This window comes from Doryrhamphus excisus, linkage group LG3 (genome assembly GCF_037039965.1).
Source record: "Doryrhamphus excisus strain RoL-2023G ecotype Guam linkage group LG3, RoL_Dexc_Guam_v1.1, whole genome shotgun sequence".
Lineage (NCBI taxonomy): Eukaryota > Metazoa > Chordata > Actinopteri > Syngnathiformes > Syngnathidae > Doryrhamphus > Doryrhamphus excisus.
Genome location: NC_136359.1, coordinates 5113298 through 5359332, shown reverse-complemented (window position 1 = coordinate 5359332; position 246035 = coordinate 5113298). Strand labels below are relative to the sequence as shown.

The window sequence follows — 246035 nt, the reverse complement described above, 5'->3', positions numbered from 1 at the left end:
GAAAATTTGACTTGACTTGACAAATTTCACACACAGCCCTACAAAACACCCCCTGTAACTTTAGGGTGTTACAGTCATGTTTAGTCAAATGTTACAGGGGGGTGTTTTGTAAAGCTGTGTGTGAAATTTGTCAAGTCAAGTTTAATTTCACACACAGCCCTACAAAATAAATTAAACTTTAGTGTGTTACAGTCATTCGACTAAACACCCTAAAGTTGATTTATTTTGTAGGGCTGTGTGTGAAATTTGATTTGACTCGACAAATTTCACACACAGCCCTAAAAAATAAATTCAACTTTAGGGTGTTACAGTCATTCACGCTAAAGTTACAGGGGGTGTTTTGTGAAATTTGACTTGACTTGACAAATTTCACACACAGCCCTACAAAACACCGCCTGTATCTTTAGGGTGTTACAGTCATTCGACTAAACCCCCCGTAAAGTTGTAAAGTGAATTTATTTTGTAGGGCTGTGTGTGAAATGTGACTTGACTTGACAAATTTCACAGACAGCCCTACAAAATAAATTAAACTTTAGGATGTTAAACTTTAGGGTGTTAAAGTAATTTAACTAGCCACTCTAAAGTTACAGGGGGTGTTTTGTAGGGCTGTGTGTGAAAATTTGACTTGACTTGACAAATTTCACACACAGCCCTACAAAACACCCCCTGTAACTTTAGTGTGTTACAGTCATTCAATTAAACACCCCAAAGTTTGATTTGACTCGACTTGACAAATTTCACACACAGCCCTACAAAATAAATTAAACTTTAGGGTGTTACATTCGACTAAACACCCTAAAGTTACAGGGGGTGTTTTGTAAAGCTGTGTGTGAAATGTGTCAAGTCAAGTCAAATTTCACACACAGCCCTACAAGATAAATTAAACTTTAGTGGGTTACAGTCATTCGACTAAACACACTAAAGTTACAGGGGGTGTTTTGTAGGGCTGTGTGTGAAATTTGTTTAGACTTGACTTGACAATGCTCACTAAACACCCTAAAGTTGTAATTTGACTAGACTTGACAAAGTTCACACACAGCCCTACAAAACACCCTCTGTAATTTTAGGGTGTTACAGTCATTCAATTAAACACCCTAAAGTTGTAAAGTTAATTTATTTTGCAAGGCTGTGTGTGAAATTTGATTTGACTTGACTTGACAAATTTCACAGACAGCCCTACAAAATAAATTAAACTTTAGGGTGTTACAGTCATTCGACTAAACACGCTAAAATTACAGGGGGCGTTTTGTAGGGCTGTGTGTGAAATTTGTCAAGTCAAATTTCAAATTTCAATCATTAATAACAGCGCCACCATGTGGTGAATTTCTCAGAATCATAATAGCCACAGGCAACACAGTAGGAGCGCATTCTTTTGAGACATTTTTACCCTTTTGGTTCAGTAGTAGAAGAAGTAGAAATACTTTCTATGTACTCATACATGTACTCATTGTATACAATTTATCACGGGGTATCCTCGGCTGGATGTTGTATGTAAAAACTCCTGTCACTGGCTTGCAACTTCTCTCCTGTGGTTGACCCTTGACCCCTACAGTGCACTCAGCGGCCATGTGCTTTTACAAAACTGGTGATGGTGCAAACCGGAACGGACTATTAAAGTAACTTTCATTCATTCATTAGTTTTCTACCGCTTTTCCTCACAAGGGTCGCGGGGGGTTGCTGGAGCCTATCCCAGCTGTCTTCGGGCGAGAGGCGGGGTACACCCTGGACTGGTGGCCAGCCAATCACAGGGCACATATAGACAAACAACCATTCACACTCACATTCATAATCGCCAATTAACAATACTATTGAGTAAAAATGGAGTGCAGTACTTGGCTGCAACCTACAGGGGTGCTGTTGTGTCCATCTTAAAATTAGACTTTTCCAACCATTCATTCATTCATTTAATTCATTTACTACTGCTTTTTCCTCACGAGATGTGCTGGAGCCTATCCCAGCGGTGTACACCCTGGACTGGTGGCCAGCCAATCACAGGGCACATATAGACAAACAACCATTCACACTCACATTCATACCTATGGACAATTTGGAGTCACCAATTAACCTAGCATGTTTTTGGAATGTGGGAGGAAACCGGAGTACCAGGAGGGAACCCACACATGTACGGGGAGAACATGCAAACTCCACACAGAGATGGCCGAGGGTGGAATTGAACCCTGGTCTCCTAGCTGTGAGGTCTGCTCTCTAACCACTCGACCACCGTGCCGCCTAAAGTAACTTTCAGTGTCAGTCAAAATCATATTTTTCATACACCTCTTGTATATTTTGAAATGGAAAAAAAAACATTTGTATGTAGTCTTTGAATGAAGCGCAATCTTAGTTTATTTTTGGTAATGAACATTCAAATGCGGCCTCACTTAAATGTGCCTGACTGCACTTTCCGACTTTGCAAACAATAAATCATGTCTTCCTTTGCGCACAATCATCAGTGCGCTACTCTTTAACACACACACACGCACATGTGTGTATACACACACATACACACACACACACACACAGAGGAGCACTGCTGTTGATTAATTGCCGAGAGGGGAGTCCAGCGGCTGTCTGTCTGTTCAAACACTCTCCCGTGAATCCTACAAGGATGTAAACAAACTTCACGCTCTTCTTCAAGCTCCGCCCCCTTTCCTGTACGTCCTTCTTGTGGCCAGGTGTCACGGCTGGGTCCTTGACAGCGCACGTCTCCTCCCTTGCCCCCAACGGGCCACCCCGTCCCCACCCTCGAATACATTACAATAATTAAGCCTTGGGTGAGTTCGCCTCCTCGGAGAGAAGTCCAACAATGTAATTAAGGGCGAGTTTGCTGTATTAGCTATGAATATTCAAACCCGTGTCAATTAATTAGCCGTTGCATCTCTCCTGTTAGTCCTCCAAAGGTCAACTATGGCATATTTTAAAGACGCTGGTGCAATTTTTTTGTGCTACTTTGGTTATTTTAATAAATGCACGCTTAGTAAAGAAAGGGAATGGTTTTTGTTTTGATTTCGCTGCATATTTCGGCGCCGGGAACATTTTAGCTTTGAGGCCCTCCGAGGCCGACGTGAGGATGAAAAGATGCTCTTTAAACGCCCGGGAAAGATCAATATTAAATCTGTTTTCACAAAGGGGGCTGTTAAATAGACACCGTGGCAGCAGATCTGCATAACAAAATTAATTAAGTAGCGTGCGGCGGCGGCTTTCGCCCGCGCCAAACTCCTGGACAAATATCTCGTTGTAAAGCACACCTTCTGGGCATACGGAACATATGCTGGAATTATCCCTAATTGACTAATTACATAAATTACTCATTAAGTTTACAGCACATCAATTATAAAAGATGTATCAATTAATTTTGCATAAATTACAAGCGGTGGGCCGCATGCAGGGGGCGGCGGAGGGAATAAGGGTCGCCAGGAGGGGGTCTACGAAGGTGGAGAATGTGTGTGTGTGTCAGTGATGGTCGTGTGTTTATTTCCTGTCTCTAATAATAATGATGTGTTCAGCTTAAGGGCAAAGATATTCTTCCTCTGCTTCCCATTTGCAAAGTGAAAGTGAGGGGGTAATGGCAATTATAGTGATAATAATAATCTTAAAGACCTCTCTCCAACTCATAAGGGGTGCATCGTCGCGGAGAGAGCCATTAAAATCAATTAGTGAGGTCTATTGTTTTCAGCGGAAAGATAAACTGGGAGAAGCAGATGTCCTAAGACTTTGGGGTAGAGGATGGAATTCTTTTTAAGGAGGAAATGTGGCGCTCAGGTCGGCCATAAAAGAGCGTAGAAGAGACGTGTTGATGAGTTATTAGACTATATGATGACTGACTCTTTGAATGAATGACTCAATTGATATTATCAACTGATAGACCCATTGACTGACTCATTAATGTATATATAATAAATATATATAACTCATCAACCAACAGACCGACTCATTGATTAACTGTCTCATTTTGGCCGGCTAACTTCACAGACTCTTGAATTCTCAACTAAATCGAAAGACTTATTCAACTGATTAACTGACTGATTGACTAACCCAAAAATACACCGAGATAGACTGAGTGATGAGTGGCTGACTCATTGATATATATATAATTAATATATATCACTCATCAACCAACAGACCGACTGATTGATTAACTTGCTTGTTTTGACCGGCTAACTTCACAGCCTCTTGAATTCTCAACTAAATCAAAACACTTATTTAACTGATTCGTTGACTGATTGACTAACCCATAGATACACCGAGATAGACTGAGTGATGAGTGGCTGACTCATTAATGACTCGCTGGCTGAATACATCATTCATCAACTGAAAGATCGACTGATTCATTTACTGTCTCGTTTTGGCCGGCTAACTTCCCAGACTCTTGAGTTCTCAACTAAATCCAAAGACTTATTCAACTGATTGACTAACCCATAGACACACCGAGATAGACTGAGTGATGAGTGGCTGACTCATTAATATATATATAATTAGTATATATCACTCATCAACCAACAGACCGACTGTCTCGTTTTGGCCGGCTAACTTCACAGACTCTTGAGTTCTCAACTAAATCGAAAGACTTATTCAACTGATTAATTGACTGATTGATTAACCCATGGATACACCGAGATAGACTGAGTGATGAGTGGCTGACTCATTAATGTATATATAATTAATATTTATAACTCATCAACCAACAGGCCGACTGATTGATTAACTTGCTTGTTTTGACCGGCTAACTTCACAGACTCTTGAATTCTCAACTAAATCGAAAGACTTATTCAACGGATTCGTTGACTGATTGACTAACCCATAGGTACAACGAGATAGACTGAGTGATGAGTGGCTGACTCATTAATGACTCGCTGGCTGAATACATCACTCATCAATCAACAGACCGACTGATTGATTAACTGGCTGGTTTTGACCGGCTAACTTCACAGACTCTTGAATTCTCAACGAAATTGAATGACTTACCCAACTGATTTGTTGATTGACTGATTAATGACGCGCTGACTGAATACATTACTCATCAACCAGCTCACTAACCTATCTAGCTAACTAACTCATCGCCAGGCTGACTAAGTGATGAGTGGCTCACTGACTGATTGAGTGAGTGAGTGAGTGAGCGAGTGAGTGAATGACTAACTCCCACAGACTGAGCCACTGGGGAACTGAGTCCCAGACTGACCGATTAACTGACTCTAATTGACTGACTATGTCGACAGAGTCTTGAATCATCAACCGAGGGACTTGTTGACGGGCTGACTGACCTTGTATGGGCAGACCTGTTGACCAACTGAGTAAATTGACTAAGTTATAGATAGGCGACTGAGTAACCACAGATTGACTGAATATATGACTACTTGATTGACCAACAGACTGATTCATTGACTGACTATCAAAATGACCAAATGAATTGATCCATTGACTTGTTCTTGGTGACTGACTGACTGAAAACTTGGCTGACCGCCTGAGTCGTTTACTAGCTCTTAGACGGAATGGATGATTGCTTAGTGTGTGACTATAAAAGTGACAAAACTAATTTGGCTTATTGACTCGCTGACTGAATACATTACTCATCAACCAACTAACTAACATATCCAGCTAACTAACTCATAGCCAGGCTGACTGAGTGATGAGTGGCTCACTGACTGAGTGAGTGAGTGAGTGAATGACTAACTCCCACAGACTGAGCCACTGGGGAACTGAGTCCCAGACTGACCGATTAACTAACTCTTATTGACTGACTATGATAGCAATTTTTGAGCAATTAACCTGTTAAATCACGGGCTGACTTAATAAAGTTGCTGAAACAGTTAGCATTGCAATTTGTTTTCACATGAATCTAAATGGGGCGGCACGGCGGTCTAGTGGTTAGCGCGCAGACCTCACAGCTAGGAGACCAGGGTTCTATTCCACCCTCGGCCATCTCTGTGTGGAGTTTGCATGTTCTCCCCGTGCATGCGTGGGTTTTCTCCGGGTACTCCGGTTTCCTCCCACATTCCAAAAACATGCTAGGTTAATTAGCGACTCCAAATTGTCCATAGGTATGAATGTGAGTGTGAATGGTTGTTTGTCTATGTGTGCCCTGTGATTGGCTGGCCACCAGTCCAGGGTGACCCCGCCTCTCGCCCAAAGACAGCTGGGATAGGCTCCAGCACCCCCCCGCGACCCTCGTAAGGAAAAAGCGGTAGAAAATGAATGAATGAATGAACAATACATGGATTCTGTCCATGGTGCTGAAACAGTTAGCATTGCAATTTGTTTTCACATGAATCTAAATGATATTTGTGGTTTTTCCTGTGAGTATTTTGCAGTATTTTGCAGTACAGCCGGGCGAGAAATTTGCAAGTCAAGCCGACTTACTGGTGTCTAATACTTTGGGGTTCAAAAACAGCGCCACCATGTGGTGTATTTTTCAGAAAAAAAAAACACCTTTTCACCTGTTTGTGTGCAGCGGGTGCAGGAGTGGAAGAATCCCCTCCTCTAACTAGTAGTAGCCGAACACACTCACGCAATCCGCGTGTGTGTATGCTTCCGCGAGTTCATCCAGTGCCGTCATCCACGCACGCACACCCAATGTCGAGAAGGGGCGTGGCCAATCTCTCACACACAGCTGCAGAGAGAGTGCTGCAGTGGGAGCGCGGCAGGGGGTGCGGACTCTTGAATCGATCCGCAAAAAAAAAATCAACAAAAAAATAACAGACAAGACTCAGCAACGGCGCTAACTGCCTGGTCGTCGCCGCACTAGCCTCCTATGTGGAGCTCCGCAGCGGTACCGCGGCGACGTAGGCCGACATGGAGGAGTACCTGCGGAGGGTCGACTGCAGACGTGGGGTGAGTTTCAACCCCCCCCCCCCTGTGTTTGTGCGTGTTTGATGAATGGCACGACTGTGTGCTACAGGCTATTTCCCTGTTGCTGCACCTGTAGGCACACAATAAAGTCACGTCGCGTGGCGCTAATGGTGGTGGTGGGTGGGAGAGATCGGCAAGGCTGGTGTGGTTGCAAGCCGGCGTCTCTGGTTGAGGCTTGATTGAGAGGCGTGACATCAACAGGTTAACCCCCCACACACCCCCTCATTACACCCATCTTCAATGGTGGGCCTGCAAGGGGTGATGTGCAACAGGCCCTTTAAAGTACAACCCACTTCAAAAGTACACTTTTTTTTTTTGCATTACCAAGTTGAAAACCACATGTTTGAGTTTTTATTCATTCTTTTTGCTGACTTACAAAGAATTGAAGTAAAGTAAGTCGTGTAATCATGTTTAGTATTCGCATCAGGCAATATCTGGTGCCATTTTTCTAAAGACATCCCTCTCACTAGCGGCCATTATTTCAAGGTACATAGAATATTGTGTTCTAGGTCTACTACATAGACATGGAATATACCAAAAGAAATCATTTCTACCTTTTTATGTTCTTTAATAATCATCAGTCCAACATAGGTGTAGATATTAATTAATTTACAAATATAACACCGGGCTGCACGGTGGTCGAGCATTGCAAAAACATGCTAGGTTAATTTTCGACTTCAAATTGTCCATAAGTATGAATGTGAGTGTGAATGGTTGTTTGTCTATATGTGCCCTGTGATTGGCTGGCCACCAGTCCAGGGTGTACCCCGCCTCTCACCCGAAGACAGCCGGGATAGGCTCCAGCGCCCCCGCGGTTAACATTTCCCTTCAATGCATGCCAAGCTTTTTAGAAAATGCTCTTCTGCCACCTTGTGGCTGTTTAAAACTGCACCAAACATGAGCTCCTGTATTGTGCAGTTGCATCATCACATTTTTTTGCCTTTTGTGCAAAAAAAAAAAAAAATTGTTCACATATAAATACGCCTATGGGAGAGAGCGTCCATGTGGGAAAAAAAAATGTGTCAATACATCTTTGGTAGCGAATTAGATAAATAAAAAAAAAAAACAACAGCGAAAATGTGCAATCTAAGGAGAACATTGGTGCTGCGACTACTACTACTACTACTACTACTACTAATAATAATAATAATATGCTTTAGCACCAAAAACACAAAGCTGAAATGTAGTGTTTTTTCTTAAAGATATAGTATACACAGTTGTCCATCGCTACATTGCGGTTAAATAATAAATGATTACATAGAAAACCTGTTTGCGATCGTCGAAAGAATAAACATTATTAGAGCCCTCGAGACATAAAATAACACCCCTATAGTCACAATTACATTTGTATTACCCAATATAGTATATATATATAAGCAGAAATAAGATAACATAGACTCACACATTAGCAGTTTTTCTTTTTTTCTGGACAGCATACTTCCTGTTATGGTGGCTACAATATTGTCTCATCAATGTATTCAAATGGATATACACTCTTATTACTTAATATAGTAGATATAAAATGATTAAATAAGCCATTTACAATGTAAATGTTTGCTAAATACAAGGATGAAGAGTCTTGAACCAGTCATGATGTGCTATATATATCACTATATTGACACTTACTATGGTACCCATTATGGCATTGGATGCTCATATCACCTTGTACTTCGGTACGAGGTGCATTATTTAAAAAAAATACCTAAAATTGTATTATGGAAAGCAGGAAGTGAACAAATGTAACAGTTAGTGATTGTAAAAATACCAGATGGAGGGGTAGGATTTAATAAGCTTTGCTTCTTCCTACTCCTTTTGGACATGTGGAACTGTGAACTGATTATGGGATGCATTCAATTGTAATCTGATGCATGTTCTAATGAAATTAAACCATTACCATTAAATAAAACTCATAATTGTGTGTCACAGTAAATGTGTTCTCTAGGGGGACCTTTTTAGTGGAGGACAGGAAGTGACGTTGGAGGTTCAGAGTTGAGTTTTTGTTTATTGTGCAGCAGGATGGTTGTTTAAAATGTTTATGATGGAAGTGGAAGTTTAATTTTTTCAGGACAAATTGAGGTTTTACTCGCTTTGCAGGATATGAAATATTTATACTTTATACTAGCATAGCTATTTATACTAGCTATGCTACTGAGTGTTGATTATTGCTTAAAAGGGCTGTGGCATCACAATGAGATTGAGCAAATCCAAAAAGTACAACGATCGGTGTATATAAAAGGTACTGAGTTTAAAGGTACCTTTTCCACAGGCACCCTCATGCTCTCCAACAATACAAGCGTGGATGATTCATCTCTTTGCAGGCCCGTCTCTGCTCTGCATGGCCACCATCCAGAGCATCCATACTCCTAATTGCCCTGACTCTTATACCTCTCACTCACTGCCTGCCTGCAGCTCTGCAGCACTTGGCATGGACATGAAACAATATGCTGAGTATGACTTCCAGCATTGTTCCCTTACCTTTCACGCGACACGCACACACTCGCTTAGAAGGACGATCTGATTGGATCTTTAACTTGTGATGAAGTGATCGTGATAAGACACAAGGGAGACTTTGTGGAAAGTCTTTCTCTTTTCAGTGCGTTCTAAAGATATAAAATGAAAATCAACAAATATTAATTAATACAAGACACTGTCATACTCCCAAGCGCTCCCGAGGACTTGCAGACAGCTGCCGAAACCGTTTTTGTTCTCTTACTTACACAAAATCGACACAGTTAGGACACTGAAATTGTGACTTACGACTTGGTCTTCTGACTTGAGTAACATCGGAAAGGTCAGAACAGTTTAACGCAGAGGTAAGGAACCTATGGCTCGGGAGCCAGGTAGGGCTCTTTTGATGACTGTATCTGGCTCTCAAGCATTTCTTACCACAATAAAAATATATTTTTGCTAACATTTTAAAGTAAACATCACAGAAATGACTGTTAAAAATAATATTAAAAATCAACAATTTTTATGCATTTTAACTCGTCCATCTATTTTCTACTGCAATACGGCCGACCATATCCATTTTTCCTGATATTCTCCAGGTCAAACACCAAAACCCGATTATTACTGGGTAATGCGGTAGTCTACCTCGGTCATTGAGATGTCAACATGTAAATATAAACTTTTCTCCTTTAGTCAAATAGTCACCTAGCTAAAGCTGCAGAACCAAGCCTTCTGGCAAAGATGGCCAAAAGAATGAAATATACTGCAGCAGCAGAAGTTGTATTAATGGCAACAAGTATTTGATTTATTATTAGACACTGTGCTGCTCACGAAAGTGTGCTGGCTCTCACAGATACACATTTTAAAATATCTGGCCTTCATGGCTCTCTTAGCCAAAAAGGTTCCCGACCCCTGGTTTAACGGATAGTTCAGCTTCACACTCTAAAAATTCATAAAAGAAGTTGACGGATTAGCATATTTTTCTCTTGCTGGCCGGGAATCAGCAACTCCAACCACTTCTGCCTGACGCTTACCTAAGCTAAACAACGTTGGATACGTTTCCTGGGAGTCATTGCAATAATAAATAATAAATTATTGCATAAAAAACCTGTTTGCGATCACCGAAGGAATAAACATTATTAGAGCCCTCGAGACATGAAATAACACCCCTATAGTCACGCTTACATTTGTTTTACCCAATATAGTAGATATAAGCAGAAATAAAATAACATAGACTCACACATTAGCAGTTTTTTTTTTTTCTGGACAGCAAAACCGGGCATGCCCATATAAGGAAGTCCAGGTTGTGGTGACTTCAGTGGAACTGAACGCTATGGCATGGTTTTATCAGGAAAATATAACATTGTGATAATATTTATAGGTCATAAAATAGGAACAGGGGCGGCACGGCTGTCTAGTGGTTTGCGCGCAGACCTCACAGCTAGGAGACCAGGGTTCAATTCCACCCTCGGCCATCTCTGTGTGGAGTTTGCATGTTCTCCCTGTGCATGCGTGGGTTTTCTCCGGGTACTCCGGTTTCCTCCCACATTCCAAAAACATGCTAGGTTAATTGGCGACTCCAAATTGTCCATAGGTATGAATGTGAGTGTGAATGGTTGTTTGTCTATATGTGACCTGTGATTGGCTGGCCACCAGTCCAGGGTGTACCCCGCCTGAAAAAGCGTTAGAAAATGAATGAATGAATGAATGAAAATAGGAACAGCATAATAGGACCCCTTGGTGGGTATGCCCAGCGACATCGGTGGTAATTCTCGTTTTTCAGTATTCACACCAAAGCACTGTTTGATGCACTCCAACATTTTTTGGACTCACGTCGGCATCAGTGTGAATGCTTGTCTCCCAGTGGGATGCTATGTTTTAATGACTGGTATTATCATAGCGGTCCCGACTGAACGCTATCACATGGGGCCGTGCATGATCATGATCGCTCTCACTTTCTCACACACACAGATAGAAAAACACTAAGTGGAATTTTCTGCCACTAATGCATCACTTCCTCTCTCTGGTTGACCACTATTGATTTATCCTCCTCCGCTTCGCAACCCAGCACTCATTCTTCCTCGTGTGTTCGCAACGCCACTATCAAATTTCTGCATGGCTTTTCCCATCCTAGCTCCTACCCTACTTTTTTTTTTTTTTTAATTTTAATAAGCCTCTTCCTGGCTTCTTTGCTTCAATCTCATCACTTTACTCCTCATCCTCCACTTTAATCATACCACTTCTTCCTTTTTTTATCACTCTCATTTCCTCTTTGCCTCCTTTCCGTTATCCTCCTGGCACCTTAACGCCTTATCGACATCAACACGCCACAAGCATCGTCACTCCAGATTTAAGATGGGAGGGAAAATCTTGCAGTGAAAAGACAAGCAGCGTGAGCAAAGCTGTCCTTTCCATCGTGCTGCGTTCAATGATCATGACATTACCGACTTACAGATGAAAGAGACGGCATGATGTGTTCGCCATCATGGCTGCTTCAGCACAGAAGCCAAGTAGAGTTAGCCAATGGGCGAAATCAATAAAAACACATTTCTTTACCTTCTGTGAGCATTGTCGTTATCTTCCGAAAAGCTAATCAACCCCAGGCGGACGACTGTGAGGTTGACTTTATCAGCGTTTGGCATCTAAATGAACAAGTACGGTGGGTGGATTCAGCTCTGAGGCTTCACAGGAATGATGTAAGGTAATTGTAGATGTTCATGCAGTATCTTTCCACTTTCACGGAAAATGAGTTGTGATTAATGAAGAACATCATTAAGCCTTAAGACATTTGGTGTCATTCACCCGGGAATTTTCAAGCAGGTTTTGCAGTTCTAAATGAATATAATATACTAATAATATAATATACCATATTTTCTGGACTATAAGTCGCTCCGGAGTATAAGTCGCACAAGGCCAAAAATGGTAATGGTTTACAATTGAGTGCATCCCATAATCAGTTCCCAGTTCCACATGTCCAAAAGGAGTAGGAAGAAGCAAAGCTTATTAAATCCTACCCCTCCATCTGGTACTTTTACAATCAGTAACTGTTACATTTGTTCACTTCCTGCTTTCCTAATATAATTTAAGTTTTTTTTTTATTTTTAATTTTTTTTTTAATGCAAAAAAATGCATAATTAGGTAGATAAAAACATACCCAAGTCACACTGGAGTATAAGTCACGTTTTTTGCGGGTAATTTATTTTATGACCAAAACAGACATTACGTCCTCTTGGAAGGCAAGTTCTAACAATAAAAGAATAGAACAGGCTGAATTGGTGTAAGATATGCTAACACAATGCTTATTCAGCTACACCAAAAATAAACATGAACACAAAAGGTGTCCAGTGTTTATGTAACATAAACACTTTTTTCATTTATAAGTCGCTCTGGAGTATAAGTCGCAGGAACTGCCAACCTATGAAAAAAAGTGAGACTTACAGTCGAGTGGTTCACGCCTAGACCTCACAGCTAGGAGACCAGGGTTCAATCCCAACCTCGGCCATCTCTGTGTGGAGTTTGCATGTTCTCCCCGTGCATGCGTGGGTTTTCTCCGGGTACTCCGGTTTCCTCCCACATTCCAAAAACATGCTAGGTTAATTAGCGACTCCAAATTGTCCATAGGTATGAATGTGAGTGTGAATGGTTGTTTGTCTATATGTGCCCTGTGATTGGCTGCCCACCAGTCCAGGGTGTACCCCGCCTCTCGCCCCACGACAGCTGGGATAGGCTCAAGCACATGCTAAGACAGACACATGCTAACTCGCAAACTAGAGAGCTAGCGACGTAAACGGTAGTCTTCAAGTTATTTCCTTTAAACTTAAATAACCAAAAACTTCCCACTTCCACACGGATAGGGAGGATAACTATTAACAGTTATTTAACCTTTAACATGAACATTAATCAAACGTAATAATTTTTTCTGGGTACATGATACCATACAGCATCCATATCAAACTTGCGCGGGCCGCACTAACATTAAACTTTCATATCAAGGCGGGGGCCTCAAACTAGTGTCCTGCAGTATTTGTAATGTATGGCAATGTATTTTTGCTAGGTACATACAATGAATCATGCAAAAAACGATAATCTAATTCATCTTTTTCACCCAGATGGCTTCTTAATCTATGCAATGGTTGTGTCATTAATGTCCACTTAACCTAAAACGGGGCTTGTTTAGCTCCATTATTTGCTGGAATTAATGGAAGTCATTACTTCTCTGATAAAGTGTTTTACTGGAGCATCGCATGTCTTCCTCGCTCTAATTTAGTCCACTGCTTCAGAAATGTGGACACGGAGAGGTGTTGTTTTACAAGATGTCGTTATTAATGCATGTCCTGTTGGTTTCAAGATGCTGCACTTCTTTCATATGCTATCAAAGCACACTCAACTATTGGACAAACATCAGGATTAAATGTCACTGCCCAGCAGAACAGCTTACGGAAACCACACACACTCATCTGTGTGTTGTGTCGGTGTGTGTTTTTCAGGCCCCCGTGTCCGAGAAGTCGCTCCACGCTGTGTTGGGTGGACCGGAAGCAGATGTTGACACTGTGGCCGCCACGCTGTGCTTAGCACTGCACCTCAACCAGGTGAAGTGTCCCTTTTTAAAATGTTAATATAAACAGTTGTCAGATTTTTCATGTAAAACAGATCGGTACCCAGGAGCTTTATGTACCTCTGCATGCACTTTTAAGATGTTGGTTGCACTACTCAGCTGTCGGTGTGATATGCCCATGTAACACTTGCACGCTCTTTTAGCAACATGGTATTAATGCTGGCCTTTTTGCATCTTACCACTATTACAACATTGGTTCTGTGTGGTACAATTTTGCCTTCCGCTTTTCCCATGCGCTACAAATCATTCTTAAAGTTGAAAACCCAGCTTGTTAGATGCTGGTGTTTATCTCCAGTTGAACTCCACATGATTGTCCAGCATTCAGAAGAGCTTTATTTACCTCTGCATGCACTTTAAAATGTGTGTTGCGCTACTCAGCTGTCGGTGTGATATGCCCATGTAACACTTGCCATGCTCTTGTTTACGTTGAATGTATTAGCAGTATTAATGCTGGCCTTTTTGCATCTTACCACTATTACAACATTGGTTCTGTGTGGTACAATTTTGCCTATGCTTTTCCCATGCACTACAAATTGTTCTTAAAGTTGAAAACCCAGCTTGTAACATACTGGTGTTTATCTCCAGTTGAACTCCACATGATTGGCCAGCTTTCAGATGAGCTTTATCTACCTCTGCATGCATTTTAAAATGGCGGTTGCGCTACTCAGCTGTCGGTGTGATATGCCCATGTTACACTTGCCGCACTCTTTTTTTTTTACAGTGAACATATTAGCGGTATTAATGTTGACCATTTTGCACCTTACCAGTATTACAACATTGGTTTGGTGTGGTACAATTTTGCCTATGCTTTTCCCATGCGTTACAAATCATTCTTAAAGTTGAAAACCCAGCTTCTAACATACTGGTGTTTATCTCCAGTTGAACTCCACATGATTGGCCAGCATTCAGAAGAGTTTTATCTACCTCTGCATGCACTTTAAAATGTTTGTTGCGCTACTCAGCTGTTGGTGTGATATGCCCATGTTATACTTGCCACACTCTTTTTTTTTTACAGTGAACATATTAGCGGTATTAATGTTGACCATTTTGCACCTTACGAGTATTACAACATCGGTTCGGTGTGGTACAATTTTGCCTATGCTTTTCCCATGCGCTACAAATCATTCTTAAAGTTGAAAACCCAGCTTGTAACATACTGGTGTTTATCTCCAGTTGAACTCCACATGATTGGCCAGCATTCAGAAGAGCTTTATCTATCTCTGCATGCACTTTAAAATGTTTGTTGCGCTACTCAGCTGTTGGTGTGATATGCCCATGTTACACTTGCCATGCTCTTGTTTACGGTGAACGTATTAGCGGTATTAATGTTGGCCTTTTTGCATCTTACCACTATTACAACATTGGTTCTGTGTGGTACAATTTTGCCTATGCTTTTCCCATGCGCTACAAATTGTTCTTCAAGTTGAAAACCCAGCTTGTAACATACTGGTGTTTATCTCCAGTTGAACTCCACATGATTGGCCAGCTTTCAGATGAGCTTTATCTACCTCTGCATGCACTTTAAAATGCCGGGTGCGCTACTCAGCTGTTGGTGTGATATGCCCATGTTACTCTTGCCACGCTCTTTTTTTACAGTGAACATATTAGCAGTATTAATGCTGGCCTTTTTGCATCTTACCACTATTACAACATCGGTTCTGTGTGGTACAATTTACCTTCCACTTTTCCCATGCACTACAAATCATTCTTAAAGTTGAAAACCTAGCTTGTTAGATCCTGGTGTTTATATCCAGTTGAACTCCACACGATTGGCCAGCATTAAGAAGAACTTTATCTACCTCTGCATGCACTTTTAAGATGTTGGTTGCGCTACTCAGCTGTTGGTGGGATATGCCCATGTTACACTTGCGCGCTCTTTTTTACGATGAACATATTAGCTGTATTAATGCTGGCCTTTTTGCATCTTACCACTATTACAACATCGGTTCTGTGTGGTACAATTTTGCCTATGCTTTTCCCATGCGCTACAAATCATTCTTAAAGTTGAAAACCCAGCTTATAACATACTGGTGTTTATCTCCAGTTGAACTCTACATGATTGGCCAGCATTCAGATGAGCTTTATTTACCTCTGTATGCACTTTAAAATGTCGGTTGCCCGACTTGGATTGGTGGTGTGTTTCACATGACCTGCAGTCGTTTACAAAAAAAGTACTGCTGACTGCCAGTTGATGCCTTCCAACTATTACAACATTGGTTGTGTTGCTGCTTGTATAGTATGCAGGGTTTGCTCTGTGTGTAATTGGCAAATATGATGAGGAGTTTTTAGTTATTTTTTAACTTAAAAATAATATGAAGTAATGTTATGTAAACGGACGTGTACGCTAGATATGTAGATTGGAAGATGGAAGGTGTGCGCTACAACTAGATTCCATAGCGCGGTGCTTCTAAACTAGTGGGGGGGGCATGCATTCTACTTTTGGAGAATTATCAACATGTGTAAGTGGAATGGAAAAAAGGCTCTCGGAGTTAAAAAAAAAAAGACAAAAAAGGTTGAGAAACACTGTTCTACAATACAGCTCACTTCACGTTATATTATAATAATGAATATTATTGGTCCAGTTTGACCTTGGAACAGATTATTACTAGTTGTATTATTTGTATTGGGAAAAAATGGTTAGCCTGAGAGCTTCCACTGACCATTCCAGTTTATACATTTAGTTATACTAATGCAAATAAAATGTCCAAATAAAAACAAATAAATAAAAAAATAAATTAATAAAAAAAATTACATTTAGAAAAAAAATCCACTCATACTGAAAAATTATTAATAATTATTAATTAATAATTTCAAATGCATTTATTGATAATGAATTTGATCTGAATGGTGGAGGAAGCAGGAAATCCACCGACCCCCAACATACCCCCCCCACCCCGACCACCCTCCTAGCTATGTATGTGTGAATATTGAAACGGCAATGACATGCATTACGGACCGTACCATCACGTTTTTTCCTTGACCTCCACTTCTCCGCTTGGATGATCATATATTATATGCGCTGCCCCTCCAGAGGGAGCCATCAGGTGGGGTGTGTGTGCCGCTCCTTTGCGGCCGGCGTGGCGATGGCGTGTTGCCCGGGGAGACGGTGAGCTATCTGCAGAGACTCAACGTGTGTGAGAGCGTCTTACTGTGGAAGGACGACGTGGACCTGGTCGGGACTCATCAGGCTGGAAAACTCTCGCTGACGCTGCTGAGGGACGGATTGCTGGACAGGTACACACACACACACACAAATAGAAGGGTGTGTGTTTGTCACTGTGCATTATATGTAAGTGTTTATGCAAATGTTGTCACCGCAGCAACGAGCGCCACATTTTCGTGTCCAGCATCCTGCGAGTGGTCCATCATGACAGCGAGCGGGACGCGGGGGATGATGGGCCGGCGTCGGCGGTGATGACGGTTGCCAGAGAGCTTCTTCAAGAAGCACCGGAGCACATCGGAGCGCCGCTGAGGGAGAGCCTCGGAGGTGAGAGAGGAGGGAGAGGGGTGGTGAATGATGTCGGTGCAGATGCCCCCTAGGGGAAGTAATGGGGCGGTGCGGGAGGAACGTCCTCAAATCCTTTACATGACTCGCTGAACACTCACCGGGAAAGATGGAAACATGATGTGACGACTCCTCCGTGGTGGAGGTGAAGAAGTTCTCATTGAGTGAGCTTTGTTCAATACTACTCCGCTTCTTTCAAGGCCTTCAAGTGGAGCTTTTTGGCAGAAGGTCCTTAAAAGTTCTCCTGTCATGGAGATCTTTGACTAGCGTTTTTGCAGCACCAGGATCCTCAGGTAGCGCCTTACAAACAGCAGGGCGCATAATAACGTAAGGATATGGAGTGAGGAGTGGGGTCGGTCCGACACACAGCTGCAGATAACTGCTGCAGAAGAGAGCGCCATGAAACCGCGACAGCGTCTCGCCGCTGCGGCTCATGTGGGGTTGCAAACCATTCCAGATCTGAGCAAAATTCCGCAATTTGGGGCACCGCTTGCCGTTGAGCAATGGTGGGTCACGCAGCCGAACCAGTAGAGAACGTAGAGGAACGTTCACAAGCATTTTTGCACTAGATATTTGAAAACGGCAGACTGTCTCTCAACTGGCCTGGGAACTTCTCAGGGTCCACTTGGAGCTGGACAAAGTGGCCGAGGGAGGGGGGAGTGTCGCCCCTGTATCCTGACCTCGGATAAATTGTAGAAGATGGATGGATGCACGCCATCGAAAACCTCTTAAGGTCATCAAATTTGACCTCTGTGCATATGAGATGGAAAGGAAAAACAAGGAAAATACAAAGTTACATGATGCGTTCAAGGACCATCGAACAAAGCGTGCAAAAACTGTAGGATTTCTAACCCATTTTTCCAATATATCCACTCATTCATTCATTTTTACCTGCTTATACTCACAAGGGTCGTGGGGGTGCTGGAGCCTATCCCAGCTGTCTTCGGGCGAGAGGTGGGGTACACCTTGGACTGGTGGCCAGCCAATCACAGGGCACATATAGACAAACAACCATTCACACTCACATTCATACCTGGAGGGAGTACAGACGAAATCATTAGAAAGGTCAGAGAAGAAATGGTCACACCAAAAAGATGGTTTGATGATAATAGATTGTCCTTGAACCTAAATAAAACTAAAATCATGCACCTGCAAATACAAATAGACGGTGTAGACATTGAAAGGGTGAACGAAAACAAATTTCTGGGGATCACAATATATGAAAATATGAGCTGGAAACCTCATATTACAAATATACAACATAAAGTGGTCAGAAATATTTCAATATTGAACTAAGCAAAATTTGTTCTCAATCAGAAATAACTCCACACTCTTTATTGCTCTCTGGTTCTACCATATCTTACTTATTGTGTGGAAATATGGGCTAATAACTATAAAAGCAATCTTCACTCGCTAAATGTACCGCAAAAAAAGGTCAGTAAGGATAATTCATAATGCCGCCTACAGAGAACATACTAACTCTTTATTTCTAAAATCACAAATACTTCAACTTACTGATAAAGTTCATCTTCAAACAGCTAAAATAATGCAGCCAATTCAAGAAACAATACAAGCAGTTGATGTTTGCTAAATACAAGGATGAAGAGTCTTGAACCAGTCATGATGTGCTATATATATCACTATATTGACACTTACTATGGTACACATTATGTCATTAGATGGTCATATCACCTTGTACTTGGTACGTGACAAAAATAAAATAAAAAAAAATGAAATTATTTTTTAAAAATTAAACAAAATTAAAAAATAAAAAAAAAAACTTTTTTTATTTAATTTTTTTAAATTAAAAATAAATTAAAAAAATTAAAAATCAACTTAAAACTATATTAGGAAAGCAGGAAGTGAACAAATGTAACAGTTACTGATTGTACAAGTACCAGACGGAGGGGTAGGATTTAATAAGCTTTGCTTCTTCCTACTCCTTTTGGACATGTGGAACTGGGAACTGATTATGTGATGCGTTCAATTGTAATCTGATGAATGTTCAAATGAAATTAAACCATTACCATTACCTATGGACAATTTGGAGTCGGCAATTAATCTAGCATGTTTTTGGAATGTGGGAGGAAACCGGAGTACCCGGAGAAAACCCAAATGAAAATGCAAACTCCACACAGAGATGGCCGAAGGTGGAATTGAACTCGGGTCTCCTAGCTGTCAGATCTGCACGCTAACCACTCAACCGCCGTGCAACCCAAATTTAAATTTTTGTTTTTTTTTCTACGTCCAGTCATTGGGGACCCCTGATTTTGAATCTAGTCTTTCCGTAACTTGGACCCCCATAATGAGCTGTATGTGAATGCCGTGTTTGGGGGGGGGTTAGTGAATTAGGAGTGAATTAAGGTCGGGGAAGAGTTGGAGAGGAAGAGAATAACAAGGAACAACAAAGATTATTATGTAACACATCCGTAAACGCGGTCAGCTTGTCTTCTTTATCCCCCCCCACTCCCCCCGACCCTCCCACCCCAGTGTGACAATGATTCAGACCGAGAGACCTCAGGCTGAAAAAGTTGGTCTAAGTAGACGTTTTAGTAATTATACTAAGTGAATGATTTCGCTATTGCTAGTATGATATGAAGGCTTATGGGGGCTCCACTTAAATAAAACAATATTAAAATATCCTAAAATTACAAGTGGGTACCCAATTCCTTTTTTGTTTTTGTTTTTGTTGCATGTCATAACTTGTGGCTTTATGACACGGTCTTTGTGCATATCATGTACTATATTATGTCTGCATCGCTACAACGTGTGTTTACAGAGGCCTTGCGTCTCCAAAGTGAAGCGTTCGGGCTCAAACATGGCCGCCAATCCGCACAACTGGAGGAGCTGATGAGACGTTTGCAGCGGTGGAGCCGCACCCCACCCAGCCGCCACAGCAAGGGGGCGCTACCAGGTGCTTATATATGTGGCGTGACGAGTAACGTCACCAGAAAGTTCCTTTTAAAAAATTGTTCTTGTGTTTCTGTTGTGTAATTGTGTGTGTGTGTGTTTCTACATCTGAATATACTGTGCGTATAACAATCGTTAGTCCTCTTGTGTTGTGCTAACGTGACCTAGACCTGGAGCATCTGCTGTCCAAGGAGCTTAGAGAGTTTTCTGATGGAGAGACGACCATAGCGCTCACCTCGGTCGCTGTCGGCGAGGAGGTAAGGTTCTAGCTGGCCTAAAAATGCCTGAATGATGCATGGATGTCTTGTCAATGTTTCAAGTGGATAAGCATGTTGCAGCGCTAATTCCATTGGCTAAAATGCAGGTGACTGTTGCGGGGATTGGGTAAAGTTGCAAGGTCGTTCGGAATTTGCAGGGATTGGTTGAATTTGAGTGAATTATCACGATTGCTATTCCTGGAAGGATGTTGTTTTCATTACAATAGCAAGAAATACGAAAAAGAATAGCATTTCTGTTGTTGTAGTGGACCAGCCAGGACACTTAACTTCAAATTGTGCCTGTTGTATCACTGGCCATGTGTCTTTGCCACAAATACTTCCTTTTCAGAAAAAGTTGGCAGGACAACTTGCAAAAATACAAAACAAACAAAAAAAAATCGCACAAATATTCCATACTGTAGCTTTAAATGAACACACTTTGAATTCTTCATTTACATGTTCTGTTGTTGTAGTGGACCAGCTAGGACACTTAACTTCGAACCGTGCCTGTTGTATCACTGGCCATGTGTATTTGCCACAAATACTTCCTTCACAGAAAAAGTTGGCAGGACAATATGCAAAAAAACAAAACAAACAAAAAAAACAGTCGCACAAATATTCCATACTGTAGCTTTAAATGAACACACTTTGAATTCTTCATTTACATGTTCTGTTGTTGTAGTGGACCAGCCAGGACACTTAACTTCGGACCGTGCCTGTTGTATCACTGGCCATGTGTATTTGCCACAAATACTTCCTTCTCAAAAAAAGTTGGCAGGACAATATGCAAAAAAAAAAAAAAACAGTCGCACAAATATTCCATACTGTAGCTTTAAATGAACACACTTTGAATTTGTCATTTACATGTTCTGTTGTTGTAGTGGACCAGCCAGGACACTTAACTTCGAATTGTGCCTGTTGTATCACTGGCCATGTGTATTTGCCACAAATACTTCCTTCTCAGAAAAAGTTGGCAGGACAACTTGCAAAAATACAAAAAAAAACCCCCCAAAAAAACAGTCGCACAAATATTCCATACTGTAGCTTTAAATGAACACACTTTGAATTCGTCATTTACATGTTCTGTTGTTGTAGTGGACCAGCCAGAACACTTAACTTCGAATTGTGCCTGTTGTATCACTGGCCATGTGTATTTGCCACAAATACTTCCTTCTCAGATAAAGTTGGCAGGACAACTTGCAAAAATACAAAACAAACAAAAAAAAACAATCGCACAAATATTCCATACTGTAGCTTTAAATGAACACACTTTGAATTCTTCATTTACATGTTCTGTTGTTGTAGTGGACCAGCCAGGACACTTAACTTTGAATTGTGCCTGTTGTATCACTGGCCATGTGTATTTGCCACAAATACTTCCTTCTCAAAAAAAGTTGGCAGGACAATATGCGGAAAAAAAAACAGTCGCACAAATATTCCATACTGTAGCTTTAAATGAACACACTTTGAATTCGTCATTTACATGTTCTGTTGTTGTAGTGGACCAGCCAGGACATTTAACTTCAAACCGTGCCTGTTGTATCACTGGCCATGTGTATTTGCCACAAATACTTCCTTTTCAGAAAAAGTTGGCAGGACAATATGCAAAAAAACAAAAACAAAAACAAAACAGTCGCACAAATATTCCATACTGTAGCTTTAAATGAACACACTTTGAATTCTTCATTTACATGTTCTGTTGTTGTAGTGGACCAGCCAGGACACTTAACTTCGAACCGTGCCTGTTGTATCACTGGCCATGTGTATTTGCCACAAATACTTCCTTCTCAAAAAAAGTTGGCAGGACAATATGCAATAAAAAAAAAAAACAGTCGCACAAATATTCCATACTGTAGCTTTAAATGAACACACTTTGAATTCGTCATTTACATGTTCTGTTGTTGTAGTGGACCAGCCAGGACACTTAACTTCGGACCATGCCTGTTGTATCATTGGCCATGTGTATTTACCACAAATACTTCCTTCTCAGAAAAAGTTGACAGGACAACTTGCAAAAATACAAAACAAAACAACAAAAAAAAACAGTCGCACAAATATTCCATACTGTAGCTTTAAATGAACACACTTTGAATTCTTCATTTACATGTTCTGTTGTTGTAGTGGACCAGCCAGGACACTTAACTTCGAACCGTGCCTGTTGTATTACTGGCCATGTGTATTTGCCACAAATACTTCCTTTTCAGAAAAAGTTGGCAGGACAATATGCAAAAAAACAAAAACAAAACAGTCGCACAAATATTCCATACTGTAGCTTTAAATGAACACACTTTGAATTCTTCATTTACATGTTCTGTTGTTGTAGTGGACCAGCCAGGACACTTAACTTCGAACCGTGCCTGTTGTATCACTGGCCATGTGTATTTGCCACAAATACTTCCTTCTTAGAAAAAGTTGGCAGGACAACATGCAAAAAAACAAAACAAAAAAAAAACAGTCGCACAAATATTCCATACTGTAGCTTTAAATGAACACACTTTGAATTCTTCATTTACATGTTCTGTTGTTGTAGTGGACCAGCCAGGACACTTAACTTTGAATTGCGCCTGTTGTATCACTGGCCATGTGTATTTGCCACAAATACTTCCTTCTCAGAAAAAGTTGGCAGGACAACATGCAAAAAAACAAACGAAAAAAAAAAACAATCGCACAAATATTCCATACTGTAGCTTTAAATGAACACACTAACCGCTCGTCCACCGTGCAGCACTAGATAGAATTAACTATCAGTAAAAAAGCAGAAAATGACAAAAATATTCACCAAGACACAAACTAACATGGAACTTTTGGGAGCAAGTCGAGGCCGCCCTGTGATGCGATGCAGATGGAGGCATACCCAACCAGGTGTCTCCTCCCCATGGACAGCCAAGACGCTCCCTTTCCTCCCTCCTTGCCCCCACCCCTAATGTCTTCACCCTCTCCGCGAGCCCTCCATCCCTCCCTCCCTAAAACAACACAAAAAAGAGCATCCTTCATTAATATCTCCTTCTCCCTTGCAAAGCCCATCTTTCAGTGCGGCTGCATGGCGTGCAGTATTAGGCTATGTGTAAAATAAATGATGTCTGTAGCCGGGGGGTACAGCTCTGCCTCCCCCAGAAAACTACCCAACGTCCAAGGAACATTAAACACCCGTTTAGTGAATAAATAACCATTCATTTGAAAGGCGTGTGTGTGTGTGTGTGTGTGTGTGTGCGTGCTGGACTTTCCGTGCATATTTTAGCAGCGTTGCGCCTGCATGCTGTGTGTGAGGGGCCCCATTAGAGACTTTGTATAGAATAAATGGCCAGGGGCCGGTGTGTCGCCAGCGGACCCTCCAACTCCTCAGCAGCGTCATGGTGGGCCGCTAATGACGTGAGATGGCGCTCGCTCACATGCGTGTCATTTGCAGTGTGTGTATTTAGACCTAATGTTTTAATTGTGTTTGAAAAGAGAGCACACACACACACACACACACACACACACGACTATATGAGGGAGTCATTTGTGGCAACTTAGGGAAGTTGTGTTTTTAATGGATCTTTCCGGAAAACTAAATAAATTAGATTCAATTCGACAGTAATGGTTTGTGTGTTTGTAGCATATTTGTGTTAAATACCGATGGAGGATGGATTTTGATATTGCTGAATGTTCTGAGCTCCTGTTTCCATGCCGGTATGATGAGAGTAATTGCCCAGCGGAGGAGTTGCGCTATGGCGGGGATGTACGCAGCTCATCTTTCCCACAGGTGACATCATGTTAGGGACTGACTCAATAGCGCCTCTACTGGTTGTAGCTTAGCACTGTGCTTGGTTTTGACTTAATTGCTAACCAAAATATTATTTAATTTGTAGTTTCTGGGTACCACAATTAAATTGTATTCAAGAAATACATAATTCAATGTTTTGTTTTTTTTTTTACCAAAACAATGAATAAAGTTGTAATGTTTGGGGAATTAGCTTGTTAAAAAAGTGATCATGTTAGGAGCATCAAGTCAAAATATTATGGCAAAAAAAATCATACTCAGAGCTGAAATTGTTGGGAAAATAAATAAATAAATAAATAAATAAAAATAATAGATAATACATTTAAAAAAAGCTGCAATTTTACAAAAATAAAGTCAAAATATTACGAGAAAAATTATTCTAATGAGCAAAAAAAGTTACAATTTTACAAGAATAAACTTGTAATATTATTATGATTATATCCTTAAGTGTCATTTTAGTGGCATATAGTTGAAATTAAATTTAAGAACAAAGTGACAATATTATGGGAATAAAGTCAAAATATTACGAGAAAAATTATTCTAATGAGCAAAAAAAGTTGCAATTTTACAAGAATAAACTTGTAATATTATTATGATTATATCCTTAAGTGTCATTTTAGTGGCATATAGTTGAAATTAAATTTAAGAACAAAGTGACAATATTATGGGAATAAAGTCAAAATATTACGAGAAAAATTATTCTAATGAGCAAAAAAAGTTGCAATTTTACAAAAATAAACTTGTAATATTATTATGATTATATCCTTAAGTGTCATTTTAGTGGCATATAGTTGAAATTAAATTTAAGAAAAAGTGACACTATTATAGGAATAAAGTCAAAATATTACGAGAAAAATTATTCTAATGAGCAAAAAACGTTGCAATTTTACAAGAATAAACTTGTAATATTATTATGATTATATCCTTAAGTGTCATTTTAGTGGCATATAGTTGAAATTAAATTTAAGAACAAAGTGACAATATTATGGGAATAAAGTCAAAATATTATGAGAAAAATTATTCTAATGAGCAAAAAAAGTTGCAATTTTACAAAAATAAACTTGTAATATTATTATGATTATATCCTTAAGTGTCATTTTAGTGGCATATAGTTGAAATTAAATTTAAGAAAAAGTGACACTATTATAGGAATAAAGTCAAAATATTACGAGAAAAATTATTCTAATGAGCAAAAAACGTTGCAATTTTACAAAAATAAACTTGTAATATTATTATGATTATATCCTTAAGTGTCATTTTAGTGGCATATAGTTGAAATTAAATTTAAGAACAAAGTGACACTATTATAGGAATAAAGTCAAAATATTACGAGAAAAATTATTCTAATGAGCAAAAAACGTTGCAATTTTACAAAAATAAACTTGTAATATTATTATGATTATATCCTTAAGTGTCATTTTAGTGGCATATAGTTGAAATTAAATTTAAGAACAAAGTGATAATATTATGGGAATAAAGTCAAAATATTACGAGAAAAAAAATGACAAATTATTTATAAAGGTTTAAAAAAAACTACAGATAATACTGATAATCAGTTGATAATAATAATAATAATCAGGTTGTTTTTCACCTGATCAAAAGTTTAAGACCACAGGCTATAAAAGCCAAAATCTGCTAAAAATTCTCATTTTCTGTCAGGCATTGAGATGGTCATGCCCTCTTGATGGCTAAAGTTAAGAAGCTTTCTCTTCTTGGACAAGGAGATCCCATTTGAGATGTTTTGAGGGGAGTCCATAATGATCTTGGGTGCTTTTTCATTCAGTGGAACACTGGAGCTTCTGGTGGTGCAGGGTCGTCAAGCGGCATCCCTCGTAACTGAGGGCCCTGGTCTGTGTGGTCACAATACTGGCTTGAGCAAGGACTTCTTCAGGGACAATGCGGCATGTTCCCCTGATTTAAATCCCATAGAGAACATTCCGGAATGGACGTTCCCAATAGCCTCCTGGAAACACCGGCATCCAAGTGTTTTCTCCGAAATCCTCCTAAGAAGTTGGAGTTGCACCCCAGAAATCTAACAGCGACTGTTGTGCCGTTGTAGATTTATTGATCCCGAGTGCTTTACATTACAATACATACATCACGCCGCGTGAAGCTCAAATCTTAGCGCAGGCGTTGTTGTGGCGTCGCTGAGGGTTTGTGTACGCGCGCCCTTTTGTGGCATGCAAATGAGCACAAGAGCAGATGAAGCATTGGCGTGATGACGACTTGTCATGCTGTGGAATTGATGAACTGTAGGAGGGACAGCGCCCGCAGCCACAAACATGACTTTGTGAGTAATGTGTTGTTTTTTTCCCCCCTCCTTGTGTGTTAATATGGACATTTAAGCATTTATGCTTTACAGGACTTCTTTTAGGGGCTTTATTGTCCAGTTTGGGCTATGCTGGTTAACACTTTGGGTGTCTGCCGTTTGAGCCACGTTGATTTGTCTCTAATGTGTTGTTTGTTTGCGGTCCTGTGGCCCTTCTGTTTGTTTACGCGGGGCCAGTTTTGCCCTGATGCTACTTGCACAAATAATTACGCTCGCTAATGAAGGGGCCCGCAGCCACAGCACTCGCTAAATGCCTTTCTGATGGGGGGGCACCGGGGGACAGCAGGTGCAGCCTGGGCCTCCCAGGGACTAAGATTGAAGAGCCCCTTTGGTCCCTCGACGCCGTCAAATCCAGAACTCTTAACCGTCACAAGAGAGTGTACATCAGACCTCACATAATTTAGCAACCATTTTTATTATGTTTGGTTGTGTTCAAAATAACCTCAGAAGCTCTGAAGGGATTTGGATGAAATTTTACGGAATTGTTGGAAATTGGTTGAGGAAGAACTAATACATTTTGGATCTGTCTGGATCCAGGATTTTTTTTTAAGGATTCTTGTGAAATAGGACATTTTGTACATATAACGGCACACAAAAAATGGCAGAGCACTTATTCGGGATATTTTTAGCCTTCCTTGTTAGCATGTTAATGTTTACATATTAGCATGCTAGCATTTTTTCATGGATTTTCATGGATAGATGCATATAAATACTTTTATACCATTATCATGCTAGGTGTTAGCAAATTACCATTAGCATAGTTTTTAGCATTTTTAGTAAGACACAGACTTACCATTTTCATGCTAGTTGTTAGCATGATAAACTTAGCATGTTAGCATTGCTAGCATGCTAACATTAGCATAGTAGTATTTTTTACTGACACATATATAAACACATAACACTAATGTGAGGTGTTAGCATGCTACCATAATCATATTAGCATTTTAGCCATTTTCATCGGTAGACACAGACTTACCACTATCATGCTAGGTGTTAGCATGATAAACTTAGCATGTTAGCATAGTAGCATTTTTTATTGAAACTTATATAAACATAGCACTATCATGTGAGGTGTTAGCATGCTACCATAATCAGTAGCATTTTAATCAATTTTCATAGGTAGACAGACTTACCACTATTATGCCAGGTGTTAGCATAATAACGTTAGCATATTAGCATTGCTTGCACGCTAACATTATCATAGTAGCATTTTTTACTGACACTTATATAAACACATAGCACTATCATGTGAGGTGTTAGCATGCTACCATAATCATAGTAAAATTTTTAGCCATTTTCATAGGTAGACACAGACTTACCACTATCATGCTCGGTGTTAGCATAATAACGTTAGCATGTTAGCATTGCTTGCATGCTAACATTAGCATAGCAGCATTTTTTACAGACACTTATATAAACACATAGCACTATCATTTGAGGTGTTAGCATGGTACCATAATCATAGTAGCATTTTGAGCCATTTTCATAGGTAGACACAGACTTACCACTATCATGCTCGGTGTTAGCATGATAACGTTAGCATGTTAGCATTGCTTGCACGCTAACATTAGCATAGCAGCATTTTTTACCGACATTTATATAAACACATAGCACTATCATTTCAGGTGTTAGCATGCTACCATAATCATAGTAACCTTTTTTAGCCATTTTCATAGGTAGACACAGACTTACCACTATCATGCTCGGTGTTAGCATAATAACGTTAGCATGTTAGCATTGCTTGCACGCTAACATTAGCATAGCAGCATTTTTTACCGACACTTATATAAACACATAGCACTATCATTTGAGGTGTTAGCATGCTACCATAATCATAGTAGCATTTTTAGCCATTTTCATAGGTAGACACAGACTTACCACTATCATGCTCGGTGTTAGCATGATAACGTTAGCATGTTAGCATTGCTTGCACGCTAACATAATCATAGTAGCAGTTTTAGCCATTTTCATAGGTAGACATATAGAAACTTACACTATCATACTAGATTTTAGCATGATTATATTAGCATATTATCATTGCTAGCGTGATAATATTATCATAGTAGCATTTTTTGCTGTTTTCATGGGTAGGCACTTATATAAACACATAGCACTATTATTTGAGGTGTTAGCATGCGACCATAATCATAGTAGCATTTTTAGCCATTTTCATAGGTAGACATAGACTTACCACTGTCATGCTAGGTGTTAGCATAATAACATTAGCATGTTAGCATTGCTTGCACGCTAACATAATCATAGTAGCATTTTTAGCCATTTTCATAGATAGACATATAGAAACTTACACTATCATACTAGATTTTAGCATGATTATATTAGCATATTACCATTGCTAGCATGCTAATATTATAGTGGCATTTTTTGCTGTTTTCATGGGTTACTTATTTGATCACTTAGCACTATCAAGCTAGCTGGGCCTTGGCATGCTAATATTAGCATAGTAGCATTTTTAGACACGTTTCACCTTTTTTTCTTGTAAATTTACGAGATTAAATTTTTATTTTAAATTCAGCTTTATTGTTAAAATCTCTCATTTTTTTCATATGAATGACTATAGGGAAAATGCGGGTCCCAGGTTGAGATCCCGTGCTTGAAAGTACATGCAGGTTTGTTCTGTGGTATTTCCCTTTGAGAAGATGGAGAAGAGGTTTTGTTAGCGAGACACTAGAGCTTTTGGCCATGAGAGTGTTTCATGTTTGCTTGTTTTCCAAACTTCCTCATCATCATTTCCCTCGCCCCATTCTCATTCTCTCCTCATATCTCTGTTGGGCTTTTGGGGAAGGGGGGGCGAGGAAGTAAACAAAACAAAACCTGATCCCGGCTTTGAGTGAGGGGAGCATCATGTGCTTCTTTTAGACAAACTTCTCTTCAACTTGCAAAGTAAGTGTTGATGATACTTCTGAGCCCATATGTGTGGAGTTTGTGTGTTTTAAGCGGGGCGGTGTCAGCCCGCTCTTTGCCACCCCATTTGCCGGAGCTGCACCGCTGTGACGCCAGACACATGTATAAATCAAAAGCCGCCTTGATGGATTCATCAGGGTGGCGGAAGCGTCGCCTGAGAAGCCCTCGCTCGCTGACTCTCTCTCTCAGCGGAGCGTTGAGTATGTAAGAGGGTATGCAAAGAGCCTAAATGGATAAACGCTTGATTAATTCTTTGCCGGGGATGTCGGCGACAGCAGGAAGTGTGTTTGCGCGGCGGCTTACAAGCACCGGGTGTGAGTTATGAGGCTGGAAGTTGTGTGCACCTGAGGCTGCTTGTGTGATGTGGTGACAGGTTGGGCTAAAGATTTGCTACCTGTGGAGCGGATTAGGACTTCCGACACATGTTTTTATTATGAACATACTATTTTAATTCCCTTAAGGGGGTAAATTCACGTCTCGCTGAGTTGCATAGTATTTGTGTGTGTGTTTTACCAATCCTCACAGCTGTATTTAGACCAAAAAAGGACTATATTTTACATATATAAAATTGCATATAATTTGGGATATATAAACTTATATATTTGGATTTAATATATTTCAATATATTGAAAGTGGCAATCATTTGTATATTATATATATAATATCATTTGTATAATATATAATATATTGTATAATATATGTACAAAAATATATTATTCCATGTATTTATAATATATAATGTGTTGGAAAATATAATGAAAAATAATATAATATAATACAACATATTTAAAGTAATATATTGATAATTATATTTTCTTTTCGTAAGGGTATAGTCACCTTTAAACTCCTATTACCCAATATAGTAGATATAATCAGAGATTATAATCACAATTAGCAGTTCCTTGTGTTTTTTTCCGGTACAATGTACTTCCTGCAGTGGCTATTGTCTCATCAATGTATTGTAATTACGGCTTTAAATGGGCTTACAATTGTACTACCCAAAATAGTCGACATTAAGTGTAAATAAGCCATTAAAGACATAAATAAAACGTATGTCTCACAGTAAACGTGTTCCGGAGGGGACCTTCGTGGCGAGCAACAACAAAAAAAAAACGTAATTGATGATGGCTGCAGGCTCTGTATGTGCCAAGGCTGTGTCAATATTAACCTGCGAGGATGAGGTAACGCATCGCTCCTCCATACATCCTTCTTCCTCTGCTTAATATGGCCGCCGTCAGTCCCATACATTGTAAACACTCACGTTTAAGTGTCTGACAAGGCCATTTCTCAGCATCGACATTGTGACGGGTGCAACAAAGCTTCCCAACCCCCATGCATTCACTCGCAAAAGTCTTCTTTACGGGTGACATGAACCTACCACTACACTTTGTGCACATGTAAGCACATTACGTGTTAGCATCAGCCTTTCAACGATGCTCATACAAACTTCCACCCCAGCTGTGTGCACACATGCACACACATAGAAAGATGGAGAGATGACATGCAGTGAGACAGTCTGGCTGCCATTTGGCTCTGAACAGAGTAAATTAGCCGTCATGTTGCCTTCACGCCACCTCCCGCTGCAGCTACACCAGATTGCATTTCCTTTGAAATTAGCAACATGTTGGCTAAGGATCGACTGATACATCAGGCTGATATTTGCGTTCTTTAACTTGAATCGATATCGGCCGATGTATTTTTCCGCCACATGATTTACAGACAGGCACATCCGCCAGGCAGCTTTGTGTTGCCGGAGGACCCCTCCCATACTGCAACAATGGTGAATCACAACAAGGGTATGTTTTCAACTTTGAATTAGCCTCTAATAGTTCAACTTAGTTGAAGTATTGCCATGTGTTTTGAAATAGGAAACATGAACGCCAATTTCATGCAATAATACCGTAAATTCCGGACTATAAGCCGCTACTTTTTTTCCCAAAACTTTAAACCCTGCGGCTTATTCAGTGATGCGGCCAATTTATGTAATTTTTCTAACGGCCGCCAGGGGGCTTTCGAGTAGAAAAGGTAAGATTAAGACCGGTGGAATATATGCCTCGAGGAAGACTTCTTGTCTCGTGCATAAATTAAATTAGCGCGAACATACCCTCATCATGGAAAATGCAAAAAGAAAGGCATATGACGCAGCTTTGAAGCTAAAAGCAATGGAGCTGTCCGATAAAGAAGGAAACAGAGCTGCTGCACATAAACTTGGCATAAAGGAATCGATGGTGAGACGCTGGAAACGGCAGCGGGAAGAACTGGATCAATGTAAAAAGACGAAAAAAGCTTTTAGAGGTAATAAAAGCAGGTGGCTGTGTTGCTAGCATGCTGTTACCATGTTGCTACCGTTTTACTGCCCCGTCACAGGCACCGTTTGTGAAGAAAGTTATATTATTATTATTGTTAAGTTATATTAAACTGTGTTTATGTGTGAGGACGTTTCACTCATGAATCTCGTTCAACGTCCTTGCCTAATTGACTACGTAAGCGCTGCCACCTAACCATCGGAGGTTTCAATTCAAATCAGAAATGAACCTTTGCCGTGTCTGCACTTGAATAAATACCATATACAGCAAGGGGTCTCAAACACGCAGCCCGCGGGCCAAATGTGGCCCGCAGGACACTAGTTTGAGGCCCCCGCCATGATATGAAAGTTTGATATGGATGCTGTATGGTATCATGTACCCAGAAAAAATTATTACGTTTGATTAATGTTCATGTTAAAGGTTAAATAACTGTTAATAGTTATCCTCCCTATCCGTGTGGAAGTGGTAAGTTTTTGGCCAAGTAAGTTTAAAGGAAATAACTTGAAGGCTACCGTTTAGGTCGCTAGCTCTCTAGTTTGCGAGTTAGCATGTGTCTCAAGACCCTGCAGTTGCACAATATGTTGTAAATAAAAAGAGTATAAATGTGACTATAGTCGTGTTTTGTCATGTCTACAGGGCTCTAATAATGCTTTGTTAATTTTAATATGAAAAAAATAATTTGTCTACCCACCAACTATATGTGGTTTCTTAAGTTTTTATTATTTGCCGTTTTATTATTATTATATTTATTTATTTATTACTGATTGATTTTCTTTATTCTTGATTTGTTTATTTATTTTTCATCTTATTTTGTGGAGAAAAATAAAAAGTAAGATATTTGAGAACAGTGGAATGTTTTATCAGAGGTTTTCTTTTAGAAAATTGGAACCAAAGCGAAGTTTTTACATGTTTTTTGTTTTTAATAAATGCGTTTTTTGGGGGGTTTTTTTGAAAACCGGATGCGGCCCAGTCTCACCCAGACCATAGCTCCAGTGGCCCCCAAGTAAATTGAGTTTGAGACCCCTGATATATAGTCTATGATAAATGCCTAAAAATATCCATATCATACTTTTTAATATCGATACAGTATCGTGGAATGAAGTATCGCGATATATATCGCCAAAACGATATTTTCTTACACCCCTACTTAGAACGTGTTAAGCATGTTTCCTATGCCATAACTGCAAAAATATTATATCTATTACTATTGAATCCTACTTTGCAGAAGTTCACTTATCACAGTCGGTCTGGAACCAATTCACCGCAGTAAACGAGGGACGACTGCATACAGGAATTTATTGAGATTAGAATTCCACATTAGTTTTACTCTTAACTACCTCATTTAGTTTTCAAGCTTTTCCACAGCTCTGTAAAACCAACAGTAGTACAACAGATCCAAATAAATAAATGGAGCAAATATGTCTTCAAGCAATCCTGGCTTTGCAAAAATGTTGGCTGCCATAAACGCAGTTGTTAATCATTCCAAAAAAAAAAGAAAACAATCGCTAAAATAACTTTTGCTTGACAATCCCAACAATCCATTAATGCAACTTTTCCATCCATCAGTCGCCGCGTGTGCCAGCGAATTACCATAATCTGTGCATGGTGGCAGCTTTAAGAGCAAACATTTAATTGCCAGCCCATAAATCACAAAGTGTCTTTGGGTGCACTTTGTGTCTCATCGCCACAGATGACAATAATAAATGGTGTTTATAATAGTCATCTGATTTTTCTTCACACATTAGATCCCACATTATCTTTATTTTCAACAGTTAAATACTTGGCATGATATTTCTTCTTGCCATTATGACTTTATTCTCATATTTCCACACACACACATATATATATACAAAAATAAAGTAATTATAATGCTTATGATTAATTAAATATATTTATCACAATAAATAAATATGGATATATATATATATATATTCTTCATATTTATATTTCTTATATACGTATATTTTATTCATATTTATTCTTGTGATAGTGTAACTTTTACGTAAGGTAATTTTCCAAAAATTACATTATTTTTGTCTTTTTTCTTTAATATTTTAACTTTATGGTACATTATGTTATGTTTTTTGTTAGATTATGCTGAATATTTTTACTTAATTCTTGTAAAATTACTGCTGATTTTGCTATTGTTTGTATATATATATACAAAAATAAAGTAATTATAATGATTATGATTAATTATATTTATCACAATAAATATGGATATATATATATACATATATATTCTTCATATTTATATTTCTTATATATATTTTCTTCATATTTATTCTTGTGATAGTATAACCTTTACGTAACCTAATTTTCCAAAAATTATTTTATTTTTGTCTTTTTTCTTTATTATTCTTTTTTCTTTAATATTTTAACTTTATGCTATATTATATTATGTTTTTTGTTAGATTACGCTGAATATTTTGACTTAATTTTTTTAAAATTACTGCTGATTTTACTATTTTTGCTGTTTTATTTTGAAATTCTATTTTTAAAATGTGCCGCGGGCTAACGGCCCCCGGGCTGCACTTTGAACAGCACTGACAACGAGAACAACGTCACAAGTGGGACAGGAAGACACAAACGTTAGCAACACTAGCATCGCTATGTGAGCTAGAATGCTAACATTACACTCACATTTTAACAGCAACGTCATGCTAGGTCAGCATATTTGCTGCCAATGAACAATTGTCAGAGCTTTTTGTTTATATATAAGTACACTCGCTTCACTCGCTAAAAAAAGGATAGTAAGGATAATTCATAATGCCGCCTACAGAGAGCATACTAAAAATGACAAGAAAAAGAAAACTTAAACTATATTAGAAAGCAGGAAGTGAACAAATGTAACAGTTACTGATTGTAAAAGTACCAGATGGAGGGGTAGGATTTAATAAGCTTTGCTTCTTCCTACTCCTTTTCGACATGTGGAACTGGGAACTGATTATGTGATGCATTCAATTGTAATCTGATGCATGTTCAAATGAAATTAAACCATTACCATTAACAAGTAGTAAAGCCTGCTACTGTATATATAATAATAGTACATAAAATAATAATTGATCGTTAATGTTGACTGTTCATCTTGCATGCCTTGGTCATCCTTCAAGCACTGGCGTGATTATGAAGATGCATTGAAGTCATTCTGTAATCGACACCACTACGATGGACTGTTGGTTCTCCTGTCGCTTGATCCTCCCCGCCAACAGGTGGCAGTCTACTCCAGCAACACAGACCTCCTCAACCAGGTGAAACAGCAGCAAGACCCCCACAATTAGAGATTTCTGATTTCTAAATTTTCCAACTGGGGTATCTGTTATATCTATTTCAGATCTGCTGCGAGTTGGAAGAAACGTGTAGTTGGTCTCTCTCAGGTGAACTAGAGGACAGGGCGTGTTTCCAGGTCTATCACGTCCCTCTAAATACCGCAACTACTTCGGGTACCTCTCTGCTGGAAGAGGAGGTGCGTTGCCTCCTCAAGGAGTTTATGGATCACCGGTGCTCCGTGCTGGCCTGTCACCCGAGCAGCAGGACGTCCTCCACCGAAGGTGTGGCCGGGAGCGTGGAGTTCTCGCAGGGATCGTCTGGCATCAATGACATGGATGGCTCTGAAGGTGAAGGAGGCAGTGGAGCTGTGGTAGCAATAGAGAGGTAAGTAAAACCAAGAACATTCAGGTCCTAAAACCAAGTTGAGGTAGCTTCATAATGAATTCTGTTCCATTAGGGGAGTCGCAGAAGGTGAGGAGGACATGGCAGGAGTGGGAGCAATTGGAGAGCTTCCAAGCCCTGATAGTGGTATGAACACCATCCGTAGCAGCCGGTCCTCCAAGGAGAGTTCGGTATTCCTCAGTGATGACAGCCCAGTTGGCGAGATTCTTGGTGCTGGTCCTGGAGGTGTCCTGATGAGGAACCCCTCTCCTCTGGGCTTATCTTCTCTCTCCCCTCCTGTGCCCCCCGAGAGGAGTCGCCGCCGCTCCAGCAAAAAGAGGAGTGACCACTTGGATCAGTTTAGTTTTGATGCGCTTCATCCACAGCCCATTCTTCCAAATCCTGGAGGAAAATTAGATGATGACAGACAAACGGCGGGAAGTTCAAGTCTGTCGGAATACGAAGAACTAAATCTACTGGATTTCTCTGCACCCAGTTCTTTGGGCGGCCTCGAAAGTCGTCAGTCTTCAACTGATCCTGATGGTCAAATGCATGGTGTCGAGATGATGGACACCGTTGTTCCTCCGACTCCGGTTAACAGTCTGGTAGGCGGTCACCCATCCAGCAGTTGCAGTGTCAGGTTCTTCCCTGAGGATGTGGTGGAGAGGATAAGTGGCCTGCAGCACAAGGACAGCGTCTCGTCGTCCTTGTCTGAAACCTGGGAGGAACTTGGTTTTGACCTACCTTCCTCCAATGACACATGGAATAGAACCAGAGAGAGCCCGCAGAACCTGGAAGAAGTAAGGCGCAGAGATCCAGAAGGTGGTCCGACATGTAGGAAGAGGGAAGCGAGGTCACAGAGGGACTTGAGCCTCGAACCGCAACTTAGTCTGATCACTGAGCAGACAGACTCACAAGATAACTGGCACCCAGATTCCGTACTGAGGGATCAGTGGAACTCCATGACTGTGGCTGATCTGCAGCTGACTCCACCAGATGAAGAAGTAGGTAGAAAAGGCAAAGAATGTCTCTTTGGAGCGAAAGAAACAACCTCTCAGAAAAAGAAAACCATCCCAATCACGTTAACACCTGACACCTCTAAGGAGGATGATGAAGAGGCACAGGGGAAAACAGGAAGTGGTCAAACACTAGACTTCTGGACCTACTCTGCACAGAAGGGCTTTCTGAAATCCAACAGTGGAACCACAACCTCTTACCCTGAATCGCTGGATATGTGGAACATGACCATTCGGGATGACAGTTTCTCCCCTCAAACCACCCCTGAAAATTTCTCCGAAGGTTCCGGGTCCTTCAATGGAGTGACTTCCAATGCAGGGGCCGGCACTTTTGTGGAAAGTCCACAGGGATTTTCCTACGGTGGTATGGTGATGTGGAACACTACCATTCAAGAGGACAGTTCCTCATCGGCAAGCCCAGAAGGACCCGGAAATGACTCTAGGGGTCACACTGGTTTATGGGATGCACAGGATACCAAGTGGAACGGTCAACAGCAGAATGTCAAAATAGTTATAGAGGGGGAAGAAGGTCAAATATCAGCCACAAGCGACCTTGTTTCTGTTCCTCGCATGGTCATCTCCACCTCAGAGTATGATAACGTAAGAGCCTGCAGTCGGTCATCCTCCCCTGAAGCCCTCAATAGTCCTGCTGATATGATTAAACTCGAAGAGCAGTCCAGCCCGTTTATTGCGGTGACTAAACCCACTGATGAAAGGACAAGACGGATTCAATCCGATCTGGGAGTTTCAGACAAAGTGTTTCTTTTTGAAGGACAAACTGAGTCGAGTGACAAGAGTAACAATGACTCACTTGATCAACCGAGTCTTGGTTCTCCGTTTATTCTAGTTGATGACTCTCATGCAGAGGATACTTTATCCCTAAGTCCTGGACCGTCCCCACCATCCAGCAGTCTACCAAGTGTTCCCCACATTGACAGCCAAAGCAAAGAAGGTCCGACGGAGGGTTCCGCAAAAGATACCGTATCACTGAGCCCCGGTGGGGACAGAGACACCCTTAAGTCGAGCCCAGACAGCCTTCACCCAGGCAGTCATGACGAACTCCGCTCGAATTCTGACGGGGATTCTTCATCAGGCCTAGAAATGGAATACATTATCGTTCCCGGTACAGTAAAGGAAGCGGAGAGGGAACGAGGGCACAGGCCCACAGGATCAAGAAAAACCATGGAGACTTTTAGCATGCTGTCTTATGCTGCTTCGGTGCTGAAGGCTCAAACTCAGGAGACCACACAGAAAACCAGACAAACCCAAGTTACCAAAAAATTCCAAACAGAACATGAAGCCGAGTCATCTCAGACGTTCAACCAAACCCATCCCCCTCGAACTAAAACTGAATCTTTTCACCAGTCCGAGTCAAAGCAAGAAATGAAAGAAGGGAACTACGAGGACACACCGAGCAGCATGGGCAGAAGCATGTCGCCGTCGCTAAGACATCCTTCCGATCACTTCCTAAAAACCAGAGAGGAGGTTTATGTTCATTCCCAAATTTCAATGGAAGACTCTGATTCAGACAACGGGCGGTCACCGGCCGCCACAACTCCACCGCCGCATCCTACTTCACCGGGTAACTTCCATGTTTGGAGGCCTCCTTCACCAAGGCATGATACCCCCCAGTCATCATGCGACTCCCGGTCACTGAGCAACAGCTCCGCATCCCACACCAGCTCTTTAGCTGGCACGCCTGTGAGTGAGTCGGGAGGCCCGCGCGACAAAGCCCTCGGATTACCCTTTTCTGGAGATTTAATGGAGGAGGAGAATGATGAAGATGAGGCGGATGTAGATCAGCCAACGTCCAAGTTGAGCTCCCATGACCTATTAAGTTTCACCGAGGAACTTGTTGGAGGTGGTCAACTGGAGCCCACCGGTGGAATGTTCCAAGAGGACATCCTGGATTATTATGGACATGCTGAGAGGACTGATGGTAGCTCAGCTGAACACCAAATCGGAGATCACCAAAGCTCTCCGGTTTTAGGGTAAGTGTTGCATATCTAGTCGTCCATTTTCTAAACCGCGGGGGTCCACCCTGGACTGGTCGCCAGCCAAAAACATTCATTCATTCATTCATTTTCTACCGCTTTTTCCTCACGAGGGTCGCGTGGGGTGCTGGAGCCTATCCCAGCTGTCTTTGGACGAGAGGCGGGGTACACCCTGGACTGGTTGCCAGCCAAAAACATTCATTCATTCATTCATTTTCTACCGCTTTTTCCTCACAAGGGTCGCGGGGGTGCTGGAGCCTATCCCAGCTGTCTTTGGGCGAGAGGTGGGGTCCACCCTGGACTGGTCGCCAGCCAAAAACATTCATTCATTCATTTTCTACTGCTTTTTCCTCAAGAGGGTCGCGGGGGTGCTGGAGCCTATCCCAGCTGTCTTTGGGCGAGAGGCGGGGTACACCCTGGACTGGTTGCCAGCCAAAAACATTCATTCATTCATTTTCTACCGCTTTTTCCTCAAGGGTCGCGGGGGTGCTGGAGCCTATCCCAGCTGTCTTTGGGCGAGAGGCGGGGTCCACCCTGGACTGGTCGCCAGCCAACAACATTCATTCATTCATTTATTCATTTTCTACCACTTTTTCCTCACGAGGGTCACGGGGGTGCTGGAGCCTATCCCAGCTGTCTTTGGGCGAGAGGCGGGGTACACCCTGGACTGGTCGCCAGCCAAAAACATTCATTCATTCATTTTCTACCGCTTTTTCCTCACAAGGGTCGCGGGGGTGCTGGAGCCTATCCCAGCTGTCTTTGGGTGAGAGGCGGGGTCCACCCTGGACTGGTGGCCAGCCAAAAACATTAATTCATTCATTCATTTTCTAGCGCTTTTTCCTCACGAGGGTCACCAATTAACCTAGCATGTTTTTGGAATGTGGGAGGAAACCGGAGTACCCGGAGAAAACCCACGCATGCACGGGGAGATCATGCAAACTCCACACAGAGATGGCCGAGGGTGGAATTGAACCCTGGTCTCCTCGCTGTGAGGTCTGCGTGCTAAGCACTCGACCGCCAAAAAACATGTTTACATGGTTACCAGTCAAGGTTAACCAGTCAATATGCCGCCTCTCACCCTCAAAGTCGGCTGGAATAGGCTCCAGTCTTACAAGGTGTTTATGTACTCGCTAGGACTGAAAAGCAGGAAAACGACGACATCAGACGGAGTGCCTCTGACATCTACGCAGAGTTTACAACCGACGCCCCCGCACCGACACACCGACCCGAGAGCTACTCTGAACCTCGTTGCAGCCAATACGAGCAGACTGACAGGCATGATCACGCTCAGTATGTTCCCGAGGGATACGCCCACTTCCTTATGTCACGGTCAGTTTGATTGTACGTTGACAAAGTGCCTTCTGTTTCTGTTTCGCTTTTTCAGTTCAGTTATTTAATACCGGATTAATCACGCCAAAATGTCAAAGTTTGTGTGTGTGTGTGTGCATTTATATGAGTGTGTGTGTACTGCTGCTTAATGATGCTCCTTGTTAACAGTTGTATCATGGGACGCTTTGGCCCCACTTTGTAATTCTCATGACCCGCCCCCTCTGTGGGGTACGCAACCCTCCCCTGTCTTTCTTTGTGTTCTTGCGCGATTGTGTGTGTGCTCACCCTAACATACACACATGGTCATGTGACCTATAGTGGAGAAGCTGGTTGATGCTGTGGCTAGAGATCTACGGTAGGTGTCCAAATAAGATACTAATGTTTCTAATTTTGTGTATCTAATCCCTGTTGTTAGTGGGTGTTATGCTGATCAGATGGGCTGGGAGAGTAAAAGGGGGCGAGGGGGCAACAGTGTTCAGTATTGTTCCCCCATCCCACGTGCGCTCTTGACTTGCTTTGTGTTGGAAAAAATAAGACAAAGTAGAAAGGCTGCTCTTCTAGATGGATGGCTAGATGATGCTGTTTGGCTTCTATGGCGTCGTATTGTGTGTGTTTCTGGCTGCCGCGCTCATGGTGATCGCCGTTGTCGTTTATGTCCTGGATCATGATTGTGTGCACAGCTCCCATCGCGAGGACGGAGCAGCAGCGATGATGACGATGATGGGGAGGACCTCCAGTGAGGAGGTGGAGGACACTGAGAACAGGGAAGGTAAATAAAAACATTAATTACACTTGTTTTTGATTTAGCACTCTTAGCATCATATATATATATACTATATATATATATATATATATATATATATATATATATATATAGCATCAAACGTTAAATTCATTCATTCATTTTCTACCGCTTTTCCTCACGAGGGTCGCGGGGGTGCTGGAGCCTATCCCAGCTGTCTTTGGGCGAGAGGCGGGGTACACCCTGGACCGGTGGCCAGCCAATCACAGGGCACATATAGACAAACAACCATTCACACTCACATTCATACCTATGGACAATTTGGAGTGGTCAATTAACCTAGCATGTTTTTGGAATGTGGGAGGAAACCCACACATGCACGGGGAGAACATGCAAACTCCACAGGGTGGGAATTGAACCCTGGTCTCCTAGCTGTGAGATCTGCGCGCTAACCACTCGACCGCCGTGCCGCCCACTAAAGTGTCATTTTAAACTTTATTTCCTTGGGACAGACCCTCCCTCGTCTGCAGATGTGTCGGCCGGCTCCAGTCAGAGGAGGAAGCTGGTAGCTCCGCCCATGAACGTGTCGCTGGACCGCAGCGAAGGCTCCCTGCTTTCGGAAGACGCCTTGGACACAGAAGAGGAGGACGAGGCTTTGGACACTGGTGATGATCTGGATGTCAACATCGAGGAGCTGGACACGTCTGATGACGAGTTTAATGCACAAGGTTGAGACGAGTTACGTGTAAACGCCGTCTTATCGATGACATTCTCTCATGTTATTCTTCTATTCGTCCACAAGGGGACTCTGAGAGCTCCGGTGTGGCAGCAGGAGCTGCAAGCGGTGGAGCAGATGATGGCCGACTGTGGAGGAGCGTTGTGATTGGAGAGCAGGAGCATCGCATTGACATGAAGTGCATTGAGGCTTATAAGAGAGTCGTCTCTCATGGGGGTAAAGACACTTAACGCCTCTTGACGTCCCTCCATCTTTGTTTTTATGTGTTTATAAAGGACGCTGACGTGTGTGTGTGTTTGCGCACATCAGGTTATTACGCTGAACAGAACGCCATCATTGTGTTTGCGGCCTGCTTCCTGCCGGACAGTGACTGCGACAACTACCACTATGTCATGGAAAACCTGTTTTTGTAAGTAAAACTCACTCCATCAAACATAGAGGGGCAGTGGAGCTCATTCTACAAAGGACTCCTCCAGTTCCGTTCCTGCAGTTTTTTTTTTTTTTTTTTGTTTTTTTAATTAATCTCATTATGTATTGACACATTTTTTTCCCACATGGACGCTGTCTCCCATAGGCGTATTTATATGTGAAAAAAAAAATTTTTGCACAAAAGGCAAAAAGCTGTGATGATGCAACGCCACAATAGGGGAGCTCATGTTTGGTGCAGTTTTAAACAGCCACAAGGTGGCAAAAGTGCATTTTCTAAGAGCTTGGCATGCATTGAAGGGAAATGTTAATTCATGAACACGAGTGCACATGTAAATAATTCATGGTGTTATATTCATTCATTTTCTACCACTTATCCTCACGAGGGTCGCGGGGGGTGCCGGAGCCTATCGCAGCTGTCTTGGGGCGAGAGGCGGGGTACACCCTGGACTGGTGGCCAGCCAATCACAGGGCACATATAGACAAACAACCATTCACACTCACATTCATACCTATACCTGGACTATAGGGGTGTTATTTCATGTCTCGAGGGCTCTAATAATGCCAATTAACCTAGCATGTTTTTGGAATGTGGGAGGAAACCGGAGTACCCGGAGAAAACCCACGCATGCACGGGGAGAACATGCAAACTCCACACAGAGATGGCCGAGGGTGGGATTGAACTCGGGTCCCCTAGCTGTGAGGCCTGCGTGGTAATTTCTCACAATTTGTAAATATGCAAGTTTTGTTTATTTTATGTTTTTATTTGGTTATATATTATTCATATTGCATGTTCTCTATTGGATCAATAAAATTTGTCCAAGTCTAAGCTGCATTCAGACTACCCTAAAGTATATACAAATGTACTTTCTATAGTATTGTCCCTTGACAACAAATTTAATACTTTTTTCATTTATTACTTGTAAATGTCTTCCTATTCAGGTACGTAATAAGCACCTTGGAGCTCATGGTAGCAGAAGACTACATGATCGTCTACCTCAATGGTGCCACGCCTCGCAGGAGGATGCCCGGCTTCTCGTGGATGAAGAAATGCTACCAAATGATTGACAGGAGGTATGGCGGTGCAGTATGTGTTTATTTATTGCATTATCACGTATCTGGAAATTAATATTGAGGAAAAGCGTTTTTTTTATATTTCTGACATTGTTCTCCTGCAGACTGAAGAAGAACCTGAAGATGTTCATCATTGTTCATCCTTCCTGGTTTATAAGAACATTGCTGGGCATCACCAGACCCTTCATAAGGTCTCAACAGCTTATGCACTGACATTTACATTGAAGCAAACTGATTGTTGTGAATTAAATAATGATTTGGAGTGCATGAAAAAGTGGAATAATCATCCAGCATTCTGTGACTATAGGAGAAATGTGTGTTTTATGTGTGGACCATTTAGAGAGCATCAATATCAATAATATATACTCAAATTATATGTATTTGTATTTTTTGTGTGTTTTTTTTCAGCTCAAAATTCAGCAGCAAGATAAAGTATGTTAGTAGTCTGCAGGAGCTCGGCCAGATCATCCCCATGGAATACGTCCACATTCCACCCAGCATCATCAAGTGAGCTCTCAAATACATGCACACCTTCATAGGTTCACCCGCTGCGTCTACATCAGGGGTCTCAAACTCAATTTACCTGGGGGCCACTGGAGCTAGGGTCTGGGCAAGGCTGGGCCGCATCAGGTTTTCCAAAAAAAAAAAAAAATGCATTTATTAAAAACAGAAAAATATACAAACTTTTTCAGTGCTTTGGTTCCGATTTTCTGAAAAATAAATAAACAAATTAAGAATAAAGAAAATCAATCAATCAGTAATAAATAAATATAATAATAATAATAAAACGATATATCGCGATACTTCATTCCACGATACTGTATCGATATTAAAAAGTATGATATGGATATTTTTAGGCATTTATCATAGACTGTATATCAGGGGTCTCAAACTCAATTTACTTGGGGGTCACTGGAGCTATGGTCTGGGTGAGACTGGGCCGCATCAGGTTTTCCCAAAAAAAAAAACGCATTTATTAAAAACAAAAAAATTTAAAAAACTTCGCTTTGGTTCCAATTTTCTACAAGAAAAGCTCTGATAAAACATTCCACTGTTCTCAAATATCTTACTTTTTATTTTTCTACACAAAATAAGATGAAAAATAAATAAACAAATCAAGAATAAAGAAAATCAATCAATCAGTAATGAATAAATAAATATAATAATAATAAAACGGCAAATAATAAAAACTTATAAAAAACACATAGTTGGTGGGTAGACAAATTATTTTTTTCAGATTAAAATGAACAAAGCATTATTAGAGCCCTGTAGACATGACAAAACACGACTATAGTCACATTTATACTCTTTTTATTTACAACATATTGCGCAACTGCAGGGTCTTGAGACATATGCTAACTCACAAACTGGAGAGCTAGCGACCTAAACGGTAGCCTTCAAGTTATTTCCTTTAAACTTAAATAGCCAAAAACTTACCACTTCCACACGGATAGGGAGGATAACTATTAACAGTTATTTAACCTTTAACATGAACATTAATCAAACTTAATAATTTTTTCTGGGTACATGATACCATACAGCATCCATATCAAACTTGCACGGGCCGCACTAACATTAAACGTTCATATCAAGGCGGGGGCCTCAAACTCGTGTCCCGCGGGCCACGTGTAATATGAACTGTGACCTAATAGTTCATAGTATGACCCAGCAACAAGCAACTGGACCCCTTTATATATATGTCTCACTCTGCTCTGCAAGGTATGATCAGCAGAGGGCTACACAAACATTTGCATGCATGAGGTAAAAAAAATAAAATAAATTACTAACCAGTCGTTAAAAAGTGAGTGTCATCCCCCCAAAATAACCAACCTTTGACTGTTAAACCCCCACCCTATTCCAGCTAGTATACAGTAAGAAATAATAAAGTAGTTTTTCATCCTCCCAACTTTCCCCAGCAGATGATCTTGAAGCTGCTGCTTTCACATCCAATTGTTCCCTATAGTGGCTTTAACAGCTTTGCACCACCTACCAATCATATTTTAACACTTATATTTATACTTCTATTTAAAGGGGACCTATTATGCTAATTTTTTTACCCTTTGTATTGGGTTATTGGCTCCTATAGAGCAGCTACTAGATCTTCCAGAATCTGCACCTATTCAAGCTGTATTTCCTTGGATTTGTGCTTCCCAAGGCTGCATGTTGGACAAGTGGTTAGCGCGCAGGCCTCACATCTTGGAGACCTGACTTCAATTCCACCCTCGGCCATCTCTGTGTGGAGTTTGCATGATCTCCCCGTGCATGCGTGGGTTTTCTCCGGGTACTCCGGTTTCCTCCCACATTCCAAAAACATGCTAGGTTAATTGGCGACTCCAAATTGTCCATAGGTATGAATGTGCGTGTGAATGGTTGTTTGTCTATATGTGCCCTGTGATTGGCTGGCCACCAGTCCAGGGTGTACCCCGCCTCTCGCCGGAAGACAGCTGGGATAGGCTCCAGCACCCCCGCGACCCTCGCGGTAAAAAAATGAATGAATTAATTAATACTATTATTACTATAATAATGACTAATATTATTACTATGGGGCGGCACGGTGGTCGAGTGGAGTACAATTCTACCCTCAGCTATGTTTGCATGTTTTCTCCGGGCATGCGTGGGTTTTCTCCGGGTACTCCGGTTTCTTCCCACATTCCAAAAACATGCTAGGTTAATTGGTGACTCCAAATTGTCCATAGGTATGAATGTGAGTGTGAATGGTTGTTTGTCTATATGTGCCCTGTGATTGGCTGGCCACCAGTCCAGGCTCCAGCACCCCCGGGACCCTCGTGAGGATAAGCGGTAGAAAATGAATGAATGGATGAATTGTGCTTCCCACCAAAACGGTCTGTTTTAATTTATTACAACGGACCGCCTTCAGGCACACCTCCGCTGTGATTGGTCACACGGCCAAAGTGCTTCCTAGCTACCAACGAACCCCACTTTCTAATATAGTGGGTATAGGAGATGATAATAAATGAATGAAGTATTTGGATAGCTAATCGAAAACCTCTGACTTAAAGCTCCTCCTACCTTGCCTACCCGAGGAGGAGCACTCATTGTCGGACACACTTTGTCAGAGGTACCACTGGCCTATAAGGAACACCGCTCCTCTGTGACATCACAAAGAACAGTTTTTGGTTTTTTTGCAATGCTCTCTAAAACCAAGCGTTTTCAGCCATCCCAAACCTCGTGCAAACTAACTACATTTAGAGGTCAGAAAAGTGGAAAAGGAATAATAATAATTATTATTATTATAATAATAGGTCCCCTTTAAAAGAAAAGGTTCCAGCTGGCCTTGTTTTGCTTCCTGCCTGCATTTGAAGCCACTTTCTACCCCATACAAGCCCCCAACCCCACAGTGCCCCCCTTTCCTTTGACCAACAATTAGGTCGCGCCCCAACACCCCCCCCAAAATGCCCCCTCTTCACGTGTTTACATTTCTCATTATCTTTCTCTTCTCTGCCCTACATTGTAATGCTACACTAGACTGGACACAGATTTGAAGGACACCGCAGGAAAGTAGGTAACTCTTTTCCACAACACCGTATGCATGTAAACACGTAAGCATGTATATGGTTATGCATGCCAGTAGGTGGCGCCTATAAATTAGCACTCCGATACTCAGCGGGTACGCGGTGTACAAAAACACATAAGCGCTGGCGTCTCTAATTAATGCCCGCTCAAAAAACTTGGGCATGTACAGCTGTGGTTGTAGGCAACTTCCCGATGTTGTTTTTACTAACTCCATAAAATGGCAGCTGCAGATTTACCTACCTCTACATGCGCTTCAAAAGGTTGGTATGGCTCCCCAGCTGTTGGTGTCAGTTACTCTGACTGATCATTGGTTCTCTTGCTTGAAGAGACCTACTTTTTACCTTTCCACTTTGCACCCCAAATTATTATATATTATTGTTAAAAAAATAACTGGTTAGAGTATATAATATGAGGTATAACAGCCTCTCTCAGATGATCTTCCTGGCGTCTGCGGGTTAGGTCAAGGATCTGACTTTGTCGGCATCCTCCTCTTAGAGCAGGGGTGGGCATTTTGCAGGAGTCAACATTTTGACTCACGGGCCGCATTGTTTATGTAAAAAAATTATATTTTTTATAGTATCTGTAAAAGTGTCATGCAATCTGCTATATGTGCACTTTGAGATCATATATTTGATGTAAAATGTGTTAATATTATATAATATATTTATTAAATTATTATTTATAATAATTTATTATTATATAATAATATAACATTATCATATATTATTATTATTATTATATATAATAATCAATTATTATTATTATTATATAATTATTATATATTATTATATAATACAATATAATAATTATTATTTATTTATTATGTAGTCATTATTATTATTAAGTGCTATATGTGCGCTTTGAGATCATTTATTTGATGTAAAGTGCATTATAAATTAAATTGATTATTATTATTATTATTATTAATATATAATATAATATTATTATTTTATAATACTTTATTATTATATAATAATATAATATATATATTATATATATAATAATGTATTATTATATAATATAATAATTATTGTTATTTATTTATTATGTAATTATTATTATTAATTAAGCACTATATGTGCACTTTGAGATTTGATGTAATGTGCATTGTAAATTAAATTGATTATGAGTATTAATAATAATAATATATATTATATATTATATATTAATAAAGTATTATATAATAATAATGTTATATTATATATTATTCGTCAAAGTTTGACTATATTATTATATTATTTATATATCTATTATTATATAATAATAAAGTATTATAAAATAATAATATAGTACATATATTATTATTATAAACAATAATTTATTATTATATAATAATAATTATTTATTTATTATGTAATTATTATTATTAATTAAGCGCTATATGTGCACTTTGAGATCATTTATTTGATGTAAAGTGCATTGTAAATTAAATTGATTATTATTATTAATAATAATTATTATAATATTGTATATTATTATAATTATTGTTATTTCATAATATGTTATTATAGAATAATAATATAATATTATGATATATATGTTGAGTTTAAATTAAATACTTTTGGAAAGAACGGACGGGCCGTATTCAAACACTTGGCGGGCCGGATGTGGCCCCCGGGCCGCAGTTTGCTCGCCCCTGTCTTAGAGGCAATAATGCAGACAAATCTGTCTCGTCCATGCAATTAAATCTTGGACTAAATCTTTGAGATGAGTTTGACTTTGAAACGTTACCTCCACCAAAATGGCCGACGTCCTGTGTGTTTTCAGGCTGTGGTCCTTGAGACTTTTTTTGTGCGTCTTGTCTTGTCATGATTTTTTTTTTATGCATTGGAGCCCTAATAATAATCATCAATAATCAAGAATGGCTCTTCCAGCGTTTTTTCGAGATCATTCCCAGTTATCCGCGGAGACACCTTTCCATTGTTTCTCCCTTTCCAGAGCTGACAGGAAGAGGAGTTTGGCCGTTTGACAAACAGCCCGATGGCCGCTTGTTGTCTTGTCTTGTCCCCTCGCTGTGACGTCACTTTCCACGGCAGAAAATAACAAGTGGGCCTCTTGGCATGAACGAACTAGAGACCGCATTTACTCGACCAGTGTCAAAAAGAAAAGCGCTCACTGGAATCCATTTATTAATATTTCAGGCTTTGTTCATTTCCCACTTGACAACTAAATAATCTTGACTCTCTCTTATGCACTAATAATATTTTGGACTATGTCAGAGTTTACATATATGTACATGAAACGACTGTACTGTACAAAACGTCCAGATGAATAACACTTAGATGATGCTGCTGTCCGTCTACAGTTAATCTTTCTATCACTGTGAACCTGTGAGGTCATTAAGGTAGCATCATAGCACTTGAATGTCTCTGCAGTGACTTGTGCATGCTTTGTGTGTGTGTGTGTGTGTGTGTGTGTGTGTTTGACGGGTATGGATGAAATATCGAACGCAAGTACTTCTATTTGTTATTCCACGGCCAAGTCAAATGAATATAAACATACCGGATGTCTTACTTTGTAACTGCTGGTTCGAAAAAACAACAACAACAAAAATCCACTTGACTGTTTTAAAGTTTCATTTCTTTACTGAGAACCTAAACAATAAAAACTTCGACCAAACTACTGAGCTCTTGTGTATTTTTTCCCCACATAAATTCCAAGTTAAATAAGAGTGAGTGAATAATACAACTAGTTGTGTACATACAGTATCGGGAAATGTGTAGCTTAAAGTCACAATAAGTAACAGTTCTTGGTAATATTGAAGCAAAAGCAATGAAGTCTGTAAAATTCAATAATTAAAAATTAAAAAATTGTTAACTAAAATGTTGAAAATGGTAATATTAATGATGATTATAATGATGGTAATAATGATAAAGATTATAATAATAATAATAATATTACAATGATAATAACAGGGGGAAACAAGACAGTGGCATGAACATGATTATATCTTGCAAAAAGTGGTAGGCATTTATAAGCTTTTGCTTCAACCTACTCCTTTTGGGCTTGTGATCAGATAGTTGAATACAAATGTAAATAATGGAAAGTTATATTTTGATTGATGTAAGAAATGCACTGCAATGCTTCATATATTTGCCCAAATAAATTTAAAAAAAATATATATATTGATGAGAGACATAATCAAATGTAAATATTTACTGCGGTTAATTGGTTCCGGACCCCACCGCGATAAAGGATGCAACTAAAAAAAATAGATATTTTTGTATTTATGGCATACAAATCCTGTAAGTTTTTTTAACATTAGAGTCCTAAAGGCGTGAAATAACACCCCTATAGTCACCTTTACATTTGTATTGCCCAATATAGTATAAAATAATCAGAAAAATAAGACATTCATTTTCTACCGCTTTTTCCTCACGAGGGTCGCGGGGGGTGCTGGAGCCTATCCCAGCTGTCTTCGGGCGAGAGGTGGGGTACACCCTGGACTGGTCGCCAGCCAATCACAGCGCACATATAGACAAACAACCATTCACACTTAACCTAGCATGTTTTTGGAATGTGGGAGGAAACCGGAGTACCCGGAGAAAAAACACGCATGCAATGTGGTGTAAACAAAGAATAATATAAATGTAAGGGCGACTATAGGGATGTTATTTCATGTCTACAGGGCTCTAATAATGGTAAAAATCCTATTTAGAGAGTCAGGCTTTCCATGCTCTAGCTATGAGAATATTCGATTTTATTCCTGTGATCTTTACATCTTTTTTTCCGTGAGTATTGTTTATTTTGACTTTATTCCTGTGATCTTCACATATTTATGATTTTTTTTCCCTTTACTAATGTTTATTTTGATTTTATTCTTGTGACATTATAACCTTTTACACAACTTAATTTTTCAAAAATTGCATTGTTGTTTTGTTTCTTATACTTAAAAAAAAATAATGTATTTTTACTTTAATACGCATGCACGGGGAGAACAGAGATGGCCGAGGGTGGGAATTGAACCCTGGTCTCCTAGCTGTGAGGAAAAATAAGACATATTAGACGTAAATAATGTTTTTTTGTGTGTTTCCCTGGACAGTATACTCCCTGTGGTGGCTATTGTCTCATCAATGGCAGTTTTAAATGGTTATACGCTTATTACTTAATACAGGAGACAATGAGAGGAAATAAAACATGTAGGAAGTAAATAAACACACATAATTAATGAGAGTTATGTTTTTCTTTCTATTTTTTCTTTTATTCATTTTCTACCGCTTATCCTCACGAGGGTCGCTGGAATAGGTGCAGATTCTGGAAGATCTAGTAGCGGCTCTATAGGAGTCCACAACCCAATACAAAGGGTAAAAAAAATGAGCATTTAGCGCGCAGACCTCACAGCTAGGAGACCAGGGTTCAATTCCACCCTCGGCCATCTCTGTGTGGAGTTTGCATGTTCTCTCCGTGCATGAGTGGGTTTTCTCCGGGTACTCCGGTTTCCTCCCACATTCCAAATGCTCATTTTTTGACCCTTTGTATTGGGTTGTGGACTCCTATAGAGCACTTACTAGATCTTCGAGAATCTGCACCTATTCCAGTTGTATTTCCTTGGATTTGTGCTTCGGTGGAATAGTGGTTAGTGGGCAGGCCTCACATCTTGGAGACCTGACTTCAATTCCACCTTCGGGCATCTCTGTGTGGAGTTTGCATGTTCTCCCCGTGCATGCGTGGGTTTTCTCCGGGTACTCCGGTTTCCTCCCACATTCCAAAAACATGCTAGGTTAATTAGCGACTCCAAATTGTCCATAGGTATGAATGTGAGTGTGAATGGTTGTTTGTCAGAATGTTTGCCACCAGTCCAGGGTGTACCCCGCCTCTTGCCCAAAGACAGCTGGGATAGGCTCCAGCACCCCCTGCGACCCTCGTGAAGAAAAGTGGTAGAAAATGAATGAATGAATGATTTTGGTTGGTTTGTTGTGCTTTGGATGTTTTTCATGTTCGAAATAAAGAAGTTGTTAACTGGACAGGAGCTAACTAATTGCTACCAGCAGTGATGAATACTTACTTTTTTGCAAAACCTACGTATATCCATTCTTCTTCTACTGCTGCTCTAGTGAATAGTTGGCTTTGTGTGCTGCAAAGGTAGGTACATGGCTAAGGGGAATGGACTGGGTAATGGCGCAGTGAAGTACACCATGAAATAAAAGGAAATGGACAGATTTATGATTATAAATTAATGACAGGTAATGTGAATATTTATTTTAACTCCTATTTTGCCCTATTGTATAAAATTTGTAAGATATTTTTTTGTAAAAAAAATAAATAAATGGAAAAAAAATAGGCCTAATGACACCACTGGTGAAGCTAAAAGCTAAACAGCGTCGCCATTCCACTTCCATCTACTGTAAAGCAGCCAGAGCTTTTTGTCTCAGGTACTTTTCCAAACAGTACACAGCCACAGAGTCCAAGTCGGTATCGAACTTGTTGGCAAAGAGGTGGTGCTGCTCCAACATCCACTGCAGGTCCCCTGCACCATAAACACATATGGCCCTCACGTGGGTGCCATGACACTCGGGGTACACGGCGTCCGCCGAAGCCCGTGCGCCCTCGTGCCACTCCCACTTGACCAGTCGCGCTATGGCGTTGATGTCGCTCATGTCGTACTTAGTGTTGGTCCATGTGGATCCGGGGATGCCGGGGATCCTTTGAATGGTCGCCCATAGGAACTCATCGGGACTGTAGGTGTCCGCCGCCCAGTCGATCAGCGCCTGGACACGTTTGTCCTCCAGGACGCTTTGGACATAAGCTCGCGTCACCACGATGTAGGCGTTGCCGGAAAGAATGGAGAGGTTGAAGGGCGCTGGATCCTTTGGCTTTCCCACGTCCTGGAACAGGAACACCGGAGTTAGTGAAATGGGAATGCTTAGATTCTTTTGGGGGAGGCAAAAACTGCGGCACAGATTTTCCCAGTATCTCACAAAAGCGTGTACTGTCCCAGACCAGACACAACCACGATAAGAGGATTTCCACAAAGTACATACAAAATAAATAAATTGAATATTTTTGTACTTTCAGGAATGAAATTGTATTTTAGTTCATGTAGTTACTTCATTTAGCTATTTTATGCTTGAAAATGCTTAATATAGACCGGGGGCCTCAAACTAGTGTCCTGCGGGCCACATTTGGCCCGCGGGCCGCTTGTTTGAGACCCCCCCCCCGGTCATGAATCGTCATGAAGTTACTTCATTTAGCTATTCTATGCTTGAAAATGCTTAATATAGACCAGGGGTCTCAAACAAGCGGCCCGCGGGCCAACTGTGGCACGCAGGACACTAGTTTGAGGCCCCCGCCTTGATATGAAAGTTTAATGTTAGTGCGGCCCGTGCAAGTTTGATATGGATGCTGTATGGTATCATGTACCCAGAAAAAATTATTACGTTTGATTAATGTTCAGGGCGGCACGGCGGACGAGTGGTTAGCGCGCAGACCTCACAGCTAGGAGACCAGGGTTAAATTCCACCCTCTGCCATCTCTGTGTGGAGTTTGCATGTTCTCCCCGTGCATGCGTGGGTTTTCTCCGGGTACTCCAGTTTCCTCCCACATTCCAAAAACATGCTAGGTTAATTGGCCACTCCAAACTGTCCATAGGTATGAATGTGAGTGTGAATGGTTGTTTGTCTATATGTGCCCTGTGATTGGCTGGCGACCAGTACAGGGTGTACTCCGCCTCTCGCCCGAAGACAGCTGGGATAGGCTCCAGCACCCCCGCGACCCTTGTGAGGAAAAAGCGGTAGAAAATGAATGAATGAATGAATGAATGAAAATGCTTAATATAGACCAGGGGTCTCAAACAAGCGGCCCGTGGGCCACACTAGTTTGAGGCCCCCGCCTTGATATGAAAGTTTAATGTTAGTGCGGCCCGTGCAAGTTTGATATGGATGCTGTATGGTATCATGTACCCAGAAAAAATTATTACGTTTGATTAATGTTCATGTTAAAGGTTAAATAACTGTTAATAGTTATCCTCCCTATTCGTGTGGAAGTGGTAAGTTTTTGGCTATTTAAGTTTAAAGGAAATAACTTGAAGGCTACCGTTTAGGTCGCTAGCTCTCTAGTTTGCGAGTTAGCATGTGTCTCAAGACCCTGCAGTTGCGCAATATGTTGTAAATAAAAAGAGTATAAATGTGACTATAGTCGTGTTTTGTCATGTCTACAGGGCTCTAATAATGCTTTGTTCATTTTAATCTGAAAAAAATAATTTGTCTACCCACCAACTATATGTGGTTTCTTAAGTTTTTATTATTTACCGTTTTATTATTATTATTATTATATTTATTTATTACTGATTGATTGATTTTCTTTATTCTTGATTTGTTTATTTATTTTTCATCTTATTTTGTGTAGAAAAATAAAAAGTAAGATATTTGAGAACAGTGGAATGTTTTATCAGAGCTTTTCTTGTAGAAAATCGGAACCAAAGCAAAGTTTATTAATTTTTCTGTTTTTAATAAATGCGTTTTTGTTTTTTTTTAGAAAACCTGATGCGGCCCAGTCTCACCCAGACCCTAGCTCCAGTGGCCCCCAAGTAAATTAAGTTTGAGACCCCTGATATAGACCAAACATAAGTTCAATTTGCTGAAATATGCTTTAAAAATGTATTTTTACTAATAATACGCCCCACAGCGCTATGCTAGTTGCAGCTGCGGCCCACCAGTTGAGAACCTAAACCCATACCTTCATGTGTCCATCAACTATCTGGTGAACTTTCTCCACCCTCCACATCTTATTCTTGGGCATCTTCTCCGATTCCAAGCTGTTGGCTCCGTTGAGCGAGCGGAGGGCCCTCACCATCTCCAAGTTGGTCTTGAGAGGAAAGTCCTGTCCGCAGAGGTTAATGAAGTACTTCCACGTTGCGCTGGCGTTGAACAGGTCCGCCATGCAGTTGAGGTCGGCCTGGACGCGGGACCAGCTGGCGTAGACCACGCTCTCAGAGCGGCTCGCCAGGAAGATGTTTGGGAAGCAGGAGATGATGGAGGTGATGGCCGAGAGAACGGACGCGGAGGCTTTTTTGTCCACGTGGACGCAGTAGATGTTTTGAGGTGCGTAAATGGCTCGCAGCAGACGCTCAAAATTCTGCACCTGTTGGATGTGCATGTAATTATGACTCATATTCAACATCACTACATTTCCCATCATGCAACACATTTATCTAAGCAGGTTATTAATTCATTCATTCATTTTCTACCGTTTATTCTCAGTGTGCTGGAGCCTATCCCAGCTGACCGGGCGAGAGGCGGGGTACACCCTGGACTGGTCGCCAGCCAATCACAGGGCACATATAGACAAACAACCATTCACACTCACATTCATACCTATGGACAATTTGGAGTCGCTAATTAACCTAGCATGTTTTTGGAATGTGGGAGGAAACCGGAGTACCCGGAGAAAACCCACACATGCACGGGGAGAACATGCAAACTCCACACACGCAATGTGGTGTAAACGAAGAATAATATCAATGTAAGGGTGACTATAGGGATGTTATTTCATGTCTACGGGGCTCTAATAATGGTAAAAATCCTATTTAGAGAGGCATAGACAGGCTCCAGCTATGAGAATATTCGATTTTATTCCTGTGATCTTTACATAAATATGACTTTTTTTCTATTAGTATTGTTTATTTTGACTTTATTCCTGTGATCTTCACATATTTATGATTTTTTTTCCCATTACTAATGTTTATTTTGATTTTATTCTTGTGACATTATAACCTTTTACACAACTTAATTTTTTCAAAAATTGCATCGTTGTTTTGTTTCTTATACTTAAAAAAATAATGTATTTTTACTTTAATACGCATGCACGGGGAGAACATGCAAACTCCACACAGAGATGGCCGTGGGTGGAATTGAACTCGGGTCTTCTAGCTGTGAGGCCTGCGCGCTAACCACTCACGCCATGCAGTGTCACTTGTTATTGTGTTATTGCTAAATGTGCTATTTAGCAGTAAAAAAAAATTAATTGTGCGATTTTTGGCTTGGTTCTGTGTAACAGGCTAGCTTGTTCTGTGTAACAGGCTAGCTTGTTGTATACAATGTTTGGCTGGATGAAAACTGGGACAAAATGTCATCAAATTGACATTGAAAACGCAATCATACCAAACCCAGGGTTTGACACAGATGGCCGAGGGTGGAATTGAACTCGGGTCTTCTAGCTGTGAGGTCCGCATGCTAACCACTCATCCGCTGTGCAGCCCTCTAAGCAGGTTATCTAATTAAAAACATGTTAATGAAACCAATAAATATTCCTGTTAAATCAGATTAAATATTCCGATTAAATCAGGAAATGTGCCCTGTGATTGGCTGGCCACCAGTCCAGGGTGTACCCCGCCTCTCGCCCGAAGACAGCTGGGATAGGCTCCAGCACCCCCGCAACACCCCGTGAGGAAAAAAGCGGTAGAAAATGAATGAGTACTCATATAAATATAAGGCATTGACAATATGCATTCAGACGTAGTGATGATATGTAATATTCTACACTGGTCACTGGATGTCAGTAATGTTCCAGACACACAAGCACCAGACTTGATCGCCTTTAGAGCAGCCTCTTATTGCAGGTTTGAATGATCGCACAATAATCCTACATGGGCTGCTGTTGCTGCCATAACCCACGCCGGGCTAAAACTCAACTTTGAACCCCCCAACATCACTTCCTGTTTTTCCTTCACTCAGCTCCCATTGCACCGCAACACTTATTGTCTGTTATTATGTTTACTGTATTGGGTAATAGGAGTGGAAGGGCGGTTATAGGGGTGTTATTTCATTATAGATGGAATACTTTCAGAGTTAGAGCCTAGAAAACTTGTTTAGGAACGTTCTTAATATGTTTTTTAACATCATTAGAGCCCTCTAGACATGAAATAACACCCCTATAACCGCCCTTCCACTCCATCGATAAATAAGAAATCCTAATTTGAGGAAATTCACTTATCACAGGCGAGTCTGAAACCAATTACCTGCAATAAAGGAAGGATTTTGGCATTTACAGGAGGATGATAACCATAGAGGCGGCTATGGAACTTATCACAATGCAGTAAAAGCACGCTTGTGTCCTGGCTGCTCAGTACAATACATGTTTTATTATGCTTATGAGGGATATCTGCTGCATATATGTGTGTCTTGCATTTTTATGGTTATGATGTATGAGGGGGGCGGCACGGAGGTCAAGTGGTTAGCGCACAGACCTCACAGCTAGGAGGACCAGGGTTCGATTCCACCCTCTCTGTGTGGAGTTTACATGTTCTCCCCGTGCATGCGTGGGTTTTCTCCCACATTCCAAAAACATGCTAGGTTAATTGGCGACACCAAATTGTCCATAGGTATGAATGTGAGTGTGAATGGTTGTTTGTCTATATGTGCCCTGTGATTGGCTGGCCACAAGTCCAGGGTGTACCCCGCCTCTCACCCGAAGACAGCTGGGATAGGCTCCAGCACCCCCCGCGGTAGTGAATGGATGAATGAGGGTCATACCTTATGATGCACCACCATGGAGTAGGCCAGTGGGAAGTCCTCCTCTTCCTGGCTCAACGGGAATGTTATATATTTCCTGCTTGACTTGAATTTCCTGCAATATTCAATAAATGACAAAGTACCGTAAATGCTCCAATTAACTCTTCTTCTCACTCTCAGCACCAGGACAAACAGCATTTTTACTAGAAGCTGTGGCTGTAAGCAACCCCCTGATGTAGTTTCATTAGCTCCATAAGATGGCAGCGATTGCATTTGAATTATCATGAGCCAGCATTCTTCCCATCAAGATTTGGGAGAACCAGTCTGCCCTGACGTGATGGAGAGGTGGCTGATGATTGTTTCCGTTAAGGACCTTGGAACCGTGATAACCGGACTTTTGATTGGAATTAGGCACTGTTCTGGTGTATCACAAAATTCCGGAGACGGAGCCAACGGTCCCAAGTGCCCAGCAGCTACCTATCCCAGCTGACTTCAAGAGAGGCGGGGTACAAGGCAGGGTTTTATTCAATATAGAATCAAACCTGTGGGCCCCAAATGCCCAAATACGCCTCGATGTACAGGTCCAGTATATCATATAGTAAGACTAGGGGTACGTATGTGTGACAGTGTTGCCAGGTGTTTTGCGAGAGAAACAATCCCAAAATAACAAGGAACTTGGGAATTTGCAAAAAACTATATAAGCGGACCTGGCAACACTTGAAGTGTGTGTCTCTATTATCTTTTATTTTCGATGATTATGTCTATTTTTGGGGTGGCACGGCGGTCTAGTGGTTAGCGCGCAGACCTCACAGCTAGGAGACCAGGGTTCAATTCCACCCTCGGCCATCTCTGTGTGGAGTTTGCATGTTCTCCCTGTGCATGCGTGGGTTTTCTCCGGGGTTTTGACCCTTTGTATTGAGTTTTGGACTCCTATAGAGCAGCTACTAGATCTTCCAGAATCTGCACCTATTCCAGCTATATTTCCTTGGATTTGTGCTTCCCAAGGCTGCACGGTGCTGGAGTGGTTAGCGTGCAGACCTCACAGCTAGGAGACTAGGGTTCAATTCCACCCTCGGCCATCTCTGTGTGGAGTTTGCATGTTCTCCCCGTGCATGCGTGGGTTTTCTCCGGGTACTCCGGTTTCCTCCCACATTCCAAAAACATGCTAGGTTAATTGGTGACTCCAAATTGTCCATAGGTATGAGTGTGAATGGTTGTTTGTCTATTTGTCTGGCTGGCCACCAGTCCAGGGTGTACCCCGCCTCTTGCCCGAAGACAGCTGGGATAGGCTCCAGCACCCCCCGCGACCCTCGTGAGGAAAAAGCGGTAGAAAATGAATGAATGTCTATTTTGGGGCGGCACGGCGGTCTAGTGGTTAGCACGCAGACTTCACAGCTAGGAGACCAGGGTTAAATTCCACCCTCTGCCATCTCTGTGTGGAATTTGCATGTTCTCCCCGTGCATGCGTGGGTTTTCTCCGGGTACTCCGGTTTCCTCCCACATTCCAAAAACATGCTAGGTTAATTGGCGACTCCAAATTGTCCATAGGTATGAATGTGAGTGTGAATGGTTGTTTGTCTATATGTGCCCTGTGATTGGCTGGCCACCAGTCCAGGGTGTACCCCGCCTCTCGCCCAAAGACAGCTGGGATAGGCTCCAGCACCCCCGCGATCCTTGTGATGAAAAAGCGGTAGAAAATGAATGAATGTCTATATTTGGGAAATACTCATGTAAGGGTGTTATTTCATGTTGGAAGCTAGAAGGTTGTCATTGGGTTTTCTATGAATAAAGTTATTTGATTTGTAAATGTCAATACTGTCAATAGGGAATGACTGTACTTGTTAATAAGTCACCATGTGGTAGAAGAGAGCTGCATTATCCTTTCCACTTCCTCATTGCCTTTCCAGTACATGCAACATGTAAACAACAGCAGTATAATGATATAGTAAATATATATGTAAACACACCTGCAGTCTTTAGTAGCACTGGTGTAAAACTCATCAGGGATGTTGACCCTCTTGCGGAAGTCCTTCGTAATGGTCAGCAACTTGGCTTGCTCCAGCATGTCCCGCTCTCCCTGCAGGATGGCCGAGCAGTTGCAGACCTTCTCCGGGTTGTCGTCCTCATCCGTGTAGTGCAACCAGCCGTACCTGACAGAGGAGCTGGGATTCCAGCCCATCTTGGGGCTGCCGAGTATCGAAAGCATCCACAGTGATGCCAGAAGGAGAGCCAGCTTCAGCAACAAGCGACAGCATCTCTTTCGTCTCATTGCTGGAGGGCCAGCAAGCCGACAAGACGCTCAGGCGCTCTCTCCAGGGGGACAATGTCCAATGCAGGCTTGAGCCTGCACAGGAGAGATTTGCGGGGACTTCTTTATGGTTGATTGGTCACCTAGGAACCAGATAACAAGATACGAGCACACCCATTTGCTGATCAAACACGCTTTAAAAGGTGCAGACAAGCCCACAACAAAGTCCATGTTTGTTTATAGCCCATATTGACATGTTTTAACTTATTACTGGCAACACCACCGATGAATGTTACGTTCAAGGCATGATATAGGTGCAATCCATCCCATAAAAGGAAGTTGGCGGGTCATTAAAATGTTGCCAAGAGTGTGGCAATCCTTTTTCTTTTATCTTCCCATCAGAAATTAGGCTTTTTTTTTAACCATTTCCTGCAACAAACTATTATTTTTGTAATATTTAAAGTGAATTTTGGTTCATATCATGCAAGGTAGTCAATTGATACCAAACACTTCTATTGAATAGAGAAAAATATTTAAAAATTATTACTTATTTGACTTAATTTTAGATTTTATATGTTCTGGGAAAAAATTGTTCTTATTAGGAAAACAATTTCACAATTGAACTAATAATCACATTTTATTTAATTAATTCCACAACACTTTTAATTGTGCTTTCATAACATAAAAGAGAAATATTTAAATATAGAAAATTATTTAAAAATTATTAGTTATTTGACTTACTTAAGCAGAATTTATATGTTCTGGGAAAAAAATTGTTCTTATTAGGAAAACAATTTCACAATTGCACTAATAATCTAATAATCACATTTTATTTAATTTAATTCCACAACACTTTTAATGGTGCTTTCATAACATAAAAGATAAATATTTAAATATAGAAAATTATTTAAAAATTATTAGTTATTTGACTTACTTAAGCAGAATTTTAGATTTTATATGTTCTGGGAAAAAAATTGTTCTTATTAGGAAAACAATTTCACAATTGAACTAATAATCTAATAATCACATTTTATTTAATTTAATTCCACAACACTTTAATTGTGCTTTCATAACATAAAAGAGAAATATTTAAATAGACAAATCATGTAATCATTAAAAATAATAAAAAATAAATACAAATGTAATCAAATAAATTCAAATATCATTTCAAATTGACTTGAAAGTTATCCGATTCAAATGTTTTTAATTATTTAGCATTTAAATAAATATTTTTTTATTTGAAGCATCATTTATTTCGCTTCATATTAACAGTATTTAATTTTAGGTTTTTTAATTTTTAATTTCTATTTATATTAATAATTACAATATAGTATAGTATTTTCTATACTACTTGAAAACGAGAACAAGAAGACTTGTGTTGCCCCCTTGTGGGTAAACGAGTGAAAGAAAATGTTTTGGATTTTAATATGTATGACGTTTTTAAAAAATGTGACGTCACATAATAAGCATGACTCGCTTTGTAAAGTGGTATGGTCCTCTGGCGGTGCTGTGACGTCACTGCCACGTCACTTACGGTTTTGCTTTCCTGCACTTAGATGTGTTTGTATCATGACGAATCATGGAGTTAGAGTGATTGATACATTACTGGGCTTACGGAAGTACTAGTGTAATAACTTTTATGGCAATGGACGTAGCAGCGTAATAAATAAATGGCAGCGATGTAGCTTGGACTTGCCCGTCGTTTTCCCCGCCCACTACGCTACGTCACGTGACGTCGGGGGTAAAACGCTTGTGAGCTGAGAATGTAAACATGGTGACAGGTACATGAGAAGCGGTCCAAAATGGTCTTCGAAAGCGTCGTTGTAGACGTCCTCAACAGATTCCTGGGGGACTACGTTGTTAACCTTGACAGCTCGCAGCTTAAACTCGGCATATGGGGAGGTAAAAAACACTTATTTTTACTGTTATTTCAATTGGGGCTAAGCTAGCCAGCTCGCTAGCTAGCTTACGTCAAGCTTGACATTGGCCGCCATGCGCCACAGAGGAGCGACTTCAGCTGTCAGTGTGAGTTCGTTGCTCACAAAATCAATCAAATGTGTACAACATGTCTTGGACAATGGTGCCGAATTATGTATTATAGCTTAAATAGTCCGCTTTTTGAATTTCTCACAGCTACTTGCATTGAATCAACGCCCATTTCCAGTGCAAAGCTTCATGTAGCCTGACTAGTGCTGAGTTTCGCAGCGATTAAGTTGACGGTCACACCCTTTTCCTACAGACAATTTGTTGTATTTATTTTACAGACGTCTCCAAAAAAGTCATACAAACACGGCGTGTGAGGTTATTTCCAATATTCGCTTATTCATTCACATGAGAAAACTCTTTCACAACCGTTTTATCGATTAATGATTTTAGAGTTCCAGGACAGTGCTTCTCAAAAATTCTCAAAAATCACTTTGGGCCTTCATCCTTGTGTTTTTAAGAATTAGCTATTTGTTTAAGCTCATGTCAAAAGCCTACTTGTTGTAGCTGTTTTTGTTTTTTATGTGACATAAGCACTCTTGTCAAAACGCTAATCAAAGATCCTCTATGAATCAGAATCAGAAAAGGGTTTATTGCCAGGTATGATCAAACACATACTAGGAATTTGTTTTGGTATAGTAGGTGCAGACACATCTATTAAAAAAGAATGAAAAATACAAAAATATACAGAATAACAGTTTAAATATATGTCTGTTTTTTGTTTGTTATTCCGGAAGTGCAGTCTGATTGTTTTTCCTAAAAGTGCAAACTGGGCGTTAATGTAACGCATATAGTGAATTATCAAAGTGGCAGGATGAGGCAGAGGTGGGGTGTGAAGAGTGTCAGGTGGGGTTCCGGGCCTTGTTGATGAGGCTGACAGCAGACGGGAAGAAACTGTTCTTGTGTTCTCGTGGAGGACCACTATGCTGTTTGTAGGACTTACTTAAAAAACTGCAGGGCAAAAAAAAGCTACATGACAGGCGAGCTGTGCTGTCGTTTTTGGAGCACCTGCTCCAAAAATGCTACTCAAAGATCCTCTAAATCAGGGATTCCCAACAAGTGGTACGTGAGCAGATTTAATTTCCAACATGATAAGTCAATATTCTCAGTCATTTCATGTTAATAATAATAATAATAATAATAATACATTTTATTTGTATAGCGCTTTTCAAAATACTCAGACACTTTACAGAAGAATGGAGTAGAATAAAAGCAAGTAAACAGAGTAAAATATACATTAAAATACAACATTCATTGGTTAATACACAGTTAAAACATGAGAAAAAGCGGGGTGGGGCACAGCAGTCGGGTATAAAACGTTTAGACATTAAAAACAGATTTAAAGAGGTGGGTTTTTAGTTGTTTTTTGAAACTGGGAAGGTCAGGGCAAGCACGGAGTGAATGGGGCAAAGAGTTCCAGAGGGTGGGGGCAGCGATGGAGAAGGCTCTGTCTCCCCAGGTTCGGAGCTTGGTCTTACAGGGTAGTGCCAGGAGGTTGGAGTCCTAGGAGCGAAGGGGACGCGGGGGATTGTGTGGATGGAGCAGTTCTGTGAGATATGGGGGGGGGGGTCAGATCATGGAGGGCTTTGTAGGTTATGAGAAGAATTTTGAAGTGAATGCGTTGGGGAATGGGAAGCCAGTGGAGGTTTTGGAGGACAGGGGTAATGTGTTGACGGGAGCGGGTGGAGGTGAGGTACTTTCTGTTAAGTCAGAAAGTTAAATGAGACTTGTGTGCTGCCACTCATAGACAAGAACCTGTCCGCCATCTTTGTAGGCGTGCTGTTTTGTGTACTTGGAAGGTTGCATGGTATCAATCAGCTATGTTAAATTTGTTTTTTTCACATGATAGGTGACGCTGTGCTTACAAATCTTGAAATTAAGGAAAATGCATTGGTAAGTTGCACACATACTGTGAATGCATGTACAAAAAAAATAACTATTTTTTTTGTTTAGAGTCAACTTGACATTCCCTTTAAAGTAAGAGCTGGACACATAGGTAAGATATTTCAGTGTGTTGCTCCTCATGTTGGACATTTGTCTTGTTGTGGACGAATATCATGTAATTTATTGTGCTAGGACGTCTGGAGCTCAAGATTCCATGGAAAAACCTTTACACCCAATCAGTGGAGGCCACACTGGATGGTGTCTTCCTGCTCATAGTCCCGACGGCAAGTAAGTATGCAGTCCGTGTCCTTTGTTATACGATGTAACTATGAAGACTGCATCAGCAAAGTAGTTGATGCATCATGGTGTCTGCAGGTATCAAATACGACCAGGAAAAGGAGGAGAAGCAGCTTCAGGAGGCACGTCAAAGGGAACTGCAGAGAATCGAGGAGACAAAGCTGAAAGCGGCTGAAATAGGTGAGTGTCTAAACATGTCTCTGGCATGACGGTCTGCAGCAGGGGGAACAAAAGTTCTATGTTCAAGAAATGTACTCTAGTCAATAGTCATCTTTTGTATTCTGTTAATTTGACAGGGAACCCTTTGCTCCACAAGCAGGACACTTTTGTGGAAAAGCTCGTCACTCAGGTCATCAAAAATCTCCAAGTGAAGATCTCCAACATCCATGTTCGCTATGAGGATGACGTGAGTGACGCTGTCACCATTGCATAGACACACGGGTGTTTAAAGTGCGACCTGCAGCCTGTTTTTAATCATCAAAAATGTGTTGGAAAATTATGTGGACATTAAGGCGAAAATAACAAAAAAGTAAGTGAAAGGCCTTGAATTGACTCTGCAAATATGTTGCAGTGCCGAGGAAAATATTCCATTCCTAACAGCAGTGGAGTGAAAAATATCTTCCTCCTCAGGTGACCAATCCATTATGTCCTTTGTCCTTTGGTGTGTCTTTGGGCAACCTCAGCCTCCAGGTAATGTCACGTGACGTCCATTCTGTTCTGTTTTATGTGCAGCACACAATATACTAACCTTTCTTTGTCTCCGTAGACCTCAGATGAGAACTGGAACCCCTGTCTTTTGGATGAGCATGCCAGGCTTTTCTACAAGGTAACACGGTTCTTGTCGTTTGTTGCCATGGCTGCCATGGCTGCATGAGTGATTATCAGGATGCACACTTCTAATTGCATGCATGTTTCCTTCCTCTCAGTTGGTTAAACTAGATAAACTGTTTGCCTACTGGAACGTCGACTCTGTCCTCTTCTCCAATCACAGTCCGGATGAGGCCTTGGTGAGTAACTTTAGTTCTATTTATTTATTTTTGTTTGCCTACCTGGATTCACACACTCCCTGTGTGGATAAGGAACATGAAGTGTATCTATTCATAGGAGTGTCTCCAGAGAAGCATGGATCTCGGGGGCCCTCTTCCTCCCAGCCATGATTTCAGTGAGTGTCAGCCCCATTTTCACATTTTCACCAACAAAATGAAACACGATTCAAGTGTCAAGATTTGAATGACAGCATAGCCGATGACACATGGAGGGCAAATTTTAACTCACACAGTTCAGTGCCAAATTGTCAATAGTTTGTGGTTTTACATTTGTAAATACATTATTTTCACGAAAAACAAACATTTTTTTTTTGTCTTTATGTTGTGGCATAGTTTTAGATTTTAATTTTGGCTAAAGGGCTGCACGGCGGTTGAGTGGTTAGCGCGCAGACCTGACAGCTAGGAGACCTGAGTTCAATCCCACCCTTAGCCATCTCTGTGTGGAGTTTGCATGTTAGTCAAGTCAAGTCAAGTTTATTCATATAGCCCTTAATCACAAAAGAGCCTCAAAGGGCTTAACAAGCAGGCAACAGTAGATGATAGACAATAGATGACAAACGACACCCCCTGATCTGAACCCCCATCAGGGCAAGGAAAAACTCAAAACCCATTAGGGAAAAAGAAACCTTGAGAAGGGACCGCAGATGGGGGAATCCCCTGTTCTCCCCGTGTATGCGTGGGTTTTCTCCGGGTACTCCGGTTTCCTCCCACATTCCAAAAACATGCTAGGTTAATTGCCGACTCCAAATTGTCCATAGGTATGAATGTGAGTGTGAATGGTTGCCCTGTAATTGGCTGGCCACCAGTCCAGGGTGTACCCCGCCTCTCGCCCGAAGACAGCTGGGATAGGCTCCAGTACCCCCGCGACCCTCGTGAGGATAAGCGGTAGAAAATGAATGAATGAACTCCGGTTTCCTCCCACATTCCAAAAACATGCTAGGTTAATTGGCGAGTCCAAATGTGAGTGTGAATGGTTGTTTGTCTATATGTGCCCTGTGATTGGCTGGCGACCAGTCCAGGGTGTACCGTGCCTCTCGCCCGAAGACAGCTGGGATAGGCTCCAGCACCCCCGTGCTGTAGAAAATGAATGAATGAATTTTGGCTAAATACTCTCATCTGAAGTGAGCTGCGATACAAGTTTTAAGCATGCTTTTTTTCCCATTCTGTTTTGTTTTTTACTGCTGCAGTTTTTCGTCCAATCTCAGCGGATGCTAAACTTTGCATGAATCCCAGATGTGAAGTGGACTTCTCATCCCCTAAAATGGATCTCATTGTCAATCTCAGTGAGGTGGCTATTGAACTTAACAGGCCCCAGGTAGGATGTGTGTAACGCCACTGTGTATTGTTAGTAGTAGTAGTAATGGCTGTGTTGATTCCCCCCCCCCCAGTACATCAGCATCCTGGAGCTACTAGGCTCAGTGGACATGATGTCCCGTAACCTGCCATATAGGAAGTACAGACCCGAGGTCTTTGTTCACAACAATGCCAACTTATGGTGAGACCCTGTTTAGCACATTCATTTTCATTGCATATCTTCCTGCTATTATTATTATTGTTTTGTTTTTTTTAAAGGTGGAAGTACGTCCTCACGAGTGTCATGGAGGTGGATGTCAAGCCTCGGCTGCACATGTGGTCATGGGACCACATTCAGCGGCACCGTAGGATGGTGAAGCGCTATCGCGAGTTCTACAAGGTCAAGATCACAAGCAAGAAACCCAGTGAGGAGATATGCAAGGAGCTAGAGGTGGGCCTAGTATCTGCTGATATTACAGTATGTGATCATTTTGGATGCTAGCTTACTGGAGACTGTCCATAGGAATGAATGTGAGTATGAAGGGTTGTTTGTCTATACAGTGCATCCGGAAAGTATTCACAGCGCTTCACTTTTTCTACATTTTGTCATGTTACAGCCTCATTCCAAACTGTATTAAATTAATCTCTTACCTCAAAATTCTACACAAAATACTCCATTATGACAATGTGAAAAAGTTTTTTTTCAACTTTTTTTGAATTTATTAAAAATAGAAAACAAAAAAATCACATTTACATAAGTATTCACAGCCTTTGCCATGAAGCTCAAACTTGAGCTCAGGTGCATCTTTTTTCCACTGATCATCCTTGAGATCTTTCTACAGCTTAATTGGAGTCCACCTGCAGTAAATTCAGTTGATTGGACATGATTTGGAAATATAATAACTGTCTATATAAGGTCCCACAGTTGACTGTGCATGTCAGAGCACAAACACCAAGCATGAAGTCAAAAGAACTGTCTGTAGACCTGCGAGACAGGATTGTCTTGAGGCACAAATCTGGGGAAGGATACAGAAACATTTCTGCTGCTTTGAAGGTCCCAATGAGCACAGTGGCCTCCATTATTCGTAAATGGAAGACGTTTGGAACCACCAGGACTCTTCCTAGAGCTGGCCGGCCTTCTAAACTGAGCGATCGGGGAAGAAGGGCCTTAGTCAGGGAGGTGACCAAGGCCCCGATGGTCACTCTGTCAGAGCTCCAGCGTTCCTCTGTGGAGAGAGGAGAGCCTTCCAGAAGGACAACCATCTCTGCAGCAATCCACCAATCAGGCCTGTATGGTAGAGTGGCCAGACGAAAGCCATCAGACCAGAGAATTTTGTTTCTCATGGTCTGGGAGTCATTCAGGTGCTTTTTGGCAAATTCCAGACGGGCTGCCATGTTCCTTTTACTAAGGAGTGGCTTTCGTCTGGCCACTCTACCATACAGGCCTGATTGGTGGATTGCTGCAGAGATGGTTGTCCAAAAAAAACTTTTTCGCATTGTCATAATGGAGTATTTTGTGTAGAATTTTGAGGTAAGAGATTAATTTAATTCAGTTTGGAATGAGGCTGTAACATGACAAAATGTAGAAAAAGTGAAGCGCTGTGAATACTTTCCGGATGCACTGTATGTGCCCTGCCGTTGGCTGGCAACTGGATGTATCCCGCCTCTCGCCCAAAGTCTGCTGGGATAGACTCCAGCATACTGGCTACCTAGTGTGGACAAGCGATATAGTAAATGTTAAAAACAACCACATTTTTGTGAGAAAATGCCCAACTTTCCAGGTTTTCTCACAAAAAAGAAAAAAAGTCATTATTTTGAGAAGAAATGTGTATACAAGCAGTGGAGCGAGTGCCAAACCGCAAATAGGCGAGGATCTATTATGTTAGGTATCCATGCATTTCTGCTACAGGAGAAGTGTTGAATATGTTTCTTGTTTTTGTTCTCAGGAGCTGGAGAAAAAAATGGATATTTTTAACATCACACTGGCAAGGCAGCAGGCTGAAGTGGAGGTACAGTGAGATCTTAACGCTGGTGCATCTTCACTGAAACATATGGCTGCATAATAATTGTATTAACTACATGTAGGAGTAGTAGTAGCAGTATTACACAGCACTTCTTATTTCTACACAGGCAAGCAAAGCAGGGCTGCATATTTTTCGGCCGGGCTTGAAAATGGAAGAAGAGGAGTCTCAAGGTTGGATCAGCTGGATGTGGAACTGGGGAGCATCGCCTGAGACCCAAACACCAGAGCCCAAATCTGGAGGTACAGTCGGTTAATGAGCTGGGTGCTGCGCTCTTGATTACATGTTCATTTTTCAGAATGTATCAATATTATGGTATTATGTCACTACCTCACTCAATCACGTTTTTTCACAAACAAATGAAGAATTAATTGCTGTTTTCTGGTAGACCCGAGTTCGATTCCACCCTTTGGCATCTCTGTGTGGAGTTTGCATGTTCTCCCCGTGCATGCGTGGGTTTTCTCTGGGTACTCCGGTTTCCTCCCACATTCCAAAAACATGCTAGGTTAATTGGCGACTCCAAATTGTCCATAGGTATGAATGTGAGTGTGAATGGTTGTTTGTCTATATGTGCCCTGTGATTGGCTGGCCACCAGTCCAGGGTGTACCCCGCCTCTCGCCCAAAGACAGCTGGGATAGGCTCCAGCACCCCCGCGACCATCGTGAAGAAAAAGCGGTACAAAATGAATGAATGAATAAAAATGAACTGAAATACAAATACAAGGCAAAAGAAGCATTCAAATTGTGAATGTAGTATTCTACATTGTCCACTAGGTGTCAGTAATTGTGTGAATGGTTGTCTATATGTGCTGTGATTGGGCAGTCCAGGGTGTCCCTCACCTTTTGCCCAAAGTCAGCTGGGATAGGCTCCAGCATGGCCACGACCCTCGTGAGGATAAGCGGTAGAAAATGAATGAATGAATGGTTGACTATGGCGTATTAGTCAATGTAAAGACGAGACGTTTATGAACTGTCGTCGTTACTGCCCACTCGGTGTCAATAATAACGCTATGCTATACTAGATTTTACTATCAATAGACTTGATTGCCTACATCAGGATTTTATTGTTTTTTAATTGTTGGGTGGGGAAGAAGGACAAAGTAAGAAGCCAAAAGTTACCACTTCCACACAGAATGGAGGATAACTTTTTTTCCCCACTATATCATGTCAGACTCTTCATAGCTGCAAGTCAAGGTACTGTCATGTAAGCTAATGTCTCATGTTATGTAACATTACTGACATCTAGAGACCAGAATGCTACATATGACTTGTCTTTTAATGTTTTATTACTAATAACAGATCATAGTCAAAAGTGATTCAGTACATTTTTGTTGTAGAGTGAGGGAGTGATGTTCAAAAATCAATGTAGCAAGGGGCGACCGTAGCGTATTAATATTAAATAATGTTCTTATTATATTTTCTTTTTCCACATAGCCTTTGATGAGCTGTTAACCGCAGAAGAAAAAGCAAAGCTCTACACTGCCATCGGATACAGCGAGACTGCTGCTAATTCCAATTTCCCAAAGGAAGTGAGTGTCTCTTTCAACACCATCTAAATAGCTTTTTACTGATTGATTCCCTTGCTCATCACCCACATGTTGCACACAATGCCGCCTTTTACTTTTTACCCCTATTTTTGAAAAATGACATTTTTAAATTCATTTTTGCCCTGTTTTCAATGGTAAGCCAAATGGAGCGCTACAGTATATATGTACAGTGGAACCTTGGTCAGTGGCATTGATTCCTTCCGAGGGCCCGACTCTAAATGAGTTGGGAACTGAATCTATTTATTTCATCTTCATCTCTTTCCCGCTTGCCTTTTGCTCAATTTGTGTCACGTCGTGTGTTCCATGGGGATACCAAATATTGTTACACCACTATTACTCATTACTTCCTCAGTGACTACTCTAAATGTATATGCCTTAGTTCCTCAGTAACTATTCTACTCATTAGTTGTTCATTAGTTCCTCAGTAACTATTCTAAATGTATGTGCCTTAGTTCCTCAGTAACTACTCTACTCATCAGTTGTTCATTAGTTCCTCAGTAACTACTCTAAATGTATGGGCCTCAGTTCCTCAGTAACTACTCTACTCATTAGTTGTTCATTACTTCCTCAGTAACTACTCTACTCATTAGTTCTTCATTAGTTCCTCAGTAACTACTCTAAATGTATGTGTCTCAGTTCCTCAGTAACTACTCTACTCATTAGTTGTTCATTAGTTCCTCAGTAACTATTCTAAATGTATGTGCCTTACTTCCTCAATAACTACTCTACTCATTAGTTGTTCATTAGTTCCTCAGTAACTATTCTAAATTAATGGGCCTCAGTTCCTCAGTAACTACTCTACTCATTAGTAGTTCATTACTTCCTCAGTAACTACTCATTAGTTCTTCATTAGTTCCTCAGTAACTACTCTAAATGTATGTACCAGATATTGTTACACCACTATTACCCATTACTTCCTCAGTAACTACTCTAAATGTACTATGTGCCTCAGTTCCTCAGTAACTGCTCTACTCATTAGTTGTTCATTAGTTCCTCAGTAACTACTCTAAATTTTTTGGGCCTCAGTTCCTCATTAACAACTCTACTCATTACTTCTTCAATAGTTCCTCAGTAACTACTCTAAATGTATATACCATAGTTCTTCAGTAACTGCTCTACTCATGAGTTCATCATTAGTTCCTCAATAACTACTCTAAAGTATGTACCTTTGTTCCTCAGTACGCACTCATTAGTTAATCAGTAACTACTCTTAATGTATGCGCCTTAGTTCCTCAATAACTACTCATCAACTTCATGTGCCTAGGTAATGACAAACTCAATGCCATTACTTCATTAGTAACTACTGTATTTTTGTAGACCTTATTGTAAAGTCGGACCATATTTTTTTCTATTTGTTTCCACCATTATTGTTGCGACTTTTCCTGAATGACTTCTTTAACAGCACCTTAATAGTTTTCACGGCCTGTTTCATACTGTAGTTTGAGGACATGAAGGTGAAGTTCCACATGGAAAAGCTGAGCATTTCACTCAAACACAGCAAGGGTAAGGAGGAAATCATCAAGCTGACCGTTGGAGAGCTGAAGTCTGACCTGACACAAAGATCTGGAGCACAAGCCCTCAAGTGTGTCTCATTTGAATTTGAAGAATGTTAAACACTCATGAAACTTTTAAAAGCAGCGTGCCGATACATCTTTTCTCCTTTTCACCAGATTCACAGCCCAGGTCAGTTTGTTCGAGGTCACCGGTCTCGCTGTCGACCGGCCCGCCCCCACCCTCCTGTCGCCATCGGCGGCAACGGGATCAGGGAGGCCGCTGCTCAACATTTTATTTGAGACCAACCCTCTGGATGAAAGCGCCAACCAGCGCCTCTACGCCGAATCGCAACCGCTGGAAATAATCTACGACGCCGTGAGTGCCGTCCGCAGACCGCTCGTCCTTTCCTATATGTTGCGTAAAAGAACTTACATGAATGTATTTCCTGTGTGTGCAGAAAACAGTAAACGCCATGGCGGCGTTCTTTATGCCTCCCGATAACCTTCAGCTGGACGAGCTCACCAACGCCACGCTGATAAAACTGGAGCAGTTCCGAGACCGCACAGCCACTGGTTAGTTAGTGCAAAAGCTCCATTGCGTTTCAGCGGGATCGGAGCCACAAAAGTGTTGCACATGTCTTTGTCCTGGCTGCTCAGTGCATAATTTGTCATTATTTGCAACTCATTCACCACAAATCTATAAATTTTATAAAAATATATTTAAAAAAAATATTAAAAAAATATTTAAAAAATATAAAAATATATTAAAAATATATTGAAAATATATAAAAAAAAAATATATAAAAAATAAAATAAATAAAAAATAAAAAAATATATAAAAATCTTTATCCCTTCTGTTTCCCTTTAGGTCTAATGTATGTGATAGAGACGCAAAAGGTTCTGGACCTCAGAGTGAACCTGATGGCTTCTTACATTATCATCCCAGAGACTGGATTCTACAGTGGCACTCAGAACATCATGCTGCTTGATCTTGGACACTTACAGGTAAAAGCAGTGGGCAAAGACGCAGCAAGTAGAGCCAAAATTAGGAACGGTTTGGGCTTTCCTGTTGTGACAACATTCATCAAGATTGTGGTTTTACTGAAGGAAATGACAACAGCAAAACGTTGGCTCTATAAGTAATTATGTTTTTGTTTTTGTAGATGTCCAGTCAGAGCAAGAAGCATCTGCCCCAGCTTGTGGTGGGCTCCAGCAGAATTGAAGACATCATGTTGAGAGCCTACGACAGCTTTGACATCCAACTCAACAGCCTTCAGTTCCTGTATAGCAAAGCAGGTGCATGCACAACATTGCACAGCATAGCACTAGCATAGCACAAGATTCCTTATTTATTCATTCATTCATTCATTTTCTACCGCTTTTTCCTCACGAGGGTCGCGGGGGGTGCTGGAGCCTATCTCAGCTGTCTTCGGGCGAGAGGCGGGGTACACCCTGGACTGGTCGCCAGCCAATCACAGGGCACATATAGACAAACAACCATTCACACTCACATTCATACCTATGGACAATTTGGAGTTGCTAATTAACCTAGCATGTTTTTGGAATGTGGGAGGAAACCGGAGTACCCGGAGAAAACCCACACATGCACGGGGAGAACATGCAAACTCCACACAGAGATGGCCGAGGGTGGAATCGAACCCTGTGAGGTCCGCTGTGAGGTCCGCGCGCTAACCACGAGATGTCTTCCTTATTTATGAATCAAATATTTATGTAGTTAGAGCATAGAAAACTTGTTGACAACCTTCTAGACAGGGTTTTTAATATTATTAGAGCTCTCTAGACATGAAATAACACCCCTATTAGGGTGCATCAAAAAACACAATTATTGAATTTTGATATGGCTGGGTACTAAAAGTGTTCCAATATATGTAGAAAAAACACATACAAAATATTTTTCCAATATATGATTATTTAGTGGTGCCACCATACATCTGTTTTTGTGGAATAAAGTGGTGAACAGTGCTCAATGGTCGCCATGAATTGTTATTTAAGTATGTTACTATTGCCCCTTGTGTTTACAATAAAATACAAATAAAATAAAAAACAAAGTGTTTAAACTTTATATGTATGTCAAATATCATTTCATTTCATTTGTCCTATTGACAAAATGAATGGAGAATCTTGAAAGTTGAATTCTGAGAAATACCCAAAGAGAAAACAAATATATTTACTTTAATAATTCTATAAAAATGATGTTGTATAGAAGTTCATTGTACTCAACATTTCCAGTTCAACTTTTTGGCAACTAGACTAGAAATTGCACATTTTCCGAAATTTTACAAAAGTTTATGTGTGAGGTGGCACCCCTAAATCTCAATGGATTTCCTCAAAACTTTGCAGAAGACATTTTTATGTTCATTAGAAAAAAATGAAATTCCAGCCAAATTGATATTATGAAATTAAAATTTCCCATTCAAATTTGATGCACCCTAACCCCTATGTTACCCAATATAGTAGCTATATTAAGCCATTTAACATATAAATAAGACTCGTCTTTGTGTGTCTTTCAATAAATGCCTTCTAGAGTTGTGGACAGGAAGTGATGTCGGGGATTCAGAGTTGAGTTTTAGCTGGAGCACGGCCACTACAGTTGCCCGTTTTTTGTTATTGTGATGATGATAATGATAATTGTTATTGTGCATGTTGTGAGAATTCAAACCTGCAATAATTGTTGTTGATAATGAAGTCTGGTGTGTGTTACTAGTGACACCTAGTGGTCAGTGTAGACTGCAGTTCATCATGTTTATATTTAAAAATGCCCAATATCGTCCAAGGAAATGTGAAATGTGCTTAATATGCATGTTTTTGACTAAATAGGATGTATTTAACCATTTCCTTATTTTGTTTTTTTTGTACTAGACGGCAATTGGAGAATGGCTCGTGAGCAGAAGCAGTCGCCACTCCACATCCTGGAGCCGGTGGATTTAAAAGTGGTGTTCAGCAGGGCCATGGTCGTCACAGACTCACGCATGTCAAAGTAAGTGTGAGCGTGGAAAAGAAAAAAAAAAAAATTCCCAAGACTGAGCTTCCCGCATTTGCTCGTTGCAGATATAAGATGTCTGGAGAACTCCCCCTGCTTTCTCTTCGCATCTCAGACATTAAACTTCGCAATGTCCTGGAGCTGATCGAAAGTATCCCACTGCCGGAGCAGAAACCTGCTGCACGAAACGCAACAAAGGATAAGGTATCTAGATTAATCCTGGTTAATCCACAGTTATTTTGCGGCAAAATTTGTGTGGTGTACTTAATGATACTTCTACTGAGATACTTAATGATCTCAGTTATCGTCTGCTCGCATGTTGTGTCCTCCTTAGGCCAAGCCGTACACACCACAGTTGGCCTCCAGGAGACATCCGACCTTACCTGAACAACATTCCTCTCTCCTGTTCGAGTCGTGCGAGACCATCAGCATTTCTTCACTGGGTGAGCATCATATGTTTGTCTACTGCAGTGATTTTCAACCACTGTGCCGCGGCACACTAGTGTACCTTGAGAAACCGTCAGGTGTGCCATGAGGAATTATCCAACATCACTTTTTATAATTAACATTTATTAATCAGCAAATATTATGTCAATAGCCATTATGTCAATAGTATACATGGACCCAAATATTCCAATTGCATTTGGTTTATTTGCTCAAACGGAAAGAATTGAACAGGGATGGAATATTCCTTTAACCAATCCGATTGAGGTATCAGGGTGCGTTCTTCTTTATGGTGTTTTTCTTCTTCTGTTGTTTATTGGCGGTTGGCAAGCAGCTTTTGTGTGCATTAGCGCCATCTGTGGAACAGAATCTAAACCCTTCTATACGCCATTCACAAGTGCAGTTTTATTAAAAAAGAAAATATATATCTATATAAAACATGTTTTGAGTTTAATTATAAAATATTAGCAAGATTGAATTTGATCTTTTCCTGTTTAAATTTATCCCGGGTGCGTTCTTTCAGCGCATGCTCAGATATGACGTAACACGCAGATCCAGACGTTCTTCACTTTTAAAAATGGAGGCCAGCAATCGGCACTGGACTAAGCAAAGTTTGTTTTGGATTCAAACTAAATTTCAAGACTGGACAGACGAAAAACTGTCAATACGGAGTTATTCCAACAAGTGAAAGAATAACTCGCCGAAGTTGGTATCATGTGATGTTGATGTTTACGTTTTACTGGGCATGCCCTATTGACTATTCTGTTTGATTTTCACGGCGCATGTAGACAAGAGATTGGAATATTCCTTTCTATGGATACCATTGTTTCCCGAAAGGTCATTCGGAAAGAGAAAAAGTGGTCATGTAAAAACGTGGCTACTGTGGAGTGTCTGTGGTGTAAAGACTGGCAGAGCAATGTAATATTGGTCCGTGTGGCAACACCTACTTTGTTCCTCCGATAGATTTATTGATGCACATTTGAGGTCGTGGTGACATTTTGTAACATTTTTGGTTAGTGGTGTGCCACAAGATTTTTCCAATGTAAAAAAACGTGCCGTGGCTCAAAAAAGGTTGAAAATCACTGGTCTACTGGACATCCTCTGTCCTCTCATCCACACACACGATAACTCGTTTTGTCTCCTCAGGGTCTGAAGAGGACTTGTTCTATGATGCCCCCAGCTCTCCCATCACGGGGCAGCAGTTCTTTCCCGACAGTCCCATGCCTCTACGCTACGGCGACCTCCACAGAAAAAAGAGTCTGGCACAGGAAGAGCGGCAGAAGAACATGACCAACTTCGCCCTGACGTTTGAAATCAGCGAGGTGAGCGGAAATGTTGACAGACATACTTTGTGGTTTCCACGTATTAATACTTAATGTCTTCATGTTGAATATCCTCGGTGCTTAAGCAGCTCATTAATAATTCATGGTCATTTTTGAGCAAGTGCATCAGTATGTTCTGTATGTTCACATTTTACACATTGTACACATTATCCAATCGATGTTTGCATTTAGAAAATATTTTGCTCATAACAACTATGACAAACAGAAATTTCAGACTCTACGTATAGTCATTCGTATCTTTCTGAGGTGGCATCACAAAAACAATAAATGCCCCCAAAAAAAAGAACAATGGTGGAAGAAAAGCTTTGAATCAATCATTCGAAATACTGTTTGTTTTTGTTGGCATTGGGGCACATTCTAGAAATAGAATTCGAACAAGAAAATGTACAAAAACAACAGCAGCAAAAATGAAAACATCCACAGCAATTTTACAAGAATAAAGTCAAAATATTAAGAGAAAAAAGGTGTAATACAGGGGTGGGCAAATATTTTGACTGGTGGGCCGCATTGAGTTAACAAAATTGTCCGGGGGGGCCATAACATATATTTAACATACACACTATTTTATACTTACAATTTTTCTAGATTTTTTTGGTCGAATTTTATCTGTAAAACTTTTTCAGGAGCACTTTAAACATCAGTCATTTAATATATCATACATTTATTTATATATATATATTGTTTAATATATATTTTTTTTCTTGTTATTTATTTTCATTTAATTTGTAATTTTTTTGTTTTTTTTTACTAAATAAGACGTCCGACTTGCAAGTTATGTTGCGAGATTGTATGTTAAAATTTGAAATACTTAAAAAGCAACAGGCGGGCCGGATTCAATCGCTTAGTGGGCCGCATGTGGCCCCCGGGCCGTAGTTTGCCCACCCCTGGTGTAATATTATGAGTAAAAATAACATAATTTTAGTAGCATAAACTTGTAATATTGAAGAAAAATATCATAAAAGGAGAAAAACAAAACAATGAATATTTTGTAATTTGTGAAGCAATTCACAATTTTGAGAGTAATGTCAAAATATTATGGGAATAATGTTACAATTACAGGAAGAGAATTTATAAAAGTTGAAACAGTAGGAAATTGAAAAAAAAACCTGCTATATTTTTTGCCAGTGTAATATAATATTAATAATTGAAATCTTTTTATAGCTTTGAAACCTATAGACAACCTTGTAAATGTGTTTTTTTTACCATTATTAGAGACAGGTAGACATGAAATAACACCCCTATAGTCACCTTTACGCTCATATTACCCAGTAGACATTACCGATACTAATTTTGTTCATTTAGCCATCAGGAAAAAAGCAGAAAGAAACCAAAAATGCTTGGAAATGCTAAATTAATTGCCTTTTTTTTTTACTAGTATGTGACCATATTCAACCACACAACACAATATTTAATATAAGTATTTACTTTGTCTTCACTTTTGCTTACATCAATGGTATTTTTTTTGGTAGTTTTCTATCCAGTTGTGTCGCTTGTCTGGGCTGGACGAGATCACGGTGCTCCACTTGGACGTGGAGGGTCTGGGCACCGAGCTGAAAGTGCGAACCTTTGACATGACGTCCTTCACTTACCTCAAGGAGATCTGCCTGAAATGTCCGGAGTACATGGGTAGGTATTTGGTGGTTTGTTTGTTTGTGTGATAAAAAAGCTTCTTGATCGCAGTTTTACCTTGCATGTTCCATGTCTTCTGGTGTAGATTCTGAACAAAGGGCGGTCCAGCTGCTCACTACTTTGGACAACACAGAGGTTGACATGCTGACCCTGGAGTATATTAAAGTACATATTCCATTTGTTCCAGATACAATGTGGTTGTTTAGAAATAGCCCTTCATGCTAACCGATTGTTTTCTTAGGCTGACAAGACTGGTCCCGAGTTCAAGTCCTTACACAACAACACAGAGCAGCTCCTCAAGGTGAGGCCATTTGTGACTCAGCTTTATTTTTGACAAACGCTTACATTCCATGCACCTTCAGGTGACCTTCTCATCCTTGGATGTTCATCTCCACACGGAAGTGCTCCTCAACACTATGAACTTCCTCAACAACTTAGTCCCCCCGTCCACTAAGAAGGAGGAAAAGCAGGAAGAGCTCCCCACCATCCAGGACAATGACATTGAGGAGCATGAGGATGAGAAGAAGGAGGGATCTGCTGTCTCCAAGAGAAAAAGTATTATGTCCATATACTTCTCTTAAACATTTCCATAATAATATTAATCATCAGTAATATAATAATCAGCTTTACAGTCTTGTTTTTAAGAACCTTTTGTTGTTTTTGCTCTCCTAGCAACGAAGAATCCAAAGACTGCAGCCATAACCAATCTGCACGTCAGAGCTGATCTCCGTAGTTTGAAGGTTTTCATTCGAGGAGAGAAAGCCAGGATCTCCGAGATCTGCATTGAAGGTATTAAAGTAGTCCCTAGCCTCTTCGCACCTTCACCTTATCGCAGGTTTTCCAAAATTATTGCTGTTTCGCGGTCAACTCGGGCTTATTATTAGTACAAAATAATAATAAGATTTAACCAAATTTTAGCATGGTGGTCTAGTGGTTAGCGCGCAGACCTCACAGCTAGGAGACCACGGTTCAATTCCACCCTCGGCCGTCTCTGTGTGGAGTTCTCCCCGTGCATGCGTGGGTTTTCTCCGGGTACTCCGGTTTCCTCCCACATTCCAAAAACATGCTAGGTTAATTGGCGACTCCAAATTGTAAAAAAAGGTATGAATGTGAGTGTGAATGGTTGTTTGTCTATATGTGCCCTGTGATTGGCTGGCGACCAGTCCAGGGTGTACCCCGCCTCTCGCCCGAAGACAGCTGGGATAGGCTCCAGCACCCCCTGCGACCCTCGTGAGGAAAAGCAGTAGAAAATGAATGAATGAATGAACCAAATCTTATGTATTCCTTGCCTAAATATTGCATTTTCAAAAATAAAAATGAATTAATTAACGAAACTACAAATACAAATATAAGGCCTTGAGAAGACGCATCCAGAAAACAACAAGCAACATGTCAGCCTATGCCTTATCTCTAATATGTCTTATTAGCGCGCAAACCACACCCAAGTTTGATTCCACCCTCGGGCATCTCTGTGTGGAGTTTGCATGTTCTCCCTGTGCGTGCGTGAGTTTTCTCCGGGTACTATTGTTTCCCCCACATTCCAAAAACATGCATATTATGTTAACAATCTGTGTAAGAGTGATATAGGGGTGTTATTTTATATATAGAGGGCTCTAATGTTAAACAATGTATTTAAAAGGTTGTAAACATGTTTTCTATGCTATGAAAATATTGCATTTATGAATAAGGAATCCACTTCTGATGGTCAGGTCCGTAAATAATTAACCGCGATAAACTAGGGAGTACTTTATTTTAAATAACCAGTAGTACTGGGGTTGTGAACTATAAACCGTTATGACTGGATATCCGAAAGGCTGCATCGTGGATCGATAAGAATCAGTCGCAAATCTTTACATTTATTGATTTGTAGAGACAAGCGCCGGCTATTGCAAGACTAGCAACCGGCTGACAGTACTACGCTGTCCCTGGGAAAGATTGTCAACACATCGATAAAACATACGGACATTACAGCGATCTAATGGATCTTATTTATTATGTATTGTGTAAAACCTAAGACAGGAACAACATCAAATTGAAAATACAAAGTGAGAGGTGCACTGAACATATTTACATTAGCACTCATTAAAGTCATCTAAACTTTATGCATTCCCCCATATTATCACATACTACAGTATTAATTGTCCCTGTACCCTAGAAACCGCCCATGAATGATACGGGAAAAAGGCCGAAATGATACTGTGTCAAAGACCAGGGCAGTGATACTGATAAAATATAGAGTTTAACCATGTCCAGTATCAGCCCCCGTAGCTGTCCACTCAGAGCGCGCTGCTCTGGTATCGTGCCCGTGAAACAACCAATCAGAGAACAGCGCACGAGCGTGAACACACAGCGTTTGTTTTGCTGCCGTCTGAACAGAATATTAGAAATGGAACGTTTTATCACCATTAATGAGGAGCACAGACATTGTTAAGATAAGACTGTTGATAAAATATTATTGTTGAAATATTTTTGCAATTATTGTGTTTACACTGTTTAGATATAATACATGTAATAAACTGAACATTTTCTGGAAACAAAATGGTCTTTTGATTAAATAGTACGTGATAATAAGCTCATGATTAAATAGTATGTGATAATAAGATCATCACATGGTTTGTCTGGTATCAGGCCAATTAAAGTTCCATTAATCAAGTTTGGGTTTTTTGGTGACTGGAGAAGCACTAGGCACTAAGCACTCGAGTACTGTTCTCTGATTGGTTGTTTCACGGGCACGATACCAGAGCAGCGCGCTCTGAGTGGACAGCTACGGGGGCTGATACTGGACATGGTTAAACTCTATATTTTATCAGTATCACTGCCCTGGGCTTTGACACAGTATCATTTCGGCCTTTTTCCCGTATCATTCATGGGCGGTTTCTAGGGTACAGGGACAATTAATACTGTAGTATGTGATAAGTTCGTATGTCTCATGGTCTTTTTCCAACTGTCCAGGTCTTGTTTCTGAGGTTCTAATGAGGAAGAAAGATACGAAGATCGTGGCCAACCTGAAGAACATTACGATCTTTGACTGTGATGAAAATGCTCTATATAAGAAGGTACGACCAAAACCACAATTGAATATAACCACAAGTAGAGTATATATTCTTGTTGACATTTTCTGGTTATGTTCCAAGGCTGTGTCCATAGCAGACAGGGAGGTGTTTTCCTTCCAGATGGTCAACTATACAAGTGCAACAGAGGGGAATGCCTACATGGACATGTCTCAAGTTGACACCTCCATCACGCTGACTGTGGGGTGCATCAAGGTCATCTTTCTCAACAAGTTTCTCTCCTCCATACTGGTGAGATTGAAGAACTCAATTGAAGTTTTTGTTAAGTCTGCGGTAACTTAAACTTTGACTCGTTTCTTGTGCAGGCGTTCATAAACAACTTCCAGGAGGCTAAAGAGGCCGTGGCCGAGGCGACCCACCAAGCGGCTGAGAAGGCGGCATCGGGTGTAAAGGAGCTGTCAGGGCGGAGCACGAGGATCTCTCTCAACGTTCGCTTGAATGCGCCTATCATCTTCCTCCCCCAGTCCTCCTCGTCCAACAACGTCCTTGTGGCCGACCTGGGCGTCCTGTCTGTGAAGAACCACTTTGCCATGCAGCCTTATAAAAGTAAAGTCAATGTCCCGCCTGTGGTGGACATCATTGAAGTCAAGCTGACTGATCTCAAGATTTACAGGTTAGGCAACCTTTTTTTTTCGGCTTTGCAAAGACAAAATGATTGTGATTTGTGCTGTGTGTGCATTCGAAAATGATTAGGGACGCTCCGATCGATCAGAATCTGACAAAGCACGTGAATATGCAGATAGATGCCAATCAGCACCGATCACCTCTGGCTCGTGCTATTGCATCGTGCTATTGCATCGTGCTATTGCATCGTGCTATTGCATCGTGCTATTGCATCGTGCTATTGCATCGTGCTATTGCATCGTGCTATTGCATCGTGCTATTGCATCGTGCTATTGCATCGTGCTATTGCATCGTGCTATTGCATCGTGCTATTGCATCGTGCTATTGCATCGTGCTATTGCATCGTGCTATTGCATCGTGCTATTGCATCGTGCTATTGCATCGTGCTATTGCATCGTGCTATTGCATCGTGCTATTGCATCGTGCTATTGCATCGTGCTATTGCATCGTGCTATTGCATCGTGCTATTGCATCGTGCTATTGCATCGTGCTATTGCATCGTGCTATTGCATCGTGCTATTGCATCGTGCTATTGCATCGTGCTGTTGCATCGTGCTATTGCATCGTGCTATTGCATCGTGCTATTGCATCGTGCTATTGCATCGTGCTATTGCATCGTGCTATTGCATCGTGCTATTGCATCGTGCTATTGCATCGTGCTATTGCATCGTGCATCGAGTGTCTCCCACCTGCTTTCCTTCACACTGCACAGGCGTGGCACATTCAAAACAATCGTGGAACCTCCCCGTCGTTTGTGAGAGTGATATCAATTTTGCCAAATGTATCTCTCAGGATGTTAAAAAGCTTATATGGCGTTTGAAGAAAACATTTGACTGAGTATGGTGAGTTGTCTAGGCTCACGATGTTATTATCAGTCAAACGCCAGCTAATGTTGCCAACACTTGACTGTATGAGCATGAGCGGCAATATTTGAGAAGCACTGGTACAAATGAAGGTGATTTTATGGTTCCTTTTTTAATATCATTTAGCTGATAGAAGGGGTGCAACCAGGAATTCTGGGACCCATGAAAAAAAAAGGGTGAGGAGCTCAGCCATCCGGGAGGCACTCAGAGTAGAGCCGCTTCTACATCGAGAGGAGTCAGTTGAGGTGGCTCGGGCATCTAGTCCGGATGCCTCCCGGACGCCTCCCTGATGAGGTGTTCCGGGCATGCCCAGCCGGGAAAAGGCCCCGGGGCAGACCTAGGATATGCTGGAGGGACTATGTCTCACAGCTGGAGCTGGAGCTGGAGGAGGTGGCCGGGGACCGGGAAGTCTGGGCTTCCCTACTAAGACTGCTGCCCCCGCGACCCGGACCCGGATAAGCGGAGGAAAATGGATGGATGGATGAAAAAGAAACATCACATTACATTTTGTTGTTCAATAATTACCCATCTTTTGGGCCCCCGGCAGTCAGGGGACATTGGAATTGTCCAAACATTTCCCCCTTACACACCCGCCCCAGGCTAATACCACTTATTATAAATACATTTTAAAAACGTACATTTAATCGATGTGATTGGCATCTGTATCGATTTCACACATGAATGATTGGTAACGGAATCTGCAGCATCAAACCCTAATCGGAGCTGATGTGCTCGTGCTGTACATACAGATCCACATTCCTAAATGGAGACTTCCAGGGTGAAAGCCAGTTGTTGAAGCCAGTCTCCCTGAGCCTGAAAATTCAGAGAAATCTTTCTTCCAACTGGTACAACAAGATCCCCGACATCGCCATCGCAGCTCACCTTATGCCCTTGAATGTAAGTGATACTACGCGCATGGCTTTTTTTTTTTTTTGGTCATTTCAATTTTTCTGGGACATTTTTTTTTGTCAAATACAAACGCAAAACAAGTATTTCAATTTCAGTCTTTCTGTTGCTGATTGGGTGTAAATATTGTCCATGTCATCCATTGGGATGTGATGCATCAGCTTTACCTTTTATGATTTAATCTGCCATCGCAGTCCATTGATAGTGTAGGGGTGTCCTCCTTTCCCCATTTCCTCATTATGGCATTTTTATCATACTGTATGGGGTGTCCTCCTTTCCGCATTTTGGCTTTTTTATTTGCCGCAGATACCTATCATTTGCTTGTATAGTCTCTTCTCATACAGTAGGTTACCCCAGATATAGAACAGTGCAAGAGTCAGGGATATTATATTCTAGTATTTCCATTAACATTCTCTTGTCACATTTCCAAAAAATAAATGGGGAAAAAAGTGCTATATATATATATATATATAAACCGTCCCATCTCACATTTGACACATGTAATTTGTTCCGTTTGTGTAGCTCATAATCTCCAATACCACTTTGCGCGTTCCTGTTTTGATTTGCAATATAATTTGGTTTACAGCAACATACGCAATATCTCAATTGAGCCTTGTGATGATAATGGTAATGGTAATGGTTTAATTTCATTTGAACATGCATCAGGTTCCAATTGAGTGCATCCCATAATCAGTTCCCAGTTCCACATGTCCAAAAGGAGTAGGAAGAAGCAAAGCCTATTAAATCCTACCCCTCCATCTGGTACTTTTACAATCAGTAACTGTTACATTTGTTCACGTCCTGCTTTCCTAACACAGTTTATGTTTTTTTTTTGTTTTTTTGTTTTTTCACGTACGGAAGTATGAGGTGATATGACCATACAATGACATAATCGGTACCATAGTACAGTGATTTTCAACCACTGTGCCGCGGCACACTAGTGTACCTTGAGAAACCGTCAGGTGTGCCGTGAGGAATTATCCAATATCACTTTTTATAATTAACATTTATTAATCATCATTTGCAAATATTATGTCAATAGTGTACATGGACCCAAATATTCCAATTGCATTTGATTTATTTGCTCAAACGGAAAGAATTGAACGGGTGCGTTCTTTCATGCTCAGATAAGACATAATAACACGCAGATCCAGACGTTCTTCAGTTTTAAAAATGGAGGCCAGCAATCGGCACTGGACTAAGCAAAGTTTGTTTTTGATTCAAACTAAACTTCAAGACTGGACAGACGAAAAACTGTCAATACGGAGTTATTCCAACAAGTGAAAGAAAAACTTGGGGAAGTCGGTATCACGTGATGTTGATGTTTATGTTTTACTGGGCATGCCCTATTGACTATTCTGTTTGATTTTCACGGTGCATGTAGACAAGAGATTGGAATATTCCTCTCTATGGATACCATTGTTTCCCGAAAGGTCATTCGGAAAGAGAAAAAGTGGTCATGTAAAAACGTGGCTACTGTGGAGTGTCTGTGGTGTAAAGACTGGCAGAGCAATGTAATATTGGTCCGTGTGGCAACACCTACCTTGTTCCTCCGATAGACTTATTGATGCACGTGTGAGGTCGTGGTGACATTTTGTAACATTTTTGATTAGTGGTGTGCCACAAGATTTTTCCAATGTAAAACACGTGCCGTGGCTCAAAAAAGGTTGAAAATCACTGCCATAGTAACTGTCTTCTGTAATCTTTCAGATCTGAGAGTCCCATCCCTTCCTCCTCGTGCATGACTTATACTTTTCCATCTTCTCTTTGTCTTCTCCCAACAGTTGAATCTCAGCCAGGGTGACATGACAGTTACCCTGAGGACTCTCTGTGAAAATCTCACGGAGAAGTCTGACATTGCTTCCCCCGCATCGCCACCTGCTCCTGCTGACGACATCGGACCCAACAAGCCCAACAACACTTCAGGAAACACCGGAGGAGCCAGTAGTAAGTCGAGGCCTAATACTGTATATGACCAAGACCAGCTAAAAGGTAGTACTTTACGAAAAGCACTTTTTTACTGCCTAAATTCCAGTATCAAGACTAGATTTTTCAAATTGGTGATAAATATTTGAATACTGGACCTTTTTAGCAGATAGATTTGTTTAGCCGCTAAGTATGAAAGTCAAACAACAATAAACATTTTGTGCCGATGTTGTGATGTCAGGCAACAAAGTGGTGACTGCAGCTGTGGTGGAAGGTCCCAAAAACGTCAGGCTGAAGACCACCATGAAATTCGACTTCAAGTTTGACTCCATGTCTCTGGTCTTGTACCAGCCCAACGGCAACCAGGTAATCCGGTTCAGTTAGAAAACACTATCCAACACAATGTGTCAGCACCTAAATGGCATTGCAAAAAGAGTCATGTTCATGTTCTTTAGATTCAGTTTTTGGACCCACATGATGATCAGCTAAAGCTGGGCGAGTTCACCCTGGGCACCATCTCTACCTCCGTCACCATGTTCTCTGACAGCGCCATGAAGGCCTCGGTCCGACTTTCTACCTGCCTTCTAGATGACAAGAGGCCACACAGCAACACAGTCTGCTCAAGGTGCTACACATGCGCCAGTATATCACTACACCAGGGGTCTCAAACTCAATTGACCTGGGGGCCACTGGAGCTAGGGTCTGGGCAAGGCTGGGCAGCATCAGGTTTTCCAAAAAAAAACAAAAAACGCATTTATTAAAAACAGAAAAATATACAAACTTTTTCAGTGCTTTGGTTCCAATTTTCTACAAGAAAAGCTCTGATAAAAAATTCCACTGTTCTCAAATATCTTAATTTTTATTATTAATTTTTGCACAAAATATGATGAAAAATAAATAAACAAATCAAGAATAAAGAAAATCAATCAATCAGAATAAATAAATATAATAATAAAACGACAAATAATAAAAACGTAAGAAACCACATATAATTGGTGGGTAGACAAATTATTTTTTTCAGATTAAAATGAACAAAGCATTATTAGAGCCCTGTAGACATGACAAAACACGACTATAGTCACATTTATACTCTTTTTATTTACAACATATTGCGCAACTGCAGGGTCTTGAGACACATGCTAACTCGCAAACTAGAGAGCTAGCGACCTAAACGGTAGCCTTCAAGTTATTTCCTTTAAACTTAAATAGCCAAAAACTTACCACTTCCACACGGATAGGGAGGATAACTATTAACAGTTATTTAACCTTTAACATGAACATTAATCAAACGTAATAATTTTTTCTGGGTACATGATACCATACAGCATCCATATCAAACTTGCGCGGGCCGCACTAACATTAAACTTTCATGTCAAGGCGGGGGCCTCAAACTAGTGTCCTGCGGGCCACATTTGGCCCGCGGGCCGCATGTTTGGGACCCCTGCACTACACAGTTATCCCTCGCCACTTTTCACCGCTTCACTCCATCATGGTTTTTCTCAAATAATCCCAGATATGCTTTTTCCTGGTTAAATGCAGCCTATTATTAGTCATTAATATACATATTTAAGCAATTGTTCTGTATTTTGTGCCTAAATTAAGCATGTTCAAGCCTAAATGAACTAAAATACCAATATAAGGGACTCAGAAGACGCATTCAAAGTGATGATACGTAGTATTCTACACTGCTCACTAGGTGTCAGTCATGCACAGCTCTGCGAGAGACACAAGAGTGTTCAGGGGCTGATATTTCATGTCTGTAAGGCTCTAATAATGTTAAAAACTGTATTGAGAAGGCTGCAAACAGGTTGAAAATATTTTGGTAAAAATGCTTTGCGGAATTCACTTATCAGGGTCGGGTCTGGAACCCCGATAAACGAGGGATTACTGTACACTTTTGATTCATAAATTGAAACAGCCTGCGGTGCTGAATTCCGATCCTTATGTTTTCATGTTAACCTGCGCATTGTCCACTTCAGGATGATGGCGCTGCGTCCCGGTGCAGAAAAGAAGATGATGGCGGAGGTCAACTACCAGCAGGGCCGTGAAGGCATCTCCTTGAACGCGGTGGTGCAGGACGTGTATCTGTGCGCCAGTATGGAGTTCCTCCTCACGGTGGGCAACATCTTCCTCCAGGCCACCAAGGAGGGCTTCGCTCAGACGCCCCCGGCCAAGGGCAACGCCGGATCGGGAGATAAGAACAACTCATCTGCCCAAGCAAAGGAAAACAGTGAGTTTAAACAATATGACTGCAATGGTAACGCATAGCTACTCAACTGCCGGCGATCCTTATGAGATAATATTTTTGCATTACTACATGACAGGAGTGCTACACGCTGGTGTAGGGTGGCCAGCCAATCACAGGGCACATATAGACAAACAACCATTCACACTCACATTCATACCTATGGACAATTTGGAGTCGCCAATTAACCTAGCATGTTTTTGGAATGTGGGAGGAAACCGGAGTACCCGGAGAAAACCCATGCAAGCACGGGGAGAACATGCAAACTCCACACAGAGATGCCAGAGGGTGGAATTGAACCCTGGTCTCCTAGCTCCCTGATGCAACATGATAAACTAAATAAGAATAATAATGAAACCCCCTCCCCCACTGAGTCAGTGCACGCTATCTTCCTCTCAGCTTCTGCCCCGGCCGCTGTGTCAAAGACGGAGATTAACGTCGTGATGCGAAACCCGGAGATCGTGTTTGTCGCCGACCTGACGCGCGCCGACGCCCCGGCTCTGGTGATGACCACAGATTGTGAAGTAGTCATCACAGTTGACGCGGAGAGCTCACAAATGACTGCCGTTATCCAAGACCTTAAGGTATGTTATTTTTACACTCTCATGCTGTTTTGCAGTGGGTTTCACAGTTTGTGATGGGTTTTAGGTTGTGGCATGTCCCTTCCTGAGAGAGAAGAGGGTGAACAGCGTGACCACAGTACTCCAGCCATGCCAGGTCTTCTTCCAGAGTAGTCAGACTGAAACGTCTCCACAAGCTATGGAGCTTTCCATCAGTGCTCTCACGCTGAAGGTCGGTGCTTCTTGAGCTGCATGATCTGTAAATCAGGGGTGCGTACACTTTTTCAGCCTGTTAGCTACTTTTGAAATAACCCAAAAATTTACCTCCTTCTGGAAACGCAGAAAATATATTTATAAATGTGTAATATATTTATAAATACAAGTAATTGTGTACCTTGTACATGAAGATCAAGGGTGCACACACTTTTTTCAGCATGCAAGTTACAAATTCACATGATCTACTATACTAAGTACTAATGGTTAGTAGACTATTGAATGCCAAATAAGCCCCTCTACCTGCCCACACACATGCAAAACTTTAAATTATTATTATTTTTTCCAAATTATTTGTACAATTTACTGTTTACGCTGTACATTGTTGTTCATAATTGGTGTCATCTATTTATTCTCCACATTATTATTGTTCTTATTATTATTATTTATCTTCTTTTGTCTCTGGTATTAAAGGGTGACCCAAAAAAACGGGCCCCAATTCTAATTAGGCCCCGTTTCTTAGTGTTTTGTCTGAATGAAATGAAACTTGGTCATAACTAGTTTATTATATTCAAAACCTCACATCAAAATACTAGGGTCTTTTTTTCCTCTGTTCTACAGCATATGTTCTAGATGGCCTCCATTTAGCTTCGTGCATTTCTTGAGGAGCAGCACGAAGTTGTCCATGACGTTCTTACAGACTGAATTGGTAATGGCTCTCATCTCCTCCGTGATGGAATGATGGAATCTTGGCCAGAGACATTATTGGACCAATCTTCATCAAAGAATCTGGCGCAGCAGTGACAGTCACCAAGGAGCGGTATGTGGAGGTCCTCAAAACCTTCAAGAATGAACTCCAGACCATCTACTCGTCTGGTTCCGGCAAGACGGAGCAAGTTCTCACACCTCAAACCTGTCCCGCGATTGGCTGAAAGAGAACTTCGGAGGCCGAGTGATCAGTCTCAAGACTGATTTTGAGTGGGCACCCCATAGCCCGGATCTAAGCCCCCCTGATTTTTTTTCTTTGAGGCTATCTTAAGGACAGAGTCTACGCAGGGAAACCCTGAACCATTGCGGAACTCAAGAAAGCCATCAGGGAGGAGATGAGAGCCATTACCAATTCAGTCTGTAAGAACGTCATGGACAACTTCGTACTGCTCCTCAAGAAATGCACAGAGCTAAATGGAGGCCATCTAGAACATATGCTGTACGGAGAAAAAAAGGCCAAAGACCCTAGTGTTTTGATGTGATGTTTTGAATATAATAAACTAGTTATGACCAAAGTTTCATTTCATTCAGACAAAACACTAAGAAACGGGGCCTAATTAGAGTTGGGGCCCGTTTTTTTTTGGGTCACCCTGTATAAGGGAGGCAGGCAACGGCATTTTGTTGGCAATTTCACTGCTGTGTTTTTGTGCAATGACAATTATACATACATATATGCATCCATACATAATTAAAGTAGTTGATATCAGTCAATAATTCACAATTCAATTCATTAGTTTATGTGCTGGCTACGTACAAAAAAAATGAGGAAAAACAGTCACGCATGTGGCCCGCACAGATTTTCAAACCCGCAGACAGCATAGGAAGTAAATTGGGATGCTAATTATTTTGTGCGTCCGCGCAGGGAAAGTTTACTCACTAATCTTAGTAGGAATAGCTTTAACTGATCTTAGGAGGAATAGCTTTAACTAATCTTAGGAGGAATAGCTTTAACTGATCTTAGGAGGAATAGCTTTAACTGATCTTAGGAGGAATAGCTTTGACTCATCTTAGGAGGAATAGCTTTATCTAATCTTAGGAGGAATAGCTTTAACTGATCTTAGGAGGAATAGCTTTAACTAATCTTAGGAGGAATAGCTTTAACTGATCTTAGGAGGAATAGCTTTAACTGATCTTAGGAGGAATAGCTTTAACTGATCTTAGGAGGAATAGCTTTAACTGATCTTAGGAGGAATAGCTTTGACTGATCTTAGGAGGAATAGCTTTGACTAATCTTAGTAGGAATAACTTTAACTGATCTTAGGAGGAATAGCTTTAACTAATCTTAGTAGGAATAGCTTTAAGCGCAACGAGGGGCCTGAATTCTCATCAATTCCCATGGAAAGCGTCCTCACTTTGCAACCCTAACACATGTTTAACTGTCCATCCAGGTTTCTCCCATCATCATCAAAACACTCTTAACCATCCAGTCGGCCCTGACCCCAGCTGCAGAAACAACAGAGGAGCTTGAAAGTCCTGTCCCGGTGGACATGTGGTTGAAGCGGGACTGGAAAGACCTTAAATTGTGGTTCTTGGAGGAGGAGTGTGATTCAAACACACAAACAGAGGCCCCGCTGATTCCACAGGGGGAGACGTTACAGGTAAGATTAAAATGCCCACCTACTGTACAGAACAAAACAAAGGAGTGAGTTTTCTCATCCTTCCAGATGAACATCAAATCGATTTGCGTGACACTTGAGGCTGGGGTCGGACACCGCACAGTCCCCTTGCTTCTGGCAAAGTCCTCCTTCCAGGGAAACGTCTCAGACTGGACTACGCTCATCAACTTGCACAGTGTGCTCAATTTAGAGGTGACACCACAACTATAGTGCATTAGTCCTGCAGGCTCTAACTTGAATCCTGCATTAGGTCCATTACTACAATGAGGTGATGGGAGTGTGGGAGCCGCTGCTGGAGCCTTTAGAGGATGAGACAAGAGACGGTTTCAGACCCTGGACACTGGACGTGAAGGTACTTATTATGCACACCCATGAACGGAAATGCATGCAGATATAAGTAATAAGTATCAGTAACTTGTCTGCAACCAGATGAAAAAGAAGCCACTGAAGAGTGTAAGATATGCAGATGAAGTGGACTACAATGTCCCGGACTACAAGACTGTCATTGTCATCAGCAGTAAGGACCAACTCAACATCACGCTCTCCAAATGTGGACTGACCATGCTGAACAATCTGGGCACGGTGAGAACACAAACAACAACTTGTCGTGTCCACCCCCCACATTTCAACCACCTTTTTGTATCCCGGCAGGCGTTTGCCGAGGCTGCCAAAGAGACAGCAGGGATCTTTCAGAAGGACGAAGCGCCGTTTGTGGTGAAGAACCGCCTGGGCCTGCCAGTCTTTGTCCAGTACAGCGACATGTTTTCTCCCATCGACATGCAGAGCGACAACCATACGGTGGAGCTGCAAGATGGCCACACGCTCGGGATGGACTATATAACCACAACGGCCTCCGACCAGTTCTCAGCGATGACGTCCTTAAGCGAAAAGGACTACTACATCCAGCCAAGTAAGTCAGCACAGTTAAATCCCTGCAAGGCAATTGGTCTCGCTTCTATTCCGTCCACTCTCTCAGCTCCAGCCGGCCACACGTCAACCTGTGTGATCCCCCTCATCAAGGTGGAACGGGGAATGTACAGTGTCATGCACCGGGAGTCGGGAGTCACTCGTTTCCTGGTGTGTCAGATTTACTCTGTGGAGGGTAGCAAGTTCATCAAGATCCGCTCACCATTCCAGGTACTTTGCTAACATTCCGGTAAACATTCTTGACAACTGTTATTATCATGTTTTTGTTGCTACTAATCCTTTAATTAAAAACTGAAGGTAAAAAAAATACCTAGCAGACAAACTAACAGCAACCGTTGAAATAGTCTGAGATATTGTGTTGTTTTTAGTAAATGGATGTTTCTTATTGCATGACGTGCGGCTTGTAGCACCGTTTCCCATCTCTAGTGAACAATGGCAACATTATACTTATCCCTTTGTATTCGTACACTGGCTTATTTCACGGGGGGGACTTTAAAAATAGAATTAAAAAATAGAATTTTTTTCCTTGGACTATCATGAGCCATGACTTGTACGCACCAAAGGCTGGCCCGAACTGCTGCGTTGTATTTGTTTACAGATTAGAGACACGTGACAATTCCATGTACAATTTCTTCTCCACTCATTTTCTACAGATCATCAATCACTTCTCAATCCCATTCAAAGTGTTTGAGGGATCAACGTGCCTGGGGACGTCGCTCCCCACGGAGGAGTTCTGTGTGCCTCTGGACTCATACAGGTGAGACCTTATGAAAACCTTTCACTTCAGGTGCCCACATTCCCTCCAAATCTCTAACATCATAAAAACACATGCAAATTTCCCCACTGAGGGACGAATAAAGGCATATCTTATCTTATATGCCATATAACAAGTGGCGCTATAGCATCTACTAGGGGTGTAAGAAAATATAATTTTGGCGATATATTGCGATACTTCGTTCCACGATACTGTATCGATATTAAAAAGTATGATATGGATATTTTTAGGCATTTATCATAGACTGTATATGGTATTTATTCAAGGTTCATTTCCGATTTGAATTGAAACCTCCGATGGTTAGGTGGCAGCACTTACGTAGTCAATTAGGCAAGGACGTTGAACGAGATTGACGAGTGAAACGTCCTCACACATAAACACAGTTCAACATGGCAGAATGCCAGCACATAACATCGGCCCCTGCGGCGTACGAAGGCTGAAGTGTGGACACATTTTTGGATTTCTACACAAAGTAGGGTGTGCAGAAATTGACAAAACCCATGCCGTTTGTAAAATGTGTCATGTTTCCTGAATAAGTATTCGGGAAACACGACAAATCTGCGAGTCCACTTAGCGAGACACCATGAGGACCTGCCGCTAGCAAGCAATGCCAAGGTCCTTTTGTATACTACAAAAGTAGTACTGTGATATTGCAGGTATTTTTGTTTTTCAAATTGATATCACTATTTTGTTAAATAATGCTTATTTCAAGCATCCTAAAAGGACTTTTTACTGATGTTAGTTACTTTGTTCCACAAAAATACTGTTCTGATGGTGGATAAGTCAGGGACTGTATACTCTGCATTTTTTCACAGCTAATAGAATGTGAACATTTTAGCAGTATTTTGATACATAATTTAATTTATTTGTTTTTTATGTTTTTTTTTTATAAATTTAAATCTGGATGTTAAAGCTTTATTTATCCAAATGCTACACTTTAAGTTTTTACAGAGGAAAGTTTGTGATACAGCATAACATACTGTTCTAATCGAATAAAAATGTGTTTAGTAAGTGCATATTGCTGGTGTAATTCAGTTTTTTTCCAGGAAATAATCTTTAACTACAAGAAAAACAAAAAAATATCGCCTTGTTAACAGTATCGTGATATATCGTATCGTGAGCCATTATCGTGATACGTATCGTATCGCCAGATTCTTGCCAATACACACCCCTAGCATCTACCCGTAAGGTTTGACGCAATTTTAGAACAATGGAGAATGGAAGAAAGGAGGAATAGACAAATGGAAGTACTCCAATGATTCACACTTGACTAGAAATTTAGCAAAACAGTGAATAAATAACGATTATCAAACAAAAGAAACTACGGATGCTGCGATTGATTGCCGCGAGAATCCAAACTAGTCTGTAAAAGGGGGTCCGGCTGGCTTCTTCTGCTATTTGATGCAGAGTGTTTTGTCGGGGGGGAAGGGCTTGCGGCCGTGCAGTGTTGGCTATTGTTTACAGTATTGGCGGCGAGTAAACAGCTGTTAGCTAGTTTGCTAACCTGCCATGACACAGGAGACAGCCAATCTGGATACCGAAGACTAGAACACTCAACTTCCCACAATGCAGTTCATCATAAAGGGCGTTCTTACACTGTAATTTATTTTTTTTTTACGATAAAATTGCACAAAATTTCCACAAAAACTGAACCGCGATGGAGCGAGGGAACCACCATATTGAGTGATACGAATGTAAAGGTGACTATAGGGGTGTTATTTCATGTTGAGAGCGCTCTAATAATGTTTAATCCATATAGGTTTTCTCTGCTATTACTATGAAAATATTCCATTAATAATGAAGGGATCGGCGGCACGGCAATCTAGTGGTTAGCGCGCAGACCTCACGGCTAGGAGACCAGGGTTCAATTCCACCGACCAGTCCAGGGTGTACCCGAAGACAGCTGGGATAGGCTCCAGCACCCCCGCGACCCTCGTGAGGAAAAGCGGTAGAAAATGAATGAATGAATGAAGGGATCCTACCAGGGGCGTCACTAGGTTCTGAGGACAGGGGGGGCTTAGCCCCCTGGAGATGCAAAGGATATGAATGAATGTAGTAGACATTCAAAAAAATCTAAATATCCAAAAAAACCAAATAAAGAACAAGAACTGGGATATAATTTTCCCACTTTTGTACAGATTTAGTAGAGATACTCAATAGTTTTAGGCCACCATTACATTTACACAAGTACACACAATCTACACTGCAAAACCAGTGGACAGTGATCAATTATATAATAATCATTATTATATTATTAATTAAGCTATTATCATTATTATTATTATTCTGATTATTACTGTATTGTAGGCTAGTATTAGCCTGCTTATTAGCCTGCTTTTGCCTTATTATATGAAATTTGTCAGATTTTTTTGTAAAAAAAAAAAAAAAAAAAAAAAAAAGACCAAATGACGCTACTGGATCCTACTTTCCAGAGATTGACTTATCACGGTCGGGTCTGGAACCAATTAACAGTGAGAAATGAGGGATAACTGTGTGCACTGTGTGAGAACAACACACAATAGCGGTGTTTACTCTACAGAGCTGCATGCTCATTCTCTTGACTTCTGTTTTCCCAGATCAGAGCTGAGCCTCCAGCCAGTCACGGGGGATGAGCATGATGACTTTGAGTGCTCTGAGGGCTTCAGCTATGAAGACATCGACCTGGAGCAGCCCAATATGACCATCCAGCAGACGTGTCGTCTCCGCGGGGAAGTGGGTGGCGTCCTTACTGTCAACATCGTGCCCCGCAGGGACAAGGTGATATTTAAAGACACTGGTAGTGTGGGGAACAACTTCGACGTGCCCTTTGTGCTCCACCTGTGGCCCTCCATCCTGCTACGCAACCTGCTGCCTTATCCCATCACCTACAAACTCAATGTAAGCCAATGCTTCAGAGTGTGCATACGTACAAAAACCATTTAGCAATACATTACAGCATCCACCCTGTATGTATTAGGACAGTGGACAGTGCGCCCCTGAGGCCAAGCTGGACCCGGGACACTCTGCCCAGCTTCACACCGCTGTCATGGACCAGTCTAGTCTGCACCTTCGCTTGGTTGACTACTTTTCTCAGGACTGGTCTGCTCAGTACAGGTATGACTACTTATAGCGTATATGTTAAATCACCAGACACTTTATTAGGCACACCCACTCACGAGTGATAGCCAATACAAGAGCAATACAGTCCGGCTTTTATAAAGAAGCCATTTTCAGAGTATTCTGGAAATGAATTCATTCATTCATTCACCGCTTATCCTCACAAGGGTCGCAAGGGTGCTGGAGCCTATCCCAGCTGTCTTCGGGCGAGAGGCAGGGTACACCCTGGACTGATCTCCAGCCAATCACAGGGCACATATAGACAAACAACCATTCACACTCACATTCATACCTATGGACAATTTGGAGTCGCCAATTAACCTAGCATGTTTTTGGAATGGGGCGGCACGGTGGTCGAGTGGTTAGCGCGCAGACCTCACAGCTAGGAGGCCAGGGTTCAATTCCATCCTCGGTCATCTCTGTGTGGAGTTTGCATGTTCTCCCCGTGCATGTGTGGGTTTTCTCCGGGTACTCCGGTTTCCTCCCACATTCCAAAAACATGCTAGGTTAATTGGTGACTCCAAATTGTCCATAGGTATGAATGTGAGTGTGAATGGTTGTTTGTCTAAATGTGCCCTGTGATTGGCTGGACACCAGTCTCCCGAAGACAGCTGGGATAGGCTCCAGCAATGAATGAATGTACACTTAACATTAGCATGACAACACCTAGGATAATAGTGCTATCATTGCTAGCATGTTAGCATTGTCATAGTAGCCTTTTTAGCCATTTTCATAAGTAGACATTTAAAGACGTAGCACTATCTTGGTTGGCTGGCCACCTGTCCAAGGTGTACCCCGCCTCTCGCCCGAAGACAGCTGGGATAGGCTCCAGCACCCCCGCGACCCTCGTGAGGAAAAAGCGGTAGAAAATGAATTAATGTTTTTGGAATGTGGGAGGAAACCGGAGTACCCGGAGAAATCCCACACATGCATGGGGGAGAACATGCAAACTCCACACAGAGATGGCCGAGGGCGGGATTGAACTCGGGTCTGCGCGCTAACCACTCGAAAATAAATTAATTGGATATATTATTAGATATTACAGTAATATTTAATAACTAACACAGAAGTTAACATGTTTTGTTTGGATGGCTTAAATGGCTTAGAATGTATTGACCTAAAACACTGTCAGATAATGCACGACTTCTCACAGAAAAGTCCAAAAATGGACTGGACAAAAGTAAAAAAAAAAACAAACTAACTTTATTTTACAGTCTCCACAGTAACCAGGAGGAGATCACCTTAATCACGTTCGAGTCCCTCCAAGAGGACGAGGAGTTTTACAGTGATGAGAAGACAAAGGCGGAGCTGGACATAGCCGTCCACGTCAAGTACGACCAGGGCCAGACGGAGGTCGCCATCCACTCGCCGTACTGGATGGTGAACAAGACGGGCAGGCTGCTGCAGTACAAGGCTGACGACATCCACCGCAAGCACCCTCTGGACTACGACATGCCGCTTCTCTTCTCCTTCAAGCCTCGTTACTTCCTAAAAACCAACAAGGTAAGAAAGTCAAAGTTACCCGAAACGTAACCTTAGTCTTATCATGTCATCTTGTCCTTTCCTTCCTTCAGGTCCGTCTAATGATCTCTGAAAGTGAGCTCTCCGATGAGTTTTCCTTGGACACAGTTGGTAGCTACGGAGATGTGAAATGTAAAGGACAATATAAAGATTATCGGGTGAGATGCACCGTTTTCTTTTTTTAAAGTAGATAACACACAGGGCTCAACAATAACGATGTACAATGGCCCGGGGCAAGTTAAAAAAAAATTGGGGCAAGTAAATCCAATCAGTGATATTCCCGTCGGGCAAGTGTACTTTGGCATGCCAAACTGCCAAGAGTTTTTTTTAAAAAGCGGTTCTTGTTGGGTGTTGGTAAAACACGGACTGCGTAATTCCGGTGGTAATTTGCAAACCAATCCTTGCAAATCTTGAAATGGACCAATCAGAATCGTTTATTTAGACCGGAGTCCACAGTCCGCGTTTTACCCACACCCGTTCTTGTTCGCGATCAACCAATCAGGGATGGTTTGACTAGGAAAACATCTATCATGGCGTCCCTTGTGAAGGAAAACAGCAAAAAGGGATGAAACGGTGCCACCTAAACGAGTATTTTATTAGCGGCAGTAAATCAAATGATGGCACAGGTGAGTGAATCACATTGCTGTGACAATTTTAATTGGTCACAATGAAACACCACCGATTAGATCCAATACCGAGTGCTGATTTTGCACAAGCTACAAAATCTAGCGCTTCCATTTCTCTGTGTATTTTTCTTACCTTTGCTTCACAAATTATTGTTTGACGATTGAGCATTTTTTGTCCGGATTAAAAACACTTTACTAGTACACAAATGTGTCTATTCAATAATGTTTCATTGTGGTGCACAACTTATAAATATCACTGCTTACTACGACTACCATGTGTAAGGTAGTATGGCATGCCATGTTAACATACATCACAATTTTTCAGACATTCCTCCAAATTAAATGCGTTAGTACTATTATCTGATTAATTATCTATGATGATCTATGTAGGAAAACAACCACAAGAAATGATAATCATTTCATCTTTAGTTGAGATTATCATGTGATGCCACAAAAATTAGATGATATCATTATGGCGGTCTTTTCATTTTACATGGGGGCAAGTTCGGGCAAGTAGTTCTCACCTTAAGGATTCCCCATAGGCAAGTCATTTTTGTTTTTAATGTAGAGCCCTGACAAATCATCCATAGCGTCCTCTACCCTTTTTTTCCCATTTAGGTTGGTGTGAAGATTGACACATGCAGTTTCAGTCTCACTCGCATCGTGACCTTCATGCCGTTTTACATGCTGGTCAACGGAACCAGGCAGTCGGTCTTCATATGTGAGGTGAACCAAGACAACTGGACCGAGGTTCCGCCAGGACAGGTCAGAACCCAGCTCAAGTAGGATACATTTAGCCATAAGTATAAGTATAAGAATAAGCCATAAGTGGGGCATTCATGGTACTTTGATACATGAATTCCACTTTACTTGCTGGTACAGAGGCCGCCTGAACCACTGTATAATATTTGGAAATAATATTATTCTTCTTTTTTTTAGTTTGCCGTTCCGTTTTGGCCTGAGGACGACACCAAGCTTGTCAGTATCAAAACAGAAGGTTGCCTGTCTCCTCAAACGATTGACTTCACACGTCCGGAGAACTGCTTATTGCTTCACTTGGATTCTGTAAGTAGACCCAAAACCAGAGCGGGATGGACCTTTTTAAGGAGCCGTTTTTATGCAGAACACTCTGTATGTGTTTTTGCCATAGGCTGGCGGGATCATTGTGCAAGTGAACGTATCGGAGCACTCTGCCACAATACGATTCTCAGACTACCACGACGGTGCAGCCCCGTTCCTCATCATCAACCACACCAAAGAACAGCCCTTGCTTTTCCATCAGAGGTGAGAGAATTCTATAAATACGCTCAGTGGACATGATTTACTAAAATCCAATGCAAGAACAGTATCAGACACATAATACTGTGTTTTGAGGGATATATTCATTTGACTATATGTTAATGATTGTCGCTGCAGTTTGCATTTTTGCTCATTTGTGCTGCAGTTCTTAGGCAATATGAAGTGGAGACCTCGATTAAAAGGGACCTATTGTGCTTATTTCGGCGTTTTATATTTGGACGTCTTCCTGTTTGTGACCCAAATGGTCTGTTTAATTTACTTTACCCCACTCCGGTGTGATTAGTAACACTCCCAAGCACTCCCGATGGGGCTTCCGGATACATAGATCCGCGTTCACCGAGTGCAGGTAATCTGCAGCCTATATAAGGAAGTGCGGATGGCAACTCGAGTAGAACTCTAAAACTGAGCGTGCTGAGGCATCCCAAACTTCTGTCAGGACTCACATCCAAATGGGCAAACCTCATTATGTGACGCTTTGGCATTGTTTAGCATAAGAGTACAACATTCTAACTGGATTTATTGGTCAGAAAAGTGGAAAAAAAGCATAATAGGTCCCCTTTAAGCTGCCTTGTTTTTGTATTTTATACACCTTGTTCTCGCTGTTCACATGTTCCTCCTTTCTTTGCAGCCGAGTGGGGTTCTTAAGCGCACATTATTAAAATATACCATAATTCCTTCAAATAGTGGCCATTCCTCCAATAAAGGCTTTTTGTACATTGTGATATACAGTGTCTTATCACATACTACAGTATTAATTGTCCCTGTACCCCAGAAACCGCCCATGAATGATACGGGAAAAGGCCCAAATGATACTGTGTCAAAGCCCAGGGCAGTGATACTGATAAAATATAGAGTTTAACCATGTCCAGTATCAGCCCCCGTAGCTGTCCACTCAGAGCGCGCTGCTCTGGTATCGTGCCCGTGAAACAACCAATCAGAGAACAGCACACAAGCGTGAACACACAGCGTTTGTTTTGCTGCCATCTGAACTTGATTAATGGAACTTTAATTCAGACATTGATAAGATAAGACTGTTGATAAAATATTATTATTGAAATAAAATGTATTTATTGTTTTATTGTTTTCACACTGTTTAGATGTAATACATGTAATAAACAGAAAAATTTCTGGAAACAAAATGGTCTTTTGATTAAATAGTACGCGATAATAAGCTCATGATTAAATAGTATGTGATAATTATAGGTTAATTATAGGTTATAGGATACTGACACTTGGGGGCATGATACCTGGCCTGATACCAGACAAACCATGTGATGATCACATACTATTTAATCATTAACTTATTATCACATACTATTTAATCAAAAGACCATTTTGTTTCCAGAAAATGTTCAGTATATTACATGTATTATATCTAAACAGTGTAAACACAATAATTGCAAAAATATTTCAACAATAATATTTTATCAACAGTCTTATCTTATCAATGTCTGACAATTAAAGTTCCATTAATCAAGTTTGGGTTTTTTGGTGACTGGAGAAGCACTAGGCACTAAGCACTCGTGTGCTGTTCTCTGATTGGTTGTTTCACGGGCACGATACCAGAGCAGCGCGCTCTGAGTGGACAGCTACGGGGGCTGATACTGGACATGGTTAAACTCTATATTTTATCAGTATCACTGCCCTGGGCTTTGACACAGTATCATTTTGGCCTTTTCCCGTATCATTCATGGGCGCTTTCTAGGGTACAGGGCCAATTAATACTGTAGTATGTGATAATAGGAATTATCACTACAGTATTAATACTGTAGTATGTGATAATTATAGGTTATCACTTGGTTTGTCTGGTATCAGGCCAGGTATCATGCCCCCAATGTCAGTATCATATTGGCACGTATATTAATTATAATTATTATTATAATTATTAATACTGTAGTATGTGATAATAGGAATTACCACTACAGTATTAATACTGTAGTGATAATAGGAATTATCACTACAGTATTAATTGTCCCTGTACCCTAGAAAGCGCCCATGAATGATACGGGAAAAGGCCCAAATGATACTGTGTCAAAGCCCAGGGCAGTGATACTGATAAAATATAGAGTTTAACCATGTCCAGTATCAGCCCCCGTAGCTGTCCACTCAGAGCGCACTGCTCTGGTATCGTGCCCGTGAAACAACCAATCAGAGAACAGCACACGAGTGCTTAGTGCCTAGTGCTTCTCCAGTCACCAAAAAACCCAAACTTGATTAATGGAACTTTAATTGTCAGACATTGATAAGATAAGACTGTTGATAAAATATTATTGTTGAAATATTTTTGCAATTATTGTGTTTACACTGTTTAGATATAATACATGTAATAAACTGAACATTTTCTGGAAACAAAATGGTCTTTTGATTAAATAGTACATGATAATAAGCTCATGATTAAATAGTATGTGATAATAAGATCATCACATGGTTTGTCTGGTATCAGGCCCAGTATCATGCCCCCGTGTGCCAGTATCAGCCCGAGACCGAAGGGGGCACTTAGGGGCATGATACCTGGCCTGATACCTGGCCTGATACCAGACAAACTATGTGATAACCTATAATTATCATTTTTCCAAGCATGCAGCCAGTCACTATATGAGGATGTATAGTATTAGGAAATGACAAACTGTCTCCAAATGGTTTTGCACTATACATGTTTCCACTTTTTTTCTCCATGATGTACTGTATCTATATGTGTGTTTATTGTGGGTCACGCAGCACAAAGGAAGAGTCTCCATGGGTGCCCAATGAGCTGCTAGACCTCTCCTTCTCAGCGGAGGAGGACAGGTAGAAGAATATCAGGAACAAGGGTCACTCGCCTGACATGTGATATTAATACTATCCCTCAGCTATTTAACCTGCTCTTTACTGTGTTTCAATCATTATTCGACTGATATTCCATCATTGCATTCCCCTGTGTGACAACATCTTATATCTTCTGGTCTGAGGGATGGGATGGGATTCTGCTCCTGTTTCTTCCAGTAGTTCTCTGCCGCTGACTTATTTTTCCCTCTTTGTCATGATTTGAGTTTGTGCGTGTTTGTTGATGGGACCTGCTTATGGAACTGGAGGCATGCCCTGGTGGTTGGGTTATTACCGTGATGCGCTTACTGTTGTCTCATATCATCCAAATGAGTGTTTCTTCAGTGTATTTGTTGACGGTGCCTGTCTTTTTTGTGCAGCTCACAGGAGGAAACCGAAGTGGAGGAACTGGAGGCCGGGAAAGCCGTGCACTACACCTGGACCAAGCCCACCGGGTCCAGGGAGCTGTGCTGGAGGTGGGGCGTTTACAGCGGGATACTGAAAAGTGAAGAGGTGCGTATAAATGTATCAGTCAGGGTACAAACATGAGAGTTCCTGGTCCTCGTAGAATACGTAGTCACATGTCACTACGCTGAGGAAGAACATGGATTTTGTTTTTTAGTGACTTTTTCCCCCATATGTGTGAGAAAAGTCAAATGCTCAGAGGAGGATAAATGGCAATCATTATTGGTTGCATGCTATGAGACCATTGAGGATAAAGTATCTCAGAACATATGGAAGGCTCTTCTCCTACGAAAAGGACAATGATAACAAAGCGCGCCAAGTCCCATCACACTAAGCACAAATCGGGCAGAACCATCCGGAAGGACGGTATGACGTGATGTCAATTGGCGACACATCCATGGTGAGTGTAGGCTTCATGGGGTTCAGCACTGGCTACGGCTGATGGGGCTACCTTGGTGCCTTTTTTCTGCCGCGCATGAAGTGATGTGAAGACGTTACATAAGTCTTCATAGTGGCGTTTCAGCGGCAGCTGGCTGCGTTTTTTCCCCCCAATGCAATCGGAATGTTGTGGGATTATTTTGATCACTAAAAGTTCCTCCTGTTAGGTATTTACTGGCCACTTCATTAGGTGCACCCGCACAGTCCCCATTAGGTCTTAATAGAATAGTCGCGTTAAAGACAGTAGAGCAGGGATCTCAAACAGGCGGCCCACAGGACACTAGTTTGAGGCCCCCGCCTTGATATGAAGAGCTGTGCATTACTGACACCTAGTGAGCAGTGTAGAATACTACGTATCATCACTTTGAATGCGTCTTCTGAGTGCCTTATATTAGTATTTTAGTTCATTTAGGCTTGAACATGCTTAATTTAGGCACAAAATACAGAACAATTGCTTAAATATGTATATTAATGACTAATAATAGGCTGCATTTAACCAGGAAAAAGCATATCTGGGATTATTTGAGAAAAACCATGATGGAGTGAAGTGGTGAAAAGTGGCGAGGGGTAACTGTGTAGTGCAAGTGTCTCAAACACACGGCCCGCGGGCCAAATGTGGCCCGCATGACACAAGTTTGAGGCCCCCGTCTTGATATGAAAGTTTAATGTTAGTGCGGCCCGCGCAAGTTTGATATGGATGCTGTATGGTATCATGTACCCAGAAAAAATTATTACGTTTCATTAATGTTCATGTTAAAGGTTAAATAGCTGTTAATAGTTATCCTCCCTGTCCGTGTGGAAGTGGTAATTTTTTGGCTATTTAAGTTTAAAGGAAATAACTTGAAGGCTACCGTTTAGGTCGCTAGCTCTCTAGTTTGCGAGTTAGCATGTGTCTCAAGACCCTGCAGTTGTGCAATATGTTGTAAATAAAAAGAGTATAAATGTGACTATAGTCGTGTTTTGTCATGTCTACAGGGCTCTAATAATGCTTTGTTCATTTTAATCTGAAAAAAATAATTTGTCTACCCACCAACTATATGTGGTTTCTTACGTTTTTATTATTTGCTGTTTTATTATTATTATTATATTTATTTATTTATTACTGATTGCTTGATTTTCTTTATTCTTGATTTGTTTATTTATTTTTCATTTTATTTTGTGTACAAAAATAAAAAGTAAGATATTTGAGAACAGTGGAATGTTTTATCAGAGCTTTTCCTGTAGAAAATTGGAACCAAAGCGAAGTTTTTTAATTGTTTTTGTTTTTAATAAATGCGTTCTTTTGGGGGGGGGTTTGTAAAACCTGATGCGGCCCAGTCTCACCCAGACCCGAGCTCCAGTGGCCCCCAAGCAAATTAAGTTTGAGACCCCTGCAGTAGAGTTTGATATATGTTTATTGGTCTCAAAAGTTCAAAACATTGTGCTCTTGCATCCACAGGACCTGCGTGAAAATGTTGAACAGAAAGACGTCCTGTACGTTATCTCCTTTTATGAAGGTGATGTAAACACACTCGCATTACATCCATCCAACATGATCTTTGCAGTAGTTTTATCCGAGAGAGAGAGTACTACCCTTACTTGTTTCAGTCACGAACCCTTTAGCTATTCCACATGACTGGAATTGACATTTGTGGTGCTCAGAATGCACGCTAGCATACATATACAAGTATTCATATATATGTAGTATTGATATACTTAGTCAGTGGCTTATGGACAATGAGGTGCTAAATCCCGCCTGTGTCCATGCAAAAATGTTTTGCGTGATGGTGGCCGTGATTTTCAACCAATCCTGCTAAAAATGCAAGCTAAATTTGGTGCTAAACACACTAAAGTTATAGTGGAAGTTTTATAAAGTGGATTATAATAAAAGCATCAGCATGTGGTGTATTCTTCAGAAAAATAATAGCACAGGCAACATGCATGCTTTGATGAATTTTTGCACAAGATCATACAACAAACCAAACATGTTGACATTGTGTGGATCCAAAGGTCTCCAGCGGGTGGTGCTGTTCACCGAGGAGGCTCGCGTCTACAAGCTGCTGTGCGAGAGCGAGAAGGCGGAGTTGGCCGAACTAGAAGTCTTCCTGTTTCTGTACAGCGTTGGATTGTCTCTGGTCAACAACAGCAGCAGCCAGGAGATCACCTTCATCGGCATCACCAGGTCGAGGACAACAAGCCTTTTTCCCCAGCCCCAGTTTCTGGCTGTGTTTTAACGTTGGCCTCCTCCTCGTAGTTCCGATGTGGTGTGGGAGTACAAGCCCAGGAAGAAGAACCGATGGAAGGCTCTGGGCACCCCTGAAGCTGAGATGCTGGAGATGCGCTACAAAGAGTACATAGACTCTGGACCTGTAGACAAAGCCATTGTCAACCTGGAAAACAACTTCCAGGTTAGACATGCAGATTGTATGTTTTGTATTTATGATGGGCTGTTTGTGTTGGCCAAGAATGGGATCATACTTCATTCATTCATTCATTTTCTACCGCTGGAGCCTATCCCAGCTGTCTTCGGGCAAGAGGCGGGGTACACCCCGGACTGGTCGCCAGCCAATCACAGGGCACATATAGACAAACAACCATTCACACTCACATTCATACCTATGGACAATTTGGAGTGGCGAATTAACCTAGCATGTTTTTGGAATGTGGGAGGAAACCGGAGTACCCGGAGAAAACCCACACATGCACGGGGAGAACATGCAAACTCCACACAGAGATGGCCGAAGGTGGAATTGAACTCTGGTCTCCTAGCTGTGAGGTCTGTGCGCTAACCACTCGACCGCCGTGCCACCGGGATCATACTTACTTGATGAATTTATGATTATTATTATTGGATAGTCACTTGATGGAGCATCAACACTGTAATCTTGAAATAGTGAATAGCCACTCAAATAGATGCCATGTTTTTGTGATTTGCCACTGCCATCGTATGCAAATTAGGGCTGTCTTCAACTAAGGATTTTCATCGTCAAATTGATTTGACGATGAATTGATTTTTCAACATGTCCATGTTGAAAATTCCGACACAGCAGTCCAAAAGTCTTACTCTGGGTGGTATGGAGTAGGGATCGACCGATATAGTTTTTTTGGGGCAACACAAAGCTGCCCCGGCGGATGCCTGACTGTAAATTATGCGGTGGAAAAATACATTGGTGAACCTACGCGGGTATTCTCCGGGTACTCCGGTTTCCTCCCACATTCCAAAAACATGCTAGGTTAATTGGCGACTCCAAATTGTCCATAGGTATGAATGTGAGTGTGAATGGTTGTTTGTCTATATGTGCCCTGTGTTTGGCTGGCCACCAGTCTCCCAAAGACAGCTGGTATAGGCTCCAGCAATGAATGAATGTACACTTACCACTATTATCCTAGGTGTTGGCATGCTAATGTTATCATTGCTAGCATGTTAACATTGTCATAGTAGCCTTTTTAGCCATTTTCATAAGTAGACATTTAAAGACGTAGCACTATCTTGCTTGTTGTTAGCATGCTAATTTTGGCACTTCAGCGTTGCTAGCATGCTAACAGTAGCATAGTAGCATTTTTATACATTTTAATAGCTAGTCAACAGATATAAACACTGAGCACTGTGATGCTATGTGTTTGCATGCTAACGTTAGCATTGCTAGCATTCTGAAATTAGCGATGTAAACATGTAGATAAAATACATACATACATGTCGATAAAATACATCGGCGAACCCACGCGTGTATCGGCCGATACCGATAGAAGGAAAAAACGCAAATATCGGCCTGATATATTGGCCGGCTGATGTATAGGTCGATCCTTAGTATGGAGTCATAACAAAAAAATTAGCTTTTGTTTATATTTTAATTTATGCTAGTAAAATTATTCCAATATAATATTATACAATTACGATGCTATTCTTGTGAAATTATAACTTTCTGTTGTTAGATTACATTTTTTGGGTTGCAATTGAGGCAATTATTTTCAATGTTACTTTCTCCCAGATGTCTCTTTCTCCCAACGGCGCGGAAATGCGGATGCTGCAGCCGTGCGACGCTCCCCTCCGAAGGCACTTCCTGCCAGGCGTCAAGGTGGAGTACAGCGCCTCGCCCCGTCAGAGCTCCTACCGTGTCCAAATCCACCGCATACAGGTCAGAGTCCAGCCCAAAAACATCTCACATCTGTTATTCCCAAAATGTACTATCTGACGTCTGTCACAGATCCAGAATCAGCTGCCGGGAGCCATCTTTCCTTATGTTTTTTACCCTGTAAACCTGCCAAAGTCCATCACCATGGATGCAGGTGTGTTTGACTTTTATCGGGTATGATTATGTTTATGTTTCTCATTAATGCCTCATTTGATTTTCCTTCCAGAGCCCAAGCCTCTAACTGATATTTGCATGGTAACCAGGGCAGCAGGACACTCTGACATCTCACGTATCAAGTAAGGAGACACTTTTACAACATCTACTGTATTTGTTGAAGCACTTGACTGTTTTTACTGTATATTAAAGGCTTCCAAAAATAGTGTTTAGTCCCAGAGACCTGAGCACTGGACTAATATGCTCATAATTCCTGGTTCTAGTCAGGACTCCAGCAGCAGCATTCTGGATGTACTGCAGCTGGTTTACAGCTCTTTTAATGAGCCCAATAAGAAGTCCGTTAATGTAGAGGCTGTTGGATTAGTCTCTCTAAATCTGGCTTTGACACTATTCCCTTCATTTTGGAAATGTTTTTAAGTGGTAAACATCACAATCAGGACATTTGTCTACTTCAGTTTTTCTGTATGCGGCCTATAGTGAATAAAAGTGTGGACTTACCTGCTGTATACGCTACATCCTGAAATGTGTGCTTTCTGTGGAGGTACTTCAAGGTGTTGATTCAAGAAATGGATCTCAAACTGGATCTGGGCTTTCTCTTCGCCATCTTGGACTTGTTCAGCCCAGAGGACGCCGGAGCAGTGACCCCACTGCAGGAGGTGCGGAATTCCCACACCTAGTTGACCTTTTTTTTTTAAAATTTATTTATTTATATTATAATATAATATTTATTTTAATATTTTTATTTATTTATTTTAATTTAAAACAAATTTAACAAGAAAACTAAAAAGGAGCAAAAAAATGTAATCTAACAACAGAAAGTTATAATTTCACAAGAATAGCATCATAATTTTATAATATTATATTAGAATAATTTTACTAGCATAAATTAAAATATAAACAAAAGCTAATTTTTTTAGTCGTATTGTTATGAGAAACAAGTTATAGTTATGAGAAGAAACTCTAATAGATGAGGGGAAAAAAAACATCAGAAATGGAAAATACAGCTGTAATTTTTTTAAGCGTAAAGTCAAAATATGAAGGGAAAAAAGTTGTATTCTAACGAGGAAAAATCACAATTTTACGAGAATAAAGTAGTCGTAACATAATATTGATAACATGATAAAAATAGGGTTGCATAGGGTTGAAATATTTAAGAAAAAAAGATTAATATATAATAAATATATATAATAATAAATATAAATAAATGTGAAATATTGGGAAAATTAAAAAAACACAAAAAATGGGTTTTAAATAATAATAATTTTTTTCATCTATATCACATAGCTGAGATGCACCTTTTCTTGAAATATATACAGTAACAAACAAACAAACAAATACAAACAAAAGCAAATTTTTTTTGTCGTATTGTTATGAGAAACAAGTTATAGTTATAAGAAGAAAAAAACATCAGAAATGGAAAATACAGCTGTAATTTTTGAAGCGTAAAGTCAAAATATGAAGGGAAAAAAGTTGTTTTATGAGAATAAAGTAGTAGTAACATAATATTGATAACATGATAAAAATAGGTTTGCATAGTGTTGAAATATTTAAGAAAAAAAATTATAAATAAATATAATAAATATAATAAATATAGGTGAAATATTGAGAAAATTTTAAAAAACACAAAAAATGGGTTTTAAATAATAATGATTTTTTTTCATCTATATCACATAGCTGAGATGCACCTTTTCTTGAAATATATACAGTAACATGTTAGCATATCTACATTTAACCCTTGCTGGAAAAAAGGAAAATTTTACTTGCATAAATTAAAATATGAACAAAAGCTATTTTTTTTAGTCATATTGTTATGAGAAACAAGTTATAGTTATAAGAAGAAACTCGAATAGATGAGGGGAAAAAAAACATCAGAAATGGAAAATACAGCTGTAATTTTTGAAGCGTAAAGTCAAAATATGAAGGGAAAAAAGTTGTATTCTAACGAGGAAAAATCACAATTTTACGAGAATAAAGTAGTAGTAACATAATATTGATAACATGATGAAAATAGGGTTGAAATATTTAAGAAAAAAAGGTTATTAATATATAATAAATAAATATCATAATGAATATCATAAATAAATGTGAAATATTTAAATAAAAAAACATGGGTTTTAAATAATTTGTTTCATCTATATCACATAGCTGAGATGCACATTTTCTTGAAATATATACAGTAACATGTTAGCATATCTATGTGTTGCTTTACAAAATATCAAAGTGGCCATTGAATCCTGTCATTTTTCACGATTTAACCCTTGCTGGAAAAAAAGAAAAAACAAACTGAATGTTTTTTTTAAGCTTGTGTGATTCTTTCAGGTGGAACTCTTTGAGAAAGATGTGGAGTACATCAAGACGGAGCTGAACCATGCCACTGCTGCTGATACAACCCCCATTAGCCTCTATGAGTATTTCCACATTTCCCCCATCAAGGTATGGAGACAATTACAACTAAAACACCACCAAAAAATGACACATCACCCGGTTTGTGTGTTTTTATTATTTGCGTCTCCAGCTTCATTTAAGTTTCTCTCTGAGCACCGGCGGCGAGGACGGCTTGAAAGGAAAGCGAGAGACCGAAGTCATACCCATCCAGTCGCTCAACCTGCTGCTGAAGAGCATTGGCGCCACGCTCACCGACGTGCAGGATGTCGTTTTCAAGTACGCGCCGTCACACCGATGCGCCTTTTGTTTTGCTTTTGTTTCCCGACTGACTGACTGCTCTTTGCGTCAGGCTGGCCTTCTTTGAGTTGACCTTTCAATTCTGCACCACGCAGCAGCTCCAATGGGAGGTCATCAGGCATTATTCCAAACAGGTACTCATAAGTTTGTCATGTGAAGCCTTTCAACATTTTTTGAGCCACGGCACGTTTTTTTTACATTAAATCTTGTGGCACACCACTAACCAAAAATGTTACAAAATGTCACCACAACCTCACACGTGCATCAATAAGTCTATCGGAGGAACAAGGTAGGTGTTGCCACACGGACCAATATTACATTGCTCTGCCAGTCTTTACACCACAGACACTCCACAGTAGCCACGTTTTTACATGACCACTTTTTCTCTTTCCGAATGACCTTTCGGGAAACAATGGTATCCATAGAAAGGAATATTCCAATCTCTTGTCTACATGCACCGTGAAAATCAAACAGAATAGTCAATAGGGCATGCCCAGTAAAACGTAAACATCAACATCACGTGATACCGGCTTCCCCCGAGTTTTTCTTTCACTTGTTGGAATAACTCCGTATTGACAGTTTTTCGTCTGTCCAGTCTTGAAATTTAGTTTGAATCAAAAACAAACTTTGCTTAGTCCAGTGCCGATTGCTGGCCTCCATTTTTAAAAGTGAAGAACGTCTGGATCTGCGTGTTACGTCATATCTGAGCATGCGCTGAAAGAACGCACCCGGGATAAATTTAAACAGGAAAAGATCAAATTCAATCTTAATATTTTATAATTAAACTCGGGACATGTTTTATATAGATATATATTTTCTTTTTTAATAAAACTGGACTTGTGAATAAAGTATAGAAGGGTTTAGATTCTGTTTCACAGATGGCGCTAATGCATATGAAAGCTGCTTGCCAACCGCCAATAAACAACAGAAGAAGAAAAACACCACGAAGAAGAACGCACCCTGACAACTTTCCGTTTGAGCGGGTACAAGATACCTCAATCGGATTGGTTAAAGGAATATTCCATCCCTGTTCAATTCTTTCCATTTGAGCAAATAAACCAAATGCAATTGGAATATTTGGGTCCATGTATACTATTGACATAATATTTGCAAATGATGATTAATAAATGTTAATTATAAAAAGTGATATTGGATAATTCCTCACGGCACACCTGACGGTTTCTCAAGGTACACTAGTGTGCCGCGGCACAGTGGTTGAAAATCACTGCTCTATGCCTCTGTTGGGTCTGGTGGTTATCAGGTTACCTCCTACTTTCGTCAAAACGGCTAAGCTGGAGCCTGGCCGGCGACATGTCCAGCCACTTGCCCGAAGACAGCTGGGATAGGCTCCAGGACACAAACTGATAGCTGCATAGTTTACAGCATAGTACTGCCAACTAACTTTTATGCATGTACATTTCAGGCTATAAAGCAAATGTATGTGCTTGTGCTGGGCTTGGACGTCCTGGGAAATCCCTTTGGGCTGATCCGAGGTCTGTCGGAGGGGGTGGAGGCCTTCTTCTACGAGCCCTATCAGGTAGAAGAAACGTCTCTACTAAATATTTTCCATATTTTTTCCAAATGAGATCATCCCTGTAAAAATACCACAGTGGGTGAAGAACAGTACTGGCATTGACTTGTATCTGTTTGGGGGTTCCACAGGGAGCCATCCAGGGACCAGAGGAGTTTGTAGAAGGGATGGCACTCGGAGTGAAAGCGCTGGTGGGCGGAGCTGTAGGTGAGCATGTAGAGATGTAAAAACTAGCAACAAGTTAAAGAATGTCATTTCTTGACTTGACTTGATAGGCTGCTACATCATCTTTTTGTTTAATTTGATTAATGACTCCATCCGTTGCTTAATGACCAAAGGATACATTCTCACATGCATAAATAGCTAACTGTGCCACAATACAGGGGGGATAGCGGGCGCGGCCTCCAGGATCACAGGCGCCATGGCCAAGGGGGTCGCCGCCATGACCATGGATGAAGAATACCAGCAGAAGCGACGCGAGGCCATGAACACACAACCCAGCGGCTTGAAAGAGGGTCTGACCAGGGGGGGCAAAGGATTGGTGTCTGTGCGTGCATATCTCCTGTAGGAGCTGCTTTGCCGTCGGGGAGGAAGTGCTGACGCTTTCTGATGTTTTCTTCTCAGGGATTCGTCAGCGGAATAACAGGGATCGTTACCAAACCAATTAAAGGTAGGTTGATTCATACATTGCGGCATCACCCTGTCGCTGTTGTCAATAATTGATTGCTGTTTTGTGGTTCAGTATGGCCTACTATTATTTAAACAAAAAAAAATGTACTTAGTCTTGACCTAATTAAAATATTTTCAAACATAAAAATGAACTATGTTCTCCCGTGCATGCGTGGGTTTTCTCCGGGTACTCCGGTTTCCTCCCACATTGAATGAATGTACTCTTACCACTATTATCCTGTTGTCATGCTAATGTTATCATTGCTAGCATGTTAACATTGTCATAGTAGCCTTTTTAGCCATTTTCATAAGTAGACATTTAAAGACGTAGCACTATCTTGCTTGTTGTTAGCATGCTAATTTTGTCACTTCAGCGTTGCTAGCATGCTAACAGTAGCATAGTAGCATTTGTATACATTTTTATAGCTAGTCAACAGATATAAAAGTTATCACTGTGATGCTATGTGTTTGCATGCTAACATTAGCATTGCTAGCATTGTAAAATTAGCGATCTAAACGTGTAGATAAAATACATCGGCGAACCCACGTGCGTATCAGCTGATACCGATTCAAGTAAAGAACGCAAATATCGGCCCGATATATCGGTCGATACTTAGTTATGACCATCATACCTTAAGCCAGATCAGGTTTTACCATTGCAAAGATTAAACTCGGTTTTCTCCGGGTACTCCGGTTTCCTCCCACATTCCAAAAACATGCTAGGTTAATTGGTGACTCCAAATTGTCCATAGGTATGAATGTGAGTGTGAATGGTTGTTTGTCTATATGTGGCCTGTGATTGGCTGGCCACCAGTCCAGGGTGTACCCCGCCTCTCAAAGACAGCTTGGATAGGCTCCAGCACCCCCGTGACCCTCGTGAGGAAAAAGCGGTAGAAAATGAATGAATGAATAAATGAATAAAAATGAACTGAAATACAAATACAAGGCAAAAGAAGCATTCAAATTGTGAATGTAGTATTCTACATTGTCCACTAGATGTCAGTAATTGTTTGGCGAGACTAGCAGCAGAAGTGGCAACCCGCACAACAATAATAATAATAATAATAATGGCACGGCGGATGAGCGGTTAGCGCGCAGACCTCACAGCTAGGAAACCAGGGTTCAATTCCACCCTCGGCCATCTCTGTGTGGAGTTTGCATGTTATCCCCGTGCATGCGTGGGTTTTCTCCGGGTACTCCGGTTTCCTCCCACATTCCAAAAACATGCTAGGTTAATTGGCGACTCCAAATTGTCCATAGGTATGAATGTGAGTGTGAATGGTTGTTTGTCTATATGTGCTCTGTGATTGGCTGGCGACCAGTCCAGGGTGTACCCCGCCTCTCGCCCAAAGACAGCTGGGATAGGCTCCAGCACCCTCACGACCCTCGTGAAGAAAAAACGGTAGAAAATGAATGAATGAATAAAAATGAACTGAAATACAAATACAAGGCAAAAGAAGCATTCAAATTGTGAATGTAGTATTCTACATTGTCCACTAGGTGTCAGTAATTGTTTGGCGAGACTAAGCAGCAGAAGTGGCAACCCGCACAATAATAATAATAAGATACTAATCATAGTAATAACACGGGATGCCAGAACTAAAATTCAACTCTGAACCTTCTACGTCACTTCCTGTCCTCCATGTATCTGTCCGCCCGCCACCAAGGTCCCCCAGGAAACACTTTTATGGTGACACATGAGCAGGAGTTTGAATAATGTCTTAAATGGGTTATTTACTCTTATTATGACTACTCTATCGGGTAATACCAATTAACTGATAAATAAGGGACGACTGTGAAGGCACTTGATCCTATTTGATGCCCCCCCCCCTCCTCGCAGGAGCACAAAAGGAAGGTGCGGCAGGCTTCTTTAAAGGAGTCGGCAAAGGCTTGGTTGGTGCCGTCACCAGACCGACAGGGGGCATCATTGACATGGCCAGCAGCACGTTCCAAGGCATCAAGAGGTTGGTTCTTCTTTACAAGCAGCAGAGGCTTGCCCATCGGACTTGCAATCAATATGTTGTTTCTTTTGTTCCTGTCTTTCTAGTGCGGCGGAGACATCGCAGGACATTGAATCCCTGCGTCCTCCTCGCTTCATCCACGAGGACGGCGTCATACGGCCGTACAGGCAAAGGGAGGGAATCGGTAGTCAGATGCTGCAGGTAGGTGCACCACGTCCATATGGCAGCGTTTGGTTTAGCGCAACAAGCATCTCTGCAAAGACACTGGTGGCATCAGTAGTGGCAGTTCACACTTTTTTTTTTGGTGGGGGGGTTGTTGGCAAAATGGGCAAGGTTGGAGCACGCTTTTGTTCCCCTTGAGATAGATGGTTACTATGAAAAGCTTCATTATTTGCTATTTCCATCCAGTATGATGGGTGCCAAACAACGAATCGGCGGGGATCTACTCTACCGTTAAACGTGTCCAGGATCCACCAATTGGAATACACAAATGAAAAGCCCTTTTGGAGGAAGGTGTCAACATGGTTAACGAAAATCAGGGATGTCCAAAATGTGGCCCGGGAGCCATTTGTGGCCGCCGCTGTATTTTTATTGGCTCACAGTACATTCTAAAAATTCAGTTTAGAAATCTAAAAAAAATCTAAAAAAAAACAAAAAAAAAACGGCTACTGCATCAAGTCAAGAGGAAAAAGTTGTAATTACAAAAATATCATTTTAGTAGCAAATAGAAATATTACAGAAAATATCTTGTTCATATGAGAAACAAGCAAAAAAAGTTATTTGAGGAAAATTAGGTTGCAGAAAATGTTATGTAACAGGAATAATGTAAAAATATAAAAATATTATGGGAATAAAAATATTATATAATATATTGTATTATATATGATATAATATATATATTATAGGGCGGCACGGCGGTTTCGTGGTTAGCGCGCAGACCTCACAGCTTGGAGACCAGGGTTCAATTCCTTCAATACTCCGGTTTCCTCCCACATTCCAAAAACATGCTAGGTTAATTGGCGACTCCAAATTGTCCATAGGTATGAATGTGAGTGTGAATGGTTGTTTGTCTATATGTGCCCTGTGATTGGCTGGCCACCAGTCCAGGGTGTACCCCGCCTCTCGCCTAAAGACAGCTGGGATAGGCTCCAGCACCCCCCGCGACCCTTGTGAGGAAAAAGCGGTAGAAAATGAATGAATATATATAATATAATATAATATAATATAATATAATATAATATAATATAATATAATATAATATAATATAATATAATATAATATAATATAATATAATATAATATAATATATAAAAATAAAAATATTATATAATATATTGTATTATATATATATAAACTATTATACAATATATAAAGTAAAAATTTTATGGGAATAAAGTCAAAATTTCAGAGTAGAACGTTTAAATTGTTGGGGGTAAAAGCACAGCAGATTTTCATAATTTTATGAGAATAAAGTCATAATATGAAGCCAAAACATTTTTTTTTCCCAAGTCACAATTCTACATGAGTGAATAATATGAGGAAAAATTTTTTTGGTCATTTTTGTAGCATAGAGTTGAAATACTAAAGAAAAATGTTGTAAAAAGTTTGGACACCCCTGACGTCCATTAAAGGTCATAATTTTTGGTGGGGTGAATGTTCAATGACACTAAATTACCGTATTCTTTTGGCTTAACTTTCATCTTTCATTTATATTACAATTGTGGCCTATGTGAGCGCATATGAAACATATATTTACCTTTCCTCAGTTATGATGGCGGCTCACTGCTGCCTCCGGTGGCCGGTTTTATTTGTATTGACTTTTTTTTTTTAGCATTGTTTTTAAATCTAAGTTTTGACTGACCAGAGTTGAAGAGGCAGCAAAAGGAACGTCCGGTGTTGTTTGTTATGATGAAGCAGGGTCGGTCTTGTTATGGTTCTTCTCCGTTCCGGACATCATACAACAAAAATACTGGAAGGAAGGTGTGGGGAGGGGGGGGGGGTGGATTTTTGGCTGACATTCTCTCTTGTCATGTCCACAGAGGAGTTTGGCCCTCAGGGACCACAGTGACTGGGAGGATTTTTGGGCTGAGGAAAGCAGCTAGCCAGTGGAAACTCTAGTGCTCTCTCTAGTCTTTGCCAGTGTTTTTTTTTTTAATGCTTTATTGTTGTTTATGTTTGATTTGTATCCTTTGTTATTTAGTGACAACTCTTTTACTTTCTTTACTTTATCCTCCATTATTGTTTTCCTTGTTCACCACCACCTTCCAATAAAACATTGACATTTTCAACCTCCACCTGCCATTGTCTTTGTTTCACCCTCCATTTTCCCCCCACATTTTCATCTCGTGCTCATGGCTGCAAAACCCTCAAACGATTCAAACTCTTGTTCGGTTTAAGTGTTGATGGTGACTTCCTGTTCCTGTCTTGCTCCAGAAAATCGAGAATGGGCGTTTTGCTAAATACAGATACTTTGCTCACGCTAAGGTCAACGACTCAGACTTCTTCATGATCACCAAGAGGTGAGTGAGCGCTGACTGGAAGTTGACTCCTTTGTGTCCCGACACGGGAAGTCATGGAATTACTTTTATTTCCTATCCAGGGGGATTTTCTTTGTGACCACGGGAACGTTTGGTCAGCTGAACTGCGAGTGGCAGTATCTGTTTGACGAGTTCACCAAGGATCCCACCATCGTGGAGAGCCGCCGGCTTCGCATTGAGGCTAAGGTGAGCGCTGCCGTGATACAATCGAACGAATAATGAGTATAAAGGTGAATATAGGGCTGTTATTTCACATCTAAGGGGCTCTAATAATGGTCAAAATATTTTTAAAAGTCCTAAACAGGTTTTCTATGTTTTTGTATCTACTACATTGGGTAATATCAGTATAAAGGTGAATATAGGGCTGTTATTTCACGTCTAGAGAGCTCTAAAAATGGTAAAAATAATATTTTAGAAAGTCCTAAACAGGTTTTCTATGTTTTTGTATCTACTACATTGGGTAATATCAGTATAAAGGTGAATATAGGGCTGTTATTTCACGCCTAGAGGGCTCTAATAATGGTAAAAATAATATTTTGGAAAGTCCTAAGCAGGTTTTCTATGTTTTCGTATGTACTACATTGGGTAATATCAGTATGAAGGTGAATATAGGGCTGTTATTTCACATCTACAGGACTCCAAAAATGGTTAAAAATAATATTTTAGAAAGTCCTAAACAGGTTTTCTATGTTTTTGTATCTACTACATTGGGTAATATCAGTATAAAGGTGAATATAGGGCTGTTATTTCACGCCTCGAGGGCTCTAATAATGCTGAAAAGAATATTTTGGAAAGTCCTAAACAGGTTTTCTATGTTTTTGTATGTACTACATTGGGTAAAATCAGTATAAAGGTGAAAATAGGGCTGTTATTTCACGTCTAAAGGACTCTAAAAATGGTTAAAAATAATATTTTAGAAAGTCCTAAACAGGTTTTCTATGTTTTTGTATGTACTACATTGGGTAATATTAGTATAAATGTGAATATAGGGCTGTTATTTTACACCTAGAGGGCTCTAATAATGGTTAAAAATAATATTTTAGAAAGTCCTAAACAGGTTTTCTATGTTTTTGAATGTACTACATTGGGTAATATCAGTATAAAGGTGAATATAGGGCTGTTATTTCATGTCTACAGGACTCTAGTAATGGTAAAAATAATATTTTGGAAAGTCCTAAACAGGTTTTCTATGTTTTTGTATGTACTACATTGGGTAATATCAGTATAAAGGTGAATATAGGGCTGTTATTTCACATCTACAGGACTCTAGTAATGGTAAAAAGTAATATTTTGGAAAGTCCTAAACAGGTTTTCTATGTTTTTGTATGTACTACATTGGGTAATATTAGTATGAAGGTGAATATAGGGCTGTTATTTCACACCTAGAGGGCTCTAATAATGGTAAAAATAATATTTCGGAAAGTCCTAAACAGGTTTTCTATGTTTTTGTATCTACTATATTGGGTAATATCAGTATAAAGGTGACTATAGGGCTGTTATTTCACGTCTAGAGAGCTCTAAAAATGGTTAAAAATAATATTTTAGAAAGTCCTAAACAGGTTTTCTATGTTTTTGTATATACTACATTGGGTAATATCAGTATAAAGGTGAACATAGGGCTGTTATTTCGCGTCTAGAGAGCTCTAAAAATTGTTAAAAATAATATTTTAGAAAGTCCTAAACAGGTTTTCTTTGTTTTTGTATGTACTACATTGGGTAATATTAGTGTAAAGGTGAATATAGTAGGGCTGTTATTTCACGCCTAGAGAGCTCTAATAATGGTAAAAAGAATATTTTGGAAAGTCCTAAACAGGTTTTCTATGTTTTTGTATGTACTACATTGGGTAATATCAGTATAAAGGTGAACATAGGGCTGTTATTTCACGTCTACAGGACTCAAAAAATAGTTAAAAATAATATTTTAGAAAGTCCTAAACAGGTTTTGTATGTACTACATTGGGTAATATTGGTATGAAGGTGAATATAGGGCTGTTATTTCACGCCTAGAGGGCTCTAATAATGGTAAAAATAATACTTTGGAAAGTCCCAAACAGGTTTTCTATGTTTTTGTATGTACTACATTGGGTAATATCAGTATAAAGGTGAACATAGGGCTGTTATTTCACATCTACAGGACTCTAGTAATGGTAAAAATAATATTTTAGAAAGTCCTAAACAGGTTTTCTATGTTTTTGTATGTACTACATTGGGTAATATCAGTATAAAGGTGAATATAGGGCTGTTATTTCACGCCTCGAGGGCTCTAATAATGCTGAAAAGAATATTTTGGAAAGTCCTAAACAGGTTTTCTATGTTTTTGTATGTACTACATTGGGTAATATTAGTATAAATGTGAATATAGGGCTGTTATTTTACACCTAGAGGGCTCTAATAATGGTTAAAAATAATATTTTAGAAAGTCCTAAACAGGTTTTCTATGTTTTTGAATGTACTACATTGGGTAATATCAGTATAAAGGTGAATATAGGGCTGTTATTTCATGTCTACAGGACTCTAGTAATGGTAAAAATAATATTTTGGAAAGTCCTAAACAGGTTTTCTATGTTTTTGTATGTACTACATTGGGTAATATCAGTATAAAGGTGAATATAGGGCTGTTATTTCACATCTACAGGACTCTAGTAATGGTAAAAAGTAATATTTTGGAAAGTCCTAAACAGGTTTTCTATGTTTTTGTATGTACTACATTGGGTAATATTAGTATGAAGGTGAATATAGGGCTGTTATTTCACACCTAGAGGGCTCTAATAATGGTAAAAATAATATTTCGGAAAGTCCTAAACAGGTTTTCTATGTTTTTGTATCTACTATATTGGGTAATATCAGTATAAAGGTGACTATAGGGCTGTTATTTCACGTCTAGAGAGCTCTAAAAATGGTTAAAAATAATATTTTAGAAAGTCCTAAACAGGTTTTCTATGTTTTTGTATGTACTACATTGGGTAATATCAGTATAAAGGTGAACATAGGGCTGTTATTTCACGTCTACAGGACTCAAAAAATAGTTAAAAATAATATTTTAGAAAGTCCTAAACAGGTTTTGTATGTACTACATTGGGTAATATTGGTATGAAGGTGAATATAGGGCTGTTATTTCACGCCTAGAGGGCTCTAATAATGGTAAAAATAATACTTTGGAAAGTCCCAAACAGGTTTTCTATGTTTTTGTATGTACTACATTGGGTAATATCAGTATAAAGGTGAACATAGGGCTGTTATTTCACATCTACAGGACTCTAGTAATGGTAAAAATAATATTTTAGAAAGTCCTAAACAGGTTTTCTATGTTTTTGTATGTACTACATTGGGTAATATCAGTATAAAGGTGAATATAGGGCTGTTATTTCACGTCTAAAGGACTCTAAAAATGGTTAAAAATAATATTTTAGAAAGTCCTAAACAGGTTTTCTATGTTTTTGTATATACTACATTGGGTAATATTAGTATAAATGTGAATATAGGGCTGTTATTTTACACCTAGAGGGCTCTAATAATGGTTAAAAATAATATTTTAGAAAGTCCTAAACAGGTTTTCTATGTTTTTGTATCTACAATATTGGGTAATATCAGTATAAAGGTGACTATAGGGCTGTTATTTCACGTTTAGAGAACTCTAAAAATAGTGAAAATAATATTTTACAAAGTCCTAAACAGGTTTTCTATGTTTTTGAATGTACTACATTGGGTAATATCAGTATAAAGGTGACTATAGGGCTGTTATTTCACGTCTACAGGGCTCTATAAATGGTTAAAAATAATATTTTAGAAAGTCCTAAACAGGTTTTCTATGTTTTTATATGTACTACATTGGGTAATATCAGTATAACGATGAATATAGGGCTGTTATTTCACATCCACGGGACTCTAAAAATGGTTAAAAATAATACTTTAGAAAGTCCTAACCAGGTTTTCCATGTTTTTATATGTACTACATTGGGTAATATCAGTATAAAGGTGAACATAGGGCTGTTATTTCACGTCTAGAGAGCTCTAAAAATGGTAAAAATAAAATTTTAGAAAGTCCTAACCAGGTTTTCTATGTTTATGTATGTACTACATTGGGTGATATCAGTATAAAGGTGAATATGGGGCTGTTATTTCACGTCTAGAGAGCTCTATAAATGGTTAAAAATAATATTTTAGAAGGTCCTAAACAGGTTTTTCATGTCTGTGTATGTAATCTATTGGGTAATAAGAGTTTAAGGTGAATGTAGGGCTGTTATTTGATATCTCGAGGGCTCTAATAACGGTAAAAATAATATTTTAGAAAGTCCTTTGTATGCACTATATTGGATAATATGAGTATAAAGGTGTATATAGGCCTGTATGACAGATTTCCGTATGCACCTTTCTTACAGGAGCGAGTCAAGTCGGTGTTTCACGCCAAAGAATTCGGCAAGATCATCAATTTCAAGACGCCAGAGATCGCCACGGTGAGTCCCATCTCCTCTTTCTCTCTCTCTCTCTCTCTCTATCTTTTTCCGGTTCTTTGGAAGACATGGAATGTTCTGACGTGTTGTGTTCTTGTGCGGGGGGCGGGGCTTTCAGTGGGTTCTTGCTAAGCTGGAGGACGCCAGGGAGAGTTTACCCAAATACTGACCAGGGAAACAACAACACACACACATACACAATAACTCTTATACATCATCAGTGCCTTTGTTGGAGTGAATGTCTGTTGTGTGTGCGTGAGAGATCGTTTTTACAACACTTACATGTCAAGTTTACAAACCGCCTCGGACACATCAAGGGAATTATTGCATTTCATTCGGTTTTTTTTTTTTTCAAATTTCACACTCATCGTTAACTCATTTAATTGGAGTATTTTTTTTTTTACACATTTCTGCACAGGCATGCCATTTTTATACTGTACTGCTGTATATTAATCTAATATGTATATACACAAATATATAGAAATATGCATCCACACCAGGGTTTTCGTGTTTTTTTTATATCACACAAATGCAATGCCAAGTGTATCATGGAGAATGCTAATGATATTACAAAGATGTTTCTTTTTTAACTTGGGGATTCTGACTGTCTGATGTATGGTTTCAGTAGTGCATTGCAGTGTGGACGATTCATTATGTTCAATAAATACTCAGCCTGCTCCAGCGTCCCTTTATTATTTTATAAACTGGTTTCCTATGTTTTTGTATGTACTACATTGGGTAAAATCAGTATAAAGGTGAATATAGGGCTGTTATTTCACGTCTACAGGGCTCTAATAATGGTACAAATATTTTAGAAAGTCCTAAACAGGTTTTTTATGTTTTTGTATGTACTACATTGGGTAATATTAGTATAAAGGTGAATATAGGGCTGTTATTTCACATCTACAGGGCTCTAATAATGATACAAATATTTTAGAAAGTCCCAAACAGGTTTTCTATGTTTTTGTATCTACTATATTGGGTAATATGAGTATAAAGGTGAATATAGGGCTGTTATTTTACGTCTACAGGACTCTAAAAATGGTTAAAAATAATATTTTAGAAAGTCTTAAACAGGTTTTCTATGTTTTTGTATGTACTACATTGGGTAATATTAGTATAAATGTGAATATAGGGCTGTTATTTCACGCCTAGAGGGCTCTAATAATGGTAAAAATAATATTTTAGAAAGTCCTAAACAGGTTTTCTATGTTTTTGTATGTACTACATTGGGTAATATCAGTATAAAGGTGAATATAGGGCTGTTATTTCACGTCTACAGGACTCTAAAAATGGTTAAAAATAATATTTTAGAAAGTCCTAAACAGGTTTTCTATGTTTTTGTGTCTACTATATTGGGTAATATCAGTATAAAGGTGAACATAGGGCTGTTATTATTATTATTATTATTTATTATTGCCGCCCACTCCACGCAAAAGTAGAAATAAGGTTGTTTATTGAAGGAGATGTTCAGCAAGGCACTAACCTGGATTCATTCTTTTGGAAGCAGAATAAATAATAAGGCATCAACAAGGCAGGAGCTCACACCAATAATAACACACAATAAGATAACAGGATGAAAACAACCCAGTAGGGTGCCGTATTTCCTCCAATAGTGGCCTCTGATTTGCTGTTTCATTTTTTATTTTCTAAATATTTCTACTGTCTCAGTTTTATTTTATTTGTAGAATATTTGGACTCTATTCCCATATTGTTATAACCCGATTTCTCCAAAACATGACGGCTTTGTTTGTTTATCATAATATTACAACAAATATGACGTCTTCGCTAATATTTAACTTAATGTTAAATATTAAATAACATGACTTTTTCCTCATAATATTACAGGTTTATTTTCATAAAATTGTGCCCTTTTTTTCTTTTAATATTTGGACTTTATTCTTGTAACACTACAGCTGCTTTTCAATTTTCCAACAATTTTTCTGCTAATTTATTTATTTATGTAATATTTTCCACTTTATTCTTCTAATATTTATTTTCCCCACAAATGACAACTTTTTAAAAAAAAATCATAATATTGCAATTAATTAAGGATTACATTAAAAATAACCTCTTTAATATTTCAACTTTATGCTACTAAAATTACATTAGTTTTCAAGTTTTTTTTGGTTAATTTAACAATTGTTTTTGTAAATTTTATTTAATTTTAAATAAATTTAAGCAGCTATATTCTTCTTGCACCTGAAAGGGCCGAAAGCGGCCCCCTTGTGAGTTTTTTTGTTGTCTTTCAGACCAGGTTGAAGTCCTTGAGGTTGTGTCTCAGGATGGTGTCTTTGACGGCCACAAAGACGAAGCGAATGTTTTCCGTGTCCGTAGCGCAGGTGAAATGAGGATAGAGCGTCTTGTCTTTGTCCGGGTTTTGCTCCTGGTACATCTTTAGGATGAACTCCTGGGCGGACACCGCGTCCTGGCGAGAGCCTGAGCAAATGTTTGGTTTCATACAAAACCATACTTCACTTTTTGGTCATTGTTTTTTTATGACTTTTTCTCCTAAATGTACGACTTTATTCTGGTACATGTATGACTTTTGTGTCTCAAATTTATTCTTGCAAATTACAAGTTTTTTTACGTCGATTTATGAGGAAAAAAAAGTAATACCAGAATAAAGTCAGAAATTAACGAGAAAAAGTCTGGAAAAAAATGACCAAAATATGACTTTTTCCTCATTTAGTCATGAAAAAGTAATAAATCAACAACATAAATTCTCGTAAATGTACAGCTTTTTTCTTATACAAAAAGTCATAAATTGTAATACCGGAATAAAGTTGGAAATTAACAAGAAAAAAAATTGCCAAAATATGACTTTTTCTTCATTTGGTCATAAATTTATGAGAAAAAAGTCATAAATTGACCACATAAATTCTCGTAAATGTACAGCTTTTTTCTTATACAAAAAGTCAAAAATTGTAATACCGGAATAAAGTCGGAAATTAACGAAAAAAAGTGAGGAAAAAAAAAATCAAAATATGACTTTTTCCTCATTTAGACATGAATTTATGAGAAAAAAGTCATAAACTAACAACATAAATTCTCATAAATGTACAGCTTCTTTCCGATACCAAAAGTCGTAAATTGTAATACCGGAATAAAGTCGCAAATTAACGAAAAAAATTAGGGAAAAAAATCATCAAAATATGACTTTTTCCTCATTTAGTCATGAATTTATGAGAAAAAAGTCATAAATTAACAACATAAATTCTCGTAAATGTACAGCTTCTTTCCGATACAAAAAGTCGTAAAATGTAATACTGGAATAAAGTCTGAAATTAAAAAGAAAAAGTCTGGAAAAAAATCACCAAAATATGACTTTTTTTCTCATAAATTCATGACTAAATGAGGAAAAAGTCATAAATTAACAACTTAAATTCTCATTAATGTACAGCTTTTTTCCTATACAAAAAGTTGTAAATTATAATACCGGAATAAAGTCGGAAATTACCGAGAAAAAGTCGTGAAAAAAATCGCCAAAATATGACTTTTTCCTCATTTAGTCATGAATTTGTGAGGAAAAAAAGTCCTAAATTAACATCATAAATTCTCGTAAATGTACAGCTTTTTTCTTATACAAAAAGTCATAAATTGTAATACCGGAATAAAGTCTGAAATTAACGAGAAAAAGTCAGGAAAAAAATCGCCAAAATATGACTTTTTCCTCATTTAGTCATGAATTTGTGAGAAAAAAGTCATAAATGAACAACATAAATTCTCCTAAATGTACAGCTTTTTTCCTATACAAAAAGTCGAAAATTGTAATACCGGAATAAAGTCGGAAGTTAACGAGAAAAAGTTAGAAAAAAAATCGCCAAAATATGACTTTTTCCTCATTTAGTCATGAATATGTGAGAAAAAAGTAATAAATTAACAACATAAATTCTTGTAAATGTACAGCTTTTTTCCTATACAAAAAGTCGTAGATTGTAATACCGGAATAAAGTCGGAAATTAACGAGAAAAAGTCAGAAAAAAAATCGCCAAAATATGACTTTTTCCTCATTTAGTCATGAATATGTGAGAAAAAAGTAATAAATTAACAACATAAATTCTTGTAAATGTACAGCTTTGTTCTACAAAAAGTCGTAAATTGTACAACTTTTTTTCTCCAAATTTCAAATATATATTTTTTGGCCTTGGTGGCGCTTGAGCAACTGACCGGTGAATTGTGGAAAGTAGTCTGCCAGGTGGGAGTGCATGATCTTCTCCTTGAGGATGTCGGTCTTGTTGAGGAAGAGGATGACGGAGGAGCGCTGGAACCAGGAGTACGTGATGATGGTCTTAAACAGCGCCTTGCTCTCCTCCATGCGGTTCTGAGCGATGACATCATGATTGACATCGTCGCCGTGTGGACGTTCAAGAGCCTGAAAAGCCAGCCCCTCACCTCGTTGTCGCACTCCACCAGAACCTGGTCGTACTCGCTGAGCGCCACCAGGAAGATGATGGAAGTGACGTTCTCGAAGCAGTGGATCCACTTCCTGCGCTCCGATCTTTGACCCCCAACGTCCACCATCCTGGCATGACAACATGTGACACTCGCGTCCGTCCTTCTTACGACTCGTCACGTAAATTAACAACATAAATTCTTGTAAATGTACAGCTTTTTTCCTATGCAAAAAGTCGTAAATTTTAATACTGGAATAAAGTCGGAAATTAACGAGAAAGTCAGGAAAAAAATCACCAAAATATGACTTTTTCCTCATTTAGTCATGAATATGTGAGAAAAAAGTCATAAATTCTTGTAAATGTGCAGCTACTTTCCTATACAAAAAGTCGTAAATTGTAATACCGGAATAAAGTCGGAAATTAACAAGAAAAAGTCAGGCAAAAAATCCCCAAAATATGACTTTTTTTCTCATAAATTCATGACTAAATGAGGAAAAAGTCATAAATTGACAACATAAATTCTCGTTAATGTACAGCTTTTTTCCTATACAAAAAGTCGTAAATTGTAATACCGGAATAAAGTCGGAAATTAACGAAAAAAAGTGAGGAACAAAAATCATCAAAATATGACTTTTTCCTCATTTAGTCATGAATTTATGAGAAAAAAGTCATAAATTAACAACGTGAATTCTTGTAAATGTACAGCTTTTTTCCTATGCAAAAAGTCAAAAATTGTAATACTGGAATAAAGTCGGAAATTAATGAAAAAAGGTAGGAAAAAAATAATCAAAATATTACTTTTTCCTCATTTAGTCATGAATTTATGAGAAAAAAAGTCATAAATTAACAACATAAATTCTTGTAAATGTACAGATATTTTCCGATACAAAAAGTCGTAAATTGTAATACCGGAATAAAGTCGGAAATTAACAAGAAAAAGTCGGGAAAAAAATCACCAAAATATGACTTTTTTTATCATAAATTCATGACTAAATGAGGAAAAAGTCATCAATTAACAACATAAATTCTTGTAAATGTACAGCTTTTTTCCGATACAAAAAGTCATAAATTGTAATACCGGAATAAAGTCGGAAATTAACAAAAAAAGTGAGGAACAAAAATCATCAAAATGTGACTTTTTCCTCATTTAGTCATGAATTTATGAGAAAAAAGTCATAAATTAACAACATAAATTCTCGTAAATGTACAGCTTTTGTCTTATACAAAAAGTCGTAAATTGTAATACCGGAATAAAGTCGGAAATTAACTAAAAAAAGTGAGGAAAAAAAATCATCAAAATATGACTTTTTCCTCATTTAGTCATGAATTTATGAGAAAAAAGTCATAAATTAACAACATAAATTCTCGTAAATGTACAGCTTTTTTCCTATACAAAAAGTCAAAAACAGTAATACTGGAATAAAGTCGGAAATTAACGGGAAAAAGTCAGCAAAAAAATCACCAAAATATGACTTTTTCCTCATTTAGTCATGAATTTATGAGAAAAAAGTCATAAATTAACAACATAAATTCTCGTAAATGTACAGCTTCTTTCCGATACAAAAAGTCGTAAATTGTAACACCAGAATAAAGTCTGAAATTAACGAGAAAAAGTGAGGAAAAAAATAATCAAAATATGACTTTTTCCTCATTTAGTCATGAATTTATGAGAAAAAAGTCATAAATTAACAACATCATTTCTCGTAAATGTACAGCTTCCTTCCCATACAAAAAGTTGTAAATTGTAATACCGGAATAAAGTCGGAAATTAACGAGAAAAAGTCAGGAAAAAAAGCACCAAGGGAACCTACCTGAAGATGACGCTCTCCATGTCAAAGGGGTACTCGATTATTCCCGTGGTGGGAACCCGGACCCGCAGGATGTCCTGGAGACTGGGTACATAGGAGGGCTCCGCGATCCGCTCCAGTTCTGTCAAATAACTGCAGGAAATGATGAGACCTTCCACTCGTTATTGACGTCAGCCAAGACTCACTATTTGGTGGAGTCAGACAGCTGGTACTCCCGCCGGCGCTCGTAGCATTCCTGCACGCCGCCATCCGTCCACAGACCCCTGATGGCCTCCACGTGGTTCTGATCCAAGTCCTCCACCTTGTCCACCTCCACCTCCAGGATCATGGTGGCGCTGTTCTGCAACCCCAATGGGATACAACGTGAGTCACCATCAGACTTAGAATCATTGCTGTACTTCTTCCAAAAGTCAAAAATATTTGTCATGAGCAACAAAAAAATTCATATAGATTATTTCATTTGGTTTTTTTTTGCTTTTTGGCAGAATTAATTAGATTTTTTTTTTATTGATTTTTTATAAAAATTCTTAAATATAACATTTTTAGTGTTGATCTTTTTTTTTTCCAACAATTAAGATATTTTGGTCTCAAAATCTGGAAAAGCGTGCTTTAATTTTTTATCCTTTTAATCAAAAATTATAATTTTTTTATTGATAAAAAAAAGAAAAACAAAATTTGGAGAGTAATACTTTTACAGAATCTGGAGATACATGCTATAATTTTTATTCTCGTAAATGTACAGCTTCTTTCCGATACAAAAAGTCATAAGTTGTAATACCGGAATAAAGTCGGAAATTAACGAGAAAAAGTCAGGAAAAAAAATCACCAAAATATGACTTTTTTGTAATCATAAATTTATGAGAAAAAAGTCATAAATTAACAACATAAATTCTTGTAAATGTACAGCTTTTTTCCTATACAAAAAGTCGTAAATTGCAATACCGGAATAAAGTCGGAAATTGACAAGAAAAAGTGAGGAAAAAAATGACCAAAAATGACTTTTTCCTCATTTAGTCATGAATTTATGAGAAAAAAGTCATAAATTAACAACATAAATTCTCGTAAATGTACAGCTTTTGTCTTATACAAAAAGTCGTAAATTGTAATACCGGAATAAAGTCGGAAATTAACGAAAAAAAGTGAGGAAAAAAAATCATCAAAATATGACTTTTTCCTCATTTTGTCATGAATTTATGAGAAAAAAGTCTTAAATTAACAACATAAATTCTCGTAAATGTACAGCTTTTTTCTTATATAAAAAGTCATAAATTGTAATACTGGAATAAAGTCGGAATTAACAAAAAAAAGTGAGCAAAAAAAATCATCAAAATGTGACTTTTTCCTCATTTAGTCATGAATTTATAAGAAAAAAGTCATAAATTAACAACATAAATTCTCGTAAATGTACAGCTTTTGTCTTATACAAAAAGTCGTAAATTGTAATACCGGAATAAAGTCGGAAATTAACGAAAAAAAGTGAGGAAAAAAAATCATCAAAATATGACTTTTTCCTCATTTAGTCATGAATTTATGAGAAAAAAGTCTTAAATTAACAACATAAATTCTCGTAAATGTACAGCTTTTTTCTTATATAAAAAGTCATAAATTGTAATACTGGAATAAAATCGGAATTAACAAAAAAAAGTGAGCAAAAAAATCATCAAAATGTGACTTTTTCCTCATTTAGTCATGAATTTATAAGAAAAAAGTCATAAATTAACAACATAAATTCTTGTAAATGTACAGCTTTTTTCCTATACAAAAAGTCGTGAATTGTAATTCCGGAATAAAGTCGGAAATTGACAAGAAAAAGTGAGGAAAAAAATGAGCAAAAATGACTTTTTCCTCATTTAGTCATGAATTTATGAGAAAAAAGTCATAAATTAACAACATAAATTCTCGTAAATGTACAGCTTTTGTCTTATACAAAAAGTCGTAAATTGTAATACCGGAATAAAGTCGGAAATTAACGAAAAAAAGTGAGGAAAAAAAATCATCAAAATATGACTTTTTCCTCATTTAGTCATGAATTTATGAGAAAAAAGTCATAAATTAACAACATAAATTCTCGTAAATGTACAGCTTTTTTCTTATATAAAAAATCATAAATTGTAATACCGGAATAAAGTCGGAATTAACGAAAAAAGTGAGCAAAAAAAATCATCAAAATGTGACTTTTTCCTCATTTAGTCATGAATTTATAAGAAAAAAGTCATAAATTAACAACATAAATTCTTGTAAATGTACAGCTTTTTTCCTATACAAAAAGTCGTGAATTGTAATTCCGGAATAAAGTCGGAAATTGACAAGAAAAAGTGAGGAAAAAAATGAGCAAAAATGACTTTTTCCTCATTTAGTCATGAATTTATGAGAAAAAAGTCATAAATTAACAACATAAATTCTCGTAAATGTACAGCTTTTGTCTTATACAAAAAGTCGTAAATTGTAATACCGGAATAAAGTCGGAAATTAACGAAAAAAAGTGAGGAAAAAAAATCATCAAAATATGACTTTTTCCTCATTTAGTCATGAATTTATGAGAAAAAAGTCATAAATTAACAACATAAATTCTCGTAAATGTACAGCTTTTTTCTTATATAAAAAATCATAAATTGTAATACCGGAATAAAGTCGGAATTAACGAAAAAAGTGAGCAAAAAAAATCATCAAAATGTGACTTTTTCCTCATTTAGTCATGAATTTATGAGAAAAAAGTCATAAATTAACAACATAAATTCTCGTAAATGTACAGCTTTTGTCTTATACAAAAAGTCGTAAATTGTAATACCGGAATAAAGTCGGAAATTAACGAAAAAAAGTGAGGAAAAAAAATCATCAAAATATGACTTTTTCCTCATTTAGTCATGAATTTATGAGAAAAAAGTCATAAATTAACAACATAAATTCTTGTAAATGTACAGCTTTTTTCTTATATAAAAAGTCATAAATTGTAATACCGGAATCAAGTCAGAATTAACAAAAAAAGTGAGCAAAAAAAATCATCAAAATATGACTTTTTCCTCATTTAGTCATGAATTTATGAGAAAAAAGTCATAAATTAACAACATAAATTCTCGTAAATGTACAGCTTTTGTCTTATACAAAAAGTCGTAAATTGTAATACCGAAATAAAGTCTGAAATTAACGAGAAAAAGTGAGGAAAAAAAAAATCTAAATATAACTTTGTCCTCATTTAGTCATGAATTTATGAGAAAAAAGTCATAAATTAACAACATAAATGTACAGCTTCTTTCCGATACAAAAAGTCGTAAATTGTAATACCAGAATAAAGTCGGAATAAAATAAATTATAATTTTTTTTATTGATAAAAAAAAAGAGAAACACAAAATTTGGAGATTAATACTTTTACAGAATCTGAAGATACATGCTATAATTTTTAGGATTACAAAAAAATCTCAAAATTAAAAAAATGTCTTCAAATTAAGTTATGTTTTTTGTTATTGAACAAAACTATTTTTTTTATTAAAAACAATACTAAAATCTGGAGATACGTACATGCTTTTAAATTTTGTACCTTTTTTTTTAATGAATAAATTATAATTTTGGGATAAAACCAAATTGTGAGGGTTCTAGATATGAAACAAAACTTTAATATTATTTTTTAAAAGATAAATACATAAAAAAAGAGAAACACAAAATTTGGAGATTAATACTTTTACAGAATCTGGAGATACATTTTTAGGATTATTTTTAGGATTACAAAAAACATCTCAAACCTTTTTAATTAGATAAAAACTAAATAAAAAAATCTTAAAATTAAGTTATGTTTTTTTTTATTGAACAAAAGTATTTTTTGTATTAAAAACAATACTAAAATCTGGAGATACATGCTTTTAAATTTTATACCTTCTTTTTTTAATGAATAAATTATAATTTTGGGGTAAAACCAAATTGTGAGGGTTCTAGATATGAAACAAAACTTTAATATTATTTTTTAAAAGATAAATACATAAGTAAAATCTTATCTTTATTTAGATTTTTACTTTTGATCAGAAATGTGTGTAGAAATAAAAACAAATTTGGATACATTTTCTTAAATTTTAAGAAAAAAATATATTTTGAGCCTAATTTGTGTATGTATGTTTTACCTGGTTGAGTGTGTGATCAAAAGGCAGGTGCATTGTGTGCATGGCCCTCAGCATGGTCTGCATGGACGTGTAGATGTTCTGGTAGACCAGCTTGGCGTAGCTCCTCTTGTCCTCCTCGCTGTAGCCTCCCCCGTGGATGATCCTCATTTGTTTGATGAAAGTGCTCTTCCCGCTCTCACCTGTGCCTGATGTACGCAACCACCAGGAAATTGTATTTGTTTTGATACACAGTAAAATGTACTGATTTAAATACCTTATAGGAATTTGAACCTTTGGCACACAACAAACCACCACCCCCGCCCCAGAATCAACAATGGTACAATCCTGTCATTTTATATTCAGACAGCCAGGAAGTGGTCTGATAACATACAAATACACGCCAAACATGCTAATATGAATGATTTGTTTGTCTCTTTGACTCCCAAAAAGCAACAGGAAGTTGTTGTTCCACTGTGTGATTGTGTCAAAACAATTTCTAGATTCTATTATTATTAATATATTATGTAAAAACGAATAGAATGTAAAATAATTGGTTGACCTCTAAGAGGCGCTGTACTTCCGGGTTGCCGGTCTGTTTACGCGTAGAAGAAGAACTGAACCGGCAAATGACTGCTGAACGTTGTTATGTTTTTGTCGTGAGTTATAAATGTGTGCTTTATACTTTGTTTTCGGCTTCTGAACGTTATATGTGTATACAGTGTCACCCCGACCGTTATTTCGGTGCGCCGGTTCGCGCAGGCTTAAATACCATTAGCTTAAATACCATTAGCCGACAAGCAAAATTAATTGCCGCTCAATCGCCGAATGGGAGGGACTTCCGGTGACGACACGGACGAATTCAGCGACGTTTAAGTCAGGTAGGATGTTTTCTCTTCCTAAATACATAGTCACACCGAGTTGGTGATTTGTTTAACAAATGTTACTTTGTTTGGACATGTCATTTAAACACAGTGCAAATGTCTCGAGTATGTGTTTTTTCTGCGTCCCTCATTTTTGCATTGTGAAAACTACACATCTTAGCAAACATTATCCTTGTTTACAGGTGGATTTGAACACGACAGGAAGCTAATTCTAAACTGCTAGCTTGATCTTAATGAATTTAATGTAGTATATTGTGTAAAAAGTCGTGTCGCAAGAGGCAGCAACTGTTTATTTATTTACTTTTAAAGAGACAGGTGAACGTTAAACGTTAACCTCATGTCCAGCAGCTTGTGGTTTCATTTGCATGACTCTTTTGCATCAGAGCTAACCCCAGCAGCTCGTTGTGGTTCTTGAACACACCACCATCACTAACCGCAGCATTGTGTCCCTTGAAGGCCTCTCACAGACTTCTGAACTGTTTTTTGTTCTACAAAAGTGCAAGAAAGATCCTACACAACAGCCTTACAGGAAAATAAATAAGATATTACAGTAAAATGTACTTATTTAACATTTTTAGTGTTGATCTTTTTTTTTTTTTTTTGCCAAAAAAAACCCATATTTTGGTCTCAAAATCTGGAAAAGCGTGCTTTAATTTTAATCCTTTGAATCAAAAATTATATTTTTTTATTGATAAAAAAAGAGAAACACAAAATTTGGATTTTAATACTTTTACAGAACATACAGAGATACATGCTATAATTTTTAGGATTACAAAAAAAACATCTCAAACCTTTTAAATTAGATAAAAACAAAATTTAAAAAGTATCTTCAAATTAAGTTATGTTTGTTATTGAACAAAACTATGTTTTGTATTAAAAACAATACTAAAATAAAAAAAAATTTATACCTTCTTTTTTAATGAATAAATTATAATTTTGGGATAAAACCAAATTGTGAGGGTTCTAGATATGAAACAAAACTTTAATATTATTTTTTAAAAGATAAATACATAAAAAAAGAAAAACACAAAAAACACTGTAATACTTTTACAGAATCTGGAGATACATGCTATAATTTTTAGGATTACATAAAAACATCTGAAACCTTTTTAATTTAAATTCAATAAGATATTACATTTCAATTCATATAGATACTATATACATTAAAATTACATTTGTGTGATCTTTCCATTTGGATAAAATATGTAAAAAATGATCAAATGTGACCAATTTAATATAAATATTTAATGTATGTTAACTGTATAAAATAATCAAAAAGTGTATAGAATTTACTATAAACTACATAGAATAATATATATTTTTATAAAAAAGATGTCATACAGTAAATATACTGTAAAAAAAACTCAAGCACAATAATAAACAGATCATTGCATTAATACCCGTGTGAATGAATTGGAATTATCACTGCTTTTTTTTTTTTAATAAAGGTAAACAGGACGTGCCGACCCCTTGACCTCCTCATCTTCAGCATCATAAGCGAGAAAGGTTTTGACCGACCTAGGAGGAGCAGCTTGAGCTCCCTGCGAGAGTCCTTCTTGTCCCTCCTCAGCTGCTTCTCGATCTCCTCGTTGATGCGCTGCTTCTCCTTGACCTCCGCCGACACGCAGCATCCCCCCATCTTTGCAGGTGAGTGGCCCGGTCAAAAGTGTCCAAAGGTGTTGCCGCTAGCCTTCCTCTTCCTCTCCTCCTGAATAAACATGGCGGGGTGTGGCATGTACTGCCTTATACTGCATCCCGAGTATTATTTCTAGTATTATGATCCTCTTGTAGAAAAAGAAACCGCTCTCAATTTGATGTCATGTACAGCACCGCAATTGCTCAATGAGGAATTAAGCTAAAAATGTGACTTTTGAATACATACGATATGTTTTCCTTTATGTCAGGGGTCTCAAACTCGCGGGCCAAATTTTGGCTAGTTTGAGGCCCCCACATTGATATGAAAGTTTAATGTTAGTGTGGCCCGCGCGACTTTGCTATGGATGCTGTATGGTATCATGTACCCAGAAATGACAGTGGACACAACAGACAAAATTGACGGGATTTTGCTCCTAGATGTAACAATGCTAACTTGCTAATTGGGTAAAATGGTTAAGTTTCATTAATGTTCATGTTAAAGGTTAAATAACTGTTAATTTGAATCTGAAAAAAAAATATTTCTCTACCCACCAACTATATACGTATGGTTTAAGTTTTTCTTATTTACTGTTTTATTATTATTTGATTTATTTATTACTGATTGATTGATTTTCTTTATTTAGATTTTTTTCATCTTACTTTGTGGAGTAAATAAAAATTAAAATATTTGAGAAAACCAGAACCAAAGCAGTCAAAAAATGTAGGGTATAGCAGAAGCAAAAGCATTGAAGACAGTTTTTTTTATTTTTTCTGTTTTTAATAAATGCGTTTTTTTTTCCAACCTGATGTGACCCAGTCTCACCCAGACCCTAGCTCCAGTGGCCCCCAGGTAAATTGAGTTTGAGACCCCTGCTTTATGTAGTTTGTACTCTATTGTAATCTGTGGGAACATGTGCCTGCTTTGTCGCTAATTGGTCGCTAGATGGCAGAAGAGTTAACGTGCAACAATTTTTTTGGTCTGTATTTAATGTTATACATTTATAAGTTTTTTTTCACAGATGACTCACTATTCCAGTCTATTTTCTTAAAAATCCACAGGCCTAAATACTTTTTAAAAGTTATTTTTCTGCAACAAAAGAGCAACCCTCCCTCAGGATACCTCATAATCAACACAAAACACGTCAGCTCATTCAGCAGACCTCGAAAGCACCGTATATACCAAAATAGAAGCTGTTCACCTGCCACGATGGCGTACAGGTGCCAAATCACCTGAAGACAGTCAAGTGTCTTATGTAGCGTGCAATAACCCAATCAGTCATTTCCATTTATGGTTGTTAACAGGAAGATTTTTTTTTTTTACACCGAATTTGCATTTTTTAACTTTCAATTCAAAGAATGAAAAATGAACAGCAGCATAAATTCTCCACTACTTTTGTTGTTCATTTATTCATTTTCTACCGCTTATCCTCACGAGGGTCACACAGGGGGTGCTGGAGCCTATCCCAGCTGTCTTCGGGCGAGAGGCAGGGTACACCCTGGACTGGTGGCCAGCCAATCACAGGGCACATATAGACAAACAACCATTCACACTCACATTCATACCTATGGACAATTTGGAGTCGCCAATTAACCTAGCATGGGATGGGGTGGGATTGAACTCAGGTCTCCTAGCTGTGAGGTCTGCGCGCTAACCACTCAACCGCCGTGCAGCCCCTACTTTTGTTGTTGTTGCAATAAATACTACCAAATTATTATTGTTATTGCCCACATTTTGACCACTTGTCCACTTTTGCAACAAAAAATATTATTATTATATTATTATATTATTATGGGGCGGCACGGCGGTCTAGTGGTTAGCGCGCAGGCCTCACAGCTAGGAGACCAGGGTTCAATTCCACCCTCGGGCATCTCTGTGTGGAGTTTGCATGTTCTCCCCGTGCATGCGTGGGTTTTCTCCGGGTACTCCGGTTTCCTGTGCCCTGTGATTGGCTGGCCACCAGTCCAGGGTGTACCCCGCCTCTCGCCTGAAGACAGCTGGGATAGGCTCCAGCACCCCCTGCGACCCTCGTGAGGAAAAGCGGTAGAAAATGAATGAATGAATTATATTATTATTATATATATTATATTATTATTAGAGCATAAAACCAATTGATTGATTCCAGACCTCATCGGGATTAGTGAATTTCCGCAAACTAGCATTCAATGTTTAACATCTAATATATTCTTAGAGCATAGGAAAACTGTTTATACCTTTTCAAATTACGTTTTTTACCATTAGAGCTCCATGGACAATAAATAACACCCCTATAGTCACATTGCACAACACAGTGCAAGGACTCCAGACCGCTACTAGTTGGCAAGCTAACCAGGTAGCCTCAATAAAAAAACTGCTATTATATTGTGGTATATTATTTTCATGTTTGTTATTGAAAATTGTACTGCAATTTGTCCTACTCGTGTTTTGGTATGAAATCCTACTGATGTCCTATTTATACCTTTTCAAATTACGTTTTTACCATTAGAGCCCCATGGACAAGAAATAACATCCCTATAGTCACATTGCGCAACACAGTGCAGGGACTCCAGACAAGCTAACCAGGTAGCCTCAATAAAAAACTGCTATGATATTATGGCATATTATTTTCATGATTTGTTATTTTGGTATGAAATCCTACTGATGTCCGAGTTTTTGCTTCTACATAAAGTTTGCAGCCAAAACGACCTCTTGCAGACCCGCACTTTAGTCACGTTTGTTCAACCATCATAGAAAAATGTGTTATGTCCATAAATGAAGAACCCATACGCCGACACGCATCCTCTTGGATCATCATATTCCTCTTTATGTACTTCTGAAGCTGAACGTTTTTCTTTGCTGAGAAATAAAACGGGCAAAAAACACAAAAAAAAATGTACATTCTCCTCTTATAAACGGAAACAAAAAGAAACAACCCATGTAAATAACATTTTTTTCTTCTGGAAAAACAAAAAAAGAATTAAGACATTAGACGTACATTACCATTACATAGATACATATTTTCAATACAGCACATTCAATCTGCCAAAAACTCATGATTACAAAGCCAACAAAGATGCTTCTATATATATATATATATATATATACATATATATACTGTGTGTATATGTATGTTTATATATATATATATATATATATATATGTATGTGTATAAATGTATGTACAATGATTATATAGAATTCATAATTGCACTATGCCTCAAATGTAAATTACAGGCTTGTGTTCTTGGGAACTTAGAAAAAAATACTCCAAGACAGGATGGGGCGGGTTCAGGGGGCAGGGGGGGCAGCCAATCAGAAACTTTGGTACAAACTTTGAAACTCTTAACACTTTTTTTTTTCCTTCCTGTCACGCCGCTTGTAACAACAGTCTGACAGCCTGGCTGCGATTGGGCCATCCTCGAAGTAATGACAGCAGGATTGGACGGGGGGGGCGGGGCTTGTGGCCACACACACCTTGCCATTGGACAGTTTAGAAGAGTTCAGCGTGCGTTTGGCATCGGCAAAGAATCGGCAAATAAACACAATAAAAAGAGTTCATGTGGCACAGTTGAACATCGTTTCATCACAATGTGGCGTCCACCCTTTGTGTGTCATGACACCCCCAACCCCCGCGTCACGTCTACTGGGGGGCGGTACCAACATCAAAATCAAAGTGAAATACTTTTTAAAAATCACCAAAAAAAAAACTAGAGTGCACAGTTTTTTTTTTTTTTCCAGAAAGCGCAAAGCTTAATAAAAATGCCCCCCCCCACCTCCTTAATCAGCACCTCCTTCCACATTTCAACCAGCTCATTATTAAATAGCAAGATTAATTCATTTCTCACCTCCTGACAAACACAAATAAATTAGTATTACACCCAAACATTTGATTTTTTTTCAAACTATTGATTTTTAATTGTTTGTGATGCACATCCAGTCCTCACATACTGTGTTTACATGTGTGTTTATGTGTGTGTGTGTGTGTGTGTGTGTGTGTGTCGCTACACCAGGTTGTACTCCTTCAGGTTGAGCTGCAGGATGGTGTCCTTGACGGCGGCGAACACGAAGCGGATGTTCTCCGTGTCGGTGGCGCAGGTGAAGTGCGAGTATATGATCTTGTCGCTGTCCGGGTTCAGGTCAACAAACATCTTCAGTATGAACTCCCGGCCCGCTTGGGGGTCCCGCTGGGGACCTGGACGGGGAGCGAGACCAAGAGAAAGTAGTCAGTATGCAGAATGGTGTTGTTTTGGTAAGTAAAATCCCTGTCTGTTTGTCGTATTGGTGAATTTTCCTGAAAAATAAGCCTTGGCGTTGAAATCGAAATGTTGGTGGTAAGGATCGACCGATACATCGGGTCGATATTTGTGGTTTTCCCTTGAATCGGTATTGGCCGATACACACGTGGGTTAGCCGATATATTTTTCCGCCGCATGATTTACAGTCAGGCATCCGTCGGGGCAGCTTTGTGTTGCAGAGGACCCCGCCCCCACTGTTGACTCTCATCAAGGGCGCATTTTCACAAGTAATAGAACTAGCTTGTTTTTTCACCTTACTACACGTTTCACTGGGTGATCATTATAGGTTATCACATGGTTTGTCTGGTATCAGGTCGAGGGCTGATACTGGGCCTGATACCAGACAAAGCATGTGATGATCTTATTATCACATACTATTTAATCATGAGCTTATTATCACGTACTATTTAATCAAAAGACCATTTTGTTTCCAGAAAATGTTCAGTTTATTACATGTATTATATCTAAACAGTGTGAACACAATAATTGCAAAAATATTTCAACAATAATATTTTATCAACAGTCTTAATTTATCAATGTCTGACAATTAAAGTTCCATTAATCAAGTTTGGGTTTTTTCGTGTGCTGTTCTCTGATTGGTTGTTTCACGGGCACGATACCAGAGCAGCGCGCTCTGAGTGGACAGCTACGGGGGCTGATACTGGACATGGTTAAACTCTATATTTTATCAGTATCACTGCCCTGGGCTTTGACACAATATCATTATCGGCCTTTTCCCGTATCATTCATGTGTGTTTAAGAAAGCTGAATCCTACTGTGTTCAGTGTTTACATTTCAATAAATATTTGTTTAAACTTTAGACCTGTAATATTTGTTATTATGGTCATTTTTTTCATATAAATTGAGGGATCAAAAGCAGTATCGGCCCAAGCAAAATCGGCCATTGGCTAAGGGTGATGGAAAAAAAATCGGTATCGGCATCAGCCCCCAAAAAAACCATATCAGTCGATCCCTAGTTAGTGCTTTCCAGGCCAATAAACGGCTTCAATTTAGTCAGAAGGCGGAGCAGGAAAAGAACTAGCTCCACCGACAGAACCCACCAGTTGGTCCAAGTTCAGGTCATTCACAGATTTAGAGTAGGTGTGCAAGAAAGTCCAGACCTGGGACAGAACCACTTATTATCACATCCTACAGTATTAATTGTCCCTGTACCCTAGAAACCGCCCATGAATGATACTGTGTCAAAGCCCAGGGCAGTGATACTGATAAAATATAGAGTTTAACCATGTCCAGTATCAGCCCCCGTAGCTGTCCACTGGTATCGTGCCCGTGAAACAACCAATCAGAGAACAGCGCACAAGCGTTTGTTTTGCTGCCGTCTGTGCTCTGTCAACATGTCAGCGGTTGACACTTCGGCGAAAGACAAATAGAGAAAATATCAAACAGAATATTAGAAATGGAACGTTTTATCACCATTAACGAGGAGGACACTCTTGAAATGATCGAAAAAACTAAAAATGCAAATTACAAGTCGGAAAACCAAGGGCGACTGCAACTGCAAGAACGAACGAAGACTGGTAGAAAGTATTCCCCCGCCTGAGTTGGACAAATACGTGTCTATTGTAACGTCGTTGCCGACGCTATGGAAAGGACACGACTGTGATCGCGAACAAGCTTTTATTACACAACAATACCGGCTACTGTCGGCCGTAACCACGCCGTTGCAACCACCGCCAGCAACGCAACAGTGCTTCCTCAACACGACACGCCCCCACCCCTGGTGCATTCACAGTCACGCGGAACAGTCAGACACTCAACACACAACATGTCAACATGAACACGTCAGGGTCGCTACATTATTTTATCAATCAGAAAAGAAAATGGGGATGAATACGAGCCTGATTCTCTCAAATCAAAATTCAACTCTGTGGCACATGGTTACATGATGGAAAAACGAAAGTTCATGATTAAATAGTATGTGATAATAAATGCTCGACCTTCGGTCTCGGGCTGATACTGACACTTGGGGGCATGATACTATGTATGGGACCATTGAGTGCAGTTCAAAACAGAATCCAGTGAGTTTGGAAAGATTGAAAGAAAACGCTGTGCTGGGCCACAAATATAAAGAAAACAGAACTGGTCCAAGAATGGAACCTTGTGGCACACCAGGACACAAATCATTAACTTATTTGCTACCAAAGACATGTATAGGTTTTATTTTTTTCAACCCGACTGTATAAAAAAGGTGATGATGATCTACAGAGGAAACGTCCCTCATGTTATGAAACCTATGAAGAAAAGTAACGTTTGTATATTTCAAATCTTTTTGACCTTCTGAAGATATTGGACTCGCTTGACTTTTCCCCTCACCGTCATACTCTGGGAAGTAGTCGACCAGGTGAGAGTACAAGATCTTCTCCTCCAGCAGGTCCTTCTTGTTGAGGAACAGAATGACAGAGGAGTTCTGGAACCACGGGTATGTGATTATCGTCCTGAAGAGCGCTTTGCTCTCCTCCATTCGGTTCTGCAGAAGGAATGACGTGAAACATCAGACAAGAGCCACAAGTCAACTTTTCATCGAGTGTCGTCACCTCGTTGTCCGATTCCACCAGAACTTGGTCGTACTCGCTGAGCGCCACCAGGAACATGATGGACGTGACGTTCTCGAAGCAGTGGATCCACTTTCTCCTCTCCGACCTCTGGCCCCCGACGTCCACCATCCTGTGCGTGAAGGAGAGAGAGAATGTGAGGCGGCCATTATTATCACCTCCCAAAAGCTTGTACCTCACCTGAAAATGACACTCTGCAGATCAAAGGGGTATTCGATGATGCCCGTGGTGGGGACTCGAACCCTCAGCACGTCCTGCTGAGTGGGCAAGTAGCAGGATTCTGCGATGCGGTCCAACGCGTTCAGGTAACTGGTCCGTAAAGCGTGAAAGTCAAACCTGGACCGCGTCAACAAAATGTCTGTGCTCTTTTTTTTTTCCAGCCACTTACTACTTTGTGGAGTCGGACAGCTGGTACTCCCGCCTCCGATCGTAACACTCCTGGATGCCGGGGTCGTTCCATAAGCTCTTGATGGCGTCTACGTAAGGGTTCTCGAACATGGTGACCTTCTCCACGTCCACGTCCCTCACCACGTTGGCGTTTGCCTGGCAACGACAGACCCCAGAAGAAGACTCGTCAGGGGCGCACTCACAGGTTAGGCCGCATGCTAATCATCGTGGTGGTCTATAACGGGACACCCCCAGGCTCCAGTCCAAATCCCGTTGAGCCAATTAAGGGGGATTTTGGGTCGGCCCAGTTTCTGGTTGTGTGTGTGTCCCAAGAGGAGAGTGTTGCCTTATTAATAATGTCTTCTTCGCAAAAACGGATTTCTTTATAATGAGGACTTCTGTTATCCCTGAGAACTGGAAATGAGGTTATTAGATGCACTACAAACCAGCAGAACCACTTTATGTACTTTGGGGTCACGGATTTGGCTGCTACAAATTCATCATAAAGCGGGCATGCAATTTTTTGGTTCATGTTTGGTTCCGTGTCCGCCAAAAGTTGGACAATCTAATGCAGGGGTCTCAAACGCAATTTACCTGGCTGCCACTGGAGCTAGGGTCTGGGCAAGGCTTTCTGGTCCCCCCCCCAAAAAAAAACACATTTATTAAAAACAGAAAAATATACAAACTTTTTCAGTGCTTTGGTTCCGATTTTCTACAATAAAAGCTCTGATAAAACATTCCACTGTTCTCAAATATCTTAATTTTTATTTTTCTGCACAAAATAAGATGAAAAATAAATAAACTAAAAGAAAGAAAATCAATCAGTAATAAATAAATATAATAATAATAATAAAACGACAAATAATAAAAACTTAAGAAACCACATATAGTTGGTGGGTAGACAATTTTTTTTTCAGATTAAAATGAACAAAGCATTATTAGAGCCCTGTAGACATGACAAAACACAACTATAGTCACATTTATACTCTTTTTATTTACAACATATTACGCAACTGCAGGGTCTTGAGACACATGCTAACTCGCAAACTAGAGAGCTAGCGACCTAAACGGTAGCCTTCAAGTTATTTCCTTTAAACTTAAATAGCCAAAAACTTACCACTTCCACACGGATAGGGAGGATAACTATTAACAGTTAACCTTTAACATGAACATTAATCAAACGTAATAATTTTTTCTGGGTACATGATACCATACAGCATCCATATCAAACTTGCGCGGGCCGCACTAACATTAAACCTTCATATCAAGGCGGGGGCCTCAAACTAGTGTCCTGCGGGCCGCATGTTTGAGACCCCTGATCTAATGAGACCAACTGAAAATCTGCATGGGTTTCTACTAGGGATGGGCGACGTGGACCAAAACTCATTCAGATATATTTAGCTTGAATATCCATGTACGATATGACATATAAAAAAAATCCCGATATTTTTTCCACAAACTGAATTTAGACAAAAGTTTAAGCCAAATATGCGTACAAAGTTTTATTAAAATGTAAGCAGCCGGGTTAGCGTTTCCATGTCACGTCCCCCAGACGGTAAACGTCTTTATACAGCAACCTTTATACAGTCTTTTTCGCTGTTCACTCCCAGCCTCTCCTCCTCTGTACCTCCGCAGGAATCTCAAAGCTAACAGCTGCTCCCGATTGTAAACAATATAGCAAGTGGAAACCTACAAAAGACGAACATCCATCGCTGCACGCTAGCGGCTAATTTGTTAATTAATGCTAATTTCACGTTCTCAAAGAGACGGCGTATGTGTGTTTGGGTCCGACAGTTGGGGTTGTAGTTCGATTTTCTTGGTTCTTGATGCGACTGTTCCCAAAGACACAGTGTGGCTGCAAGACACCACCTTCCTGTTTTGACATGAGTTCTTGAATTCAATGTTTTTTCTCACCAAAACTGAACCCGAATGAAAACGAGATTGACCAGATGCTAACCAAAAAATGCACACAAACATTTTCAATGCTAATCCATGTTGTACTGTGTTTAATACGCTGGTCACATTATTTAGCTCAGTGTATAATGCAATGCAGTCATTAAAATAGTAAACATGTTTAATAATAGTAAACATTTGTTTGTTTTATTGCAATATACTTCTATGTGTGTTCTATGAGAGTAGCCCCTTTTTTCCTTAAAGTGTAATGTACAGACCTTACCACTAGGGTGCAGCAACTGTCCTGCAACATGTACATTAGATAACACACCCGGAAGATGCCTAATGAGATATGTTGCAGTGGTCTACAACCATACATTTCTCGCTTATCTGTTTAAGTTGTACATTTTTTTAAAAATGTGCACCAAACATAAAGAAAGATTCTCATTAGATTGTCACGCTGCACGTTTACTGACCGAGGGTAATAATATGGTAATGTTTACCCCAGAAGCACGGAGACAATTGAGGACATGTCACTTTCATTTCCTCTGGCTTCCTATGTCGGAAACGCCGCACTTTCCGTCGGAGGGCAGACTGCATTTTATCAAGAGCGTGAGGATGATGAGTGACTTCACACTTTTAAAAGCGGCAATGAGGCATCACGGTGCTGTATTGTGACGTGTGATGTGTTGTGTTATTGTTTCTGCATAGTGAAAAGCGTCAGCAATCTGAAGCACATGTGACCCTCGGTCCTGCTGCTTCGCTGTGCATGTGACCATGTTTGGATGATGCAGGAGATGCGGTGGGACCTCCAAGTGTCAGGAAATATGTCTAAAATTGCGCAAGATGCATCAGTTCAGCTTTTTTTTGGGGCTTTTTCATTGGCTTTTTATATTATCTCAGACACTTATTCCAGAAGAACTTGTCAGGCTAGATTGTTTCATTGTTTTCACAGTAAGCTAGCTTCATTTTACACTTGCGTGACAATCAAGTGTTTGCCCACTTCCTGTTTTTTTTTTTGCATGTTTGTCTCAAATACATTTTTCAGATCAAACAAATAAACAAAACAAAAAAGTAATATATATATTACATATTAGGGGACTAAAAAAATGACCCATCTACATGGCCCTTTAGTAATTGACATCTATTGATGTGGAAAAGGTTAAAGCCATTTCTAAAGCTTTGGGACTCCAGCCAACCACAGTGAGAGCCATTATCCACAAATGGCAAAAACATGCAACAGCGGTGAACCTTCCCAGGAGTAGCTAGCCAAGCAAAATGACCCCAAAAGTGCAGCAACGACTCATCCAGGAGGTCACAAAAGACCCCACAACATCATCCAAAGAACTGCAGGCCTCGCGTGCCTCATATTGGGTTCAATGTTCATGACTCCACCACAAGATGGACCCTGGGAGTTCCAAGACCAAAACCACTGCTCAACAAAAAACAACATTAAGGCTAGTCTCAATTTTGCCAGAAACCATCTTGATGGGAATGTACTCTTTGTGATTGGCTGGCGACCAGTCCAGGGTGTACCCCGCCTCTTGCCCGAAGACAGCTGGGATAGGCTCCAGCAACCCCTGCTACCCTCGTGAGGAAAAAGCGGTAGTGAAAGAATGAATGAAAACATGCCCTGAGTGTAATTATAAAATATTTTAGATTGATTGATAGATTGAATTTGATCTTTTCCTGTTTAAATTTATCCCGGGTGTGTTCTTTCAGTGCATGCTCAAATATGACGTAAAACTGAGCTCCAGACGTTTTTTGGTTTTAGAAATGGAGGCCAGCAATCGGCACTGGACTGCTGCAGAAAGTTCATTTTTGATCCAAACTAAATTTGAAGACCAGCCGTACGAAAGCTGGCAATACGGAGTTATTCCAACAAGTGGAAGAAACACTCGTGGAAGTCTGTATCACGTGATGTTGATGTTTACGTTTTACAGCGAATGCCCCATTGACTATTCTGTTGGATTATTGAGGCGCATGTAGACAGGAGATTGGAATATTCCTTTCCATGTATACCATTGTTTTCGGAAAAAGAAAAACTCCTCATGTAAACGTGGCGACTGACAGGACACGAGCGGACACCGGATGCATCGTGCAAAGCACATGCTAAATAATTGATCACCGCTTCCAATCTCCATAAAAGCTTCCGGTCATTGAGGGTGGGCACAAATGGGAATGAAAATGGCCTCATTAAAAAAAAAAAAAAGAGTGAGAGAGAGATGAAGAGTGAGTGAGACACATGCTGGTGTCATTGCTACAACTCAAAGTGACGCGAAGGTTTATTGTTGGTGTACTGTTTATCTGCATACGCCATGAAATAAAGCGCTAAGAGGACTAACAGGAAGTGTCAAAAAGACAGGAAATGATTACTGGGTGTCTGCTCCGAGTCAGATAGACGGATTACCTTGTTGTGCTCGTATTTGTACGGTATCTTCAGCGTCTCCATGGCTCTGATCATGGCCTGCATGGCTGTGAAGATATTCTGGTACACCAGCTTGGTGAAGCCTCGCTTGTCCTCGTCGGAGTAGCCGGCGCCGTGGATGATCCTCATCTGTTTGATGAACGTGCTCTTGCCACTCTCGCCCGTGCCTGACAAAACACCACACATTTATTTGTAAAAAAAAAAAAAAAAGAGACCGCTCGTGTTGAACTGCAGCGCGCGGAAAAGCCACCAAAGAACGTTGTCTCTGCAGCTCTTAAGCGTTGACAGAAACTATTTGGGTGTGAAGAGCGGGTGGTAGTTTCTCTCTGCTTCATTGAGAATGTTGGCAGGCCAACACAGCAGACTGACTCGACCCCATCGCCAACTCCTGAATGATTTTGGCAGCAAAGAGCGAGCGAGAGAGTGTGTGTGTGTGTGTTACGTGTCGGCAGCCAAGGGAGCCTGATGCATTCCAATGTAGGCTCTCTGTTCCAGTCTGGAACTTTACTTCTCACTGGATAATTTCAAGCTTATTTTTGGCCAAATTAGTCTCCTCGGTGGGGGTTGGGGGCAGTTGCAGAGTGAGCATTTCAAGGGCCCTGTCAAGACGAGACTGACAAACTGTATCGTTTTGCCCATTTGTTTAGCTATATATTGCATACATTGTTGGAAATGATGGGAATTGTGTTGGCCCTTACATCCCTGACTATTTGAGACTGTGGCAACAGCGCCTCTACTGGCTGCAGACAAGTACTGCACTCTGTTTTGCTTCAACTCTGACTGGTTATTATGTTCACCCCTCATTAACACTTCATTCATTCATTTTCTACTGCTTTTTCACGGGGGTGCTGGAGCCTATCCCAGCTGTCTTTTAGCGAGAGGCGGGGTACACCCTGGACTGGTCGCCAGCCAATCACAGGGCACATATAGACAAACAACCATTCACACTCACATTCATACCTATGGACAATTTGGAGTCGCCAATTAACCTAGCATGTTTTTGGAATGTGGGAGGAAACCGGAGTACCCGGAGAAAACCCACGCATGCACGGGGAGAACATTCAAGGGTGGAATTGAACCCTGGTCTCCTAGCTGTGAGGTCTGCATGCTAACCACTAGACTTCCGTGCCGCCCTCATTAACACTTCATTCATTTTCTACCGCTTTTTCCTCACGAGGGTCGCGGGGGGTGCCGGAGCCTATCCCAGCTGTCTTTGAGCGAGAGGCGGGGTACACCCTGGACTGGTCACCAACCAATCACAGGGCACATATAGACAAACAACCATTCACACTCACATTCATACCTATGGACAATTTGGAGTCGCCAATTAACCTAGCATGTTTTTGGACTGTGGGAGGAAAGCGGAGTACCCGGGTGGAATTGAACCCTGGTCTCCTAGCTGTGAGGTTTGCACGCTAACTACTAGACACCGCCGTGCCGCCCTCATTAACACTTGTTCTATGAAAAAGTTATATGAATACATTTTGTCTGGCATCACTGACTAGAGTATATTGGTCACATTCTAAAGCATTTGTCGACAAAGTCGAAACAGATTTGAATCAATTGGGCCTATCATCATAGCGATGGCCGTGTCCTGCAAAGTTGAGAGCGAAAAGCTGCAACAAGTCGTCAATCATGAGGGTGACCAAAACGTCCTGTTTTTCGAGGATGTGTCTAAGTCGATAACGATATAAAACAGGGGCATCTAAAGTGCAGCCCTCAGCTGTTTTTGTATTGGCCCATGATGCATTCAAGGAAAAAAAATAACAGCATTCATGGGAAAAACAGCAGTCACAAATATGTTTCAATGAAGTTGAACTAAGGATTCATTCATTTTCTACCGCTTTTTCCTCACGAGGGTCGCGGGGGGTGCTGTCTTTGGGCGAGAGGCGGGGTATACCCTGGACTGTTCGCCAATCAATCACAGGGCACAATAGACAAACAACCATTCACACTCACATTTATACCTATGGACAATTTGGAATGTGGGAGGAAACCGGAGTAGCAATTTATGCAAATAATGTTGAAATATTTGGACAATAAAGTCATAATATGAGAAAAAAATGGCAATTTTACAAGAATAAAGTTGAAAATTTAGGAGTATCAAGTCAAAGTATTACAAGGAAACAAAAACGGCACAATTTTGAGATTAGGAAAATAAAGTCATAATGAGGAAAAAAAATATTGAAATATAAATTAAATACATCCATGAACTTGAAAAACATTCATTCATTTTCTACCACTTTTTCCTCACGAGGGTCGCGGGCGGTGCTGGAGCGTATCCCAGCTGTCTTTGGACGAAAAGCGGGGTACACCCTGGACTGGTGGCCAGCCAATCACAGGGCACATATAGACAAACAACCATTCACACTCACATTCATACCTATGGACAGTTTGGAGTCGCTAATTAACCTAGCATGTTTTTGGAATGTGGGAGGAAACCGGAGTACCCGGAGAAAACCCACGCTTGCACGGGGAAAACATGCTAACTCCACACAGAGATGGCCGAGGGTGGAATTGAACCCTGGTCTCCTAGCTGTGGAGGTGCTAACTACTGCGCTAACCACTGCGCGCTAACCACTAGACCGCCGTGCCGCCCCAAAAAAGTTTCAATTTTATGAGAATAAAGTTCAAATACTAGGCATATAAAGTCATAATATGAGAAAAAAGTAGCAATTTTATGCAAATAATGTTGAAATATTTGGACAATAAAGTCATAATACAAGAAAAAATGGCAATTTTACAAGAATAAAGTTGAAAATTTAGGAGTATCAAGTCAGAGTATTACAAGGAAACAAAAACGGCACAATTTTGAGATTAGGAAAATTAAGTCATAATGAGGAAAAAAAATATTGAAATATAAATTAAATACATCCATGAACTTGAAAATCAAATGAATTAAAATTGAGGGGGTGTTTTAGTGTACCATGTATCCGAGTTAGCCCATACTTATAGGAGAATGCAGTTAGCATAGCCGAGTCAGTACTGCGGTAGATTGGTCAGCGCTCCAGTGTCGTACACTTTTCTATACAACATGGCTACATTCAAAACCGCTGTATCACAGTGTAAGATGTTTTGGCGTCTTCTCTCGCAAACATGTGACTTGTTGTTTTTGCAACAGCATATCCTACTCCTCTCCTTCCGTTTCCTTTAATACCAGTCGTTGAGTGAAGCACATACTTTGGGTTTCATCATAAACTTGAATTACGACCATGGATGTATTCTTTGTACCCGTCAGCAAAGCCTTAGCATTATGAAGTATTTGCAGCTCGGTCATGTGACATCTTTACTGCTTCTTGGCACAGTTACAACCAAGTTAAACTGAACTTTGCTCCATCCAAACCTCCGCCGTGTCATATAAAAACAGCCAACACTGCTGCTCAGGGAGCCTCGTCCAGCTGACTTGGGGCGGGGGCCGGGGCGGCGGGGCGGCCGGGACCTCCAAACAATTTTGGGCTCCAGTAAACCCAACATATGTTATTCTGCATTAAAGCTGGTTAAAAAGACTACAATGACAACATTAGTCAGATATGGTGGGGGTGTCCAAAGTGCTGTCTGGGGGCCAATTGCGGGCCTCTTTTCCTAAAAATGTACTTTTTCAAAATTTTTGCAAAATCAAAATAATGAAATTTAAGGGAAAAAAAATAATTTATACAAAAAATGTCTTTAGTCTCAAAAATACATTTAAAAATTTTCATTCATTTTCAACCGCTTATCCTCACAAGGGTTGCGGGGGGTGCTGGAGCCTATCCCAGCTGTCTAAAATTAAATAAATAAAAAACAAAACAGCTATAATTGAAAATTTCAAAAATATTACTGGATAAAAAGTTGACATTTTATGAGAATAAACAATCATAAAATGTCATTTTAGCACCATAGTTTTGAATAGTCATAATAGAGAAACAAACAAAATAGAAAAATGTTCTGGTCATCAAGTCAAGTCAAAATATTATTTGTCATAATATTAGTAGGCTATATCGCTCACCTATATCACAAAGTTGAGATACTGTATATTCTACTTTCAAGTTCCCCTTGCGTCCTTTCATTTTCACTGGAAAAAAGTTAGGACACCCCTGATCTATTGGGTTTTTGTTTTTGTTTTTCAAGTGGAATTCATTCCAGCAGGAAGCCTTCCTAAAAAGTCCCCTCTGGAGACCCAAACTCCACATGCCGCTGTCTGAGAGTTATGGGGGTGAAATTCTCTCACGGCCTCCTCACACACACACACACCTCACCATCTTCACCCCTTTTTCTCTCTCTCCAAGGTTGTGAGAAAGGAATGGCAACGCGATCTGGAAGAGCGAGAGAGCTGACTGGCAGCGACTGGTGTGGTCATCACATCTAATGGGCTTCTTGCTTCATCTAATTCATGGCCAGATGATAGTGGTGAGTAAATGCCTTGCAAATAATCCCGCAGAATGACTAATACTTCTCCACAGTCGAGAGAAGTTTCAAAGATTTGATATCGAGCCACTTCCGTTCGACGTGGGGCGGGAGGGCGTCTGGGAAGGACAGGTTTGGAGAACTGAACAGAAAGACTGAAAAGAATGCATGGAGTCAAAAACATGACACGCTCGCTCACCCCAAAGTGATTCATTCCCGTAATAAAGACGAGTCCAAAAGAAAAAGTCAGTTAATTAATGCGATCGCTTCTCCCGGGAGCTGATGAATGACAGCCAGCACGGAGCCAACACGCCCCGGCTGGCGAGGCTCACCGGTGAAGGGGCAGAGGGAGAGAGGAGGAAGTATCGTCGTCATGTTTGTTGGTGAGGCCTTCAGGAGTCCTTCCCCTCATAATTCGGGTCAAATTTAAATGAAATGTAGCCGCCTTCAACACATATATATATATATATATATATATTTTTTTTTTTTTAAAGCAGCTGCGGCTTAGCCGTTATAAACAATATACAATATATAACAAACTTAGGAACGTTTGACAGATCTGAAATAAATGCAGTGTTCTCATCTGTTTAATGTCAGTAATGACAGTAGTTACTGAGGAACTAGTGACTAAGGCATATAGATTTAGAGTAGTTACTAAGGAACTAAGACATATTTAGAGGTTGCTGAGGAATTGAGGCATATTTAGAGTAGTTACTGGGGCACGAATGATCAAGGCATGTACACTTAGAGTGGTTACTGGGGAACTAACGAGTAGAGTGGTTACTGAGGAATTAAGACATGTACATTTAGAGTGGTTACTGGGGAACAAATGAGTAGAGTGGTTACTGAGGAATTAAGACATGTACATTTAGAGTAGTTACTGGGGCACGAATGATCAAGGCATGTACACTTAGAGTGGTTACTGGGGAACTAATGAGTAGAGTGGTTACTGAGGAATTAAGACATGTACATTTAGAGTGGTTACTGGGGAACAAATGAGTAGAGTGGTTACTGAGGAATTAAGACATGTACATTTAGAGTAGTTACTGAGGAACTAATGAGTATAGTGGTTGCTGAGGAATTGAGGCATATTTAGAGTAGTTACAGGGGCACTAATGATCAAGGCATGTACACTTAGAGTGGTTGCTGGGGAACTAATGAGTAGAGTGGTTACTGAGGAATTGAGGCATGTACATTTAGAGTAGTTATCAGGGCACTAATGACCAAGGCATGTACATTTAGAGTAGTTACTGAGGGACTGATGAGTAGAGTGGTTACTGAGGAATTAAGGATATATTTAGACTAGTTTCCGGGGCACTAATGACCAAGGCATGTACACTTAGATTGGTTACTGGGCTGAGTAGAGTGGTTACTGAGGAATTAAGGCATGCACATTTAGAGTAGTTACTGAGGAACTATGGGTAGAGTGGTTGCTGAGGAATTAAGGCATATATATTTAGAGTAGTTATTTAGGCACTAATGACAAACTAATGACCAAGGCGTGCACATTTAGAGTAGTTACTGAGGGACTAAGTAGAGTGGTTACTGAGGAATTAAGGCATGTACATTTAGAGTAGTTACTGAAGAACTAATGGGTAGAGTGGTTGCTGAGGAATTAAGGCATATATATTTAGAGTAGTTACCGGGGCACTAATAACCAAGGCGTGTACATTTAGAGTAGTTACTGAGGGACTGAGTAGAGTGGTTACTGAGGAATTAAGGCATATATATTTAGAGTAGTTACCGGGGCACTAATGACGAACTAATGACCAAGGCATATACATTTAGAGTAGTTACTGAGGAAGTAAGGTACATAAATGTAGAGTGGTTACTGAGGAACTCATGAGGAACCCATGGGTGGTGGTAAGGGTCAGGTGGGTTTGTTCCTCATTAACGACTGATTTTGTGTACCTTATTGTAAAGAGTTTATGAATCTATCTATCTATCTAATTCTATGTTTGATGTATTCATAATTAGCTTACCGCCAGGATTTCACACGCAGGAAGCCACCTGTAGGTAAAAGCAAGGGCCATAAATCAACAATTTTCCCTTCAGGGGTCGCCGCAGCAAACCAATCGCCTCCACCAACCACATCTTCTGCATCCGTCTCTCTCACACCAACACCCATCATGTCCTCCTTCACTACATCCATAAACCTCCTCTTTGGTCTTCCTCTAAAATCAACCCTCAGGTGGTGTCTTGCAGCCACGTAGTGTCTTTGGGGACAGTCGCATCAAGAAAATCGAACTACAACCCTAAGTGTCAGACCCAAACACACACACACGCTGCCAGTCTCTCTGAGAACGTGACCACAAATTAGCCGCTAGCGTGCAGAGATGGATGTTCATCTTTTGTAGCTTTCCGCTTGCTATATTGTTTACACTCGGGAGCATCTCTTAGCTTTGAGATTCCTGCGGAGGTACAGAGGAGGAGAGGCTGCACAGCGGGAGTGAACAGCGAAAAAGACGGTATAAAGGTTGCTGTATAAAGACGTTTACCATCTGGGGGACGTGACATGGAAGCGCCATGAGTTCTTGAATTCAATGGTGTTTCTCGCCAAAATGGAACCCGAATGAAAACTAGATTAACCAGATGTTAACCAGAGAATAGCCAAAAACTTACCACTTCCACACGGATAGGGAGCATAACTATTAACAGTTATTTAACCTTTAACATGAACATTAATCAAACTTAATAATTTTTCTGGGTACATGATATCAAACTTGCGCGAGCCGCACTAACATTAAACTTTCATTTTTTAAACTTTTATTTACAACATATTACGCAACTGCAGGGTCTTGAGACACATGCTAACTCGCAAACTAGAGAGCTAGCGACCTAAACGGTAGCCTTCAAGTTATTTCCTTTAAACTTAAATAGCCAAAAACTTACCACTTCCACACAGATAGGGAGGATAACTATTAACAGTTATTTAACCTTTAACATGAACATTAATCAAACGTAATAATTTTTCTAGATACATGATATCAAACTTGCGCGGGCCGCACTAACATTAAACTTTCATATGAAGGCGGGGGCCTCAAACTAGTGTCCTGCGGGCCACATTTGGCCCGCGGGGCCGCGTATTTGAGACCCCTGATCCAGTATCTTCTGCATTGGATTTATTACATTACACACATGGTTTTATTAAAATCCATCAACATGCTTTCGAAGCCGTCTCCACACACCCGACACCTGTGATCCAGTCTAATCATTACCAGGAGCTGCCTGCATCAAAGTAGCAGACTTTGGCCCTGCTGACACTGGACTCCCTGCAGGCCTGGTTGCACAGGTTGTTGTCAGCCAAAGAATGCAAGAAACAACAAATCCTCCATGTTTTCTATTGAAAAGCATCGCGTTTACTTCACGCTACACCACTTTCAGTTATTCAAATGAAGTGGTTTTTGTGTTGCGTGGGCCTGCACGGTGTGCTTTTCTCAACTGCCAATCTGTGCACTGGACTCGGGGGAAAAAAAAAAAAAAACACCCACGCAACTCGACACAGGTGGCAGACCCATTGATAAGCTCCTGCAAAAAAACTCGCACCTAGCAGGTTAAAATGTAGCAGAAATGATACCTGCCACCCAGCACCGCCACTACCGAGCTGAGCTTACCGAGCAGCAACAGTTTGAGCTCCCGCCTCGCGTCCCTCTTGTCCCGGCGGAGCTGCCTCTCGATCTCGTCGTTGATCCTCCGGGCTTCCTTCGCCTCCTCGCTGAGGCAGCACGCCATGATAGATTCCAGAGTCATTCTTCCACGCGTTTTAAATGCGTCCTCTTAATGTTTAGCCTTTGTCCTCCCCGATTCCGGAGAGGCAGGGGGCGAGGTGGTGGGGGGGAAGCAAGCAGAGGAAGGGTTCTCACGCTGCGGCCTGCTCGCTGGTCAAACGACGGCCTGGCGACGAGTCACGGAGGAGGTGGAGGGGGAATCGGATATTTGAGAAACACATGAACCCCCTTCTTCTTCTTCTTCCACCTCCTCGTCGTCGTCGTCGTCTGCCTCACAAGCGGATCCGGTGCGATCTTAATTGGTGTAATCTACTTTGCCGTCTCTGGGCGATCAACAGATCCGTTTAAGACACATCCTGAGTGGGATCTCGTTAAGCGTCGCCATCCGCACCACGGACACCTCCTTCCTACTTCCAATGTTGCCTTTTCCTCGCCACACACAGCCCACCGTGTTCAGCTGCGTGGGTGACGGCACTAAAGCGACACGCGTGGATATTTTTCCTCCCTTTCCCTTCTTCCCGGTGGTTCCACTCCCGGGCGTGGTAAGGCAAAAATATGGCGGACTTTCACTCCAATCCGCTAGGCAATAGATACGGGCACGGCTATCTCTTCCCCACGCCGTGCGCTCACAAAACGGCACAGAACGTCGCAAAAACTTGGGTCAGTTCGTCGTAAAGGGTAGCGGCCTCCATGGCTCCAAAGACGGCGCGTTCGGACGCATATTCCGCTGACAATCTGCTCCTTTTCGTCTCTCGATTGTTCATGTGTTTTTATGACAGGGGCCATCCACTCCTCCGCTGGCTCCGTGACGTCGGCCTCCCATCCAGTAGGGGGGCGTGGCGCCAGGCAAGATTTGATTTGGACCACCACCACCACCACCCTCCCCCCTCCACACCCCCACCACATCCATAAACCTGAATGGACAAGAGCAACCAGCAAGGTGGGTTGTGGCGCACATTAGATTATGAAGTAAGCACAATTCCACTTCACCTGCACATTCTATTCCAATTCCACGGCTATTACAACATCCATAGAGACTCTTTTCTACTTACAAAATCATTATTGTGTATAGTATATTTGCTAAAACAATCAGTTTTGCAGAGGAGAGAACTTTTTAAAAGCCATGTCTGTTGGAATTGGGTAAATAAATTTGACCTTCCAATGAACCCACACATTTCATAAGACTCAAAATAATCAAAAAGTCAAAACCGTACTTACTTAATGAAACGATACAAGAAATAATCCACAAAGTCAGAAATATTTTCATTAATAAAGCAGGGACAAGCAATGACTTGCAACTTTCATTCATTCATTCATTTTCTACGCGGGGGGGTGCTGGAGCCTATCCCAGCTGTCTTTGGGCGAGAGGCAGGGTACACCCTGGACTGGTGGCCAGCCAATCACAGGGCACATATAGACAAACAACCATTCACACTCACATTCATACCTATGGACAATTTGGAGTCGCTAATTAACCTAGCATGTTTTTGGAATGTGGGAGGAAACCGGAGTACCCGGAGAAAACCCACGCATGCACGGGGAGAACATGCAAACTCCACACAGAGATGACTGAGGGTGGAATTGAACCCTGGTCTCCTAGCTGTGAGGTCTGCGCGCTAACCACTAGACCGCCGTGCCGCCCGACTTGCAACTTATTAAAATTATTATTTTTTTATTCCTACGTTGAAAGAATAAGTAAAATACACCCTAAAACGGACGTGGGTGGTTATCTGGCTTACAGCCACGCCCATGTAAGGAAGTCCGCTCCTCTGTGACATCACAAAGGAACAATTTTACCACGCCTTCTGAAACCGAGCGTTTTGAACCATTCCAAAAAGTCTTTCAGGGCTCACTTCCAAATGCTTAAACCTCATTATCTGAAACTTCGGCATAATTTAACACCGGAATACAACATTTTAACTACATTTATAGGTCATAGATGCATTCAATGAGGCAGATTGTGTGGGAAAATATGTTGTCTTGCTGGACACATTTTCAAGTCATCAGACTGATGTCTGAGTCAAGTCAAAGTCCCAAGTGGAGTTCCAAATCTTTGACAATGTTGTTGAGTCCCGTATAGCTCTTTGTTGTATCCATTTTTTGAAGGTATGGCGTACCAAATTCTTCCTTTTCCACACTGTGGGAGTCCTCATAACTTGCATAGAGGTCTTGGATCTCCAAAGGTGTCATGGAATAAAGTGCCCACACGATCACTGCCTTCCAAGTGACTCATAATGCTTTGTCTCAACATCCACGTGACGTAAACCAGCGTCCACGGGGGGGGGGCAAAGTTCATGACTCAGCAGCATAGCGTTAGTGGCCTCTGCAGCACCTTGCCGCTATTATGTGGGCGATACAACGTGATGGGACCTGCAGCTGCAGACAAATGCATGTACTGAAAACTGACACCGTACAACTTTAAGGTGCCGGAACAGCATGTTTATTACCTTAGTCATAAATATAGGAGTTTTACAGTCGTGCATTAAACCACTTCCTGCAGGTTACAATTGAGGTCACACGTTGGCTATTGAGCTTTTTTCATTGAAACCTGACTAAGTAGCCCATTTGGAGCGTTTAAATGAGGGCAGTCTCGTGACTCATTGCTTAATTGCATTTAATGCATTTTTTTTTAAACCCATGAGCTTTGTTATGCACACACTAGGCAAACTAAGCTAGAACAATGTGCTTGGAAGCATAATTAGAAAAACTATAACGAGGCTCTCGTTGAATGAATGTTATCTACCAAGGGACCTGTCTTGGTTTTGCAGATTTGCCGCCAGGGGAGTCACACCAGCGTGTCTGTAATGGAGTGCGAGCAACAAGTTCCCTAAAGAGACACCAAGCCAGCTACAGTTCAGTGACTTTAGAACATGTCAAGTGTTGCTCATGAAGGAGGAGGGGGGCGTCCAAATGTTTTCCACCGAGAGAAAACAAAGAATGCAGGTTTTGTAAAAAGGCCAAAAAAGTAAGTTATGTATGTTTTTAAGGAGGTCTACACATTTTTGGACTCGATCTGCTTCTGAGATAAACATTCATTCATTCATTTTCTACCGAGGGTCGCGGGGGTGCTGGAGCCTATCCCAGCTGTCTTCGGGCGAAAGGCGGGGTACACCCTGGACTGGTGGCCAGCCAAATCAATCAATCAGTAATAAATAAATAAATATAATAATAATAATAAAACGGCAAATAATAAAAACTTAAGAAACCATATATAGTTGGTGGGTAGACAAATTATTTTTTTCAGATTAAAATGAACAAAGCATTATTAGAGCCCTGTAGACATGACAAAACACGACTATAGTCACATTTATACTCTTTTTATTTACAACATATTGCGCAACTGCAGGGTCTTGAGACACATGCTAACTCGCAAACTAGAGAGCTAGCGACCTAAACGGTAGCCTTCAAGTTATTTCCTTTAAACTTAAATAGCCAAAAACTTACCACTTCCACACGGATAGGGAGGATAACTATTAACAGTTATTTAACCTTTAACATGAACATTAATCAAACGTAATAATTTTTTCTGGGTACATGATACCATACAGCATCCATATCAAACTTGCGCGGGCCGCACTGACATTAAACTTTCATATCAAGGCGGGGGCCTCAAACTAGTGTCCTGCGGGCCACATTTGGCCCGTGGGCCGCGTGTTTGAGACCCCTGTTCTAAGCAGTCTTTTCTAGTGGAATCCTTCCCCGTGCTCATCACTTACTTCCCCACAGTTGCACGGAAAGAAATCTAGATGTAAAAAAAAAACTATCTTCTGTGACTTATAGGCTTTGTAGGACTTCGCACCAGCTGCTTATAATGATCTGCTTTTTAGTTTCCAAGAAACTCTGATACAAAGGTTCATTTCTGCTACTGTTTGGGAAATTTCTGTACATACATGCATTTTGTCCTCTTCCAAGAGGGATTTTTTTGCAAATAAAAACAAAACATTTTACGTCAAAACTCCAGACATTTAAACATGAATGTATTGGAATGTGCAGATAAGCTTCAGATAGAACCAGTTGCTTGTAGACACACCGAATCTTCTGATAATTACCATTTTCGCCATATTTTGGTGATTCTGATATAAATCTCGTTCAGTTTTTTTCAGACTGCAACAATGGCGAACCTTGTGTCCAAAACACGCTTTTATTTTGGAGGGCGGAGTCGCTCAAAAGACTTCCTGTCCCTGGTCACGTGCCCCCGCCCTTGCCTAACGACGAGAAAGCGTCGCTCCTCCGTCTCCACGGAGAGAGCTCGTAACGTCACGCTGGTATGATTTTCCCACGGACCCAGAACAACTTTTAAATGCTATGACAGCCCGCTGGAAGTCATTCGGGGATGTTCGACACCCGACTCGACCGAGTTTGTGCGCGGAGCGAGCTTGACGTGAGCGGTAAAGATTAGTTAGCATGCTAGGCAGCTAGCCACACAAAGTAGCCTCAGCATCGCTGTGGGACAACTCCTGACTGGACTGCAGGTAAAACTAAACTCATCTCTACAAGCATTGCGTGCATAGTTATACTTATTTATTTATTCTGTATAAATGTTGCATAATCATAGCCAAAGCACCTCGAAGCAGGTGTTTTGTAATGCTTTGCGACAGTAATGATGCGCCTCTAATAGGATTTCATTCTTTAAGAAGTGCGGCAGGAAGACGAGGACAGGATTTGAGCTGTACATGTGTCTGTCAGACTACTTGCTTGCGTGTGGACGACTGATTATAATCTCACCTGGCCGTAAACACTCACCAGACAGCATTAGGTACACCTGAGTGTATTGTTAGAAGTTGTAGTTTTCATGGTAACAATCCCACACCTTGTTTTTTTGTTTTGTTTTTTCTTCTTGGGCTGAATGTGTGTTGATAAACTGCATGCGTTGAAAAGTATATTTTCTCGCGTTGCATTCAAGCACTGCTGTGTTTATCAACGCCATTAGCAGGGTCCAAGGCAGGCATGGGAAAGCTCCAGAGCAAATTCCGCAAGCGGTCCGAGTTGTACAGGTGAGACTTGTTCTGCTGAAATAACAATTTAAGTGTGAATGACATGTGATCATATTAGACTTCTATATGCAGGACACATTTCAGCACATTTACTTTGCATGCAGGGCTGCACGGTGGTCGTGTGGTTAGCGTGCAGAACTCACAGCTAGGAGACAGGGGTTCAATTCCACCCTCGGCCATCTCTGTGTGGAGTACCGGGTACTCCGGTTTCCTCCCACATTCCAAAAACATGCTAGGTTAATTGGCGACTCCAAATTGTCCATAGGTATGAATGTGAGTGTGAATGGTTGTTTGTCTATATGTGCCCTGTGATTGGCTGGCCACCAGTCCAGGGTGTACCCCGCCTCTCGCCCGAAGACAGCTGGGATAGGCTCCAGCACCCTTGTGAGGATAAGCGGTAGAAAATGAATGAATGAATACTTTGCATTCTCAGTTATTTTCTTCTTGACAACCAACTTATCGTAAAAGTGCAGTAGAAGCACTAAGACGAGGGGGGGTGGGGGTGTCCAAAGTGCAGTATGGGAGTCATTTTTGACTCGCAGTTTAAAAAATATTCTTTATAGGCCCTAAATATACCGGAAAAACAGTAATCCCTCATTTATCACTGTATATTGATTCCAGTCCATTGTACAACCTGTATTAATGTGAGTGTGAATGGTTGTTTGTCTATATGTGCCCTGTGATTGGCTGGCCACCAGTCCAGGGTGTATCCTGCCTCTCGCCTGAAGACAGCTGGGATAGGCTCCAGCACCCCTGCGACCCTCGTGAGGATAAGCGGTAGAAAATGAATGAATGAATACTTTGCATTCTCAGTTATTTTCTTCTTGACAACCAACTTATCGTAAAAGTGCAGTAGAAGCACTAAGACGAGGGTGGGGGGTGTCCAAAGTGCAGTATGGGAGTAATTTTTGACTCACAGTTTAAAAAATATTCTTTATAAGCCCTAAATATACCGGAAAAACAGTAATACCTCATTTATCACTGTATATTGATTCCAGTCCATTGTACAACTTTATCCTAATTCATTAAGTTTAGTTTTTTTGTTCAGGGCCTCTCAGGAGGGAACGACAGACACTACATCAGACAGTCAGGTGGTGCAGTACGAGCCCGCTCATCATGGCTCCATCAACACTGTCGCCAACCTGAGCCCAGATCTGTGTGTTTCTGGTGGGACCGACCAGGTAACACTAAACTCAACTGCAACAATTGCATTGAGGTCTGTCAAAACACACAAGTATGTGTGTGTGTTTGTGTGTGTTCCATTCAGGCAGTGGTGGTGTATGACTGGAAACAAGGCCACGTGTGTCAGTCCTTCCAGGGTCACAACAGAGAGGTTACCAAGGTAACGTCAATACTGCATGTTGGAATCTGTCACCGGTTTAATAACAATGAATGGTTTAAAATCCAGGTGGTGTGTTATCCGGGTAGTACGTGGATCTTCAGTGCCTCACGGGACAAGACTGTGCTCATGTGGGACCTGAACCAGGGAGACGAGCCTATTCAGGAATTCAGCGGGCATGAGTTGGTGGTCAATGGACTGGCTGTCAGCCCTGGTATACACATTAACACACACACACTCCACTTCCTACCTGTCCCACAAATTGACGCTAAACTATGTTATTGACATTTTTCAAGACCAAATAAACCTCTAATGTTATGATAATGTATTTTGCTAGCATCTTTTTCCCTCTTAACTTCAACTGCGTTACTCCGCATTGCTCCACACGAAGCTCCACTCTTTTGCTGCGTGTGTACGCTAGCCACCCCGCTTCCCCACACATGCACACAAAGCGACTATATGACTGACGAGGTCTCACTCTGTTCGGTGTTGATTGCCACTGCGAACCGCCATTGTTCTATAAAGCGTGCACAAAGATGGAGGCTGGCAAAATACTGAAGTTCATTTTTCATTTATGGTAATGGTAATGGTTTAATTTCATTTGAACATGCATCAGATTGCAATTGAATGCATCACATAATCAGTTCACAGTTCCACATGTCCAAAAGGAGTAGGAAGAAACATCAGTAACTGTTACATTTGTTCACTTCCTGCCTTTCTAATATAATTTAATTTAAGGTTTTTTTGTATTTTTATTTTTTGTCACGTACCGAAGTACGAGGTGATATGACCATACAATGACATAATGGGTACCATAGTAACTGTCAATATAGTGATCACATAATAGTGCATCACATAATCAGTTCCCAGTTCCACATGTCCAAAAGGAGTAGGAAGAAGCAAAGCTTATTAAATCTTACCCCTCCTTCTGGTACTTTTACAATCAGTAATTGTTACATTTGTTCACTTCCTGCTTTCCTAATATAGTTTTAAGTTTTTTTTTTAATTATTTTATTTTTAATAAAAAAAAATTAATTACATTTTTTTTTATTTTTTAAATTTTGTTTAATTTTTTTTAAAATTTTAATTTAATTTTTTTTATTTTATTTTATTTTTGTCACGTACCGAAGTACTAGGTGATATGACCATCCAATGCCATAATGGGTACCATAGTAAGTGTCAATATAGTGATATATATCGCACATCATGACTGGTTCAAGACTCTTCATCCTTGTATTTAGCAAACATCAACTGCTTGTATTGTTTCTTGAATTGGCTCATTGTTGTGCATTGTTTGAGGGTCTTACTCAATCCATTCCATAGTTTGATTCCACATACTGAAATGCTATAGCTTTTTAACGTAGTCCTAGCATAGAAGTGTTTCAAATGTAGTTCTTCCCTGAGATTATATTTCTCCTCTCTTGTATCGTGTGATTTATTCATTATCGCAAGACTGTCGCTACCGTGCTTTGCAGACGGGCGAAAACTGTGCACAGGCTCACGAGACAACTGGATGTGCCTGTGGGACATCGAATCTGCAAAATGCGAACAGAGACACAACATTTCCAGGAACTTGGTGAGAACTTTATTGCTATGCAGACTCTTGTATGCCAATAATGCATTTGTACATGTTCAAAAAATATGACATCACGTGATCCGTTCCTTGTCCAATTTCCTTGTCATGGCTGTGCAGGTGACTCACGTGTGCTGGGTGCCAGAGAGCTCCTCGGTAGTCCAGACCTCAGAGGATAAGACCATACGGTACAGACAGGTTTTGCCACTGCGCAACTATGCAAAGCAGCTAAAATAAGATTTAGTAAGATTACAACACACTTACGTAGGTATGAAACTACAGTACTCTATTACCGCAGGAGGTTTTTGTACTTCAGCAACCACACAGACTTGTGTCAATCACTATTAAACCTAGTACACTATAACAACTTTATACTTGGACAATAGGAATATTTAGGCCACATTGACGCAGCTCACAAACACTCCACCACATTCTCCCGAGGTGCATTCATGGTCACTGAACTTTGAACATAACTGTTACATCGGTAACTCCCACATAAAAACACAAAACAAGGACATTAAACATTTACCCCTGAACAAAAATACATTAAAAAGTATGTTAGTTTACATTTAAAAATAAAGAAAAACATTGCCATCTAGTGGCAGGCAAGGTAATTGCTTTTTCATAACAGTGTCCAGCATTGCCAAAAAGGAGGACTATGTGGTAATATGTGGTTTCTATGTATGTCGACAGGGTGTGGGACAGCCGCTCGTGGAAGGTGATGAACACCTTTCCGGCCAAGCAGTACATCCAGACACACTGTGACGTTTCTCCCAATGGAAACTACCTGGTGTCCAGCAGCAACGGCTTCGGGGGCCAAGGCTGTGAAGCCACGGTGAGACCGCCTCAGGTCCTGATTGGCTGTTTCATTTTTATTTTATTTTATTTTTTTTAATGGACTGAACTGAACGGATTGACTCCCTTTTCTGTTGGTTCACTTTTTGGTCCTGACTTGAATAACAATAATTCTGAGAACATCCTAGAAGTGGATCAGAAAGGGAGTCAATTCTTTTTGTCAGTGCATGTAAACATAGCGACTGAAAGGGCAACTGAAACCTTACAGAGTTGACTGCGTTCACATTTGTGGATGTCTCGGGTCTGGGTGAGACTGGGCCGCATCAGGTTTTCCAAAAAAAAAAAACTACAAAAAACGCATTTATTAAAAACAAAAAAAATTAAAAAACTTCGCTTTGTTTCCAATTTTCTACAAGAAAAGCTCTGATAAAACATTCCACTGTTCTCAAATATCTTACTTTTTATTTTTCTACACAAAATAAGATGAAAAATAAATCAAGAATAAAGAAAATCAATCAATCAGTAATAAATAACCTGTTTTTTGTCAGGGTTTGCACCCCAAATGTGGACAAGATGTGGATCTAGCACAGGGGTCTCAAACTCAATTTACTTGGGGGCCACTGGAGCTCGGGTCTGGGTGAGACTGGGCCGCATCAGGTTTTCCCAAAAAAAAAAAAAAAACGCATTTATTAAAAACAGAAAAATGAATAAACTTTGCTTTGGTTTCGATTTTCTACAATAAAAGCTCTGATAAAACATTCCACTGTTCTCAAATATCTTACTTTTTATTTTTCTACACAAAATAAGATAAAAAATAAATAAACAAATCAAGAATAAAGAAAATCAATCAATCAGTAATAAATAAATAAATATAATAATAACAATAAAACGGCAAATAATAAAAACTTAAGAAACCACATATAGTTGGTGGGTAGACAAATTATTTTTTTCAGATTAAAATGAACAAAGCATTATTAGAGCCCTGTAGACATGACAAAACACGACTATAGTCACATTTATACTCTTTTTATTTACAACATATTGCGCAACGGCAGGGTCTTGAGACACATGCTAACTCGCAAACTAGAGAGCTAGCGACCTAAACGGTAGCCTTCAAGTTATTTCCTTTAAACTTAAATAGCCAAAAACTTACCACTTCCACACGGATAGGGAGGATAACTATTAACAGTTATTTAACCTTTAACATGAACATTAATCAAACGTAATAATTTTTTCTGGGTACATGATACCATACAGCATCCATATCAAACTTGCGCGGGCCGCACTAACATTAAACTTTCATATCAAGGCGGGGGCCTCAAACTAGTGTCATGCGGGCCACATTTGGCCCGCGGGCCGCGTGTTTGAGACCCCTGATCTCGCAGTTCTTTTTGCATTTAAATTGCAAAATTGGATTGAACTTTTGTTCACATTGCACCAACTGCTCCCTCCACCGTGATATTTTTAACATGTTCTGGTCTCCATCCTGAAGCTCTGGGACCTGCGTCAACCGGGCTGCAAGGTGGTGGAATACCGAGGCCACCTGCAGACCACAGCGTGCTGCGTCTTCCTGCCCACGCCTCCAGGGGGCACCGCTCTTGTAGCGACGTCCTCCCACGACAGCTCCATCAAAGTCTGGGACCAGAAGTCAGCAGGTATCCAAGGTTACATCATACCATGTTTGAACCAGCTCTTGAGTCTCTTACGCTCTTGTCCAGTCTGCTTAGGGACGCTGTCGCTGGACGGCGCCGGTCCTCTGGTGTCTTTGGCGCCCAGCGACTCGTCCAATGTGCTGTGTGCCAGCTTCAACAGCGGCCTCCATCACATCCAGGTCATGCACGGATCAAACCATGTTCAGGGTTCCGGGGCAGGTGGAGCGAGTGACTTGGACATTAGGGTGGTGTCATGCTTCTGACAGCCTCATGTCTTTTTCTACAAGCTATTTTTTTTAATGACCAGAAACTGTTGGACTGAAGAGGATTGGTTCTTTCCTTAGCCAAGTGGACCCAAGTTCTGTTGCTGCCTTAGGTGCAAAGATGGACTACTCCATCTACTCACAGCCTGTAGCAGCTGCATGAACGTCGACTATGTGAAGCACGCCATCACCAAAGGAAGGTGTACTTGGATATATTCTCAGGAGGTAACACACATATTTTTGAAACTGCCAAATAGAAAATTATACTTTTGTAGAATAATAATATGTAGCATTGCTGTAGCTTTTTAGTATGAAATGCATCATCATTCATTTTTTAGGTCAAATATTGTTAAACTGAACAAATGGGAATAGACCGTAAACAACAACAAAAATAAAGCCGCTCTGTGACATAATATACCGCAAATGTTTTACATCAGACAGTAGCAATATTATGAATGTATACCAAGGAATTACAGTACTTGGACAAGAATAGGATTTTTTTTCTAGTTTTACACACATCACATGGTGGTCTAGTAGTACACATGGCCCCCATGTACTTATATGAATGTACACAGTCCTTATAGAGTATAACATTTGAGGTGTCCTGGCTGGTCCACATTAACGCTTAGATGCATAAGTGGGTCAAAAAAGACCCGGTCAGGTTGTTTTCTTCAAATATCTTCATAATTCATAACATTTTTCATCATTTCATATTCCAGGTATTCCTCAAAAAACATGTTTTTAATATCATACCATTCACATTTTTAACTTACCTTTTATACATTTTAAGAAATTTTAGTTTTTGTGTTACTACCCCAACCTTCCATAAGTGGGTCAAAAATGACCTGGTCAGGTTGTTTTCTTGAAATATCTTTGTAATGAAATTTTTTAATCATTTCATATTCCAGGTATTCCTCAAAAAACATGTTTTTGCGATCATACCATTCACATTTTTAACTTACCTTTTATAAATTTTAAGAAATTTTAGTTTTTGTGTTACTACCCCAACCTTCCATAAGTGGGTCAAAAATGACCCGGTCAGGTTGTTTTCTTGAAATATCTTCATAATGAAAATTTTTCATCATTTCATATTCCAGTCAAAAATGACCCACATGCATTTTCTATGGAATCCAAATAGGAACCTTTGATTCTTATCAACTTTGGCTGTCAGGAATAAATTAAATGTCACCCTTCAGGAAGATTTTTTTACACATAAAGTGCTAATACAACAAATATTATCTTCATATAATATTGTGTATGTGTCTTTCATGACTGTTTTTGATGTATTATCAACAAATTAGCCTACTTTATAACTAGCTGGCTAACATTACTGTATGTGCTGTTGGGCATTACTCTTTTGTTTACAGATGCTGGATGAAATCATTCTTGTGTGGTCCTAAATATAATACTAAATATTATACAAGTGATTATTCCTAACCAAAATGGCAAAATTGGCATAAAAACGCATTGATTCTAGTCTGGGTCATTTTTGACCCACTTTTGGAAGAGTGTGGGGTCCAGTCACTCGTGCATCTAAGGGTTAATAATATAGACCACTGAAGGACAGTAGGGGATTCAGACTCTTTCCACACTCTGGAATGTTTCACCTGCATAAAGTATTTACATTGTGTACTACTCTATACTGTATAGTATCACAATTATTATGAACGGTGTCTTGTGAAATCCCAATGTAGTGCATTAGCACTACCTGGTGGGGAAGCTGGTGAATTACAGCAACAATGTACAGTTAAATACGTACAGTGAAGAAAATAAGTATTTGAACACCCTGCTATTTTGCTATTTCTCCCACTTAGAAATCATGGAGGGGTCTGAAATTTTCATCGTAGGTGCATGTCCACTGTGAGAGAGATAAACTAAAAAGAAAAATCCAGAAATCACAATGCATGATTTTTTAACAATTTATTTGTGTGATACAGCTGCAAATAAGTATTTGAACACCTGAGAAAATGAATGTTAATATTTGGTACAGTAGCCTTTGTTTGCTATTACAGAGGTCAAACGTTTCCTGTAGTTTTTCACCAGGTTTGCACACACTGCAGGAGGGATCTTGGCCCACTCCTCCACACAGATCTTCTCTAGATCAGTCAGGTTTCTGGGCTGTCGCTGAGAAACACGGAGTTTGAGCTCCCTCCAAAGATTTTCGATTGGGTTCAGGTCTGGAGACTGGCTGGGCCATGCTAGAACCTTGATATGCTTCTTACGGAGCCACTCCTTGGTTTTCCTGGCTGTGTGCTTCGGGTCGTTGTCGTGTTGGAAGACCCAGCCACGACCCATCTTCAATGCTCTGACAGAGGGAAGGAGGTTGTTCCCCAAAATCTCACAATACACGGCCCCAGTCATCCTCTCTTTAATGCAGTGCACTCGTCCTGTCCCATGTGCAGAAAAACACCCCCAAAGCATGATGCTACCACCCCCATGCTTCACAGTAGGGATGGTGTTCTTCGGATTGTACTCTTCATTCTTCTTCCTCCAAACACGCTTATTGGAATTATGACCAAAAAGTTCTATTTTGGTCTCATCTGACCATAAAACTTTCTCCCATGACTCCTCTGTATCATCCAAATGGTCATATGCAAACTTAAGACGGGCCTTGACATGTGCTGGTTTAAGCAGGGGAACCTTTCGTGCCATGCATGATTTCACATCATGACGTCTTAGTGTATTACCTACAGTAACCTTGGAAACGGTGGTCCCAGCTCTTTTCAGGTCATTGACCAAGTCCTGTCGTGTAGTTCTGGGCTGATTCCTCACCTTTCTTAGAATCATTGAGACCCCACGAGGTGATATCTTGCATGGGGCTCCACTCCGATTGAGATTGACCGTCATGTTTAGCTTCTTCCATTTTCTAATGATAGCTCCAACAGTGGACCTTTTTTCACCAAGCTGCTTGGTAATTGCTCCGTAGCCCTTTCCAGCCTTGTGGAGGTGTACAATTTTGTCTCTGGTGTCTTTGGACAGCTCTTTGGTCTTCGCCATGTTACAAGTTAAAGTCTTACTGATTGTATGGGGTGGACAGGTGTCTTTATGCAGCTAACGACCTCAAACAGGTGCATCTGATTCAGGATGATACATGGAGTGCAGGTGGACTTCTAATGGGCAGACTAACAGGTCTTTCAGGGTCAGAATTCTAGATGATACACAGGTGTTCAAATACTTATTTGCAGCTGTATCACACAAATAAATTGTTAAAAAATCATGCATTGTGATTTCTGGATTTTTCTTTTTAGTTTATCTCTCTCACAGTGGACATGCACCTACGATGAAAATTTCAGACCCCTCCATGATTTCTAAGTGGGAGAAATAGCAAAATAGCAGGGTGTTCAAATACTTATTTTCTTCACTGTACATACATTCTATTCCACATGCAATCTCTGCAACAGATGTTTTTAATAACACACGGGAGACTTTTGGGTATTTTAATTCACTGAAATAAGAGAATTAATTCTGATTTGGACACACGGAAAACAGAAGCTCTGGCTACCAACATGTTTGCATATAAACGCACACACACACACGCAAATGCACACAAATCACATTTGTTCAATTTTCCACATATGCTATCCTAAGTAAACAATTTGGAAAACAAGTTTTGCATTTTAACTGATGGAATAAAAAAAATGATTCAAGTTGGCACATTAAACAGGAAAAAAGGCTAAATATGACATCAGGATACGGACTTCTGATGAATAAATAACGTTCAAGTGGATTTGCCAGCAAGTTATCTTATCTATACGGCTTAAAAAGTTTCCCCAACGCTGTTGAAGACTTAAAAAAAAAAATAAACAAAACATTAGAAAATGCAAAAGTGAACCTTTCACAGTGTAACACTACTCGTTAATGCATGTCTTCACAAATCGGGTTTAAAAAGGTTCTTTCCCATAAAGTCACCTTACTCTATATAAAAAAACACCACATGCTGCTGTTAAGGAGTACTAAAACATGCACTTGCAACAGAAATAAGATCTCCAACACCAGGAACAAGCCTGCTTTCTTTCCCATAAATGACATTTTTTTACAGTTCTTCCTTCATATCAGCGAAGCTAAGAGACCCAAACAGTGTATTGCATTACATTATAATAGTTCAGTATTTAGTGCAATAAACTGCAGACTCTAAATGCATGACCTCTACCCCTTAATGATGAATTATCGGAACTGGACTTGAATCTCATAATTTTAAATCCTATTCCTCGAATGAATGAACACATGAGTGTGTAAATAGTTGCTTCTTTGGCCTTGGTGGTGGTCTTATTCCTCAATATTTGGGCGATGTGGACAAAACGGTGCATCAAAAGTCCAGAATATCTCAAAGTGAATGTCATTAGTGAAAAACAGGGACAGAAATACAAAAGAAACCCCACTGATGTTTACAAAGTTGCTCTAACGGGCATTGAAAGCAACTTTAGAGACACTGATGGGGAAAGTTATTGGGAATTGAACATGTATTGTCCGATTATGTCCCTGAGATTACTGTGTATACGCGGCGTCTTAATACAGGTGATGCAATATATTACACTGTTCACAACGTGGACTGAACTACTGAAGACACACACCCTCGAAAATAACTCATTCTCCACTCACTGGTGGGTTGCTGTCTTGTAATAATGACCCAATGTCCGTGAATGCACCTTGTATTTTTTGTCTTGCTATTTGCTTGCTACGCCTCCATGGAGGTGTGTGCCATGTTTATGGCTGGAGTGGGAGGGGAAGGACATGGTTGACCGGGTCAACTTTTGCAATTTGCATCAGCGCTTGTCACTGAGGGGCGATGGTGGGTCCCGCAGCCAAACTGCTCTAAATCCAATAATTCATCAATTATAACGGCATATTTCCCCCTACAAAGTGGTCCAATTTTCCTCCAATTCCCTGCCGGTGATGTGTCCCAATATTTTAGCCCACATAGGTACAGGTGAAGCAAACCCAAAGGGTCCTAGGGTTAAAACTACTACTGCTACTGCTAACACTACAGGACAAGATACAGGAATGACAACACAATAAATAAAAACAGTACTATCACCAACAATCAATGTACTTATTGGCCCTGGTATTTGTACACTCTGTAGTACATCTCACCGGCTTCAATGTTTTGTGGAATAACATTTTCAAAACACAAAAGAGGCAGCTTCAAAAGCCCAACAGGTGAGTTTCTCTTCCCACATTTTGAAATGCTGGAGGCATCAAAAAGTTATTTTTGATGATTTGTTCAGATTTCATTCAAGCATGTTAAAAAATAAGAAAAGATGACGTAACTACCGAGAGAGGCGTTGGGAGACGGTGCTTCTACTCCACTCGCTCCAGGCTGTCTATCACCCGACTCAGCCTGATGTTGAGGAGCCGGATCTGCGTGTCAAGGTGGTCGATCTTCTCCTCCAGCGAGCCTCCGCCGCCACGCCGCCAGTACACGCCGACGGGCCCCGTCATGAAGTAGAGCGCCATGATGACGCACAGCGGCAGCACGGCTCGCTCGGGGTCACCCTCGAACTTCTGCAGGACGTAAAGACACGACAGGGCCAGGAGGGCGACACGTGCCAGCCAGAAGAAGCGTCCGAAGACGGCGTGCAGCAGGTAGAAGACGCCGCCCAGGAACATGGAGAGGGACCAGAACGCCGCCAGGACGCCAGCCACCAGGAGGAGGGCGCGTGCCGGTGAGCTGCTGAGGGATGCTGGGCTGAAGTAGTGGCTGAGGTTGGACGCTGCGCATGGGGAGCAAGGCATCGGGTCAAAGTAAGCACTCATTCAAATGTCTTAGACTTCAAATAGTGGTTGGCTGGTTACTCAACTGCAGAGAGTACCAAGGTGCTATTTCATCATTTATCACAATTTGATAAAAAGAACACGTATTTGGCTACTAACAGTCCACCCCCACCTAGTAACAAAACATTACTATCTATTTATACTTTACCTAACAATGCATATTTAAAATTCTATTTTTTAACATTGTAGAGGTTTTCCACACATACTAAAAAATACCGTAATATTATTTATACAGTAATATAGTTATTTATATCTTGTGTTATGGCATACAGTGGTTATAGTGGTTAATAGGATCTAGACCAGGGGTCTCAAACTCAATTTACTTGCGGGCCACTGGAGCTAGGGTCTGGGTGAGACTGGGCCCTTTTCACCCCCCCCCCCCCCCCACCCCCGCATTTATTAAAAACAAAAAAATGTAAAAAACTTTGCTTTGGTTTCGATTTTCTACAAGAAAAGCTCTGATAAAACATTCCACTGTTCTCAAATATCTTACTTTTTACTTTTCTACACAAAATTAGATGAAAAATAAAACAAATCAAGAATAAAGAAAATCAATCAGTAATAAATAAATAAATATAATAATAATAATAAAACGGCAAATAATAAAAACTTAAGAAACCACATATAGTTGGTGGGTAGACAAATTATTTTTTTCAGATTAAAATGAACAAAGCATTATTAGAGCCCTGTAGACATGACAAAACACGACTATAGTCACATTTATACTCTTTTTATTTACAACATATTGCGCAACTGCAGGGTCTTGAGACACATGCTAACTCGCAAACTAGAGAGCTAGCGACCTAAACGGTAGCCTTCAAGTTATTTCCTTTAAACTTAAATAGCCAAAAACTTACCACTTCCACACGGATAGTGAGGATAACTATTAACAGTTATTTAACCTTTAACATGAACATTAATCAAACGTAATAATTTTTTTCTGGGTACATGATACCATACAGCATCCATATCAAACTTGCGCGGGCCGCACTAACATTAAACTTTCATATCATATCAAACTAGTGTCCTGCGGGCCACATTTGGCCCGCGGGCTTGAGACCCCTGATTTAGACCCAACCGCAGTAAGTGAATTTCCGCAAAGTAGGATTCAACATTACTGCGAAAATATGTTATTTAGAGCATACAAAACTATTTTTTTAGGACTTTCTAAAGTATAGTTTTTACCATAATTAGAGCCTTGTAGACATGAAATAGTACCCCTATAGTTCATGCTGACACTTACAATCAATGCCCATCACATCCAGGAGATCGGACCATATCTTCCAGACCGTATCAAGGAAGGAATCCACTCCATGGACAAAGCGCTCTGTTGCTTTGGAGAAAAACTACAAAAAAAAAGAAAACAATGTAAGATTAAATGGAACCAATATGTACTATTGTACTAATGTACTATTCCACCCAATGGGGACCACTAACCCCAGTGCCGAGTGATTGGCTGGGGACCAGTTCAGGGTGTACGCCACCTCTGGCCTAATGACAGCTGGGATAGGCTCCAGCATACGCGCAACCCTCGTGAGGATAAGCGGCATGGAAAACGAACGAATGTATGAATATAGTGCATCTTGCTCTTCCTCATTACCTCATCAAGGCCCCCTAATAGCACATATGAGCTTTCTGTAAAAATAAACGAAACAGACCGGTGGGCACTTTAAAGTAAACATATTTTAATGACTAAGGTCGAATCTCTGCATATAACTGCTAACATAAGGGCGAATTACACCGGAAATAGCATTGCTAACACTCTAGCAAGGTGAGCGGTACGTTCGACTATCATGAATAATCAGCGAATTTACTTAATCTGGGTTTAATTACTTACACAAAAGCATCACTTGGATACGATAGTTGTAATCATTGATAGATTTTACAAATTTGTTAATGTAGAGTGAAAACATTCTGCAACATCAGCTACAGTGCTAGCTTGTTTTGGGGCGGGGGCGAAATATGGATAATGTGTTTATTTTTCAAAATGGCACCCTTGGTTAACCTTCATTTCTCGTTGGCTATTTTAAAATTTAAACTACCGATTTTTGGTTCTAAGCTCACCTTGTACAGGCCTCGGATGTTGTCCTCCCCGAACACATTGCTCAGGGTCTGGTAGACGCCGTTAGCCGCCCGTCGGAAGCTGTTCTGGTTGCTGCTGGCCCGGCCTCTGGCCGCTTCCGCTGCCGAGAGCACCGACGCGGAAAGCAGCAAGAAAAGCAAGGACAACGTAGTTGCTTTCATGGCAGCCTGTGGTGTAAATGAGGAAAATATCAGTAAAGCAGATTCGTTTAAGATAGCTGCCTCCCCTCCTGCGGACGTCTTGGCTGCTGGCGCTCAGCGCTCTGCTGGGATGTCAAGTGACGCGTTAAAGTGACGTCGTAGATTTCAGCTTCTACATCCCAACAACGGGGAGGCTTCAAGGCGGTACAAAAGTGATCTTTAAACGAGACGTACTTTATCGAATAAGTAAAATTAACGTGTAGTTTCAAGTGTGAAATTGAGTATCGCGAATACGGCACTATACGTCTAAGTAGTAGATGGTTCTGATGTTTCCCGTGCAACTTGAACGCTACACTAAGGCAGTTTGGTAACTCCCAATTGGACTGTCTCCCAAACGCCTGCTCCAAACCGCCACTTGAACCAGGCTGCCCCCCAGCGTCCATGCATGAAACAGCAGCCCGGGATGCAACACACACACATACAACGCTACAATATATATGCAAATTACAGCAATTATTACAACAAAAACATTATGAAAATAATATATACATACCATCACTATATGACCCTTCCTGAGGTGTCAACAGACTTTTTTTGTTATGTAACGCGTTTTTACGAACGCCATGTTTTAAATCATAATCCCCACCTCAAGAAAAACATGAAATGTCATTCAATATTAACAGTTGCAATTTAACTTAATGCCACTAGATGGCAATATTACACAAGGATTGCTAATCAACGCTATACAAAAAAAAAGAATAGTTTGTGATTGACAGGGCGTTACTTGGTAACCTAGCTACGGAGCAGTACAGTGCTAACATGACGCAGCGAAATGTCGACCGTACGTGAAGTAAGTAGATTAATTTAAAAGTTTATATTTTTTTCAATCGGGTGAATAGTGAGCATTTTAAATATGTATGGGCGGGCTCCAAGAGTCACCTTCCTGCCACATAATGGGACCTCCGCTACTGTGGGTCCTGGATCTTACAACATCACAACACCGCAACTTTCCACAGTGTCAGGTAGCATTGGTTAAAGGTGATAAATGTACTTGAAAGCAGCGTTCTATTTAAGTTTTTGTACCTCTCATAGATGGCTACGCTCCTTTTTTGTCCTTGGCAAGCAGACTACCAGTGCTCAGTGAGTCCGGTGGGACAGAACCGGGACCCGGGTCTTATGACTCCTCACCTGTGAAGGTGAGCCGGACAGCCCACGCTGTTTCATTCGCTCACAACATGTAAACAAGTACGGATTTGTGTCCAGCTGAACGTCCACGGTGGCTGCAGTCTGCAGAACCGCTCCAAGCGTTTTCAGGATCCAGTGTCCGAGGGTCCCGGCCCGGGGGCCTATGATATTCCGGTGCCAGCCTCGGGGAACAAGCCCGGAGCCCTGATGACTGATGATGGACTCTCTGAGAAGCTTGGCAGGAGAAAGGTTGGCAGATGGCGGCGGGGTGGGAAATGGGGGTTATATTAAAAATAATATATACTATATAGATATATATATAGATATATATACAGTGCATCCGGAAAGTATTCACAGCGCTTCACTTTTTCTACATTTTGTCATGTTACAGCCTCATTCCAAACTGTATTAAATTAATCTCTTACCTCAAAATTCTACACAAAATACTCCATTTTGACAATGTGAAAAAGTTTTTTTTGACATGTTTTGAATTTATTAAAAATAGAAAACAAAAAAAATCACATTTACATAAGTATTCACAGCCTTTGCCATGAAGCTGAAAATTGAGCTCAGGTGCATCTTTTTTCCACTGATCATCCTTGAGATCTTTCTACAGCTTAATTGGAGTCCACCTGCAGTAAATTCAGTTGATTGGACATGATTTGGAAATATAATAACTGTCTATATAAGGTCCCACAGTTGACTGTGCATGTCAGAGCACAAACACCAAGCATGAAGTCAAAAGAACTGTCTGTAGACCTGCGAGACAGGATTGTCTTGAGGCACAAATCTGGGGAAGGATACAGAAACATTTCTGCTGCTTTGAAGGTCCCAATGAGCACAGTGGCCTCCATTATTCGTAAATGGAAGACGTTTGGAACCACCAGGACTCTTCCTAGAGCTGGCCGGCCTTCTAAACTGAGCGATCGGGGAAGAAGGGCCTTAGTCAGGGAGGTGACCAAGGCCCCGATGGTCACTCTGTCAGAGCTCCAGCGTTCCTCTGTGGAGAGAGGAGAGCCTTCCAGAAGGACAACCATCTCTGCAGCAATCCACCAATCAGGCCTGTATGGTAGAGTGGCCAGACGAAAGCCACTCCTTAGTAAAAGGAACATGGCAGCCCGTCTGGAATTTGCCAAAAAGCACCTGAATGACTCTCAGACCATGAGAAACAAAATTCTCTGGTCTGATGAGACAAAGATTGAACTCTTTGGTGTGAATGCCAGGCGCCATGTTCGGAGGAAACCAGGCACTGCTCATCACCAGGCCAATACCATCCCTACAGTGAAGCATGGTGGTGGCAGCATCATGCTGTGGGGATGTTTTTCAGCAGCAGGCTGGCAGACTAGTCAGGATAGAAGGAAAAATGAATGCAGCAATATATAGAGATATCCTGGATGAAAACCTGCTCCAGAGCGCTCTTGACCTCAGTAGACTGGTCATGTACCTTGACCATATAGACAGTAGACATTAGCACACAGCCAAGATCTCAAAAGATTGGCTTCAGAACCACTCCGTGAATGTCCTGGAGTGGCCCAGCCAGAGTCCAGACTTGAATCCGATCGAACATCTCTGGAGAGATGTGAAAATGGCTGTGCACAGACGTCTCCCATCCAACCTGATGGAGCTTGAGACTTATTGCAAAGAAGAATGGGCAAAACTGCCTAAAGATAGGTGTGCTAAACTTGTGGGATCATATTCAAAAAGACTTGAGGCTGTAATTGCTGCCAAAGGTGGATCAACAAAGTATTAAGCAAAGGCTGTGAATACTTATGTAAATGTCATTTTTTTGTTTTCTATTTTTAATAAATTCAAAACATGTCAAAAAAACCTTTTTTCACATTGTCATATGGAGTATTTTGTGTAGAATTTTGAGGTAAGAGATTAATTTAATTCAGTTTAGAATGAGGCTGTAACATGACAAAATGTAGAAAAAGTGAAGCGCTGTGAATACTTTCCGGATGCACTGTATATATGTTTTAAATCATAATCCCCGCCCCAAGAAAAACATGAAATATCATTCAATATTAATAGTTGCAATATATATATATATATATATATATATATATGTGTAACATTATATAATTGCAAATAGCAAATTGAAAAATAAGACGAATAAAAAGTTCTGTTTCCATCTATTTAATAATTTCTATTTAATAATAAGTTGATATTATCTCCAATTCCTCTATCATTCAATATTAATAGTTGCAATATATATATATGTATAATTATATGTAATTATATATAATTTTATATATAAAACCCGCCCCAAGAAAAACATGAAATATTCAATATTAATAGTTGCAATATATATATATATATATATATATATATATATATATATATATGTATATATATATATATATATATATATATGTATATATATATACACAATTATATATATAAAATTATTTAATTGTGTCTATATATATATATAAATATATATAAATTATATATATATAATTAGATAATTATATATATATATAATTATATATAGTATTATATATATATATATTATAAATAATTTGGTATTTAATAGCAAATTGAAAAATAAGACAAAAAGTTCTGTTTCCATCTATTTAATAATATCTATTTAATAATAAGTTGATATTATCTCCAATTCCTCCGTTTTATTTATAGCATGTATTTTAATTGAGCCAAATTTGTCTTAAAAACATTTTAACGGTGCATCAGTGTGGTTTCTAAAATAACATCCATAGTTGAACCTCTTGCTTTGTGACAGGAACCTTGGAGAAAAGAAGTGCTTTTAGCTCATCCAGGCTGGAACATGATGAGATAGATGATCTGAATGTTTAAAAAAAAATGTAGCAGGGACTAAAAGCCTTCAAGTGCGCTGCAGCCTAAAGGTGAAAGTGAAAGCACTCCTTGTTTGAGATACTGTATGCTCCTAATACTAGAGCACACACAAATGTACATGCAGGTCTTATCCCGAGTCCCTGTAGCGCTTAACAATTGGAGTCCATAAATAAGTCATGCTGTTGCTTTCTTCCGATGTGGAGGTGTATCAAGCCAAAAGTCTCCAGAGGCTTGTCGGACAGTCAGACGTTCCATCCATTCCCTCCCCGGGTCAAGCCTGTGGCTACGAGGAGGACGCCATGGGGGTGCTACGCAAGCAGGAGCCTCCAACCAGAGACGCCAGCCTGGGCCCCGCCTACTACAACCCTCTCACTGTATGTATACTACTACAGTACTACTATTGATTGGGTCACCACTAACCTGGTAGTTTAGGTGTACTAGTAGATTATAATTACCTATTATTTTGACCTCTTTCCCATCATATTTTCATATTATTTGTATTATTTTTTCAAAATTAGGTTCCACAATGGAAAAATAAATCTGTGATTTCGAGAATAAAGTGGTGAGGTTACCAGGATAAAGTCAGAAATTTCAGCCAAAAAAAGTCGTACATTTACGAGAATTAAGTCGGAAATTTACGACTCATTTATGAGAACAAAAGTCGCAAATTCTCGACATTGTCTGAATTTTACGACTTCATCCTAAAATTAGGACAATGAAGGATTAAAGACATAAGTGTATGAGAATTTCCAACTTTACTCTCGTAAATTCTTGTGTTCATAAATGAGTCGTAAATTTCAAACTCATTTCGACTTTTGTTCTCGTAAATGAATCAAAATGAGTTTGAAATTTACGACTCATCTACAAGAACACACGTCGTATATTCACAAGAATAAAGTACGACTCATTTACGAGAAGAAAAGTCGTAAATTTACGAGAATAAAGCACAATTAATCTACGAGAAAACAAGTAATACATTTACGAGAATAAAGTACAACTCATTTACAAGAAGAAAAGTTGTAAATGTACGAGAATAAAGTACAACTCATCTATGAGAACACAAGTCGTAAATTTACGAGAATGAATTACGACTCATTTATGAGAATAAAAGTTGTAAATTTACGAGAATAATGTACGACTCATTTACGAGAACAAAAGTCTTAAATTTACGAGAATAAAGTACGACTCATCTAAGAGAACACAAGTCGTAAATTTACGAGAATAAATTCCGACTCATTTACGAGAAGAAAAGTTGTAAATTTATGAGAATGAAGTACGACTCATTTACGAGAATAAAGTACGACTCATTTACGAGAAGAAAAGTCATAAATTTACGAGAAGAAAAGTCGTAAATTTACGAGAATAAACTATGACGCATTTACGAGAATTAAGTATGATTAATTTATGAGAAGAAAAGTCGTAAATTTACGAGAAGAAAAGTCGTAAATTTACGAGAATAAAGAACGACTCATTTACGAGAAGAAAGGTGTGAATTTATCAGAATAAAGTACACTCATTCACGAGAATAAAAGTCGTAAATTTACGAGAATAATGTACAACTCATTTACGAGAACAAAAGTCTTAAATTTACGAGAATAAAGTGCGACTCATCTAAGAGAACACAAGTCGTAAATTTACGAGAATAAAGTACAACTCATTTATGAGAAGAAAAGTCATACATTCACGAGAAGAAAAGTCAAATTTATGAGAATAAAGTAGACTAATCTTCGAGAACACAAATCGTAAATTTACGAGAATAAAGTACGACTAATCTTCGAGAACACAAATCGTAAATTTACGAGAATAAAGTACGACTCATTTACGAGAATAAAGTACGACTAATCTTCGAGAACACAAATCGTAAATTTACGAGAATAAAGTACGACTCATTTACGAGAATAAAGTACGACTAATTTACGAGAAGAAAAGTCGTACATTTCCAAGAATAAAGTACGACTCATTTACGAGAATAAAGTACGACTCATTTACGAGAATAAAGTACGACTAATTTACGAGAAGAAAAGTCGTATATTTACAAGAATAAAGAACGACTCATTTACGAGAATAAAGTACGACTCATTTACGAGAATAAAGTACGACTAATTTAAAGTCATAAAAAAGGTCGTAAATTTACAAGAATAAAGAACGACTCATTCACGAGAATAAAAGTCGTAAATTTACAAGGATAAAGTATGACTCACTTATGAGAAGAAAAGCCGTAAATTTACGAGAATAAAGTACGACTCATTCACGAGAATAAAAGCCGTAAATTTACGAGAATAATGTACAACTCACTTACGAGAACAAAAGTCTTAAATTTAGGAAAATAAAAGTTGTAAAATTCTGAGAATTTACAACAAAACAAAAGTTGCCCCTAACCCCAAAAAATGGCGGTCATGAGCTGTTTTAATGTGTATGCTTTACTTCTAATGTCACTTGATGAAACAACACAGTCAGATCATTAGTACATTGCTTTGAGATGAGGTTGCGCCTCATAAGCGCTAAGTTGGATTACCAACTTTCCGATTTTCTTAAACGCAGCACAAAAAACACTGGCGAGGCCAACTGGTATCAAACGTGGAAGAATGACTTTATGGAAGAATTTTCTAGCAGGAATGTACAATTTGATGTCGTCATCAGGGGCGGCACGGCGGTCTAGTGGTTAGCGCGCAGACCTCACAGCTAGGAGACCAGGGTTCAATTCCACCCTCGGCCATCTCTGTGTGGAGTTTGCATGTTCTCCCCGTGCATGCGTGGGTTTTCTCCGGGTACTCCGGTTTCCTCCCACATTCCAAAAACATGTCCATAGGTATGAATGTGAGTGTGAATGGTTGTTTGTCTCCATGAACGGTTTTGCTCGCATCAGTTGACGCCATTAAGTCATTCCTGCATAATCCTGCTAACATAAAGCTTAGAAAACATTACCACCTTCTTTTATGAAGATCATCATTACCCACTCTGTCTTCAACCTTCATGTCACTTACATATTTTTGAGCCAATTGTATCTAAAGAAAGTCATATTAGTGAAATATGCTCCATATTTCCACTTCCTGTATGTACTATATGGCCGCTTGTCCCAATGCATTTTTTTTTTAAATCCCCTAATTTGTGTGCATGTGTGTGTGTAACAGTGATGCCCATTAGTGTTGTGCGCATGTAATGCACCAGTGAAGCAGCACTCCACCCCTATTGAGTTATCCTCAAAATCCATTTCCATGGCTAATGAGTGCAGCTCCACTTTAGCACAAGTCACAATGCTCATCCATTTTATATGCAGGCAGCGAGGGGAGCCATTAGTAATTATTATTCCTTCTTGTAGACCCGTTAGAGTCATAACACACACACACACACACTTACACAATGATGACGCTGGCTCTCAGTGATGTCATCTGATGGGCGTCAAGAGTGTACTTGAGTGGTTGGTCCGGGTTGTGTCAAAATACTACTAAAAAAAGCCTCTTGATAGTTCAACCATCTACTTTCCGCAATGAAACCATGACCTCATTGAAGTCAATATATGGAGAAAAAAAAGTATTTAACACTTAACGGGTCAACACTTTGGACCCTCATGATTAAAAAAAAACAGCTTTATGTTTTTCCACATCAAACAAGTTTGACTTTGTCCCGTTCAAACTCATATATTGTGTCCTAACACCCCTCGAAAAGTAACTCGAAAAGGGAGGCCGCATAATAATAATAATAATTTCACTATGACTATAATGTTGCTGCATGCTTTGAATGGGAAAAAAGTAGCGCCATCTGGTGGCTAAATAGAAAATACAAAGACCTGAAACCCAGAAAAATGAAAAATAAATAAATACAAATGTATGGGAAAAAATGGCGTCTTTTATGGTTTTTCAACGGAGCATTTTTTCTCACGAGGAACAAATGTGTGATATTTTGTCGCTATCATCGCTATTTGAGGCTAATTTAAGGTTTAAAAATGATTTCAACTACATTGATTTGACACCGGGGCGGCACGGCGGTCTAGTGTTTAGCGCGCAGACCTCACAGCTAGGAGACCAGGGTTCAATTCTGTGTGGAGTTTGCATGTTTTCCCCGTGCACGCGTGGGTTTTCTCCGGGTACTCCGGTTTTCCTCCCACATTCCAAAAACATGCTAGGTTAATTGGCGACTCCAAATTGTCCATAGGTATGAATGTGAGTGTGAATGGTTGTTTGTCTATATGTGCCCTGTGATTGGCTGGCCACCAGTCCAGGGTGTACCCCGCCTCTCGCCCAAAGACAGCTGGGATAGGCTCCAGCAACCCTTGCGACCCTTGGGAGGAAAAAGCAGTAGAAAATAATTTAATTTAATTTAATTTAATTTAATTTAATTTAATTTAATTTAATTTAATTTAATTTAATTTAATTTAATTTAATTTAATTTAATTTAATTTAATTTAATTTAATTTAATTTACATTTCTTTTTACAAGATAAATAATAATACAGTGACATGACCATTAATACATAGAGTAATAATGGAGGAAAAAGCGGTAGAAAATGAATGAATGAATGAATGAATGAATGATTTGACACTGCCAAAATAGCTTGTTGAGTACTATACTCAATAGTTGAGTATTAGTTGAGTATTATATGTATTGTTTTGTGTTGTTTTTGCTTTTAAAGCCCCTTATTGACATAAAAATGCAATTCATGGCTTTGGACTCCAGCAGCAGTGATAGCATCATCATGCTGCTTATGTCTGCGTGCCACGCTAAATAAACAGCTACTCTCTTTTGAAGAACAACTATCACAACATCTTTGTGGTCCCCCCCACCCTTCATTGGATCACAGGGGATTGAACCTGCGATCTCTTCCGGCGCTCGCTGTTCAAACGCGAAGATCAGGAGACAGGCACCCCGTGGAGTTCTTCCTTTTGAGTCAGACGTGCATCTTCTTCCCATCAGGATGTGTCAGAGTGAACAGGGCCGGACAGCTGGGTCAAGGAAGAACTTCTCATAGAAGTTGAGGCGCTTTGATTTCAAAGTTTACGTGTTTTTTTTGGGCTTCTTTTTTAAAATTTTTTTTTTTATTAAAGCACGGCTCGAGCTCTCAGATTTGAGTTCGGGAGCATGAACTCAATAGAGATGAATAATGAAGCGGTACAAGTCTCTCTTCTGGTTAGATGCCACACTGTGCTACACCAACCCTCCACCACGCATTACTGCCATTGCAGCATTGGTTCTGTTGTACATTAATATATGAATGACCATGGGGTTGGGAGTGCTACGTTTTCCATTGCACTTTCTCATGCAGTCCAAATCATTATTAAAGTAAAAAAACAAAACAAAACAGACAACAGCAAAAATTGAAAAAAATCAGCAGTAATCATAAGAATAAAGTCAAAATATGCATCCTTTTATTTTTCACGATGTGGCCCTTACTGGGAAAAACCTTTGCTATATACAAATATCCCGTCATTTCTGGTAAACCCAGTAAAAACCTTTGCTATATACAAATATCCAGTCATTTCCGGTAAAAATCAGTAAAAACCTTTGCTATATACAAATATCCAATCATTTCCATATACTAATATCCAGTAATTTCCGGTAAACCCAGTAAAAACCTTTGCTATATACAAATATCCAGTAATTTCCAGTAAAAACCAGTAAAAACCTTTGCTATATATGTACAAATATCCAGTAATTTCCGGTAAAAATCAGTAAAAACCTTTGCTATATACAAATATCCAGTAATTTCCAGTAAAAACCAGTAAAAACCTTTGCTATATACAAATATCCAGTCATTTCCAGTAAAAACCTTTGCTATATACAAATATCCAGTAATTTCCAGTAAAAACCAGTAAAAACCTTTGCTATATACAAATATCCAGTAAAAACCAGTAAAAACCTTTGCTATATACAAATATCCAGTCATTTCCAGTAAAAACCAGTAAAAACCTTTGCTATATACAAATATCCAGTCATTTCCAGTAAAAACCAGTAAAAACCTTTGCTATATACAAATATCCAGTAAAAACCAGTAAAAACCTTTGCTATATACAAATATCCAGTCATTTCCAGTAAAAACCAGTAAAAACCTTTGCTATATACAAATATCCAGTCATTTCCAGTAAAAACCTTTGCTATATACAAATATCCAGTAATTTCCAGTAAAAACCAGTAAAAACCTTTGCTATATACAAATATCCAGTAAAAACCAGTAAAAACCTTTGCTATATACAAATATCCAGTCATTTCCAGTAAAAACCAGTAAAAACCTTTGCTATATACAAATATCCAGTCATTTCCAGTAAAAACCTTTGCTATATACAAATATCCAGTCATTTCCAGTAAAAACCAGTAAAAACCTTTGCTATATACAAATATCCAGTAATTTCCAGTAAAAACCAGTAAAAACCTTTGCTATATACAAATATCCAGTAAAAACCAGTAAAAACCTTTGCTATATACAAATATCCAGTCATTTCCAGTAAAAACCAGTAAAAACCTTTGCTATATACAAATATCCAGTCATTTCCAGTAAAAACCAGTAAAAACCTTTGCTATATACAAATATCCAGTAATTTCTGGTAAAACCAGTAAAAACCTTTGCTATATACAAATATCCAGTAATTTCCGGTAAAAACCTTTGCTATATACAAATATCCAGTAATTTCTGGTAAAAAACAGTAAAAACCTTTGCGATATACAAATATCCAGTCATTTCCAGTAAAAACCAGTAAAATCCTTTGCTATATACAGTGAAGAAAATAAGTATTTGAACACCCTGCTATTTTGCTATTTCTCCCACTTAGAAATCATGGAGGGGTCTGAAATTTTCATCGTAGGTGCATGTCCACTGTGAGAGAGATAAACTAAAAAGAAAAATCCAGAAATCACAATGCATGATTTTTTAACAATTTATTTGTGTGATACAGCTGCTAATAAGTATTTGAACACCTGTGTATCATCTAGAATTCTGACCCTGAAAGACCTGTTAGTCTGCCCATTAGAAGTCCACCTGCACTCCATGTATCATCCTGAATCAGATGCACCTGTTTGAGGTCGTTAGCTGCATAAAGACACCTGTCCACCCCATACAATCAGTAAGACTTTAACTTGTAACATGGCGAAGACCAAAGAGCTGTCCAAAGACACCAGAGACAAAATTGTACACCTCCACAAGGCTGGAAAGGGCTACGGAGCAATTACCAAGCAGCTTGGTGAAAAAAGGTCCACTGTTGGAGCTATCATTAGAAAATGGAAGAAGCTAAACATGACGGTCAATCTCAATCGGAGTGGAGCCCCATGCAAGATATCACCTCGTGGGGTCTCAATGATTCTAAGAAAGGTGAGGAATCAGCCCAGAACTACACGACAGGACTTGGTCAATGACCTGAAAAGAGCTGGGACCACCGTTTCCAAGGTTACTGTAGGTAATACACTAAGACGTCATGATGTGAAATCATGCATGGCACGAAAGGTTCCCCTGCTTAAACCAGCACATGTCAAGGCCCGTCTTAAGTTTGCATATGACCATTTGGATGATACAGAGGAGTCATGGGAGAAAGTTTTATGGTCAGATGAGACCAAAATAGAACTTTTTGGTCATAATTCCAATAAGCGTGTTTGGAGGAAGAAGAATGAAGAGTACAATCCGAAGAACACCATCCCTACTGTGAAGCATGGGGGTGGTAGCATCATGCTTTGGGGGTGTTTTTCTGCACATGGGACAGGACGAGTGCACTGCATTAAAGAGAGGATGACTGGGGCCGTGTATTGTGAGATTTTGGGGAACAACCTCCTTCCCTCTGTCAGAGCATTGAAGATGGGTCGTGGCTGGGTCTTCCAACACGACAACGACCCGAAGCACACAGCCAGGAAAACCAAGGAGTGGCTCCGTAAGAAGCATATCAAGGTTCTAGCATGGCCCAGCCAGTCTCCAGACCTGAACCCAATCGAAAATCTTTGGAGGGAGCTCAAACTCCGTGTTTCTCAGCAACAGCCCAGAAACCTGACTGATCTAGAGAAGATCTGTGTGGAGGAGTGGGCCAAGATCCCTCCTGCAGTGTGTGCAAACCTGGTGAAAAACTACAGGAAACGTTTGACCTCTGTAATAGCAAACAAAGGCTACTGTACCAAATATTAACATTCATTTTCTCAGGTGTTCAAATACTTATTTGCAGCTGTATCACACAAATAAATTGTTAAAAAATCATGCATTGTGATTTCTGGATTTTTCTTTTTAGTTTATCTCTCTCACAGTGGACATGCACCTACGATGAAAATTTCAGACCCCTCCATGATTTCTAAGTGGGAGAAATAGCAAAATAGCAGGGTGTTCAAATACTTATTTTCTTCACTGTACAAATATCCAGTCATTTCTGGTAAAAACCTTTGCTATATACAAATATCCAGTAATTTCTGGTAAAAACTTTTGCTATATACAAATATCCAGTAATTTCTGGTAAAAACCTTTGCTATATACAAATATCCAGTAATTTCTGGTAAAACCAGTAAAAACCTTTGCTATATACAAATATCCAGTAATTTCCAGTAAAAACCAGTAAAATCCTTTGCTATATACAAATATCCAGTCATTTCCGGTAAACCCAGTAAAAACCTTTGCTATATGCAAATATCCAGTAATTTCCAGTAAAAAACTGTAAAATCCTTTGCTATATACAAATATCCAGTCATTTCCATATATAAACATCCAGTAATTTCCGGTAAAAACCAGTAAAAACCTTTGTTATATACAAATATCTAGTCATTTCCGGTAACCCCAGTAAAAACCTTTGCTATATACAAATATCCAGTAATTTCCGGTAAAAACCAGTAAAAACCTTTGCTATATACAAATATCCAGTCATTTCCATATATAAATATCCAGTAATTTCCGGTAAAAACCAGTAAAAACCTTTGCTATATACAAATATCCAGTAATTTCCATATATAAATATCCAGTAATTTCCAGTAAAAACCTTTGCTATATACAAATATCTAGTCATTTCCGGTGCATAAGCCGCTACGCTATCTTACGGCCATGTTCTAATCCCACAACATCTCCTTTACTTCAGAACTACTACTAATCGTTTAAATACTGTGCCTTTTTAATATTTGCATTTGTTAGTTGTAAATTTTGATGTTAAGTTGCTGCGTGACGATTTTAGTGTGATGACACCGTGATTTAGACTGTTATATTGAGTATTGACCTCCTGCAATTTGGGTTGAACTAGCTTTTCCGATAGCTCATGATCGATAAACACGCCACAACACAGTGATATGACCATTAATACATAGAGTAATAATGTGAAAGCCCATGCTGTCCTCCTCCACATGCAGCAGTCCAGGCCCCTGAAACCTGCCAGCGACAGTAGATGTCTTGATGCCGCTCCACGCTGGCAAGATCCACTCGCCAGACCAGAGCAAAAGATGCCAGAACGATCGGCTTTCAACCACAAGGGTTCAAAGTGTGATGGAAAAATTAGCGTCCAATACAGTGCAAATGACAGCATTTGTTTTAAATGTTTTATTACTCACGGTAACACTAATAATTATCTACTAGCTCATGATCGATAAACACGCCACAATGTCATTGTGGATTCATTCAATACATTTTGTGTATGTCAAAAAAGTAAAAGTGTTAGCGTGTGTGTTGGGGTGAAATCCTGAAAGGATGGTGGCATATTTCGGGCTTTTGGCTGAACTTCACGTCCCGTTCACCTTCAACTTGACCAGGCCTCACTATAAAGCGATAACACGCAACGAAGCAACGGAATCCTTCCTTCATCCATTTATCTTATCTCTTATTCATTCCACCTCATAATCTTCTAACCCCCTTTTCTTCCTTTTTTGGTGTCTTCCTGCTCCCTTCTCCTCATCCTCATCGTCTTCATTGCCTCGTGTCCAGGCAGAGAAGACTTGTGCACAAAAGTATAAAGGCGTCCACTTTGGCAACATGACGGCAAAGAGGGGCGAAGCGGTGAAGTATGAAGGCCCAGGTCCAGGCCACTATTACCCTGAGATGTGAGTAGCACGTCTGCTGTTCGCACGGGTCAATATGTGCATTATATATCCCGTAGGGAAGTACACGCACTCACGGAATCCCTGCATGCATGTGAAAGTAGAAGAGATGCTAGTAATAATAATAATAATGCATAATGTACATGATATTATTAAACCGCTGATGATGAACGTCGCCGTCTGGTGATTAAGTAGATAGTAGATACGCCTGCATTATCCAATCACATCCTTTCTCCTGGCAGCGTCCCAGAAACACACTACGAGAATGTAAACATGCGAAAAGAGCGGAGGGGCGGGGCCCAGCTGGTTATACCTCGTTACCACGACCTTTTGCCCATCCAGGAGGAAAAAAAGGCAAGTTTGTGTTGTACGATATCACACCACATAAAGTAGAATGACATTCAGCAAAAAAAATAATGCTAGTTGGTGAGAATCTGGATAAAAGTTCATTTATATACACAGGAATTGTATTTTCAGTGGAGATCTGCTTCCAGTGGTACTGGACGTCTAGTCATGGTTAGGTTAGCGTCTCACATAATGAACAGGAGGTAGGGAGTACTTTCAATGTTAGTGCAGACCTGCCAACATGTACACATTTATAGTACTCAACATGCAATTTGATGCTTGGATGCTCTCCATTTTGTTGCATTTTTCTGAAATAATTTAATTTAATTTAATTTAATTTAATTATTTCAGGAAAATTACGTTTAATTTAATTTAATTTAATTTAATTTAATTTAATTTAATTTAATTTAATTTAATTTAATTTAATTTAATTTAATTTAATTTAATTAAAAAAATATTTATTTATTTTTTAAATTTTTAAATTTTTAAATTTTTAAATTTTTAAATTTTTAAATTTTTAAATTTTTAAATTTTTAAATTTTTAAATTTTTTAATTTTTTAATTTTTTAATTTTTTAATTTTTTAATTTTTTAATTTTTTAAATTAAATTAAATTAAATTAAAAAATACATAAATTTTAATTAAATTCAATAAAATTTAATTTAATTTAAAAATTAAATTAAAAATAAAAAAAATGAATAAAATTTAAATTAAATTTATAATTTATATATGTATGTATGTCAATTAGATCACAAAGAGCTAAAAAATATATATTATTCAAATGATAAATATGAAGATATTATTAATAATGGAATGAATTTTGTTTAGTTTTAAGATGATCTAAATGCAATAATTATGATAAATGTGAATAAGTAGGACTGTATACAAAATTAACAATGCATTTTAAATCAGACAATAAAGCACTATACCTACCTATTATTTTAAAATATTTAAATATAACAAAATGTGAATAATAGCAAAAATTACTTTTTAAAGTGTATATTTAAAGTATAAAAACTATTATAAATAAAACTAAGATCTATAAATCATATATATTCTAAATATAATCTATTTGTATTGGTAATGTGTATGTATATTTTTAAATATTTTAATATAAGAAATAATTTAATTTAATTTAATTTAATTTAATTTAATTTAATTTAATTTAATTTAATTTAATTTAATTTAATTTTTACATTTAATTTAATGAAAAAAAATATTTATTTATTTTTTAAATTTTTAAATTTTTAAATTTTTAAATTTTTAAATTTTTACATTTTTACATTTTTAAATTTTTACATTTTTAAATTTTTAATTTTTTAAATTTTTAATTTTTTAATTTTTTGATTTTTTAAATTAAATTAAATTAAATTAAAAAATACATAAATTTTTATTAAATTCAATAAAATTTAATTTAATTTAAAAATTAAATTAAAAATTAAAAAAATGAATAAAATTTAAATTAAATTTAATTTAAAACTTAAATTAAATCCAAAAATTTAATTAAATTAAATTAAATTAAATTAAATTAAATTAAATTAAATTAAATTAAATTAAATTAAATTAAATTAAATTAAATTCACTTCACTTCACTTCACTTCACTTCACTTCACTTCACTTCACTTCATTTAAATGCTTTCAGTGTCACTTGCAGTCTGTACAGTCGACATAAACAAATAGATAGGATAACTTTCTCTAGTATTTCAAATCGGGGGTGGGCACTGTGCTCCACTGGGTTAGGAAAAAGCGCACTTGCGCAATCTAGTGAAGCTCAAATTCTCTTGTTTCCCTTTAGGGGTCAGTAGAGTGTCAGCTTTGAGCTTTGAGTCCAACATCAGCACATATTGTGACATGCACACGCACACTCTCGTTTATACAACATCAGGGCTCACTCAGTTGTGCAGTTGTGCGATACCCGTCTCCCTTTAGGATGGGGTGAACACACTTAAGACACCCCCCCCCACGCCCCTCCTCATCCTCACTTTCCTTCCTTCAATTTTTTTCCCGGTCACCATTTTGGAATGGTGAAAAGTGTAATTGCTGGATTAGATGTTAGACCTTGAATAATAACGAGCTCCATCACCACTTCATCACACATGATAACAACACCCATGAAAAATTATTGTAAATAAAGTCAATCAACAATAATAATCTACTGTTCAAATAAGAATGAAAAAAGAATAAAAATTGGTGTTGAATTGCACCAAAATTAGCAATGCATTTATTTATTTCAATTACAACTACAATTTTACTTGTAAAATTATTTAAAATATATATTTAAAACATAATAACTACTATATATAAGAATAAGTAGCACTGTATACAAAATTATTATATATGTATGTATGTCAATTAGATCACAAAGAGCTAAAAGATATATTATTAAAAAGTTTAAATATGAAGATATTAATAATAATGGAAATAATTTTGTTTAGTTTTAAGAGGATCTAAATTATGTATTTAAAATGCAATAATTATGATAAATGTGAATAAGTAGGACTGTATACAAAATTAACACTGCATTTTAAATTAGACAATAAAGCACTATACCTATACATTATTTTAAAATATTTAAATATAAGAAAATGTGAATAATAGCAAAAATGACTGTTTACTTTTCAAAGTGTATATTTAAAGTGTAAAAACTGTTATAAGTAAAACTAAGATCTATAAATCATACATATTCTAAATATAATCTATTTATATTGGTAATGTGTATGTATATTTTTTAATATTTAAATATAGGAAATAATTTTATTTAATTTTATTTAACTTTATTTAATTTTATTTAATTTTATTTAATTTTATTTAACTGTATTTAATTTTTGTTTACATTTTTTTTATAAGAGAAATAATAATACAGTGATATGACCAAGATCTATAAATGATATATATTCTAAATATAATCTATTTGTATTGGTAATGTGTATGTATATTTTTAAATCTTTAAATATAAGAAATAATTTAATTTAATTTAATTTAATTTAATTTAATTTAATTTAATTTAATTTAATTTAATTTAATTTAATTTAATTTAAGTTAATTTAATTTAATTTAATTTTTGTTTACATTTTTTTTATAAGAGAAATAATAATACAGTGATATGACCAAGATCTATAAATGATATATATTCTAAATATAATCTATTTGTATTGGTAATGTGTATGTATATTTTTAAATCTTTAAATATAAGAAATAATTTAATTTAATTTAATTTAATTTAATTTAATTTAATTTAATTTTTGTTCACATTTTTTTATAAGAGAAATAATAATACAGTGATATGACCATTAATACATAGAGTAATAATGTGAAAGCCCATGCTGTCCTCCTCCACATGCAGCAGTCCAGGCCCCTGAAACCTGCCAGCGACAGTAGATGTCTTGATGCCGCTCCACGCTGGCAAGATCCACTCGCCAGACCAGAGCAAAAGATGCCAGAACGATCGGCTTTCAACCACAAGGGTTCAAAGCGTGATGGAAAAATTAGCGTCCAATACAGTGCAAATGACAGCATTTGTTTTAAATGTTTTATTACTCACGGTAACACTAATAATTATCTACTTTTATATTATTACTATTGTTGGACTCCCTTTTTTGAGTATTAGTAGTCCAGCAGACTTGAGCGTTTACATCCCATAGTACTACTCCATGCAGCTGTCATCTTTCCGACTTCACATTGTCAAACACTGCAGTCCTGTTAAAAATAGTACGCCTCCAAGTTGAAATCTCTGTCGTGTTTTCTTCTTCTCTAAAAAAAAAAAAACAGTCTAGCAGGAATATCTTTTTTTCACTTCAACACTCTCTGTTGCAGAGTTCCACTTCCCCAAATAACACTGTTGCCATGTGTACAACTACACAACTACAGCAACTACATTGTGTTGACAGGACACACATTGTGCATCGCCTGAGTGACGGGATGTACAGTCAATGAATGCAACATTCATCACTGACCCGTGATGACTCATGAATAAAGATGGAGGCCATCTTTATTGGTTTATGCAGAAATCCACAGCATTCAACGCTGCTTTTTACGACACACTTAGTGGCTTTTGAACTGCTCAGAGTGTGTGTGTGTGAAAAGGTCAACAACGGAGGACATCCTGGTGTTCATGTGGTGGCGGCCTGAGCACAGAAGGGCAGCGTTTTCCTGAGAAGGCACAACAACGCCTATTGTGGACTAGCTATTTAGCTTCCTGTGTATCAGTAGTGGTGGTGATTGACAGATGGAACTAATCCATGTGGAACATCAGTCACTTTTACTGCACATGTTGCTCTAACAATCCTTGTAATGCGGTGAGGAAGTCATCTAGTGTGAGTTTTTAAACGATCTTTGTAAAGAATGAGTTTATTCCTGTGATATTTTGACTTTTTTATTTTATTTTATTTTATTTTATTTTATTTTATTTTATTTTATTTTTATTTATTTATTTATTTATTTTTAAATTTTATTTATTATTATTATTATTATTATTATTATTATTTTTTGTAATATTTTGACTTTATTCCCATTTTATTATAACCTTTTCCTTCGAACCTAATTATCCAAAATGATAATTATTTCTCACAAAATATCACAACATATTTTTCTTTAATATTTCAATTCTATGCTAGTACAATGACATAATATTTTTTGAATAATTGTTATAAATAATTGAGAAAAATAATATTGTTTTCATAATATTATGGGAATTTTTGTTTTTAAACGATCTTTGTAAAGAATGAGTTTATTCCCGTAATATTTTGACTTTATTCCCATCATATTATAACCTTTTCCTCCCAACTTAGTTATCCAAAATGATAATTATTTCTCACAAAATATCACAACATATTTTTCTTTAATATTTCAATTCTATGCTAGTACAATGACATAATATTTTTTGAATAATTGTTATAAATAATTGAGAAAAATAATAAGGTTTTCATAATATTATGCAAATTATTGTTTTTAAACGATCTTTGTAAAGAATGAGTTTATTCCCGTAATATTTTGACTTTATTCCCATCATATTATAACCTTTTCCTCCCAACCTATTATTTTTTTTAAATATTTTTTTAATTCTAAGCTAGTACAATGACATAATATTTTTTAAATAATTGTTATAAATAATTGAGAAAATTAATATTGTTTTCATAATATTATGACTTTATTCCCACAATATGTGCAAATGTTTTTCTCATTAGAATACAACTATCTTGACTTTATTACCATTTTCTTTATTACCATTTTCTTTATTATTATTATTATTATTATTGACATCAATATCAATATTAATATTGTTATTAATATTAATGCTAATATTGTTATTAATAATAATAATAATAATAATAATAATAATAATAATAATAATAATAATAATAATAATAATAATAATAATAATAATAATAATAATAATAATAATAATAATAATAATAATAATAATAATAATATTGTTATTATTATTTGTATTATTAGTATTATTATTCCCATTTTCTTATTTTAATTTTTCCAACTCTGGTATTCAAAATTTCTCCCTGTAAATTTTAAATATTAAAATACTTTATTCCCATAATGTTTGGACTTTATTCTGGTAAGATGATAACTTTTTCCTCACCTAATTTTCCATCTTTTTTTGTTTGTTGTTTTTTTTAATATTTCAACTTCATGCTACTAAAATGACTAAATGTTTCCTCATAATATTATGATATTGCTGTGGTAACATTATAGCCTTATATTATCTTTTGATTTATTTTTATTATATATTTATTATTTATATTATTTACATTTATTTTATTTCTCTGAATATTTTGACTTTATTCTTGTAAAATTACTGCAGATTTTTCTATTTAGCTATTGTTGGGTTCTTTTGTTTGTTTTGTAGCTGAATTTATTAAAAAGAAAATTTTACATTTATTTTTAAAAACTAAAATTGCCACTTGATGTCCTTCGACTCTAACAGGGAGTTCCTGGTCCAGGCTACTATGACATCAGAGGTCAGTTTGAGAGGCCCGGTGACACAAAGCAGCAGTTCACGTCCCCCTTCCTGTCCCAGACCGAGGTAGGAACCCGACACACCTCCCACTCTGCTAGGCGAGTTCATCTTCACCGCCCTGCAGGCAGGAAGATAAAAGATGTGTTGCTGTCACGATAGCGCTCGATGAATTCCATAAGTTTGGACGTCCCGTTTTCCAAATAAAGATGTCAGGAAAGTAATTGGCTCTCCAGTCGTGTGGCGCGAGCATCTGGCCGGGATGTGATGGAAATGCGGCGGTGCACGGTGTGAGTCTGAGAAGCAGCGGGACGCGGCGTCGCCGGGGGCTGCTGTCCTTGGCGAGGCCTGGAAAAGGTGCAGCTTGTCGCCTGCAGCGCTTCCCCAAACTGAAGTCAATGTGGCGTCTATCGCTTCTGCTTCTTCCTGGGTCCACCTCCAATGGGGAGAAATCTAGTTCCTCAAATAGTGGCCCCCACTCCATTTTTATTTTCATTCATTCATTTTCTACCGCTTTTCCTCACGAGGGTCGCGGGAGTGCTGGACCCTATCCCAGCTGTCTTCGGACGAGAGGCGGGGTAATTCCTGGACTGGTGGCCAGCCAATCACAGGGCACATACAGACAAACAACCATTCACACTCACATTCATACCTATGGACAATTTGGAGTCGCCAATTAACCTAGCATGTTTTTGGAATGTGGGAGGAAACCGGAGTACCCGGAGAAAACCCACGCATGTACGGGGAGAACATGCAAACTCCACACAGAGATGGCTGAGGGTGGAATTGAACCCTGGTCTCCTAGCTGTGAGGTCTGCGTGCTAACCACTTGACCGCTGAAGCTCGACGGAGAAAAAGTAGCTACCTGGAGGAGCTGGAGAAGAAGACAAAGTAGAAGATAATGAGAGGAGGAAAAGAAGAAGATAGCATGAGAAGGAGAAGGAGCTACCAGGAGAAGAAGGAGAAGAAGACAAAGTAGAAGATAATGAGAGGAGGAAAAGAAGAAGATAGCATGAGAAGGAGAAGGAGCTACCAGGAGAAGAAGGAGAAGAAGACAAAGTAGAAGATAATGAGAGGAGGAAAAGAAGAAGATAGCATGAGAAGGAGAAGGAGCTACCAGGAGAAGAAGGAGAAGAAGACAAAGTAGAAGATAATGAGAGGAGGAAAAGAAAAACATAGTAGGAGAAGGAGAAGGAGCTACCAGGAGAAGAAGGAGAAGAAGACAAAGTAGAAGATAATGAGAGGAGGAAAAGAAGAACATAGTAGGAGAAGGAGCTACCAGGAGAAAAAGGAGAAGAAGACAAAGTAGAAGATAATGAGAGGAGGAAAAGAAGAAGATAGTATGAGAAGGAGAAGGAGCTACCAGGAGAAGAAGGAGAAGAAGACAAAGTAGAAGATAATGAGAGGAGGAAAAGAAGAAGATAGCATGAGAAGGAGAAGGAGCTACCAGGAGAAGAAGGAGAAGAAGACAAAGTAGAAGATAATGAGAGGAGGAAAAGAAGAAGATAGTATGAGAAGGAGAAGGAGCTACCAGGAGAAGAAGGAGAAGAAGACAAAGTAGAAGATAATGAGAGGAGGAAAAGAAGAAGATAGTATGAGAAGGAGAAGGAGCTACCAGGAGAAGAATGAGAAGAAGACAAAGTAGAAGATAATGAGAGGAGGAAAAGAAGAAGATAGTAGGAGAAGGAGAAGGAGCTACCAGGAGAAGAATGAGAAGAAGACAAAGTAGAAGATAATGAGAGCAGGAAAAGAAGAAGATAGTAGGAGAAGGAGAAGGAGCTACCAGGAAAAAAAGGAGAAGAAGACAAAGTAGAAGATAATGAGAGGAGGAAAAGAAGAACATAGTAGGAGAAGACGCTACCAGGAGAAGCCAATGGGAGAAGGAGAAGATGGAGAAGAAGATAACAGAAGGAGAAGGAGCTACCTGGAGAATAAGGAGAAGAATACAAAGTAGAAGATAATGAGAGGAGGAAAAGAAGAAGATAGTATGAGAAGGAGAAGGAGCTACCAGGAAAAGAAGGAGAAGAAGACAAAGTAGAAGATAATGAGAGGAGGAAAAGAAGAACATAGTAGGAGAAGACACTACCAGGAGAACCCAATAGGAGAAGGAGAAGATGGAGAAGAAGATAGTAGAAGGAGAATGAACTACCTGAAGAAGAAGGAGAAGAAGACAAAGTAGGAGATAATGAGAGGAGGAAAAGAAGAACATAGTAGGAGAAGACGCTACGAGGAGAAGCCAATAGGAGAAGGAGAACATGGAGAAGAAGTTAACAGAAGGAGAAGGAGCGACCAGGAGAAGTGTGACATCATCACCCTCGTCAGCACTCAGCAGAACCTCAAGAACATTGAAGATATTTTGATGCTCTTCTGAACGAACGAACGAATGAATGAATGAATAAATTAGCTCCACAGCCAAGATGGAGGATTAGGTGACCAGGAGAAGGAAATGGAATCATCCCAGTACCAGACTGGTTCCACTGGTTGTAAATGAATCTGAAACAGCGTTTCATATTTACAACCACCAATGTCAGACTGTAGGCTTGGCTTCAAACGTCTGTGTGTGTGTGATACAACGTTCCCGACCTCATTTCTGTGGCCACATGCTGTGTTGGAGCGTCGTGGATGACACACACACACACACACACAAACATGGCCTCTACATGTGTGTGTGTGAGGCGTTAGAACCCCGGGCGACAGTTTTCTTAGATCTTGATCAGGGTGTGACGGTGCCTGTGTGACAGTGTTCTCCTGCGGAGGGATGGAGAGGAAACGAGATAAGGAGGCACTGAGGGAGCAGAGGATAAGAGGAACAGTGGGAATCTTCCAGTTCTCGTCTCACCTCTTCCCAAAAACCATCTTCCCCCCATCAAGTCTCATGATCCTGGACAATAACTTCTCCAAGCGGATGTTTTCTATTTATCTTGTGTTTGTGTTGGAAGGAAAACAAGGCGTGACAACATAAGACAATGAAATGAGATTCAAACGCCAACAAAGCCCAGCTTGGTGTAGCGGAGACAGATGGCCTCCACATATGTACAACACGCTCCACTTTGGCCTTGAAACAGTGGGTCATGTGACCACGCGTGATGCGCTATTTATCATGACGTGACAACGGAAGACAATATAAGATATTTTAGACGTGTCTGATCCTAACACCGGGCGGCACAGCGGTGGTGTGGTTAGCGCGCAGACCTCGCAACTAGGGTTCAATTCCACCCTCGGCCATCTCTGTGTGGAGTTTGCATGTTCTCCCCGTGCATGCGTGGGTTTTCTCCGGGTACTCCGGTTTCCTCCCACATTCCAAAAACATGCTAGGTTAATTAGCAACTCCAAATTGTCCATCGGTATGAATGTGAGTGTGAATGGTTGTTTGTCTATATGTGCCATGTGATTGGCTGACCACCAGTCTCCCGAAGACAGCTGGGATAGGCTCCAGCAATAAATGAATGCACACTTACCACTATTATCCTAGGTGTTGGCATGCTAATGTTATCATTGCTAGCATGTTAACATTGTCATAGTAGCCTTTTTAGCCATTTTCATAAGTAGACATTTAAAGACGTAGCATGATCATGCTTGTTGTTAGCATGCTAATTTTGGCACTTCAGCATTGCTAGCATGCTAACAGTAGCATAGTAGCATTTTTATACATTTTTTTATAGCTAGTCAACAGATATAAACACTGTGAGCACTGTGATGCTATGTGTTTGCATGCTAACGTTAGCATTGCTAGCATTCTGCGTGGGTTTACTCCAATTTCCTCCCACATTCCAAAAACATGCTAGGTTAATTAGCGACTCCAAATTGTCCATCGGTATGAATGTGAGTGTGAATGGTTGTTTGTCTATATGTGCCCTGTGATTGGCTGACCACCAGTCTCCCGAAGACAGCTGGTATAGGCTCCAGCAATAAATGAATGTGCACTTACCACTATTATCCTAGGTGTTGGAATGCTAATGTTATCATTGCTAGCATGTTAACATTGTCATAGTAGCCTTTTTAGCCATTTTCATAAGTAGACATTTAAAGACGTAGCACTATCTTGCTTGTTGTTAGCATGCTAATTTTGGCGCTTCAGCATTGCTAGCATGCTAACAGTAGCATAGTAGCATTTTTATACATTTTTATAGCTAGTCAACAGATATAAACACTGTGAGCACTGTGATGCTATGTGTTTGCATGCTAACGTTAGCATTGCTAGCATTCTGCGTGGGTTTACTCCGGTTTCCTCCCACATTCCAAAAACATGCTAGGTTAATTAGCGACTCCAAATTGTCCATCGGTATGAATGTGAGTGTGAATGGTTGTTTGTCTATATGTGCCTTGTGATTGGCTGGCCACCGGTCTCCTGAAGACAGCTGGTATAGGCTCCAGCAATGAATGAATGTACACTTACCACTATTATCCTAGGTGTTGGCATGCTAATGTTATCATTGCTAGCATGTTAACATTGTCATAGTAGCCTTTTTAGCCATTTTCATAAGTAGACATTTAAAGATGTAGCACTATCATGCTTGTTGTTAGCATGCTAATTTTGGCACTTCAGCATTGCTAGCATGCTAACAGTAGCATAGTAGCATTTTTATACATTTTTATAGCTAGTCAACAGATATAAACACTGTGAGCACTGTGATGTTATGTGTTTGCATGGTAACGTTAGCATTGCTAGAATTCTGCGTGGGTTTACTCCGGTTTCCTCCCACATTCCAAAAACATGCTCGGTTAATTGGCGACTCCAAATTGTCCATCGGTATGAATGTGAGTGTGAATGGTTGTTTGTCCACATGTGCCCTGTGATTGGCTGACCACCAGTCTCCCGAAGACAGCTGGGATAAGCTCCAGCAATAAATGAATGTACACTTACCACTATTATCCTAGGTGTTGGCATGCTAATGTTATCATTGCTAGCATGTTAACATTGTCATAGTAGCCTTTTTTAGCCATTTTAATAAGTAGACATTTAAGGACGTAGCACTATCTTGCTTGTTGTTAGCATGCTAATTTTGGCACTTCAGCATTGCTAGCATGCTAACAGTAGCATAGTAGCATTTTTATACATTTTTATAGCTAGTCAACAGATATAAACACTGTGAGCACTGTGATGCTATGTGTTTGCATGCTAACGTTAGCATTGCTAGCATTCTGCGTGGGTTTACTCCGGTTTCCTCCCACATTCCAAAAACATGCTAGGTTAATTAACGACTCCAAATTGTCCATAGGTATGAATGTGAGTGTGAATGGTTGTTTGTCCACATGTGCCCTGTGATTGGCTGACCACCAGTCTCCCGAAGACAGCTGGGATAGGCTCCAGCAATAAATGAATGCACACTTACCACTATTATCCTAGGTGTTGGAATGCTAATGTTATCATTGCTAGCATGTTAACATTGTCATAGTAGCCTTTTTAGCCATTTTCATAAGTAGACATTTAAAGATGTAGCACTATCTTGCTTGTTGTTAGCATGCTAATTTTGGCACTTCAGCATTGCTAGCATGCTAACAGTAGCATAGTAGCATTTTTATACATTTTTATAGCTAGTCAACAGATATAAACACTGTGAGCACTGTGATGCTATGTGTTTGCATGCTAACGTTAGCATTGCTAGCATTCTGCGTGGGTTTACTCCGATTTCCTCCCACATTCCAAAAACATGCTAGGTTAATTGGCGACTCCAAATTGTCCATAGGTATGAATGTGAGTGTGAATGGTTGTTTGTCTATATGTGCCCTGTGATTGGCTGGCCACCAGTCCAGGGTGTACCCCGCCTCTCGCCCGAAAATGAATGAATGAATGAATGATCCTAACACACCCTTTCGGGAACATCAGAAGTCCTTTCCCAAAATTGCTCCTGCGAGGTTGGAAGCGGTGTTGCGAAAATGACGACTTCTAATTAGCAATATTCTACTTATTTTCTTTCTGGAATATTTCTTTATTCTATTACTCTGCAGCCTTGCCACCTTCACGACTGTACAGCGGGTCGCCATTCAGACATTCTTGCCTCCTTTCAGGATGCATTTGTTATGTGATGTTTATTTATTGGTAGGTGAGAAGTCTCTTGCGCAATAGTCACCCGGTCACGGCCAAGGTGCTACTCATTCCATCCCATTAGTCACTAAAAAGCTCAGCGGACCCTCGCAGGTTGAATGCAGTTTTGCCCATAGAAAGTCATGAAAAGCCAATTCATCTGTTCCAGGGTCAAAATGTCACCATCATAAAACCTCTATTAACTCTACCGGGGGATGGTTGAAGTCACATTTTTATAGAAGTGTCATATTCAGAGGGGGCCTGTTATATTTTTCCGCTTTTCTGATCAATAAATGTTGTTACAATATTGTATTCTTGAGTTAAACAATGCCAACGCGTCATATAATAATGAGGTTTGTGCTTTTGGATGGCTCTGCATGCAGTGTTTTTTTTTAACACTGAGTTCCACTGACATCACTGCAACCCGGACGTCCTTATATGGGCATTCTTAGTTGAGCAATGGCTACCAGGAAATGTATATATTTTTTCCCGGTGTGAGGTAAAGCTAATTTTGTTCAGCTTCAGCAAGCATTAGGCAGAAGTTGTAGGAGTTGCTGATTCCCGACTAGCAAGAGAAAAATATGCTCATCTGTCAACGGCACGTGAACACGAGCCAATACGAAGCTAACTATCTGCCCAACTGTTACTGAAGTCCAACGTTACATGGTCCCGTTGTATACGATGCGATACGATGTGATACGATGCGATACGATACGATACGATGCGATACGATGCGATACGATGCGATACGATGTGATACGATGCGATACGATACGATACGATACGATACGATACGATGCGATACGATGCGATACGATGCGATATGATGCGATATGATGCGATACGATGTGATACGATGCGATACGATATGATACGATGCGATACGATGCGATACGATACGATGCGATACAATGCGATACGATGCGATACGATGCGATACGATGCGATACAATTCACGCTCTTCACAATATGATGCGACACGATTCACCCTCTTCACGATGCGATGCGATGCGATACGATGCGATACAATTCACCCTCTTCACAATATGATGCGATACGATTTACCCTCTTCACGATGCGATACGATGTGATATGATGCGATACGTTGCGATACGTTGCGATACGATGCGATACAATGCGATACGATGCAATGCGATGTGATGCGATACGATGTGATACGATGCGATACGATGCGATACGATGCGATACAATTCATGCTCTTCACAATATGATGCGATACGATTCACCCTCATCACGATGCGATGCGATGCGATACGATGCGATACAATTCACCCTCTTCACGATATGATGCGATACGATTTACCCTCTTCACGATGCGATACGATGCAATACGTTGCGATACGATGCGATACGATGCGATACGATGCAATGCGATACGATACGATACGATACGATACGATACGATACGATACGATACGATACGATACGATGTGATGCGATGCGATGCGATACGATGCGATACAATTCACGATCTTCACAATATGATGCGATACGATTCACCCTCTTCACGATGCGATACGATGTGATACGATGCGATGTGATACGATGCAATACGATGCGATGTGATATGATGCGATGTGATACGATGCGATGTGATACGATGCGATACGAAGCGATACGATGCGATACGATGCGATACAATATGATGTGATACGATGCGATACAATTCATGCTCTTCACAATATGATGCGATACGATTCACCCTCTTCACGATGCGATGCGATGCGATACGATGCGATACAATTCACCCTCTTCACGATATGATGCGATACGATTTACCCTCTTCACGATGCGATACGATGCGATACGTTGCGATACGATGGGATACGATGCGATACGATACGATACGATGCAATGCGATACGATACGATACGATACGATACGATACGATACGATACGATACGATGTGATGCGATGCGATGCGATACGATGCGATACAATTCACGATCTTCACAATATGATGCGATACGATTCACCCTCTTCACGATGCGATACGATGTGATACGATGCGATGTGATACGATGCGATACGATGCGATGTGATATGATGCGATGTGATACGATGCGATGTGATATGATGCGATGTGATACGATGCGATGTGATACGATGCGATACGAAGCGATATGATGCGATACAATATGATGTGATACGATGCGATACGATGCGATACAATATGATGTGATACGATGCGATACAATTCACCCTCTTCACAATATGATGCGATACGATTCACCCTCTTCACGATGCGATGCGATGCGATACGATACGATACAATACGATGCGATGCGATACGATGCAATACGATGTGATACGATGCGATACGATGCGATGCGATGCGATGCGATAATCATTTAGTTCAAATCAATGCACTCCGATATGCTTTGCTTAATAAGCTTTGCTTATTAATTATAAGCAAATTATTATTATTAAATAATAATAAGCTTTGCTTCTTCCTACTCCTTTTGGACATGTGGAACTGTGAACTGATTATGGGATGCATTCAATTGTAATCTGATGCATGTTCAAATGAAATGAAACCATTACCATTACCAATGTTTGTTTATATTCCTGTGTGCTAAACATACTGCTAATATGAATGCACTAGCAGCTAGGCTAATACAGTAGTGAGGAGCAGAAAGTGAAAAACAACTTCTACCCTTTTAAATATAGAAATTCCTCGCTGCTGCTTGTAGTTGTTGTATGTGCCTCACGGCTTCCGTCCGTATTCAATACAAAACACGAAATAATGATGGTGCATTCATGGCGCCTGGGGAACAGCATATAGAGTGAAGTTGAACATTAATAAAACACCGCTAATTTGACCAATTTTAATACAAACGCATTGCGATGAATCTTGATTTCACTCGTCGATTGCATTCATACCCAGTGAATGATATATCGATTTATATCGATATATTGATTTATATCGATTATTTTCCACACCCTTACATTAAGAATAACAATGTAGAACCGTTGTTCATGTCATATAATGCTCTCAGACTGAAGTCTTACTGGCACTTTTAGCGTGTGTGTGTGTGTGTGTGTGTGTGTGTGTGTGCGCGTGCCCTCTCACTACTGCTGAGGCTGACAAAGGAAATGTTTGATGAAAGGTCTGTCAGGTTGAGCTTGACAAGCAGAACCTGAGTGCTGCTAGAATGGCTTACAAAAAGCGGGTGCTTTATTTTGGAGGCCCAGTTAGGCGTGAGGGTTGTGTGTGTTTAAATAAGACGTGCGGTAGTTGTGTACACAAATATATAGGTTGTGTGTTATTGTCAAAATGATGTCTTTACTTGGTGCTCTGACAGCCGTTACGCCCTCCTGGATCAGGCGCTAGCATTAGTGTGTCTCCGCCAGACCATCCCCCAAGAAAAACAAGCTTTATTTGTCTTTTACTGCAAAACAGAAAGAGCTTTTACATGGTTTGATGGTACGACCCTTAAAGTGGATCTGCAGGGGGACATGACCCGGGACACTTTTTCCTCTATTTGAAAGCCTGACTTTCTTGCCCCCATGCTAACATGTATCCGTTTCACCCTTTGCCTTGTCCGTCCATTAGAGGTTCAAGCCTGCCAAGGAAGTGACGCCTCCTGTCGGTGCGTATAATGACCCACGCTGCGCCTTCCAGGCGCTACAAGGCGCGGCGGGGCCCAGCAAAAGCCCCTTTGGTGTCACGGCGGCACGCTTCCCTCCTAACAGAAACGGAGGCGCCACACCAGGTCAGTTTGTGCGTCAAATGACATTTTTGTCTGATGTAGGAGTTAAAATAGTGGCCATGCATTATGATTCATTGAAGGTGCGCCTTATATATGGAAAAAGTTTTAAAATATTTAATTTATTGAAGGTGCGCCTTATAATGCGGTGCGCCTTACATAAGGAAAAAGGTTTAAAATATGTAATTCATTGAAGGTGCGCCTTATATATGGAAAAAGTTTTAAAATATATAATTCATTGAAGGTGCGCCTTATAACGCGGTGCGCCTTATATATGTAAAAAGTTTTAAAATATGTAATTCATTGAGGGTGCCTTATATATGGAAAAAGTTTTAAAATATGTAATTCATTGAAGGTGCGCCTTATAATGCTGTGCACCTTATAGTGCAGAAAAAGTTTTAAAATATGTAATTCATTGAAGGTGCGCCTTATGATGCGGTGTGCCTTATATATGGAAAAAGTTTTAAAATATGTAATTCATTGAAGGTGCGCCTTATATATGTAAAAGGTTTTAAAATATGTAATTCATTGAAGGTGCGCTTTGTAACGCGGTGCGCCTTATAGATGTAAAAAGTTTTAAAATATGTAATTCATTGAGGGTGCGCCTTATATATGTAAAAAGTTTTAAAATATGTAATTCATTGAATGTGCGCCTTATATATGTAAAAAGTTTTAAAATATACGTATAATTTATTGAAGGTGCGCCTTATATATGTAAAAAGTTTTAAATATGTAATTTATTGAAGGTGCGCCTTATAGTGTGTAAAAAGTTTTAAAATATGTAATTCATTGAAGGTGCGCCTTATAATGCGGTGCGCCTTATATATGTAAAAAGTTTTAAAATATATAATTCATTGAAGGTGCACCTTATAATGCGGTGCGCCTTATAGTGCGGAAAAAGTTTTAAAATATGTAATTCATTGAAGGTGCGCCTTATAATACTGTGCGCCTTATATATGGAAAAGGTTTTAAAATATGTAATTCATTGAAGGTGTCCATTATATGTGGAAAAAGTTTTAAAATATGTAATTCATTGAAGGTGCGCCTTATAATGTGATGCACATTATATATGGAAAAAAGTTTTAAAATATGTAATTCATTGAAGGTGCGCCTTATAATGTGATGCACATTATATATGGAAAAAAGTTTTAAAATATGTAATTCATTGAAGGTACGCCTTATAGTGCATAAAAAGTTTTAAAATATGTAATTCATTGAAGATGCGCCTTATAATGTGGTGCGCCTTATATATGGAAAAAAGTTTTAAAATATGTAATTTATTGAAGGTGCGCCTTATAACGTGGTGCGCCTTATATATGGAAAAAGTTTTAAAATCTGTAATTCATTGAAAGTGTGCCTTATAATGCGGTGCACCTTATATATGGAAAAAGTTTTAAAATCTATAATTAATTGAAGGTGCGCCTTATAATGCAGTGCGCCTTATATATGTAAAAAGTTTTAAAATATATAATTCATTGAAGGTGCACCTTATAATGCGGTGCGCCTTATAGTGCGGAAAAAGTTTTAAAATATGTAATTCATTGAAGGTGCGCCTTATAATACTGTGCGCCTTATATATGGAAAAGGTTTTAAAATATGTAATTCATTGAAGGTGTCCATTATATGTGGAAAAAGTTTTAAAATATTTAATTCATTGAAGGTGCGCCTTATAATGCGATGCACATTATATATGGAAAAAAGTTTTAAAATATGTAATTCATTGAAGGTGCGCCTTATAGTGCATAAAAAGTTTTAAAATATGTAATTCATTGAAGATGCGCCTTATAATGTGGTGCGCCTTATATATGGAAAAAAGTTTTAAAATATGTAATTTATTGAAGGTGCGCCTTATAACGTGGTGCGCCTTATATATGGAAAAAGTTTTAAAATCTGTAATTCATTGAAAGTGTGCCTTATAATGCGGTGCACCTTATATATGGAAAAAGTTTTAAAATCTATAATTAATTGAAGGTGCGCCTTATAATGCAGTGCGCCTTATATATGTAAAAAGTTTTAAAATATATAATTCATTGAAGGTGCACCTTATAATGCGGTGCGCCTTATAGTGCGGAAAAAATTTTAAAATATGTAATTCATTGAAGGTGCGCCTTATAATACTGTGCGCCTTATATATAGAAAAGGTTTTAAAATATGTAATTCATTGAAGGTGTCCATTATATGTGGAAAAAGTTTTAAAATATGTAATTCATTGAAGGTGCGCCTTATAATGCGATGCACATTATATATGGAAAAAAGTTTTAAAATATGTAATTCATTGAAGGTGCGCCTTATAGTGCATAAAAAGTTTTAAAATATGTAATTCATTGAAGATGCGCCTTATAATGTGGTGCGCCTTATATATGGAAAAAAGTTTTAAAATATGTAATTTATTGAAGGTGCGCCTTATAACGTGGTGCGCCTTATATATGGAAAAAGTTTTAAAATCTGTAATTCATTGAAAGTGTGCCTTATAATGCGGTGCACCTTATATATGGAAAAAGTTTTAAAATCTATAATTAATTGAAGGTGCGCCTTATAATGCAGTGCGCCTTATATATGTAAAAAGTTTTAAAATATATAATTCATTGAAGGTGCACCTTATAATGCGGTGCGCCTTATAGTGCGGAAAAAATTTTAAAATATGTAATTCATTGAAGGTGCGCCTTATAATACTGTGCGCCTTATATATAGAAAAGGTTTTAAAATATGTAATTCATTGAAGGTGTCCATTATATGTGGAAAAAGTTTTAAAATATGTAATTCATTGAAGGTGCGCCTTATAATGCGATGCACATTATATATGGAAAAAAGTTTTAAAATATGTAATTCATTGAAGGTGCGCCTTATAGTGCATAAAAAGTTTTAAAATATGTAATTCATTGAAAATGCGCCTTATAATGTGGTGCGCCTTATATATGGAAAAAAGTTTTAAAATATGTAATTTATTGAAGGTGCGCCTTATAACGTGGTGCGCCTTATATATGGAAAAAAGTTTTAAAATATGTAATTTATTGAAGGTGCGCCTTATAATGTGGTGCGCCTTATATATGGAAAAAGTTTTCAAATCTGTAATTCATTGAAAGTGTGCCTTATAATGCGGTGCACCTTATATATGGAAAAAGTTTTAAAATCTATAATTAATTGAAGGTGCGCCTCATAATGCAGTGCGCCTTATATATGTAAAAAGTTTTAAAATATATAATTCATTGAAGGTGCACCTTATAATGCGGTGCGCCTTATAGTGCGGAAAAAGTTTTAAAATATGTAATTCATTGAAGGTGCGCCTTATAATACTGTGCGCCTTATATATGGAAAAGGTTTTAAAATATGTAATTCATTGAAGGTGTCCATTATATGTGGAAAAAGTTTTAAAATATGTAATTCATTGAAGGTGCGCCTTATAATGCGATGCACATTATATATGGAAAAAAGTTTTAAAATATGTAATTCATTGAAGGTGCGCCTTATAGTGCATAAAAAGTTTTAAAATATGTAATTCATTGAAGATGCGCCTTATAATGTGGTGCGCCTTATATATGGAAAAAGTTTTAAAATCTGTAATTCATTGAAAGTATGCCTTATAATGCGGTGCACCTTATATATGGAAAAAGTTTTAAAATCTATAATTAATTGAAGGTGCGCCTTATAATGCAGTGCGCCTTATATATGGAAAAAGGTTTAAAATATGTAATTCATTGAAAGTGCGCCTTGTAACGCGGTGCGCCTTATATATGTAAAAAGTTTTAAAATATGTAATTCATTGAGGGTGCGCCTTATATATGTAAAAAGTTTTAAAATATGTAATTCATTGAGGGTGCGCCTTATATATGTAAAAAGTTTTAAAATATGTAATTCATTGAAGGTGCGCCTTATATATGTAAAAAGTTTTAAAATATGTAATTCATTGAAGGTGCGCCTTATATATGTAAAAAGTTTTAAAATATGTAATTCATTGAATGTGTGCCTTATATATGTAAAAAGTTTTAAAATATATTATTCATTGAAGGTACGCCTTATAACGTGGTGCGCCTTATATATGTAAAAAGTTTTAAAATATGTAATTTATTGAAGGTGCGCCTTATAGTGTGTAAAAAGTTTTAAAATATGTAATTCATTGAAGGTGCGCCTTATAATGTGGTGCGCCTTATATATGGAAAAAGTTTTAAAATATATAATTCATTGAAGGTGCGCCTTATAATGCGGTGCGCCTTATATATGGAAAAAGTGACCACTCTTCACACTGCATTACCAAAGTGCACCAAATGTGTCACATCCCCATTACCAAATTCTGGGGCATCCAAAAAAAGTGTCGTCTTACCCTTTCCTGCAGTAATACTATTAAAAGTAATATTTTCTAGCAATTCCTGTGTGTACTGCATCCAGGCCCCGGGTCCTACGACGTCTTCGCCTACGGTTTGGCCCAGGAGAGTTTTAAAAGGGCCTTTTTAGAGAGAGCCAAGAAGGGAGGCTTTGGCTCCACGGCTAAACGCTGCAGCATCTTCTTCAATAAGGAATCGATCCTGGGACCGAGTCCAGGAGAGTACGAGGTACTGAGGGATGATCAGTGGCTGGTTTTATCGCTTTATCTTTCTTTCTGTCCTCGCTCAGTCCCTGCAGAAAACAAGCTCAGGTCACCGTACTTTTCCCTGAATGTTGTCTCAGGTAGAAAAGCGTCCGGAGGAGCTCTACAAAAAGCAGCACACGTCCGCATTCCGATCAACCACACCGCGCCTTGCATCCTCACTTTTGCCCAAAGTAAGTTTCTTCCTGTTTTTGTCTTTTTTTTTGGGGGGGGGGGGGGGGGGGTTGGACTCCCAAAGTTAAAGCTCCTGAAATCCTACTTAACAAAAAAGTCTTTAGAAGAAGGAAGCCCCGTGTTGCATGCCAATTTTTTGCACTAAGAAGTGGGACATCACAGCAGTAGCATCTGACCCACTAATATACCAAGGATCCTGCTTTTTTTTTTTTTCCCACTTCCTTTGACTGCTTCCTGACTTTTCCACTACTCACTTTTTACTTAATTTTTTGGCTTTTCCTTCCATTGCCCTCATTGCTTTTTCTTCCAAGAACATCCTTGTCTTTGTTCTCCTCCTCAAACTGAATTTGAAAGCGATAAGTTTCACTCTTTGATCAGTCATTTTTTTTTGTTTTTTTTTTAATGACTAGAGAATCTCAGATGACCATCATGTAACCCGCAGTACATCTCACGCCTTCTAATTATGAATAACTCGTACCTCAAATGCTCCATATAAAACCCCGATGTGCCAGTGTGTGGTCTACCCCAAGCCAATAACCACTGACAGGTCTAGGCAATGCTGGAGCCTATCCCAGCTGTCTTCGGGCGAGAGGCGGGGTACACCCTGGACTGGTGGCCAGCCAATCACAGGGCACATATAGACAAACAACCATTCACACTCACATTCATACGTATGGACAATTTTGGAGTCGCTAATTAACCTAGCATGTTTTTGGAATGTGGGAGGAAACCGGAGTAAACCCACGCAGAATGCTAGCAATGCTAACGTTAGCATGCAAACACATAGCATCACAGTGCTCACAGTGTTTGTATCTGTTGACTAGCTATAAAAATGTATAAAAATGCTACTATGCTACTGTTAGCATGCTAGCAATGCTGAAGTGCCAAAATTAGCATGCTAACAACAACCAAGATAGTGCTACGTCTTTAAATGTCTACTTATGAAAATGGCTAAAAAGGCTACTATGACAATGTTAACATGCTAGCAATGATAACATTAGCATGCCAACACCTAGGATAATAGTGGTAAGTGTACATTCATTTATTGCTGGAGCCCATCCCAGCTGTCTTCGGGCGAGATCTTAGCCAATCACAGGGCACATATAGACAAACAACCATTCACACTCACATTCATACCTATGGACAATTAGGAGTGGCCAATTAACCTAGCATGTTTTTGGAATGTGGGAGGAAACCGGAGTACCCGGAGGAAACCCACGCATGCACGGGGAGAACATGCAAACTCCACACAGAGATGGCCGAGGGTGGAATTGAACCCTGGTCTCCTAGCTGCAAGGTCTGCGTGCTAACCATTCGTCCGCCGTGCCGTTTTCCAAATTAAAAATTGACAATAAAAAAAAAAAATCATATTTAAAATGAAAAAATTTACAGAATAAATTAATTTAATACAATTGAATATTTCCGAAATTCCCTTTTCAAGTGTAAAAAAGAGGAACACAGGAAAAAATAAAATAAGAACAAATTACGCTTATAGTTGCTATAGCAATTTGTTGGCTAACTAACTAGCTCATCATAAGTCATTTTCTGGGTATGATGTAGCTGTAATCCTAAAAATCCTAAAAAAGATTATTAAAAAAAATGCATTATGGAAAGCAGGAAGTGAACCAGCCTATCACATATAGACAAACAACCATTCACACTCACATTCATACCTATGGACAATTTGGAGTCACCAATTATTTTTAGATGCACGGGGAGAACATGCAAACTCCACACAGAGATGGCCGAGGGTGGAATTGAACTTGGGTTTCCTAGCTGTGAGGCCTGTGTGCTAACCGCTTTGTCCGCCTGCACGGCCAACACATCAAGAATGAACCGGTTCTTGTTAGCTGTCATCATTATTATTATACTTTTAGTTTCAGTCTAATAGCTTTCACGACACCCGCACTCACATAGCACAGTGATAGCAAGAGGAGAAAACAGTAAACAGACACACTAACAGCATAGTTTGAATGAGTTTGAGGCAGTTTCTCATACACAGGCTTAAGTCTCACTTTCTAGAGGGGCGCAGCAACTGCTATATAGACACTGTGTACTTTCATTCTGCGCTCTTTGTCTGTCTTGCTCGTTACAATTACTGTATATTATGGTTCTACTTTTAGGATCAGCTTTTCTCACACACAAGCTTAACTTTCACTTTCTGGAGGGGCACAGGTATTTATATTTTTGGCTTGGGCTTTTTGTTGAGCATCCTCGTTGTTAAAAGTGTCCAGTGCTTACAAGCATTTTACGGTACGTTATGGTTCTACTTTTAGGCTCAGCATCCCATAGGAATGCTTTTGTGACAGCGCCACTCACATAGCACAACTAGAGTTGTACGACACTCACAGATAACTCATGGAAAAGTAATCATAGGAGAAGATAGTATTACTAACAGACATGCTGTCAGTATAGTTAGAACCAGTTTGAGGTAGTCTCTCACACACAAGCTTAACTTTCACTTTCTGGAGAGGCACAGATTTTTTATATTTTTGGTTTGGGCTTTTTGTTGAGCATCCTCGTTGTTAAAAGTGTCCAGCGCTTACAAGCATTTACGGTATGTTATGGTTCTACTTTTAGGCTCAGCGTCCCATAGGCATGGTTTCGTGACAGCGCCACTTACATAGCACAACTAGAGTTGTACAACACTCACAGATAACTCATGGAGAAGTAATCATAGGAGAAGATAGTATTACTAACAGACATGCTGTAAGTATAGTTAGAACCAGTTTGAGGCAGTCTCTCACACACAAGCTTAACTTTCACTTTCTGGAGGGGCACATATTTTTTTTTATATTTTTGTTTTGGGCTTTTTGTTAATCATCCTTGTTGTTAAAAGTGTCGAGCGCTACAAGCATTTACGGTATGTTATGGTTCTACTTTTAGGCTCAGCGTCCCATAGGCATGGTTTCGTGACAGCGCCACTTACATAGCACAACTAGAGTTGTACGACACTCACCGATAACTCATGGAAAAGTAATCATAGGAGAAGATAGTATTACTAACAGACATGCTGTCAGTAGAGTTAGAACCAGTTTGAGGCAATATCTCACACACAAGCTTAACTTTCACTTTCTGGAGGGGCACATATTTTTTTTATATTTTTGTTTTTGTGTTTGTCCTGAGATTCGACCGCATTAAGTCTGAGGATATCATCCTTAATGAGCACTTAATGAAAATATCTTAGCTGTAGTAGTTAGCCACATGCTGCCGCAGCCCAAGCAGTCTCCGTGGCAACATCCCCACTTCCCCTGCAGGGATGAATATATAAAAAAAAGCGTCTAATCCGGTCACGAGACAGGAATAGGACATGAGAGATGGGAGGATGAAGGCGCCACGCCCGTCATTTCTCATTTGTTTCATGTAAGCTGAAAGGCTTCATGTGGAGGACATTTGAGTTTGTTGGGAAGTGATGGCAATCAGAATATGAAAGGCGCACTGTGTCACTTTGACTGAAGGAAGCTGTCGGCTGGCAGCCATTGAACGCACCACGCACACCTGTTATCTCTCCTACTTTGATACCTTTCTTCTTTAAACCTCCTTTCTTCGCTTTGTTTAAGCAAATCCTGGTTCACTAAAGTCTTTTTCATTTGCATAATCATTTTTTTTTCAACTTTTGCTGTATTTTTATCATCCACAGTCTCCTCTTTAATCGCTTTCAGATTGACTGCATCACAGCTACAGTAGGCGAAATTGTGAGTGTTTTTTTTTTTTTTTGGCTTTTTAAAAATTTTCCAAAAATTTCAAGTTTCACCCTAAATAATCTTTGTAAATTGTCTAATATTTTGACTTTATTCTAATATTTCAACAAAACTTCATTTTGTTTTGTTTCTTTCTCATATTACCACCAAACAAAACATATTTCTTCTTTAATAATTCAATTCTTTCTGAGAAAAATGAGTTTCTTCTCTGAAAATTGCCAGTTTTTTCATGATAGAATACGACTTTTTTCTTGTCATATTTCTAGTCTATTCTTGTAAAACTACAGCTTTTTTTGTTACAATTCTGATGTTGTTTTTCATATATATTTTATAATATTATATAATATTATATAAATAAATAAAATATAATAAAATATAATAATATATAATATAATAAAATATATAATATTACATATTTATTTATTTATTCTTAAAAAAATATTCACATAATTATGACTTCATTCTAATAATATTTTGACTTTATTCCCATTTTATAACTTCTCCTCAATCACATTTTCCAAAAATGACTTTTTTTTTAAAATTAAAATGACATTATTTCTTCAGAATATTATCAGATTTTTTTCTTCTTTCTTGTTTTTTTCATTCAGCTGTTTTTTTCTGCTGTGTTTTTTTCAAATGTATTTTCGAAGAATTATGATTTTATTCCCATAGTATTTTGACTTAATTCTTGTAACATTATACATTTTTCTGCAACCTAATTTTCCAGAATTTCCAACTTTTTTTTCATAATGTCTAAAAACATTTTTCTTTATATTTAATATAGTTTTATAATATTTTTTAGTATATATTAGTATATTATAGAATATGTAAATGTCATGCTACTAAAATGACTTTTTACCCTTCTAATATTATTATATTATAATATTGTTGTTATTCTTGTAAAATTATAACTTTTTCTTGTTAAATTACAACTTTTTTCCAATTATTTTTTTTTATTTTTGCAAAATTACTGCATATTTTTCCCTTTTTTTTGATTTTCTTGTTAAATTATTTGTTTATCTTTTGATTTTTATTATGCGGCCCACTGCGGAAACGCTGTGGCTTCAGGGGACAAAAAACGTGTTTGCAAAGACGTCGCAGCGATGCGATTTTGCCAGATTTTATATACAGAAGTGGAAGAAGAGGTTTTATGTTGGCCACAGTTTGACCTGGGAACAGATAAATTAAGCTTCCATTGTATGTAATGGGGTAAAAAGTACATGTATGTACATTTCATCTTCTTTGCGCTTTTCTCCTCTTTACCTGTCGCCTTGATTCACTCCTCCTCATAATGCCCTTCCACACCCCGCACCCCCCACTGCTGCCGAGGTCGTGGGATACCTCGAGGCAGTGCCCGGAGACACCGAGTGAAGGATTTAATTTGGGCCGATGTTCTCCCCCAAGGCGATGGCATTGCTTCTCCCATCTATAGATTAGTGACACATTGCACCGTCCCTCCAAGCGACAGCACACGGCTTTGACGCTTGCCTCTTTTTTTTCTCACATTTTAACCACTTTTTCTTCATTTCTGTCCATTTGATTCTCTCGCGATGAGATGAATCGAGGTCCGCACGCACGCATTCAAACTGTGTCTACTTATGAGGAGAGTGATGGCTTCTCACTGGCAAAGACATTTGTTGCAGACTAAACATTCAATTTGATCCAAAAGATGGATATTCACTCAGAGGCATTTGATTTTACCTGTTCCAGGGTCAAACTGTCACCATCATAAAGACTTTCAGTATATGGAAATACGGTTGAATTGAAGCACTAAATGAAGCATTTATTATTCATTCATTTTCTACCACTTATCCTCACAAGGGGTGCGGGGGTGCTGGAGCCTATCCCAGCTGTCGTCGGGCGAGATCCCAGCCAATCACAGGGCACATATAGACAAACAACCATTCACACTCACATTCATACCTATGGACAATTTGGAGTGGCTAATTAACCTAGCATGTTTTTGGAATGTGGGAGGAAACCGGAGTACCCGGAGAAAACCCACGCATGCACGGGGAGAACATGCAAACTCCACACAGAGATGGCTGAGAGTGGGATTGAACCCTGGTCTCCTAGCTGTGAGGTCTGCGCGACCGCCATTCGACCGCCGTGCCGCCTTCATCCAATTATGTATTTCCAAATTAAAAATAAATGGCCAATTTTTTAAAAAATATTATTTAAAATGAAAAAAATTACAGAATAAATTAATTAAATACGATTTAATATTTCCGAAATTCCTGTTTCAAGTGTAAAAAAGAGTACCACAGGAAAAAATAAAATAAACAATTACACTTCTAGTTGCTATAGCAATTTGGTGGCTAACTAGCTAGCTCGTCCAAAAGTCATTTTCTGGGTATGAAGTAGCTGTAATCCTAAAAATCCTAAAAAAAGATTATTTAAAAAAAAACCAAATGGACAAATTTGTTTAAAAATCTTATTTAAAATGAAAAAAAATTACAGAATAAATTAATTTAATACGATTTAATATTTCCGAAATTCTTTTTTCAAGTGTAAAAAAAAGGGACACAGGAAAAATTAAAATAAGAAAACAATTACACTTCTAGTTGCTATAGCAATTTGGTGGCTAACTAGCTAGCTCGTCCAAAAGTCATTTTCTGGGTATGAAGTAGCTGTAATCCTAAAAATCCTAAAAAAGATTATTTAAAAAAAAAAACAAATGGACAAATTTGTTTAAAAATCTTATTTAAAATGAAAAAAAATTACAGAATAAATTAATTTAATACGATTTAATATTTCCGAAATTCTCTTTTCAAGTGTAAAAAAAAGGGACACAGGAAAAATTAAAATAAGAAAACAATTACACTTCTAGTTGCTATAGCAATTTGGTGGCTAACTAGCTAGCTCGTCCAAAAGTCATTTTCTGGGTATGAAGTAGCTGTAATCCTAAAAATCCTAAAAAAGATTATTTAAAAAAAAAAACAAATGGACAAATTTGTTTAAAAATCTTATTTAAAATGAAAAAAATTACAGAATAAATTAATTTAATACGATTGAATATTTCTGAAATTCCTTTTTCAAGTGTAAAAAAGAGGAACACAGGAAAAAATAAAATAAGAACCGCTTCTAGTTGCTATAGCAATTTGGTGGCTAGCTAGCTAAAAAAAGCTTAAAAAAAAGCTTAAAAAAACAAAAAACTATATTATGGAAAGCAGGAAGTGAACAAATGTAACAGTTACTGATTGTAAAAGTACCAGATGGAGGGGTAGGATTTAATAAGCTTTGCTTCTTCCTACTCCTTTTGGACATGTGGAACTGGGAACTGATTATGGGATGCACTCCATTACCATTACCATTAAAAATGTAGTTTGATTATCCAAGTTTCACCCAATCAATACTTTTTTTTACTGAAGAAAAACCACAAAAACAGGAAACCCTTCCAAGCAACACCGCTATGTCTACTGGTAAGCAACACAAAGAAGCTAATCTCCTAATCCCATCAACAGAAATGAACGTCCACGCGAGCACATTTTGTCTGTTGACGGCTGCATGCAAAAGCCATCATAACTAAAATAACAATAATAACAGCGTGTAAAGCACATTTCACTTTATCTGCTCTAATATCACGCATTACGCCGACAACAAACAACTCTTCCTCGCTGCAACTGGCGGGATGCAATCACACGGCCGATATTAAAACATGGATTTTATTATTGCACGCGCCACTGACACGGCCGCTTTCATAAAGCACCAGTGTGGTGGCGGAGCAATAATGAAAACAAACGCAAACGGGGAGACAGATCTCCATCTCGTGGAGAATAAGCACGGAAGGACATAGAGTCCACATAGCAGTCTACTATATTGGGTGATACCAGTGTAAAGGTGACTATAGGGGTGTTATTTCATGTCTACAGGGCTCTAATTCATCTATACCTTCCTTATTTAGAGTGTTTTTGTTTCCTGTTTAAAGCAGCTAGTGCTAGCTATCCAGACAGTTCAATAAATGTAAAAATATTAACGATTTTGGAGCTAGCATTATTATGAAGCCACGACCAGACCGGGAATCAATCATTATTTTAGAATCGCCTGGCCTGCACATACAATACACCGTTGCTATCAACGTTTACATTGTAAAATAAGAGAAAGTGAGGGAAATTCTTAACTTTACCGATTCAAGTAAAAAACACAAATATCGGCCCAATATATCGGTTTCCTCCCACATTCCAAAAACATGCTAGGTTAATTAGCGACTCCAAATTGTCCATAGGTATGAATGTGAGTGTGAATGGTTGTTTGTCTATATGTGCCCTGTGATTGGCTAGCCACCAGTCTCCCGACGACAGCTGGGATAGGCTCCAGTAATAAATGAATGTGCACTTACCACTATTATCCTAGGTGTTAGCATGCTAATGTTATCATTGCTAGCATGTTAATATTGTCATAGTAGCCTTTTTAGCCATTTTCATAAGTAGACATTTAAAGACGTAGCACTATCTTGCTTGTTGTTAGCATGCTAATTTTGGCACTTTGTCGTTGCTAGCATGCGAACAGTAGCATAGTAGCATTTTTATAAATTTTTATAGATAGTCAACAGATATAACCACTGTGAGCACTGTGATCATTGCTAGCATGCTAACATTGTCATAGTAGCCTTTTTAGCCATTTTTATAAGTAGACATTTAAAGACGTAGCACTATCATGCTTCTTGTTAGCATGCTAATTTTGGCACTTCGGCGTTGCTAGCATGCTAACAGTAGCATAGTAGCATTTTTATACATTTTTATAGCTAGTCAACAGATATAAACATTGTGAGCACTGTGATGCTATGTGTTTGCATGCTAACGTTAGCATTGCTAGCATTCTAAAATTAGCGATCTAAACATGTAGATAAAATACATACATAAATGTCGATAAAATACATCGGCGAACCCACACATGTATCGGTCGATAACGTTTCAAGTAAAGAACGCAAATATCGGCCCGATATATCAGTTTCCTCCCACATTCCAAAAACATGCTAGGTTAATTGGCGACTCCAAATTGTCCATAGGTATGAATGTGAGTGTGAATGGTTGTTTGTCTATATGTGCCCTGTGATTGGCTGGCCACCAGTCTCCCGACGACAGCTGGGATAGGCTCCAGCAATAAATGAATGTACACTTACCACTATTATCCTAGGTGTTGGCATGCTAATGTTATCATTGCTAGCATGTTAACATTGTCATAGTAGCCTTTTTAGCCATTTTCATAAGTAGACATTTAAAGACGTAGCACTATCTTGCTTGTTGTTAGCATGCTAATTTTGGCACTTTGCCGTTGCTAGCATGCTAACAGTAGCATAGTAGCATTTTTATAAATTTTTATAGATAGTCAACAGATATAACCACTGTGAGCACTGTGATCATTGCTAGCATGCTAACATTGTCATAGTAGCCTTTTTAGCCATTTTCATAAGTAGACATTTAAAGACGTAGCACTATCATGCTTGTTGTTAGCATGCTAATTTTGGCACTTCGGCGTTGCTAGCATGCTAACAGTAGCATAGTAGCATTTTTATACATTTTTATAGCTCGTCAACAGATATAAACACTGTGATGCTATGTGTTTGCATGCTAACGTTAGCATTGCTAGCATTCTAAAATTAGCGATCTAAACATGTAGATAAAATACATCGGCGAACCCACGCGCGTTTCGGCCGATACCGATTCAAGTAAAGAACGCAAATATCATCCCGATATATCGGTCGATCCTTAGTTATGACCATCATACCTTAAGCCAGATCAGGTTTTACCATTGCAAAGATTAAACTCGGTTTTCTCCGGGTACTCCGGTTTCCTCCCACATTCCAAAAACATGCTAGGTTAATTAGCGACTCCAAATTGTCCATAGGTATGAATGTGAGTGTGAATGGTTGTTTGTCTATATGTGCCCTGTGATTGGCTGGCCACCAGTCCAGGGTGTACCCCGCCTCTCGCTCAAAAGACAGCTGGGATAGGCTCCAGCACCCCCCGCGACCCTCGTGAGGAAAAGCAGTATAAAATGAATGAATGAGTTAAATAGTCACATGATCATTTGTCAGTACAAACAGGAAGTAATGAGCCCTTAATTGTGCATTGCTGTATATAATAGCTGGAATAACTCTGCAGGGGACAAGAAGTGTGACCTTGCTAACTATTCCTGTACAAGTCACCTTCCTAAAGGTCAATTAGACTGTAAGAGCAATTTTTCGGGTCCGCTGACAGGCACGCATCACTCACGAGGTACCTCATTAACGTCAGGGGACATGAGGAGGGATGGGAAAAAAGAAAACCACCATATTGCTCTCTGTGAAATACATTACACACTCTGTATGGAGAGTGTGTGTGTGTGTGTGTGTGTGTGTGTGTGTGTGTGACACAAAGACAGATGTCATAAAAAAATGGAACCAGGCTGATGACAAAGACAAAGTATGAAACGAAGAGTCGACGAGAAGGTGGCAGTCGCATGGAAGCCACAGAAGAACATACAGTACTCGTCTTGTCACTTATTGACGTTTTAATTTATGACGCGGCGGCGCTAATGGCGTGGAGCCTCTATTTACGGGCAGCGAGAGAGTCCGCTGATGAGGGAAAAAAGGACAAAAAACTGGGGGATGGATTTTACTGTCAGCTGTCAAAGCAAAGATGATGGCCGATGATGGCACCATGCCGCTGAGGATGGACGTGCTGTCAACGTGCACACTCCATACGTGGCCGTGCATCCACATTATAATTCATAATGTACGTTGCAGGCGTATGCGTTCCTCTACTAGTCACAATAAGTCACAGTAGACACGTAGGACAACACTCCCGTCCATACCTTCCTTAAATCCCAGATGTTTTTCAAAACACTGTCCGTGTATATTGTGTGCTATGGCTACAGAAAGATGGAACCTACCTGATTCTGTTCAAGCATAACTTTTACTTTGATATCTAAACTACGATACCAACATTCATTCATTTTCTACCACTTATCCTCATGAAGGTTGCAGTGGGTACTGGAGCCTATCCCAGCTGTCTTCGGGTGAGAGGCGGGGTACACCCTGGACTGGTGGCCAGCCAATCACAGGGCACATATAGACAAACAACCATTCACACTCACATTCATACCTATGGACAATTTGGAGTCGCCAAAATAAACAAATAAATAAATAAAATTTAAACTATATTAGGAAAGCAGGAAGTGAACAAATGTAACAGTTACTGATTGTAAAAGTACCAGATGGAGGGGTAGGATTTAATAAGCTTTGCTTCTTCCTACTCCTTTTGGACATGTGGAACTGGGATCTGATTATGGGATGCATTCAATTGTAATCTGATGCATGTTCTAATGAAATTAAACCATTACCATATTACCAATTAACCTAGCATGTTTTTGGCCTGCACACACATAGTCCAGAGCCTATCCCAGCTGTCTTCAGGCGAGAGGAAGAGGGTACACCCTGGACTGGTGGCCAGCCAATCACAGGGCACATATAGACAAACAACCATTCACACTCACATTCATACCTATGGACAATTTGGAGTCGCCAATTAACCTAGCATGTTTTTGGAATGTGGGAGGAAACCGGAGTACTCGATAAAAACCCACGCATGCACGGGGAGAACATGCAAACTCCACACAGAGATGGCCGAGGGTGGAATTGAACCCTGGTCTCCTAGCTGTGAGTTCTGCGCGCTAACCATTCGACCGCCGTGCCGCCTGCATCCAATTATGTATTTCCAAATTAAAAATAAATGGACAAAATGTTTTAAAAATATTATTTAAAATGACAAAATTTACAGAATAAATTAATTTAATAAAATTAAAAATAAAATAAAAAATCCTAAAAAAAGATTATTAAAAAAAAAACAAAAACCTTAAACTGTATTATGGAAAGCAGGAAGTGAACAAATGTAACAGTTACTGATTATAAAAGTACCAGATGGAGGGGTAGGATTTAATAAGCTTTGCTTCTTCCTACTCCTTTTGGACATGTGGAACTGTGAACTGATTATGGGATGCATTCAATTGTAATCTGATGCATGTTCAAATGAAATTAAACCATTACTATTACCATATTACCAATTAACTTAGCATGTTTTTGGCTTGCACACATCCATAGTCCAGAGCCTATCCCAGCAGCACATTCATACCTATGGACAATTTGGAGTCGCCAATTAACCTAGCATGTTTTTGGAATGTGGGAGGAAACCGGAGTACCCGGAGAAAACCCACGCATGCACGGGGACAACAAACTCCACACAGAGATGGCCGAGGGTGGAATTGAACCCTTGGTCTCCTAGCTGTGAGGTCTGCGCGCTAACCACTCGACCGCCGTGTCGCCTGGAAGAGTTATATGTTGGGCTATACGGATGGTGGCGAGGGAGAGTGGTGATGTAACCCACCAATGAAAAACAGTTCCCTCGGAAGGAACATTTAAATTGGTGCTAAAAACATAACTTAGCCCCCCAAAGAGGTCTAATAAGCGGCGGTCTTGATGGCGAGGATGGGCACAGGACAATGTCATGTGTTCCACATGGAAGATGAAAATGTCAAATCACTTTGCAATGGCATTGCCATGACAACCAGCTGTATAGCAAGTGTGTGTGTGTTGTGTTATAAAGGTGACTAATCATGCTAATGCATGGAGACCCCCAGGGGGGTTAATTTAGCCCACTATAGGTGTGTGATTGTGGACGTGCGGTCCCACTAATGATAAATAGCGCGGCGTAATAACACCACACTCTGAAGTTGTGTTCGTCAGCGAGGGGATCATGAGGCGTTTAGCCGCCCTGGCTTTGTGCAAGGTCTTCTATTTTTGAGTCGTGTGGCGCTTTGGGAAGCTGGAGCTGTTTTTCACTTGGCTTGTTTTATAACAGGCAGCCAGCAGGGAGGTAACAATAAGCAGCACTTCGCCGCCAGAAGATAGGCGGAGAGAGAAAGAGAGAGAGAGAGAGAGAGAGAGAAAGGAGATTTTCACCCACTCCTCTGCCTGCATTAACTTAGAGAGTAGCCACACATCATAAAACCTCAAAGTGCCATACAGACAACTTCTCCATCTGTGCTCCCTACATTCTTTCCAAAAACTTACTTTTTTAGACACTTTTGAACAAAGAAAAAAAAAAAAAACTCATGTGAACTTGTTTTTAGCACATCTACCAATTAAAAAGGCAACAAGACTTTCCAATTTTGCTATGAATGCGTGGGATGCATCGAGGAAAATCGGCCATCTGATTGTTTTTGTACGTTCCTATTATTGCCAGGGTTTAATTCTCATTGGCCTGCAGCACATCGTACAAATGAAACACAAATAAACCCTGCAGAAATACAGCCAAAAGGAACAATACCAAGAGAAAAGGCTGAGATGTAAAAATTAATAACAACTAGTCAGATTAATCAGTTTTCTAATTAATTCCCCATATGCAACTATGTCTGGTCTAAGTCAGGTAAGGTCAACTTTAACAGATGCACGCACGCACACACATAGTCCAGTCCATAGTCCAGAGCCTATCCCAGTTGTCTTCAGGCGAGAGGCTGTTGGCCAGCCAATCACAGGGCACATATAGACAAACAACCATTCACACTCACATTCATACCTATGGACAATTTGGAGTCGCTAATTAACCTAGCATGTTTTTGGAATGTGGGAGGAAACCGGAGTACCCGGAGAAAACCCACGCATGCACGGGGAGAACATGCAAACTCCACACAGAGATGGCCGAGGGTGGAATTGGACCCGGTTCTACTAGCTGTGAGGTCTGCGCGCTAACCACTCGACCACCGTGCAGCCCAAAAACAACCAGATAAATATAAAAAAAATGTAGAATAACATCTCTGTACCTGCATAGTCCTCCTCATAGAATAAAAATATTAGCTGACAGATAGAATCAATATTTCAGAAATATGTATAACAATACATAAAATAATCAGCTGATTGTATGAAAATACAATTGATATCCATTTAAATTTCCAAAAATGTAAAATAACCTACTTATTAAAGAATTATTTTCATCAAAAAAATAACCAGATGAGCAAAACAATGGATGAAAAATAATGTTGTAAAAAAAAAATGCAATGTTGGAATTGAACCCTGGTCTCCTAGCTGTGAGGTCTGCGCGTTAACCACTCGAACACCGTTCAGCCCTGTATCTTTTCACAAAAAGCTTTTTTTTCTCCCTTTATTTTGCTGTGAATTGATATTTTTGCTTTTTACCAAAGAATGGAAAAAGGTGTAAGATTTCTTTTGGTATATACCATGTTCATATGGCTTTTGAAAATTGGCTGCCGTTAAATGAGTAAAAAAGGGCTTCAAACGGAGTGGAGAAGAAAGACAAAAGAAGCCAAAAATGTACCACCGGGTGTCTTTAGAGCAGGGGTCTCAAACTCAATTTACTTGGGGGCCACTGGAGCGAGGGTCTGGGTGAGACTGGGCCGCATCAGGTTTTCCAAAAAAAATAAAATAAACGCATTTATTAAAAACAAAAGATTTTTAAAAACTTTGCTTTGGTTCCGATTTTCTGCAATAAAAGCTCTGATAAAACATTCCACTGTTCTCAAATATCTTACTTTTTATTTTTCTACACAAAATAAGATGAAAAATAAATAAACAAATCAAGAATAAAGAAAATCAATCAATCAGTAATAAATAAATATAATAATAATAATAATAATAATAATAATAATAATAATAATAATAATAATAATAATAATAATAATAATAATAATAATAATAATAATAAAACAGCAAATAATAAAAACTTAAGAAACCACATATAGTTGGTGGGTAGACAAATTATTTTTTTCAGATTAAAATGAACAAAGCATTATTAGAGCCCTGTAGACATGACAAAACACGACTATAGTCACATTTATACTCTTTATTTACAACATATTGCGCAACTGCAGGGTCTTGAGACACATGCTAACTCACAAACTAGAGAGCTAGCGACCTAAACGGTAGCCTTCAAGTTATTTGCTTTAAACTTAAATAGCCAAAAACTTACCACTTCCACACGGATAGGGAGGATAACTATTAACAGTTATTTAACTTTTAACATGAACATTAATCAAACGTAATAATTTTTTCTGGGTACATGATACCATACAGCATCCATATCAAACTTGCGCGGGCCTCAAACTAGTGTCCTGCGGGCCACATTTGGCCCGCGGGCCGCGTGTTTGAGACCCCTTCTTTAGAGCATCTCCAGCCTGAAACTGAAGCAAACACACTGAGGGGAAAGCCTCTAATCTGATCAGATTTACTCGTGTTGTGAGTCAATATCAGTCACATGCTCTAAAGTTGCCAGATTTGATTCGTATCGACCTGCTCTTCCAACTCTCAAGAGGTGTGTGTGTGTGTGTGTGTGTTCATTTATCTGCATTGTCAGCAAGGACCTGTAGACACCCCCCCCCCCCCACCTTTTGTGACCCTGCCCACAATCAAATCGCTATTTAAACAAATTAAAACTTTGGCTACACTTTTAGATTAGATTAGAGATAGTAAAGCATGACCTCGTCTTGATCCTTTAATTTGATAGCGACTTTGTAAGGTGGAGTTCCTATTTGTTTACTCTGTATTGTGTACTGCTGGATGTCAATAGCGTTCCCCCTATTAATCACCCGTTTGCTCCATCCCACCTGGAGAAAAGTCCGGCATCGCCATAGTCGGCCAGATGTGTTCAGCAGATGTTTCAATGGAGGTGCGTTGATGTGCAGGTGTCGTCATTTTGATGCAGCTGTTGTGTGTTTGGATACAGACAGATGTTTAGTAGCGCTTGATGATCTTGGGAGCTAAGTAGCCAACCAAGCAGTCAGGCAGGAAGTCGGCCAGGTGGACAACAGGGAAAGCTGCCATTAATAAGATGTAAGAAAACCAACCGGGCCCTGTGGACTTGTGTTGGATGGTTATTGCGGGCGGGTGGGGGGGACGTGGGGGGGGGGGGCAGGTGTTGTGTTTGTACAAGACTCACTTCCTGCCAAAGCTTCTCTCCATTATAGAACACATTCATCACACGGAGAAAGCCTTCCACAGTCATGTTCCTTGGAGGCAATTAGGAATTAAGCTAACACTGGTTGGAGGTTGCAGTGGTCCACAACTGCACTGCATTACACTTCCATGGAGATAAATCAGGTGACCAAAATATTTAAAAAATCAGCTATATATTTAATTACAGTACAGTAGCCACTAGTATGTTACAGATGTGTCATACACCCAAAAAATGACTTTAATACGGTAGAAAATGTAAAAATAATAATATTATAGTGGGGGCAGTACTCAAGTGGAACCTTTGTCTCGGGAGCTGTTGTGCCAGGATTGCATTAGGGCGTGGACTTCCGCCAACTCTCAGAAGTGTCGGAAGTTCCGGCTCCGTGTCGTCACTGCTGTCCACTCATATTTGTCCTTACAGGTGAGTTGTTGATAAAAGTAACAAATAAAATCTCTGTAAACTCATAATAGGTAAAGGGAATTAATTTAAACATATCGTATTGTTAAGCGCTTTCGGAATAGGGTAAGATTATTAGTAGCGTCGGACCGTATTTAGACGGCAGTGAGTGCCGTGTCGCGGCTATTTTGGGTTCAGATGGCCCTCACCCTTGTCTCACAGGCGAGCTCGTTGAGTATAATTATTGAGCTCCTGCGCACGCACGCACACACAGACACACGCGCGACCATTTATTATGGGCTTGCCCAGCCATACAAGCCCCATAGACTGCTGCTGACACTGTGTGACTGCTTGAACACTTTTGGGACTTGAAGCTATCTTGCTAGGTGCTATCATGGTAGCCGTTAGCATGTTAGCATTTAAGCTAATTTACTCATGTCTAAAGGCAAATACACACATGGCATGATGCAGGGAGGTTATAGGACAACCTTTGCACTTTATAAACTTGAGGCTCCCTTTGCTAGGTCCTAGCATGATGACTGTTAGCATGTTAGCATTTTAGCTAATTTACTCATGTCTCAAGCAAAATACCCACATGGCATGATGTAGGGAGGTTATAGGACAACCTTGGCACTTTCTAACCTTGAGGCTGTCTTGCTAGATGCTACCATACTAACCCTTAGCATGTTAGCATTGTGGCTAATTTACTCATTTATAAAGCCAAGCGTTTTTTTCTACCTAATTATGCATTTTTGGCCATGTGCGACTTATACTCCGGTGTACAAAACAGTGAGTAAAACCACATTAAATACATTTAGACCTAAAATAAACTTGATTCTTAGTTTCTTAACTTAGCCATCACTGGTAAAAGCATTCAGAAAATGCATTCAAAGACGTTGTGAATGGTACGTACTGGTCTCTCGGTGTCGGGATGTCCCTGTAATGTTCACTGAGACACACAAGCACCAGACCTGATCGCTGGATGAACAACCTTTTAGTGCAGATTTGAATCATCTTACAACAGGCACAATAAAACATTAACAAGGTAGCATGTCTTAAATTGCTTATATACTCTCATCATGTCTACTATATTGGGTGATACGAGTGTAAATGTAACTATAGGGGTGTTATTTTATGTGTAGAGGGCTTTAGTCATGTTAAAAATGTACTTAGAAGTTTTCTATGCTCTTAACGGCAACATATTGTATTTATAACTAAGGAGTCCTAGTTCACGGATGTTTGTGCCAGGACTTGAACCAATGAACCAGGATGAAAACAGGAAGACTGTATAGTTAATAAAGGCTGTATGGTGGACAGTTTAACTGTCATGTTGTCACAATGTGGGCGTCACCCTCTCGTGACAGCTCCTTTTAGTTTCCTTCTTTGCCTCTGTTCCGGTTTTCATGCCCTTATTTTGGTAACCACTTCCTTTGTTGTTCCCTTCCGTTTTCCTTGCTACTGCTCTTTTTGCCTGGTAGTTGCTGTATGCATAGCTTAAGTGCCATTCGCATTAAAAGATTCATTTTATCCGCACATTTGGTCCTGCTCTCTGCGTCCTGGGGTGGTACTACAAAACTCGCAAGCCCGGACGTAACAGAATGAAGCCACCACAAGCGATTTCTGGACCTGGCAGATCTTCAAGGCCATGGAGAAGGAATCAGCCATGTTTACCCCGGAGGAGCTGGAGGATGTGGTTTGGGGGCCGGACAGCACGCTCATCCCCATGCGTGGGTGTATCCGGGACCACAACAGAAAGAGCACGCACCTGAACTAAATAGGGATAATGAAATTAGAAGCAGGTGCGTGAAAAGAGCAGTAGCAAGGAAAACGGAAGGGAACAACAAAGGAAGTGGTTACCAAAATAAAGGCATGAAAACCGGAACAGAGGCAAAGAAGGAAACTAAAGGAGCTGTCACGAGAGGGTGACGCCCACATCGTGACAACATGACAGTTAAACTGTCCACCATACAGCCTTATTAACTATACAGTCTTCCCGTTTTCATCCTGGTTCATTGGTTCAAGTCCTGGCTGTGATGCACAAACGTCCATGGACTCGGATTCCTTATTTATAAATAGAATATGTTGGCGTTTAGAGCATAGAAAACCGTCCAAGAACATTTTAACATGACTAAAGCCCTCTACACATAAAATAACACCCCTATAGTTACATTTACACTCGTATCACCCAATATAGTTGACATGATGAGAGTATATAAGCAATTTAAGACATGCTACCTTGTTGTGTTTTATTGTGCCTGTTGTGAGATGATTCAAATCTGCACTAAAAGGTTGTTCATCCAGCGATCGGGTCTGGTGTTTTACATAAGTAAATTAGCTAAAATGCTAACATGCTAACAGTCATCATGCTAGGACCAAGCAAGAGAGCCTCAAGTTTAGAAAGTGCGAAGGTTGTCCTATAACCTCCCTGCATCATGCCATGTGTGTATTTGCCTTTAGACATGAGTAAATTAGCTTAAATGCTAACATGCTAACAGTCATCATGCTAGGACCTAGCAAGAGAGCCTCAAGTTTAGAAAGTGCGAAGGTTGTCCTATAACCTCCCTGCATCATGCCATGTGTGTATTTGCCTTTAGACATGAGTAAATTAGCTTAAATGCTAACATGCTAACAGTCATCATGCTAGGACCTAGCAAGAGAGCCTCAAGTTTAGAAAGTGCGAAGGTTGTCCTATAACCTCCCTGCATCATGCCATGTGTGTATTTGCCTTTAGACATGAGTAAATTAGCTTAAATGCTAACATGCTAATGGCTACCATGATAGCACCTAGCAAGATAGCTTCAAGTCCCAAAAGTGTTCAAGCAGTCACACAGTGTCAGCAGCAGTTTATGGGGCTTGTATGGCTGGGCAAGCCCATAATAAATGGTCGCGCGGGTGTCTGTGTGTGCGTGCGTGCGCAGGAGTTCAATAACTATATTCAACGAGCATGCCTGTGAGACAAGGGTGAGGGCCATCTGAACCCAAAATGGCCGCGACACAGCATTTAGTGCCGTGTAAATACCGTTTGACGCTACTAATAATCTTACCCTATTTCGAAAGCGCTTAACAATACGATATGTTTAAATTAATTCCCTTTACCTATTATGAGTTTACAGAGATTTTTTGTGTTTTTATTTGTTACTTACGACACAGAGCCATTTTTCATAATTTTCCTGAAATTCCCAGAGAACAATACATGAAGCTGAATAACATCTTTGAGGTGTTCATTGTAGTTGGTATCTTCCAGATGAAAGTTGATGGAGAAAGACGACTAAAAATGTTTCTAAAAGAGGACAACATACACGACAAGACTGTCGCTGTCAGCACTAAAGCGCAACCTCTAAAAAAGTCAACAAGATGCAAATGGAGCCCATATGTTTCCTCTCATGTCATCGCATCCATATTTAAGGGCCGTCTACGACCTCATTAAGGCCTTATGACACCACAGCCTTTACCGCGGCTACTAAAAGCCCGCAGATGGTTATCATCAGGCTCCATGATGAGACACCAGCTGTGCTCATACACATTAGTCGGCAATTCCAGGAGGGAAAAAACAAGTAAATATTCACCGTTGTAGTAAATAAATTCAATCTATTGGTTTTGTTATTATGCATAGGGCAGCGTTTGTCAAACCTTTCCACCCCGTGACCCCCTTCCCAGGGACCTGAAGTTATTAGAATGTAATGTACTGCAATAACAATGCACTTTGAATGTGCTCTCTATGAGATGTCGGTCCTGATGGCAAATCTTGCAGCTAATGAAAGCAAAAAAAAAAAAAAAAATCTGTACGTTGTTCTGAGGACTCTGTGGACAGCTGTTCCCTTCCTCCTGCAAGACGTTAAATTTAGCATCTCAAGGGTTTTCCGTGCTGATTGCGCCAGCTTTGCACTCGATAATTATGTGTCGGACATTAAAATGACAAGCACGTACTTTTTTCCTCAAAATACTTAGTTCACATTCGCAGCCTTCGGTTGTCGCTCGATGGAAAGCGCTAAACTTTGTCATTATGTTGGTATCTAACATCATAAGGAAAAATGGTAGTGATCTTTAATAGTAGTAGAAATAGTACTGACATGTTTGGATATTGAATTGTATGTAGTTAATAAGCATAATAACTCGCTTATTAAGTCATTCAATCCCAGACATTTTTTTTAAAAAACGGCCATTTTTGATGATTTTGACTGATTTTTCAAGGCACACAGAATATTGTGACAAGAAAGGTCTCAAACTCAATTTACCTGGGGGCCACTGGAGCTCGGGTCTGGGCAAGGCTGGGCTGCATCAGGTTTTCCAAAAAAAAAAACAAAAACGCATTTATTAAAAACAGAAAAATATACAAACTTTTTCAGTGCTTTGGTTCCGATTTTCTACAATAAAAGCTCTGATAAAACATTCCACTGTTCTTAAATATCTTAATTTTTATTTTTCTGCACAAAATAAGATGAAAAATAAATAAACGAATCAAGAATAAAGAAAATCAATCAGTAATAAATAAATATAATAATAATAATAAAACGGCAAATAATAAAAACTTAAGAAACCACATATAGTTGGTGGGTAGACAAATTATATTTTTCAGATTAAAATGAACAAAGCATTATTAGAGCCCTGTAGACATGACAAAACACGACTATAGTCACATTTATACTCTTTTTATTTACAACATATTGCGCAACTGCAGGGTCTTGAGACACATGCTAATTCGCAAACTAGAGAGCTAGCGACCTAAACGGTAGCCTTCAAGTTATTTCCTTTAAACTTAAATAGCCAAAAACTTACCACTTCCACACAGATAGGGAGGATAACTATTAACAGTTATTTAACCTTTAACATGAACATTAATCAAAAGTAATATTTTTTTCTGGGTACATGATACCATACAGCATCCATATCAAACTTGCGCAGGCCGCACTAACATTAAACTTTCATATCAAGGCGGGGGCCTCAAACTAGTGTCATGAGTGTGAATGGTTGTTTGTCTATATGTGCCCTGTGATTGGCTGGCCACCAGTCCAGGGTGTACCCCACCTCTCACCCGAAGACAGCTGGGATAGGCTCCAGCACCCCCGCGACCCTTGTGAGGAAAAAGCGGTAGAAAATGAATGAATGAATGAATGATAATAATGATAATGATAATAACAATAATAATAATAACGTGAAAAAGTGGCATGAACATGATTATATCCTGCAAAAAGGGGTAGGCATTTATAAGCTTTTGCTTCAGCCTACTCCTTTTGGGCTTGTGATCAGATAATTGAATACAAATGTAAATAATGGAAAGTTATATTTTGATTGATGTAAGAAATGCACTGTAATGTTTCATATATTTGCCCCCCCCCAAAAAAAGAAAAAATGGTCACAAAACATGTTAAATTTGTAGGACAATTATCACCCAGTAAAATGTATCGTTTGTGTGATTTCGTTTGTGTGACACTTAGACTTAATATTTTTATGTCAACCACTTCCACACACACAAAAAAACTCATGTTGAGTTACTTTTGAGCTATTTTTCACTGATATCTGACACTTCCATTCTGCACCCCCATGTTGTTGCTTTTTCCTACTGTGCTCATAATTGAAAGTGAAATGGCGCTGGTTAGAGATGATTAAAGATGGATGACTACCGAGGTAGAAGAATAGGAGGGGGGGTGCTAGTTTGAGCTAAATGACAGTTGGCCAATGTTAAGTCTTAATGGTGCTGCTATATTCAGTCCAGAGTATCAATTATGCACACGACAAGACCGCCTTATCAGGTGACACGACCCCCCTTAACCACTTCCCCCATTTTCATGTTCACATTTCAGCCATTATTGTCAAAGGCCACTCACCTCATCACATTCCCATCAGCAATGTTGCTAACAGAACCGAGCCTTAAAGACTGGCTGGCTTATTTGAAAATCACCAGTGATATTTTTGGACAATGCTGCACCAGCCCCGCTCATCCCTCTGCGGAGGAGAAGCGCGATGACAAGTCCACAATTGAGCCTTTGTTTGTCTCTGTTAGCAGCGTGTTGCCATATGTTGACTAATAGTCCGACAAGTCTGGCTTTGTGCTCCGATGACAGATGGCCAATGATGGAGGCCCGAAAAGTGGCAAAATATGTTACAGTTTGGACTAAAATAGCACAACACACACACATACTTTTTTGTACTTTTTTATTTTTTAACCATGCATGATATGATGCGTTCAAGCGCACTGGTACGTTTAAAGGTGAAGTGCACTTTTTAAATGACATAAATGACATGAGCCAGCACTACTTATTCTGAAGGCCCTGGCTGGATTACACAGACATGGTGACACATTCATTCATTTTCTACCGCTTTTTCCTCACAAGGGTCGCGGAGGGTGCTGGAGCCTATCCCAGCTGTCTTCGGGCGGGAGGCGGGGTACACCCTGGACTGGTGGCCAGCCAATCACAGGGCACATATAGACAAACAACCATTCACACTCACATTCATACCTATGGACAATTTGGAGTCGCTAATTAACCTAGCATGTTTTTGGAATGTGGGAGGAAACCGGAGTACCCGGAGAAAAAACCCACGCATGCACGGGGAGAACATGCAAACTCCACACAGAGATGCCCAAGGGTGGAATCGAACCCTGGTCTCCTAGCTGTGAGGTCTGCGCGCTAACCACTCGATCGCTGTGCCGTCCTGGACAAAATTCATTATGGGAATTTTTTGTTATTTTAGACACGTTGTAGTGCATGTTTTGTACATGTCTTAGCTACCTTTTGAGTGTTGAGTTGCTGTGTGATGATTTTAATGTTCTCCCTACATTTGAAAACATTAAAATATTTATTTCATTCATTTTCAACTGCTTTTTCTTCACAAGGGTCGCGGGGGTGCTGGAGCCTATCCCAGCTGTCTTCAGGCAAGAGGCGGAGTACACCCCGGACTGGTCGCCAGCCAATCACAAGGCACATATAAACAACCATTCACACTCACATTTATACTTATGGACAATTGGTCGCCAATTAACCTAGCATGTATTTGGAATGTGGGAGGAAACCGGAGTACCCGGAGAAAACCCACGCATGCCCGAGGGTGGAATTGAACCCTGGTCTCCTAGCTGTGAGGTCTGCGCGCTAACCACATGACCGCCGTGCCGCCCCACACACTTTTTTAGTGCTTTTTTATTTTTTAACCCAATCCACTTCTTAATGTTTAGGCCATGCATGATATGATGCGTTCAAGCGCACTGGTAGGTTTAAAGGTGAATTGCACTTTTTGGGGAATTTAAATGACATGAGCCAGCACTACTTATTCTGAAGGCCCTGGCCGGATTACACAGACATGGTGACACATAGATGCTGAAATCTGATTGGACAAAAAAAAAAAAATCTATGCAGCCAATGTTCCAAAAATGCTCCAAAATGAACATAATAGACAGTTAGGAATTAATGAATACAATGTCATGGATGGATCAAATGCTAGAATTGTGGTAGTGTTTAGGCCAGCAGAGAAGGCTTTGCAGGCCCTGAGGGCACATCACCTCATTTCCTCTTTTGTTTTAATAAGTCATATGTGATTTAAGATTGGTAGTAGCTTAAAACATCTAATATTGACATCATTTATTGTAGTTACCCTTTGTAATAGTACTCATATTATTATAAAATATTCATTTTTGCATTGAAATACATCATATTTAGAAGTGGAATACACTTGATAACGATTTAATGGTAATCATACAACAATTGACCCACCTTGTTAGATGAGCGGATCCAATGTTGTGTACTAAATGAGTGTTTTTATTTTCCAGTACACAGCACAGGGCTACTTGCTATTTTATTATCATGCCAGCTTTGTATTCACAGGTTGTTCTTGCCATAAATAAAACAAGGGCTCCCCCTCCCTGTGGGACTAATAAAGGATTTTTCTTGTTTTTGTGCAAATCCGTCATTTTCTTAGTCATGATAATTACATGGAGACTGATTTTAAATCCCTCTATTGCAATACCGGTATTGAACTCTGTCATCTAAAGGCGACACCATTCACATGAGAAAAGTTAGTTACCATAGTAACAGGTGTTGCTCTCCTCCTTCCTGTAGGATTCCCCCGCACCCAATGCCTACGATGTCAGCAGGCCATTCCAGGCAGCAGATGGAGCCTCTGCAGCCAGAAGCCAAGACGCCAAAAGACGACAAAGCAGCTTCCTCTCCGCGGCACCGCGACATGCGTCCTTTCTGGAGTGTGCGCACAGCGGGCCAGGTATTAGACACCAGTCATGCATCCACATAGCTAGCTAACAAGCTACAGGATTCAAGGAGCCAGCAAATCATCCATCATCATTTATCAACCACCTATTTGTATATCTATGGTATAGCCATCCATTTATGAACTATCTATTTTATTTGATTGATCTAGCTATCTATCATCCATCATCAGTTGGTCAAGCAGCTATCCATCAACCAGTCATCATCAATTTATCAACCATCTATGCATTCATCCATCCAGTTTGTGTTATATCCATCTAACACACATTGTCGATTTATAAAACATCTATCATACATTATCCATTTATCTATTTTATTATATCCATTTACAAATTATCGATTTTATTAAATCCATCTCGCCGTCCAGCGTACATCATCAATCCATCCATCCATCCATCCACTAATTGACACAACCATCCATCCATCCATCCACCAACCTATCCATCCATCCACTAATCAACACATCCATCCATCCATCCATCCATCCATCCATCCTTCTACTAATTGACACAACCATCATCCTTCCATACAACCATCCATCCACCCATCTACTAATTGACACAACCATCCATCCATCGATCCACTAATTGACACAACCATCATCCTTCTATACAACCATCCATCCATCCATCTACTACTTGACACAACCATCATCCATCCACCCACTAATTGACACAACCATCCATCCATCCACCAACCCATCCATTCATCCACTAATTGACACAACCATCATTCATCCACCAACCCATCCATCCATCCACTAATTGACACAACCATCATCCATCCACCAACCTATCCATCCATTCACTAATCAACACAACCATCCATCCATCCACTAATTAACACAACCATCCATCCACCAACCCATCCATCCATCCATCCATCTATCCATCTACTAATTGACACAACATTATCCATCCACCAACCCATCCATCCACTAATTAACACAACCACCATCCACCAACCCATCCATCCATCCATCTATCCATCTACTAATTGACACAACATTATCCATCCACCAACCCATCCATCCACTAATTAACACAACCACCATCCACCCACCCATCCATCCATCCATCCATCCATCCACTAACCCATCCATCCATCCATCCACTAATTAACACAACCATCCATCCACCCACCCATCCATCCATCCATCCATCCACTAATTGACACAACTATCCATCCACTATTTGACACATCCATCCATCCATCCATTAATTGACACAACCATCCAGCCATCCACCAACCCCTCCATCTATCCATCCATCCATCCACTAATTGACACAACCATCCATCCATCCACCAACCCATCTATCCATCCATCCATCCATCCATCCACTAATTGACACAACCATCCATCCATCCACCAACCCATCTATCCATCCATCCACTAACTGACACAACCATCCATCCATCAATTCATCCATCTACTAATTGACACAACCATCATCCATCCATACATCTACTAATTGACACAACCATCATCCACCCATCCATCTATCCATCCACTAACCCATCCATCCACTAATTAACACAACCACCCACCCATCCATCCATCCATCCATCCATCCATCCACTAATTGACACAACCATCCATCCACTATTTGACACAACCATCAATCCATCCATCCATTAATTGACACAACCATCCAGCCATCCACCAACCCCTCCATCCATCCATCCATCCATCCACTAATTGACACAACCATCCATCTATCCACCAACCCATCTATCCATCCATCCATCCATCCACTAATTGACACAACCATCCATCCATCAATTCATCCATCTACTAATTGACACAACCATCATCCATCCATACATCTACTAATTGACACAACCATCATCCATCCATCCATCCACTAATTGACACAACCATCATCCATCCATCCATCCATCCATCCATGTATCCACCCATGCATTGACATCTATAGATCTCTATAGATGTCTATAGGAGTATGGCGCCCCGCCCTCCAATTAGCTCTGTCTCAATTTGCCTCCGAGCTAATATTGACTTCAATTACAGTCTCAATGAAAACGGTGTTATTTCAAAATGGATAGATTCCTGACTTAGTTGGATAATTTATGACTTGGCCCATTTCACCACGGGGACTCAACCCATGAGGCACCTCCAACCGTTTAACCAAATTCCAATTTGCATATAAATAGATTTGCACTGTTTGCTGTGGTGTTTCTTACGCACACACACACACACACACACACACACACATATATGCTTTGAATTATGCTTAGTAGTACGCACATGCACAATCATTTTAGCCATTATGGAATTTGCATAAATGAATAGACCGACAGTGTATGGACCATTAGGGAATATTACGTTCTTCATCATTCTAACGAAGCTAACTATAAACAACTACAAACATGCGTACGTATAACATCCCTGCAGAGTCACATGACGTCACCATTCTCCATTGATGTCTGTGTGGTTACGTGGCTATGTGTGTCTTTGTGTCAAAATGACTTCTATCAGCCATTTTTCAAAAGACAACCCCTTCAATACTGGCAATATTAGATGATTTTGACCGATCTTTCAAGGTACACAGAATAATGTGTTCTATGGCTATATAAACATGGCACCTACCAAAAGAAAGATTAGACTCCCATCTTCATTCATTCATTCATTTTCTACCGCTTTTCCTCACGAGGGTCGCGGGGGTGCTGGAGCCTATCCCAGCTGTCTTTTGGCGAGAGGCGGGGTACACCCTGGACTGGTGGCCAGCCAATCACAGGGCACATATAGACAAACAACCATTCACACTCACATTCATACCTATGGACAATTTGGAGTCGCCGATTAACCTAGCATGTTTTTGGAATGTGGGAGGAAACCGGAGTAAACCCGGAGAAATCCCACACATGCACGGGGAGAACATGCAAACTCCACACAGAGATGGCCGAGGGTGGAATTGAACCTTGGTCTCCTAGCTGTGAGGTCTGTGTGCTAACCACTCGACCACCGTGCCGCCCTAGACTCTCATCTTTCATCAGTAAAATAACTTTGTTTATACCTTTTTCCGTTCTTTAGTAATCTGCAGTAGAACATAGGTACGTTTCAGGAAAATATCAGTTTCCAACTAAAAAAAAAAGGGAGAAAAACAGCCTTTTGTGAAACAATACATTGCAATCCTAACCTTCACTTTGACACAATTCTTTTGTTTTTGTGACAGCTCGGATATCTAAACAACTATTCCACAACATAAACAACACAAAAAATGGGTTGTTATATAATAATATAATATAATAATACATTTATTAACACATTTATTTACAAATACAACACCATGAACTATTTACAATTATCACATTTGGGACTGAGCTGTGTGTGTGCGCACGTGTGTGTGTGTGTATGTGTTACAATTTCTGTACGATGTGTAACCTTCTGCACGCTACACTCCTCCATGTTCTTTTACTTCCTGCTTCCTGTCATGTATGTTTCTTCCATTCAAATAAAAAAAAACCCAGCTCTTTTGACTTTTGGCTTAAAACGTTGCATCACCTTTTTGCCAAAAAACGTGAAAGATGTTGGGATTATCAAAATCTATAAATACGTCTTTGGTATTGAAAGAGTTAAAGTAGCCAAGGCTTTTTGCACACAACTGAATGTGCTTATTTGTTGTTGTGTGTCTGTTTCGACTAGGTCCAGCTCACTACAACCCCGGTTTGAAATCCTGCCCTCCAATGGCCCTGATGTCCTCCAGGGAAGATCGCTTCAAGGTGTCCATGAACACCAACCCAGGACCTGCTGCTTATCAGGTACCCTTGCCGCTCAAACCCAATTTATTTCTGCGTTCTTTTCATAGAAGTAACAACTTTGGGCTACAGCTCTTATTATAAGTGTGTCAAAACATCCGTGTGTGTGTGTGTGTGAGGTGATTGGGAGAGCGCCACGTTGCTGGCGGTCCTCACCGACTTTGAGTGGTGAACATCAAAGACAAAACAACAGAGTTTTGCGTGCGGTTGATGTCCATGCTAATACGCTAATACGTTATCGCCCACCCCCGAGCCTCCGTAAAGGGGAAGGAAGTGGGTATAGAAATAACACCCGCAACACAGACAACTTCATGAGCCATTTCATCATCCACGCCAGACGTTTCACCTCCGTTTGACAAAGCGTCGTCATGGACTTTTACAGACTTTTTTTTTTTTTTCCATTTTCTGTTGCATCACAGAGCATCATTGATGGATGCTCTCGTGTGTTCAATGTGCGCTTTTTAATGTCTGTGCAAATAGTCCAAAAATGCACTCTGTCAAATAGAGAAATGTATTTAAAATATGAGTTCATTTAGGTTGTTGTTTGCAACAATTTAGTTGTTGAATGTGTTAGTCATGGACATCTACAGCACTGGAATGGAACAGTATCACCTGGCACACAGCTGCACCACACAGAGCAGGGATTTCCATCTTGTGGAATGTTTCCGACGGCCGCAACAGATCCGGTGTGAGCCTGGCGTACCACTGAATAGAGTCAGCCATGACATCTCCGGTATGACATAGTGAAAACAAGATCTCCTCCTATTCGGGGTGGAAGCTTTGGGCTTCTTTCTTTAACGGTTAACGCGCAGGCCTCACAGCTTGGACACCCGAGTTCAGTTCCACCCTCGGCCATCTCTGTGTGGAGTTTGCATGTTCTCCCCGTGCATGTGTGGGTTTTCTCCGGGTACTCCGGTTTCCTCCCACATTTCAAAAACATGCTAGGTTAATTAGCGACTCCAAATTGTCCATAGGTATGAATGTGAGTGTGAATGGTTGTTTGTCTATATGTGCCCTGTGATTGGCTGGCCACCAGTCCAGGGTCTACCCCGCCTCTCGCCTGAAGACAGCTGGCATAGGCTCCAGCACCCCCATGGAAAAGCAGTAGAAAATTAATTAATGACAATTGGAGGCTGCCGCACGGTGGTCGAGTGGTTCGCATGTTAGTCACAAAATCAGGAGATCGGGAAGACATGGGCGTCTCTGTGTGGAGTTTGCATGTTTTCTCTGGGTACTCTGGTTTCCTCCCACATTCCAAAAACATGCTAGGTTAATTAGCGACTCCAAATTGTCCATAGGTATGAATGGTTGTTTGTCTACATATGCCCTGTGATTGGCTGGCCACCAGTCCTAGTTAGGAAAATAGATGGATGGAAATTGGACTCTAACTAATGAGCTCGGTTGCATGTTATGCTTAGAGCAGCAACCGTCTATTGCGTCCCTGCAGTGATTCAGTCTCCTGCAAAGAAGAGTTGCGTGTTTTGGTGTAAAGAAAGAATATCAGGAATATAAAGGTGACTAAAGGGGTGTTAATTAATTTCTAGTTAACTGCAAAAATAGTCAATTTATGATCTGGAACCAACCAACAGCGATAAAAGAACTAACCGTATTAATACTTGTCCAAGTGCTGCATTCATGAAGCACATCTTTGTCTGAAACGTGTCTGGGTTCCTATACTGAAGTTTAAACCCAACGTCATGACTCTATACGGAATGTACGCCGCAGCTTCAGTCTCGGTAATTAGCCCGGTGACTGCTGCTCTGTACGACACCACAGGCCATACGGAGTGAAAGGGATGAGAAGGTGTCAAAAGACGAGGCGGCGTGAGGGACGTGAAGGTGGGAGGGAGGTGGAGGAAGAAGAGGAGCAGCTGAACACCCTTGTTCATTCATTCATTCATTCATTTTCTACCGCTTTTTCCTCACGAGGGTCGCGGGGGTGCTGGAGCCTATCCCAGCCGTCCTCGGGCGAGAGGCGGGGCACACCCTGGACTGGTGGCCAGCCAATCACAGGGCACATATAGACAAACAACCATTCACACTCACATTCATACCTATGGACAATTTGGAGTCGCTAATTAACCTAGCATGTTTTTGGAATGTGAGAGGAAACCGGAGTCACCGGCTGTGTCAGCTATATGAGTAAGCTACAAATGTGGGAGTGATGAAATTAAAAATAAAAAAAAATAGAACATTTTCTGCAAAATCTAAAGTTTTCTGCGCGGGTTATTGTGTGTAACTGCTCTATGGGAGACCACCCCTCAATAGAAAGGGTTGAAAAATTAAGTATAATAGATCCCCTTTATGAAAGAATTTAAAACCAGAGTGAGGAAAAAGGACAAAGGTGCCAAAAACTTACCACTTCCACACGAAATAGGAGGATAAGCTTTTTTTTCCATTCAATCTCAGCATTACTCACCATTACTGATGCCTAGTGTATAGAATACTACATATATCTTGCCTGCCATTTATTAATTATAATTATTACATCAATTTCTGAAAAAAAAAATGTGGGAGGGATATTCAAACCACAATAGGTAAACCCTGGACTGGTACCAGCCAATCACAGGGCACATATAGACAAACAACCATTCACACTCACATTCATACCTATGGACAATTTGGAGTCGCTAATTAACCTAGCATGTTTTTGGAATGTAGGAGGAAACCGGAGTAACCGGCTGTGTCAGCTATATGAGTAAGCTACAAATGTGGGAGTGATGAAATTAAAAATAAAAAAAATAGAAAATTTTCTGCAAAATCTAAAGTTTTCTGCACGGGTTATTGTGTGTAACTGCTCTATGGGAGACCACCCCTCAATAGAAAGAGTTGAAAAATTAAGTATAATAGATCCCCTTTATGAAAGAATTTAAAACCAGAGTGAGGAAAAAGGACAAAGGTGCCAAAAACTTACCACTTCCACACGAAATAGGAGGATAAGCTTATTTTTCACTCAATCTCAGCATTACTCACCATTACTGATGCCTAGTGTACAGAATACTACATATATCTTGCCTGCCATTTATTAATTATAATTAATACATCAATTTCCGAAAAAAAAAATAATGTGGGAGGGATATTCAAACCACAATAGGTAAACCCTGGACTGGTACCAGCCAATCACAGGGCACATATAGACAAACAACCATTCACACTCACATTCATACCTATGGACAATTTGGAGTCGCTAATTAACCTAGCATGTTTTTGGAATGTGGGAGGAAACCGGAGTAACCGGCTGTGTCAGCTATATGAGTAAGCTACAAATGTGGGAGTGATGAAACTAAAAATAAAAAAAATAGAAAATTTTCTGCAAAATCTAAAGTTTTCTGCGCGGGTTATTGTGTGTAACTGCTCTATGGGAGACCACCCCTCAATAGAAAGGGTTGAAAAATTAAGTATAATAGATCCCCTTTATGAAAGAATTTAAAACCAGAGTGAGGAAAAAGGACAAAGGTGCCAAAAACTTACCACTTCCACACAGAATAGGAGGATAAGCTTTTTTTTCATTCAATCTCAGCATTACTCACCATTACTGATGCCTAGTGTACAGAATACTACATATATCTTGCCTGCCATTTATTAATTATAATTAATACATCAATTTCCGAAAAAAAAAATAATGTGGGAGGGATATTCAAACCACAATAGTTAAACCCTGGTACCAGCCAATCACAGGGCACATATAGACAAACAACCATTCACACTCACATTCATACCTATGGACAATTTGGAGTCGCTAATTAACCTAGCATGTTTTTGGAATGTGGGAGGAAACCGGAGTACCCGGAGAAAACCCACGCATGCACGGGGAGAACATGCAAACTCCACACAGAGATGCCCGAGGGTGGAATTGAACCCTGGTGTCCTAGCTGTGAGGTCTGCGCGCTAACCACTAGACCGCCGTGCCGCCCCACCCTTGTTTTAAAAAAAAAAAAAAAAAGTGAGCCGCCTCTGCCGCTGGAAATGTGTTCCGATGGCAAGCAGATGGCGGCGCAGAGGGAATTGCACCTATTTGGGCATTAGCGTCAATAGCGTGTGCATGCGTGCTCATCTATGAAAGTGGCTGTAATGTGCTATCACTGGCTTCTTGAGCTGCATTAGCCCTCTGATGGAGCTCATTTAGAAGCGGAGAAGGGGTGCCTACTTCTGGAGTAGGCTTGATTACCTTTCTCTCGCATACGACATCATTCTTATTGGTTGAGCTTAATTTAACACCCCTTGTGTGTGTGTGTGTGTGTGTGCTGCGCTTCAATATAAAAAGACACTGGGACCTGAGTGGGGACCTGTTGTCAAGCACAGAGGAATTAAACGATGTGATCTTTCCAAGGTTGTAAATCTCTTCCTAGATGGGTTTGGTGTTTATTATCAGCTCCGACATAGCTGGTCTGTTTACCTCTCCAGATGGGAGTTTTTATACTTTTAATGATTGCTGCTACCTGAGCTTCTCGGCCGGGATCAGCAAGGTTACATATCTCGTGTTCCACTGTTAATGATGTCGACGGCGAATGTAGTGTCATCCAGCCACTTGCGTTGAGGTTCACGGCTTCAGGTAACTTCTTATGAGCTTTTTTTTTTTATGTTAATAAGGTTTGCTCATTACAGTTTTTCTCGATTGTTTAAACACATTTTCTGAAAGGATGCATCATATTCTCATAACTCTACGCACAAATCCAAAAATCAGTCACACATTTCTGAAAACAACTCAATTCTGCAAAATGAAACTTCACATACAAAACTTCATTCTTTTCAAAATGGGGTTTGGTCTCCAAATGACGCACACAAGCCACTATATGAACAAATATTTATATGAACCAGTTGAACACTGATGTGCTTAGTGTAAAACATTGTGATTACATCATATTCATCATGACTTGGGCCTTTTTGTGTTCAGTGTGACACTTATTGCAAAATATTTTAGAATTGTTTTTTGGTATTTTTTTTTGACTCAGAACACAAAATTACACAGAAATATATATTTTTATTTTTCAAAGAAAAACAATCTAGGAAGTGTTCATCACAGCTAACACAAAGTTCAACATACAGTGGTCTGCATTTAGTATATATGTATAAAGCTTCAGTTAAAGAAATAATAATAAAAAAAAACAATCAATAACAAAGCAAAAGACTATGCTGCAACACCTCATCTACATCACATGCAAGGTTTTCTCTGGCTAAGCAGCGGGGGAAATATTGCCTAGCATGGCGGGTCCAGCCATGGAAAGCATAGGCTGGAATCTCTTCACATGCATCTTCCATACTTTGGAGAAGGGGATTGTGGGTTTGTGGATTTCTGACCCTTTGCCCAGCCTCTCTCATTGTTAGACTGCTAATTGTAAAAATGTGTGGGTGTTTACCCATGTGAGTGTAAAGCAGGAATTGTGCTTATAGTTTAGCAGACTTGGTTCATGGAGTTGGTGCATTGGTTATACAGTAAACCTCGGATATATCGGATTCAATTGTTCCCACTGCTTTTGTCCGATATAAGCGAAATCCGTTATGCATATACCGGAAAATGTCCGTTTTACGCATATATCGGATTTATATCCGTTATAAAAAGGCACTTCCTTGACTATGTTTCCAATGTACCTGGACTGGGCAATGAAAAGAGACGTAAGGTAATGAGAATTGAACTTTATTGGACTCTGAGCATAACAAATTGTTAATTAAGCTAGGCCCTGTTACGCCCGTCAGGCCTACGTTATTTCCAATAGTGAGGTTAAGATCTCATTCACTGCTGTGCTAGTATTATTGACGTCACTCACGTTTATATTTGTCCTAAATCTGGAGCCAGGAGAAAGACACGATGCGGCCATCCGATATATGCGAGGGAAATTGGAACGGGACTGGAGATTTTGTCCGAAATAGGCGAAATCCGTTATAAAAAATCCGATATATGCAATGAATTTTTATTGGAAATGCATTACAGAAAAATTGGTTCTTTTTTATCTGTCCGTTGTGAGCGAATTTCCGATATAGCCGAGGTTTACTGTATGTTGTGGTCATTGGGTCTCAGGCATCACAAATTGTGTGTAAACAATCGAGAAAAACTGTAAGAGGATCACCAAAAAAAAGAGGAGAATAATTCATAATTCAGTATTTTCACATTTTCATGACATTTAAAGACGTCGAAAGTGCAACATTCTACTATTGGCCAAATTCTGACAAACAGACAGTAGGCGGAAAAGAGAAGTTTACAGTGAACTCACCTTTGGTTTCTTCCTTGTATTTCATCAGGAAATCTGCTTATTAGGACATTTTTACTGAAGAAAGTGTTGAAATCCAACAGGAAATACATTTTTAATACAGTTTAATAGACAAATGTTAATATTTATGCTATAATTTTCCATCAGTGACATGGCTTTTGGAGTCATAATGCTAACACAGAACCAGACGATTTGTCAGCCTTTATAAGGTATAATTTCCAGACTGCTAAATAAATAGTTGTAGCGTTATATAACAAACTAATTATATTAGAAGCTTACAAAAAAACGTTTCTCTGATACCATATTGCATATACAGCATTTGATCTCCGTTGGCATCCCCTGACACTTGGTAACCTTTTCTACCCACACACCACTGCAAAATCATTAGAATCATACAGAACATATCTTTATAATGCAGCTTAATGGACAAATATTCATATTTATGCTATATTCTCTCCCTATGCATGCGTGGGTTTTCTCCGGGTACTCCGGTTTCCTCCCACATTCCAAAAACATGCTAGGTTAATTGGCGACTCCAAATTGTCCATAGGTATGAATGTGAGTGTGAATGGTTGTTTGTCTATATGTGCCCTGTGATTGGCTGGCCACCAGTCCAGGGTGTACCCCACCTCTCGCCCCAAAACAGCTGCGATAAGCTCCAGCACTCCCGCGACCCTCGTGAGGATAAGCGGTAGAAAATGAATGAATGAATGAATGAATGTACCACTTCCACACGGAATGGGAAGAGACATGCCATAGCACAACACCCTGTGTATACCTATGGACAATTTGGAGTGGCCAATTAACCTAGCATGTTTTTGGAATGTGGGAGGAAACCGGAGTACCCGGAGAAAACCCACGCATGCACGGGGAGAACATGCAAACTCCACACAGAAATGGCAGAGGGTGGAATCAAACTTGGGTCTCCTAGCCGTGAGGCCTGTGCACTAACCACTCAAAATTGAACTACTATAGCTGAGGTGTTTATTTACCTGAACGGCAAAGAGGACAGAATTAATTGGATAATAAACGTGAATATTATTTGCATGTGAAAGTGGCCATTTTTTTTAAACAAGTTTACTGCACAACAGAACCAATGTTGTAAATTTGATAAGGAGCAAAACGCAAACAGCCAGGTCATCGTAAACAACAACAACACAGCAAGAGTAAAGCCTAGTTTACACTAGCTGATTCTCGGGTGATTCTCAAGTCATGTTTATAGCCTCTTGGATCTTCCTTGTCAATTTCTAAGAAATGTCTTCTAGTCAGCAATCCACTCTTCCACACGCCTTCTTTCTAGTTTCCGCCTTCTTCCTGCTTTTGTCACGATCTGGACTGCACCCCCTCGTGACAGCTCTTTATGTTTTCCTCCTTTTCCTCTGTCTCCTCTGTCTTTGCCCTTGTTTTCTCTCCACTTCCTTTCCAGTTCTCCTTGTATGCTCTTATTTTCTCTTTCACTTCCTTTCGTACCTCATTTCCTGTCCTACTCTGGTCCACACCTGTTTCCAATTCCCACGTCTCCTATTTAAGTTCAGGTGTGCGTCCCTTCCTTTGTTGGTTCCTTGATTGACTGTCCTTTATTTGACCAAGTTGGCTTGTTTCCTGCCGGATGAACCTTTATTAAAATTATTCTTTTTTTACCTGCAAACGTTCCTGTGTCTGCATCTTTGGGGTCACAAGCTGCAAGATAATACCAACTTATCGTTCTTTCTTGGAATGCAAATACAGCAACTAGTGAAGCTAATGCGCTTCTGATGTATGACGATGTACATTACCGCACAAAAGTTTGGGATCACTTGAAAATGTCTTTGTTTTTCAAAGAAAAACACATTTTCATGCATTTCACAAACATATTTATCCATTTCATTCATTCATTTTCTACCGCTTATCCTCACACGGGTCGCAGGTGTGCTGGAGCCTATCCCAGCTGTCTTTGGGCGAGAGGCGGGGTACACCCTGGATTGGTGGCCAGCCAATCACAACTATTTACACTCACATTCATACCTATGGACAATTTGGAGTCGCCAATTAACCTAGCATGTTTTTGGAATGTGGGAGGAACATGCAAACTCCAACCAGAGATGGCCGAGGGTGGAATCGAACTTGGGTCTCCGATTTGTGAGATCTGCGTGCTAACCACTCGTCCTCCATGTAGCCCTTATCCATTTCACAAACTATTAAAATGAATCAGGTGATTTTCAAAGAATGATCTACATTTTTGCATAGAGGCCTACTATCAACAACTGTTAGTCCTCTGCATCAATCTCCTGGTATGGCTGCTAATCTAAGTTCATCATTTTATAAGGCGAATAGATGATTAGAAAAGCCATCTAAAAAGCTAAACTAAAACTAAAATCTCTTACCATGCTGTTAACTACACCCTTCAGAGAGAAGCACAACCTTGGTCTAACAAGGACAGAAAAACGTGTGTAGTTTAAGACAGGTCGTCACCTGGCAGCTGCACTAAATAGTACCCATCAAACACCAGTGTCAGTATCAACGGTGAAGGATGCTGAAGTCGCCATATTTCCAAGTGATCCCAAACTTTTAAGCTGTAGTGTACACTATGCGCAAAATGCATGCAAGTGTTCACAGTCGGATCAACAGGGATCGTTTTGACCATTATTCAAATACACAAAACACAGTTTGATTGCATTGATGTGTTGTAAATGTATTAGCACCGGTGACTGAGTAGTATGGCGTCTCTAAAGGGAACCGAACTGCAGTGAAATAGTTAGCCTTTTTGGAGAAATGCTCCAGCGAATTCTTTTGTTGAGAAAGTGGATGATTGTCGGCTCTGAAGCTCACGCATGAAGAGATTATGAGCAGTCAGAGCCAGATAAAGCATGTAGCGTAAGCCGCTCTCCTTGCCAGAGACAGCTTGATTCTCAAGAGGTCCTACAAACATTTCTGCTTCTGCACGTGACCATCATGTCTGTCAATGATGCACACAGTTTATAGAGTTATCATCTGTATTTTTAGGCTTGTACTACGTATGTGTGTGTGTGTGTGTGTTGTGGGAAAGTCTCGTGTTCACTGGTGTACACACGTCTGCGTAGCGACCCACTAACACCATTCCCCGCATAGATCCACCTTTGCCTCTCCGCTCTCTGACCCAGCCAAGCATCCCATAATCTCCCTCATCATTACCATGCCCGTGGCGTCGTCACTTCTTAAACATCAACGCCCTCCTCCACACCCCCAACCCGCCGCGCACCCCTCAGGGTGACCCGGAGTTGAACCCGCAACCCTGTTCCCATCAGGATCAAGACTAAGATCTGAGCGGTCCGGCCCATGTGCCTAAATCCTAGCAACGCCGTTTCGGGCATACTGATGATGTGCACGAGCACCGGAAGGTCAGAGCAGGTGGGAGAGAAAGGGAGGGAATGACTTGACAGCTTTGCTATCTCACAGGAAGTGCTCTCTCAAGCACTTCCTGGATGGAAGGGACACATACATTCATTCATTCATTCATTTTCTACCGCTTATCCTCACAAGGGTCGCGGGTATGCTGGAGCCTATCCCAGCTGACTTCAGGCGAGAAGCGGAGTACACCCTAGACTGGTGGCCAGCCAATCACAGGGCACATATAGACAAACAACCATTCACACTCACATTCATACCTATGGACAATTTGGAGTCGCCAATTAATTATATATATATATATATATATAATATGTATTTTATCTACATGTTGAGATCGCTAATTTTAGAATGCTAGCAATGCTAACATTAACATGCAAACACATAGCATCACAGTGCTCACAGTGTTTATATCTGTTGACTAGCTATAAAAATGTATAAAAATGCTATTATGCTACTGTTAGCATGCTAGCAATGCTGAAGTGCCAAAATTAGCATGCTAACAACAAGCATGATAGTGCTACGTCTTTAAATGTCTACTTATGAAAATGGCTAAAAAGGCTACTATGACAATGTTAGCATGCTAGCAATGATAACATTAGCATGCCAACGCCTAGGATAATAGTGGTAAGTGTACATTCATTTATTGCTGGAGCCTATCCCAGCTGTCTTCGGGAGACTGCCAATCACAGGGCACATATAGTCAAACAACCATTCACACTCACATTCATACCTATGGACAATTTGGAGTGGCCAATTACCCTAGCATGTTTTGCACGGGGAGAACATGCAAACTCCACACAGAGATTGCCGAGGGTGGAATTGAACCCTGGTCTCCTAGCTGAGAGGTCAGCGCACTAACCACTCACCCACCGTGCAGCCCTCATACATTTACACATGGAAAAAACATTTGTTTGTATAACAGCATGAACTGTGAATGCGAGTCTGTCGATGTTCTTCTCATTAGATTGCTCCTTATTTGGGGGAAAATGTTGTCGCAAAAAAGCTGAAGAAAAAGCAAAAGAGACGCATATATTTCATCCTTTGATGTGAATTTGTGTTTGTGTGCAGTTGAGTCCAGGCATCATGAACACGGTGCTGAAGGGAACCTACAACGTGACACTCAACGATCCTCTCTGTTACTTCCGCCGCTCCCAACTGGACCACCATCTCAACGACATCTCATGATACTTATGTCGCTACCAATATGTCTTAGTAAGGGGGGGGCTTTGAATATACACTAGACCAGTGGACAAATAGCAAGAATATGCAAGAATACGTTTGGTACTGTCGGATCTTAAGGAGGTTCTAAGTTTAGCTTCAAACCAGCAATGGTAATTGGTAATGGGAGTGAGACAAAGCAAGTATTAAAGTGAAATAGGCTGTTCCAAAGTTTAAGACCAGCACAATAAATAAATAAACCCTGGAGCCCCCCCCTTAAGATGGCTTCATGAAGGGCATCCACTCTTTGGAACTGATGTCTCTTTTGTCAGATTCCCTTACCATCCATCCCCAAAAGGTCTCAATAGGATTTGGATCAAGGGGACATGCTGGATGGTCCAAAAGAGTGAGGTTACTTTGTGAATGTTCTTTGTGACAGCTGCCGTTTGACGCCCCCGCGCAACCTGAAGCACTCCCACATTAGGATTTTGTGGTGTTGTAGAAGAATAGCCTTTTGGAGATGTTGTTTTTGTTCTCCGTGGTTATTGGACTGCACTCGGGGACCAGTACCGACCTTCATTTGGGCCCCCGTTGGTTGGTCCGGTGTCGGATACCCCAGCTCAGGGCTGTGTTTTTTTTTTTTGGGGGGGGGGGGGGGGGTTCTCACACTTGACTTGTGAAAAAGTTTCAACCGACTGTCTTACTGCGTCCAACCTCAGCAGCAATGACGCTCGGTAAGAGGTCTCGCTTATGCAGCTTAACAATCCCACCACTCAAAGAGAGAAAGCTTTGCCTTTGCCATCAAGAAATCATGACAGAAAATGACATTCAATCCATATTTTTTTCTGATGAACAAGCCTATTTCACTTTAATATTTGTTTCCTAGTATGACTCCCATTTCTTATTTTTGCATTTTGAAACTCGACCCCAGGGGTGGGCAAACTTGTTGACTCGTGGGCCGCATTCAGTTAACAAAATTGTCAAGGGCCCGGCTATATATTTGATACATGCCAACTGTTTTTTTAGGTTTATAATTCTAACAGTCCACCAGGAATAATTTATCTGTAAAAGTGTCATACATTCTGTCCCCTTAATTATAATTCATAATGGCACCTACAGAGAACATACTAACTCCTTATTTCTAAAATCCAAATACTTCAACAAAAAAATAAAAAATAAAAAATAAAAAATAAAAAAAAAAAATAAAAAAAAAAAAATAAAAAATAAAAAATAAATTGAAAATTGAAAATTGAAAATTGAAAAAAAACTTTAAATTATATTAGGAAAGCAGGAAGTGAACAAATGTAACAGTTACTGATTGTAAAAGTACCAGATGGAGGGGTAGGATTTAATAAGCTTTGCTTCTTCCTACTCCTTTTGAACATGTGAAACTGTGAACTGATTATGGGATGCACTCAATTGTAATCTGATGCATATTCAAATAAATTAAAACCATTACCATT

The 246035-nt window shown here is 39.6% G+C and overlaps 9 protein-coding genes across 17 annotated transcripts; 5 read left to right on the top strand and 4 right to left on the bottom strand.

The window, feature by feature from the left end:
* Positions 1 to 6570: 6570 nt before the first annotated feature.
* Positions 6571 to 49007, top strand: LOC131127991 (uncharacterized). The gene is made up of 20 exons (XM_078789258.1): positions 6571 to 6825; positions 13779 to 13880; positions 16938 to 17140; positions 17227 to 17393; positions 20191 to 20325; positions 20490 to 20578; positions 35009 to 35146; positions 35230 to 35549; positions 35623 to 38553; positions 39691 to 39885; positions 40566 to 40654; positions 41140 to 41355; positions 41430 to 41579; positions 41673 to 41772; positions 42732 to 42863; positions 42968 to 43054; positions 43272 to 43370; positions 44583 to 44624; positions 46350 to 46382; positions 48336 to 49007. Exons 1-20 carry the CDS (start codon positions 6787 to 6789, stop codon positions 48364 to 48366), a joined length of 5298 nt encoding a protein of 1765 aa, XP_078645384.1. The 5' UTR covers positions 6571 to 6786; the 3' UTR covers positions 48367 to 49007.
* Positions 49008 to 51736: 2729 nt separating this feature from the next.
* LOC131127787 (beta-1,3-galactosyl-O-glycosyl-glycoprotein beta-1,6-N-acetylglucosaminyltransferase-like) lies at positions 51737 to 59114 on the bottom strand. Its single transcript, XM_058070026.2, has 4 exons — positions 58813 to 59114; positions 56867 to 56960; positions 54072 to 54476; positions 51737 to 52222 (listed from the first exon to the last, which is right to left on the bottom strand). The coding sequence occupies exons 1-4, from the start codon at positions 59112 to 59114 to the stop codon at positions 51737 to 51739; spliced, it is 1287 nt and encodes a 428-aa protein (XP_057926009.2).
* Positions 59115 to 60740: 1626 nt separating this feature from the next.
* On the top strand, positions 60741 to 120608 carry vps13a (vacuolar protein sorting 13 homolog A). 4 transcript variants are annotated; one of them, XM_078789503.1, is made up of 76 exons: positions 60748 to 60995; positions 62926 to 62969; positions 63030 to 63072; positions 63153 to 63248; positions 63336 to 63437; positions 63554 to 63663; positions 63888 to 63947; positions 64024 to 64083; positions 64184 to 64264; positions 64362 to 64419; positions 65491 to 65618; positions 65692 to 65798; positions 65876 to 66047; positions 67543 to 67605; positions 67727 to 67859; positions 69052 to 69146; positions 70604 to 70746; positions 70835 to 71033; positions 71116 to 71230; positions 71526 to 71662; positions 71821 to 71953; positions 73538 to 73655; positions 73727 to 73862; positions 73993 to 74101; positions 75249 to 75424; positions 76915 to 77071; positions 77160 to 77239; positions 77316 to 77375; positions 77437 to 77629; positions 77747 to 77863; positions 80027 to 80130; positions 80209 to 80376; positions 80451 to 80758; positions 82382 to 82529; positions 84323 to 84485; positions 84706 to 84830; positions 84920 to 85089; positions 86444 to 86694; positions 87109 to 87293; positions 87358 to 87501; positions 89639 to 89848; positions 89915 to 90058; positions 90117 to 90218; positions 90296 to 90448; positions 90518 to 90776; positions 90843 to 91003; positions 91447 to 91550; positions 94145 to 94445; positions 94525 to 94661; positions 95879 to 96167; positions 96239 to 96343; positions 97430 to 97576; positions 97751 to 97876; positions 97962 to 98095; positions 100829 to 100897; positions 101293 to 101425; positions 103254 to 103311; positions 103805 to 103976; positions 104049 to 104202; positions 105784 to 105930; positions 106000 to 106081; positions 106154 to 106223; positions 106643 to 106757; positions 108421 to 108534; positions 108617 to 108762; positions 108836 to 108917; positions 110207 to 110320; positions 110446 to 110521; positions 110698 to 110861; positions 110939 to 110984; positions 112824 to 112947; positions 113031 to 113145; positions 115377 to 115462; positions 115543 to 115666; positions 119860 to 119934; positions 120050 to 120608. In XM_078789503.1, the coding sequence occupies exons 1-76, from the start codon at positions 60896 to 60898 to the stop codon at positions 120098 to 120100; spliced, it is 9780 nt and encodes a 3259-aa protein (XP_078645629.1). In that variant the 5' UTR covers positions 60748 to 60895; the 3' UTR covers positions 120101 to 120608. The 4 variants fall into 4 exon arrangements, with proteins under 4 accessions (XP_078645632.1, XP_078645629.1, XP_078645630.1 ...); XM_078789505.1 differs by lacking the exon at positions 100829 to 100897 and having other exon boundaries at positions 60751 to 60995; XM_078789504.1 differs by lacking the exon at positions 100829 to 100897 and having other exon boundaries at positions 90518 to 91003.
* A 1331-nt stretch (positions 120609 to 121939) lies between these two features.
* Positions 121940 to 132852, bottom strand: LOC131127993 (guanine nucleotide-binding protein subunit alpha-14-like). The gene is made up of 7 exons (XM_058070446.2): positions 132624 to 132852; positions 130246 to 130430; positions 126322 to 126476; positions 126140 to 126268; positions 124327 to 124456; positions 124102 to 124255; positions 121940 to 122370 (listed from the first exon to the last, which is right to left on the bottom strand). Exons 1-7 carry the CDS (start codon positions 132742 to 132744, stop codon positions 122180 to 122182), a joined length of 1065 nt encoding a protein of 354 aa, XP_057926429.2. The 5' UTR covers positions 132745 to 132852; the 3' UTR covers positions 121940 to 122179.
* A 2668-nt stretch (positions 132853 to 135520) lies between these two features.
* LOC131127992 (guanine nucleotide-binding protein G(q) subunit alpha) lies at positions 135521 to 153226 on the bottom strand. Its single transcript, XM_058070445.2, has 7 exons — positions 152290 to 153226; positions 144275 to 144459; positions 139973 to 140127; positions 139765 to 139893; positions 139567 to 139696; positions 139346 to 139499; positions 135521 to 136908 (listed from the first exon to the last, which is right to left on the bottom strand). The coding sequence occupies exons 1-7, from the start codon at positions 152423 to 152425 to the stop codon at positions 136718 to 136720; spliced, it is 1080 nt and encodes a 359-aa protein (XP_057926428.1). The 5' UTR covers positions 152426 to 153226; the 3' UTR covers positions 135521 to 136717.
* Positions 148551 to 164110, top strand: wdr31 (WD repeat domain 31). 6 transcript variants are annotated; one of them, XM_078789498.1, is made up of 11 exons: positions 148551 to 148678; positions 153183 to 153343; positions 155172 to 155368; positions 158446 to 158578; positions 158665 to 158739; positions 158806 to 158950; positions 160212 to 160312; positions 160430 to 160497; positions 161003 to 161144; positions 162597 to 162759; positions 162823 to 164110. In XM_078789498.1, exons 3-11 carry the CDS (start codon positions 155274 to 155276, stop codon positions 163017 to 163019), a joined length of 1119 nt encoding a protein of 372 aa, XP_078645624.1. In that variant the 5' UTR covers positions 148551 to 148678; positions 153183 to 153343; positions 155172 to 155273; the 3' UTR covers positions 163020 to 164110. The 6 variants fall into 6 exon arrangements, with proteins under 6 accessions (XP_078645624.1, XP_078645628.1, XP_078645627.1 ...); XM_078789502.1 differs by lacking the exons at positions 148551 to 148678; positions 153183 to 153343; positions 155172 to 155368 and adding exons at positions 156496 to 156875; positions 157038 to 157159; positions 157334 to 157397; XM_078789501.1 differs by lacking the exons at positions 148551 to 148678; positions 153183 to 153343; positions 155172 to 155368 and adding exons at positions 156498 to 156875; positions 157038 to 157159; positions 157337 to 157397.
* A 2335-nt stretch (positions 164111 to 166445) lies between these two features.
* On the bottom strand, positions 166446 to 171213 carry bri3bp (bri3 binding protein). Its single transcript, XM_058071116.2, has 3 exons — positions 170856 to 171213; positions 170035 to 170137; positions 166446 to 168730 (listed from the first exon to the last, which is right to left on the bottom strand). The coding sequence occupies exons 1-3, from the start codon at positions 171033 to 171035 to the stop codon at positions 168318 to 168320; spliced, it is 696 nt and encodes a 231-aa protein (XP_057927099.1). The 5' UTR covers positions 171036 to 171213; the 3' UTR covers positions 166446 to 168317.
* Positions 171214 to 171239: 26 nt separating this feature from the next.
* Positions 171240 to 218493, top strand: LOC131128346 (sperm-tail PG-rich repeat-containing protein 2). The gene is made up of 11 exons (XM_078789257.1): positions 171240 to 172036; positions 172107 to 172210; positions 172278 to 172448; positions 175217 to 175387; positions 184872 to 184987; positions 185227 to 185338; positions 191267 to 191365; positions 200899 to 201058; positions 205436 to 205599; positions 205715 to 205807; positions 218347 to 218493. The coding sequence occupies exons 1-11, from the start codon at positions 171928 to 171930 to the stop codon at positions 218491 to 218493; spliced, it is 1446 nt and encodes a 481-aa protein (XP_078645383.1). The 5' UTR covers positions 171240 to 171927.
* A 402-nt stretch (positions 218494 to 218895) lies between these two features.
* LOC144898219 (sperm-tail PG-rich repeat-containing protein 2-like) lies at positions 218896 to 245217 on the top strand. Its single transcript, XM_078789256.1, has 5 exons — positions 218896 to 218913; positions 221779 to 221874; positions 229902 to 230061; positions 233731 to 233846; positions 244483 to 245217. Exons 1-5 carry the CDS (start codon positions 218896 to 218898, stop codon positions 244597 to 244599), a joined length of 507 nt encoding a protein of 168 aa, XP_078645382.1. The 3' UTR covers positions 244600 to 245217.
* Positions 245218 to 246035: the final 818 nt, after the last annotated feature.

Excerpts from the sequence above, each read along its gene's own strand:
- LOC131127991 (XM_078789258.1), top strand. The coding sequence starts at position 6,787 with ATGGAGGAGTACCTGCGGAGGGTCGACTGCAGACGTGGG. Across the intron at positions 35,147-35,229 it reads ACACAGACCTCCTCAACCAG|ATCTGCTGCGAGTTGGAAGA; the intron begins GTGAAACAGCAG and ends TATCTATTTCAG. Across the intron at positions 42,864-42,967 it reads TACCAAATGATTGACAGGAG|ACTGAAGAAGAACCTGAAGA; the intron begins GTATGGCGGTGC and ends GTTCTCCTGCAG.
- LOC131127787 (XM_058070026.2), bottom strand. The coding sequence starts at position 59,114 with ATGAGACGAAAGAGATGCTGTCGCTTGTTGCTGAAGCTGGCTCTCCTT. Across the intron at positions 54,477-56,866 it reads CCATGGTGGTGCATCATAAG|GTGCAGAATTTTGAGCGTCT; the intron begins GTATGACCCTCA and ends CACATCCAACAG. Across the intron at positions 52,223-54,071 it reads TAGTTGATGGACACATGAAG|GACGTGGGAAAGCCAAAGGA; the intron begins GTATGGGTTTAG and ends TTCCTGTTCCAG.
- vps13a (XM_078789503.1), top strand. The coding sequence starts at position 60,896 with ATGGTCTTCGAAAGCGTCGTTGTAGACGTCCTCAACAGATTCCTGGGG. Across the intron at positions 63,438-63,553 it reads GCTGAAAGCGGCTGAAATAG|GGAACCCTTTGCTCCACAAG; the intron begins GTGAGTGTCTAA and ends TTAATTTGACAG. Across the intron at positions 113,146-115,376 it reads TCGGTAGTCAGATGCTGCAG|AAAATCGAGAATGGGCGTTT; the intron begins GTAGGTGCACCA and ends GTCTTGCTCCAG.
- LOC131127993 (XM_058070446.2), bottom strand. The coding sequence starts at position 132,744 with ATGGGGGGATGCTGCGTGTCGGCGGAGGTCAAGGAGAAGCAGCGCATC. Across the intron at positions 126,269-126,321 it reads CTGTCTGACTCCACCAAATA|TTATTTGACAGAACTGGAGC; the intron begins GTGAGTCTTGGC and ends CATTTCCTGCAG. Across the intron at positions 124,457-126,139 it reads ATGGAGAGCGTCATCTTCAG|GATGGTGGACGTTGGGGGTC; the intron begins GTAGGTTCCCTT and ends TTGTCATGCCAG.
- LOC131127992 (XM_058070445.2), bottom strand. The coding sequence starts at position 152,425 with ATGACTCTGGAATCTATCATGGCGTGCTGCCTCAGCGAGGAGGCGAAG. Across the intron at positions 140,128-144,274 it reads ACAAATACGAGCACAACAAG|GCAAACGCCAACGTGGTGAG; the intron begins GTAATCCGTCTA and ends TGTCGTTGCCAG. Across the intron at positions 139,894-139,972 it reads CTGTCCGACTCCACAAAGTA|TTACCTGAACGCGTTGGACC; the intron begins GTAAGTGGCTGG and ends TTTACGGACCAG.
- wdr31 (XM_078789498.1), top strand. The coding sequence starts at position 155,274 with ATGTCAAGTGTTGCTCATGAAGGAGGAGGGGGGCGTCCAAATGTTTTC. Across the intron at positions 160,313-160,429 it reads ACAACATTTCCAGGAACTTG|GTGACTCACGTGTGCTGGGT; the intron begins GTGAGAACTTTA and ends ATGGCTGTGCAG. Across the intron at positions 160,498-161,002 it reads TCAGAGGATAAGACCATACG|GGTGTGGGACAGCCGCTCGT; the intron begins GTACAGACAGGT and ends GTATGTCGACAG.
- bri3bp (XM_058071116.2), bottom strand. The coding sequence starts at position 171,035 with ATGAAAGCAACTACGTTGTCCTTGCTTTTCTTGCTGCTTTCCGCGTCG. Across the intron at positions 170,138-170,855 it reads ACATCCGAGGCCTGTACAAG|TTTTTCTCCAAAGCAACAGA; the intron begins GTGAGCTTAGAA and ends TTTTTTTTGTAG. Across the intron at positions 168,731-170,034 it reads GGATGTGATGGGCATTGATT|CGTCCAACCTCAGCCACTAC; the intron begins GTAAGTGTCAGC and ends CCCCATGCGCAG.
- LOC131128346 (XM_078789257.1), top strand. The coding sequence starts at position 171,928 with ATGTATGGGCGGGCTCCAAGAGTCACCTTCCTGCCACATAATGGGACC. Across the intron at positions 184,988-185,226 it reads GGCCACTATTACCCTGAGAT|CGTCCCAGAAACACACTACG; the intron begins GTGAGTAGCACG and ends TTCTCCTGGCAG. Across the intron at positions 185,339-191,266 it reads CCATCCAGGAGGAAAAAAAG|GGAGTTCCTGGTCCAGGCTA; the intron begins GCAAGTTTGTGT and ends CGACTCTAACAG.
- LOC144898219 (XM_078789256.1), top strand. Across the intron at positions 230,062-233,730 it reads GTGTGCGCACAGCGGGCCAG|GTCCAGCTCACTACAACCCC; the intron begins GTATTAGACACC and ends TGTTTCGACTAG. Across the intron at positions 233,847-244,482 it reads CAGGACCTGCTGCTTATCAG|TTGAGTCCAGGCATCATGAA; the intron begins GTACCCTTGCCG and ends GTTTGTGTGCAG.